At 37.7% G+C, this 273,810-nt stretch overlaps 4 protein-coding genes and 3 long non-coding RNA genes across 16 annotated transcripts; 4 read left to right on the forward strand and 3 right to left on the reverse strand.

The window, feature by feature from the left end:
* Positions 1-12,685: 12,685 nt before the first annotated feature.
* Positions 12,686-14,896, reverse strand: LOC138325208 (transcription factor SOX-11-like). Its single transcript, XM_069270699.1, has one exon. It carries the CDS (start codon positions 14,696-14,698, stop codon positions 13,661-13,663), a length of 1,038 nt encoding a protein of 345 aa, XP_069126800.1. The 5' UTR covers positions 14,699-14,896; the 3' UTR covers positions 12,686-13,660.
* Positions 14,897-38,837: 23,941 nt separating this feature from the next.
* Positions 38,838-186,626, reverse strand: LOC138325210 (uncharacterized). 9 transcript variants are annotated; one of them, XR_011208740.1, is made up of 9 exons: positions 186,486-186,626; positions 178,482-178,528; positions 125,250-125,425; positions 103,765-103,847; positions 96,103-96,323; positions 79,084-79,236; positions 78,037-78,206; positions 63,097-63,228; positions 38,838-39,671 (listed from the first exon to the last, which is right to left on the reverse strand). It is a non-coding gene; the product is annotated as an uncharacterized lncRNA (long non-coding RNA). The 9 variants fall into 9 exon arrangements; XR_011208741.1 differs by lacking the exon at positions 79,084-79,236; XR_011208739.1 differs by lacking the exons at positions 78,037-78,206; positions 79,084-79,236 and adding an exon at positions 154,048-154,167.
* LOC138325209 (uncharacterized) lies at positions 186,232-188,111 on the forward strand. The gene is made up of 3 exons (XR_011208737.1): positions 186,232-186,246; positions 186,572-186,789; positions 187,982-188,111. It is a non-coding gene; the product is annotated as an uncharacterized lncRNA (long non-coding RNA).
* Positions 188,112-192,445: 4,334 nt separating this feature from the next.
* Positions 192,446-236,004, reverse strand: LOC138325212 (exportin-2-like). Its single transcript, XM_069270704.1, has 26 exons — positions 235,895-236,004; positions 234,603-234,748; positions 233,861-233,959; positions 231,852-231,997; positions 231,029-231,119; positions 230,354-230,461; positions 229,332-229,424; positions 227,081-227,248; positions 226,604-226,733; positions 226,182-226,247; positions 222,850-222,959; positions 222,434-222,526; positions 221,941-222,025; positions 220,372-220,433; positions 219,943-220,082; positions 218,969-219,072; positions 216,075-216,172; positions 215,274-215,424; positions 211,295-211,494; positions 210,598-210,695; positions 207,581-207,666; positions 207,047-207,128; positions 204,999-205,142; positions 195,627-195,724; positions 195,050-195,180; positions 192,446-194,033 (listed from the first exon to the last, which is right to left on the reverse strand). Exons 1-26 carry the CDS (start codon positions 235,977-235,979, stop codon positions 193,944-193,946), a joined length of 2,904 nt encoding a protein of 967 aa, XP_069126805.1. The 5' UTR covers positions 235,980-236,004; the 3' UTR covers positions 192,446-193,943.
* A 1,881-nt stretch (positions 236,005-237,885) lies between these two features.
* Positions 237,886-239,341, forward strand: LOC138325219 (uncharacterized). The gene is made up of 2 exons (XR_011208748.1): positions 237,886-238,345; positions 239,097-239,341. It is a non-coding gene; the product is annotated as an uncharacterized lncRNA (long non-coding RNA).
* Positions 239,342-243,955: 4,614 nt separating this feature from the next.
* LOC138325221 (XK-related protein 6-like) lies at positions 243,956-268,811 on the forward strand. 2 transcript variants are annotated; one of them, XM_069270718.1, is made up of 4 exons: positions 243,956-244,173; positions 263,684-264,391; positions 264,798-264,994; positions 267,539-268,811. In XM_069270718.1, coding segments are annotated over exons 1-4 (1,485 nt in total). In that variant the 5' UTR covers positions 243,956-244,171; the 3' UTR covers positions 268,117-268,811. The 2 variants fall into 2 exon arrangements, with proteins under 2 accessions (XP_069126819.1, XP_069126818.1); XM_069270717.1 differs by lacking the exon at positions 243,956-244,173 and adding an exon at positions 262,130-262,844.
* On the forward strand, positions 248,081-260,399 carry LOC138325220 (XK-related protein 9-like). The gene is made up of 3 exons (XM_069270715.1): positions 248,081-249,085; positions 249,718-249,923; positions 256,827-260,399. Exons 1-3 carry the CDS (start codon positions 248,508-248,510, stop codon positions 257,774-257,776), a joined length of 1,734 nt encoding a protein of 577 aa, XP_069126816.1. The 5' UTR covers positions 248,081-248,507; the 3' UTR covers positions 257,777-260,399.
* Positions 268,812-273,810: the final 4,999 nt, after the last annotated feature.

A 273,810-nucleotide genomic window follows, 5' to 3' on the forward strand; every position in this document is an offset into this window, starting at 1 on the left:
CGTTCTCGACTATCACAATATATTGGAAGTTGGTATATTGTGAGTAAAAACAGTATGGATTCTTCGGTTATGTCATTTAAATACAAAGTTACCCCAAATTCTGCATCTAAATACGTCTGTGTTTCTGACATTGACGTCATTGGTGACTATTTATAGAATCTAAATAATACGTGAGTTGGTTAATAGTTCGTACAAAGCATCTTATTGGACTTCTTTTCATGAAAACATTTTAGCTCATCAGATTATGTTGAACAGGGCAAGCAATCTGGTGATGTCCAAAAAATCCTCAATTTTTTGCAATCCAAGACAAATATTCTTAAAAATACACTCACAAATCTAACGGAACTCAACAAAAAGCTCATCATATGATGTTCAATATCGTTCTAAAAGAACTCCTTGTATTTTAGCAAGAGGTTCACAAGTTAGGTGACAAAACAAGTCAAGGATGAGCAAGAGATTTACAAAGTCAGTGACCATCAGCAAGATATTCACAAGGTCAGTGACCATCAGCAACCATTTCACAATTGCAACTAGCAACTTTAAGCATTCCAAAACTCAAGTAACTTTTATATGCCTACAAAACATTGTCAATAATCGTTTTCAACATCAAACGTCTTCCAACAACTATTTCCCAAATAAAAGACTTCAACAGGTATTCAAAACGTCGTCCAGAAGCGTCTAACAGGCCTTTCAAATATTGAATGATATTCAGCAACTGTTTACATAGTCAAATTGCTTTCACCAAGACTTTCGAATTTCCTAAATTTTAGTAAGCATTTCATAAAACTCGAGACTTCCAGAACAAGCCTGCGCTCATTGGAATGTTCTTGTTTCAAGACAATTTTGTATTGAAGATTACGTTGTTTGAATGAATGCTTATTTATTGTCTTTACTCAAAGAACAGGACAATGTTTTACCATAAAGAGTGGTAAGTGTTGTGTCTATCCGTGACTTTAACTTGTCCGTGCTTCATGACTTCTTGAACATGGAGGGGGAGGGGAGCTCAACAAGACCATCTTATGGTGAAGATCCCAAGGGGCGGAGCTAGTTCTTGGGTTATCCCTTGGATCCCGGGACACTGTTTTAGATTATAAGATTTGGGGTCTTGCATTATATTCATGTATATCACAGTAAGGATCATGCAGGAGATTTAAAAGATACATTTTGACAGGTATTAAGATTAAAAATAACACAGATTTCGTCACCAGTATTTCCCGGAAGTTTGACTGCATACTTGAAGTATTTTATAACAACATGCACAGTCAACATTTCCCGGTAATCTGATACGTGAAGTAGTACTTACACAAGTGGTTTGTGGTACACCTACAGCTTGTATACACGGATACAATATACGGTATTTCAAGATTATCAACAAGGCTCGCATATATGTGTCGCAGCGTGAGTTGCATAAACAGGGGCCTAGAGGAATAGGTGATCAACTCTCATTTATAACAGAATCTTAACGTTGGCATCCTCGATGATCCGTGGGTTAATATCACTGAATATAACTACAGTGATAGTAACCCCTGGAGTATCGAGGATTTAACGTTAGATAGTATGGCGGTAGCTTGGTGGGCCATTGGTCCAAAAATGAAATGTTCCTACACTCCATCCTTCCACTTCTCTGAATTGTGACTGCAGAGCCGTATTTAACTTATACGTTAAAGTGTTGCAAGCTTTTTATTGTAGGTCGATGTGTGTTTTTCGGCGATTTCTTATGACTGTGGCATGCTCATTACGACGATAGCAATAGAGAAAACCTTTTTCATATTCCACGGGGCAATTGTAAATTTTAACTTTTTGTGTTATAACAGGGTCGGAGTTATCGAACAAATAAAAAATCGCATCAAAACTTAACACAAAAAGTAACGGCTTTTCTTAATCATTGTCTTAGATAAAATCTTAACTTTTCTCTCAGAAAAAAAAATCATTGTGATATATGAAACCGATACGCCTATAAAGTTGCTTAAAACGGATACGAAAAAAATGCGTGTGAACGCATCATTCACAGGCATCGTAGGTTAGCCATTCAGAGTGTGAAGATTTAAGTTTTGTTAGGGTGATAAAGATGGACTCTAGACTACTTTGTCTGCCATGTTTTGAGCCAGCTTCTGACGGTAATTTTGTAATGTCATCAGATTCCACGAGTTCGTCAGGCTGAATAGAAGACTATCAAGGCCGGACCACTGACTCGATAAATTACGGGGTAACATTCGGCGCTGACTTCCCCGGAAAATCACACGGAAATAGTTAATTGTATGGACCTGATTATGTCCACATTTTAGAGGTAGTTTCAGATATATACACAATGCCTATTCGTCGGGTCATTTGAACATCTAAAAGAATCGAAAAAGTATCACACATTACTTGGCTTGTGAAAAGGACGAAGAACCTAGGTCTCCTGGTAGCAGGAAGTACAAGGAAATTGATAAGTTGTAGTTTCTTATCCTCGGCACACTTATTAACCGGTTCACTTGCTGTAAACTAGACTTCCATCGTAGTTAGCATGATAGACTTATATGATAAGTTTGTTTGTTAAGTCGCTGTGGCATATTGGTTGAGGACTCCAATGTGATACAGTTATCGTCTTGGCGTGATGGTTCTTTTGCTGAAACTATGGCTTTCGTGAAGGAACACCCGACATGTCCAAAAGTCGTTTAACCCATACAGCTATGATATCGCTCCTCACCAAGGAGTTATCTCCCCTTCTTTCCATACACCTCCAAGGAGTTACCTCCCCTTATTTCCATAAACCTCACCATCTATATATGTTATATATGATATTATTTGTTTGTACCACCATTCAATATCAGAAGAAGACTAAGATAGGCTATGCCTGATGTCTAATCCTATTGACAAATAAACATCCTTTGTCAAAAAAATATTTGGAAATTGAAATTGAACCCATACAGACCAAGCATTAACAGTAAGATATTTCTCTGAGTGTCGACTTTGTAAGTAAAAAGATATGTTTTGACATCTCGATAAACAAGATTGGGTTAGGGAGTAAGTATGCATACAGCGACATACATTTGACCTTGTAATACCGAGATATAACCCGTCATAGAAAACGTAGGACCACAACCGTTAGTTCAGAGGGAGTGTAAAGAGATGTAATTGTTTCTTCGTTTTGTGGTAATACTTCTCTCGCTCAATCGTTGTCCTCTGTCAAGGTTATTCAAGATTGTAAACTACTTTAAAGAGAACAAAATCCGGGACGCTTAACTAGATATACTTCCTGTTTCATCTGAAACTTGGAAATCTTTATCGTGGGTTTCGGTATAAGTTTTCCGTGAATGTAAGAAAGGGGAAGGTTTATATATCCATTCTATATAAGGATAGTGTGACCCCCATTATGATCCTATTTCAGCAATTGTTATCTTCGGGTCGTAAATATCCTGGACGAATTCGGAGCGACAAAATACCAAGGGGTGGTAAAATGTCAGTGTAGTTTATACGCGAAACGCAGCATTGACCAATATTCATCTAAGACGAGGTTCGATTCCGCGCTCGGACGCGATGGACAATATTTTTGGTGAATAGCAGCTGTAATGAACTATTACGTATAAGTTCCTCAATAACAGTCGTATTTTTGAAAACGTTCGGCGATAAGATTGTTTTAGATGTTTAAAGTTTGTGAATGTTATTAGTTCCTTGATTATAGACGATTTCGACAATAAGAGAAGGTTTCCTGAATGTGTTCGACAATCAATTATCATGAGTGAGGTTTTTAAAATAAGTTCGACATTAAAATAGTGTTTATGTAAAGTTCGATTTATGTACATTTTGTGTTAATTTATTGGCTTCCACAAAAAAATGGGTTTTTGCAGAAGATATATGTTTCTGGTATTCGAGAAGTTTGGCGTTTCAACTTTGGTAAGAAATAATGGGTTAGTTCGGCAGTTTGTGTATGTGGGGTATAAGTACATCTATACTGATGGGTTGGTATATATATATATCACGTGTTACATTTACATAATAGTTCGACAGATTGGTAGAAATCACATGTATGATTCTTACGACAACAGTTCGGTAAGAAAACAGGTCGATAAAGAACGCGCCACATTGGTGTTAAATAGTGTATTTACATCCATTATATTGATGTGTGCAGATTTAGATCGGGGCAGACGGACGTTTTGTTGTTCTGTTATTTTTAGCCATTAAGTCGTTCTAATGTGTGTATATTTAGCAGGTAACAAACACACACTGACTATTGACCTAGTCAATTTCTACATAATCACTATTCCATCTGCTAATTGTCAATTGTCATTTCGCCGCGAGGGCCAGCTGGCCTGATGGTCAGTCCCTACGGCCAGGATTCGGTAACATTGACCAGTACACGGCAGGTAGACAGGTAACCATTCAAACTTTAATTAACCTGACCTCGTTACACCTTTCCGTCAATTCGAGTTATTTCGTTCAGACATCTGATGAATAGATTGGATGTTATTTACAAGCAAATAACAACAGGGGGCAAATTCGCGACTGGTTTGGGCACCCGTCACGCGAACATGAAAGGGAAATTCAGGGTTCTAGTCCCTAGCAATGGCAAATTCAGGGACGAATTTATAGTGTTAGAGACAGGGTTTAGAAACTAATACATCTTGGTAGCAGGAATTATAATACAAAAACAATTGTATTATTATAGAAATCTTATCTGAGACATAAGTCAATCTTGAAGATTAGGGTAGGTTTGGGTTTTATTAGTTTAACGTCCTATTAACAGCTAGTGTCATGTAAGGACGTGCGAGGTTTGTTGGTGGGGAAAAGTCGGAGTACCCGGAGAAAAACCACCGACCAGCGGTCACTACTTGGCAACTGCACCATATGAGATTCGAACTCGCATTCAAGAGGCGGAGGGCTTGTGGTAATATGTCGGGACCGGCCACCGCGGGCCTAAAACTAGGGTACAGCTGACCCAATTCGGAAATGTCTGGAAGGATAAAACTTTGATAACAATTCTATACCTCGTCCTGGGCCCAGCTTCATCAACATTCCTTAAATTCATGGATTTTTTTAACTTAAAATTGTCCATAGGAAAGGAGCTAGTACAGAATTTGAGGACTATTCCTCAACTAGACCTGTTAATTAACTTCTGTAATGCTTTTCTACGGATAATTTGAAGTTAAGGAATTGGTTGAACAAAACACTATGATGTGCGGAAACCCATTCTTATATATATAAAGATAGAAACGTTTATGAAACCGATACCGTTTTTTAAAATTATTATTTGTTAAGATAATCTGAAAATCACATTATTCAAGTACCGGTCTGTAACCTACTGACAAAATACCAGAAACATATGTTATATATATTTTCTGATGTTACTTATAACTACTGTCGGAAAGGTGCGACATCCTACACTTTATACAAACCCGGAATCGGTATTCTGTATTAATCAATATAGTTTATTTAGTATATAATTTAAATTACATGCTCATTAAAATGAGTTGTACCATTCTAAAGAAGCTAAATTAAATGAATTTTTGTTACCAATAAAACTAGGAGCGTTCTCTGTCACGCGATGTTGTCATCTATTTTAGCGACATATGTTAGGGTTTGGAAAGTTGTACAAGTTTCTGCTAAACATACATGATGTAGACCAAGGACGTATATGAGTCTTATAAATCCTTGTGTAGACCCGCATCGATTTAAGTTCATGAAACAAACTGAAGTATAAAAATATAATCATTATTTAAAAAAGAAAAACTGTGACATGTGCATAAGCACGTGGGTCGTGTTTATTCATCCACATTGGATGCTAAGTCTAGTCTCCCAACGACAACTGCCAGGTACTGGTCATTGATCGGTGGTTTTTCTCTTGTAACTCTGGTTTTTATACGTTGCTGAATAAAAATTCAAAATAATAAAATTTTGGCGCATCTGCAAATGCCTATAATATGTAGCTGTCTAGAGAATGCAAACACAATAAAACACACCAATATTTCATACCGCAATATCATTGTAATATAATTAATAGCATAATGATCAGGAGCATAGCGGAAATAATAGGGATTTAGAAATCTATTAACGGATGCTAATGAATGTGTGATAATCGTGTATTCCATGATGGAATCATGATGACATCACCTTCATGTTAAATATGCATTTTTCATAACGACAACAAATAAAGATAGCATTTCTAAAAACAGCTAGACCTATAAATACTTTTATTAATATATAGATTCTCAAACGGTTAAAACTTTACCCTAATTACAGATTGGAAATGGCCTAAAAAAATTTGTGTACACTCGTCAAATAGATAAAATTATTTGGCCAAGATTACTAAGATTTCGATTTTGAACTCTTACCAGTAGACCGTTTTATATGAAGATGCACTCTATGGAAGGTTAACTATAGGTAAATATATATTTGTTTTGTTGTAGGGAGGGTAAATGTTTGTAGATACATAAGAGGTTAGTTGGATCGCCTTGTAGATAGGATCTCCCTACATTAAACCTCGAGTAGGAGAAGAGAGAGACCGTCCATCATAAAATATTACTGACCACTGTGACAGAGTACATGGCGGGTTAACTGACCGGTCCCCGGACAGTCGACCTTGACTGATGGCAAGGGGGTCACCACTGCTTATGATAGACTTACATGTAGGTGAAACATAGTCTTATTGGTAGATATTAATACACATAATTTGCTGACCAGTTCAGCTTTTCAGCCAGACTGTTTGTGACATAATATCATTCATGGGAATATTGCAGAATCATATATCTTTGGTAAGAGAGAAATGGTGTGTGTGTGGGGTGCGGGGTATGGGTAGGAGGTAGGGGATTGAGTGAGGAGGATATCGAGGCTGAAAAGGGCGTTAGAGATGGAGAAACTCGGGTGTGGGTGAGGGAATGGATGGTGAAACCCGGGTCATGGAGCGAATTTGAGATAAAGGTTTCTTGTCGGAGGGGCTGGGTTTGTAGGAGAATGGGATCGGGAGGAATCCACATACTTGGTCAGATCCGGTACATAAAGGGGAGGGAATGGGACATGTTCAGTTGGGGACTTTGAAGGGCATAGATAGACCGACGTATCTTATTTATAATATCTCTATTCGACAAGAGCTCCATAACTTCAAGTAATTTATCAACAAGCCATGACGCTAATCTATCATATTATTGTGTAAGCTATTACCTAATTCCAATAAAAGCAGATTAGAGAAGAATAAAGTGTATGGGTTGGGATTACACTCTGAAGCCCCTTCACCTGTAGACCCCACAAGTCGCGGGGACCGGCGGACACGGCGACCGCCATTTCCTGTCCACACATTCAATAGCAAATACATTTACATTTGTTTCTTTTCATTGGCTTTCGCAAACAAATGTTTCTGTGAAATTTTAACTTTTATTTCCCCGCGCGGCTCGATCAAAGGCGACCAAAACTCGGTGTATATAAGGTAGATCTCAATAAGTTCGGAGACACCGGGTGTCCTCTAACACGACCGAGGCGGTTCCTTTGATCTCTCCAACCACATACCTTGTTTATATTACGAATTACACGTGGTTACGTTTTGGTGGGCTGTCCATCTGTCGTGTTACGTCACGGCCGGCCGGACACCCCGTCTACAGTCAGAGCCCGGCCCCTGTTTTATGGTACTTAAACACACATTATCAATTATTGAGGCCCGGGCCCCGAGAGTTAGTGACCTAGGGTCCTGTAAGTTCAAAGCCCTATCAACTTGACCTTGTACAGGTATCTGATAAATTTAGGGACGGATCTCTGTTTGCGATTTACACCTGAAGCTTATATTAATATTTAATAAAACTGTATTTCCATACTAAATCTCCGTTCAACACTGGCGATTATTGGTTATACGTACATCTATATGTATGTCAGCCAGTTGTCAGACACAAGATACATAACTCCGTCTGGACCGGCGTTACATAGCTGGTATATAAGACTCGACAATTACCTGTTCAACGACACCTATATCACCGGGCGATTGTCGAGAAATATTTACAAGGTAAACTTTAGCGGCATTCTTAACATCTTACTACATATGGCTTTCCCGCCAATTTTCCGGAGTGGGTTCAGAAAGTGTTATACACTTTTCTAGATAATACATAATGTAATCTCACAAGTTTAGCGGGGAATTAGACTGAAGTCACAGTAAAGCAACATTTATTAAAGCAAATGAAGTTTTATTTTGTATTAATTGGATACTTTTATACAAGTTTATCATACATTTAATATATTTATGCTTATTAAATTTCCGGTTTCATTGATAAACAAATTTAACTAATTGAGATCTCATTCTGAAGAAAATGAAATGTATTTTGGGATCGCTTTCTTATCTAACCTTAATTACTGAATATCATTTGTGTGTTAATCATATCAAGCAAATTACGCTCAAGACACAAAGCTCGAATATGTAAGTCTCTTCGCCCGCTCTTGTTGTTCTAGACATGTAATTTTGTCCTGTTTTTGCCTCGGCCCTGAGAGTACCTGTGTCTCGATCTTGTACATTTGATGTATACGATTGTATCAGGCGACATGTTTAACTGGGCACATGACTGCCTATCCATCATTCCTAATCAGTTACAAGATGTCCAAAACATCAGATGACCACTGACCAGCGGTCAATCGAGATCGATTTATGTTTTTCAATATAGACGTAGAAACGACTATAATTTGTACATTATGAATTGGAGCGTGTCGTGAAGTCCACGATTTTCAAATGAGGTCATGTGAATTAATAAAAGTTATATGTATCAGAAATAAAAATACTTTCCTATATGATTTTGGACGTTTGGAGAGGGAGAGAGGCGGAGAGGGAGGGGTATGAATAAAAATCTGTTTAATAATATTTTAGGGTTATAGTGAGATGTTAAAAATTGCACAGGATGTAACTTATTATCAAGTGTCTTGTTGTATATCAGATTGTGTGTGTAATCAACACAAACGAATGTATATATATACACACAATCTGCTCCTGATAAGCTCACGATTTGGATATATAACCAGGATATGGTCACACAAACATATTTTAAATCTAAACCTTTAGTTTTAAAGAAAATTAAGGAAGGGTTACTATATCTTCTAAACATAGACTTCATGTTCCAGATTTATAAAAAAAAACTACCGGTTACCGAACTGAATGATATGTCGTGTCAAGAGGGATATCAGTTTCAAGATGTCAAACAGTACTAGGTAGTTTTTAACACGGTAAATATTACTTATATAGATATCGTAAGTTCATGTACAAGTTATAGAGTATATAGATTTTAGACACGAGTACCTTTAGACAGTATATTTGGGATTTTAGATCTCAGAAATAGTACGACGTCAGAGACATTCTGTGATTTAGATGTCGAAGACGTTACACAATCCGATTTAGATACAAACAGGATCTTTATTACGGTTTAGACGTCAGAGACGGTAGAGACTCAGATTTAGACGTATGGCGATTTTCAGAGACAGTATAAGTTAGGATTTCGACTCCGTGTAGATGACTTCATGAGTGTCGTAGACACTACAGACTAGAATTTAGACATCCGAGATAGCACTGAATATGATTTAGACGTCCGATATAGTACAGAATATGATTTAGACGTCCGATATAGTACAGAATATAATTAAGACGTCCGAGATGGTACAGAAGATAATTTAGACGTCAGATGTCGTACATCATATGACTTGGTCGTCCGAGATAGTACAGAATATGATTCAGACGTTCAATAGAACGCTTTAGAATTAAGATATTGAAGAAAGTATATGCGGTAGCATTTTGACGTCTGTTGACCGACGATGCGTTTAATGGCGTCAAAACAGTACGAAAGGATAGGATTATGGCGTCAGAGACAGTAAAAGATAGTATATCTATTTATACACGAGTTGACCGTAAGGATAAAGCTTAAGACGTCAGTCGGGTAAGATTGTAGAGGTTAGAGACGGTGTGTGTTAATTTCAAGATGTCTCGAGTCGCATACGTGATTCTCAGACGCCAGGGAAGTATTCTGTTGGATTTAGAAGTGTATACATACATATAGGTTAGTTTTTAGACGTCAAGGTTCCTTACTTGAATCATTCTCGTCATGCTTCAACAGAATTCCACAATAACCGTTGTCACCTACACGACTAACGGAGATCAGGGTTATTCAGTGTATGTAAATGGGGTCGAGGTTAGGAAAGCGCGGGTGTGTCTATATATTTTAACCACGTGGAGCCAAAATGAAAACAGTATACTTATACTAGTGCGACCACAGAACTTCCGCTCACTCAATACACATCATATGCTATCCACTGTTTACTCCGTGTCAAAATTCTACGTCGTAATATAGATATATTTATATCGAGTTCACGCAGTGCTAAATAACACTAGCTCATCAAAGCTGGTAAAAACCCATATGTATACTGTGGTACAAAGCAGATCAGGTTCAACATTAAACCTCTTTATCTTGGCCACATCGAGCCGAAATTTCCCCAAGCATGGAGAGACAGACACACGCTAAGTACAGTCTAAAGGTAGTACTTCTAGACAGCACGTGATGATATATTAACATGTGAACTTCGGAAAATCAGAAGTTATAAAATACGCCTTGTATAGATTAAATAAAAAAATCGTTTTTAAAACAGTCTAAATAAATATTTGGAAATGAAGAGTTATAAGATCTACGTTGTGTCTGGCGATATATATCTGAATAGATGTTACCGATACAACACTTTTACAGAACACCCTCAAGCTACGGGCGCATTAACAATAAATAAGTATTTATATACGACATGTGTGCATATTATGGGAATGTGACATTTCCCGGACCTGGCCCGCTTCGTATCTCCACAGAGCTGTGTCGTGCTGATTTCTGGCACTTACTGAATAAGTTTTTATTTATATTTCATCAAAACGTTAGTACAGAATCACAATCAAAATTACTGAATAATTTTATATATTATCTCATCAAAACTGTACTGCAACATCGCTATCAAGCTAGTTTTAATTAACGATACTCTTTACTTTCCAAATTACGAGTCTCGCATTGAACATTCTTAGAGAGGTCGATCTATGTAATGTCGATGTAGCTGCAATCAGATTACAAAAAGAAATCGTATGAATTATACACAATATATGTAATAAACATCCTCGGATATACAGGTGGTAGCTGTCAGTCAGTGGTCACTCCGTCCTCCTGGTCAGTATCCCGGCTTGGCAGGTGTCGCTGTCAGCTTCAGCAGCCGTAACTAGACATCTTTGGTAGTGACACTTGTACGTGCCCCCGGCGTTACTTAGTTACACTCCTTATATCATGGTTGTTACGTGTATTGTGTGTGTGTAATATTTGACCTGTGTATTAATCCAGAAGAAATGAGATAAATGTGTCAAAACTTTTAATGATAGTCTTAAAACCTTCATGGATTAGATACAACAGTATGAGCGACACCATATGTGGAAGTTGTTCACTACGACTTATCTTTGTGGGGGACTTGTAAAAATACTTTTGTCGATAACAAAACGTGTGTATCGCGCATTATTCCAATACAGTGTGCGTAGTTTACAGTTTTTGTATGACAGTCAAAACAAATGTCAACTCATCGTGCGACAATTACTAGGTAAATAAACAAGTTTAATATCTGAATATCTGCCAAGTTCATTCTGACCATCATGATATAAATAACTGAGTACGGGTCGAGTCAGGCTAATTTAATTGTACAAAGTTTGTTTGTAGTTAGGTCCATGGGTGGGGGCGAGAGGTCTGGGGTGTCCGCTGAGTCAGGCTATATTGTCGTTGGAATGGATAGCACATGTTTATTGTTCGTTAGGTCCGGGGGTGGGGGAACCACTCCGATCCCCTGAGTCAGATGAATACAGCGTCACATGTATGTGGGTTACAACTTCCTCGATGGGGCAAAAATGAGGTCAAGTTGGTACGTCGGGCCCTGGTAGCACGTGGAGATTGACACAGTTGGCAAGGCACATAGATTGTGTTACTGTATTTTTTTTCTATCGTGTATGACTCAATTACCAGTGTAATTATATAAAGTCCAATATCTAGTACTAACTGTTCTCATTACTCATGAACATAATTACAGCCTGTTAAATCACTTCTGTCATAGTTTGAAATTTATATACACACGACTGGTTCTAAATTTATATTACAGGAGACAGCTTTGACACGCCAAAGGTGCATATCGAACTTTGATTGCAGTGGTACCTTGTCAGCATGTGTAGGCGAAATATCTCAGTACGAGTGCGGGCTAAAATAATCATTTTCCAATTCATCTTTTAACTTTTTGACACTTCGTAACGTCCACGGCGTCATAAGCGCAGTTGTCAACACTAGGTGTCATTATTACGTTTAATTAACAATTAGCACAATTAATACACACCCTCCCCGTAAAGTTGAAAAAATAACACCCGCAGGGTTCACATTGACACTGAACGTAAACACCTTGAACAAAAAGGAACGGCAAACCTAAAGTCAATAATGTATTAGTACGTTTATCAACACCAATTTCCCTACATCCGCTGGCATTACATATAAAGGGGTGACGCGTAAACAATTGTTTGCATTAGAACGCACTCAACCGTGAAAATTCACAATTATGACACCTAGCGATGATTGACAACTGTCGAATACGCTGTGGGCGGAGCCAACTCCACGTGATTGCAAGTAAACACACCGTCGGTACACATGTGTACTGTCTGATCCATCTTCGTGTTTATAAACATACAACAACAACCAGAATATGTAGAAAATTTGTTGTATTTTTCACTACAACATAATAATATTAATATAAATGAATGCACATTTTTTGGATGTGCACAATAATATTTACATTTGGCCAGTATTTTGTTTCTCTTTGCCTTACGTAAACACACTTGTTCGTTGGATATGCATATCAAATTTTCACACTCGCTAACACTCTCGCTGATGGGCCTTATAAATAACAAGATTTTAGCACAATAAATAAAACCCAATCCTTTTGTACATTTTTTTCAACTTAATAGAGATTTTTCTTTTCTCTACACAAAAATGCTTTGCTTTAAAATAACAGTAAATAGAAAATGTTATAAAATCATGTAGTACGGATGTTTCCGATGGGTTTCTCTATAATAAAATAAGTCATCAACATCGTTACTACAAAAATGTACAAAATTATCTAATGGATTTGTTTATCAACATATACTCTTTGCAAAATTTACAATATTTACATCTTGTGTTTCGGATAAATTCCTTAATACAAATTTTCCCTGCTGTTCAACAAGTATGGAATATGAAAATATACATTTGTAATGTCCCACTGGTTAAAATTACCGGAGGTCGGTTACACAACCAAAACAGTTATATTGCATTTCATCGGCTAGGAAAAAATTGCTGTAGCAAAAAATGATTGAATTTCGATGATTTTACTGACCTGATTTGTGTCCGTCCACGGGTAAATTTGACCGTCCGTTTATATATATATTATATACACCCACAACACACATTCGGTGGACATACCACACACAGCCCTATAATTAACTTATATATACATTTTCTCCTCATCACCTATGGAGCACTCAATATTGCGACAGTATTCCTCCCAACATTTTTGCATGTCCTCACTTAAATTTTTGCACATAGTCCCGTTTATACACACATTTGCACAATGAATGAAAGATCGAAATAATATAAAACATGTAAGTACTGCTGGTACACATGTGTCCAGCACATACAGTCTAATGAGCGGCGATCGAGCCGAGCACTGAAATGTCCAACCACTCATTCTCCAGACCGATCATTTCGGACACTTCTGGTGTGGAATAATCCGGGAATTCGAAGTGTGATCCGTTGCTGGAGGTTGACATAGCACTGGAAACGTGGCACGTATGATGAGCCTGCTGTATATCAAAATTTGGCAAGTCTGTATCAGCTAACTTACTGAGATCCAGATTTCCAAGTTCAAGCTGCCAGTTAGTAGGCATTTGTAATACGTCCGTGAGATTGTCGAGATCAGCGAGGGAGGACCCGTCCCCATGTTGGGAGGGGGCTTGATGGTGAGGTAGACTTGTCTTGGCTGGCTCCTCCTCGGGGGACGCCGCCGGAGTATCGTAGATCTCCTCTGGGTAGAAACTCGTGGACTCAGGGGTCGGGGGAGAGTACACGGATGGACTGGACGGTACTTTGGCGGGAGGGGTGAGCTGACATGAAGACACAGGCACATGTCGACTTGCTTTTATACTGTCTTTGAACTTTTTGTCAATTGTCAGCTTTAGCCGCAGTCGACTGTCAGAATTAGCAGTGTTCACATTAAGATTGTTCGAGGCGTTTAAAAATCCCCTGTTCACTGTTTTTTGTCGGTGTTTCTCGTGCCTGTGTTTATTTGAGCTCTTGGTCACTTTTCCACTTTCGGGTTTACCGACTGGCTTTGCCTTTTTCCTAGGACGGTACTTGTAATCGGGATATTCCTGCATGTGTAGTAATCGAAGCCTCTCCGCTTCCTCGATGTACGGTTGTCGCTCAGTTTCTGTCAATAACTTCCACCGCTTTCCCAGTCTTTTACTAATCTCAGCATTATGCATATCCGGAGACACTTCTGAGATTCGTCTCCGTTCAATTTGAGACCATACCATGAAGGCATTCATCGGTCGCTTCACATGATTCGATGCTTTTTTACACTGAGTCGCGTCTGTGTACGGAGTATGTGATTCAGGATCGATCTGTTGAGAACCAAAATTCCCTGAGGCTTGGCTCGGCGGGCTGTTTTGTGGTACCATTGTCACAATAATATAATATCACACAGTTCTATATAATTCCAAATGAAGAAAATAAACTTAAAGTGGATACAGCCTTCGGTAGAAGGACTGTTCCCTAGCGAGTGTACATGTAAACTGCTCCGTGTCACTTCATAAACTGAGAATCTCGTGGTGTAAACCTTCTTTCTATACACGCGGGTTAGCAGTATCACGTGACGGCATGGTTTCGAATTCGCCCAATCAGCTAGTGCCCACTAGGCTCCACCCCCTTGAGGGCGTTCCGCATATTAATGTACCAATGATTGAGGTAAAGGGCAGGCAGTATATCAATTAAAATTCCAACCTACTTTTCTTGGATACTCGGCGGAAACTTCACAAAAATAGACAGCCTAGTGTCCAGTCATGCTTACTTATGAAGTCAGATTTTAGCTTAATGTAGATACGATCTCTGATAATAACAACTGTATTGTTGTTAAACTTCAGTGGTATTAGCGGCGAGTCAGCCACGAAGTTGTATGATATATATCAGCGATTACTTCCTTACACAAAATTTAAATCTCTTCGAAATTAAAATAAATAATGAAAAACAGAACGGATTAACGCCTCGTTATTTAAATTGATTATTTTAAATATAAACATTTAGTCATTGTGATTTAAATTTAAATATCATCCGAAAGTGACATATGGCGATCGAGACAGCAGAAATAATTGATGAGTCAAAGCAGGTGTCTATTGATATATAGATAATTACCAAGTCTGCAACTCATTTAATTGTATTTACCTATTATTTGATTAAGACATTTTCTTTAAAACAATTACGAAGTGTTGCTGAAGAAATGTCATTATTTTTCTTGAAAAATTGATTAGAAATATATATATATTAAAAAAATGAAAATGACAATTCCTTGATTTGCATAAAATTTTTGTATGTTTTTATAAAGTCTAATAGAACTATGAACGTTTGTTTTCTGCATATGAACGTGCGATTTATGACATTTTCTGTTGGGGAATTAATGTTGGCCCTTATCAGTATTTTACGGCTGAGCGAGCGAGCGAGAGAGCGAGAGAGCGAGGGGTACCCAGGTCACAAACACTCAAGGTCATATTTCTTCAAAAATGAGTCACCGGCTGCTGCTGCTGCTGTGAAGACGGCGTCATCCCCAGCGCGAGAAGGCAGAGACAGACCGAGACACTCTCGACCCGCCTCATTCGCTCTCTGAAAAAACGCCGATATCAACATTTTAAAGTCAACAACAACCATTTAAAGCCTCACATAAAAATGGCTTCGCATACGGAAAAATATGATATTTTTAATTTATTAATATACACGATTTTTATCTAGTTGTCACTCGACCCCTCACGCGCCGGCTTTCGTTTTATGACACGCGCCTTTGCAAAAATATTTATATGTTGGTTTTGAAAATGAACTTACGCGTCTTCAAATCGTGGGAACCTAAAATTATCGATTAGTAGAACACACATTACACCGCATTATGGGTAGATTCAATTTAAACTTAATCATGTGACCTTACTTGGCACGCGTCGTTTCTAATTTGCATATGTAAGGGTGCACGCGACTCTCTCGTGTGCGCGTGCCCACTTCAAATTGGAAGACATTCACAACCGTTTTTAACGAATCACACTTCGTTTCCCATCCATACATTATAGTCACATGACGCCATATGGCATCTCGTTAAAAGTATCTCGACAAAGGGGATATGAAAATGTTCTTTGGAAAGGGAAAAAACATTAAGGTCGGTCCTTTTATTACAAAACAAAATAGGAGAGAAACGTGCCAAGCAAATACTTATTGGATGAGGTTGCTGTAGATTAATAACAAAAGCGCCATACAGCATTTAATAACATTTTTATAGCTTTAACTACAGAACACAAAACAACACGTACAATTAGACTCTCTCAATCTAGTGCCGATCAGGAAATTATATTTTTCCTTTAATGGAAAAAAGATATGCTCAAAAGTATCAAATCTATACGGGTATATTTGAGTTGACAAATTGGCTCCATAGACATCAAGGAGTATAAACCCGAGTTTGTATCGGATTAATAGTTCTTTTATTTTGTTTCCATATGTTCTTAAAGTTGGGATATGTACATTTAGTTTGATTTATGTGTGGTCAGTCATCCCGGGTGTCCGAAAAGTCACTGACCACCGGGCGACCAGAGGCTATAACCTGCGTATGAACCGAATCCAAGTCTAATTTTACAAGAAATTACTATAGACGTCGCCGGGGCCAAATTGGCTGGTTCTGAAAAGAAACCGGCGTTTGTTCGGCCATCATATATGCCATTCAAAGTTATATTCAAAAGATGTAAATGGCGAAAGGTTTCTATCGGGTAGAGCTTTTCATATCCCTCCTTGAGTCGTGACGTCACAGACAGGTGCTCCGGTAGGTGTTGCCCAGGGACGGGCACGCGACCTGCGCCAGCTGTCGTCAAAACCGTCCAATCACAATCGAGCTTTGCCATGCGACAACTGATTATCGCAGCAAATAGGCAGATAGTCGAAACGTTGTATGGGTCTATTTCCATTGAGATATTATTGATATAACATGAGAAAAGTGACGGGGGCTTGCCGGGGACACAACACAACCAACCGTGCACACACGTGTCCGTGTAATTAACAAAGTACGTATCGCGGCCCTAGCCGTCATGGCTTAGTATCAACGAACCAACCAAGGGTATAAAATTTCATACCCGAAATTCTTTTCTGATGAGGCTAAGTTTTCGATCAATAATTTTGAACTTAATGGAGAAATTGTCTAGAGCGTTTACTGAATACCAGATCCAGACTTCGCTGTAATTTTCAGCGATTAGCAAAATAACATTGATGAAAAGAATAATTAATAGATTTTCCCGGAAATAAAGAGTTAAAGATATAACAGACAAATAAACAAACAAATAAACAAACAAAAATCAACATTTAATAAAATGCATCAAAAATGTCGGTGAACATGTGTATTAGTGTCAGTTAACATCATGGACCATCGTCACGATCTTACGACACGTGTAATCTACACAAGCTGGAACTTAATTTGGAATGCAGATTTTACAACGGTTGCTAAATTTTAAACATAAAATAATTTTATATATTATTAAATATATTATAATTTGGCATCAACATTATACCTGGACTTTTATCAGCCTAATTAGGTAGCGTTATCTTTCTTAATTGTAATATTATATACAGATACGGAGTTAAATTCATATTATTTTCTATTAATGTTGCTATATAACACATAATTTTTATACCACATTTCTATAAACTGACCGGCTTGACGATAATAACCTGAAGATTTCCGTCATCTGGTCACAAAAATACCACAACTATAAAAGATAATCCGGAAAAAATCAACACGACGTGTCCAAATGTCCAACTATCTCATTGGCTAACTACATATTCGTGTATATGTGTAATCATCCTTGAAACCCTGACAAAACGCTATAATATAACGTCCTCCCAATTACCTTCAAAAATTAGCTTAAATTAGCCTCCCCGAAACCAACAACACGTTTCCATGATGTTTGTTATACTAATGAGTCTACCCCTAGCCCCTCTCCCTCGTCTACCACCAATCACCAACCCCCAAGTCTACCCTTATCCCTAACCTAATCTAACCTCCTTCTTCCTTAATCTACCTCATCCCCACCTCTCTATACTCCCTCCTAACCTCTATTTTACCCTCATCACTACCCCTTCAATATCCCCCACTCCAAATCCATCTCCATTCCACTCTTCTAATCCCCCAACCTCTCCAAACCACAGTCTACCCCCATATCCAAACCTCTCTTACTCCCTTCATCACTCAGTCTACTTTCATGCCCTCTCTGCTAACCTCCCCCATCTCTATAACCCACTCCAACCTTTCCCATCCCTCTCCCCACCATTCTACCCCCTCCAACCTTTCACGTCCCTCTCCCCACCATTCCACTCCCTCCAACCTTTCCCATCCCTCTCCCCCACCATTCAACCCCCTCCAACCTTTCCCGTCCCTCTCCCCCACCATTCAACCCCCTCCAACCTTTCCCATCCCTTTCCCCACCATTATACAACCTCCAACCTTTCCCATCCCTCTCCCCACCATTCTACCCCCTCCAACCTTTCCCGTCCCTCTCCCCACCATTCCACCCCCTCCAACCTTTCCCATCCCTCTCCCCCACCATTCAACCCCCTCCAACCTTTCCCATCCCTCTCCCCACCATTCTACCCCCTCCAACCTTTCCCATCCCTTTCCCCACCATTATACAACCACCAACCTTTCCCATCCCTTTCCCCCCAATCTACCCCCTCCAACCTTTCCAACCCTTTCCCCACCATTATACAACCTCCAACCTTTCCTATCCCTTTCCCCACCATTCTACCCCCTCCAACCTTTCTCATCCCTCTCCCCACCATTCTACTCCCTCCAATCTTTCCCATCCCTCTCACCACCATTCGACCCCCACTCTGCTACCCCCCCCCCCATCCCTATAACCCCATCTAACCTTTCCCTACCCCTCTCCCCACAATTCTACCCCCTCCAACCTTCCCCGTCCCTCTCCCCACCATTCTACCCTCTCCAACCTTTCCCGTCCCCTCCCCACCATTCTACCCTCTCCAACCTTTCCCGTCCCTCTCCCCACCATTCCACCCCTCCAACCCTTCCCGTCCCTCTCCCCACCATTCTACCCCCTCCAACCTTTCCCGTCCCCTCCCCACCTTTCTACCCCCTCCAACCTTCCCCGTCCCTCTCCTCACCATTCTACCCTTCCCCTATTCTACCCTGTTTGACCCCTCATGTTTCACACCTGATACTGCACGTGTGTGTCGCTATGATGTGCAGGTGTGTTATAAAGTGATAATATCATGTACGGGTCGTAATTGAATAATTGGCTACAATGCACGTGCACACTTGTAAAAATAAACGTGTTATTTCTCAGTAACTTGTTCGGTTTTATTTCACGCGAACATGATTGTACCCTAGATTATGTAACTACAATGTACTGCTAACCGTCTACGTAAACATGCAGGCGACTATTACATGATTTTTATTATTAAACAATCGAACATGAGATAATCTGGATAATTGCGTCGATTATTGGTCAAACTCGAGTTCACATTTTCTCGACACATGTTATATGATTCCCGGTGCATGTTTGCTAGCAGTCGGCTTCAGATATTTAGTAATCAAATAGCATGAAAGAGATAAAATTTCGAAGAGATTTCGTAGTAACCGAGATTATCAACCGCACTGACAGATGTTGGGCCGAGAAACAAAAAGCGTGTAATTAGGAGAAGGTAAATTGGGCCGGTGTAAAGTGTCTGTGGTATAACTTTGTCTCTACCGGTATCGGGGGAGACATTTCGTCTCTAAGTGTAGAGCTCGTGGTCATCGAGAAAATATCAACACACAGTGGTTATACGGTACAAATTGAACGTAACTTGACTAGGTTTTACGAAGTTGGTTGAATTTTAAGAAAGGTGCTCGTAATTGATGAATTTTACGGAGACAGGGTATATTTGAACATTGTAAGAACGGGTTGCAAGGATGAAATTCAATACCACAGAGACATGGGGTGAATTTTCAGGGGACAGAGGTTAAATTTTGGTTAAACAGGGCTGGACTTAACGACGACATGGTTAAATGTGGTAGAAACAGGGGGTTAAATTTTACGGTGACAAGGGGCTGAATTTTACGAAGACAGGGGTTGAATGAACCTGGATTTAATTTCCGATTTGGATAAGTATTCGGCAGCTGTCGCTGTCGTGAACTTTAACTATTTCCTCTTTTTCTCTATAAAAAACTTGAGTGTAATTGTTGGCTGAGTAGAATGTGCTGAGGTCGGCAAGCTGTGTGCTGAATTCACCTCGACACCCTGGGGCCACAGGTAAACCCCCCACCTGTCCCTGACGACCTAATTTACGGTTGAGTGAGGTTACGTACACACGACTCAGTATCCTGTCCCTCCAATCGACGGAGACGGTGGGCGGGGTCTCACGATCCGTGTCGACACCCCATTTCACCTCGGATTTTGGTGGTGATGTATTGGGGTACCGTATGTCACCTTCCTTTGATGTTCCGCCTTTGGCACGCGACAAACTTATACCTAAACAATCATATCCAGGGCCACATGTCTAACGGGACCCCACACCTGTCCCCTAAAGGGTCGTCAAATACTGCCATCTGTCGCCAAACAGCTTTCGGTAACTAGGTAGATAAATTACACCCAAAAACACAGGACAATACCTTCCATCATTTTAAAGTTATTTATAGAAGATTTCCGTAGTTTCACACTTTGACGGCAATTGCTATGAATATTTCCAAGATTTGATATAGACATTTAAACGAACTCTAATATGGCTCCAATAGCAAAATTCCATGACGAATTAGAGAATTATGACACTTATAAATCCTTAGAGAATTGGTATGGAATGAAAAATCTTAATATCTTAAAGTTAAGATGAAGTTTTCGTTAATACAGCTATGAAACTATCAATTTAACGATTCAGGCTGGTACGAGGTTCAAATTCAATAAAATCTTCATTGCGACATGATTAAAAAAAATAATTTGAAAGCAATAAATCAAATCTGTTCCTCAACAAATTTTAATTAATATAAACTGATTTTGTTAAACAACCCTATAAAGCCAGGATATACGCGTCAAATTTAGGAGGTGAAGCAAAGCCGGAGTACACGGAGAAAAACATTTTCTGCGGAGTTAAACGTAACTGTATGTTTGGTTGTAGGAGTTCGTTAAGTGGATAAAGAATTTGGATGAATCCTCTGGTGACAAGTTGACCAGTCCACAGACCATAACACCACACTCTAAGCGACATCTCATGTCATTACGTGACAACTTGCCAATACTCAATCGATAAGTAGCGAGCGATGTCGACGACTTTTCTGTACTAAGTACTTATACTTATCTGTCTCAGAAACACGTCCAGTATATTGTCATAACCTTACTTACTAAGCAGCGAGTCCCATACCAGAAACATAATTATGTACGCTGTAATATGTTTCTAATTCTGTACTCTACCAATGAAATATCCGACAATAAAAATGTAGGAGTATCAGGAACAAAACCCTGTCTTGCGAGCGTTGGTTGGGGACAAAATGTCATCTTGAGAGAGTTGGATGGGAAGAAAATCTCATCTTGAGAGAGTTGGTTGGGGAGAAAATCTCATCGAGAGAGAGTTGGTTGGGGAGAAAATCTCATCTCGGGAGAGTTGGTTGGGGACAAAATCTCACCTTGAAAGCGTTGGTTGGGATCAAAATTTCATCTTAAGAGCATTGTTTGGGAACAAAATCTCATCTTGAGAGAGTTGATTAGTTACAAAATTCCGTCTTGGGAGAGAAAACTTAAAAAATATGGTTCTGTAATGTTCTACGATTGCTGGACATTTAATTCCCGTGTACTTCTGTAGAAACACTATTAAACCCAATCTGTCAAAAAACAGTTCTTGCTTTACATATTTGAAGAGTAAAATTGCGAGGACGGTTATTGAATTTCCATCTCCATTTTTTTTTAATTCATAACGTTTTATTATGCGTTTATGAAACTTAATGCTATAATGAGTTGTAAAATCAATATACAGGTATATATACGGGTGGCGGTACAGGTGGTCGGTAGGTGTTCCGTAGCAGCTGGTAGACACATTCCGTAGACACTGTCGGACAGCTGACATTGGTCAACTGGAAATAACAAACCGCTTACATCTTATACCTATGGCAGTGGCAGATGTAATCCGCGTGATAGCGAGGGCGCACGTCTGTCGGCGATATACGTAACTTTGTTTATTCGGGGTCAACCCTATCAATCTTATCGTAAATAATTATAATTTATACAGTCAGATATCAATAATTCATTACGATATTAAGCACTGATTACGAATGTGTGTTTTACTGCACGTAGCTTCATGCTTTCTGGCGTTAGTACAGGTAATATTGTAAAGCTAAGATGAGGTGAACTGTTGGATATATCACCCTTAAACATTGCTTTAAAATTAAAATACTAAATTCACAATTTAACTTTCCAAAGAATTTTTAATTATTAATACACACAGTGCCTACGCGAAAAAAAAGAATTTTAAAAGGTAACCGCTTGCATGTTTATGTAGAATATGTTGTGAAATATGCTGCGATGGATGAATAAAATGAAATATGTGTAATTAGGCTGTAATGAACAAGGCTGGGAGGGGAATTAATGTAACTGGGAGTCAAAGAGGAGTCACATGTTGGTTCGGAATTAGCGGAGGAAACGAGGTACTTTTACCATTATAAACCCCTTTAAACTCCCGAAATTACTTTCCCAATCACACGAGGCAAGCTTCCGTTTAACAGTCCCTCCCCCTCCTCCCGGCGACCCCCGGCCACTAGGACCCCTCCTCTCGTCACAAGAAGATGGCTATCTTACCGTAACACGATACGCGACATCAACGCCTCGAGTTTTTTGCATGCAAATAGCATGTAGAGCGTGTAGCGTTTGCCTGCGTTACTGTCACTGATTCTGTGATAAACATTAACTTTACAATATTTTAAAATGTTTTGCAAAATCACCTGGTTACAGTTTGAAAGGCCATGTTTCGACCGACAGATGTAGCACGAGATCTTTACATATCAAACTTGTCATCGTCGTCGCTGGGGTTTATATAGCGCTGTCATCTTCATCTCCAAACAAATCGTCTGCGTTATATCCACTTCGGGCCCCAGGTGTTAGATGACCGACAGTCTATCACGTTACGGACAACTCTAAGTAATGCACGCGAGCAAATGTCATCGGTACTCGGTTAAATATTCAATGTTTCATTACAAAACTATTTCCATGAAAAAAGTGAAGCCACGACCCCCTAAAAACTTAGAAGCTTCATTGTGTACAAACATTATTAGCAGTTTTGGATTTCTCATTAGAACGAAACCCCAAATCTATTTTATATCCCGTCTCCGCTGTGCTCCGTACTCCCCGTCACCCGTGCACGCGCCCCCTCCCCCCGGGGAAGCAGCCTTACAGAGGGAACATGACGATCGCTGGAAGATTGGGGTCGAGTACCACGTCTGCGCACGGCGAAAATCACTTCAAAGTGGAACTGTCGTCAAGCCGTGCTGCCAAAACACACTCAAAACGTAAAATCACGTGACTCCGGCACGTGCCCTGGGGATTTAGCCATGTGGCAAGGAGGAAATACCAATTCTGAAGCCTGATAAGAAACAATTATTTTGAAAGCAGTGACTCTGAAATTTTTTGCCTTATTTCTGGTGACAGCTGTTTTAAATAAAATCTTAAGATCATTACACCCCAAGACAGCCATTTCCTACTGACCTCTGAACCCAAAGGGGATCGTATTTCACCGCGAGGATCCCAATGCCCGCGCCCTCCCTGTCATCTGAGGCTTGTCAAAACTTCCTCACAACTATTCGCACATGTAAGCAAAAGTTATAAGGGACCAATCTAAGTGTACATCTGACATACTTTGGGAAGTTATACATGTATAGAAGTGTACACGTCCCCGGGGTCGGCGCTTCCAGCAGGACCGGGGTCTGAAAAGGTCACCGTTCTATTAGTTGAACTTTCCGTGACTGAAACGTGCACCAAATTGGTCATCGGTCAAACGGTGTGTGTTACGTCATCGATCTGCGGGTATTCTGCAATATTAATGGCAATTATTACAGAATTGGTTAACACCATGATGACGTCTAAATTAAAACGTCGATAAAATACATACGAAACAGAAAACGGTTATATGATTTCTTTAAAAGAGGTCAACAGCTTCCGCACCTGCAATACAAAATAGTGCATGGTGGGTGTTCAAACCTGACACAGCGTAACGGTGCACTGCTCTACCTATGGGTCATAGTGGCTGAGTGGTTAAAGTGTCTGCCATTCTACCACTAGCCCTCCACCAATGGGTCATAGTGGCTAAGTGGTTAAAGTGTCTGCCATTCTACCACTAGCCCTCAACCTCTGGGTCTAAGTGGCTAAGTGGTTAAAGTGTCTGCCATTCTACCACTAGCCCTCTACCTCTGGGTCTATATGGCTAACTGGTTAAAGCGAATAGTCGGACAAACAAAGGCTTAAGTCGGTAAAAATGGTGTTAATATATCCAGTATAATTTCTTATGAAATAGAAAAATAAAATCTCCCATCAACATCGCTCTGTATGCGAAGAAATTAATATATATTATAGGAATCCTAATACGTCTTCCCGACCAGATATCAGTGCAGTTCACTCTTAACGCATATCCACGCAGCCTCGTTTTCAAAGAGTTAGGCGAATTTATATTTAGAACTGTGCTAAATTTACACAGGGCTTCCCCATAATTTCAATGGTCAAAACTGGACACCGTAAGCAGAAATTGACCATCATTATGGTATACAAGGACTTTTGGAAGGCCAAAGAACGTATTTAGACTGGCTTCCTTTGCCCGACTATTCGCTTTAAAGTGTCTGACACTATACCACTAGCCCTACCACCTAATATCGTGAGTTCGATACAAGTTTCTGTTTCGAAGTCATTAATCGATGGTTTTCCTACGGAAATCTTGTTTTTGTCGATGACGTCCTTAAGGTTCTAACAATCAAATCAAATTCAAACGAAAGCATCGTAGATTCTCTCTACTGGTTTTGGTAAAGAATCACGACGCACCATCTCGTACTTGGAAAGATGCCTTGAAATATCCTTCTGCCCTGCCGGAAAAAAGTTGGTGGTATTCGCCATAAACTTATACATCGTGTGTAGTTTTCCTTGGTTGTCAGTAAATTTAACTTCAAAACCATAACTAATGAATCCATATTGGTATTTCAAAGTCGGCCCTAATGTAGAGAGCTTTGAAGTGTAGACAAAGCGCCTAGTGCCAGGCAGATCTTGAAAATAACAATTGCCTTGATACCAACCAAACGAGATTAGTACCTAGAAACTTTGCCAGTAAAAACGGTCTTGTTGACAGGATCACAGAGCTAGGTAGTGACGTCACATCTTAATTCCAACTCCAATGCTAAATTGACAAACATTCAGCTAATTCAGAAAAAAGTATTAGAATTCTTGGTATGCTCTGACGTGTGGTGGGAGAGAAATATTGGTTTCTTCTTTCAATTTTCTGATTTGGATTCTTGTTATGTAAACAGCTAGAACTCCCATATACCACACACAGTATTATATCTACATCACATTTACCACTCGCGTGCGCTGTACGTCCGATATATGTTTATAACAAGATAACCCGAAGTTAATATAATTGATACCATTACAACTATCTATCATGTTTTCAGTGCCGTAACTCCAATAGGAAAAAGTCAATATTTTGCCATTCGATGTCCTGCCAAACGGCACGTGCTATCTGTCTAGTCAGCGTTGTGTGTCCGTTGTCTGTCCAGACATCCCCGTTTGTCCGTTATGTGTCCGTGTGCCGCCGAGACGACGTCGTGTGTTTTCTGTCTGTCCAGACGGCGTCGTGTGTCTTTTGTCTGCCCAGACGGTGCCATGTGTCTGCTGTGTGTCTTCTGTCTGTCCAGACGGCGTCGTGTGTCTTCTGTCTGTCCAGACGGCGTCGTGTCTTTTGTCTGTTCAGACGGCGTCGTGTCTTCTGTCTTTCCAGTCGGTGTCGTATGTCTTCTGTCTGTCCAGACGGCGTTGTGTCCGTTTTCTGTCTAGTCGACGTCGTGTTTCTGATGTTGGCCCATGCCTGTCCAGTCAGTGCTGTTGATCTTAAGTCTGATTTTACTCTTATGTTTGTTATTTTTGTCGATGATGTAAGAATATCTTTTTATTAGGACAAGCAATTGATGCTACAGTGAGCATGTAGGTCCCCACATCCGGTTCAAGGAGCCTCCGGCGGCCGGTACCTCCGGATGTACTAGAATTGTCTTGCGACTGTATTGTTGATGAAACAGATTTGGAACGAGATGATACGTACCTTGGCTTATCGATCTACCGTGTGATGACTCACGTCGACTCTGAGCCCGACATCTGACATTTAATGGTATTTCTCCTTTAAAGAGATAACCTAAGTTTTGGACAGGTTTTTATGTATGTATATATATGTAGATGTCGTTTTATGTACGTAAAGACTTTCCTTCAGATGTGGTAGGCAGACAGTATATATCATCATAATTAAACTAACAATTTCCGGACTGATATGGCTTTTACATGAGATTTAAATTCACGTTTTATTTTATCGTATTAGATATAATGTAGGTATATCTCCACTATGACTGTGTGATACGGGCTGACAAACACATCTTCATTCACAACAGTAAGCGCTCGTGCGCGAGTTCAACGCAAATAAAACTAAGTTACAAATGCAATCATCAGTTCATAAATTTTTGTGTACGTCACTCTGGATGGAGCAATTAAGCCGCATGCATAACTGTGAAACTCTTATTGTCGCATATTATGCCAATACTTTGATATTATTTGGTAGTTTATGAAATCAAATAAACGTACAACCGATAATACGACATAGGAACGTGCTAATATGATAAGCTATTTCCGTGATCGAGGATCAACGGGGGAACGTGATATAACAGTTTCTACACGGACATTACAACTATTAATGAATAATAAAAAACGTTGTCCAAGGTATATTGACCATTGATTTGACCTTCGGATTGTTTACCACGAGAAACCCTCATTCACTAGGAACTGGGATCGTGTATTGATTGGTGATCACTAGAAGGATGGGTGAGGGTGAGAAGCCCAGCCAGGTATCAGATATCGCTTGACCAAAGGTGATGGTCAAACAAAATCGATACTCAGACACATGTCCTCGCCAAACGGATCCACTTCCGGTAACTACATTATCGTCATGGCAACCCGGGTTAATGAAATAGACCATATGGAGAGGATTTATGTAAACCATATTTTTTCTCGAATAGATATCATATCGATGATGACTTGTTGTCTTCCGAGCATGCGCCTAGCCCTTCTGTTTCACAGGAGCTTATTACCACAGGGGGCCAACTCAATGGCCAACTCAATGGATGTTGTCATACAGTTTTTGTATATGACAGCAATGTGATTTTTTTTTCAGAAAATATGAGGTTTGAAAAATCATTTACTGTTATATAGTAAACATCCCGATTTTTTAAAAATAATTTTTCAAACCTCAAATTTTTTGAAAAAATCACATGATTGTCATATCTACTCATCAGTCCATCCACCAAATACAAAAAATATATGACAACATCTATTTTCATTCAGTTGCCCCCTGTGCTCATTACGAGCATGAACTTTCCGGTTTTATCAAATATTTAACCGAATCTATTCATTATGACGTATTTAAAGATGCTCCATCGCTGACAGAGCATAAATGATACTCATCATTTGAACAATAATTTGTGTTTGCTTATGTATATAAATGTCTAATTAACACAAAAAAAATAATGTGAAATAATTTATTTTGCTTTTGGTGCATGTACAATCAGTACTTCATTCCATTTAGAACATAGTGCCACGGATTTTTTTCGGGATGCAATTAATTATTTTTGATATTTTCATCTTGAAATACAATTAGAAGCTCAAACTTTATTACTTTTTTGGTAATGGCGTAAAGTAAGTAACCTTTGTAACTGAAGAAAAATACCAGTTCGTTGGTATTGTTTTTTTAATTAAGAATCTTTGTCAGCGATGTAGCATCTTTTACAGTTTTCTTTTTACAGATACAGAAATTATGTTAAAAACATTGGTATGCTAAATCGTTACATGTATGAGTTTTTGGAATTGACCGGTGACTATGCGATCCACATCGCCACAGGCCTTTGTCCGGTCATCGACGGATGATGCGGTGTTCGTCCTTTCGTCCGCTACGGCTTAACTGGTGTCTTGTCCGCGGTGGCTATCGATTCTATGGTCACGGCCTGACGGCGGGATAAGTTCCAAACGACAGATACTTATGTCTCCGCCTGACGTGATGTGACAGGCGAAGAGAAGATCTTACCTAACTCTCATCAACGCCTCTGTAAACATCCCGTCGGGTGTGAAATCATTGTGTTACCGAATGTAGCGATCCTTTACACGACTTCGCTTTCAATTTACATTGACTGATATTTGCGTCTATGCCGGAGAATATCACGGATTTGTGGAACGAAATTAGGGACCACGTGTTGCGCAGTCGGTAATCTGCTAATGAGACATCCATCAATACCAATTCGTACCTATAAAGTCGATACACCTCGAACGGCAGCACACACCCGAACCGTTCGGAGACAACGTACAGATACGTATCGATATATTCCTTTCGTAACTTTCGTGCTAGACACATATTTTACAGTGACATCCTCGTACGATCGCCGATCGTCTGCTTATATTTATCTCTACCAAATAATCAAACACATGAAAATGTCTCGCAAATTTAGGGATGCATTTAATTCCAAACACCATGTCTCATTGCAAATATTATTCAATTCAACTTTATTGCTTCCTTACATCCATACAAAAGGAATCGATAGCAAAACATACATGTACATAACACACAGTAGATCAAAACAGCAACTTATACATTTATCAAGCAAGCTTTCCTCAATTCAAATGAATTTTTAACAAAGAGGCCTAAATCCTGCAGAAGTTTTAGATCGTTAGAAGACAAGACTCGTATTAAATTTTCCAAATCTGTTAGATGGTGGCTTATTACGTCTTTATGACTATCAAAGAAAATTTTTCTCATTGTAGAGTTAACGGAAAACTTAAAAATGAAGTGGGAATAATGTTGGCAGAATATACGTGTATACTGACCGGAAGTACAATGGCCATGGAGAACCATTATATTTCTTGTCACCGTATATGACTACATCCGGTCCGTTGATATTAGCACCTCACTTCAATGCTATCTAAACAACAATGAAGTTATACCAAGCAAAGTTTGCCTTTTGTATCCGATGTCTGGAAAAAATAGTCAATTTTTTCTCCAAGAATGGTTCAATGTAGCGCTTTCTGCTCGGTTATCTATGCAAAGTACCAGAATTTTGGATACCAGGGTTTTGGCCACTGAATATTCTGTTGGACATAAGATCTTTTTTATCCACAGAATAACTTTGTGCCGATACCTAATCCCGGCAAGACTACAAAGTTGGCATTTGATCGTGGTGCAACAACTCAAAGAACATCCAGATGATATGTTTTATTGGACATTAAATAGGCTCAGTTTTCATTCATTGGATTTATAACTGCCTTACCAAGGCAGAATGATTCAATAAGGAAACCATGGCACGCTACAGCATTGATGATATTCTCTTTTTTTGTATGTCATGTTGATGATAGCGGATAGAAATGTTCAATTAAATGTTGTCAATTTTGAAAGAATTTAGAATAAAAAAAGGGAGGGGGTAAATAGCTTTCACTGTTAACAGGGAACGCGTTTTATGGCGGAACACCTATTGTATCTGTAGAGTAAGTGTTTGATGATACCAAACAGTGACATCCCATCATCATCGTCTTCTTCTCGCCATCATTCTGCCTAACCCAAAGGCTGCCATGGCAGGCTCTCGGCTGTATGGAAGGTATTAGAGAGACTTGGTATATAGAAAGGTAAGTCAACTGCTGTGTAAATTAGCCTTAATTACTCAGAGTGCCTCAGGATCAGTTAATTGTTTGGTGTAATAGGCTGAGGTGCAGACATGTAGCGGCGGGCGACAATTCCCAACATAAGTAGAATACATTTTGGCACGTTTGCTAACTATTGTGGTACTTTTTTTGCCAGTCATTCTACACATTCCTGGTCGGCGTTTACCATACGTACTTGTCAATATTATTATGTATATAGCTAGTGTCAATGGGAGTTGTCAGACACACGGGATAAATCTACACGGTATACATGTCGGTTGTTTTAACACGGGGAAGTGACGGTTAGTAGTGGTTTATAGGGGCATCTAAACTACATTTCATCCAACTTCTCTAATGAAATCCCACCAGGGACGGTATTTGTCACGTGACTTCCTCTCGTTAAACAGTGACAAACGTTATACTTCTGTGTATTTTGGTGACCAGTTTTGAAATACGTGTATAATCCGCCACCGTTTGTAGGTGCAACACCTTTATCATGTTTATACGAGGTTTCCGAATGCATCGCACGCTTACTCTACCGGAGCTTATGGTTTTCTTTCATTTTAAGTCGGATATTTGTGTATGGTTTCGATATGTTAATCGGTTTCGAATGAAGGCGATATTCTTTGGGGTTTGCAACCATATGGAGTTTGAGGTTGGAATCCCAGGAATTGCCGACCTTCGAATATCTTTGAAATATACTAATGGGAGTTTCTCGAACTTTGGAATGTCATGATATAGTCTTTAGAATGCTGAAGTTTGATTAAACACGATACAGTTTTGGCACGTAATGCGACCCGTCAGTACGTTACTGATTCACCAGAACATCAACATATCTGTCCTCGATGTCGGGAGTAACTGACAAAATGGTTACCATGGCACCACAGAACGTAGTCCAGATTTCCTAACTGCGGCTTGAACCTTCCGTACTCATCATAGGTTCGAAGACCACCAGCGTCGAACTGACCACTACCAGAAGACCTGTCAGCGTCCAGACGTACCAGTGGTCAGTCCAGACTGACCATACGGACGTCAGCGAACAGTGTCACATGTCTAATGAGCAATAAGACTCAAAATTCGGGTTTGGCTGATGACAACGGCTGATATCAGTTTATAAGGTGTTAAGGATTAGGGACAGCTATGGAAGTGTGTCGTAGTATGAACAGCCCCGGGGTTCGTATAGGTGTAAAAAGGCGTGCCCCATTGTAAGGGACATAATACCAGCCCCTGTTGGATGTGACACTTGTGACGTCACTGACATGCCTCCCATTAGGGCTTAATCGCAATATTTTAAATTAACATTATTAGTGTCTTAATTCAACTGTTCAGAATGTAAAATATCGAAAATGTGAAGAGAGTTGTAATGTTTGATTTTGATTTTTCAGATTGTTGATATTTCTGCTGTCCTTGACTTTGGTTCAAGTAGAAAGATGACGCATACAAAGCAGTAGTTTTTTTTATTGTTTTACGCTGAAGTCGTCCTTGACCTTGTCTTTGGTGTAAAATCACGTGTAATGTTCTACGAAGCACTGATCGATAGATTGTCTACAGGTAGACCAAGTGACACCACCAGATCTCCCGACTAGAAGTGGCCCCCAATAGCCAGTTGACCTCAATAAGACGGCGTACCTAATCAACTAATTATCCCGTCTCAGACGGACACGGGGCACTGATTGGTCTGTGACGTCACCATCAATCCTGGCTACAGGGCAAATAATTGTCGCCCAGACAGACTGGAGGTCAGGAAAAATAGACACGACATTTTGTCACAATATACATAAACATTGGCCACGCCGCGCTTTACACGTTCACCTTATCAACCCCAACGACTAAAGCATCAGCGGATCTAAATTATTCCAATCACATGTTCTACACTAAAACAATCACATCCACTTGTGGACGACATCTGTCGGAACTGAAATCTGCCTGATTTGGCATAACACAAAACATATAACTTCCGGTTCGGAGAAGCTTCCGGCCGTGTTTCAGTTCCGGTTGACAATTGTAGAAAGCAAATCAAGCCCAGACTTCCAATTACATGTAAAGCTGAAAGGTTACTATACATCATAACCAAACCAAAGTCAAGACAGTTTCCTAGTCCAAAGAGACCAATAGCATAGATCATCCCGGGCTGGGTAAGTTCCCAACCATGGAGCTCCCGGAAAGTCAAATGTCTTTCAACAAAGCACAAAGGGAAAACTAATTTCCATAAACATGGCAAATAAAGCGGAAGGCTGATAAAACTTATGAAATATTACCTGGATGCACCAAACGGATCTATATACATGTATCAGAAACACATATGGTTCTGGTGAAATACTTTTTCCGCTGATGGGAACGTGTACTATACAAGAACCAGAAGTCGCTGGAGATGGCCAACAAGGCTCTCGGTTGATCAGACGGAAGGACTGATCGGAATGTTTGTACTTTCCAAGTACAATGAAATGTCCAAAGGTGTAAGAAAGAGCAAAGAGGTAAAAAGGAAAATCAGGCACAGTGTACATACGAATATGCGTACAGATGTGTACAAGGGGTTGGGCACAGTTTAGTGTTCGGAGAGGCAGTTGGAGGGGTGAATTGGTGTGTGTGGGTGTGATAGAACTACAAACGGACGTGTATTCGGGTCAATCTGTCGATATACGGGTTATATTAACGGTATATGGGGTTATATGAGAACACTGGAACCATATCAATAATTCACATTCTCTGGCAGTTATTGTTTCTAAAAAGTACAGCAGGTCGGAGGGAGTCAACCCAATATTGGAGCATTTCAATGGAACCTGCTCCAGAAGATTGTCTGCCACGGCGAGAAGCTGGATCAAAAATAAACACGGATTACAACGCTCAATAGGTTTTGACGTCATACTGGTATAACATCTCGTGCGGCCTTGCCCCTTGTTGCGGCCGAATATAGATTCACACGTGTGTTGTATCGGAATAGGGACATAATATTGGCGATGCGGGTCACTGTATTGATATAGAGAACTAGCGACCTACTTGTCAGCGCGCAAGGTTACTGACCAGCATTTACAATCACTCATTGTCGTATAGATAAAGTTACAATTATTGTGTATCAATCCGCCCCAAGCAATTAGTTAGTGGTTTTTACCACAACAAGTGTCCGTCCGCGCGTTTGATGAATCTGGTGATTTTCATGACTTATTTACTGAAATATTGTGATGGTTTCCAGGGTTAACGACTTAAAACTATATGAACAATATGGCAAGATTCCCAACTATCTTCTGCTATCTGATATACACTCTCAATACGTGTGGGCTGAAACCAGCAGTGAATGACCAAGCGAACGTGCACGAGCGGCCAGCGCACGCTCGCGTGACGTAATATCGATCAGCTACGTCAGCGCAAAACGTATTGACGGTCAGAATCTCGAGCCGATACCCGGAGATAGTATCGGCAAAGTTTGTTTTCATAAAATATCACTTGGCGCCGAGGTACGGAAGTAAGAGATTGACTTAACACAAACATACTCTTGAGGTGACTGTTCCGAACATAAACACAGACCCGCCTGCAAGGTTTTAAAGTACAAGTTTAGTTACAGACATAGCACTCTCAGCTCCCAGCTAACCCATAAAACGACATATATAAATATATATAAACATTGCTTTTTATTTCTCCCTTCTCAGTAGGAACATTGATTTTTTCCCGTCGTATAGAATTCCGATTTCAGATTAATATGGGGTGTATGTCTAGTAGAAGGGTTACACACCGATAACAGACGGGGCTATTTTAGGAGCAGAACTAGGCCATAAAAACTCCATGAACTTACTCAAGACATATACAGACCTCCCGGGGTCCGTAATAGCACCTCCCTAATCTTACACAATAACGCCAGACTTATTACACAGCTGAACTACAATCCTTTAATTTCGCTCCTAGACACAATCATCGGCCATTCTCTTTTTCGGTCAAAATGCGCACTGTATCGAACGTTACAGACATCATCGACGGTTACTTATTTCGGTGACTACGCTCTCGATATGAACCTCAGACTGATTCAGAACATTTTTAGGTAAAAACCAAAAATAGGGAAACCCTCGTTATATGATTTCTCGAAATATCTTTCGAAGTAATATCAAATCATTTAGATGAAACGGCTCGAGTGCTATGTAAACATTTCGGCATTCGTGTAATTGTAAGTATCGTCCGGACCGCATTTTTGATTAATTACATAACTATAATGGAAAATCTAAAAACATCTGAGGAATATAAAAAGAAGAAAAAATATACTTTAGCATCAGTAAGTTTCACAGCCTCTGAATCCCACACCTTGAAATGAATCCTGCAACAAATATGTGTGTTGAGATGATAATGATGTCCTTCAGATATGTTTAAAGTTTGGTTAGGATTGGATATATAGTTTTTGAGAAACAGAGCTAAACGGAAAACTTTAAAATGAAATGTTGACGACACCACCGCCGCCGGAAAAGTAACACCATAGTATCTATCACCTTCGCGAACTATCGTCGCGGGCGATACAAAAACGGAAGAAACAAATTCCGATTTCGCAACCGAAGTGAAAGAGTATAGCTTTTTGCAGGAACGTCCATGCTTATTGCGTCCAATCAATTGTCAATCGTGCCAATGTGAAAGACATCATGGTGTCGTTAGCACGTACACACAAGTCAGATAGATACAACTATTATATGATACGAGTCGCTAGTACTTGACACATATTATTTGAACCCGTTTTGTGTCCGTTCATAAAAGCCTTAGAAATGTAACGAGTTCCATATTTAGCTCGACATATACGTAAGAGTCCGGTCAATAACAAGACCAACTCGTCAATCGGTCAATATTCCGTTCTCATACCATATATTTTAACGAGTTTCCTTTGATGGCGCGAGTATATATGGGTAATACGACCCGGATACCATTGTTGACATTTGTATAACGTAATTAACTAGGTAATGCCCCGCCTGGTAGGTGGGTGTGTACCCGGTCAGCCACTGACCTCTGGTGGTCGGAGATCAGCATCATGCGCTGCAGTAAGTATGACATTCACATGTAGGTCAACACAGATTAGGTACAGCAAGGTTGACTTGATTGGTCAGAATGTCCTAAAATAGGGGTTCGTTGGGCTTTATCAAGAGGTCCAAGAGGCCTGTTTTGATATACTTAATGTCGTTTTGACAAGAGGTCAATGAGACCTGTTAGTTCCTGTATAATTGTTACCAAGAGGTCCACGAGACCTGTTAGTTTCTATTAATTGTCACCAAAGGGTTCATGAGGCTGTTAGTTTATGTTAAATTTCACCAAGAAGTCCGACTGTTACTGTTTTTTGTAATCAAGAGGTCGATGAGGCCTATTAGTTTCTTTTATTTTTCATCAAGAGGTTCATAAGGCCTGATGGTTTCTATATTGTAATCAAGAGATCAATGGACTATGCTACCTAAATTTGATCAAGAGGTCCATGAAGCTGATTGGTTTCTATTAATTAGGTGGTCCATATGGCATACTACTGTACTTTTAGTAGGTATACTTATAAAACTTAGGGTATTGGTAATAGACATGGAACATACCAATCACTCTGAAGCAAAAGGTTGAGAAGGTCTGTTCATTCTAAGCAAAGAGTTCATTCGACTTGAACATGTGGTTGATAAGGCCTGTAAGTTACTGATCATTAACATTTATCATTTCAGCTGTTCATTTTCATAAAAGGTTCAAATGGCATATAAAATACTGCTGATTCTTAAGGCCTGATCACCTGAAAGTCAAATGTTCAATGGGGCCAGCCCATTATCATCAGTTTGAAATTAAAAGGTTCACTGGACCTGCTCATTACACTTGTTAAGGGCTGTCAATATACTTCATTTTTCTAAGCTGGAATGCATTGCTTCATTAGGAACTTCAAAGATAAACAGTTTGATGCATCAACGACGCCATCTCCAAATTTCCTCAGTTTGTCAATGAAATTGTTCCTGTAGCAAGTACCATATTTGGACACTATTGTCCAATGTCTGACCAGCTATTTACCTGGTCACTGAGGTATACCGGTTGTGTACCTGTATGTCCGTTAGCGTTGTCACATCTAAAGAGTCGTCTCCCATAATATCCCCAAGCCAGTCGTAAAAAATACATAATAATTATAATCACAAATGAGCACTTTTCTGACAGCTTATATACAACAGGATAAAAACACTGGTATTACTTTGATGTATACACACATGCTTGATCTTTTTATAATTGATTCTTCACATCTGTAATAATTCCGAGGCAGCCAAGCATATCAGACATACCTGTGGCCTCTCATAACCTTCTTCTTCCCAGAAGGCCATATTTCTTATTCCTGTCTTGATAAGGTTCTGAGGACTTTGCTGGGTTATTTTTATTGAGGAGTTTGCCCAACATAAGTTGTTTTTGTGTTATTTTAACCTAGGAAATTTATTCACAGGAAGCTCTAAGTCGTCCAGGGTCACTGGTCTGGAGACTTAACTCTGACCGCATTGAGTCCAGTATGCATGCACCCCTAAGCTAATGTTAACTTACATAGTGCAAATAGAGAACAGCTAATATAAGGCTCAGATATGTACTGTCAAAGAGCTGAGAATGAATTGCACGAGATACTTTTAAGGTCGTATGACAGGAAACGTGTGTTCTGGTCCCCTTTTTCTGGAAACAAAAAACGATGACTCGATCAAAATTTATGTAATATACATCTGTTTTATTGTAAAATACCAGTACGTCAAAAATCTTGACCTGTCTGTTTTTAAGTTAAATTTATTTGAAGAATTTGGGGCCAGAAAATGTCACAATCTGTCTATATGACTATGAATGTCATAATTTAAAAATGTCTGTATTCTGGTCAAGAACTATTTATAAGCGTTAATAGGACTTTGAATGATGCAAATTATCCATGCATTTGTAAGTGTGATGATATTTCTTTTAATGTGTGCCTTAAGCTTACTGGTTCATTTGACTTTGTGTGTTGCAAGTTCTTTTCTTTTCTTTGAATGTTACACTCAGCCCAGCACACAATGACCTTCACAAGGTGCTTTCCCTTATATTGTAGTGTCATATCTAGTTAATTAGACTATGACGTCATACATTTAACTATGAATGTCATGATTTACCCGAGTGTGTGTGTCCCTATGATCACATGTGTCTATAATGTACACTATTCGTTGCCATGATAAAATGCATGTGTTGTTCATAAATGATATGAAAGCTTTCGCCTCCGATTCCCACAACCTCCAGAGATAAGACGATAGACAATACGTTGTACTTCCTGAGAACTTTTCATTCGGTCCTATTAAAAAAGCCATAGTACAAAGGTCCTTAGCATTTTTTTCCGGCATCAAAATAATTTTAATATGTTTGTAAAGTGTTATTCTCTCAGAGGTAGAGATTCTCGTTAAGTTAGTGGCCTGTGTGTCTATTTTGATCTAGCAGCAGTAAATTAAAACAACATGACTCTGTGTAGGGTTTATATTTGATTGTGAGATTGGAGTTACATCACGATGGATAACATATAGCGGAGATAGACAAGGACTGTATATAGTCCTCGACTGCCAATGTAAACCTTGGTGTAACACAATTACAAGTGTAGAATGTTGATAACGCTGAGGCTTAATTTGATGTTTTGATTGTGATTTGCCTATTAACAGCTTAGATCAATGATGTTCTAGATTTTAGCCATGAATGAGATTTGGAGAACCAAGGTCATTCTACCTTTAGAGATTATGAACAACATCATTTTGGCGACTTCGTGTTATAATGCATGTTGGAGAAAGTCAGTAAAAGTAGCCAGTCATACACAAATGTTGACAACCGTTTAATGTAGCAGCTACATTGTAGTTCATATTGATATTTGAAAGCAGCATAATTATGTTGATGCTTCATATAATAATTTGATTAATTTAATTTTTTTTTTAAATTTATGTTTCATTAGTGAACGGAACCCTGTGAAGAAATTTGGTACCTCAGCTCTAAAACCCCAAACAACTTTAATAATATACCCCCCCCCCCCCCAAATTAAATTTCCATGACATTTAGACAAGACCAGATGGGTTGAATGGTACCTGTCTCCTTATTTCTTATCCTCAACATTTTAAATATCCTGGTATGTATAATTAAAATGCTGATGTAAACGTAAGACAGGTACGTTTATCAGTTTATTAACCTGGTGTTATTTATTAAGTTATTTATTGCATCATAATCCATTCAGAAATCAGGTAATTATAACTCCAATCAGACCTCCCTCCAATCCCCTAATGATAAACCCCCCAGCTTTTTATTGGTATAGTAATTGAACCTATTATTGCAGTGATTAGGCAGCCAGAAAGGATATCATTTATTTACACACTTTGGTCACTGCTCTGGCTATATCCTAGGAGCAGGTGTTTGTGTGTGTGTGTGTTTTTTTTTACTATGGCTGAGGAAATATTTGCCTGGTGTTATGAATTCTTGACTGTATAGGCCATTGACCAGCTATCAGTCAATACTTTCGGGAGAATGACCACTCGGACATGCTGTCCTTTTCGCATCATGACCATATCGATACTGACCGCTACAGGAGTTTGACCTGATACTAATTAGCCATCATCTGGTTCAGATTTCTTCCTGGGATAAGTTGACCCTTTATGATAACTAAGAAATACAAAGCAAGAAACAAATCTGTATTGATTTAATTATTTACTGTACGTAAATAGATTCAGTGCATGTCAACTGTCAATTTACATAATGTTTTCCTTTGAAATTTTATTCTAGAATTTTGTGATATTCCAAGACTTCATAACAATATTACATAACAGTATTATTTTCCTTGAATTTCATTCCTAATATTTTTTTGATACTGTGTTATTCCAAGACTTATATTACAAATGACAACTCTGTATATATTACAATCTTACACGACAGTATTTTCAAATATTTTTAAAAACATAATTCAATTTAAAGTTGGAGAATTCCAGATGTTCGATGATAACAGGTGGTCTTAACTGCTGCCAGCAAAGAATTAAGGAGGACTGTGACATTACAGCTAATAATGTCAATGTCATGCCACCTCTTGAGCACAAACTCCGGCTAATTCTTGGATAATCACAAGACTTGGGTGACATCCAAACAGTTCCTTGCCTCCAGTTGATATACACAGTATTGTCTCTCTATATAATCTCCTTATCTCTGTAGGATGTGACCCTCAGCTGGTCAGATGTCCAGCTGCTGTACCATGTCACTGACCCCCTCACCATCGTTGCATCTAGGTCAGTCAGGCAATACTCTCATTTCAGAAATGTGGTTTTCCCCAAAAATGTATTTCCCTAGGTAAATTATCTGGCTTTGGCACAGAATGCGTGGCACAGAAACCGGTGAAGACCTTTTCTGCACTAGAAACATTATCGTAGATAAACTGGGAGGCTTCCGTCAATACCCTTACAGTTCAATATCTGGCATAGACTGTTAGTGTTTAGGCCTCTACAGACACCAGACTTTCAGGTCACTACACCTGCAAATAAAAATAAGGCAATTTTAGCAGTCATCTGTGATACAGGCTTCTCTCAGCTGTACAGAGAATATAGCTCTCCCCAACACCTAGGGAAAATCTCAATACACAGGCATTCACATGGAGGTAAACTCAATAAGGAAGAAAGCTCTCAATATAGAAAGAGGATTTTAATCCAGCACAGACAGCAGATTTCCTGAAAACATGAAAATGAAGAAACAAAGCTAGAAATTCAACAAAAATTGCACAAAACATTTGTCTATTTTTAGTAAATGACCATGACTTTTTGTTATCTGACCTAACACAATCTATAGCAAGTTTTTTTGTTTTTGTTTTTTTGGTGAGAGGGATTTGTACGAGTTTAATCCGCCCAAGGGATCTCAATAACACTGGAAAGTGAGTTTTCTATTTTTAGCAGTAGTGACCTTACCTTTTACCTTCAAACCTACAAAGCAGTCCCTGAAGCAAGCACTGCTGGTATGGAAGGAGTGAAGTATAAATAATCACACTGAAAAGTGAGTTTTCTATTTTTAGCAGTAGTGACCTTGACCTTTTACCTTCAAACCTACAAAGCAGTCCCTGAAGCAAGCACTGCTGGTATGGAAGGAGTGAAGTATAAATAATCACACTGAAAAGTGACTTTTCTATTTTTAGCAGTAGTGACCTTGACCTTTTACCTTCAAACCTACAAAGCAGTCCCTGAAGCAAGCACTGCTGGTATGGAAGGAGTGAAGTCAGTTAGAGCTAAGTTATCACACAGAAAACTTGAGCGGACGTCATATTGACACCGACATAGAAATACTTATATGGTGTCTGCATAAAATTCAGGCAACATAAGAGCAAGATATTTAGATTTCTTTTACTTTTAAACTAAATGAAGTTCAAGCTTCCTAAGGACAAAGACATAGTCTAACTAAAACCATGTATCAGAATCATATCATTCAGCCAGATGGCCATCAAGGAAACCGAATGGCACAGAAACTAAGATACAAAACCTACAGAAATTCAGAAGCGTTGTTTCAATCCTTGTGGTGACCGACCTTGACAGATGAATTATAGAATTTATTCTCCGACATGACCTTTGACCTTTAATAATGACGATCATATCAAAGCCAAGGTGACAATATAACCTGTCCTTGCCAATAATTTCTGGCCCCCATACAACACATCAATTTTTTATTCAATTTAAAGCTTGGTTGGTCTATGTGGTTACCAGAAAATTCCACGTACAATGGGACATCCCCTTTCTGAGCAGATGGAGCAGCAGACATCAAAACATGCGAAATGACTATTATAAGAATCTACACTGCCAAGCATCAGACTGCAGGAAGGAAACACGTACACAGACTTGTAACATTAATGATATATTAAACCATTTTTTTTGACAATAAACATTTGCTTTGATTACTTTTATTCCCTACTGCTGCAATGGAATGGAAAAAATTAAAATGTATATCATGGCAATGGTTTGGAATGAGAGCACATGGTCTGGGAGCTGCATGCTTGGCATTGGTGAGATGAACCGAAACAGGGGAGGGGAGGGGGTAGATATATGTCTGTCTCTGCTCTTATCATATCCCTAAACATCAAACTTATCAAACGGCTTCCTCTTGTTTCAAACCTCTTTTAATAACCATACAATAATAAATGAAACATCTGCAGTTGGAGCAGAAAAATCTCTAAATCAGTCCTAGACACAACAGGAGCTTTGGGTCATAACTCTCTTTATAGAACAATTAAAAGTGTCCAGGTTATCATCAACATATCTACTACAGCCATAATGAGTAGAATAGTCTATAATCTACCTAAAACTTAACTAATCAGCAATTGCTGTATTTTACAGGTTTCCTATAGAGTTGGTCAAACACAGGCTTTCTATGAGGATTGTAACATCAAGACAGATCACTTTGGACAAGGTGTCAATGATATGCAATTTTTATATAGAATTAGTCACAGGGGCTGCGGTGGCTGAGTGGTTAAGATAACCCATCATATTACCACAAGCCCTCCACCTCTGGGTCATGAGTTTGGGTCATGAGTTTGAATCCCAAGTTGGGCAGTTGCCAGGTACTGACCGCTTGTCAGTGGTTTTTCTCCACCATAAAACCTGCCATGTCCTTACATGACCCTGGCTGTTCATTAAGCATTGAACGTCTTGCAGTTGGCATTCATATTGGCCAGTTGGCATTCATAGCCAAAATGAATGCCAGCTGGACAGAGGCAAATTCCTCTGGATTTGCCTCTGTCCAGTTGGCATTCAAATGATGTTCAATGCTTATTTTTACATTTGATTACAATTTTATGTTGAAATACCAAGGGATTTTGCATTTATAATGAATTCATTAACACCTAGGATGGAACATAGCCATTTTCCATGATTGCTGGCATGACACTTGTAACGTCACAATGATAATGACATCATAATGAGCGATTGCACTTGGTAAGGTTACATAGTGGGATTGCAGTGAAAATGCAAATATTAGGACATAAATCTAAACTAACCAAAGTATGGGTCACATTAGAACAGTTTTATTATAGTTTGGTTATACTATACAGGTTTTCGCTTTTTGGTCATATTATACAAGTTTTCTATAATGTTCATAACATCAGACAAGTATTCTTTATGTTGATCATATAAGAAAATTTGTCGGTCATCACAAGTCGATTTTCTAGTCTTGTTATTACACAGGTTTTCTATATGGTCAGTCATATTGTACAGGTTTTTTTTATATGGTCAGTCATATTGTACAGGTTTTTTTATATATGGGCAGTCATATTGTACAGGTTTTCTATATGGTCAGTCATATTGTACAGGTTTTCTATATATGGTCAGTCATATTGTACAGGTTTTCTATATGGGCAGTCATATTGTACAGGTTTTTTTTATATGGGCAGTCATATTGTAAAGGTTTCTATATATGGTCAGTCATATTGTACAGGTTTTCTATATATGGGCAGTCATATTGTACAGGTTTTCTATATGGGCAGTCATATTGTACAGGTTTCTATATATGGTCAGTCATATTGTACAGGTTTTCTATATGGTCAGTCATATTGTACAGGTTTTCTATATGGTCAGTCATATTGTACAGGTTTCTATATATGGGCAGTCATATTGTACAGGTTTTCTATATGGGCAGTCATATTGTACAGGTTTTCTATATGGTCAGTCATATTGTACAGGTTTTCTATATATGGTCAGACATATCGTACAGATTTTTTATACGGTCAGTCATATTATACAGGTTTTCCATATGATCAGTCATATTGTTCAGTCATTTTTGTAACTTTCATAATAGACATGCTTCATATGGTGTAGTTCTTTATACAAGTGTTTTTTTCTTCTGTACCGTAACATTTGACTCGGATATTGAGTTAAGATTTGACCTTTACACTTTTGATATTACCTTTACCCTATGAAGTCATACCTGTAGTATGATGTATTTATGAGGTCAACGGGTCCACAGAGGTAACTAGTAGTCGGCCAGAGGAAATACCCAAATGTAATAGAGATCGGCACTGCCCGTCTGCTGATGGAACTCTATATTGGATTTTACAGATGGTCTATGGCGGCCAAATTGTCCACTAGGCCATCCCCAGACATGTGAGCCAGTACCCTAACACACTTATGTTTTATTATTTCATCAAGGGCTAACAAAGACATTACCTTTAGATATATCGGCCACTAAATTCAATGCTTCCCTAATAATAAAAGCAATCTTTGGTGTTCCTTGTCTCTCCAAACATTTTTCTGTTCCAAATTGAAGTTAAGAGTTATTGACCGGATAGCATGACTCACGACAAAAGAATTGGTCCCTAAATCGTGTTACATCACAGCCCTAGCCAACATATTAATGCAGATCTAGCTCATACACATTGGTCAATTTCACTTTTTATATAGAGGTCAAACTTCAGGTCAAACTGACCACCAAGTTTAAATTGAGAGCTAATACATATCTTGGCTAAAAGTTGATGTTAAAAGTTCAGTGACTTGGCCTATGAAAGCAGAAATGCCAGATTTAACCTTGAGATGGAATTAACAGCATCACTAATATTTTCTGATTTTACATTCAACAGAACAACATAAGTCTTCTTTTTTCAAACAGTTTTGACTTGATAGACACCATGAAGCAGGCACCAGACGATCAATTTCAGGTATCAACCTTAGCCATCAAATTTCTTACCTTCAAAACTAAAGAGTTACACCTTTACATGGGGTTTCGTAGGAAACTGCAAAGTTTAACTATTATCCAATAAAATGCCAGAGTTGTTGATTTAATGGTTACATGTTTTCTGTTATGTCATATGACCTTGACGCCAAACATCTGATTTCCCGTCCAACATGCTGTTTTTCGTAGTTTTGATGGTGGCGGATCTGTTGAACTGTGTATTCATGCTAAGTTGTCTAAATGTTATATATCATGAGGATTTCAGTCATTCTCCTACCTGTTTTTCGTAGTTTTGATGGCGGCGGATCTGTTGAACTGTGTATTCATGCTAAGTTGTCTAAATGTTTTATTCGTAGTTTTGATGGTGGCGGATCTGTTGAACTGTGTATTCATGCTAAGTTGTCTAAATGTTATATATCATGAGGATTTTAGTCATTCTCCTACCTCAAATTAAGTTAAGGTCAAGGTGAAGAGTAGAGGCACTCCCCCAAAGTGACATTGGAGAGAGATGGTGGTAAATTATTCCAACATAATTCAATACTTTTACATGACCCAGTTACTCTGGATATTAACCTAGGACTTTGATAGTCATATCATAACCATCAGAAGGTATTGACCTATGACATGAAACATTGACCTATGACCTGGAGAAGACCTTTGACCCAGATGTTTGCCTAGTATAGGTGTACTAGTGCAGGTGATATATAGGATGCATTTGTTTAGCCCGTACTCTAGATTATGTCTGGGTCTTGTCTGGTATGCTAAGATTGATACCCTACTAACAGGAAAATGGAACTACATTTCTTTTATGATATAAAGTGGAGTATATATGAAATCAATCACTTGTACTCAATACTGTCTGACCTAGGGTGGATCAGACACAAGGTCAAGTCTGCACCAATATATCTATTTATAATCCAAGTAATGGAAACTAAGTAGGCCACAGCCTCCCACTGAATCAAGTGTGTGGTTCTCCATTAACATCTCAATACAGCTCCACACCAGATTGACCAATTCAAATACTGCACCCATGGCTTGAGGACAGTAGTCTCCCCTTTCCTGCCCTGTAACTATGCACCTATGACCTGAGAGCTGTAGTCTCCCCTTTCCTGCCCTGTAACTATGCACCCGTGACCTGACAACAGCAGTCCCAGACAGAGAGGTTTATTTGACTACATAATCAGATCTGATTTAAACATCCACACAAGCCCTTTTATCCAATACATCTCCACCTTAACTTTAAATTCAAACTTTTATGACATTGCTGAAATATGTTCCACTCAGCCCTGCCAGAGATCTTAACACTTCAAGTGTTGATCTTGTGAAGTTGGATTTTTTACTCAAAGTAGAATTGGGCAACTAGACATGTTGTTGGCCTTTTTACATAGCTTTTAAATAGATGTACTTCAGCTCAGTGGGGTAGAAATTTAAGGCTGCCTCATCAGTTACATACTCTCATGAAGACTTTGTCCTTCACATTGTCAAGGTCACAGCCTGTTCCAAATACATATAACTTACCTCATTAAGGGGAATAGAGGGTGGGTAGTGGAGGACGTTGTCAAGTAAGGGTGTCCTAAGTCCTAACTGTCCTAAAATCAGGTCTAATATAAATGTGGTCTCTAATCAAGGTAACGAAGGACATCCTAATATCAGAAGGACAACATATGTTATTCTTAAACCAGGTAGATTAAGTTGTGCCATTTGAATTATAGATGCCAGTAACATGCAAATGCTTTTTTTTTTTTTTTTAAATTATAATTATAAATTCATGTTAAATATGGACCCGTCTCAAACTTGATACAACAATGTTGAAATAATTCTGCTTCGATATCCTTCCCAACTTAAACCTTTCATTAAGTCAATAAAGTAGGGTAGCAGTGGAAATGATAATTATTGATTTGTTTAATAATACTGGATTATTATAAAAGAACTAGGATTGAGGTGTTGTTCATCTAACTTCAGGTAAACATCAAAGTTCATTGTCCTTGAGATCAATACTGAGGTCAGAGCTATATCACAACAGTCTAATTATGGTATATCTCCCGTATTGGACAGAAGTGACATGTCCGTTTGAAGAACGTTCACCTGTAGTAAGTCATCAAAAATCCCTTGAGATAGTTCTCTCCCACCAAACGGAATATCAACACAGAATATTTACTGTGCACATAAACCGTGTGTATTATAGTTGGAGTTTGTCACATTGAACTGTTAATTACTAACATATCTATATTCTACATATAACAGCAATTGTCAACACTACAAGAGGGGTGACGACCGAGTCAGCGTTCACACCTACTGTGTACCCTAGAGATCGAGGATCATCGACATCCTAACTCTTCCCAATGCGGGAATTCCAAATAATTGATCTGTCAACCAAAGCCTAAACTTCTGCAATTTTTATTTTTTAATGAGGAAAAACAGTTTCCAAATGCATTTAAGCTGGAATAATTGTGAAGTTTCTCTCTCCTCGTCTGCGACTTGTCTGACGGCTCCGTCTGGGGTCCCCCACAGTCTGAGGTTCGTCTCAGACAAAACGCTTCGGGCAAATCAAAGATTCGGCTATTAAGGTACTTCCTGTGGACAATGACAGATGACCACTGCTAAGGTCACAAAGGTAGACAATTACGGTCAATGGTTAGAGGCTTTAGAAATCAAGAAGCTTAAATCTTTTGAGGGTCTGAAGTCAGCTGTGGAATTTCCCCCCTTAATGAGCCCCACTTAAAGATGTCCTCTGTCTGGCTAGGAATTCTATTCATTAGGCTTTGACAGGTACATTACTCATCACAAATCAATACTGCAAACTCCATGCCACTGTTTCCTTTTTTTCTAGCAGTCTGCCCCTTCCCTTGTCCCCCTCCCTCCCCCCTAGTAGGGCCTCCTCCTACTCTTTCCCTAGTGCCTCCCTAATGAAACTAACTATAACTAGTCTGTATGGATAAGTCAGGTTAAGAAATGACAACAAAATCGAATTGTTATACATTTATCAATAAATCACATGTATGAAATAATGTCATTTGAAACATATTCAATGACATCAATTATTTTGAAAATACCTGTTAATATACAGTGCTTATATAATCATCATTCCTTTTTGCAAATACCTACCAAAGGCTTTTATAAACTTATCAATAAATTTTATACATACCCTCTGATTTATGAATGACCTTGACCTCTTATTAGATACCCATGATAATACTACTGACCATAAATGATCCTAGCATTTTTTTAATTCACAAATAAGTTTGACATTCCTCTGATCTATCAATGACCTTGACCTTCCATGAACCTATTAATAAACTCAGATTTATATCTGAACTTGCAAGGAAATTCTTCTAATAAGATTATCTTTATAATTTTCATACCTATAAATGACCTTGACCTATCACTCTTTCACAATTCTCTGACCAATCAATGACCTTACAGGTGCCATCAAATTGACCTATATTTTGATTTTAAATATTAATAAGAAATCATGTAAACTGACAATTGATTGTAATGTTTAACATAATAAGAACAGGAATCTAGCGGATAAGATCTGACCCCGGGGGTTAAGGACGGCTGCTCCAACCTGATCAGACCCCGGGGGTTAAGGACGGCTGATCCAACCTGATCAGACCCCAGGGGTTAAGGACGGCTGCTCCAACCTGATCAGACCCCGGGGGTTAAGGACGGCTGATCCAACCTGATCAGACCCCAGGGGTTAAGGACGGCTGATCCAACCTGATCAGACCCCAGGGGGTTAAGGACGGCTGCTCCAACCTGATCAGACCCGGGGGTTAAGACCTGATCCAACCTGATCAGACCCCGGGGGTTAAGGACGGCTGCTCCAACCTGATCAGACCCCGGGGGTTAAGGACGGCTGCTCCAACCTGATCAGACCCCGGGGGTTAAGGACGGCTGCTCCAACCTGATCAGACCCCGGGGGTTAAGGACGGCTGCTCCAACCTGATCAGACCCCGGGGGTTAAGGATGAATGCTCCAACCTGATCAGACCCCGGGGGTTAAGGAGTGGATCGACGTTGATGCTCCAACCTGATCAGACCCCGGGGGTTAAGGACGGCTGCTCCAACCTGATCAGACCCCGGGGGTTAAGGACGGCTGCTCCAACCTGATCAGACCCTGGAGGTTAAGGACGGCTGCTCCAACCTGATCAGACCCGGAGGGTTAAGGACGGCTGCTCCAACCTGATCAGACCCCGGGGGTTAAGGACGGCTGCTCCAACCTGATCAGACCCCGGGGGTTAAGGACGCTGCTCCAACCTGATCAGACCCCGGGGGTTAAGGATGAATGCTCCAACCTGATCAGACCCGGGGGTAAGGTTAGGATGAATGCTCCAACCTGTGATCAGACCCCCGGGGTTAAGGATGAATGCTCCAACCTGATCAGACCCCGGGGGTTAAGGATGAATGCTCCAACCTGATCAGACCCCGGGGGTTAAGGATGAATGCTCCAACCCGAGGCCACCACAGACAAGGTGTGTCACGGACCACCTTAACAATTCTTTAAGATTTGTTTGTCACACGTCCTATCACCTGTCACATCTAGAGCTCTTCTACACCTGTCTATTTCCTCGTTAAGGTAAACTAACAGTAATTGTGTATGATATGATTATGAAGGTATGCAATATATCTATTTCATTATTAAAAAACAATTTTGATAAATATGTCTGTTTACAATATTATGCTGAATCTATTGATCTAGAATATTTGTTATATGTGACTGAAAGCACGTTGATTTTTAGTGCAATGAAATTTTAACACAAATGGAAAAATGTCAGCACAATAACAAGTTTATGAATTTTTTTGATTTAATATCAGAAAATGCAATTGTGACAACAAATCTGGCATGAAAACAGCTGAAATAAAATACCACTTAAACCTGTCATTTACAGTATATAACATGTATCAATATATCCAAATTTATTAGATTAAAGAAATATTAAAAAGCTTACTCGTTATAGCTATGGAGTGTAATCAGTACGAGCTACATATTTTGATATCCCTCCCTATATCTCCACCAGGTCACTATTTTCATCACCGAGGCCTGGTTGTCTGGATTTGGAAGTGGGCCATTAGCTGAATTTTAGGAGCCAGAAAGTTTAATGACTCCTATTTTAGGTATAGTGTTAGCCTCAACAGCACTAATCGGTACACAACTAATAATTGAGCTAACTGCATCGCTGTGTCTACCGTTAACATCTTATCTAATACATCTTTCTTATCCTACCTCTCACAATATCTTTTTACCTAACTTCTTTATAAACCCTCATTTCCCCGAGCATTTTGATATTTTTGATTATTTTTTAGACCTAATGCGTTATCGGAATAATTTTTCTTCCTTTCTAGTACTTTTTCAAATGAATTCATGAATGAAATGAGTTTCCGTGCATCGGGATCCAAAAGTACACAGATATATCAAATTATCGCCGGGGAAATCTACCAAAAATCTTGATTACATGTAAGAGGTCTCCAAAACATGAGCTGGCTCTAACGCTGTAGCGAGGGTCATGTAATACACACACATACACATGCACTCGGGCACTGCACCGAAGGGAGGAAATCCCTGCCATCAGATGCGAACTCTCCTGTGTTAAGTCTGCCGACGCTGACTTTGATGTGTGAACTCTGTGTGAGTACACCCCAAAAGACTTTCTACCAACTAAATGTGTTACACTAATTTTGTGATCACGAATTATCAGGGAAAATCTGACTTAGTACACCTGTACAGGTATATCTAGTGCACGCTTACAGCACTTACCTACCTACAGGTGAGGTACAGGTGAGGGTGGAAGAGGAGGAAGGGGAGGTTGGGGGGTTGGCTAGGGTGTAAGGAGGTTGATGGTCAAGGTAAGGGCGGAGATGAGGGGTCGTCTAGGGTCACTGAGCAACATGTTTAACATGACAGGTGTTTGGCAGGTAAAATACAAGATAAACGAGCTTTAACGAGCAGTTACACCTGTGGATACAACAGGTAGTGCACAAGATCAATTATTAGTGTAATAGGATATGTTACACATCTGTTATCAGACAGACAAGTCTAGGGGGTGGTGGTAGTGTCTGATGGGGGGAGGGGCTGACCTAGATACGTGGAGGGAGAGGGAATCACCGAGGGTTGATGGGTAAAAAGGATGATAGGGGTCAGTGATGTAGAGGGCTAATGGGAATTAGGAATGGTATGGGTCAGTGTTGGAAAGGGTTTGATGGGCAATAGGAATGGTTGGGGTCAGTGATGGAGAGGGCTGATGGGAATTAGGAATGGTAGGGGTCAGTGTTGTAGAGGGCTGATAGGAATTAGAAGTGGTAGGGGTCAGTGTTGTTGAGGGCTGATGGGAATTAGGAATGGAAGGGGCAGTGTTGTAGAGGGCTAATGGGAATTACAAGTGGTAGGGGTCAGTGTTGTAGAGGGTTTAATGGGAATTAGGAATGGTAGGGGTCAGTGTTGTAGAGGGCCGATGGGAATTAGGAATGGTAGGGGCCAGTATATGGAGGGGGCCAGTATTGGAGAGGGCTGATGGAAATTAGGAATGGTAGGGGCCAGTGTTGGAGATGGCTGATGGAAATTAGGAATGGTAGGGGCCAGTATTGGAGAGGGCTGATGGAATTAGGAATGGAAGGGGCCAGTATTGGAGAGGGCTGATGGAAATTAGGAATGGTAGGGGCCAGTATTGGAGAGGGCTGATGGAAATTAGGAATGGTAGGGGCCAGTGTTGGAGATGGCTGATGGAAATTAGGAATGGTAGGGGCCAGTATTGGAGAGGGCTGATGGGAATTAGGAATGGTAGGGGCCAGTATTGGAGAGGGCTGATGGAAATTAGAAATGGTAGGGGCCAGTATTGGAGAGGGCTGATGGGAATTAGGAATGGTAGGGGCCAGTGTTGGAGAGGGCTGATTGAGATACAGGAAAGAGTGGGGGTCAATGGCTGTAAAGGAGGGGTGATAGGCTTACAAGGACATTATCCGGATCAGAGAAGGGGTATAGGGATACAGGGAGGGGTGGATTGGGGTATTAGTGTCTGGAGAAGGGTCTATGTGAGATACAGTGAGGGGTCAAGGTCAATGTATTAGTGAGGGGTCAAGGTCAATGTATTAGAAAGTGATAATGGGTATATACAAGGAGAAGTAGGGGTAGGTGTTTTAAAGCAGGGGGTAGGGATATATGCAAAGGGTGTCAGATTATTTCTGTAGGTGGGCAAATAGAGCAAATATTATAAAAGAGGTGGGATAGAGGGTTAATATTTTGGGCACACAAGGAAGGCACATTCAAGAAGTGGGATCATAATTTGATCAGATAGGCAGGGGTACCAACAGAAACAGGAAAGTATGTTCAATACTAAATTGTCTGTGGGAGGGAAGTCTATTGTTATCTTGGCAGGGTGTATTCTGTACATATTTCTGAGCTATTGAGGAATGCATGTTTACATTAAACGAAATTAGTGTTTTACATTTTCTATTACTATAAAAGCTATTTTGTCTGCATTTAAACATCAAAGGAATGACTTGGTGGTTCATCCTGACCGGTGTACTGTACCTCCTGTACCCCTGCCTTACATATCACATACACACGGGGTCCAAACCCATTGACAACTCGACATTAATTCACGACACCATTATCTACACCTTCAACATTTTGTAAAAACGGTATCATTAATGTACGTTATGTATCGTGTAAGATCAAAGCGACACCAAGTATTTATACGACTTCGTTTATGGGCAGAAATCAACAAGAAAAGACCTATATGTCTATGATAGATAAACCATGGGGTCTGGGGCTGCATCCGGTACCCGATTGTCAGACGACCTAGGACACCGGCAGACGACCTACGACATCATAGATACCCCGCCAGATGAAAGAGGAAGTTCTAATGTATAACAATTATCGATCAATAGGTGTTTTGACACTTAAATAGGTCAGAATGTACATTCTAGCTGTTTACATCTATTTATTCAAATCAGATTCAGTATAAATATAGATGATAGCATAGAAATTAAAATAGATATAACGGCTATAAATTTTAATGGTAATGAGTGGGGTGTACTGCAGGACCCTATATCTCTCTAGCTTCATAGCATTTCCAGTCTGGAGGATCACTCCGAGTCGCTTCATTAATAAACACACTTGTTCACCTTCAGGAATGGAGCAATTCATTCATACATCTCGTCATCATCATCCTCTAGGTAACAACACAAACATCGCGTCGACATCTCAATTGTTTTTTTTAACATACTGAATAAACAGCAGATTCTTGTCAATACAAAAATGCATTAAAATGATTTACCTGAAACCTAAATTAATCATTCATTTCCTGTCATAAAAAAAAATTGCCGAAGAGAGGAAAAGTCTTTGGAAGGAATATGCTTAATCCATTATTAAAGAGAAATTGGTGTTGTGTGGTCTGAGTAATGTGGTCCAGGGTTGGTCCGGTGGAGGGGGGAGAGGGAGGGCCCTCCAGGTATAACTACTGACACCTGTCAAATCTGTTTAGGGGGAGTGAGGGAGGAGGTGAACAGGTAGACACAGATATTTTGGTGAATCTGTTTGGGAGGGCTGGATATCAGGGGGAATAGGGTACTCCAGGGCCAGCCAGTGCCTCACCACTCCTGAGCCCACAATGTACTCATCTCAATACCAACTTACCAAACGACATCTCCATCCCTCAGTCTTTTGCTATTTGTGTGTTTGTATTTGTTTTTACATACTATTAATAGCCAGGGTCATTTAAGAACATGCCAGGTTTAAGAGGTGGAGAAAAACCAGAGTACCATGAGAAAAACCACTTTTGTCACCTTCTTGTTTGTATGTAGTAGATCATTTTGCAGATGATTATCCTCCCTCAGTCCTACTTTGATATTGTACTTAGTGCATCATTTCTATGTAGCCAGTATAAGTGTTAGTAGTCTCTCTCAGTCAGACAGTACTTGATTGATCAGGTACCATCTCATCCTGTTACTTCTGTCAGTGTTGTGATTCACGACATATCCATCAGAATACGATTTAACAAGAGGCCCATGGGGCATGTGGTTTTATTAAGACTATCACTGATGTAAGAACATTTGGCAGACAACACATCTGTAATTGTACTTAATATGATAGAACTATAGTCTCATGTCCATCCATTATAAGCAAGATTCGTCTTTTATGATAATATTTCTAAAGTTTGAATGAGTAAACATTTCAATAGGACTTTACTTAAACAGTAGTCATGAGTCAGAGTGAACTCTCTCTTGAGCAACTGAAAAGGGTTAAATTGGTTTTTTTTTTTTGGTTGCCATGGCGATTTTGGAATGACAACATATATAATGATTTACTTGCCAGGTCAATATCATGATATATATCAGTAATTTTGAAGAGAATCACCTCACAGATGGAATCAGATTCAACTTTGAAAGTTGTCGAGCTGCGAAGTTTGAAACTTTAAAAGTAAACATTATAGCCATGAACAATGGAACCATGCATGTAAAATTTGAGAAATATCCGTGCTGTACTTCTAAAGAAGTAGCGTTAACATGCATTGTATATGGACGGACAGCAGACCACGGACGAAAGGCGATTTGAATAGTCTACCATCTGATGATGGTGGGCTAATTAAACATAGCTAGAAGGGCGATATAAATTTAAAATCAAGAAAAGACAAAATTCTAGGTCATTTTTCTCCGGTTCATATGAAAAGTTATTAATATAGTCTACGGTAATGCACCGTAATTTATAATGATATATTTTATAGCCTGTAAGGTGTTTAGCTCCTAACAATTGATATGTCTTATGCAGCCAAACTTGGCTTTTTTCCACACCTGAAAAATACAGACAAGTAAATCATCACCAACTTTATATAGGTATGAGTAGGCAAATCATGTGTTCTACCACCAATTAACCAACACCCTGCAGACACTTATCATTATAAACAACAGAGTGGTAATGGCAGCCTCCTCTTGGGGTCAGACACTGTATATGTGACGGTGTCAAGGTGTAACAAATGTCAATAAGTATTTTAGGTTTACACTCTCATATACCTGTGTACTTACTTGTTTATTTTTACTGCAGACTCATTTTGTTTTACATTCTATAGTCAACGTAAGGATAAGCCTGCTGGTATTTAGAAGGAAAGCCAGAGTAACCAGAGAAAAACCATCTATCTATGGTCAGTATCTGTCAACGGCCCCATGTCACTTGGTCACAGCAGTCACTCTGCACTCACTGTCTTAACTAAGAAGTAATTTTACTCTAGCTTAGCACAGCTAGAATTTATGCATTCCGTTTTAATTTTTTTCTATTTCTATAGTGAGTTATTATAGCTAGACCTTGTGCATATATTGTCTACAAACATACATACAGTTTTTTATTTTAAACATCTAGAAGTATTTTATATAGTTTTTAATTTTAAACATCTAGAAGTATTATATATATATTGTTACCATACACTCCTGTAGCTGGACGGTGTTTGTACTGTATAGTCAGACAGAGGGTAAATATAGTGACTACAGGTACTTAAGATGAGAAGGAATAGATAAAACACATGTAGCGCCGACCAGGAGCGGAGGTCATTCAAGGTTTACACACATTACCAAGTATTGACCAGCAGGCCCAAGTCACTGACTTCTCAACTCCAGTACACCGGACATCTGGCCTCTAATTTACATTTGTGACACCTTTAGATTCCTAATCATTGACTTATGACACCTTCGTTACATCATAATCATACACAGTTAAGCTGGCTAATTGGCACTTAAGTAACGAGAATGTGCATAACCTGGCCTATATACATATTCATAAATCTCTCAACTCACCAATACATCCTTATCAGGTGTGACACCATGTATACCTGACACTTTACCTGTGTATTCATAACTTACATAACTTATTTACCAAACATCCAATATCTACTGTATGTATCATATAACTGTTGACACTCTGAACTTCCAGTACCTATATCAGTACCCATACAATATTCATCAGAATAACCTAGGAGATGGACATGCTACTGTTTTTTTTACCTTCTTGGTCAGTGATCTATGCCTTATTTACCTGTATGGTGACTGTTTTACTTGTAATGGTCCATGATTGTTTTGTTTTTTACCTGTATGATCCTGACTTTTACCTGTATGGTCAATGATCTTTACATCTACATGATGTAATGATGTTTACCTGTATGCTTTATCTGTGTACATTTTATCTGTATTGTTTAAGATTTTATCTTTTTGGTCAATGGTTTCAGTTTTGTGTATTTTTACCTGTATGATGTAGAGTTCCCCATAATCAACAGTGTTTCCCCTGTAACTGTTACATTTCCCTGTATTAAATCAACAATGTTTTCCCTGTAACTTTTACATTTCCCTGTCATCATCAACACATTGCTTATATTCCCTGTCATCAACATGTTTCCCCTGTAACGTTACATTTCCCTGTTTCCCTGTAACTTACATTTCCACATGTTTCCCTGTAACTGTTACATTTCCCTGTCATCAACATTGTTTCCCCTGTAACTGTTACATTTCCCTGTAATCAGTTTCCCTGTAACTGTTTTTCCCTGTCATCATGTGTTTCCTGTAACATTTCCCTGTCATCAACATTGTTCCCCTGTAACTGTAACATTTCCCTGTCATCAACATTGTTTCCCCAGTAACTGTTACATTTCCCTGTAATCAACAGTGTTTTCCCTGTTACTGTAACATTTCTCTGTCATCAACATTGTTTTCTCCTGTAACTGTTTCATTTCACTGTATTAAATCAACAGTGTTTTTCCTGTAACCGTTACAGTTGCGTGATCAATGGTGCTGAGGTAAGCAGCCGTATATACACACTGACGTGTTTATGACTGAGTGTCGTCTACCTGGTGGCACTCTACCTACCTACATATAATTAATGACACGCTGATAACAGTTAATTATCATCTTATTTACCATTAGGATTAAAAACTTGTATAATTCAGACGCAAATACATCCACTCCACTCAGGTATTGATTGGTCGACTAGACTGAGAATTATCAGTAGGGGAAAAGATAGGGTGTTATCACCTTAAATGGAATGTTGTGATCCCTAAGTGTCCAAATCAGGAACAAAAGGGATTTGATCTGCACCTGCCAGTTTTAACAGGACAACAGTGACCAATGTGAGCAGCCAATACCCATCCCTTGGTGACAGGGGTTGGTGAGAGGGGACAGATGGTGGCCAGGTCCTTATCCTGGTGGAGTGGGGTACTGTTAGACACTGTTGTTTGGTGTGTGTCCAGGATAACAGGCTCCCCACACCAGCTGTCTGACCTGGATACACAGATTTTACCACTTACATCAGCACTAAAATTAACTAAGTAGGAGGGGGTTAGCTCTGCTTCTGAAAATAGAGATACAGGGAAGTGGGGAAGAGGTTAGCTGTGTTACTGAAATTAGATAGATATGGGCGGGGGGGGGGGGGGATAATTACAGATAATTCATATGAGATACAGGTAAATGATTAGTGAATGTATACAGGTAGTTGTTATCACTAAAACAGTTAAACAGTTTTACTAAAAGAAGTATACATTTGTGTAGTTACAGGTGATATAGATTATTTACAGGTAAAACTTGTTAGATACAGGTGATATAGCTAAGTTGCAGGTAATACACAATATATTAGTTACAGGTAACATTAGACACAGGTGATATAGCTTAGTTACAGGTAATACACAATAAGTTAGTTACAGGTAATACACAATATATTAGTTACAGGTAATACACAATATATTAGTTACAGGTAATACACAATATATTAGTTACAGGTAATACACAATATATTAGTAACAGGTAATATTAGATACAGGTGATATAGCTTAGTTACAGGTAATACACAATATATTAGTTACAGGTAATACACAATATATTAGTTACAGGTAATACACAATATATTAGTTACAGGTAATATTAGATACAGGTGATGTAGCTTAATTACAGGTAATACACAATATATTAGTTACAGGTAATATTAGATACAGGTGATATAGCTTAATTACAGGTAATACACAATATATTAGTTACAGGTAATACACAATATATTAGTTACAGGTAATACACAATATATTAGTTACAGGTAATATTAGATACAGGTGATGTAGCTTAATTACAGGTAATACACAATATATTAGTTACAGGTAATACACAATATATTAGTTACAGGTAATATTAGATACAGATGATGTAGCTTAGTTACAGGTAATACACAATATATTGGTTACAGGTAATATAAGATACAGGTGATGTAGCTTAGTTACAGGTAATACACAATATATTAGTTACAGGTAATACACAATATATTAGTTACAGGTAATAAACAATATATTAGTTACAGGTAATATTAGAAACAGATGATGTAGTTTAGTTACAGATAATATTAGATACAGGTGATATAGCTTAGTTACAGGTAATACATAGTATATCATTATAGCTGATGCATTGTAGTTATAGGTAATTTGTAGTTTAGTTACAGGAGGTACATATAGTTACAGGTAATACACATTAGATATAAGTAATACAGCCTATATAAATATAGTTATAGGTGATTAGCTAATTATAGGCAATACACACTATAAAATACAGGTAATAGAGAAAACACAGACATCATCTGATCTATAAAGCCAGCTATCTTACTAACCAGACTTTAAACTATGGGTGTTAGATTTCATCCAGTACAGCAGTACACCTGGCCAGGTTAACGAGATACAGGGATCTAACAAGGATAGGGGCAGACAGACAGGTGATAGTTTAGTAACCATAGAGATTTGATCCTTATCTCAGCCCCTATACTTTAGGGGCCATCAGATTTTCTCCCTTATCTACTCTGTGCATGCATGATACCCTCTGAATGGCCCTTAACCTACACTTGAATGTGTCTGCCAATCTAAGGACCTGGACTGTAACATATAACAAGTTATGTAATTTACATACTAATGTCAATAAAGCTTTCTAACCCCAGACCTAATATAATTACTCAACGCTGGGGACCCTAGACTATTTATATGACCTGCGAGAGTGCAGACAAACATTGTCTTTTATCTTGCAGAGATATAATATATTGTCTGAATTCCTCTGACAAGCACAGTATAAGTTTTGTCTATAATTCTCCCCACAGGTAGACTGACGGCTACCGCTCTCGTTTTTTCTCAGGTTAATCACTGGTAGATATACACTGTCTATTTATATAAAAACCCAGACAGAAATGTCAAAATATTTAATAATTCAATGATCGGGGGTCAGGCTTTCCGTATGGCAGCTACGATTGAAGGTTATGCAATAACTGTCTTTACAATTATCAACGACATGAATAAACTTAACCCCAAAAATGTACATTTTTGTGTGTGTGTATTATGATTGGTTCTAACGATCAGAGAAATAAAATGTTTGATACTTGACAAGGCGACGTGAACCAGGACATTTAATTTTATACCCTGTATCGTAAAAGTTCATTTGATCATTCCTGTTTACATCGACTTCCTGCAGCAGATTCATTAACAAATGCACCGTAATATGTACACACGTGCAGGATTGATTTTTCATTTGAGAAAATAGCTGCACTCTTAACGGTAATGTCTTAACCCTCCAAAATTTATGCAAGTTTGAATAATTAAATACAAAATAATGACTGCATCATTTTATTGATTTCAAGATGAAAATAATTGGTTTTAATTGAGCTAAATAGCCGAAATTCATACCTGTATACGGTTTACATGCATATCTAATTAAGTATTAACCATATCTTTCCACTTCTCGTGTAGAACTTCTTTCCTAAATCAAACCAGTGGAAATTACATTTTAATTTGTTTTGGGGCATATACACAAACTCATAATGATACAACCTGTCCAAAATCCATTCTCTAAAATTTGATCGCACAACACAAATTCTTGTACAAGTATTTGTTAGCTTGTAAGATCATGCTTATTGAAATGAAAATATAATCATGTATCAATCAGTATGTTTTGATAGCAGAAATCCAGAAATAGAATTATGATACACAGTCTGAGTAAGTAGTTGTGATGACTTGTTACTGATGACTAGTACATCTACCTGTCATCTCCCTGACTCAGGGTATCTGGTTATAACTCCTACAGCATGTACAGTAGCTATACTCTGGGGTAGTACAACACAGCTACCCAAGCATCCCTGACTCAGGGTATCTGGTTATAACTATATGTACAGTAGCTATACTCTGGGGTAGTACAACACAGCTACCCGAGCATCCCCTGACTCAGGGTATCTGGTTATAACTCCTACAGCATGTACAGTAGCTATACTCTGGGGTAGTACAACACAGCTACCCGGGCATCCCCTGACTCAGGGTATCTGGTTATAACTATATGTACAGTAGCTATACTCTGGGGTAGTACAACACAGCTACCCGGGCATCCCCTGACCAGGGTATCTGGTTATAACTTCTCACAACATGTACAGTAGCTATACTCTGGGGTAGTAGCTTTACCCTACAACACAGCTACCCGGGCATCCCCTGACACAGGGTATCTGGTTAAAACTCCTACAGCATGTACAGTAGCTATACTCTGGGGTAGCTTTACCCTACAACACAGCTACCCGAGCATCCCCTGACTCAGATTATCTGGTTATAACTCCTACAGCATGTACAGTAGCTATACTCTGGGGTAGTACAACACAGCTACCCGGGCATCCCCAGACTCAGGGTATCTGGTTATAACTTCTCACAACATGTACAGTAGCTATACTCTGGGGTAGTACAACACAGCTACCCGAGCATCCCCTGACTCAGGGTATCTGGTTATAACTCCTACAGCATGTACAGTAGCTATACTCTGGGGTAGTACAACACAGCTACCGTAGCATCCCCTGACTCAGGTATCTGGTTATAACTATATGTACAGTACATACTCTGGGGTAGTACAACAGCTACTCGGGCATCCCCTGACCAGGGTTTTTATAACTTCTCACAACATGTACAGCAGCTATACTCTGGGGTAGTAGCTTTACCCTACAACACAGCTACCCGGGCATCCCCTGACACAGGGTATCTGGTTATAACTCCTACACATGTACAGTAGCTATACTCTGGGGTAGTAGCTTTACCCTACAACACAGCTACCCGGGCATCCCCTGACTCAGGGTATCTGGTTATAACTTCTCACAACATGTACAGTAGCTATACTCTGGGGTAGTAGCTTTACCCTACAACACAGCTACCCGGGCATCCCCTGACTCAGGGTATCTGGTTATAACTTCTCACAACATGTACAGTAGCTATACTCTGGGGTAGTAGCTTTACCCTACAACACAGCTACCCGGGCATCCCCTGACTCAGGGTATCTGGTTATAACTTCTCACAACATGTACAGTAGCTATACGCTGGGGTAGTAGCTTTACCCTACAACACAGCTACCCGGGCATCCCATGACTAAGGGTATCTGGTTGTAATTTCTCACAACATGTACAGTAGATTTACTCTGGGGTAGTAGCTTTACCCTACAACACAGCTACCCGGACATCCCCTGACTCAGGGTATCTGGTTGTAACTTCTCACAACATGTACAGTAGCTATACTCTGGGGTAGTAGCTTTACCCTACAACACAGCTACCCGGGCATCCCATGACTCAGGGTATCTGGTTATAACTCCTACAGCATGTACAGTAGCTATACTCTGGGGTAGTAGCTTTACCCTACAACACAGCTAACTGGGGTTGAATCCTCTCGTGCTTCATGGCCAGAGTCAATGCTGGCAGAAGTGCAACATTAATACAAATTACCATGCACAAGTTATTAATACTCGTACGTATCAAATAATTTTCACAATAATCATACCAGGATTTATTCTTTTCACATTTTCTGTAAATTCAATTTTCAAACCTAAGAATTTGAATAAATTAATTTTTTTTAAAAATAAACGAAATAAAGTTTAAAGTCTGAATAAAAGCTTTCCATCTGCTTCATGATAATTAAGCTTGAAATTTTATCATGTTCACTTACGTATATTAGGAAAAACTTACTGTATTATTTATGTCTGAAACTGTATGTATATACACTTGGCTACCCCAATGTCACCTGAATAACAAACTCAGTCATGTATACGCCACTATTGTTACCATCTATTTGATGGAGATTAAAGCATATAAAAACTATCAGAAATTAATGATCTGAAATATATATAAAATCCTGATTAAAAATCTACATCGCATTTAAAAAGCCATATTACATCATATAACAAAAGTTGTAGGACCACACAGCTTGGTAAAGCCGTGACCCCAGGGCCGGAGTTAATCCTAGATTAACGAGTAACCATGCCATCAGACAGGTGTTTGGGCTTAAACAGACCAAGGTAGGTGTGCAGGGATGCATTAGTTGTGATTGAGAAGACACACACAGCACACTTCTGCTCAGGATGATGTATAGATAGCGATTTTTTATGTTATACATTTTGAACATGAATGAGTTTATTTCCACTTATCATGTTGGTGTATCGGTTGAGTGGGGGCCTGTACTTCTGATGGTGGTAAGTAACCCATGATAAATGTCCTGTTAGACTAATCAGCCTATACACCAGCTCCTGTTAATTAGTCGAGTAAAGCGTGTCTGCTCTCATAATGATAATTGTCCTGGAAGTGCCGATCCCTGTCATTCATAGCTCTGTGGCACCAGAAACACCTCACACCTGTTCTGAAACCCCTTTTCCATGTTTACTGGTACCAAAGACTTGCCCATCAATATATCAGAGTACTGACAAATAATGGTGTACAAGACAACTAAAGGTGTATACAGTCAACTAAAGGTGTATCCAGTCAACTAAAGGTGTATCCAGTCAACTAAAGGTGTATCAGTCAACTAAAGGTGTATACAGTCAACTAAAGGTGTATACAGTCAACTAAAGGTGTATACACAACTAAAGGTGTATCCAGTCAACTAAAGGTGTATACAGTCAACTAAAGGTGTATCCAGTCAACTAAAGGTGTATACAGTCAACTAAAGGTGTATACAGTCAACTAAAGGTGTATACAGTCAACTAAAGGTGTATCCAGTCAACTAAAGGTGTATACAGTCAACTAAAGGTGTATCCAGTCAACTAAAGGTGTATACAGTCAACTAAAGGTGTATACAGTCAACTAAAGGTGTATCCAGTCAACTAAAGGTGTATACAGTCAACTAAAGGTGTATACAGTCAACTAAAGGTGTATCCAGTCAACTAAAGGTGTAACCTGGTAATTACAGGTGTACAACTCCGGGTGTATCAATTCAACTAAAATTGTACCTTGACATCTGAATATGTACCCTGAATAAAAAGGTGTACTCTGATAATTCAAGATGTACCTTTAACAACTAAGATCTGACAAACTGAAGCTACATCCTAGCAACATAAGTTGTATACCCTAACAACTAAACATGTACCCTAACAGTGTATGCAGATTACTATATACTATGATGAGAAGAGTATCCAGACAAATGAAGCTGACTTTATGTACTCGGACAACTAAAGGCCAATCCTGACCTGTGTCAATACCTACCCTAAAATGACAAACCCGGAAAAACTATATCTTCATAAAATTTTGTGTCGATCAAGCTTTTGATAATGATCTTACAGAATTACTGACACCTTACGGTCTGTGTGAGTCAGTGAGATGTCTGATGATCTATCTATAAAAATCCACTTTATACATGATCAATATACTAAGTGTAGTCTGTCACTGGGTCTAATATCCCCCCTAACAACGTGTAAACCAAAGACATATAGCTCTATAGGTTATAATCAATATAGCTTTCTCCAATGGATCTTTGTTACAGCCCTAAGGAGATAGAGCGGTGCCCTGGTTCCTGGAGTGAGAGAGACCGGGAAAGAGTGGCAGCGTTATCAGACCTGCTATGTAAAGATAAACAAAAAACGTTTCCGACAACAACCAAATCCCCGCCCCTCCTACCTGCACGTCAGCGCTATTTATAGCGATCTACTTCCCCACTGACCTACATATAGGTAAATGATCTTTGTAATAATTATATCATGTTGATCTGATGACCCCGGGGTCTTAACGAGACACAGACTTGTTTTAGGTGAGCAGTTAGTGCCACAGGTATTAAGTGTATGTCACCTGTGACATCAGCATGTTGTGTGTTGTGTATTGGCGCAGACAAACTACCTACCATGCTGATGTCTATCCATTAATGTCATCGCTCTACGCTCCATATAGCAACAGTGGTGACCAGACTTACACGCAGAAACACGATCAAGCCCGACAATGTTGTGAAAACTTTTATTGAAACAAATTCTAATACAAGGCGTTTAACTTACCCTACCAGTCACGACAAGCTCCGACGATATGATAAACGACAAGAAAACACTGGATGTTAACAGTTCTGGATCCATGTACTGTTTTCCATACTAGCGTTATGAATCATTCCTCGGTCTAGATTCGATCGAGACCTGTTCAAGAAGATAAAAAAATTATCTGTTGTTAGGATGTATACATGTGATTTGCTGATGTTATTTTTTATTGTAAAGCCATAGTGAATACTAGGCCATCAACTTTCTGAGTCTTCTAGAGAAGAAAAGCCGGGTAAATCATGTCTTATCTTATAGTATAAGGACAAACTTGGTAAATTAGGCCTTGTCTAGTATAAGGACAAACTTGGTAAATTAGGCCTTGTCTAACAGTATAAGGACAAACTTGGTAAATTAGGCCTTGTCTAGTATAAGGACAAACTTGGTAAATTAGGCCTTGTCTAACAGTATAAGGACAAACTTGGTAAATTAGGCCTTGTCTAGTATAAGGACAAACTTGGTAAATTAGGCCTTGTCTAACAGTATAAGGACAAACTTGGTAAATTAGGCCTTGTCTAGTATAAGGACAAACTTGGTAAATTAGGCCTTGTCTAGTATAAGGACAAACTTGGTAAATTAGGCCTTCTCTTACAGTATAAGGATTATAAACAGTGAACACTAAATCCTCTTTTAGGACAAATGTTGTATACTTCAGCTCCCTTCAGAGAACAAACTGCTGACAATAATTCTACCAAAGACAGAGCATATGAACAACTCTGATAGTAATGTTTTGATTTATTAAATTTAACGTCATATTAACAAATACGGATAGCCTCCCCTGTATGCAGTGTGTTAGGGGTGTGAATGTCTATGTTTTGGGAGGCTGTGGTATATTTGTTTTGTGTTTCTTTGCAATAGTAGAAAATCTTGGCCATTTTAAAGTGCTATCTCACTGAAGCATGCTACCAAAGATACCAGACAATTAGGTCACATTATACTGACAAAGTTATTGTTACTAGGTATAAAGCTGGGGAAAGGTGATATTGCTAGGGAATTTGAGGATGGGGCTTGGTTGGGATATTAGGATGTGAGATTTAGGAGGGAGGCAATACTGGGAAGGTAACGGTTTTTGGTGGGGACTGTGGGTAGGATTTGGTGAAGGGCGGGGACTGTGGGTAGGGATTGGTGAAGGGTGGACTGAGGGTAGAGTTAATGAAGGGTGGGGACTGTGGGTAGGGATTGTTGAAGTGTGGGGACTGTGGGTAGGGGTTGGTGAAGGGTGGACTGTAGGTAGAGTTAATGAAGGGTGGGGACTGTGGGTAGGGATTGGTGAAGTGTGGGGACTGTGGGTAGGGGTTGGTGAAGGGTGGACTGTAGGTAGAGTTAATGAAGGGTGGGGACTGTGGGTAGGGGTTGGTGTAGGGTGGGGACTGTGGGTAGGGGTTGGTGAAGGGTGGACTGTAGGTAGAGTTAATGAAGGGTGGGGACTGTGGGTAGGGATTGGTGAAGTGTGGGGACTGTGGGTAGGGGTTGGTGAAGGGTGGACTGTAGGTAGAGTTAATGAAGGGTGGGGACTGTGGGTAGGATTTGGTGAAGGGCGGGGACTGTGGGTAGGGATTGGTGAAGGGTGGACTGTAGGTAGAGTTAATGAAGGGTGGGGACTGTAGGTAGGGGTTGGTGAAGTGTGGGGACTGTGGGTAGGGGTTGGTGAAGTGTGGGGACTGTGGGTAGGGGTTGGTGAAGGGTGGGGACTGTGGGTAGGGGTTGGTGAAGGGTGGACTGTAGGTAGAGTTAATGAAGGGTGGGGACTGTGGGTAGGGATTGGTGAAGTGTGGACTGTAGGTAGAGTTAATGAAGGGTGGGGACTGTGGGTAGGGATTGGTGAAGGGTGGACTGAGGGTAGAGTTAATGAAGGGTGGGGACTGTGGGTAGGGATTGGTGAAGTGTGGGGACTGTGGGTAGGGATTGGTGAAGTGTGGGGACTGTGGGTAGGGATTGGTGAAGTTTGGGGACTGTGGGTAGGGATTGGTGAAGGGTGGACTGAGGGTAGAGTTAATGAAGGGTGGGGACTGTGGGTAGGGGTTGGTGAAGTTTGGGGACTGTGGGTAGGGATTGGTGAAGTGTGGGGACTGTGGGAAGGGGTTGGTGAAGGGTGGACTGTAGGTAGAGTTTATGAAGGGTGGGGACTGTGGGTAGGGATTGGTGAAGTTTGGGGACTGTGGGTAGGGGTTGGTGAAGGGTGGACTGTAGGTAGAGTTAATGAAGGGCAGGGACTGTGGGTAGGGATTGGTGAAGTGTGGGGACTGTGGGTAGGGGTTGGTGAAGGGTGGACTGTAGGTAGAGTTAATGAAGGGTGGGGACTGTGGGTAGGGATTGGTGAGTTTGGGGACTGTGGGTAGGGGTGTGAAGGGTGGACTGTAGGTAGAGTTAATGAAGGGCAGGGACTGTGGGTAGGGGTTGGTGAAGTGTGGGGACTGTGGGTAGGGGTTGGTGAAGGGTGGACTGTAGGTAGAGTTAATGAAGGGTGGGGACTGTGGGTAGGGATTGGTGAAGTGTGGGGACTGTGGGTAGGGGTTGGTGAAGGGTGGGGACTGTGGGTAGGGATTGGTGAAGTGTGGGGACTGTGGGTAGGGGTTGGTGAAGTGTGGGGACTGTGGGTAGGGGTTGGTGAAGGGTGGGGACTGTGGGTAGGGGTTGGTGAAGGGTGGACTGTAGGTAGAGTTAATGAAGGGTGGGGACTGTGGGTAGGGATTGGTGAAGTTTGGGGACTGTGGGTAGGGATTGGTGAAGTGTGGGGACTGTGGGTAGGGGTTGGTGAAGGGTGGGGACTGTGGGTAGGGATTGGTGAAGTGTGGGGACTGTGGGTAGGGGTTGGTGAAGGGTGGACTGTAGGTAGAGTTAATGAAGGGCAGGGACTGTGGGTAGGGATTGGTGAAGTTTGGGGACTGTGGGTAGGGATTGGTGAAGTGTGGGGACTGTGGGTAGGGATTGGTGAAGTGTGGGGACTGTGGGTAGGGGTTGGTGAAGGGTGGACTGTAGGTAGAGTTAATGAAGGGTGGGGACTGTGGGTAGGGATTGGTGAAGTGTGGGGACTGTGGGTAGGGGTTGGTTTTTGGTGGGGACTGTGGGTAGGGGTTGGTGAAGGGTGGGGACTGTGGGTAGGGATTGGTGAAGTGTGGGGACTGTGGGTAGGGGTTGGTGAAGGGTGGACTGTAGGTAGAGTTAATGAAGGGTGGGGACTGTGGGTAGGGATTGGTGAAGTGTGGGGACTGTGGGTAGGGGTTGGTGAAGGGTGGACTGTAGGTAGAGTTAATGAAGGGTGGGGTTTGTGGGTAGGGATTGGTGAAGTGTAGGGACTGTGGGTAGGGGTTGGTGAAGGGTGGACTGTAGGTAGAGTTAATGAAGGGTAGGGACTGTGGGTAGGGGTTGGTGAAGTGTGGGGACTGTGGGTAGGGATTGGTGAAGTGTGGGGACTGTGGGTAGGGGTTGGTGAAGGGTGGACTGTAGGTAGAGTTAATGAAGGGTGGGGACTGTGGGTAGGGATTGGTGAAGTGTGGACTGTAGGTAGAGTTAATGAAGGGTGGGGACTGTGGGTAGGGATTGGTGAAGGGTGGGGACTGTGGGTAGGGGTTGGTGAAGGGTGGACTGTAGGTAGAGTTAATGAAGGGTGGGGACTGTGGGTAGGGATTGGTGAAGTGTGGACTGTAGGTAGAGTTAATGAAGGGTGGGGACTGTGGGTAGGGATTGGTGAAGGGTGGGGACTGTGGGTAGGGGGTGAGTGGGACTGTGTAGTTAATGAAGGGTGGGGACTGTGGGTAGGGGTTGGTGAAGTGTGGACTGTAGGTAGAGTTAATGAAGGGTGGGGACTGTGGGTAGGGATTGGTGAAGGGTGGACTGTAGGGTGGGGACTGTGGGTAGGGATTGTTGAAGTGTGAGGACTGTGGGTAGGGGTTGGTGAAGGGTGGACTGTAGGTAGAGTTAATGAAGGGTGGGGACTGTGGGTAGGGATTGGTGAAGGGTGGGGACTGTGGGTAGGGATTGGTGAAGGGTGGACTGTAGGTAGAGTTAATGAAGGGTGGGGACTGTGGGTAGGGATTGGTGAAGGGTGGACTGTAGGGTGGGGACTGTGGGTAGGGATTGGTGAAGGGTGGGGACTGTGGGTAGGGATTGGTGAAGGGTGGACTGTAGGTAGAGTTAATGAAGGGTGGGGACTGTGGGTAGGGATTGGTGAAGGGTGGGGACTGTGGGTAGGGATTGGTGAAGTGTGGGGACTGTGGGTAGGGATTGGTGAAGTGTGGGGACTGTGGGTAGGGATTGGTGAAGTGTGGACTGTAGGTAGAGTTGATGAAGGGTGGGGACTGTGGGTAGGGGTTGGTGAAGGGTGGGGACTGTGGGTAGGGGTTGGTGAAGGGTGGACTGTAGGTAGAGTTGATGAAGGGTGGGGACTGTGGGTAGGGGTTGGTGAAGGTCGGGGACTGTGTGTAGGAGTTGATGACAAATGAGGACTGTGGGTAGGAGTTGATGAAGAATAAGGACTGTGGGTAGGGGTTGATGAAGTGTAGGGACAGTGGGTAGGGGTTGATGAAGTGTAGGGACGGTGGGTAGGAGTTGATGAAGGGTGAAGACTGTGGCTAGGTGTGGTGAAGTGTAGGGACTGTGGGTATGGGTGGTGAAGTGTAGGACTCTGGGTAGGCGTTTTGTGAAGCGTTTGTAGTAGGGACTCTGGGTAGGCGTTTGTGAAGTGTAGGGACTCTGGGTAGGCGTTTGTGAAGTGTAGGGATCCTGAGTATGAGTTGATGAAGAGTGAGGACTGTTAGTGAAGGTTGGGGACTGTGGGTAGGGGTTGGTAATCATTGTAAGGTTGATGGTAGTGTATGGTGGGAATGGGGGGGGATGGAGAGGGAGAGGTAATATTGAGAAGTTAATATGAGAGGGTATGATGAGGAGTGGATTAGTTTTGGGAAGTTGATGAAGTAAGACTAAACAGCAATACACATTAAACTCATTTCCTGTCCCTTCTGTTACTAGTACAGTGGAACACCAGATGTTCCTTACCAGCAGGAATAAAGTGAAAACATTTGTACAAACTTGTCTCAGCCCCCTCCCTCTCCTCTGGTCCACCGGGAGCTGTACACATCTCCAATCTACACTTATTCAGTTACACACCACTTGATATATATTTATATACAAACTATAGGCCACCATTAGTAGTGCTCAGTTTTATGATTTAGGTGGCACCCCACCAAAAGGTTAGCAGGCCAGAGACTGTTGATATAGGTAAATAATACTCCACTTACATCCTCTACACATGACACAGTGCAGAGAGAACTCCAAAATATTGGCCTGTGAAATTTATATACACAGTGATGCTTTCATTCTGTGTAAATTTATTTTCACAGAAATATTTCAGTATCTTTATCAAAATATGTCTATTGAACACTGCCAAATTGTGATGGCTATCCCCGACATTTAATTTCTAATATTAAGTAAATACACATGAATAAGTCAGTGACACACTCAATCTTATGTGGTAGTTACTCATTACCTTGACTTTTGAGCTGTCAAAGTCAACATTCAACACATTCAAAATCTTATATTGATGACCATCAGTCATAATTTTAGAAATCTATATTCTCTTAATTGTCATAAAAAACATGCATCACATCCATACAAGATATATTTTTCAAAATACATCCAAAAAAAGAATGTAAAACCTAGTAAGATACAGATAAATCACTGACCTTGACCTTTGACATTAGTGTAAAGGTCAAGGTCATGAACTTCCAGTCAAGCTTCAACTAAACTTAAAGAAACTTTCTGACAAGTGAGACTATAATGACATCCGACCCTTTTAATTCCCGTCATAAATTACTCCAACAATTCCATATAAAGTGGAATAATTAGATGTTAAGTTCAGTTTACACAGTATAAACTGGATTACGATTATGATTTTAGAAGGTTTATCCTAAAAAATATTTTGTGCTATATGACCAGGACAGGGAAACTGGGGTTATCTCTCTTGTACATACACATCACAGGGAAGGCTTAACTTTGATGTTGTAGGCAGTAGGCAGGAATCACAAAACATCACTAAAGTAATATAGGCAGTAGACAGGTATCACAAAACAGCTGTGTAAAGAAACCTAAAGTAATATAGGCAGCAGACAGGTATCACAAAACAGCTGTGTAAAGAAACCTAAAGTAATATAGGCAGTAGACAGGTATCACAAAACAGCTGTGTAAAGAAACCTAAAGTAATATAGGCAGCAGACAGGTATCACAAAACAGCAGTGTAAAGAAACCTAAAGTAATATAGGCAGCAGACAGGTATCACAAAACATCAGTGGAAAGAAACCTAAAGTAATATAGGCAGTAGACAGGTATCACAAAACAGCAGTGGAAAGAAACCTAAAGTAATATAGGCAGCAGACAGGTATCACAAAACAGCAGTGGAAAGAAACCTAAAGTAATATAGGCAGTAGGCAGGTATCACAAAACAGCAGTGTAAAGAAACCTAAAGTAATATAGGCAGCAGACAGGTATCACAAAACAGCAGTGGAAAGAAACCTAAAGTAATATAGGCAGTAGGCAGGTATCACAAAACAGCAGTGGAAAGAAACCTAAAGTAATATAGGCAGCAGACAGGTATCACAAAACAGCAGTGGAAAGAAACCTAAAGTAATATAGGCAGTAGACAGGTATCACAAAACATCAGTGGAAAGAAACCTAAAGTAATATAGGCAGTAGACAGGTATCACAAAACAGCAGTGGAAAGAAACCTAAAGTAATATAGGCAGCAGACAGGTATCACAAAACAGCAGTGGAAAGAAACCTAAAGTAATATAGGCAGCAGACAGGTATCACAAAACAGCAGTGGAAAGAAACCTAAAGTAATATAGGCAGTAGGCAGGTATCACAAAACAGCTGTGTAAAGAAACCTAAAGTAATATAGGCAGCAGACAGGTATCACAAAACAGCAGTGGAAAGAAACCTAAAGTAATATAGGCAGTAGGCAGGTATCACAAAACAGCTGTGTAAAGAAACCTAAAGTAATATAGGCAGTAGACAGGTATCACAAAACAGCAGTGGAAAGAAACCTAAAGTAATATAGGCAGTAGACAGGTATCACAAAACAGCAGTGGAAAGAAACCTAAAGTAATATAGGCAGTAGACAGGTATCACAAAACAGCTGTGTAAAGAAACCTAAAGTAATATAGGCAGTAGACAGGTATCACAAAACAGCTGTGTAAAGAAACCTAAAGTAATATAGGCAGTAGACAGGTATCACAAAACAGCAGTGGAAAGAAACCTAAAGTAATATAGGCAGTAGACAGGAATCACAAAACATCAGTGGAAAGAAACCTAAAGTAATATAGGCAGTAGACAGGTATCACAAAACAGCTGTGTAAAGAAACCTAAAGTAATATAGGCAGTAGACAGGTATCACAAAACAGCTGTGTAAAGAAACCTAAAGTAATATAGGCAGTAGACAGGTATCACAAAACAGCTGTGTAAAGAAACCTAAAGTAAATATAGGCAGCAGACAGGTATCACAAAACATCAGTGGAAAGAAACCTAAAGTAATATAGGCAGCAGACAGGTATCACAAAACATCAGTGGAAAGAAACCTAAAGTAATATAGGCAGCAGACAGGTATCACAAAACAGCAGTGGAAAGAAACCTAAAGTAATATAGGCAGCAGACAGGTATCACAAAACAGCAGTGGAAAGAAACCTAAAGTAATATAGGCAGCAGACAGGTATCACAAAACAGCAGTGGAAAGAAACCTAAAGTAATATAGGCAGCAGACAGGTATCACAAAACAGCAGTAGTGGAAAAAGAAACCTAAAGTAATATAGGCAGCAGACAGGTATCACAAAACAGCAGTGGAAAGAAACCTAAAGTAATATAGGCAGTAGGCAGGTATCACAAAACAGCTGTGTAAAGAAACCTAAAGTAATATAGGCAGTAGACAGGTATCACAAAACAGCAGTGTAAAGAAACCTAAAGTAATATAGGCAGTAGACAGGTATCACAAAACAGCTGTGTAAAGAAACCTAAAGTAATATAGGCAGCAGACAGGTATCACAAAACATCAGTGGAAAGAAACCTAAAGTAATATAGGCAGCAGACAGGTATCACAAAACATCAGTGGAAAGAAACCTAAAGTAATATAGGCAGCAGACAGGTATCACAAAACATCAGTGGAAAGAAACCTAAAGTAATATAGGCAGCAGACAGGTATCACAAAACAGCAGTGTAAAGAAACCTAAAGTAATATAGGCAGCAGACAGGTATCACAAAACAGCAGTGGAAAGAAACCTAAAGTAATATAGACAGTAGACAGGTATCACAAAACAGCAGTGTAAAGAAACCTAAAGTAATATAGACAGTAGGCAGGTATCACAAAACAGCAGTGGAAAGAAACCTAAAGTAATATAGGCAGCAGACAGGTATCACAAAACAGCAGTGGAAAGAAACCTAAAGTAATATAGGCAGTAGACAGGTATCACAAAACATCAGTGGAAAGAAACCTAAAGTAAAACAGGCAGCAGACAGGTATCACAAAACAGTATTGGAAAGAAACCTAAAGTAATATAGGCAGCAGACAGGTATCACAAAACATCAGTGGAAAGAAACCTAAAGTAATATAGGCAGCAGACAGGTATCACAAAACATCAGTGGAAAGAAACCTAAAGTAATATAGGCAGTAGGCAGGTATCACAAAACAGCTGTGTAAAGAAACCTAAAGTAATATAGGCAGTAGACAGGTATCACAAAACAGCTGTGTAAAGAAACCTAAAGTAATATAGGCAGTAGACAGGTATCACAAAACATCAGTGGAAAGAAACCTAAAGTAATATAGGCAGCAGACAGGTATCACAAAACAGCAGTGGAAAGAAACCTAAAGTAATATAGGCAGTAGACAGGTATCACAAAACAGCTGTGTAAAGAAACCTAAAGTAATATAGGCAGTAGACAGGTATCACAAAACATCAGTGGAAAGAAACCTAAAGTAATATAGGCAGCAGACAGGTATCACAAAACAGCAGTGGAAAGAAACCTAAAGTAATATAGGCAGTAGACAGGTATCACAAAACATCAGTGGAAAGAAACCTAAAGTAATATAGGCAGCAGACAGGTATCACAAAACATCAGTGGAAAGAAACCTAAAGTAATATAGGCAGCAGACAGGTATCACAAAACAGTAGTGGAAAGAAACCTAAAGTAATATAGGCAGTAGGCAGGTATCACAAAACAGCAGTGTAAAGAAACCTAAAGTAATATAGGCAGCAGACAGGTATCACAAAACAGCAGTGTAAAGAAACCTAAAGTAATATAGGCAGTAGACAGGTATCACAAAACAGCAGTGTAAAGAAACCTAAAGTAATATAGACAGTAGGCAGGTATCACAAAACAGCAGTGGAAAGAAACCTAAAGTAATATAGGCAGCAGACAGGTATCACAAAACAGCAGTGGAAAGAAACCTAAAGTAATATAGGCAGTAGACAGGTATCACAAAACATCAGTGGAAAGAAACCTAAAGTAAAAACAGGCAGCAGACAGGTATCACAAAACAGTATTGGAAAGAAACCTAAAGTAATATAGGCAGCAGACAGGTATCACAAAACATCAGTGGAAAGAAACCTAAAGTAATATAGGCAGCAGACAGGTATCACAAAACATCAGTGGAAAGAAACCTAAAGTAATATAGGCAGTAGGCAGGTATCACAAAACAGCTGTGTAAAGAAACCTAAAGTAATATAGGCAGTAGACAGGTATCACAAAACAGCTGTGTAAAGAAACCTAAAGTAATATAGGCAGCAGACAGGTATCACAAAACATCAGTGTAAAGAAACCTAAAGTAATATAGGCAGCAGACAGGTATCACAAAACAGCAGTGGAAAGAAACCTAAAGTAATATAGGCAGTAGGCAGGTATCACAAAACAGCTGTGTAAAGAAACCTAAAGTAATATAGGCAGCAGACAGGTATCACAAAACAGCAGAAGAAAGAAACCTAAAGTAATATAGGCAGCAGACAGGTATCACAAAACAGCTGTGTAAAGAAACCTAAAGTAATATAGGCAGCAGACAGGTATCACAAAACAGCAGTGTAAAGAAACCTAAAGTAATATAGGCAGCAGACAGGTATCACAAAACAGCAGTGGAAAGAAACCTAAAGTAATATAGACAGTAGGCAGGTATCACAAAACAGCTGTGTAAAGAAACCTAAAGTAATATAGGCAGTAGGCAGGTATCACAAAACAGCAGTGGAAAGAAACCTAAAGTAATATAGGCAGTAGGCTGGAATCACAAAACAGTAGTGTAAAGAACCCTTAAGTAATATAAGCAGTAGGCTGGAATATAACAAGTAAGAGCAAAGAAAAAAAGTTGTTTTGTGTCTTGGCAAACATTTAAGAATGTATAGGCAGATGCATAGGCAATATATTCTCAGATATAGAGACATTATGAAGTATACTGACAGATATGAAGGCATTCTATAGGTTTATTTGCAGACAATGTACAAGAGGCCCATTGGCCTTAACGGTCATCTGGCTATTGGCACAATACAACACACTTGTTTAAAGATTTTAGCCTATTTGACCCCTGTGAATGAAGATCAACGTCATTTTTTTAAAAACAAATGTGATAGCCATTCATCCCAGCATGTCACAGGCCCAATATCAGGTCTCTAGGCTTCTTGGCTATTGGCACAAGTTAACACAAGATTTTAGTCTATTTGACCCCTGTGACCTTGGATGAAGGTCTAGATCATTCATTTGAACAAACTTGGTAACCCTTCATCCCAGCATGCTGCAGGCCCAATATGAGTATCCTTGGCCGTTCCCTTCTTCAGATGTTGTTTGAAAATTTAAGCCTATTTCAACCATGTGACCTTGAATAAAGGTCAAGGTCGTTCATTTGAACAATCTTGGTAGCCCCTTCATCCCAGCATGTCATAGGTCAAATATCAGATCTCTAGGCGTCCTAGTTATTCTCAGGAATTTGTTCAAAGATTTTAGCCTATTTGACCCCATGACCTTTAATGAAGGTCAAGGTCTTTCATTTAAACAAATTGGTAGCCTTTCATCCTATCATATTGCAGGCCAAATATGGGTATCATGGGCCTTTTGGTTCTTGAGAAGAATTTGTTTAAAGATTTAAGCCTATTTGACCCATATGACCTTGAATGAAAATCAAGGTCATTCATTTGAACAAGCTTGGTAGTCCTTGATCCCAGCATGCTGCAGGCCCAATATTGGTATCCTGGGCCTTTCGGTTTTTGAAAAGTCGTTTAAAGATTTAAGCCTGTTTGACCCCTGTGACCTTGAATGAAGGTCAAGGTCATTCATTTGAACAAACTTGGTAGTCCTCTATCCCAGCATGCTGCAGGCCTAATATGGGTATCCTGGGCTTTTTGGTTCTTGAGAAGAAGTCATTTAAAGATTTTAGCCTTTTTGACCCCTGTGACCTTGAATGAAGGTCAAGGTCATTTATTTGAACAAACTTGTTAGCCCTTCATCCCAGCATGCTACAGGCCAAATATCAGTACCCTGGGCCTTTCAGTTATTGAGAAGAAGTCGTTTGAATGAAAAGTTTATGCACAGCGGACGGCGCACGATGACGGACGGTGCATGATGACGATCATCCTGACCCTTTGGGTCAGATGAATGACTTAATAAACATGTAGGAATCCCATATGTTGAGACATTCATGACATGGCGAATCAAGACAGACATTTAGGACATGAGTTAATTTGTGGACAGACATTTAGTACTTGGGTCAATTAGTGGACAGACATTTAGGACATGGGTCAATCAGTAGACATTCAGGACACAGGTCAATCAGTAGACAGACATTTAGGACATGAGTCAATTAGTGGACAGACATTAAGGACATGGGTCAATCAGAAGACAGATATTTAGGAAGTGCTTGCCTGTACATAGGAAAGTATAAGATTGTCCCAGATAGGGATACGTCTTTGATTTGTCTACCATTTTGTATGCAGGAATGCTTTATTTAAGAGTTTTGTTAAGACTTGAGCAGCCCTCATTGAAGGAGCTGATGAATTTGTCTGGGAGACACATGAAGCTCCTAGATCTATATGAGGACATTCCTCACCCGTCTAGGAGACTGTGACCCAATACTACCACTGATTTATACCTTATCCACACCGTCCCCATTCTGTCTTTCTTCTTCCTCTTATATGAAAAGGTCACTTGAAAAATAAGCGTTTTTTTATGTGAATCCTCCCCCAGTGTGCCAGTGAAGTTGAGTTTCTAATGAGGATGTAAAGATTACGTGATCTATGGCGACTGATATCCTACAGTTCAAAGTCTACATACAACATGTCTGTACAGATTTATAATCAAAACAATGTGCTATTCCTGTTTTACTCACTTTTGATTATCAAATTGGTAAAATGAAAATTTATTGAATATTATACTTGAACATATGACTTTGAAGAAAATCTTCCAATTAGCAGTTTGCATAAGGAGAAGTATCGGTGACCTTGACATTTAAATTATCAATGACATTGACCTTTAGTAATTCACAAATTAGCATATGCTTAGAGAAAGAAATTAATTAATTAGTACACAGTATTGAAGAGTATTTATAAAACTGACTAGACACATGAACAGTTTTGGAGTGAAAGAAAGAATCAGGAACAAATCAATACGATAATTGAATATTGTGGGATTATTTACAGGTGTGTGGAGTTGGATCTGTAAGGTTTCTATAAGTAAGTCATTTACAGTGGTACAACCATATTTTCCATAGATCAGACTTCAAAGCCTTCTGCTGTAAGATCCCAATGGCCCCAATATTCCCTATATCTTCCATAAGTGATACATCATTTGTCTAAGAAGCTGTCTGTCTCCAGAAAGGTGAAGGTCACACACTCGCCCAGGTCAAGGCCACAAAATCTAACCATATGTTATCTATAAATACTCGCTCATTTTGAATGAATAAAATAGAAAAACATGACAGTCAAAGGTTATCATAGAGTGTATGTAGGGCAAAGCGGCTCATGTAAACATGCGAGTCATAACCCTCACGGTACATTAATACAGAGCTGCGTCATCGTTACAGCTGGAAATTTTCTTTCCTCCATAATCTATGGGGCTATAGTTATATTTAAACTATTTTATCATCCTGATTACTTTTTACAAAACATACTCAGTCAAAATATAAGGAGGCCCCATGTCTGTCTGTTGGTGCTTACTAGCAGATTTTCTGAAGCAAAAAATATCCCGTCCATGCACTGTTGTCAAGAGTGAATCATTCTCAAGTGTATGCATGTACTTTTTAAAGCTTTCCCCGAGTTGCTTTTAGGTCAAGGTCACCTACAATATTTAACTTTCAATATTTTATTTAATCTTACAGGTTAAGGTCAGTTGGTATTGTCCTCTTGTGCAAATATAAATAAAGAAACTTCTTTAAGCTTTACAAGTTTGTAGCTGTCTTGAAAAAAGTCGATAATAATTCTAAACCGTTAAGAATGGTAAATATGTCAGTTACTATTAGGGAAGACTATCATGTTAGTAGCTATCAAGGATGGTAAATAAGTCTGTAGATGTTATGAATGGTAAATAAGTCTAAAGATGTTATGGATGGTAAATAAGTGTGAATGTTACGAATGGTAAATAAGTCATAGATGTTATGGATGTTTAATAAGTCATTGACGTTACATATGGTAAATAAGTCTGTAAATGTTACGGATGTTAAATAAGTCTGTAAATGTAAGCATAGATATTATGGAAAGTGAATAATTGGGTTATGTAGGTTACAAGTCCTTAGCGGTTACATATGGTTTATAAGTAGTGGCTGGATTGTAAACAGCGTCACAAGATTTTACAGATAGTATAATGGTATGATATGGACATTTTTTGATTTCAGATAGCAGCTTTCGGAAGCAACATGAATACACAGCTCTTCTGGACATCTTCATCCTTTCCGTCTACAATAGCTTAGGACGTCAATCCACATTGTTCATACGAGTGTTTCCTCAATCGTTTCCTGTGGTTCACTATTGAGTTTGGACTGGTGTACATCAGTACTCATACAAGTGTTTCAAGGGTTGCCACTTTTTAATTGGTATGCAATACTTGCAACCTTGAGTGTCCATGTTTTAGTAACAGAATCAATAAACGTTGTATTCATACCCGACTAAAACTGACTGTTTGCGGAGCTTACTGGTGATAATAGTTCAACAGGGAAATCATAGAAACACTACCGAAGGTCGTACAGCATGATAACTTCACCGATCATAGCCTCACGTCCAATTCGACCTTGAAAGTAATGCATATAAATGATATAATGCTATCGTCATAGCAACAATTACATAACTGTGATATGTTTTATCACTTGCTTTAAGGGATATTGAATTTAGAATGATGAACCTAAATGATAAATAATTCAATTGTCATCAAGTGCCTGGGAATTTGAGGAACCTATTGTTTTGGCTGTGTATTGAACAGAATGCCAATATTTTAAGAATCTGTTGAGATTTCCATGACTCTGTTATGTGTACTGATATACCAGTATCATTATAACAATACGAAAATTTCACAAGGGAAAATTTGTAACACAAATGTGTATATGAATTTTGACAAGCCGTAACCATACAATGTAACCAAAGTGTCACCTTCCTGCTATTTATATTCCATATCAGGATGCAGCTATATGGGTACCCTGAAGTACTTTGGAGATACAAACACCCTGACATGATCTAATATTGCACAAATTGAGTGTGTAACTCTCATTAAATTAATTCCGGGTTTTACAATTGATGGAGAACTACCGTCAAGGTGTTATTTCTTACACAAACACTAGAGAGTACATCTAAGACGACTCAATCGGCTTAATCGAGGATAATATCAGCTCCTTTTCACATTTATTATATCTACATCAGATCATTTCAATAAATTTTTTTGAAAATATCCACTCGAGTTTTATAAAATCACCTGAAGAAACGTTTGGAGAGTCTTGTCCTGGGTAGGATGGTTTCTCAAGTGTCAAATTTTCTCTCATGTAAGGGAAACATCCACACACTCCTGGCCTAGGTGTCGGGGAGGGTCACCAACATATCGAGATAACACATCTACCTGTGTAACCAATACTGGTTACACAACACCTTTAAATCCGGGTAAAATAAAACACAAGCAGGTAATTAAGTTCAGGTATCTCAAATTATATATCACCAGATATAAATAACAAATTACAGGTATTAATATTATATTACCTGGTATAATTGCAATACAATTAGGTAAAATTTTCCAACTGCTTCATTAGTTTTCCTTGTATCGTTAAACAGTAATCATCAATTCCAATTATCATATTAACACAAGTTTTCACACATCCCAATAAGAAAAGAATCTAAAGATTAAATTGTCTTTACCCATGTTATCTATCTACGTAGTTTAACAAGATCTAGGTCGTTGCTGATGGCTAGCTCCTAATCAGATATTGGAGTAGCGATACAGATTTACAAGAATTTCATTGAATTTGCTTTAGTAGTTCTGGAGAAGGCAAAAATGTAAATTGTTTATGCATACAGACAGATAAAATGTGATTAGGCTAGATCACTAATGAAGTTCTGACCCAGGTATATAAACAGTCTTATTAACCTGGAGTTCATATAGAGATATGTGCCTAAGGAACATTTTTATAATGGAACAACAATTTGATATGTCTGAAGCCGTTTATCTAGTAATTCCATACTTACTGCATTGCAATAAGTTTAAGTTTCTATTAATCTTGTCTTTTACCAGTATCTGTTCAGAGTTTCTCTTAACTTTCCAACTTTATGCCTACAATGCCAGACCAATCTAAATGCTGACATGTCTTTTTTTCTCTCCCTTGTCAGAGACAATCATGCAATATTGCAGATTCTTAACGACAAGAGAAATAATTTTGTGCAACTATATTTATATTTTCTTGTCTCTTTCTTCAGCAGGTAAAAGGTCTAAGGACCGGGCGACTAGATTAGATGGCTTTTAAGCATTTTTTACCATTACATTTCGTCTTTATTATATTTCTCGTTGGAATATAGTATGTCGTAATATTCTGGATCAGGTGGTTTATACGTCGTCTTGTGGCTCCAGCTCCTGGTGATGTCATGTCTATTTCACAAACATAACTGTAATGTAATGCTGCATCAGCATCTTGTAAGAGAAAATCAATGAAATAAAATTTATCGTCACTTCTGAAAATAATTTCTTTCTGAAGACTCTGCAGTCTTACACAAATGAACAGTAAATCAATACGTCATGCTACATTGCAATCATCTATTGTAGGTTTTAATTATTTCTTTTCTTTTTTTCGAAATTTTACATCCCTGTAAATGTGTTGTATTGCAAAATGGCATTGATTCCAGGAGTTTCTCTGAAGCACCCAGAAGTACTCAAATGACCTTGAAAATTACACAGATGACCTTGCATGTCCCAGTAACCTAGACTTGTGAAATTGTATTTTCCCTTTAGAAGGAGGGGGAAATGTTGACATATAAATGTCAGACCAGTGAAATAGATAAAACTCAAATGTAGAGTAGTATCAATTATTTCAATTGTTTTCGACATCAGCTTTATAATCAGTCTTTATTTGATGAATGTTGGGGTGTTTTTCTTCCGAGGATAGCAGTAATTATTAACAGACTTGGGAACAGCATTATGACTTGGGTAGAATTAGAGTACATTAAAACCTGCCTAGTGACCACATCTGTGTAACGATCACCTGCTTCATAAGAACTCTTTTTTGGGGCCTAAATGGCCCTATTTCATTTCAAAACAATTTGACCTGTGTATAAAGACAACTTGGCTATAAAGACCATTTTACTTTGTCCTGTAGTTAGCTACTGTTGCAGTAGAAAAGCATTGATAACATATCTGAACACTTTCGATGACTCTAGAAAAAGTCTGAAGTGTCATATGCTTACTTTTCAGCTGCTGCAATAGCTTGATTAAAAATAAAATTTGAAATGGTTTATCTTGATTGATTCAAATGGGATTCGAACTCGCGACCCTGAGGTGGACTAGTCCACCGCAGCACCAATAGGTAATGAGAATTTTTGTTATCATGTTCTGTTACCTGAATTACAAAAAGAGAAATGAGATGACTATACGGGTAAATTAAAGTTCAGCAGCTCGATATAAATGGAAATTAAGGAGACTATATTGATATATGTAAGTCTATAGATTATAAATTTAGGGGGTTATGCAGCAGGAGAGAAACATTAGCCCTGGGAGTCTGTGGGAACAAATTGTGACAATTACGACAGAACAACGGCAACATTATATTATAAAATTACTTAAAGCGGGTTCAAATGAGGAAAAGTAAACCAAGTGTGTGGGTCGAGAGTCATCATGACATTTGTACTGAAATACAGAAAATTTTATCATATATTTCTGTTTTGTTAGTATTTCTATAAACAAATTATAAGGTATAGGATTTCACAGGGAAAACAGGCATTTAAATCCCCCATAAGGAACCCGATACATCCTGTGATACAGCAAATGGTAACCGATATTTAATCTTTTCTTATAAACAATGCTACCCTGTTGCGGTAATACGAAGCATAAATAATATTTGTTTGTGTGATCAACATTTCCGTGGCTGACGTTATAAGTGTGATCTAGGTAAGCAGTAATGGTGTCAAACATTGTCGTGACATTGATTTTTTATAAACAACAGAGAAAAGTTTGTCAGGTCAATCACCAACTCTTTATAGACAGGTCAACGACTTATCAATTCATCAAAACCACAGCTTATGGCAACGAGTCAAAAATCTTCATTTCTCGTAAATATTCTGTAATTATCACTATAAAAAATCAGATCTATCTGGCTTAGTGAAGCAGGTAAAACAAATGTTTGGCACATGTCATCCAAGTGGATAGTTCATAGCCAGTACACAACCATCCGGGTCTAACGTAGCCTTGTATGTGACAAGTTGGGTGTACGTAATAAGTTAATGACTGTCACACAACGCACTACTGTTTCTTATTACAATATGGGTAGATGTTTTTGGTCGACACCCTGAACTCTATCCTGATATTGGGGTGGGGTGTGTGGTATGACACCCTGAACTCTATCCTGATATTGGGGTGGGGAGTGTTGTATGACACCCTGAACTCTATCCTGATATTGGGGTGGGGTGTGTGGTATGACACCCTGAACTCTATCCTGATATTGGGGTGGGGTGTGTGGTATGACACCCTGAACTCTATCCTGATATTGGGGTGGGGTGTGTGGTATGACACCCTGAACTCTATCCTGATATTGGGGTGGGGTGTGTGGTATGACACCCTGAACTCTATCCTGATATTGGGGTGGGGTGTGTGGTATGACACCCTGAACTCTATACTGATATTGGGGTGGGGTGTGTGGTATGACACCCTGAACTCTATACTGATATTGGGGTGGGGTGTGTGGTATGACACCCTGAACTCTATACTGATATTGGGGTGGGGTGTGTGGTATGACACCCTGAACTCTATACTGATATTGGGGTGGGGTGTGTGGTATGACACCCTGAACTCTATCCTGATATTGGGGTGGGGTGTGTGGTATGACACCCTGAACTCTATACTGATATTGGGGTGGGGGTGTGTGGTATGACACCCTGAACTCTATCCTGATATTGGGGTGGGGTGTGTGGTATGACACCCTGAACTCTATACTGATATTGGGGTGGGGTGGGGTGTGTGGTATGACACCCTGAACTCTATACTGATATTGGGGTGGGGTGTGTGGTATGACACCCTGAACTCTATACTGATATTGGGGTGGGGTGTGTGGTATGACACCCTGAACTCTATACTGATATTGGGGTGGGGTGTGTGGTATGACACCCTGAACTCTATCCTGATATTGGGGTGGGGTGTGTGGTATGACACCCTGAACTCTATCCTGATATTGGGGTGGGGTGTGTGGTATGACACCCTGAACTCTATACTGATATTGGGGTGGGGTGTGTGGTATGACACCCTGAACTCTATACTGATATTGGGGTGGGGTGTGTGGTATGACACCCTGAACTCTATACTGATATTGGGGTGGGGTGTTTGGTATGACACCCTGAACTCTATACTGATATCGGGGTGGGGTGTGTGGTATGACACCCTGAACTCTATACTGATATTGGGGTGGGGTGTGTGGTATGACACCTTGAATTGATGCTCAAATTCTGCGATCATCTATAGTCCTCTACCCAAATCTCCATCACTTCAAGCACCTAAAGTCATAATTTTAACTCAATCACCCCTATAATTGCATATCATATTAGCCTACTTTCTGATCTAGAACAGTCTAAATGTGTCTTCAGGGGTGGATAAGTTAAGATATTGGTGGATGACTTTCCCTTGTCAAACATATACTTTCAAGATCATAGTGGTGCAATTGGCTGAAATACAACCAAAGATTGCCCAGAATGTAGAAAGGTTCAATTTGAAGTTGTTCAATTAAATCATACCAAAACATTTTCCTTTGACTTTGTAATTAGTTCCTAGGCTGTTGGGGTCGAGTAGTTAAGATACTCCAACATATTACCATATGCCCTACATCTCTGGGTCGCGAGTTTGAATACCATGTGAAGCAGTTCCAGATATTAATCACTGATTGGTGATTTTTCTCCAGGTACTCTGGCTTTCCTCCTCTAAACCTAGGTTGTTCTTAACCTGACCCTGCCTGCAGTTAATTTGACATTAAAATAATCAAACCATCACATCAAACTGTTACTTAAAATTAAAATACTTCAGATAAATACTATAGATCTTTTAAATATGATTATTATATAAATGAATATACGTGGTAGATTAACAATTATAATTATTATAATATTATTTTCAAGGTCACATCTACATATATAATTAGATGTTTGTCTGGACATGCATCAGTTGATGGATGACCAGGTATGTCAGCACCTGACAGAAGAAGCTGCTACACAAGCTGTCACCCAAAACACCATCTACTACTTTCTGTTTGACAAGCTGTTACCTACACTCTGTACAAAGGTACAAGGTGGATGTGTATTGGTACAAACAGACGAGATACCATGTCATCTGTTGACATACAATCCCCACAGTGGCAGCAAGGGGAAACTATCCACCCCATTGACTAATTAACAAGGATGTATGACCATTGCTGATGCAGCCGAACTAATCAGTTGGAAAGTCCAACCTGCACTGGTTACATGAAGTTAGGTGAGGACTTGATGGCCCTAGGTATGACATGAAAGTCTCTTCTGGGCCACATCAACTGCAGCCCAGCTTATCAGACCTGAAAATACCCTCTTTTTTACATGATCAAATTAACTCTGAGCGTACATTGATTTTGAGATTGGCAGACACTGGACCACACGTGAGGGCCGTTTTACCTGGTGACATGACGGTTACCATTAGTCTGAACTCAGAGTGTCACAACTGTCTCAGATTTACATTATTAATGTGTGTTATAGGGCTGACCACAAGGAAATACAGTCATGTATACGCTTCTAATGGCTTCAACCCATATGGTTCTTCTGTATATATAAAAATATTTATGGAGAAAGGCATTTCTCCGTTGTTATAATTTGTGCCTGATCCAATTGTACATAAATGACAATACAACATGCTTGAATTGAAAAGTTTGTCTGTGTAAAATTGTACCTCTATCGTAACCAATAACATGTTATACCCCTTTGGTAATTTGGTAACCAAGGTTATATATGGTATCTTGTGGGTATCAAAGGAAATGGTGCATCTCTTTGATAAAAGACATTTTGTATTTTATATCGTTTCTCTAACTAAGAAAATAGCATATCTTTACCATAACCAGTTAACTATGTATCCCTATCATAACCTGAGAAACAGCTATATCTTTGGTATAACCATGGTAATGGGCTGCGGTGCAGAGTGGTTTAGATGTCCCAACATATTACCACACACCTTCCACCTCTGAGATGCGAGTTCGAATCCCATGTGGGGCAGTTGCCAGGTACTGACCACTGATCGGTCGTTTTTTCTATGAGTACCCTGGCTTTCCTCCACCAACAAACCTGGCACATCCTTACATGACCCTGGCTGTTAATACGTAAAACTAATAAAACCCAAACCCATAACCATGGTTTGTTTGTTTGTTTGTTTGTTTGTTTGATTTATTAACGTCCTATTAACAGCTATGGTCATGTAAGGACGGCCTCCCATGTATGCGGTGTGATGCGTGTATGTAGTGCGAGGTGAGTGTTTTGGGAGACTGTGGTATATTCATGTTGTGTCTTCATGTATAGTGGAACTATTGCCCTTTTTATAGTGCTATATCACTGAAGCATGCTGCCGAAGACACCAAGCAACACACCCCACCCGGTCACATTATACTGACAACGGGCGAACCAGTTGTCCCACTCCCGTTATGCTGAGCGCTAAGCAGGAGCAGAAACTACCACTTTTATAGACTTTGGTGTGTCTCGGCCAGGGGACAGAATCCAGAGCCTTCCTCACAGGGGCGAGCGCTCAACTAAAGGCCAAAAGTAAGGTGGTGTGTCAAGGAAGACGTTAGGAAGAATGAAGTAATTTAGAAAGAAAGAAAAGATCCTAAATTTAGTCGCCTCTTACGATCATGCAATAGGGGCAGCAGGTACAATTCATAAGTATCTCTTTGATAACCATTGGAAATGTTGTTTTCCTTATAATTATAATTAAGAACCTTGTTTCGAGGACAACGTACTATATGATGCCCTTATTTAATAGCCAAAGAGATCTTGTCTCCATTAAAGCCATGACAAAATGACATGTTGTTACATGATCTCTATTTTGGGGCAGAAAATGCAAATAAGAAACAAATATTATATCAATGACTTTGAAAATTAATAAAACATGTACTTGCATATCATTAGAAGGTAAAAGTAATGAATTCTAATTCCTCTGAGACTCGTCAGGATGTAAAAGAATCTTGTTCCGTGATGCGTTGTTATGTAAAGTGCATAGCAGGAAGGGGAGGAGGTGCAGGTCAAAGGTCAACAGGACATCAGGTAAATGTTTACGTAGACAGCTGGGATCAACACGCTCGGCAAAGAGAAAGGAAGATTTGTTTTGTAGAGAGAATGTAAGTAAATAGGTTTTCATTGAGTAGTATGTCCTGATTGTGTTTTGGCCGAGATAACACCTGACTTGATAAGGCAGGCTCCACACAGCTACCTGTTACCGTAGTAATTAATTATTCCCCCCTTATCAGTCAGCGTATCTTATTATAACACTCCTGTTTTACGTAATATCTTATTCTACAATACACAACAAGCCAATCCAAGCCTGTCAGTCTGTATACATGTCAACATGTACACTTAAATAAAGAAATATCCACTCTTCACATCATTAGTTTTTATAACTCACATCATCGAAATAGTCTTAACCTAATTCTCCGTAGATCTAAATACATCCTATAAAAGTGAACGCAGTGCCCCTATTTTAGTAACGGCCCTGCCTGTGGTATTGATGTAATATTGAATTGTGTGTTACACATTAATTCCGGCCTCTCGCTATATATATTCCTCTGTATTAGTTTGCAGTATGCACTTAGAACGTACTTGGACGACGTCATAAAGCAAGCCACGCAGAAATGAGTTGTTTTTTTGTTGTATGAGGTTGATTGACTATCTAATGTATTATCAATACTGAACAACCCCTGACACTACATATTGACAGTCGGGTAAGTACCCCACACCCATATTTATTGACAGTCGGGTACGTACCATGGTATACTAGAACGTACATAGGCAGCACCAGTCACCTATACAATTAATGGCCAGGCCTGATGCACAGTGATTCGGTCATTAACTTTAACTGTTGTCTGCATGTAAGACAATATGATTCCAGTAAGAAATGTCGGCTAAATCAGGCTGGGCTGTAAACATGGTTGAAATCTTGTGTTTCATTTCCATCCAAGCTTAACTTGACTGCACTCTGCTGTCTGGGTCAAACTTTATATATCCATATAACCCCCCCCCCCCTAATCCCATTACAATGTCAGGATATAAGAACTTCCTCCTCTCAACTAATACCCTCTAAGGGTTAGGATAGTAGGAATCAAAATGACCCTCCATCATTTAGCTGTAGTAGTATTTCGGATAAACACCTGTCAATGGCCCATTTTACGACACAATAAAACTTTCACATAGATATAAGCCCATTTCAGGATTTTGAAAAGGATTTAAGGATTTAAAACTTATCTCTATGACATGAACCTATTAGGATTTCTACGATTGATATATTGGCCTGATTGTGCTAGGAAACTGTCTTTTCCATGGTTGCATGATATCATTTATTTCTTCTGGTCATTTTTTTATCAACATCTTTTAAGATAGCATTAAGGCAGCATCTGACAATTTGTTGATTAATCATCTGTACCTCGTCAAAATACTCTGGAGTTTCTAACATATACCCTTTGCTTTCCCCTTCAAGATATTGCTGATTTACAACAATACCATTAATGATATTTTGATCAAGACAAAGTTACTAATTACCTTTAATTGTATATATGCCCACCAAGGTCCGAGTAACAATTTAATATACATACCCCCGCCAAGGTATGGCTACAAGTATTTTACCTTTGACATTAATTTTCCCCTAGATAATCTATCTTTACCATTCTGTGCTCTACTCGACAGAACTTACCTATGACCCTACCTATTGTACAGATGACGGTGACAATTTCCTGTTTACCAATATAGGCCGATTACTGCTCCTATTCTAATTGATGACCTACTTTCTGTCATTATTCATCGGCAATTCTAATACTATAATGACCGTAATTATATTGCATGGTGAGCCGTATGACGTGTGCAGCGTAATCATGTATGCACCTTCGTCAGTCATATGGGATAATGACCAATACTATAACTTTGTTAGGTCATCATTTTACCCGTCACTAAGCCACCACACGCGGTATGACTTAGCTCTCACCTTATTAATTTTTTTCTATTACCAATATCTAATTGTTTCTGTGAGGAATATCTGCTACTGAGACAGTCGGCTGATAAAACATGGCTAGGTTAACATGTAGTACGCCCTAGTTTATTGGAGATTTCTTCCTGTTCTATATAAATCACTTACTCCCAGACGTAGTTCTATATACTTCAGCAAAGCCCCTGGCACATGTTTGGCCTGGCTAATAACACATTATAGTAGACTATCAAAAGTAGATATAAAGTCTGTCTCATACAACATGTAATAATAGCAGTCATTGGCCTGTCTATATAGCTGTGTGTCATCAGAAATTCTCCTTCTATGTACTCTGGGAAAAATGGCCCTGGACCATCAATCACTAAAGACCACATACCTACTACCTAATCACTGGACCATAAATTTCTGGTCCCCATTCCTAACACCTAATCACTGGACCATGAATCACTTAAGACCTTCAAACCTACCACCTAATCACTGGACCAAAAGGTTTTTGTCCCCCATACCTACCACCTAATCACTGGACCAAAAGGTTTTTGTCCCCCATACCTACCACCTAATCACTGGACCATGAATCACTATAGACCTCATACTTATCACCTTATCACTGGACCATAAAATACTGATCCCCATACCTACCATCTAATCACTGGACCATAAAATACTGATCCCCATACCTACCATCTAATCACTGGACCATAAAATACTGGTCCCCATACCTACCACCTAATCACTGGACCATGAATCACTATAGACCTTCAAACCTACCACCTAATCACTGGACCATGAATCACTATAGACCTCATACTTATCACCTTATCACTGGACCATGAATCACTATAGACCTCATACCTATTCCTTTATCACTGGACCATGAAATACTGGTCCCCATACCTACCATCTAATCACTGGACCAAAATACTGGTCCCTATACCTACCACCATCTAATCACTGGACCATAAAATACTGGATCCCCATACTTACCACCTAATCACTGACCATGAAATACTGGTTTTATCATACCATAAATACTATACACCTAATCACTGGAACATAAAATACTGATCCCCATACCTACCACCTAATCACTGGACCGTAAAATACTGGTCTCCATACCTACCACCTAATCACTGGACCATACAGTTTAGATTCTGATCTCTTAGGTCATTGTACCATCATTAATATTCTTCCACTACCTCTTTATATTTACATTGGATTAGATTAAATAATCTTAGAAAGATTACCATTGTTGAGCTATACATCCCTGTTAAGCCTTTAAGTGTTTCAGGTCAAGTGAAAAGACTTATTTTAACTTAAGTTTGACCTCTGTAAAGAGAGAGAAAGCATCACTCTTAGGAAATAAATGGTAGTTAAATAGATGATTTAGGGAATTAAACTATAAACCTCGAGTGTTAAAGTAGAAGCTAATTGAAAAGTTTGACAGGGAGATGATGGAACACCTTTACCAAATATTTCTTTCCCAATCCACTTTTTTGACACGGAAACTCTGATGTTTTCTACTCTCTCTCTCATCTAAATGGTTAAGAAAATTTCAGAAATATAAAACACAAAATTACTTTTACCATAATTAAGAAAATAATTGAAATTGAGCTAAAGGAATGTTTATTTTTTTAAAAACAGACAAATGGTTGTACCGAATGGCAACCAAGTTGAGGATCACAAAGTACGCGGAGGTGTGTCGACAGTATTGCCAGCCAGGGTTATCTCCCTGTAAACTGTTACATTAGCGCCACCCTTTATTGTTTTCCACGTCTAACGAACTGCCATCAGCACTTTTCATTCGTTGCTCATTGATTAGGATATACAACGGCAGTAACAAGTTGATGTACCGCTGAACTCCACGCAAAATATCCTAACACAACATCAAATGGAATTCTTTCCATACTGCATTAAAACAACAAGCAACAGACAAACAATTTTTTTATTGACAAATTCCATTTTAGTAAAGAAGAATAATCAGCTGTAATTCAGTGCAGACATATTTCTATTAACTCAGCACAAGCATTTTACATCAAAAAGCAGACATTTCACATGAATGACTTCATGTGAAATCTAGGGATTAAAGTCGCTGAGTTCGGGATGTTAACATGTATTGTGCATTTGGTTGATGTACTTTCTGCTCTCCCTAAGGGAAGTCAAAAGAGCACAGACTGATCCACACAGATACACAATATCCAACAGTTATCCTGCCTTTGTTGACCAGCCACCGGACCTTTAGTAGGATGAGACCAATATTTTGGTGTGTGGGGGTTCTGGGTCATGCCGCCTCTCTCCTCTCTCCACTACTTATAGAGACGCACCCCCAACACCCACAGTAAGTTGTGATCAAAATAAATCCATTCCCTTTTTGTATGTAGGTAACATGTCAGGAAGTGCACACCAGTCAAAAACATAAACACTTCCCAAAATATCACTTTGTGTAGGTCAGGTTAGAGAGTCAAGACTTTGAAAAATCAGAAATGAGATACAAATTAGGTGATTATACAGACCCCTGTGATTATGGTCCATGAATGACTGTGACAATACACAGTGGTAGGTAGGTATCGTATGTCAGAATATAGATCAATGTAATGAGACAGTAGATGATATATCCTATTGTTGTTTGTAGTACAAGGTCAACCTGGAAATAAGGCTTAATAATCGTCACTCCCTAAACAAGTTAGTACTAAATAATCAACATTCCCACTATTAACTTGTTTATTTACACATTTCCTAGTTAATCAGCAATGTTTAGTTCCTGTTAAAGAACAAACAGATTTTCTGTAAGTGACCAAAACCATAGGTCCCTCTTATAATAAACACCGTCACCAACCCTTTTAAAGCTCTTTTTGTGTCTCTTCTTCTTTAAGTTTAGGCCAGGCTATTGATACTGACTCTGAGGTAACCTTATAAACAAACTCATCCACCCTATTACAATTCATCTTGTCCCTCTTATTCTACTAATTTTTTTATAAGTTTGGGCCAGGCTATTGATGCTGACCCTAACGTAGCCAAATAAATTATAAACTCGTTTACCGTATATAACAGCAGTTAAGTTATTATTGATACAAAAGACATATTGGGCCTGTAGGTGGCCTTCAAATCACAGGGGACAACTAGCTGAATACCAAGGGGTAGTGATTTTATTTTGACTATTTGATGTGATAAAATATAAGAGGTACAATGGGCTTGTATTTACCGTACAGCTTTGTAATGTAATTCACCGAGGTCAAAAGGGAAAAATGAACCAACAATCAGAAACATGATTAGAGCACCATGAAAGTTCAAACATTAATGTCACATACGGCTCAATGTAATGATAACAGATCAATGATTGTGATACCTATTTATAAGTAATAATAGGTAGTAAAGGCCAATATCGGGGTGACTAGGTATATATGTAAATCCCCTGGGGGTGAGGCCGTTAGTATTGCTGGGGGGTCAGGTAGGTATTATAACACCATCGCACCTCAAGGCTAAAGGTAGCTTTATAATAGGTGACGATAAAAACACTTTTGTATTAAAGACACATTTTCCATACAACAGATTCAAGTATTTTTTGTGGCATTTCCGATTCGGATTATTGAAACTGAATCAGACAGTGTAGGAGAATTTACATAATTTGCACATTAATATTCTCAACAACCTTGGAACACATTAATACAACATACCTAGCCCAGACAACATAAAGTATTGTAGGCCATGTGGACCCTAGTTCTAACAGTAGATCTGTCTGTAATGAACCCAGTTAGGAGGGGGAGGGAGATGTCTACAACATGGCTATAACTAGGGAGGAGGGGGAATGACTATAGGCTAACTAAAGAGTAGGGGGAGGGAGATGTCTACATTTTTCATAGCAAATTGATTTTCTGGTCAAGAATTATGGGAGCAGGTTGGGTTAAACTTAAATTTTGGGAGCAAGAAATTTGAAAATATGAGAATTTGGGAAAAGAAGGGTTAAATCTTTGGCTGGAGTTTTTTTCTTCTTTCCTCTCTCAGTTATTCTCCAGAGTCTTTCTCTGTATTTGTTCCTTCTATCATTAAATCTCCGAGACATTCTCTGTATTTCCCCCTTCTTCTTTAAGTCATCCATCCTCCGAGCTTTTAATTCCTTCATGGTGGATTATTACATCTACTGGTAGTCCTCCACTTGTACCTCTTTTTCTTACTTTACATTCTGGCCAATTTCGTCCCTCTTTTTCATGTCATCCAACCCCCATCATACTAAGGCATTTATCCTTGACCTTTATTTCTACCACCATTCTGTCACTATCTCTCTATCTTATCTTTCCCTTATTTGCCCTGCCACTATTCCCCTCCCCAAACTTTCTAACACAATATTAGCTAGCCTCCAAAACCCCTCCCCCATGTTATTTTCATGACATCTTGCTGACTATATTCAGCAATGCCTTATCAAAATTTGTCAAATTCAGTGTATGTTCAACATCCTTCTATGGAATACATGTACTATTATTTCAAAGCTTATATATTTACTTCATATATTTTTCAGAGCATTATGTATCCCTATTGACTAAATGTCAAATAGAAGTATTTTGATGTATTAAATAAACAAATCATATAGGATATGTTGATATGTTTCCAGTTTTCTGGTGGATGTTAAATCTATTATTTCTGTGTCAGATCCCCCATCGTCTGTTAGTATATTTGCCGTTTGTGCCTGGGTGGCCAGAATACTGTTGCTGTGCTTACATCATAGTGTTACACCACGTCAGTAATCAACACTATCATTGCTCTTTATAGGAACAATTTCAAGTATAAAGCCACACAGGATATCAAATCAACTTACAATCCCTAAGCTTCTGGAAGAAATATTCTGGATTTAATGACATGGATAGCATAGACATGAGAAGGCATTCAAAGTAGTGGAGAACATTGTTTCCACAATGCATTACCGGATATCTATCACTAAAAAATCAAGATGGATTAATGCCAGACCAATGGTTCATTTGGTTTCAGTTTGTTTGATATTTAATCAACACCTATGGTCACTTCAGATTGGACACTGTATCATATAGGTGTTGTGTCTCAATGTGATATTGGCGTTCTCCTCTATTTTATACTTTATAGTGCTATATCACTGAAGCATACTTACTGTAGGAGACACAAGCAACACATCCCATTTGGTCACACTTTAATGACAACTTTTAAATCTTACATCTTTCTAGCATGGAAATCAATTCTTGAGAAGTAATTTCTATCAGGTTTATTTAGAAAGGATATCCATGACAATTTAATTTTTCAGAATGAAATCAAATTAAAATTCATCAAAATTTAATTAGAAGTAATGGAAGCAGTCATTCTGATATTTCATGACATCGGGTAACCCGACATGAGGTCAGGATTCTAGGATGGTGTACGACTGCCTCTTCTGGAATTATTTCATCCGTCATTTTGACTTTGATGTCCTCAAAATATATATTTTTGTAGTTACACAACAAAGAGTATTTTAAATTTGTGTCCATTTCCTTACCAGCTTTCATGAAATTCATCACAAAGTTAAAATATTTGTTCATCAATGCTTCCAAATCCAATATCAAATAAACACTCATTTATCAGGATCCTAGATTTATAATTCTGAGCTGACATTTTAAACGATTAGGATATAAAGTTATACTGCTCTCTTCAATTCATAAACAGGTGTTGTTACTTCAAACTAATAAAACAAACAAATTTACAGGCGAGATATTTTACTGTCAGATATACGACTGTCGGAGATCAATCGTCAATACCACCATATAAAGATATTGACAATACCGTCTATAAAGGTACTTTACCGTAAAAGGATTCCCCAATTAAAACTCAATCGAGTGATAACTAGAGTTTTACAATATCGTGTGCACTTCAAAGTAAACACTTAAACATGGATATAATGGACCTTCAGCTAATCGTCATCAAACATCGTGTTACGGGGTCACCAGACACGAGTTTATAACCAAAACATCGTACACCGAACCTGTTTATTTACCTCGTAATAAAATCAATGATCTTCACGTGTGAACAAGTGCAGTAAAACTGCTGTGTATTGGTGATTTGACAGACTACAAAAATCATATCTTGGTGTTGGTTACAGCTGTTTGTGTTGTGACAGACATATAGGTCCTAATTATAATAAATATTTATCGTCAATAGTCGCAATAATCATCTGGAATGTCGGCTAATGTCGTATATAGATAATCAAACATCTATTTGCTATTGATCAAAGTCTTTGTACAGTTAATTTATAAAATATAATTTCATAATTAATTCAACAAAATATTTTCCTATTTGTTATGAAATATAAAAAAAAAAAAATTGGAGCAGAAATAATCCTGATCACAACATCAAAGACATGCAAATCTCCGGTAAATCTAATAAAAGTAATTTGACAAAATATGTATTTGAAGACTGAGACAAATTTGATATTCTATTCATCGTAAAATAAAGCTGGGATATATTAAGACCTATATATAAGTAAACTAAGAGAGCAGTGACATCCTCTACACACTAAGTACATTCTCTTAGATATGGCAGTGATACTGTTACATCATCAGAGATAAGTCATGCTCCTTAATGAGATAAACAACAAAAGTAAACATCAGGGCAGTTAAGTGGTGATGTCAGCATTAACATGTAGTGAGAAACAGTGCCCTCCACTGATCAACAGATATGTCAAAATACTGGGAATACATTTATATAGATCTAATAAGCTATTGGCCTCAGTTGATCGACTGATAGGTCAAACTGCTGGGAATATATCAAGGTCAAACTGCTGGGAATATATCAAGGTCAAACTGCTGGGAATATATCAAGGTCAAACTGCTGGGAATATATCAAGGTCAAACTGCTGAGATTATATCAAGGTCAAACTGCTGGGAACATAGCAGATAATCTAGTTATACAAATATTTCTGTAATAGTGAAGTTAATTCATCATTAGGTACACAGAACTATCATGCGATTCTCCAGAATCATTAAGTTCTGGGTATCAAATCCTACTTGTAAAATTACACTGCAAACAAAGTTACTCAAGTGACGATGGAAGGAAGCCAATTTACATATTGGAATTGTATGGTATTTCATTTAGCTATTGCACAGATCAACAAGGTGAATTAGCAGAAATACTGTTTTTAACTCAAATATATCATTCACATATATGAAGAATTAATTATTGATTTCAGTACATTCACAAATCATATTGTATTTAAAATTTAAATGGATGCTATAGGATTTTGACTTTAGGGTATACAGTTCAAGTCCCAATCAAAGCCCAGTAAATCAAAGGATTAATTGTTAGCTAATTGTTTTTAGCTAATTAGTTACCTGGTAATTAATTAACTTTCATTTTCTCAATTGTTGTATATATCACTTGGATATATCATCCTTGAAATAATCAGGTAGGAAGAGAATGGCATATATCTTTTGAAAAACTGGATCAAAAGGTGAAAGCACACCTGTGTGTTTTTAGGTAGATCCAGTTTTTATTAATTAGCACATGTCATATGTGTAATTATATACTTATTAGATTTCAATTTGCTATGTAATTTATGACTTTAATAAAATTGTGATAAAATATTTCAACATCTACACAATGTAACTATATTATATAGCATGTAGTCTATTGATCTCACATTTTTAATCGATTATAACAGTTTGTTGGTAATACAATTGTACTTTAAAACATTATGTTACCATCTGTTAGCGCAGTAATACCTTAAATTTATGTTACCAGATGACTTTAAATATATCCTTTATTGGGTAGACTACAGCTTCCCACTCTAATTAGAACATTTTATGTTCAAAGAATTTCTATTTCCTCAAACAAGATAAGCGACATAAAACTAAGGACAGGGGGTCAGTCTGGTATGTGGTCAGTGATTTATAAGACTGACCACCTCACAGCTGCCTTGACCAGTGGTGTGGTCCACTGTCAGATTTATAATTATTTATCTATGTAGCTCATCACCATGTCCCCTAAATAAATGTTTATTTGTGCTGCTCATGATGTCCAGCTGACCGAGGTGGCCCAAATTCTCATTACCTAGTGTTGGTCATTAGGACTGACCATTGGTCTCATTAACACCAGACCCTAAGGCCAATGTCCACTGGACAACATAAAAATCAACTGGCCTTGTCACTTTTTGTTTATTTGACCAGCAGCTGCCTGACCATAAGAGGATTGTGGCCAGTAACACAGGAGAACAAGCCTGCTGGTTGTTCTCTATCAATCTGTCAACTCAACCATTTACAAATGTCTTTAGATGAACATGCACATCTCACACGGATAGTGGAAGGCTAATTATTGCTAATCATTAGCAGTCATTTCAGGTCCTTGCTAACTCCTTCAGACAAAATTTAAGGCTAGTTTCATCAATATTAAACTTTCATTTTACAGTTTACATTTTGCATTTCTTAGTACATGATGTCATAAGTTCAAAAAGACCACCTAACTACAAATGTCTTTATATCAACCAAAGGAATGAATGGCAAAGAATAATGAATCAAAGACACTCCCTTTTATTCTAAAACTTAATAGACTTCTAGATGAGACAAGCAAATGAACATTAATTTTTTTAACAATTCAGTCAAAAGCAAAAATATTTAGACTATGATGACAAGAGGAATCTATTGAATAAACTTGTATTGAAATTATCATGCAATTATTTTAATGAAGGAAGATTGTAAATTTTTGGTAATTTCCTTAACTATGAAATTCAAATGAACTTTCAAGTTTAGCTTCTATCTGTAATAATTCCCATTGATAAGTTGACACTTTTGAATTTTGAAAATTATGTTTCAAAACAAGCAAGTTGATTGGTCCAACAGGAACCAATCATATTGCTGTATTTGAATTTGAACTGATTCCCATGTGTAATTAACCTCAGTCCATATCTATCTGATGGACATGGAGATTGATTGACCATGATGTCAAGGGGTAATTGGATAAGAGAGATCAACCCTGTCACTCACTGACCAGTAGATCTGGATAATGACCAATGTCTACACCACACTGAATGGTCAATCCCCACTCTCCTGCTGTTACTCCAATGGAATGGTCAAGCTTAGCTAACTTTAGATGTAATGGTCATAATAATTATCTCCTTACCTAAGGCATGTCAGAATAGACATCTCAAGTGGTGGTCAGCTGCTCTGGTCAGCTTAACACTGACCACTGGTCTGAGTGGCCAGACACTGACACTGGCAGTGACAAGAGTTGAGGTCCAGCAACACTTCTACAGTCCAGTGGTCAAGTTTGGCAGGCACCATTAGGTAATCTTGATCAATAATGAGCACCCACACTTCAGGGCTCTAATACACTTAATGGACCTGTAATTAAATAAAACTTATCTGTAAGTAAATATGTTATAACATTTGACCATAATGGACAGACACAATTTACTAGATAATCAATCTCAGTATAAAACATCTGTTTATAAAGGACACCTGTCTAACAAGAATTCCACAGAAGTGGATGTGGCGCCTGCATAGCAGTTACAAACATCACAAAATATAGTTATTTACAGTTGAAATATTGTTAATAAATAGGTGAAGTTATCAAGTACCGTAACTCTTTGCAAATATTGATGATTTTTGACCAGTATCAAACCCATCTGAGATCTCATTGATATAAAGAAATGTGCATAATTTGGTTGAAATATTGAATAAAAAAGTTATTGAGGGGAAACCCAAGAAATGAGAGATTTCTCTCATAAATCTAGATTTTACTAATGAAATCATGTGATACTATATAAAATACTACCTGCATTAGAGGGTAACAGAGTGCCTAGTGTCACCCCGAGGATATCACTGTTCGCCTCGGGTGACAGTGATATTCCGAGGGGTGACACTAGGCACTGTCACCCTCTAATGCAGGTAGTATTTATTTTATTATACCAAAAGTCTAGAAACAAAACTACTTTTCAAGTATTTGCAATCTATTGAATTATTTGATTTTAGCAAAAGTCGAACAGTCACCGTTGGCAGTAGAATAACATATGATCAGCTGCTACTCATTAGCGCTAACTTAACGTTTTTGTAAATCTCAATGAATTTTGGTTTCGTCCCGTCGTCTGTTTACAACATTATAGCAATGTCACGAAGATGCTTAAAATCGCATGTCTTCCGTTCACCTAATCACCACGGGGTTCATAAAAACCAACATATAGTGCTTGGACGGTAAGCGAAAAGGCGTGAACGCAAAGCTCCGTTCTTAATTTGAAAAAAACGATATTGATAAATAGACTAATTTGGCAAAACTATTACTAAATAGCTCCAGATAAATTTTGAAGTGTCGCTTCAAAAAACAAAGATGGTGTCGAAAAAAGAAACGAGTGCGCATCTTTTTCGGGCGATTAATATTTTGAACTATCAAAAATACACTATTACCCGTTACTAGGGGGTTGATACGAACGTGTCTATTGTTTCCTATTGTTCTAATGATACCTGCCGTGTGATAGTGTAAAATACCAAATATCTCTCGACCAATCAGAATGCAGGATTCTCACTTGAGGTATAACAAAGTGTTTTGTTGCCCGGATGTAGAGAGCTAGGGTGCATGCGTTTCGCGGTGTTTTAGCTCCCAGCATCCATTCGGTAATATACAGGGAAATATCCATAGGTAAATTTGAGGTAAGTATCACATGGTGAGTGAAGTAAAATTAGCTGTGTTGATAATTTCAAAGTCCCGCAACTCTTGCAAATATTGACAGATTTTGCATTGCAGGTGACACAAAAAGGATACATTTACAGCTGTTCCTTGTCTGCCTTCTTATAGGAAGACTATATTTAATACTAGAATATATGTATATAATGAAGCAAGTTGACAGTTGTATGTTTCCAATTTCATGAAATAAATTGAGGCACAACCATAAAAAAAAAAAAATTGTCATTGAAAAACAATGCACATAGCTCTTTCAAAAAAATTTCTAGTACACTGATGACTTTGAATTAAACTATGTATAATTTAAATACTTTTGCAAAGGAATAAATTCCAGGGTATAATTACATCTATAAATAAAACATATCTAGAAGTTGATATATTTAAAGGAAATAAAACAATTTTAGGAGATACAATAAGACAGATTTATTGTAGAAAGTAATGTCTGTAACATCTGTAGTGTCTGAACATAGAACATGTTATCCCAAAACGCCGACTATCTCTCGAGTAATAAAGCCCATTTTGGTTCATTTATGTACATGAAAATAAATTTTATTTTTAATGAATACAACAGACAGAGTAATTGAATTTAAAATTGCAGTTAATTCTTATAACACCTAAAACTTACTTAATCTATTCAGAATACATTAGAGGCAGGCGCTTTTAATTTGTTTTGTCATCAAAAATTGTATTAAGAATTTCGGTGAAGCTGCAACATTTTTGCGGCGGGGAGTCGATAATTATCAGTGACATGGGGACAATGCCGTCTCCTCGGTTCAGTCTGATAATCTCTATCAAATAAAAAAAAGTTACCATGGATTCAGTTTCCATGGAATCCCTGTCGTTTCCGAGGAATCAGGGACTAGGAGACGAAAGTGTTTCTATTGAACGAGAGAATGACCCTTGCACTGACCCCCACATTGATATGCAGAATGTCAGAGATAAGAAAACATTTACAGGAGGCTGTTAGCCCAGGCTTGAGTGCCAACATTGAATTACAGGGACAGGGACATTGACAGCTCCCTAAGCCTAGCTACACATCCATCAACTACCATTTTAATCCGAAGCTCCCTAGGGAGTCGTCAAGACTAACAGCAGTAGGGGCCTTCTGACCAGCCCCAGGAGCTGCAGAGTGGAAGCAATCTCATTCCAACTAATTACTACACAGCTGAAAGTCAGAGGAGAAACCATCACCAGATTATATCTGAAACCCTTTAATTGTAGAAATTGTTCGTCTGATTATGACATTTCCATAGTAACTATTGTTCAACCCACCGGCCAATTTCCTCACATTCTCTCTTACCCTGATTAAGTTTCCCTGACTTATGAAAAAAGATAATCATTATCTTTCAAATAACAAATTTGAGCCAAACAATGAGTCACTCGGAGGCGAAGAGTATCCCTCATCTCTGTGAGCCATTCACTCCAGTGTCACATGCTTTTATTGGCAGAAATTGTCGTGATATGCAAATGAACCATTATCCTGCAGAAAACGTATAAGGGGTAGAGGAAATAAAGTGTGAGTTATCAATAGACGATGCCTGGCTGCTGATGATAATTTTCAACATAGATTAATGTATTGGATGAATGCGTATCTTGTCAATTTTTATTAAAACTGCTCTGTTTGGGTTTTTACGATACAGCCACTGTAACAATGCACACAAGTCCACGACTCCTTAATCACGCAGACATCACGCATAAATAGCCACTTATTAAAACGTTTCGGTGACACGGACATAATTCTTCCCAGTATATGACATGAACAAAATGAGCTAATAAAATGTTTCTTTGATCCAATTATTTCCAAACATTTTAATATAACGTAACACATGCAAGTTTGTCATAGATCAAAGCCTGTCGTTTTCCATTTTGGATTTATTACATTAGCTATCATACCATGTGGATGCAGTTTTAAAATCAATCTTTAAATAATCATAGATAATGTTAATGTTTGTCAGTGCTTATCTACGAAGTGCTATCAAATGTTGTTTACTTGTTTGACTACATGACAGATGTTTGGAACAGACTGTTTCTTTTTCTGATAAATTGATTTCGTTACATAAAATCCGCCATTGATTTCTGAGCTAGTTTCATCTTTTATGGACTCTATATGAAAAAAATAATCCATTCTATTCAATTACATCCTTAGATGAATCTGCATAGAAATAACAATCTGATGAATAATTTATCTCCAGCCGACCACTTTAAGGCATACCAAACTATCCATGGACCGGACTGACCATTTAGGGCCATACCAGTACTTTAAGAACAAATCCATACTCAATTTTGTTGACCACAGCCATGGCCTTGACCAGTGTGTATTTCACCAGGGAAACATCATTAACTAATAATAGCCACATGTCATTTGCATATCTGTGCTGGGATCTAATAAACATGGATTTTCACATCCTAGGTGACAACAGCCCTAACGAGGAGAGATAGGGTTAAATAGGGTAACAGCAGCCACAGTATCCAAGGAAAAGGATAGTCAATATAGACAGCTAGAGAGGTTAGCCACTGGTCGACAAAGAAATGACAGCAACTGAGCCAGGATAGAAGACAGACACTGTAGCCAGGTGAGGTAACAGCCACTGTAGCCAGGTGAGGTAACAGCCACTGTAGCCAGGATAAATGGCAGCCACTGCAGCCAGAAGAGATGACAGTCACTGTAGCAAGGATACATGGCAGCCACTGTAACCAGGAGAGATGACAGCCACTGTTGTCAGGATATATGGTTGCCATTGTAGCTACAGTCAATATAGCTAGGAGAGATGAAAGCCACTGTAGCTAGGAGAGATGAAAGCCACTGTAGCCAAGAGTCACTGTAGCCTAGGAGAGATGGCAGCCACTGTAGCTAGGAGAGATGAAAGCCACTGTAGCCAAGAGAGATGAAAGCCACTGTAGTCAGGATATATGGCAGCCACTGTAGCTACAGTCACTGTAGCTAGGAGAGATGACAGCCACTGAAGCTAGGAGAGATGAAAGCCACTGTAGCCAGGATATATGGTAGCCACTGTAGTCAGCATATATGGCAGCCACTGTAGCCAGGAGAGATGACAGCCACTGTAGCTAGGAGAGATGAAAGCCAGTGTAGCTAGGAGAGATGAAAGCCACTGTAGCCAAGAGAGATGAAAGCTACTTTAGCCAGGGGAGATGAGTGTCACTGTATCCAGGAGAGATGACGGCCACTGTAGCCAGGAAAGATGATAGCCAGGGAAGATGACAGTCACTAGCCATGAGAGATGACAGCCACTGTAGTCAGGAAAGATGGTAGCCAATGTAGCCAGGGGGGATGACAGCCACTGTAGCCAGGGGAGATGACAGTCACTGTAGCCAGGAGAGATGACAATCACTGTAGCCAGGAGAGATGACAGTCACTGTAGCCAGGAGAGATGACAGCCACTGTAGCCATGAGAGATGACAGCTACTGTAGCCAGGAAAGATGGCAACCAGGGGAAATGACAGTCACTGCAGCCAGGAGAGATGACAGCCACTGTAGCCAGGAAGATGACAGCCAATGTAGCCAGGAGAGATGACAGCCACTGTAGCCAGGAGAGATGACAGCCACTGCAGCAAGGGAGAGATGACAGCCACTGTAGCCAGGAAAGATGGTAGCCAATGTACCAGGGAGATGACAGCCACTGTAGCCAGGAGAGATGACAGCCACTGTAGCCAGGAAAGATGGTAGCCAATGTAGCCAGGGGAGATGACAGTCACTGTAGCCAGGAGAGATGACAGCCACTGTAGCCAGGAAAGATGGTAGCCACTGTAGCCAGGGGAGATGACAGCCACTGTAGCCATGAGAGATGACAGCCACTGTAGCCAGGATATATGGCAGCCAATGTAGCCAGGAGAGATGACAGCCACTATAGCCAGGAAAGATGTAGCCAGGAAAGATGACAGCCACTGTAGCCATGAGAGATGACAGCCACTGTAGTCAGGAAAGATGGTAGCCACTGTAGCCAGGGGGATGACAGCCACTGTAGCCAGGGGAGATGACAGTCACTGTATCCAGGAGAGATGACGGCCACTGTAGCCAGGAAAGATGGTAGCCAGGAGAGATGACAGCCACTGTAGCCAGGGGAGATGACAGTCACTGTAGCCAGGAGAGATGACAGTCACTGTAGCCAGGAGAGATGACAGCCACTGTAGCCAGGAGAGATGACAGCCACTGTAGCCAGGAGAGATGACAGCCACTGTAGCCAGGAAAGATAGGTAGCCAGGGGAGATGACAGTCACTGTAGCCAGGGGAGATGACAGTCACTGTAGCCAGGAAAGATGGTAGCCAATGTAGCCAGGGGAGATGACAGCCACTGTAGCCAGGAGAGATGACAGTCACTGTAGCCAGGAGAGATGACAGCCACTGTAGCCAGGAGAGATGACAGTCACTTAGCCAGGAAAGATGACAGCCAATGTAGCCAGGAGATGACAGCCACTGTAGCCAGGAGAGATGACAGCCACTGTAGCCAGGAAAGATGACAGCCATGTAGCCAGGAGAGATGACAGCCACTGTAGCCAGGAGAGATGACAGCCACTGTAGCCAGGAAAGATGGTAGCCAATGTAGCCAGGGGAGATGACAGCCACTGTAGCCAGGAGAGATGACAGCCACTGTAGCCAGGAGAGATGACAGCCACTGTAGCCAGGAGAGATGACAGCCACTGTAGCCAGGAGAGATGACAGCCACTGTAGCCAGGAGAGATGACAGTCACTGTAGCCAGGAGAGATGACAGCCACTGTAGCCAGGAAAGATGGTAGCCACTGTAGCCAGGGGAGATGACAGTCACTGTAGCCAGGAGAGATGACAGCCACTGTAGCCAGGAGAGATGGTAGCCACTGTAGCCAGGAGAGATGACAGCCACTGTAGCCAGGGGAGATGACAGTCACTGTAGCCAGGGGAGATGACAGTCACTGCAGCCAGGGGAGATGACAGCCACTGTAGCCAGGAGAGATGACAGCCACTGTAGCCAGGAGAGATGACAGCCACTGTAGCTGGGAGAGGTGTCTACTAGGGGAATGATAATGACTGTTGATAAGGAAAGGACAGACATTCAGATGGTAGTAAAATGCTACTATTTTCATAATGATGAAGCTGCCAATATTATAACTAATGCATGGTTATTGTTGTAACATGATGAGTGTTGTCTACTAAAGGAAGGCTTTCCACTAATAATAACCAGGAATGAAGCCCAATCTGTTAATAATATTTATTGAGTGTACCAGTAAAACTGAGCTGGCCTAATGAAGGGGAAGCAAGCCATGCTGCAAAAGGAATTGGTCTTCTCTAGCACCAGGAGATTCTATCTTATCTGATCAGCCTACTAATGCGGCATGAAGTGAAACTCCCCAGCTCACACCTGCCTACAGTTCTGACTTGTGTTATCACCCAAAACCCAATTCTACAAATTAGATGCACGTCTTTCTAAATGAAGCCAAACTAGGTTTGTTTTTTGTTCCAATAGTTGAAAAACTAGATTTTTTAGCATTTTCCCCCTCACATTTTTTAAATAACCAAAATAGTTCAGAATATTGCATTATCAGTGAATTTATGAATACACCTATGGAAACTGGTTTGATGAACACAATATGTAGATAGAGATGTGAGGAGATGACATATCAAGTGGTTGTAAACTATACCAGACAAGTTTGGTGATAGAAAATTGTGTACTGACAGAGGACAGGTCAAGCAAATGTCATACAGAGGCTGTAAAAAGCTACCATCTATATTCTCCCGTCTTTGTCAGGCTGACAGTGTCAGTCAGCCTCAGTAACATCTACATATAATGATGGTGGACCATTTTACAGACATCTTGTCTGCAACCCAAAAATATGACAGAAATTGTCGCATCTCTGCCTGAAGATAAACACCCACTGAAGTCCAAACATTATTCAGAGATATGAAAATTCCAAGGAATTTCCATAAGTGAAGTTACAAGGGTAGTGTTGGAGAACCAGGCCTATCATTACCAAAAACCAAACCTAGAAAATGAAAATGTTGCGGAAACAAAAGAGATAAACTTCGGTCAATATACCAAGTATATGTGATTAAGATCAAAGTCACCTTGATATGACCTTGAAAATTACCTAATCAGGTTATTAGAACAGTTAATTACCTAGTAAGCGCTGAGATTGTAGGTGGAGACCATGTGGTGTGACCAAACTGTAGGCAGTTCTGTTAGCTTTATACTCCGATAGGCTGAAAAATAAAGGTTTTCAAGCTAACAATACTTTCACTGTTAGATCACAAATTATAAACTAGGATTAAATTATATGGACAAGGATAGTCCATACCATTGAGTTTTCAGTATATTATATTAGAACATTCTGCAAAGCAAGGGTCATCAAAATGTTTGTGTTGAGATACAAGGATTCATGTCAATGGTGAGAAATAGATTCTGGTACTTGTGTTAAAAAATTGTGAAGATTGTAGATTACTAGTAAAGACTTTGATTACTGGTGAGAAATAGGCTCCAATACTAGTGAGAAATAGGCTATGATACTAGTGAGGAATAGGCTACAATTCTAGTGAGAAATAGGCTATGATACTAGTGAGAAATAGGCTATGATACTAGTGAGGAATAGGCTACAATTCTAGTGAGAAATAGGCTATGATACTAGTGAGAAATAGGCTACAATACTAGTGAGAAATAGGCTATGATACTAGTGAGAAATAGGCTACAATACTAGTGAGAAATAGGCTATGATACTAGTGAGAAATAGGCTACAATACTAGTGAGAAATAGGCTATGATACTAGTGAGAAATAGGCTCCAATACTAGTGAGAAATAGGCTATGATACTAGTGAGAAATAGGCTACAATACTAGTGAGAAATAGGCTATGATACTAGTGAGAAATAGGCTCCAATACTAGTGAGAAATAGGATATGATACTAGTGAGAAATAGGCTCAAATGCTAGTGAGAAATAGGATATGATACTAGTGAGAAATAGGCTCCAATACTAGTGAGAAATAGGATATGATACTAGTGAGAAATAGGCTCAAATGCTAGTGAGAAATAGGCTATGATACTAGTGAGAAATAGGCTACAATACTAGTGAGAAATAGGCTATGATACTAGTGAGAAATAGGCTACAATACTAGTGAGAAATAGGCTATGATACTAGTGAGAAATAGGCTACAATACTAGTGAGAAATAGGCTATGATACTAGTGAGAAATAGGCTACAATACTAGTGAGAAATAGGCTATGATACTAGTGAGAAATAGGCTACAATACTAGTGAGAAATAGGCTATGATACTAGTGAGAAATAGGATATGATATTAGTAAGAAATAGTCTACAATACTAGTGAGAAATAGGCTATGATACTAGTGAGAAATAGGATATGATAATACTGAGAAATAGGCTATGATACTAGTGAGAAATCAGTTAGTGAGATATAGGCTAAGATAATAGTGAAAAATGGATTCTGCAAAATGGTGACCAAAATTTTTGCAGTTGACTTCAATATTACTGTACTTATTGAAATCTATACTGATGGTGGGTATCACTTTTGATATGATTTACACTCTACTGAATTGACAACTTTGTCAGCCTCCATGAGGCTGCTTATTTACAGATGACCCCCAGTGTTTATGTTTCGTGTGCACACGGTTAGCCTATCAAGGTAATGAATACAATCGTGTGTTTGTGAAGTGATGATAAGACCATAATGAATGTGGTTTGTGTATTTGTAGGGCTGGTTTTATCTGCAGTGTCAGACACCTTACACAATCTCCACCTCTTTTCCCCCAGCTCCACCAAACCTCATCAACACTTAAATCACAAGCCTAATTAGAAAACTAACCCTTCAAACAATCGTCTAATTAGAAAACTAACCTCTCCAACAATTCACTAATTACGATCGCCACCTTTACAACTCGAGAGTGATCATTAGCACACTCAGGTAAATTGTCCTCATCTGTGGTATTTATCTCTGTTGACTTCAGACCATGAATTATAGAGAGAGATACCCAACATATGACCCAAAATGATTAGTGTTGTAAGCATGTAATACAGACCATTTGTGTCAACTCCTGATGTATACTTACAGGGGATTCAAGTCAAAACTAATGTACTAATGTGACACAAAACTATGTGGCATCAAGATGTACTGTATGTACAAGTGGCATAAAGGTGTGATGTACTAGTTGTATCAGAATGTTCTTGTATCAGTGACCAAGTATGTGGCATCAAGATGTGATGTATCAGTGACATCAAGATGTGATGTATCAGTGATATCAAGATGTGATGTATCAGTGGCATCAAGGTGTGTGTATATGTGGCATCAAGATGTGATGTATCAGTGGCATCAAGATGTGTGACATCAAAGTGTGATGTATCAGTGACATCAAGTCAAGATGTGATGTATCAGTGACATCAAGATGTGATGTATCAGTGACATCAAGATGTGTGATGTATCAGTGACATCAAGATGTGATGTATCAGTGGCATCAAGATGTGATGTATCAGTGACATCAAGATGTGATGTATCAGTGACATCAAGATGTGATGTATCAGTGGCATCAAGATGTGATGTATCAGTGACATCAAGATGTGATGTATCAGTGACATCAAGATGTGATGTTCAGTGTTACATGACATCAAGATGTGATGTATCAGTGATATCAAGATGTGATGTACTAGTGACATCAAAGTGACCATGTATGTGGCATCAAGTTTATATGTACTAGTGGCATCAGCATGTTGCATCAGAGTGTGAAATACCAGAGGTAAAGTATGTGGTATCAAGATGGCATGTACTAGTAGCATCAAAAAGTGATGTATAAGTGACAAAGTATGTGGCATTAAGTTAAGATGTACTAGTGGCATCAGGTTGTGACACCAAAGTATGTGGCATTAAGTTAAGATGTACTAGTGGCATCAGGTTGTGACACCGGAAAATTATGTACCAGAATCGTCAAAGTGTGATGTACAGACGGCATTAGCATGAGAAATCAGAGTGATGTATCACAGATCAAGTATATGGCATTAAAATTAGACGTACTCGTGGCATCAGGATATGATTTGGTAGTGGCATCAGAGTGTGATTTACGAGTGGCTTCACATAGCGACATGATTATTTCATCAGCACAAAATGTTCATTTGGCATCACTTTTCGACACCTACAGACAGCATTAGTGGTGGACTACGATTGTGCTTATGACATCAACATGTGTTTTAATTGTCCTGAAAATGAAATTTGATATATAAATGCTTGAATAGTTATTTACATAATACAGTATTTGTGTTTGTATGCTAATAGGTAAATTTGTCATACATACAAATGCACATGATCGTCAACACACACTTAACAAATGTCACCACTAGATCTGGGGTACTTAGAGATCTAGTACATTGTGTCACTAGGTGACAGGCTGACCTCACACTGCATATATACTATATACTCTAGCTCTTACACTTTTAAAATACTTAAACTAAATCAGTGATATTTCATACAAAACAAAAATGGCTAAAGTAGCTAATAAAGTAAAATTCGCTCAGAATGCCTCATTTTCATGTAAAAAGGTTGATTACACCTAACTTAGTCAAAGTCAGAATAAATGAAAGTTTAGATAAGTTTAACGTCGTATTAACAGCTATGTGACTTATAAGGATGTGCCACGGTTAGATGGAAGAGGAAAGCTAGAGTTACAAGACATGAAATGAAAGTCTATATTTGTGTTTACTTTGATTTTATCATTGATGAAATCTGAGAATCAGCAGCTAATTTAAAATATCCCTTTCCTATGTTGATTTTTAAATATTCTTTTTCTAAAACAAAGTGTATACATCATTATAATTGTTTTTAGTAATTGTAAGGTCTTATAACCATTAAACCATCCGAGCATGATAGACCATTTATAAACAGTAAAAAGGTTTATCTTTTAAATGTTTTATAACTGTCAAAAACAGTGCGTAGGTGGATTAGTTTAAAAATATTTGTTTTGAATTTTTTTATTCATCTATTCATTTTTTTATATCCAATTTAGCTAAACAATCACCAAGGACAACTTGTCCCTGGGTATAAGACAATGTTTTGGGAGGCTGCAGTATTTGATTGTGATAACACAGATAAAGCCACTTGAAAACATGACTCGGACACACCCAATCACAGACTTTGAAGCCTTCTCTGTATCCTACATACATGTATGTTGTGATTGTAAATGGGAGACTGCAGCTGTCTATTACATAAAGTGATCTCATCAGATAACACTGCTTCAGATACGGAGCTGGAAACTCCACCTTGTTACATATTGCATGGGTCATCTCAATTTCTATAAATGACCATGGTTCCAGATTATGTCTTGACCTGGGAAAAGGACTTGGTGACTATAACCAAATAAGAGGAATACTCAACTTAAAGGAATAGGTAAGGTGGAGGAAGATATTAGAAAGATAATCATTAATAGAAAGTCCCAATTGAAAGTTCAGTCACCAAGACAATCATGCCATGGGGAGTGGGTCAATATTTAATACGCTTCTGCCAATTGATGTAGTTTGTAGGTAATTATACAGAAATTACATCATGTGTCAGATCAGGATATCTAAAGAATCGGAGAAATATTTATATATAGTTCAAATTAAGCCTGAATTCAGTTAGAAAGTAGCCTTTTAATTTTTATTTGATACGATCTTAGCCATTATTATCAGGTCACAGAAAACCTTGTAGCATCATGTCTGCATCTTAGGGAAGCTTGTAAAAGAAGGTCAGGGTCATTTAGAAGCTTATATATGAAATTGCTGCCAGTCACAGTGAAGCTTGCTATATATGTTATATAGACTACCCTCGAGAACCTTTCAATTCCTGATACCATCTGCTGCTCATGCAAGGTCAAATCTGACTGATAAGTCATAATTCTAACATGGCCTTCAAAAGACTTTATTTTCTGAAAAATATTTTAATGTTCCTAGACGTGTTTTACTCTTGTTCTGCGTTTGTGCACATGCATTTTGAGTGGAAGATAATAGTTTGGTATAGTTGGTTTGAGACAGATCTACTAACCACATATATCTAGGTTTGATAATGTACCAGTCGCTATCTGATGCAGAGCGGGATTTCTATCTACATTTTGATTTATCATTATAACTTTAAGGAAACTGATGTCTTTTTATCTATAGCCCCTCCTATTGTAGTGATTATTGCTAACATTTACTGACCAGGGAGAGGGAGTGACAGCAGTGGCCAAATAGGTAATATACATGATATAGTGGTTAAGATGTCTGACATTCTACCATAAGCCCTGGACCTTTGGGCACCCATGGCCAAGTGGTTAAGGTGTCCAACATCTTGCCACAACCACTTTATTTCTGGGCTGAGTTGGAAATTAACATATATAAAGCATTCATCAGTTATATTTCTGACTTTTGGATAGTGGTTTTAGCTTTACCTTAAAGTTTGGAACATCTTAAATCACCCACAGCTATTCATAGCCCTATGCTATGCAGGATCAAGCTTAACGTTATGAAAACTGGAATAACTGAAATATAAGAAAGGCATTTTTTCTTCTTCTCGACTACACTTCCAGATCTTATATCAATTCTTTGGCCTTGATTACAGCTCATCCCAGATCAGATGGCCATACTATCTACCAATTATTGATAAACATTGTATAATTGTCTTGATGTGTTTAGATAAATATTGTATAATTATCTTGATGTGTTTATATCTTTTCGCGATGATTCTATTAGAAGTATATCCCTATACACGATGGGCAGTATGATGAATGTCCTCACTGGTCACTGGAGAACATCGGCCTCAAAATCCTCCGTCTAATGGTCATAACCTTAGTGGACTAGCGACCATCGCCAGAAGTCATTTCCGAGTGTGTATCAGGTAAAAACACATGTTTCTTTCCCATACACCACTCAGATATATAACACTTTGGGGATGAGATTGTTGATAACTGCTGTTAAATATCAGGCATGTTTATCTTGCACTGACGGCCATTATAATGTAGCGAATCAAACAGCAACTTCATCTCTTAATTACCTAGGCATGATCAGTCACATGGGACAGGTAAAAATACTACAGGTATCATTATGGTTTCTTTGAAGTTTGAATTAGAATTGACTTGTGTCGTTACAACTGTTCAATATCCTCCCGACCCACTAAGGAAGGGTAATGTTGGTGGCCCCTAGGGTCTCCAACAGACTGAGACTAGAGGTAATGTACGGTAATAGCCCCTAGGGTGTCATTTAGAAAATGTCCCCCGAGACACAGAAAGAAATACTAGATTATTATACAACCATTTTCCTATCAAAAGAGAGTATCAATTATTAGATTGAACTTGTTTGCAGTACTGTATCAGGTACTGGAATCTCCTCAAACCTATGTCCAACAAAATCTCATTCAATTTTCCACATAGTTGATTAATATCCAAAGATAAGGTCACTCACTTGAAGATAAATCTTATCTACGTTTCGTAACTTTTAACCAAATTTTAGTAAAATTGTAATGGGGAAAAGTTGATGATTTGATACACATGAAAAGATTGACATTATACATGTCCACTACCATTACATGACCTTATTACATAAGGTTCATGACCCTACCTAACACCTGTATATTCAAGTCTTTACATAACACACATGGACTATGAACGAATCTAACACCCTGCATGACTCCCACCTGAACTAATGTACCCTGATCATTTGATTTAATCATTTCTGATGAGTAAACCACCTGATAGATCATGGTGATGACCTTCAGAAGTTTGATTTTTTTACGAGGTCACCCACCCAGCGGCCCTAATTAGACTGTGTATACCTGTGCTACCTGTACGCTACAATCGTTAATTACCTACAGCGATTACAGGTAAAAAGGCGAGCGCCACGGGTAAGCACCGTAATACACACACTGCACTTCCTCTGCTGTGACACACACTATCTAACATTAAATCTGAACACTACGATCAAAGGCAAACGGTGGCAAATGTCGATCCATACGTGTCTCTACATTGTAAAAGTTGAACTTTTAAAGAAATTTGAGTTTTATTTGTACACTGTAGGTAAAGTCGTCAGCCGTCACTGACTATTTGGCGGGGTGATCTACAAGCTCCAACCGGCTACACCGAAATAGTCCAAGGAACTTAAGTCCACTGTGACAAGACGAGACAACTTCTACTGTTTCAAAGTGGCTACTGAACCAAGAAATCAGCAGAAATCTAAATGCCCATTATAAAATTTTATTTTAATGACTCGTGCCTTGTCAGTGGTTTGGAGTGAAAGTCTGCCCCAGGCGCTCGGTGATAACTATCACATCAGCTTCGCTCTTCCGCTCCACATATACACAATCAAAATTTAAGTAGATTGAAAAATGATATAGAGGATATTATCTTGTAACATTTTTATTTGATGACTCTGTAGCAAGTTTAATCTTGCTGAGTGTGTAAGGCCAGTGAGGTGGCATCTTTATGTTCTATACTGGCGGTAAGTTTACCTCTCCAATTGGAGGCAACATGCTCTCCTCCCAGGCCCACACAGCCTCCTATAGACTCTGCAACGATACCTATAGGCCATTCATATACATTCTGAGCCTCATAAGGGTCCTTTAGGGATACAAATCAGCCCTTTTAGGACAAGACCTTTTGGCCATACACGGATGCATTCACAGTCCCATGAAGGCCTCATAGAGAGATACATATACGATAGGCCCTTTTAGAATAACTGCTTTATAGGTATATATGGACCCTAAAAATCTGTCTGCTCTAAGGATACATATAAGCCCTTTTAGGATACGTGAAGGCCCTTTACAAATGCATCCAGTTTCATGTGAGACCTACAGGCCTCTTTGGAACACCTAAAGGTTTTACAAAGGCATATATGTAGATCGCTATGTTTCTATATAAATTCATCCACAGCATGTGGACCCTTTGGATACATAAAGGGCCCTTCTTGGATACCTACAGGCCCTTTATAAATGCATTTAGTGTCTTATTGAGGTTTTATAAGGATACTCAGACTTTTTTAGGATATCAAAATACTTCTAGACCGTCAGGTCTGCTATAAATGCATTTCCAGTTCCCTGAGGATATTAGACAGAGATCTCGCTTATCAGGAGGCAAGAGGTAAAATATTATTGAAGTTGATACCAAGGGAATAAGAGGTTAATAACAACAGATCAACATCAGTCCTCGGAGAATTCAGATACAGATTTAGGGAAAATTTTAAGACAGAAAAGAGGTATCAGAAAAAAAAATCTTGACTTGCTTTTGGATATGATGTTACAAGCATGCATGATTACATATATTTTACAGTCATGTATACATTACACACTGATGCACGGTACACCAATACACAACAATCATCACACAATAAAAGGAATATTAATTCACCACCAAGACTGAACAAGTCTTCGGCATGGAAACAAATTCAAACAAATCACAACATATATACACCGCTTTTTGTTATTTAGGTCGTGAGAAAATGAAACGTTAATGTCACCTTGGGAGTAAAAACATCAAAATTCCTAAGATTTTAAACTAAAGTTTCCATATAGATATCAATGGATTTCTTGTCTGTTCACGTATCCTGTATCTACATAAAATCTATACTGATCTCCCAGGTAACTATAGAGCTGATAAATCGGTTCCTATTAAAAACATGTATACACACATATAACCACGGTGACACCTACAAATCTTATAACGAAGGACAAGAACAGGCAATCCTGATAACCTAGGGGATACACATTACTGTATAATTAACATAAGTCAATTGTGGAATGATTTTCGACATTAGATCACATTAAACTTGCCTATTTGAGAGTAATTGCTGGGTAGGTGGGTACCAGCGTTTGTTGTCACCTGCTCACGGCAATGAAGGGGCTGCTAGGACCCGTCTACGTAATAGAATCTCGACATCAGCTGGTTCACAAAGTAAAGAAGTAAAGGATATTGTAACGCCTGACCACCAACACGCTTTCTAATTTTGTAGAATTAAACAGAGGTTTCAGTACTGGAGTATGATTTACCTCGATCCTCCTCAACCGCTCTGTCGGCAAGAGAGACAAGGGCGCTAGCCATTGTTATATAAACATGAGCAAGCACTTCTTTTTGTCATTTTAACTTCTCCCATTTCAACAGTAAAAATTTTGTAAAGAACTTTGAACACACACAATGTATACCTCAATATATGAGTAATCTTGGCAGTTAAACTTTTAGGTTTAAACCCATTTTACTACATGACAAAGTTGTTTTTTTCTCTATATTTCTTTTCTTTCTTTTTGATAAATTTTGTCTGTAAATACAAAAGTAAATTGCGGTTAAGTATAGTCAGTATGCTGATGGTCAATTTTTCTTCTATGGGCATCTTGAAATACCTTGAAGAAACAGGGTTTAGCAAAGACCTGCTCTCCTAAAAGGACAAAATGAGGTCTAGGACACTACATAACCATATAATTTTACGGAATCAATTTTTTTGTGGTTCGGAGAGACATTGCCATAGTTGAGAAAATTTGATCTGCCAAAAGTTGAGAATAGATAAATCATACATCTATAACCAAATTGCCAAATAAACCACTACCATCACGATGTAATAAAGCAAAATCATTGTCAGATTTTGGTTTTCGCCCACAGATAAGCCGCACTGGTGTATAAGCAACACTCCCGATTTTCAGGGAAAAAAGTCGCAGCTTATACTCCTGGAAATATAGTAATTATTTTTTTGGTCTAATTTTTAATCCAATTTACATTTTTTTTATCCATGTAAATAACCGGCTATGTAGTGTATATATAACAGATATAATAGATTGGGGGGAATCAATTGGTCTGTCTTCTGCAATTAGAGAAAAGGACAAAGTGCAAACAAACTAAGTTGTCCAATAGGGGAAAAAGTAAATGTATCCAAATACTTTCTGAAGAAGATCACTAGGGTGTAGAGTTTCAATATAATTTACTAAAATACAGTACTCATTAATCTCAGAAAATGACATATTGGGTGTTGATATTTAACTTTTAGCAGCCCACTATATAATATCAGAGTTTAGGCAGGGTACCACATGTCCTTTTCACATCAGGTTTTAACCACAAGTCCCAGAGTTCTGTTTGACCAGCTGCACACAATCAATACATGGCACTTAAAAGAGATTTTAAACAGTGTTTTTGATTTTTTTTTTTAAATGATTTTATTATATAATTTATAACCTGTAATTACAACCCTGAAATTATAATTCCACAAATCTATATTTATGAATGTTGACAATAAAAGGTGAAAGAATTTATAGTGTATTTTGTTCTGAAGAGAAAAATCTATTAATGAGGGTGGGTGGGTTCCCAGGTGAGTTGTACTATCTAAAGGAGCAGGTAGGAATCGTACCAAATCTGCCCATTACAATACATTAGCCTGCTATTGTATAAATATGAGTACTAACTGCTACTTTTTATGTAAATATTAGTTTACAGGTTGGCCCAGCAGATGTGAGTGATCACCAACAACAGGTGGTCACTTGTTTATCCATTTACAGGTGAGAAAGTATTCGTAAAATACATTGGTCAACACAAATAACCTGTAAAATACACTGTTCAAATATTGTTGTTATCCCACACACGCCGGACTGGAGGACTCTAATTAGAGACTGGACGCTGGTCAGTACCTAACAGATATACCGGAGATTGTTTCCTTTACCTAACACCTAAGTCCATTAGAGTCACCAATAACACCGACTCTCACCTGTTACAAACATTTCTTTGAAGTGGACAAGGCAGGTGAGAATTGGTGATAATAATAAAATCCCCGACTGTTCATTATCTCAGTTTTTACAATGTAGGGTAATTAGGTCGAGAGGCACACGATAAAAACGTAAAAAGAGGACCGGAGGGGCACGCGTGAAATTGGCGTGTAAGTATATGGATGGGCAGTGTGACGACACCTGTTCCAGCTGAAACATCAATCAGTCGTCTACCTACTCCCGCACGCGACCACATCTCGACTCGACCAATACCAGGGTCGCAGCTGATTGTCACCTGCCGCTGTCACACTTCACTGCACACACATAATAACACTTATTAAATTATCAATACAAGGGTAAGTTTCACTGTACATAATCAAAGCCTAGTCTATTGACGACATAAAAAACCTCAGTCGAGGGCAATTTTCACGGTATTTTATTTGATTGATATTAGCTGTACTATCAGTTCCAGAGAACATGTGTTGTAACCAAAATAACCTAGGTATCCAAGCGTGCTACTTTACATACAGTTGGCGATCCACCAGGTGCAGATCTGATAAGCTTTAAAACAATAATATAACCGTTACAGTATTTACCTGTATAAAACAATCATACACCTGAAGGACAGGTGAAAATCTCACAGGTATGTCAGGCGTTTTAGTGAAACTTATTACATGGCTAATTAATCATTATTATCATTACAAATATGCAAGTTATCATATCATCTGGGGTGAAAGTGTGATAATATTTACCAATTGACTTTATTCATATTATTTCTGGAAATTGAAAGGAAAAGGAAAATTGTTACAAAAGTTTCTCCCATATCATTATGATACTTCAAAGATAAACTATGCAGCATTAAGGATACATTTTAAGCAATAAATAAAATTTAAGTATGTTTAATATTAATGCAACATTAAAGTTTATCATACCTTTCTAGTATTCATTAACAACTATCTCTCTACGTGTATATATGTAAGAGAAATTCATATACATATATTAAAAGGGTTTTTACAACATTAATTTAACAATGTAACACACATTCTAATAATAAGATGGTACATGATCCATAACATTACAATAAAACCATTGTTTGAATGAATAAGCAGCGTAAGAAGCCTAAGATTATGACAGGGAATAGTAACATGGTAGGGTTTTCAGAAGTTAGAGAGTTGGGAGTAGAGGGAAAAAAGGGAAGTTGGCAGGAAGCCCATTGAGTGCATTTTCTACTCATAAGGACCGATAGTAAGACTGTCTTGTACTAATCTAAGTAATTTCTTAGAGACTCCAGTTACCATGGCATCCAATCCAAACCAGCATCACATACAAACAATCAAGTTTTATGATTTCGATAAAACCAAATTTTCTTGTCGAAACTGCAACATTAAAAACACATCAGGGCACTTTCCTCCACCCTTAAGCCTGAGATCTCCATAAAAAGGCCATAAGAATTTGATAATAACCTTTGAATTATGTTCAATCTACTTGTTCTAGTAAACAACAGCCAGCGTAAATGCAACTTATTCACCAGCACTTGAGTTCAATTGACCTCAGTCATTTACAGAAATATGACTTTGAATGTTATCTAAACTTATCAGAGCCTCTTCAGATTGCCTGCTTAAGTATTTTATAGCCTTTTACACTTGAAATGCTCCACTTTCTCCAAGAGAGCAGTAGTCATTCTAGTGCATGGGCGGCTGTAATAATAACATTGGTCAGTATCAAATCTGACCAGTGGTCAGTCTCTACCCCTTTGATCTCTGGACAGGACAGAATTGATTTTCTGGGTGAAGAGGGGGGACATGGCCAGGTCACTGTCTCCCCAGGTCAGAGAGGTCACGGGAGGGTTACTAAGGTCAGGTCACCATGCCACAGTCCATGTGGTGGTAAAGCTGTGAAATTAGCCCAGATAACAGGTTGGTATTTCTGGTTATAGGATTGGCGACAATAAATACTGGCTGTGAATGATTACAGGCGTTAAACTAAAATTCTGCTGACTTTACAGAAATATTTAAAGGTGTATCGCCCTAATCTTAGGAGGCAGACATTAGAATGGAATTGTGTGAGAAGCACAGGAAATGTCTGTAGAACGGAAAAGGCCCCACCTAATATATGAAATCAAAATGGGACAAGACTTCTGGGAATGGACAGGACAGGACATGTATATGGTAAAACTATATGCCCCCCCACCATCAGGGAAACAAGTGCTTTATATTGAGCTGAGGTCTGATATGAAAGAAATAGTAAAACTTGCTACACAAAGTCTAGTCACCTCATACAATCATACAATGGATGTTGCAACAGGCATAAATCTAATATCTTTGCAGAGAAGTGAAAATTTAAGAGTGGAAAATGTACCAGAAATGAGAAGCTGAAATATTTTTGTTTTATACAAAATGCTTAATTTGTGGGAAGAGATTAGGAAGTATACCAAGATTAGGAGGAGTTGGGTAGTATTGAAGAGGAATAGATAGGATACTAACTTAAAAATTTATCTTAAAATGAAGCGAAAGTTTACGGTCCTTAGAGGGTAATTCTACAAACATCTAAAGCTCCATTTACAATATGGATATCAAAATGCCACTTGACACATCTGCCGGTAGCACATGCAGAAGAGCATGCATCCTTATGTAAATGTTTATGTGCTCATAAAAACGTGGAGCAATGTGTACATCCTCATGTAACATGCAGTCCGAACATCTGTTTTCTACCCCGACATGCAGCTACATTTATATCAGGTACAACATTACACATGTATCTGACCTTGAATTATGACCTAACACATGTTTATGACCTTGGAATACGACCCGACACATGTCTGTCTATGGGGACCATGGGCCCACATCATCAAACCCAGTTAAACAGAAGTCCTTGGGGAAATGAAAAATACTTAATATTATCTCGTTCTCATTGTCAAATGATTGAAAATACAATTAACTATATTGTTTCAAAACAGCATGGATAATTTAATTTTATCCAAGCTTAAATGAACGATTACCCTGGTAACAGTCTGCATGACCTTGTGACCTATATAAATAATTACTCTCTGACCTTATCATCTATTGATTTCACTTGATGAGTTACGAGACCGGATAAGTATGAAGAGGTCAAGGTCACACAGATCCAACATATCGATTCTGACCTTGTCAACGGCATCTCAGAGCTAAATTGATTTCCTATGTTGACTAGAATGACCTTGTTATCACTTACTTATGATATAAGAGATTTGCAGACTTCTAACACGCTATAACATGATCATAATCATCCCGTCAATCATTGATTAATTCAAACAAATTCAGTATGAATGGTAGAAAATCATGCTAATAGTAACATCTATCTCAAAACTCCCACGATAATCTTCTTATTGTCATTATCAGTTGAGGAGCTATTAACATTATTCTTTCTTCAATAAATAAAAGATGAGAAACCATTATTAGGATTACAATTATAGATCAGCTACTTAATGAAATTTTGTCATCTTTATCTTAATTACACAGCTTATTTCTTAATTCTTATCTGGCCTCATCAGAAAAAAATATTAGATTTACTTCACTAAATATTAAGTTAAAATGTCAAAAGGTACTTTGTTATCAAAGTCTTTATCCAATTGAATTTTCGAGATTGAAATTGTCTAGAAAGAAGTCTCCATCTGTCTAGAAGCTGTGGATGGGTGAGGACACAAGTAGCTTAGGTAAACATTGGTGGGCCTTCCTAGGAAACTAGGGGGCAGCTGGTGGATTCTGGAGAGTGTCAGGGAGCTAAGGGTGACTCTAGTTCAAGTGGTAGGGAGATGTGAAAGTAGGGGGATGCTGGGTTGTGACAATTTAATGGGAAAGAAGGAAGGAATGACAGTCTAGTGGTAATGAGAAAGGAGGGGGGACTGTGACACCTTAAAGAAACCAAAAGAGGAGGGTAATCTGTGGCAGTCTAGGGTAGAGAGATACAAATAATGTAATAGAGGAATATTTATCCTTTATAGACTATCAGAGGAATATTTATCCTTCTTAGACTGTCAAAGGTCTTTAATGGAGATTGGAGGGGTTTAATCCTTTTTGGAGGGTGGGGTACCCATAGGGGTTGGAATATAAGGGGGAGGAGGCTGAAACAGTGTAGTTGGTGGTTAGACAGTAGGGATGGGGGGGAGGAGGGGGGTAGGTTAGAAGGACAGGTTAGGTGGTGGGACAATTAAGGGGGAGGGGATGGGGTCTGGGGGGGGGGGGAAGTGAGGAGGACAGGTTAAATGGTGAGACAATTAAGGGGGAGGGGGCCTGGGTGAGGAGTACAAGTTAGGTGATGAGACTATTAAGGGGGAGGGGGCTGAGACAGTGTAGTGGCAGTTGGACAGTATGGGGGGAAGTGAGGAGGACAGGTTAGTTGATGAGACAATTAAGGCGGAGGGGGCTGAGACAATGTAGTGGTGAGACAGTAGGGATGGGGGGGGAGTGAGGAATACAGGTTGAGTGGTGAGACAATTGAGGGGGGGGGGGGGCTGAGACAGTGTAGTGGTGGTTAGACAGAATTGTGGGGGTTGAGGAAGACAGGTTAGGTGGTGAGACAATTAAGGGGGGGGGGGGGGGGTGGTGGGGGTGCTGAGGAATACAGGTTACTGTGATGAGAAAATTAAGGGGGAGGGGGCTGAGACAGTGTAGTGGCAGTTGGACAGCATGGGGGGGAAGTGAGGAGGACAGGTTAGGTGATGAGACAATTAAGGGGGAGGGGGCCTGGGTGAGGAGTACAGGTTAGGTGATGAGACAATTAAGGGGGAGGGGGCTGAGACAGTGTACTGGTGAGACAGTAGGGATGGGGGGGAGTGAGGAATACAGGTTGAGTGGTGAGACAATTGAGGGGGGGGGGGGGGCTGAGACAGTGTAGTGGTGGTTAGACAGAATTGTGGGGGGTTGAGGAAGACAGGTTAGGTGTTGAGACAATTAAGGGGGAGGGGGCCTGGGTGAGGAGTACAGGTTAGGTGATGAGACAATTAAGGGGGAGGGGGCTGAGACAGTGTACTGGTGAGACAGTAGGGAGGGGGGGGGGAGTGAGGAATACAGGTTGAGTGGTGAGACAATTGAGGGGGGTGGAGGGGGGTGGGGGGGCTGAGACAGTGTAGTGGTGGTTAGAGAGAATTGTGGGGGTTGAGGAAGACAGGTTAGGTGTTGAGACAATTAAGGGGAAGGGAGGGGGGCTGAGGAATACAGGTTACTGTGATGAGAAAATTAAGGGGGAGGGGGCTGAGACAGTGTAGTGGTGGATAGACAAAATTGGGTTGGAGGGGGTGGGGGGTGGGGGGTTAGGAGTACAGGTTGGGTGGTGAGACAGTAGGGATGGGGGGGGGAGGACAGATTAGAAGTGAGACAATTAAGGGGGAGGGGGCTAAGACAGTGTAGTGGTGGTAAGACGGTAGGGATGGAAAGGGGGGATAATGGGGTAGGGAGACAAGAGGGATTGATCCTAATAGGGGCAGTGTGACTGTCAAGGCAATTCTGACAACCAGAGGAGGGAGAGAGATAGCTTTACAATCATTCGTTAATCCCCTCAGGGAAGCTGAATAAAACTTTCCTGAGTCATCAATGTGAACAAGAATTCAGTAACATCGGTAAAATACAGAAGCAAGGCAAAATGTTTGTCCAGCCAGCCATGTTATTTATTCTGCAAATATTTAGAAAGAAAAGATACCAGCCAAGCATGACTTCAATTACATGACACAATCGTAATTAGCTGAATATTTCACTCTATCACTTCATATCCTGAATCATATTTATTCCCGATGACAAATTTTCTGATCATAAATGTATTTATACGCTTCATATCCCATCTAGCAAAGCATGATCATATCCTGTCAATGCAGAATTTCTAGGTACGCCATAATTGATCCAATTGAAAAAAAAAAGGATGATAATTATATCTGATTATGTTAGCAGATCTAAACCCACAACTCTTACTCATCAACCTCGATCTCTATAAAAAGATACAGGAATGTGTCTCCCTTTAAATATATAAAACACATGACTCAATATCTAATTTACATTAAATATCTGGTGACATTAGACGTCAGGCACCAACCTTATTAATACTATAGCTGACTACGTAGTATAAATTACTTGAAATTTTGAAAGAAAAACGCTTCTGTCACTATATGAAATCTGGATGGAACCGAAAAAAACGGACATGGTTTAACATTTTTTTAGCAAGGGTTACCACCAATACTAATGACAATTGCAGAGTCTGTAGGTTTATTTATAAGGAACATTTAAATATTTAGATGCTTAACTTTCATGTAAAGGTAGGTGATTCAGGTTAAGGTACATTTCTAGATATTTATCCCGTCGTATTGGTGCCTCAGAAAAACAGACAGCAACGTCTGAAAATAATCATCTGTACATGAACACATCTGAATCATTCAGACTTGGTAACCTGATAAATGATGTTTGATGAACAACAAATAATAAATCGTGACACACTGATGAGCCATGCTCTCACAATAGTTACACTTTCATACAACTCGGTCCATATTGGAAATCAGGAGAATAGAAAAGTGGGAAGGTACACAATCAGCTAATGCCAATGTTTTGAGAGCTTGAACATGATTTCAGAGCTACAGCATTGATTCAGAGTTGAGCTGAGAGGTATGTCACTGACTGCAATATGATTTGAGAACTATGACACCATTACAAGTACATGTTTACAGACAATTTGAGAGCTATGAATCTGATTCAGAGTAGATTTGAGAACTACAACACCATTACAGATAATTTTCCTGAGCTGTAACACCGTTATACAGAGGTTACAAGAGTATCTTGGTAAGTTCTGTCCCTGAGTGACCATCATCGGACTCTGCCAGAAGACTAAGAGTACTAACGACCTGTCTGTTTGTCACCCTTACAGCCACAGTAGACCAGCATTGGTGTAATTTGATGGGGCTTTGGATATGTCAGGCACTCAATTGTAGAATCAATTATATGTGATTTAAAAAGGATTGCTGACTCAGACCTGACTTGTTGGTGGCCAAGACTTTATAGTGTAGAAAGTATTACCCTCCCGACTACCAACATCTATGTCCCTACATCTAGGGTATAAAGGACAGCCGGGCAGAATAAATACAGAGTAGACGTTTGTCTGCCGGGCGACAATAGTCCAACTTCTTACATATAACACGCGCGGCGCGACATCAAGGCATAGCTGACAAACACGTTATAATGACTGTGTACCGTTACTACAAAAGGCAGCGATCATGTTTCATTTGTCAACACTTTTCACCTTTAGATCTCTGAGGTCCACCTGCCGGAGTGACCTGCCCCTACCAGACTTGATACACCAACTGCCAGATGAACACATTCATTAGATTTGTTCCCATGGCCCAGTTACACTCATATGCTACTACAAAATTCCACTGCAAGGTCAAGCTGACCTTTAACCTTATGGACAGGTCTGACTCTGGAAATCACAAATCACCCAAACAAATCCAATGCAATCACATGCAGTATTAGATACCACTAGTGCAATGGTAATTATCAAGAATTAATCCTACAAATAGCAAACGCCTTTCAGGCGACCTTGATCCCTTATAAGAACATAATTTTCTACCACAAACAGTGACAGGTTGCTGGCATTAAACCTATAAAGTAAAGGATACTCAAAGTAAATGTTTTAACTACACCCACAATACCTATAAATATTATCTGATTACCCTGGCCTGTCCTCAGGTTCTTTGCTCTGATAAATATAACTATCAAGTGTAATCTTTTATGATCAATAAGAAAATGAACGACACTCACATCTGGCTCATAAGTATTAGATTTTCTGATTTTGATTTAAGACAAATCTTTCTGGTGGTAGTGGGGGAGGGCTGATTTTGTTATAACCTTTGTAGCGGAAAATAGGTAGGAAAGCACAAGCCACTACTTAAACATGAAGGCTATACACAAAAGTACTTTAGAACTACTACACAAGACAAGTGTTATACATATGTAGGCTTATGTCCTTCCAGCATAATAAATCTACTCACTTTACAGACAATATTGCACCTAATATAATTTGGGTCATGCATGGTTCATAGTCATATTTCCACTCAAAGAAATAGATGCTACAAAACTTATGCTGCTACTTTTTAACATTCTGTCAATATAAAAGAACAAAAGAGATACCATGTAGCTGAAAGGGTTACTATAGAGCATCCATTTAGAATATTGGTGTCTGATGTTTCGTCTGGGTCTAGATGTTGCTTTTTCTTTTTCTGCCACATAAGGTACAGACCTAAAGACTAAATACCAAATGAAAAGAATTTAGGATTTGGGGATTTGACGAATGAGAGAGGAATCAAGTTAAACAAGACTGGACCTACACTTTAACCCCTGAAGACACATTTAGGCTCTTCTAAATCAAAGAACAGACTAGTCCATCATGACATTTCATGGGTGAATGAGTGAAAGCCTCAAATAATTATGTTTATCCAGATACCCAAGGATTCTCATGTTATGGTCATGTTATTTTGTTTTCCTTTCCTTGTAACTAAAGATAAGAGGAGAACAGTAGCAGTAAGAAGGAACTTGAACCTGGAACCTCCCCACATGTACCAGATATCTACTGGTCGAGCTACCTGGTCACTGATGATCGACCCAGTCTAATCCCACCACAGATATATACATATGAAGACCAGAACCAACAGACAGGAATACTACAAGGCCTACAGTACCTATGGCCATAATTACAATTATTCTATACCAAATCAAACTAGATCGAGGACTGGCGACAATGATTTGGATGTAGACCTAAAAGTACATAGTTTGGAACTTTCTGAAGGACAGGAAGAAATCACCGCAATTCATTCGATCAAAGGGAGATAATCAAATTAATGGTGTCTGAGAGACATAGATTGGTGTCCCTGTCATCGTAATTTGGCCACAGTTAGGTTGCCATGACTAGGTTTATGCTACCTTAGTGCTCAGCAAAAATCTCAAAACGTAAATCTAAATGATTGTGATAATCCCTTGTTGGTCACTCAAAGCATAAATGCTGCCTTATAAGTTGATGATTTCTCCCCATTTTACATTTGGCCGGCTTCTTTGGGTTCTAAGTTACCGAACCTTAGGGTAATAATGAAAATTTTGTTTTATTTATGCCTCATCCTTTAGACTGGATAGAATCCACTTAGGACTGGAATAAGGTTCCTTAATGTGAGCTAATTCTGAGGTAATCAATTTTAAATATATCACAGATATCTCCGCGGTATACCTACCACTCAGACACAAAGAAAGTGGAAGGTTTATGAAGGTAAAAAATATTCCCTAACATTTGTTTCTGGGCATGTCTAAAAAGATTTCCTGTTTTATCTTTTTAAAATTAATGGTCAAGAACCCTGTAACCAATTGTACGATTGAGAATGTACCAGTCGTCTTTTTAAATGTTTTAAAGAAAATTCTAACCCAAATAACGGTAATTATGTACTAACGACCGATAAAGAGATCCAAATCCTGCTAACATAAGGACAAGAGAAGATACATACACTGCTATAACTAACATTGGAGAGATCTTTATCAAGCTTACTTTATCACTGGGGATCTCAACCAATGTTAACTAGAAGTTTAGAGAAGTTTAGGAGATTTCACACAGCTAATTAGAGTAAATAAGATCTTTAGGCATTTCAACTAGAGAAAATCATACCTTAACCATGCTAACTAGGAGTTTAAAAGATCTTACACAGCTAATTAGAGAAAAATAAGATCTTAAGGCATCCCAACTAGAGAAAATAAAATGTTTACCTTGCTAACTAGGAGTTTAGGAGATCTTATTAAAACAACTAAGATGCTAACTAGATTACAAGAATTCAGGCTAGGAAATCTGAACTCTTATAAAGACTATAGGAGATCCTACTCAGTACTATACTCATGTAATTCAGACCAGGGAATCTGAACTCTATAATTGTATTTCAGCTAATTAGAGCATACAAGATCCTAACTCAATTTATCTTATCCATATTGAAATAAGAAATCCTTGAGCCTTTCACTGGATTTAACTTTAGGCCAAGCCATCCAAAAAGGAGTGTACTTTGGATCATAAATCTGCTAATTGCAGTGACAAGCTCCCCTTATAACCCTCTCATTTACTTGTGATGCCAATTGTAACCATTAACACTGAATTGCCAATGTATTGTGCTATAAGCTGGAAGAGTTGATCCTTTATTGGCAGTTATTGTGTGCTGACCAGCAGGAACTATAGGGAGCCTATTGTGGCCAGAGCTGACCAGTGACAGTTACAGGTGGTCAGTCTTCACTCTGTCCCAGCTGACTAATTGATTTGAAATTTTAATGACAGTAAAAGGTGTATCACCAAGGCTGGCCATAAACTTTCACTGGTTATTATCACCTGGACACTGTGACCCGGCCAGGTAAAGGTCACAGGCTTGGAATAGGGCGAGCCAATGATTTCTATGCTGCTTGGTACATTGGCGTAGTTCAGGGGATGGGGAGGAGATATTGGGTGTGCATGTAAGGGGAGATGGGATGGTTGCAGAGGGGTGTGATCAGGTAAAGGTCAAAAGGTTGAGGAACAGGGCAAGCCAATGATTTCTATGTTTTTTGGTTAAAGTATTAATGATAACTATGCGCAGATCAAGGGATTGGGAGGTGTTGGGTGCAGCTCAAAGGACAGGACAAGCCAATTGTTTCTATGCTGCTTGGTATAAAACTATTAATGATTCAACTTGGTAGTAGATTGGTAGGAGGATAAGGGAAGCTGAGTGCAAAGGGGCAAGGTATAGTTCAAAAAGGTCACAGGCCAAACCAACAATCAATATGTTACTTTGTAAGAAAGTACCTTTATAATATGTATGGAGTAGGGTGGGGATTCAGGTGTGGTATATATATTAGTTGGGCAGGTAAAGGTCATAGCTGGACCAATCATTGCTACATTTGCAGGGTTGAAGGGGTTTACATACCTTTTTGTTCTATTGAAAGGTGCAGCAGCATAACAAATTGGCTTGAGAACCATTTTGTTTAATATACAGGTATAAAATTCCATTCTTAGATCAATTGTAAGTTCTCCACACCATAAGACTTCTGTTTACACACTTGGGTATCATCTTCAACACCAGTGGTGCACGCGTCTCCGAATCTGCATCACAGCAAACAAATCAATAATTACAAGTCGTGTAAGTCAGTGTTCTCTTTATTACATAAATTTTGTCATTTGTCTTCTGTTTCACAAACATCTTGTATCCAAAGTCAATTTGTTATTTTTTAAATCAATAATACTAAAAAATATAATCATTAGTATCCATTTTTATCTTAGCAACTCTACTAACAGAAGTTCTTCACATTGAAAAAAGCCTAGAATATACTTTTACACAGTTTTTTTTATGAGATCTGAAATCATTTGAAATAAAATGGATGCAGTTTATGTAACGTTTGTAAAAAATGCATGTTCCTAGGCTACTTTTGAATATAAAAATAATATATGAAAAAATATAAAAGGTAAACAATATTGACAGAAATTCAACAAAATTTTGTTTAGAGACAAACATTAGTTGGTATATTTTGACAGTATTGGTGGTCTAGTCGTTTTGTTTATGTAAAGGTTACTGTGTTTCACTCTGAACTCTAACCTTTAAAACCTCTATAGATCACACACACATAAAAGTAAGCCATTTTTATCTACAACCTAAAGGTAGAACTTTTATTGTGCTTCCTGTTTTAATGTGCAGGGTAAGTAGCAGCCATCTGTATAGACGACATATGCCGCATCCCTTCGAGGATAATCTTTTTATTCAAATACCACCAGTTTCAAAATATCAACGACTGTGTAAAACCAATGTGGCGTGCCACAAAATGCACCCTAGATAGTCAAACCAATAAAAAGCGATTTTTAACTGTACCTTTCATCTAAATATCTATCATATTTCAGTGGATGTTGAATTTTAATGTCACTCATACATTTGAAGACCCGTACCTATAAAGGGGACAAGGAAACTTCAGGATTTACATAGTATTTGGAATGGAGCTTTGGATCTATTAACCTATAAGCTTCATAAATAACGGCCAAAGTACGACTAAAAACAGATTTAACATTAAGGTAGTACTTCTCACCAAGGGAGACAACTCCAAAACAAATCACCATTGCATGTATGAGTTACATGAACAATTGATTTAAAGTAAATTTTCAAGACAGTATGATGACCTTCAGGAGAAAATTCGAACACAAATCACGGATAAAACTGTAAAGTTTTATTGCAATGTACAACTTAAAGTGTGCAGTTTAAGGCAGTATGTATTCTTAAGGGAGAAAATACTAACACAAATCATCAAATAACTTTTAAAGCTACATTACATTATAATGGTTACGATAGTATGAATCGCTAAGGGAGACAACCCAAACATAAATTGCCAGTATTGCAAATCACAGATAAAATGTTTTATATCATAAATTCAGAAAAGCATTTTACTTAAGGAAACATTCAGCGCACTGAGCTGTTCCTCTTTGAAAATCTTTTATAGGCCTTCCGTATTGGTTGGAGATAAAGGAAGTCTGAAAGCCCTAAAAGAGGTCGAAAAAAATCACTGAATGCATAGGAAGAAATAGAACACATATATTCACAAAAACTCTTAGAGGAAAACAGTTAGAGCCTCCATTTACTTGACATAATGATAAAGGTGGTATGAAGATTGAATCAATAGTTTGGTGAGATCCAGTGGGAAAACTCCAGGTCACTGTGACCTAACAGTACTGATACAGGGTACACAACATATCTCATACCTCCTTCAAGCTACTCAAATAGGGATCTTTACAGGAAGATACTAGGGGGCTTTCAGGAGTATGTAGCTATATAGGAAAGGGACTCTTCATAGACAGTGCAGTCTTCATTGGTCTGTAAGATTCTAAGGGTTTTCAAATAGGGGACATAATGATTTACAAGGGTCTGATCTTAAGGTCATATATGGGTCTTCATATTGATTTTAAATGGTCTGTAGGATGTTTAGCGGTTATATTAAATATCCTAGGATTCTTAAGGATTAGCGTCTATAGAATCATCTAGGGTTTAGCAGTGTCTGTAAGTTTCATTGGGGTCTAAAGGGTCTGTAGAATATGTAGGGTCTAAGGGTCTCCAAGATGGCTATAAAGGTCTATAAGTATCAGTATAATTCTTTGAGGTCTATAATGATTTACTACACTCAAAGTCTACAGGTACATGTAAAAGTCTACAGGTACATGTAAAAGTCTGCAAGAAATTTGATAAATAGGAGCATGTAACAGTATGTTGGGATCCTTAGGGGCTCTTTGTGTGTTGAGTTATCTTATAGGGGTAAGTAGGGATCAATCTTTATTGTATATAGTGTGCTATATAACTGTAACAGGAAGTCCCTGGTGTCCATTATCAGAATCAATATACCGACCACCATAAGTATAGAAAAGCTGACCACTATTTCAAATGAGATCACAGCTTAACATTCTTATTCACATTTTTATTTTAACCTTACAAATAGCTGACATTTGTTTTTTCTTTTTAAAACATTTTTAATAGGAATAGATAATTGGTTCCCTTATATCTTTCTTTAAATATAATTACTCCCTAAGGATTTCCAAGTCTTCTTTTACAAATGTTCTCTTCATTTCATTTTCTGTGTCATATTCGAACCACAAAATGATTTTTCATAGAATACTACAGTTTCTTCACATAGGCCTAGGTTTGGTGAAGCCAGAGTTTAACTGCTATGGCCTAGAAAGGCTTGGTAGGGAATACCCAGCGTCCTTGACCTTGCTTTAACTCAGGTAATTTGTTGAGTGGACCACTAGGACATCCCTGGGATAAAAGCCCAAATCGCCTTCTACCCTTACTGAACCTTAACTGTTGTCTTATTTACTTAGTGACAGGGAATTTCTCTATTTCCGGTGTCAAGCACCAACTGTCACACACAAAGCAAGAGCTAAACAGTTGGAGTAAATTTTACATAAGAACATTGATACAAAAAGTTTCTATTTTTTGTCCCCCTGGGGTGACAGGATAAAAAAACATTATCGGCCTTAAGGTACAGTGATCCTAGGTGGCATATCCTTCACCGGGTAGGTACCCCGATATAATTATGATGGAACCTGATTTAGCAATACTCCTCAGAAAACTAACATATCAAGTTCTGGACAGAGACACATAGGGGAATTGATAGTCATGGTACATTTGTAATGTACATGAACAGGGAAAAATACACATTCCTGTCAAAGTGTCCACACCAGGAATCAAACCAAGGTCTCAAGAGAGAAAATCCCCATGGCTCTACCGACTGCCCCAATCTCTTTTACATCTATACATCATATGTGTAACTCTACTTACCCACATATATATCTAACTTCTTTATGATTTAAAATATGAGATGTTGTAGATGATAAAATTGGGGGAATAGGGATTATATATACATATGAATAACACTAGGTATAACTGTATATGAAATTACTGCGAAACATCTTCATAGACGGAATTCCACTTCTTTTTCAACATCACAATATTAATTCTGAACTCCGTCCACATTGGCCATTTTTTTGTCATTCCATCACATACGATAGTATGAATCGCTAAGGGTCCAAACAACCCAAACATAAATTGCCAGTATTGCAAAATCACAGATAAAATGTTTTATATCATAAATTCAGAAAAGCATTTTACTTAAGGAAACATTCAGCGCACTGAGCTGTTCCTCTTTGAAAATCTTTTATAGGCCTTCCGTATTGGTTGGAGATAAAGGAAGTCTGAAAGCCCTAAAAGAGGTCGAAAAAAATCACTGAATGCATAGGAAGAAATAGAACACATATATTCACAAAAACTCTTAGAGGAAAACAGTTAGAGCCTCCATTTACTTGACATAATGATAAAGGTGGTATGAAGATTGAATCAATAGTTTGGTGAGATCCAGTGGGAAAACTCCAGGTCACTGTGACCTAACAGTACTGATACAGGGTACACAACATATCTCATACCTCCTTCAAGCTACTCAAATAGGGATCTTTACAGGAAGATACTAGGGGGCTTTCAGGAGTATGTAGCTATATAGGAAAGGGACTCTTCATAGACAGTGCAGTCTTCATTGGTCTGTAAGATTCTAAGGGTTTTCAAATAGGGGACATAATGATTTACAAGGGTCTGATCTTAAGGTCATATATGGGTCTTCATATTGATTTTAAATGGTCTGTAGGATGTTTAGCGGTTATATTAAATATCCTAGGATTCTTAAGGATTAGCGTCTATAGAATCATCTAGGGTTTAGCAGTGTCTGTAAGTTTCATTGGGGTCTAAAGGGTCTGTAGAATATGTAGGGTCTAAGGGTCTCCAAGATGGCTATAAAGGTCTATAAGTATCAGTATAATTCTTTGAGGTCTATAATGATTTACTACACTCAAAGTCTACAGGTACATGTAAAAGTCTACAGGTACATGTAAAAGTCTGCAAGAAATTTGATAAATAGGAGCATGTAACAGTATGTTGGGATCCTTAGGGGTCTCTTTGTGTGTCGAGCTATCTTATATGGGTAAGTAGGGATCAATCTTTATTGTATAGTGTGCTATATAACTGTAACAGGAAGTCCCTGGTGTCCATTATCAGAATCAATATACCGACCACCATAAGTATAGAAAAGCTGACCACTATTTCAAATGAGATCACAGCTTAACATTCTTATTCACATTTTTATTTTAACCTTACAAATAGCTGACATTTGTTTTTTCTTTTTAAAACATTTTTAATAGGAATAGATAATTGGTTCCCTTATATCTTTCTTTAAATATAATTACTCCCTAAGGATTTCCAAGTCTTCTTTTACAAATGTTCTCTTCATTTCATTTTCTGTGTCATATTCGAACCACAAAATGATTTTTCATAGAATACTTCAGTTTCTTCACATAGGCCTAGGTTTGGTGAAGCCAGAGTTTAACTGCTATGGCCTAGAAAGGCTTGGTAGGGAATACCCAGCGTCCTTGACCTTGCCTAACTCAGGTATTTGTTGAGGACCTAGGACATCCCTGGATTAAAGCCAATCGCCTTCTACCCTTACTGACTTAACTGTTGTCATATTTACTTAGTGAAGAATTTCTCTATTTCCGTGTCAAGCACCAACTGTCACAACAAAGCAAGAGCTAAAAAGTTGAGTAAATTTACATAAGACATTGATACAAAAGTTTCTATTTTTTGTCCCCCGGGGTGACAGGATAAAAACAATATCGGCCTTAAGGACAGTGATCCTGGTGGCATATCCTCACCGGGTAGGTACCCCGATATAATTATGAGGAACCTGATTTAGCACTCCTCAGAAAACAAATATCAAGTTCAGGACAGAGACACAAGGGAATGATATCATGGTACATTTGTAATGTACATGAACAGGGAAAAATACACATTCCTGTCAAAGTGTCCACACCAGGAATCAAACCAAGGTCTCAAGAGAGAAAATCCCCATGGCTCTACCGACTGCCCCAATCTCTTTTACATCTATACATCATATGTGTAACTCTACTTACCCACATATATATCTAACTTCTTTATGATTTAAAATATGAGATGTTGTAGATGATAAAATTGGGGGAATAGGGATTATATATACATATGAATAACACTAGGTATAACTGTATATGAAATTACTGTGAAACATCTTCATAGACGGAATTCCACTTCTTTTTCAACATCACAATATTAATTCTGAACTCCGTCCACATTGGCCATTTTTTTGTCATTCCATCACATGATCCGCTGCCCTTGAAACAAAGTATTTCATTGGCTTGTCCAAATATACATTAACTTGGAATTATGTCGCACAATAAAGTGAACGAAATTAATGATAAAATATTATGGCATTGAAAAGAGTTCTTCAATGAACATAACAGTTATAAATGTTACCTAGATCTCCAAGAGTGACAGAAGGACCATTAAAACCATTTACATGTACATTGATATCTGTCGACTGTGAGTTCAATGTTTCTGCTGGCTATAATGAAAGGAAACTTTGCCATACATTACAACACCAGATATAGAGAGGAATATACAAACGTGACCCTGAAGATGTCGTTTGGGACAATCACTCAAAGATCCAAATCTACTTCAAATTTATTTTTTATATTCAATGGTTAAGATGATTTATTGCCGACTTAATGATCTATAACAAAGAGTAAGGTCTGGGAGATCATTTGGGAAGAGGTGAACCTAAGGACTTGTTATGTCTCCTTAGGTGATAGGAATCACAAATACACATCAGTACTTTGCTGAGCTTAAGTCCTGCTATATCGCCTGGGAAACTACAGAGGATAAAACAGCCATAACCTTCTTAAAGGGGAGTAACTCTCCCAACATCACAGGCATACTTTTTAGTGTTGAGATGGAAATCTTGATAAGTTATGAACATGACAGCGTATGAAATAGGTTAATTTCAATTCTAAACAGGCAACAAATAACACCAGATGTTTCTGATAGCGGGGCTGGTTAAAGATACACCAACAAAAGCCCATTTTTATAAATATCAAATTCTTTCTGAAAACGGAAAAACTTGCCAAGTGAAGTAAGTAATAGGATTGAACGGTGCCATTATAGCCCCATTGTGAATTAAGTCGTGGACTGTATCACCTCCAATCCGGCTTTCATCTCCTCCAGATTTTATAATTATATTTCCAATAGGAGATCCGGAGCACACGAGTGGGCTCCCACTTAAATAGGCTTGTTTGATAAGACAGGAAATGAAATGTGGTCAGCGAGTGTCGGAGAAAGGCGATATTTTACCTTTAACTTACCTGTGCAAACTTTTGACACTCGCCAGACGGACAAGGGGACACTATACAGTAAATAGTCTTTAGATTACCAACCAATTTTGTGAGATGAGTGCTAAACGTTTTGTGTAATGGACACAAACTTTCAGGGTACCGACAGATGGCCAGCACAAATATTGGCACAATCACTGAGAAAACACTGTAGCTCTCCACTAAACACCTCACTGAGAAAACACTGTAGCTCTCCACTAAACACCTGCTCCCCTACCCTTGTAATACACAATCTACATTTTATATTGTAAACCAATAAGGTATCAGGTGTCAGTTCTAATAAAACAATATATTTTAATATTTAATCACATGCCGGGTGTCAGATCTTTAAAATATGTAAGATAAAAGTTTAAGGGAGTCAGGTAACGATTTTACTGCCATATTGCAATGTGTCACAATGTTTATGGTCAAATGCCTGCGAAACACAGCCTTATTAAAATTTCAGTAAGAAAGGAATATGTAATATCATTGACAAAAATTTGTAACAGAAGTATGAAATTCTAGTCTAGTAATGTGCAATATTTAAATAGTTAATTTAAGTAACAGTTGAATTGAAAAGGTGAAAGAAAAATTGCTGAACTTACAGAAATTTTGAATCGCTCTTTAATAAATTAAGATTATGTAAGCTTATAATAGCTGATGGATAGCCCAATGTTGGCACATGGCATCCATTGTCATAAGTTTGAAGTCCCTTTTTGTCTAAACAAAATGTCAAAATTTTTCTATAAAAATCCATGTATAAGGTTTCTTGATTTAAAAATGTTAACAATGAAATGCTTAAATAAAATTGTAATTTGGTTTGAGGACAATTTGCATGCCATGCACTGTTGAATACATGTTTCTTCATAAAAGTTAAACTTTTGTCTTTTTTGTAGTGCCATCTCACTGAAGCATACTAATAAAAGCAGAGGAGGCAGTGTCACAAGAGAAAATAATCATTAAGCAAAAAGAGATAAAAAATATCCTAAATTTAGTTGCCTTCTATCATCATGCAATGAAGAGAGTAGGTAACAATTTCTTATGCCCTACCTGTAAGGCAGGTTAAACTACCCACAAAAATGTATAGTAATTATTCTTGAATCATTCAGGTAGTAAGAAATCAGATTTAATGAAAAAAACCCTGACTTACTCATGGTGAAAAATCTGATTGGCCTTAAGTTCAGTTTTATTTATTCTAATAATGAGGTTTAGAAACCGACTGTGATTTTTTAACCTAATGATATTCTGTACCCCATAGACAGTTATAGACGTAATAGTCTGTGTACCCTGGTGTTGTAGTCCCAGCAGGAATTTTATTAATATGATGTAATCTGCCATAAAAAATATGTTCCAAGTTTCATTCACAGTTAAAATGATATGACAAAACACATTTTTTTCCTCCACAAAAAAATTCAAATATTTTCGCAAAAGAAAACTCCACTTGAGTTAATTAGAAGCGGGATAAAACTCAATAAGAGGAAAAATTACTGAAATTGAATTTTGATGCGGCTGTTGCTTAAGAAGTGCAGTGTGGCATAGACATGAAAGTCTGTGTCGGGCGTAAGTAGGTCGGCCTCCCCTTTGGAATGAAATTTCCATTATCCATTGAAATGATGTCTCTAGATTCCACCAGGATTACATGGAGGCCCCAAAAGTACCAAGGGGAGCACAACTCTAGTTAATATTCGTCAGTTCTGAAAGTCATACTAGTATGTCGGGGAGAAGACGAGACACATTCACGTAAACTCAATCTGAAATGGTCTGGTAAAGAGATCTGTAGAGAATGGGTATCTGTGTCAGGTCGTCGGAGAGGCGTCAACAGCTGACAGGAAAGATGATCGGAAAATCATTGCAAAATTCCGGTAGTGATAAGTGTCGGAAGCCAATCCATGATTTTTATAGGATATGATATTCACTAGAGGGCTACGAGGTATCTCCAGATACATTGTATTGATAACACATCTCTTCAGTCTTCACCATCACTTCAGTTCCTCAAAATTATTTCAGGTTAAGAAAAATAAATCTACTAAGATTTTTCACCAATTAGGTAAAGTACACAAAAAATACTGGATAAAGAAGAGCGAAAGCCATATTATTACATGCTGCCCCTTAGATTGTTGATAAAAATAGTTTTGGCAGGTAGATCAGTAATGAATTAGAAAGAGCTCTAATTAGGCAGGTTCAAGGAGATAGCTAAGGCAAAGGGCAAAGTTCAAAGTGGTCATATAGGTAATAATAACTGAATACAGGTCAGGTATGACAGGTAATAGAAACATGGTGTTATTTTTATTAATATAATCAAAGACATCTTAGACAGGTAACAATAATAAGGTCAGATTACACAGGTAAAAGAGATAGTGATATCAAAGACTGATAGATTTAGGTCAGATTAGACAATAACAAATTAGTCAGATTAAACAGTAGGTATTCAGGTAGAATAAAAATTAAGATAACTTATATTTGGCAGGTGGAATGATTGTTTTCAGAATTAAACTGATGAAAAATGTACTAGGATCAGAATGTCAGGTAATAAGTGACATTGCTAATTAACTCATTCACCCCTTCAATTTGATAATGACTTGTTCCAAACATAGGTTTAGAAGGGTTCAAATGTATCTTTAGGGATGAATGAGTTAAGATCAGCAAAAAGATCAGATAAGAAATGATAATATTGACATCAGTGAAGACAGGTAAAATGAATGTCAAACTTAGATGAGACAGGTAAGACCAATATGTAGGAGGAAGGTATAAGGTTAGACAAAAAGAACCAGATTACACAGGTAAAGTGTAAGTGTAAAGGTCACAATAGACAGGTGACAGAGTGCTGGGCGATCAGGTAAGACAGGTATTAACGAGGTTTGTGACAAGTTCACACAATACGTCCAGTGATGCTCGGCATGGGAAGGTACTAAAATCTAGGCAGTTAAAACTTTTCCCACATTAATAATTAAGAGGATGTGTTGTTGGAATAAAGTGACAACCAACATCTTATTAACCTGCCGCCGTAGTTAGCGGCCAGATCAAACGTCAATAATTCATCTCGCCTGCTGCAGCTGGGAAAATATCACTGTTATACCACTTAATGGCCTAGTGTCATACAGTATGCAGACTTCAAAACAACTCACACAGAAAATAATGAAATTTCAAAGTGAATTTCAAAACAGAGAAACTAATTGGGTCAACTGAGTTTTTTTCCTCTCTCCTTAATTCTTGACAGTTCCAGAGAGAGAAAAGTACTGTTTGAACTGAAGGATTGTTGACTGGAAAGGATGGAACATTCGAAAATTAAAAGAAATAATGTCTGAACGAAGGAATGAGTTAAGTATTATAACCAATTTGAGCACAAAACTATGAGTTTCTCAAAGGGATGCATATATGGGTAGGGGTGCTGGATTGAGCACAAACTACTGACCAAGTCAAACTGAAGTAAAAGGAAAGTTTTTCTGTGTACAAATATGTACAATTTGATCAAATAAACTATGAAATAAATGTTCTTGATATAGCTCATAAATGATTTGCATAAGTAGACTAATATAATGCGAAGAGAATTTGATTGGGCTAATATTGATGATATGATTGCTTAAAATAATAAAAATGAAATCGCTAGAACAGTTACAGTTTCCATATGCTTTTTCTTTTTCCATCCTTATTTTATCTATTCATCTTCTTTCGGGGGTTGAGATGAAGTGGTTTGTTAAAACTGGTTAAAAGCTTAAGTTTGCACTTTAAAAGAGTACCATTTATGGGCCAACTAAAGTCTGATATGAAAACAGTTGTGTTAAAACAGGAAACAAACATCTACTCTTAGAGAGTGGATATCAGGAGGCTTTTGAAATGAAAGAATCCACAAATTCTAGTCACATTTCAATAAAATAAAAGATTTTGCTGAATTCCCATTGATTTCTCTTCAATTCCTACTAAAGAATTGGATGTTACCATTATTAGATACGTCTTTATGGGATTTTAATATGCAATTCAGATTAAATAAATGTTTTAAAGCATGGAAATCCCAAAAATCAATACAAACCATTTATTTAGCTAAGAGTTGTTCGTGGAATCTACCACCTTGCCTTTGGTTAATGTAATCCCAAAGCTTGGGGTACTGCCTACAGAAGGCTGCTGGTACTGCAGAATTGCTAAATGAATTTGTAGAAAACCTGACAGGACTTTGAAATGAGACTTTGAGCTGGTATCTAGGTCACTGAAAGAAGCCTAGCATCTGTCAGTGCTATTGATCGGAAGGGGACAGGAAAGACTTGTGATGGGTGTTATGGGGCCGGGTAGCAGATTCCTCTTTCGGCTTAATCAGTCCCATTTAGGCTTTTATCCGTTGTACAATGCTTGTGACAGAATCTATTAGGATAGTTGTGAGGGCTGCTAGGGGCTTTCTGCTCCTCCTAATGCAGCACATATCTTTTTAAAGGTCACTTCCTGTCAATCCGTGGTCAAGGTCGCTTTTCCCCAGTCTACATGTCTCCATATATATGTTAAAAGGTCAAGGTTATCTGTGATTTATAAATGTGTAGCTCTAGTCGAACACAACAAATATAGATTTCACTTCATTAATTACATGGCCTTCTTAAGCCTGCAACTCCAGTAAATAACAGATTTAAACTCTAATCTACTCCAAAACATCTATGCCAAGATAGAAGGTCTAGTGATTCATTAGTTGTAAACAAATGTACATCATGCTATTGCAACTTATGTTAGTTCAGACTTTTTCTCATACTTTTGACATGATTGTAGTCCTTAGGAGAGGAAGACAGAGCAAGAGGTAGCTTTCTCTGAAGGCTGACCACCTTGACCAGATATCTGGCTGTAGCCTTTCCCTATAACTTTGTGATTTTTGGTTAAGAGGTAGCTTTGTCTGAAGGCTGACCACCTTGACCAGATATCTGGCTGTAGCCTTTCCCTATAACTTTGTGATTTTTGGTTAAGAGGTAGCTTTGTCTGAAGGCTGACCACCTTGACCAGATATCTGGCTGTAGCCTTTCCCTATAACTTTGTGATTTTTGGTTAAGAGGTAGCTTTCTCTGAAGGCTGACCACCTTGACCAGATATCTGGCTGTAGCCTTTCCCTATAACTTTGTGATTTTTGGTTAAGAGGTAGCTTTCTCTGAAGGCTGACCACCTTGACCAGATATCGGGCTGTAGCCTTTCCCTATAACTTTGTGATCTTTGGTAGCTTTGTCTGAAGGCTGACCACCTTGACCAGATATCTGGCTGTAGCCTTTCCCTATAACTTTGTGATTTTTGGTTAAGAGGTAGCTTTGTCTGAAGGCTGACCACCTTGACCAGATATCTGGCTGTAGCCTTTCCCTATAACTTTGTGATTTTTGGTTAAGAGGTAGCTTTGTCTGAAGGCTGACCACCTTGACCAGATATCTGGCTGTAGCCTTTCCCTATAACTTTGTGATTTTTGGTTAAGAGGTAGCTTTGTCTGAAGGCTGACCACCTTGACCAGATATCTGGCTGTAGCCTTTCCCTATAACTTTGTGATTTTTGGTTAAGAGGTAGCTTTGTCTGAAGGCTGACCACCTTGACCAGATATCTGGCTGTAGCCTTTCCCTATAACTTTGTGATTTTTGGTTAAGAGGTAGCTTTGTCTGAAGGCTGACCACCTTGACCAGATATCTGGCTGTAGCCTTTCCCTATAACTTGTGATTTTCGGTTAAGAGGTAGCTTTGTCTGAAGGCTGACCACCTTGACCAGATATCTGGCTGTAGCCTTTCCCTATAACTTTGTGATTTTTGGTTAAGAGGTAGCTTTGTCTGAAGGCTGACCACCTTGACCAGATATCTGGCTGTAGCCTTTCCCTATAACTTTGTGATTTTTGGTTAAGAGGTAGCTTTGTCTGAAGGCTGACCACCTTGACCAGATATCTGGCTGTAGCCTTTCCCTATAACTTTGTGATTTTTGGTAAGGTTGGGGTTAATATCCTCTTTTTCAGATTACAAAACGCTGCAATGATCTAGTTCATAACAGTAACTCATCATTTATATCAAAATAAAGTTCATTCTCAGCTTTTGTTGTCTCTGTGAGATACCATGCTCTGAAGTAACATGACTTTGTTTGCATTTTTATTTCCACAAATAAGCCCTGCCTTATTCTGCATCCTGCGAACTAATCAAGTTCTATTGAAAACTTAGTCAAGTTTACCGTTTTAACAATGTAACCGGAATGTTACACACAAAAATATAGACCACTGTCTCCAATATTTCTGATGAACCTTCAAACAATTTTATTTTCTACCGAGTCGACAATACACCCTAACAATTTTTTTCAAGCATCAATTAAAAAGAGGATTTGTTAAAAGTAAATCAATTATGCGGTGTAATTGTATAGAACCGAAGGTGTACATCAATCACGTTAGTCATCACAACACTGTACTAATACACTTACCGTTTTTTTGTCAATACACAAACCTCAACAGATGGCTACTAAAACCAATTTTCATTTATCAGGAACAAAAGACGTATTTGCCTGGGGCCACGATTGGAGCCAGCCCGGCGATTATACTCTTCTGATTGACAACACTGTCATCTGTTCAACCTTTTAAGTTCATACAGCACACACAAAAATATCTTTCTACTTTTTTCATTTGCGAGAAGTTTCTTTTTATCAAAAATCACCTGCTATTTCATTGATTAAATTCAACACATGCCAGATTTTTTTCATTGTGAACACAACTCATCGTTTTTCCGACACTTTTTCTGTTGTATAATATATTGTGATAATTCTGTACAGCAGCCCCAGTTCTTATCGCTTCTACCAACAGAAGATCGGTTCTCAAGTGTTTTCTCAGGTATTGACATCAAACAAGCTAACGAGACTGTCGGCTAATGAGACGGATCTAGGTATTGGTACGGATATGGTACTAATACTTGGGTCCTGTTTGTCCTCCAGCATCACGGTTTACCTGTATTCATCCAAACTTTTTATTCTTAAATGAATGGTACGTTTTTTGTGTCCAAGGGCCAAAGGCCGACAGTTCAGTATCGTTATTGTAATGTTTCCTTTCTCAGATTTCCAATATGGCAGAATGAAATGTTAAATAAGGATTTCTTCATCAAATAGAAAAGTAGGTGCGGTAAAGAAATGACATTGATTTTGCAATTCAATTTGTGAAAATTGTTCTATTGATGAGATTTAATGATGATGACCTCAAAGCTATGAATAATATCAAACTCTGGTTTAGATTTACATTGTTTGCATCAATCAAAATCCATCGTTTTTGAGGAAGAAATGGACATATTTTGTCCAACATGCTTTATAAAGACAAATAATCTTAATTGACATTGGTAGTAACCTTGACCTTTGGTCAATGACCGCTGATTGTGACCTTGACCTTTGATCAATGAATGTTAGCAGCAATCATGTCGAGAATGAAGTCTACTAATACTACTACTATCTGTTAATTAATACAAAAACATCTCTTAGTTTTATACCTTTAAGTGAATTTATTTTCAAATAATATCTTGACCTGGCCACTCCATTATTCTGTCTTTGACTGGTACAGAACTCCATTCTACTGGTATGATTTTATCTACTTTTTGAATAATGTTTCTGAATACATATTTCTTTACAAGGACTCCACTTAACATCCTTACCCACATGCCAGGATACAGTGTCTGTCAAAAACTTCCATAATCTCTGACAAAAGAACACATATTTTTGTTTTTCTCTTCCTAAAATTGCTAGGTTTAGGTGAGTGACTGGAGGTTTGGAATGGCAGGCAGTATTTTTTACTCCTGATCTGGTAATAAAAGCTGGTGTCCTTGTGACGGTGATGGATGCGGGTATTCAGGCTGTATGGGCCACATGATTTATATACACACAACATCTCCCCATAAATGTAGCAGAATTAACTCACAGGACCCAAAATTCTACCAACCCTGAGATGACAGGGTGCTGGCTATGACTCACACATATCTACATGGAAACACTATTATCTATTATACTGCTATAAAATGTCTATGGAGACATTCAATACAGTTTGGTAACAAGCCTTTCTGACATACTTGGCAGTCAAGTCCAGATTTAGCCGGCATAAAAGTACAATCAGGTTAGAACTGATTATACAGATTCCCTAGCTTATCCTATATTACACACCAAATATCTGTATAATGTCACAGCACACTCTCCGCTGGCTTCCATGTCAAAGGTACATATCATTTCTACTTTCTTGCTGTTTCTAGCTTACTGGAACATACAGTAATAATGCCATTTATTTAAGACATCTCTGCAAACCAATATCAAGATTTAATCATAAATTCTTCGTCAGGACATGTCTCATTGTCTCAATGTCATGGTACCAGTGAGGCGATGTCTTAGTTTCAAATCACAACTTCCTAGCCATTATATACTATATGTTTCCATTGGCATAGCAACCATGGAAATTTATGATATTAAAGAGTAAGACAACTATGTACATATTACCATGGTAACTATACATATCATGACTTAGTTTCAATGATAATAGTGAGGTCATAATATATAGATCAGTTATTTTGAAATTTAATTGGTATTGCTATGCTAATTACCTTGGTAACCTCAAAATATCAAATTAACTAAAAACATTTTTTTAACGATTCAGAGGTCTTTAAGATCTCAATGAAGCATTGCCATAATCAACCAATATATTGAAATGCTGAAATATTTCTGAACAACAAATGTGAAGTTTTGGTGTAATGTGTTGAATGTGTGGTGTAACGAGTTTGTGTGTCTGACTTCTCTATCTGTAGATGTACAGATACCAAGCTGTCCCCTCTATACACTCCACCATACAACATGTAAATCTTAATTGTAATACTGTTATCTCAGATTGTTTTTAAATCCCCTTGTATATCCTGCTTTGCCAGCAGCCAGGCAGATGGCAGTACAGGAGTTTCCATTACTATAAAGCTCCTGCTGAGCCCCGTCACTGCTCCAGCTATCCTGACAGAATTGTCCTATAAAATAGCCCCACTAATTGCCATTTATTTATCCATATAAGGGCCTGTTTGATCCTTAATATTTTATAGGGCTTTGGAATCAATTTGGTGCCAAGATGACTCTGCCTGGGGAGAATTGTTCCGCTTGGCCGATTCCGACACCTGGCGACACTTCCTGCCTGCCATGTCTTCGATACTTCTCATTTCTATTCCAAATCAATATGCATATTAATTATTCATACGTATGACAGTTAATAAGTGAGGCGTGACTGAGATAACTGCGGAATGCATAAGAGTGAGGAGTCTGACCTTGTACAGACACGGATGTTTACTGGTCATCAAACTTGGCCGCTCTTTAAACCGTTTTGAAATGAATCATTAAACCTCTCTCCACCTGATTCTGCTGCTGAGAAGACATTTTTTATAGAATACACATTAACTATGCATATTACTTCCTTATTGCCATGCACTTATCTGTATATAATTCATATTGATTCAAACACATGCTCGGGAGATAAATGAATTGCATATAAATATGTCCTTCATATGGACAGTAGAACACTGAAATAAACAAAAAAAGAACAGATAAATCATTAACAACTATTTCTATTTCTAGACATTATTTGTCGTATAATAACTATTAAGTCATAAATGAGAAAATAAATTTCGATAGATGCAACGATTTTTGTTCACAAAACAATGAATGATATTACAGAGTATCTGTGATTTGCACATCCACAACAAAGTTAAATATTTATCAAAATACTAAAACAAGGCCTTTCCTAGTTTAACCTGCTGCTAATGATAAAGCATACTTGCTGATGTCTATAAAAGATCAACAAATGCTAAAATCAAAGTTTCAAACTAGGTTCACTAGTCTGGCCTGAAGTATCAAGCCATCTGTTACTAACAGGGAAGGGGTTGTAGTGGAAAGGAGGAAGGGGAGGGGCAGGAAGGTTTATGTAACAGGACGGGGGGGGGGGGGCAGTGAGTGTGACAGGAGAGGGGAGGAAGGTTTTAGAAGAACAGGGAGTGTAAAAGGGATAATACATGGAGGGAAATGTGTGACAGGAGTGGGATATTGTGACAGGAGGGGGATAATGTGACAGGAGAACATGCAGTGTGACAGGAGGGGGATAGTGTGACAGGAGGGGGATAGTGTGACAGGAGGAGAACAGTGTGACAGGAGGGGGATAGCTGTGACAGGAGGGGGACAGTGTGACAGGAGGGGGGACATGTGTGACAGGTGACAGGAGTGGGATGTAGTGTGACAGGAGTGGGATATTGTGACAGGAGTGGGATAGTGTGACAGGAGGGGGATAGTGTGACAGGAGGGGGACAGTGTGACAGGAGTGGGATAGTGTGACAGGAGTGGGATATTGTGACAGGAGTGGGATATTGTGACAGGAGTGTGGGATAGTGTGACAGGAGTGGGATAGTGTGACAGGAGTGGGATATTGTGACAGGAGTGGGATAGTGTGACAGGAGTGGGATAGTGTGACAGGAGTGGGATAGTGTGACAGGAGTGGGATAGTGTGACAGGAGTGGGATAGTGTGACAGGAGTGGGATAGTGTGACAGGAGGGGGACAGTGTGACAGGAGGGGGACAGTGTGACAGGAGGGGGACAGTGTGACAGTGTGACAGAAGAGGGGGATAGTGTGACAGGAGGGGGGACAGTGTGACAGGAGTGGGATAGTGTGACAGGAGTGGGATAGTGTGACAGGAGTGGGATAGTGTGACAGGAGTGGGATATTGTGACAGGAGTGGGATAGTGTGACAGGAGTGGGATAGTGTGACAGGAGTGGGATAGTGTGACAGGAGTGGGATAGTGTGACAGGAGGGGACAGTGTGACAGGAGGGGGACAGTGTTACAGGAGAACAGTGTGACAGAAGGAGGATAGTGTGACAGGAGGGGGACATTGTGACAGGAGGGAGGACAGTGTGACAGGAGTGGGATAGTGTGACAGGAGTGGGATAGTGTGACAGGAGGAGGATAGTGTGACAGGAGTGGGATAGTGTGACAGGAGTGGGATAGTGTGACAGGAGTGGGATAGTGTGACAGGATAGGGATAGTGTGACAGGAGTGGGATAGTGTGACAGGAGGGGAATAGTGTGACAGGAGGGGACAGTGTGACAGGAGTGGGATAGTGTGACAGGAGTGGGATAGTGTGACAGGAGTGGGATGATAGTGTGACAGGAGTGGGATAGTGTGACAGGAGGAGGATAGTGTGACAGGAGTGGGATAGTGTGACAGGAGTGGGATAGTGTGACAGGAGTGGGATAGTGTGACAGGAGTGGGATAGTGTGACAGGAGTGGGATAGTGTGACAGGAGTGGGATAGTGTGACAGGAGGGGACAGTGTGACAGGAGTGGGATAGTGTGACAGGAGTGGGATAGTGTGACAGGAGTGGGATAGTGTGACAGGAGTGGGATAGTGTGACAGGAGTGGGATGTGACAGGGTGGGGTGACAGGAGGAGTGCAGGGATAGTGTGACAGGAGTGGGATAGTGTGACAGGAGTGGGATATTGTGACAGGAGGGGATAGTGTGACAGTAGGGAACAGTGTGACAGGAGGGGGACAGTGTGACAGGAGTGGGATAGGTGTGACAGGAGGGGATAGTGTGACAGGAGGGGGACAGTGTGACAGGAGGGAGAACAGTGTGACAGGAGGGGGACATTGTGACAGGAGGGGATATTGTGACAGGAGGGGGATAGTGTGACAGGAGGGGGACAGTGTGACAGGAGGGGACATGTGTGACAGGAGGGGGACAGTGTGACAGGAGGGGGATAGTGTGACAGGAGAGGGGACAGTGTGACAGGAGGGGGACAGTGTGACAGGAGGGGGACAGTGTGACAGGAGGGGGACAGTGTGACAGGAGGGGGATAGTGTGACAGGAGGGGGATAGTGTGACAGGAGGGGGACAGTGTGACAGGAGGGGGGACAGTGTGACAGGAGGGGGACAGTGTGACAGGAGTGAGGAGTGTGACAGGAGGATAGTGTGACAGGAGGGGATAGTGTGACAGGAGGGGGACAGTGTGACAGGAGGACAGTGTGACAGGAGGGATAGTGTGACAGGAGGGGGACAGTGTGACAGGAGGAAGTGGACAGTGTGACAGTGTGACAGGAGGGGACAGTGTGACAGGAGTGAGGACAGTGTGACAGGAGGGGGATAGTGTGACAGGAGGGGGACAGTGTGACAGGAGGGGGACAGTGTGACAGGAGGGGGACAGTGTGACAGGAGGGGGACAGTGTGACAGGAGGGGGACAGTGTGACAGGAGGGGGATAGTGTGACAGGAGGAGGACAGTGTGACAGGAGGGGGACAGTGTGACAGGAGGGGGACAGTGTGACAGGAGTGGGATAGTGTGACAGGAGTGGGATAGTGTGACAGGAGGGGGACAGTGTGACAGGAGTGGGATAGTGTGACAGGAGGGGGATAGTGTGACAGGAGGGGGATAGTGTGACAGGAGGAGGATAGTGTGACAGGAGGGGGATAGTGTGACAGGAGTGGGATAGTGTGACAGGAGTGGGACAGTGTGACAGGAGGGGGATAGTGTGACAGGAGGGGGATAGTGTGACAGGAGGAGGATAGTGTGACAGGAGGGGGATAGTGTGACAGGAGTGGGATAGTGTGACAGGAGTGGGATAGTGTGACAGGAGTGGGATAGTGTGACAGGAGGGGGACAGTGTGACAGGAGGGGGACAGTGTGACAGGAGTGGGATAGTGTGACAGGAGGGGGATAGTGTGACAGGAGGAGGACAGTGTGACAGGAGGGGGACAGTGTGACAGGAGGAGGACAGTGTGACAGGAGGAGAACAGTGTGACAGGAGGGGGACAGTGTGACAGGAGGAGGACAGTGTGACAGGAGGGGGACATTGTGACAGGAGGAGAACAGTGTGACAGGAGGGGGACAGTGTGACAGGAGGGGGACAGTGTGACAGGAGGGGGATAGTGTGACAGGAGGGGGATAGTGTGACAGGAGGGGGACAGTGTGACAGGAGGGGGACAGTGTGACAGGAGTGGGATAGTGTGACAGGAGGGGGACAGTGTGACAGGAGGGGGACAGTGTGACAGGAGTGGGATAGTGTGACAGGAGGGGGACAGTGTGACAGGAGGGGGATAGTGTGACAGGAGGGGGACAGTGTGACAGGAGGGGAGACAGTGTGACAGGAGGGGGACAGTGTGACAGGAGGGGGACAGTGTGACAGGAGGGGGACAGTGTGACAGGAGTGGGACAGTGTGACAGGAGTGGATAGTGTGACAGGAGGAGGATAGTGTGACAGGAGGGGGACAGTGTGACAGGAGGGGACAGTGTGACAGGAGGGGGACAGTGTGACAGGAGGGGGATAGTGTGACAGGAGGAGGACAGTGTGACAGGAGGGGGGATAGTGTGACAGGAGGAGGACAGTGTGACAGGAGTGGGATAGTGTGACAGGAGGAGGACAGTGTGACAGGAGGGGGATAGTGTGACAGGAGGGGACAGGTTGACAGGATGGGAATAGTGTGACAGGAGGAGGACAGTGTGACAGGAGGAGGACAGTGTGACAGGAGGGGGACAGTGTGATGACAGGAGGGGGGACAGTGTGACAGGAGGAGGATAGTGTGACAGGAGGGGGACATTGTGTGACAGGAGGAGGACAGTGTGACAGGAGGGGATAGTGTGACAGGAGTGGGAAATGTGTGACAGGAGGAGGACAGTGTGACAGGAGGGGGACAGTGTGACAGGAGGGGGACAGTGTGACAGGAGGGGGACAGTGTGACAGGAGTGGGATAGTGTGACAGGAGTGGGATAGTGTGACAGGAGGGGGATATGTGTGACAGGAGGGGGACAGTGTGACAGGAGGGGTACAGTGTGACAGGAGGGGGACAGTGTGACAGGAGGAGGACAGTGTGACAGGAGGGGGACAGTGTGACAGGAGGGGGACAGTGTGACAGGAGTGGGATAGTGTGACAGGAGGGGGACAGTGTGACAGGAGGGGGATAGTGTGACAGGAGGAGGACAGTGTGACAGGAGGGGGACAGTGTGACAGGAGGGGGACAGTGTGACAGGAGGATACAGTGTGACAGGAGGGGGATAAGTGTGACAGGTGGGGATAGTGTGACAGGTGGGGGACATTGTGACAGGGGGGGACAGTGTGACAGGAGGGGGACAGTGTGACAGGAGGGGGACAGTGTGACAGGAGGACAGTGTGACAGGGGGGATAAGTGGACAGGGGGAAGTGTGACAGGAGGGGGATAATGTACAGGAGGGACAGTGTGACAGGAGGGGGATAGAATGTGACAGGAGTGGATAGTGTGACAGGAGGGGGACAGTGTGACAGGAGTGGGATAGTGTGACAGGAGGGGGATAGTTGACAGGAGGATAGTGTGACAGGAGGGGAATAGTGTGACAGGAGGGGGACAGTGTGACAGGAGGGAGACATTGTGACAGCTGCGGATATGTGTGGCAGGAGAGGTATAGTGTGACAGATGGAGACAGTGTACAGATGGAGTACAGTGTGACAGGAGGGGGTAGTATGACAGGAGTCGGATAGTGTGACAGAAGTGGAATAGTGTGACAGGAGTGGAATAGTGTGACAGGAGTGGGATGTTGTGACAGGAGGGGAATAGTGTGACAGGAGGGGAATAGTGTGAGAGGAGTGGGATAGTGTGACAGGAGGAAAACAGTGTGACAGGAGGAAAATAGTGTGACAGGAGGAAAAACAGTGTGACAGGAGGAAAACAGTGTGACAGGAGGGGGTAGTGTGACAGGTGGGGGATAGTGTGACAGGTTGGGGACATTGTGACAGGTGGGGGTATGTGTGACAGGAGGGGTAGAGTTAGACAGGTGGGGGATAATGTGACAGATGGGGGATAGTGTGACAGATGAGGGATAGTGTGACAGATGGGGGATAGTGTGACAGATGAGGGATAGGGTGACAAGAGTTAGTAGTGTAATAGGAAAGTAGGAAAAGAATGAAATGAGGGGGACAAAACACATGAATATCCTTGGAAATGGATGCTTAAAGAATTGAGAGAAATATGGCACAGCTTTAATGGGAGAAGAATCACAGATACTTAAGGCAGATTCTGAGGATTTTGAAACTTAACAGGCACAGCATGACTGTCCTTTACAGGGCTGTATTGGTTATGTTGATGATACATTTCCTGTATAGAGTTTTATGGTGGTGCCAGCTGACTTCAACTCTTCATTTCTAAACTGTCCCACTAAGACCAAATCTAAAGGGGCAACGATGGGGGGACCTATAGCAATACCGAGGGGGATGTTTACATTATAGAGGCACCATGGGGGACTTACAGCAAAACCAGGGGGGATGTTTTACCTTATAGAGACATCATGGGGGATTTATAGCAAAACCAATGGGGACGTTTTACCTTATAGAGGCATCATGACACTCACACAAGGGGAAGCTCTCAGATTATAAGAAATCTCTAATCATTATAAGTAGATATATATGAACACCATGGGCCTAAAGGAAAATGTCATAGGGAAATCCAAGGAACACAGGAGGGAATTTTGAACTCCAAAGGAGTACAGCAGTACTGAGAGAGAGAGAATTCTATTCTACATTTGTAGATACTAGTACAGGTCCTGATTTCTCAAAATAAATGTTGACTTCAGTAAAATTAATACTTAAATCACTGAGTTATGTTACTTAAAATCTTTAAAATAATGATTTTTTAACTAAAGTCTCTTAATGTCAGAAGATTATTTCGAGAAATTGAAGACAGTGCTGTTGTTCTAAAAACTAAATGATTCCACCAAACTCAGCGATAATGCTAATAGGTTTAACTTTGACAAGGTTTATCAATCAAAGCAGGTCAGATTTGGTTCAAATTTTTATATGTCTGTTAAAATGAAGACAAGCAATTCCATATAAGGAGTTTTTAGTCCTGAAGCTGTATTGTTGGTTGTATGGCTTAATCATCACACTTATTACCACATTGTAATTGACAATTGCTTTAGCTCGACTTTCACCATTGTACGATGATGGATAAAGATTTGTTCACTTGTCTAATAACATACCATGGAAGCTGTTAAGTTCACGTCATACACATGCTTAATAAGTCTATTGATTCCTAGAACTATGTTTTCAATAAGAAATGACAGAGAGAGAGAGAAAAGCCTATTGATGATGCCGGGTAGCCAATGTCTCTTCAGCCACGATGACATGTTCATGCCGATGATTAATGCAGTTACGATGCATCATTTGGTATGCTGGGAAGTTACAGCAGTCCCTTGCCACTCAATTATCTATAAAATCATTTCTTTCAGAAAACGGGCTGATCCCTAATACGACGGTCCAGTTGTCATTTAGTTTCCTCGGAGAAATTGCAATTGTGACACGTGCGACACTGCATTCCTGGTGATCTCTTAGTGATCAGTGAATCACTGCATTTGGCTTCAAGTTTAGAGACCATAAAAACCACTGCACTAGACATCAAATCATAGCAAAAAGCCTGAATAAGGTCACAGACAATAGAAACCATTGCACTACATGGCATGGACTACTGAATCACACAGTTAAGGCTTCAATAAGGATAAAAGGTACTGGATCACTGCAATATGCTTCAATGAAGTTAAAGATTATTAAATGATTATGGATGCCTAAATATTCGAACTACTGACCATTCAATCACAGGCTTCAAAGAGGTCAAAGATCATTGAATTAGTGCAAAACACAAATCTCAGTACAGGGCTTTATCCAGGTCATAAGTCAACCAATCACAGCACAGGGATTTAAACCACAAACCAGCCAATCACAACACTTGACTTTAAAACACAAATCAGCCAATCACAGCTCTGGACTTTATCCAAGTTAAAAACCAACCAATCACTGGACTTTATCCAGACTACAAACCAAAATCACTGTGATGATCTTTATCCAGATTATTGAGACTGTAACCTTCAATTTGTATTAATTTTGTTTTGATGGACGTCATACCACACCTTCAGATTTCAACTGCAAATGTAATCAATGGCCTAACAGCAGTACCTCAGTTTGTGGTATCAGATTCACAAACACTTTGAGGTGTTTATGCCGATCTGTTTATACCCGACACTGACATGTCTCTAACCCCAACCCCAATCCTATCCCAACCAGTTGGTGTTCTCCTAGGAAGAGGTGTGGAGAAAACACCACGGTGGTCTCAATTACTTGTAAATGATTCAATGAAAATCTCAATAATATGTTTATTTGCATCGAAACAGATGTGGTGTTTTTTCAACCTCTGGCCGTGTTCTTTGAATTAGAAGTTATTTGTTACATTATCAACAACAGAGAAGAGTCGATGTAGTGTTGGTCTTACTGAACAGGAAATTTCAGTAATCACTGTACACCTATAGTTATAATGGTTATTATAATTATACCTGCAAACTGAGAAAATGAAAATTAACCCTAAACATCAAAAAAAACATCAAAAAAAAAAATTAATTCAGGTAGAGGGTAAGGTGTTGGTTACAATCTAACCTAATGCTACCTGTGAGTTAGGCCCCCCACCATGGGTTATAGGGCCTAATATACATGAGACAATTGCCAAGTACTGAACATCAGTCAGTAGTTTTCCACATGAACCCTAGCTTTTCTCTGACATTATATAATCAGGCATATCCCTTAATGTCCATTGGTATCTCTTTAAATCCAAAGTGTAATACAAATAGTTAAAAAGTGTCCTTGTTCCTGGATGCTATATGTTTTGCTTCCAAATATAACATCACTGATGATGTATGAGACAAAAATATCTAACACAAAAACTGTGAATGATCTTACTTTCTTTATTTTATCTTTTAGACAAATCAATAACATTTTGAGAAGTATTGGAAACATTTTTCGTCATTCAATATACCGTTATATCAGCACAATATACCCCATGACTATCATTTTTAAATGCACAAGTTGATCTGGAATTGAAAACAATATCAAATTCAGAAGAAAATAATGAGCCAAATATTGAATTTTTACAAGTTGATACTTTTCAAATTGATAATAATCAAATCAAATCATGCAACTTTCACTGTGCAAAATGTTTTCAGTTTGGCACCCTTCAGAAAAAAAATTAATATGAACTACTCTAAATAATTTTCCTGGTTTTAGCCTCTTCTGTAAAAATTAATGTTAATTAACTGTATACAAAAAGTACCATCTTTTGGGCCCTGCTGTGAAAATTAATTTTAACTGTTTATAAAAATTTCCCATTTGGGCCCCTCCTGTGAAAATTAATATTAACTGTTTATGAAATTTTCCCCATTTGGGCCCCTCCTGTAAACCCCTCAGACAACAGATGGCAATGGTAAACACAACCAATTTTATGGCTACAGTTGAATGAAGATAGAGAATTGCAAACTCATTTCCATGGTGTCAGTTTAGGCCAAGTCCTGCCTGTATGTAAACAAGAAGTTAACTTTCATCTGTGTGAGTTCTGTGTCTCACCCTCAGTCCTCCTGGGATGGTGTGACTCCATTTATTGAATGAAATTCCAGTCACCAACATCGTAAAGTCACATACTCCCCTGACAGCGTGTTGTTTCAAAAGTAACAGTTCTGGACCTAAATGTCCTCAATTTCACCCATTCAGTGAACAATATCTCACTGATTGTCCAACCTTTCACCCCTCAATGCACTTTGTCATACTGAATGCCCTCAAACTTACCACCCTCACTTTAATATTATATGTCAATGATTATCCTGGTATCATGAATGCCCTCAACATACCACCCTCACTTTAATCTGTCAAGGATTTCCCTGGTATCATGACACCCTGCATGCCCTCAAACTTAATACCCACACTTTAATATGTCAATGATTACCCTGGTATCATGACAACTTCATGCCCTCACTTCACTGTGTCACAGTAACTATACTGTCACACTCAATGCCCTCAAACTTTCCATCCTGAATTTACCCTGTCATAATGACTATCATGTAAATCTGAATACCCTCAAATTCATTGCCCTCACTTACCCTGTCACAGTAACTATCATGACACTCTGAATACCCTCAAATTCATTGCCCTCACTTTACCCTGTCACAGTAACTATTATGACACTCTGAATGCCCTCAAACTCAAGCCCTCATCTCACTGTCACCTTATTCCATAATACCATGGGTTTGTCACTTTTGGGTTGGTGAGATTTGCTTGTATGCATATCTATATGGTGTAGCTGTCTGTGAATTGCTCGAAAATGTTTTATTATGTATAAATTATCGAGCATAGTTTCATTGAGAAATATGTAACACAGCATGGAATAATAACATTTATCTAGCATGTCACTGGGTCTAACTTCATACGGCAATTAATGCATTAGTAGATTGTCAAATTTTCCTTTGAAAGTTGTTTTTTCCCATCTACATCTCAACCATAAATTGAAATGATAATAATTTGCTATGATAATTAGTGTAAGATGTATGATAATGTTATATAAATTACAAAAGAGGATAAGAAACAGATTTTAATACCTATTTAACGAGTGCAAATTTTTAGAAATGATAAGTAATACTTGATATCTAGAAGGTATAATCATATGGAGATTAACTGACTTGAATAGCTACATCTGTCAATTCATGACATGACAAGTCAATTTTTTAAGGAAAAGTTTCAACACATCAAACAAGTTTACCTTCCATCAGCACGGTTAAATAAACTTTGTTCTCAGAAAATGAAGATGATGTCTAAAATCACGAGATTAAACCCGCTTAACCAACGTTGACTTGTAAGCTGACAAAGAAGAAATGATTTATGGAAAAAAACTTTTTGAGCGACGTCCTGCTACAGCTGAGCCATCTGTTAGTGAAGAAACCAATACACTTTCTAAACTTGTTTCAACGACAGTTAAAGTTCAAAAAACATCTGTAAAGTTTACCAGGACACTAAAGCTCAAGGGGGGATTAGTAAACATGTGTAACAAATTTGGTGGCCTTAAAGGTTCCCCCCCTCCTTTACCTCCTCCAAAACACCAGCGCCTATTTGAGGAAGGCAGAGCTAATTTTCAGCTTGATATAAATTGGTGTTGCACTGTTATCATAAACCGAAAATGTACTTATTAAATTTCAATGACACCACATGGCTTAAAGGGTGGCCCTGGGGGTCAAAGGTCAACTGGCATAGCCCAAGTCATGCATTCTGGAGGCACAGGAAATTAATTTTCTCAAGAATATTTCACAGTTCATTGAAAATTGAAATAACAGTGGAAGTGTAGTGTTGGGATGGAAAAGGCACTTGAGTAGAGAAACTGTGGATATATATATAGACCAGAAGGGTAGGTCTGACACTCCAATTACCATCCTTACCTAGCCTTCACAAACACTTCTGGTGCTGACCAAAGTGCAGTACTGACACCAACCCCCCTCCCCATAAAATGAAGTCTTACTGGTGCATTTGCTTCCAAAACACAAACATTGATAAGATACTAAAATGCATTAAAATGTATTTGGTAAACAAAGTAAGCACTTTACTAGAGATTTCATTTGATTAATTTAATGTTCTACCATCAGCGAGGGTCATTTAAGGACATGCCAGGTTTAGAAATTGAAGGAAAGCTGGAGTATCAGAGTAAAAACCACCGAAACGCAGTCAGTACCTGGCAACTGCCCAACACCTGGGATTCAAACTCACACCCCAAAGTTGGAGGCTTGGGGTAAAATGTTGGGACATCTTAACCACTCGGCCACCGCTATGGAAAAATAATTTTTGATATTATAAAAGACATTTCATTTTGATGAAAGTAATAGATGTTTTTAAACCATCGTTTTTAAATGAAAAGAGAAATATTTTAGAGCTATTGATGTTGGAAGCTGACATATTGAGCAGACTTTGCAGCCCACACACATAAAAGGCTATGGAATATCTTTGTGCCAGTAAATCAAATGGAAATACACCAAATGTGTAATACACCACAAATGGTTTCATTCAGACTTTCTGAAACATGTGGCTTGCTTTGACAGAAACGGCCAATATCTTGCTCCAAACTCTCGTTTCTAATCTCACTATGGATCGTTTGAAGTACAAGTCAGAAAATTTTAGACAAATTTGTTCTCGTGCCCCGTGTAATTCACTGATATGCAAAAGAGGTGGTATTTGGGTAACAATGACTTTTATGAAAGTTTGTGCATATTTTAATGAAACCTCACTACAATGTGTTTATTTATGATCACCTCCTGTCTATCACCTTTCATACGCTTAGTAAATTGTATTTTTACCGACTTTTATAATGTTCTACAAGATATTTTAATTAAGAAGATGGATTTAACCTCTAACAAAAGTTACCATAGTTACAGATAGCTACCAATACATATTGTACTCAAAGTCCCACAAGAAAACATTGTGAAACAAATTTTTCTTTCTCCATTTTTTTCTCTTTTTTTTCTCTCTTTTGTTTTCATTAAAGTTTATTGATGGTTTCGCGACCATTAATTCAGAAAACCAGGGCTCACTAAAACAGGTGCTACTTTCATAATTGGGAGTCATGTCGGCTGACATTTACATTGTAATCCCATTGGTTACATCAGTACCAATCAAAAGTAATGAAATAAGTCATTGTTGAAACCCATAATATCTCAAATCCATCATCAAAATGTGTGAAAGTTTTCCACTGTTGAGGAATTTACTGCTGAATTAACAATACTCAACAGTACCATAGCAACACAAGGAGTCGTCACCTGCACGAACCATTAAGAAAATAGCTGTAAAATTGGTAAGACTAAAAACAGTACATGAATCAGGAGCCTCATAACATGTCAGTCCAGCTGATCTTAAAATCGTCAATTACCGATCTCTGTGTATCTCAAAGGTCTTGGGAATCAAAATTTGAGGAGCACAGAATATTGGATAATGGATCCCTATAAAATGGGGATATAAAGATAGTTTTGCAGATAGAAAAAATTTGTGATTTTGACTTGCAACAAAAAAATTGAAATTTCTCTTCATGTATATATGTCAAACCCAAATTAAAACATGTTCAGGGAAAAAATGGTGTCCGTAATCCATGTGAATCTGAACAGCTTTTAATGACAAATCAATCTTTGTAAATCAGAAAATCTTACATATTAAATCTGTGATGTCACCAGTAGAAGAAATTCATCCTATAGTCTTCTGATCCTGCTTGCTGCTGTTTGCTAAACTAGCCACCAGCTACTACATGGAGAGCTCATTAAAGATAAAGTCTGCAAATAAACAATAGTGATGTCTGAATGCTGACATTTCTCTTTTATAAATTTAAAAATAAAAATGAGCATATCCCCAGATTTAATTTTCTTCCAATGATGTGTGGGCTCCTCAAAAGCATTCGCGCACAATACGATAAAATTTAAAAAAAATCATATTATATATTTGTATGATTATTGTTTTCTCTCATTTCCCCCCAAAATGATTTTGTGTGTGTGTTATTTTGCCATATCGTGTAAACAGCCAGACTATTTAACTGATGCTCCAAGTTTGTGGAGAAAAGTTGAAGAACCCAGTCAAAAACCACCAACCCGTGGTCTGTACCTGGCCAGAATTGCTACACCAATGGATCCTGACCTACGGTAAATTTTTGTCGGCAAATCGGCCCAATGGGGTCCCCAATAATGTTGATAAAGTTTACATCTTGCAACAAAAATGATTGTAATAAAGATTGTATCAATGGTCATAATAATGGCCACATGACAGATAAGGAATTAACATGGACATTTAAAGCCATAAATCAAATTATTTCCCTGATATATTGATACAAAACAGCAAAAAAGCCAAATATCAAATTTAGGCCCCGACAATGTATTTGAACTCTCTGATGGAAACACGTGGAAGAAATCGTCAATTTTTATTAAGTTTAATCTAGATACAGATATTGGTTAGTCGAAATTATAATATGCATTCGATCTGTCTTTAGTCAGCAGATCCAGGCATTAGATTACCTGTAATCATGTGCCTAACACTTGTTACGACATATTCAGTTCCAGCAGAAACAATCCACTAGTAGGCAAATTAAACAATAGAAACGTAGCTTTTCATCAGATTAAATCTAGTTATGTAATCATCTTATTTTTAGAAGCAGACAAAATGCAATCGAGGATTGGACAATCTGACAGTTTGATTGTGACCTAATTTTACAAACTGAATGCAAACATTTATTTACAGCAGCAGTTTCGTATATGAAACCAGACTTTCTTTATAATCAAAATAATCAAATAAATAAATATTTGTTAAAAAAACACCAAACAAAGACCAAACTAGATTTTCTGTGGTTTAGATACATAAAAGGACATTGATGCATACATGTACATGTATACCTACGATTATAAGCGTCTATCATGAACGGTGCTGTTTTGGGGCTTGACCACGTGCACATATACATGGCTTCTGCTACGTTGATAAATCTAAGTACTTATCAATTTAAAGCAAATTGAATGCTCATATTTACGAGGAATTCAGTTTTCAGGTAAATCAGCATAATATATTTATTTTTCCTATTGGTTTTCTGCCTTATATTGCTTATGGCAGTTATGTCGATACTCAAACTGATTTTTACCGATTTCAACTCAGTGAGTTCTAACTCACGATTTTTTCCTGGAGTTTAATTTTGGATAATTCGAACTGGTCCATCAATGTTTATTTAATTTTTTTTCGAACTAACTGAAGGTTTACCGTATTGGCCTAGACACCTATGGCTCATTGTTGGGTAATGATCTCTAAGGATCTCATCACAAAGTGCTCAGATCTCTGTATCCTTTAGAATGTTGAGGAGTAGATGAACTAGGATTTCACCATAAAGTCTAGGTCCCAGATTTTATGAGAAAAACTTCTGTCGCATCAGCTAATAGACTCAGTCCTAATACCTTTTTATGTTATTTGATATTTATCATAGCTTACTGCATTCATGCATAATATGTTTGTATATCATTTGATATATATCATAGCTATCTTATCTTCAGCATTTCCTCTACAGTGAACAATCAGACACTGTCACAAACACCGCTAATTTTCTGAAGTCCTTAAAAGACACTGGCTGAATCAACTTTGGTGTATTCGAATTTCATCCGATTCCACATTAGCATAATAATAGAGGCAGCATTGATTTTATCATCATCAATCATTACGCTGTCCTTGCTAATCTCGCACTCAATCTCCTATTTCAATCTATTATTTTTTTACCCTGTAATATAATGGCACACCCCACCATCTGCTGTATGGTTCGGGGACTTCGCCCAAGACAGTGTTCAGGGATTAGGGGATTAGAACCCTATCTCACCTTACATAGGCCCCTGTCAGGTCAACGGTACTCGCTGTCAACAATAATAATCAATACTAATGTTTGTAATGTATCTTAATTATACGGGGCTATTTGAAATGAGAAATTTTATAACCCAAGTCAAATATTTCAAAATAATTTGACATTTTTTATTCATTGCGTCACTTTGTCATAAGGATTCTACTGATGTAACATGGGACATTTGAGGTTCTTAATTGTCCTTTACCAGAAAGTATAACATACTAAATATATATTACGTAACAAATCCGTGTATATATCCATATTTTATTTTCTACAAATATTGATGCAATGTCGCTGATTAACACTAGCTCATCTTTCATACTATTGTAAGAAAATTCATATACAAGGCTATGACGTAATAAATTGGTGTAAACATTTATGAAATTTTATTTACTACAAATACTTATTATATAATGTAACTGGTTTGCTGCAAATCTTTTATGCAAGACAATGAATACATTTATGACGTAATAATTCAGTATACATCCACATAGTTAGGTTTATTTCAGATTATGCGACGCAATAGTCACCATTTTGGATGAATATAAATTATCTGGAAAGGCCTCAATCTTGTACAATAACTATATCAGAAACATTCACAAAGATCAACCAACTACACTAAACTGTAAATCAACATAGTTTCATGAGCAATTAAAAGTTTGCATAATTTGTGGGTTAGTTTAATGTGATTATATAAGAGTAACCAAAAAACATACGAGTATTCTCCAAAACAGGTTGTCATAATTTATCAAGTAAAGAATGTACAGAAACATCATAAAATGAAACTTAACTTTTTTTAGATTTTTTTTTTTTTTTTTGTTAAATCTGGCCACAAATCAATCTCAACATTTATGTTTGATATTGATGAAATTATAAGTTAATGAAAACCAGCTTAACAGATTTTCACTTAAAGTATGGTAATTATTATTTATTGATAACCATTGAATGGTGGAAGATACAGAATATTGTCGCCAAAGTCGAAAGAATCTCTTATCATATGGTCATATATTGCTACAAATGTTAAAACATGAAACTGACAATACAATCACGTTAACGCATCATCTGTTTCAAGCTAACCAGACATCAAAACAACATCGAATTAGCCTCAGATGCTACAGTGAATGTCAAAAACAAGCACCTGCATCTTTATGCAAATGAGCTATGTTGTGATTGGATAGGCTTGAGTTGACAGGGAAAAAAGCCTCAAGATCAATTTCTCTGTATTAACAAGCGACTCCAGTGGAAGGGAGACAAATGTCATTTTGATAGGATTTGCTGCTTTTCAAAGAGATTATGTTTATTTTTACCATTACAGGTTAAAGCTTAGCCGCTGGATTGCTAAATGGGCACATAAACTCTACTAAGCCTTCACACAAACCTCATTTTATCTATTTTTCAATATTTCCTAAAGCTCTGTGAACTTTATAACTATCTATAATCATATATTTGTTGCCAATAATAAGAGCAAGGTTGAGGCCAACAGCATGGGAAGGGAGACAACCACTCCTAGAATCACTTCAATCAATATGTTACAGTCGGTACATATTTATAAAAGATGTAGCATTTTAAATATTTATCTTCTAATACCACCTTCAAGGGAAGAGACATATAAATATTGTATTTAACAACTTAACAAAGGTTACCCTATGAGAAATGTGGAAAAAACTGAATTCCAATTCAGTCAAATCAAACTGAAGAATTAGTTTCAAGATGACAATACGCTGGGAAACAGTGTTACCTACCTAATTATGTGTCTTTATCAAATTTTCATATTATAATTTATTAACCTAACCCTTTTTTATAATTGCCACACAAATATACTAAATTTTTATTGATATTAAAATCATAATAAATATCTTAAGCAACATTAAGAATTTATCACAATTGTAATAGGAATTTCTAAATGACTCAAAGTGTTTTTCAGTTAGTTGAAGGGACTGTGAACTGGTACATATTCTAATTTCGTTCATTTTTAATATTCTTTATCTGTCACAGACTCTGTACTTTCAGACTTCAGATGCAACCATTTTGATATAACATTCCTCACACATTCATGTAAAAGTGCTAGCTGGTAGAATATTAAGAATGGCTGAAGGGTCATAAATTATTGTATTAGCAAAGAAGGGAGTACATTACTGGTGTATATATAGTAAAGCAGTAAAAATTAGCCTACATATTGCTCTCCCTCCTCCTCCAGCCCGACCACACCCACCCCTCACTGGTTCTATACAGACCATGGTATATGTCAGTATATATCATTACTTATTGATAAGACTGGGAGTTGGCTCTAGGAAGTGATTCTGTTCTCCAGCAAGATAAGGCTCCTATATACACACAGAAATATACCCATTACTATATAATACATTTCTCTCCACTAAATATTTAACTTAAAACTAAGCATGGTTCGTACAGAAAGGACTAGATATGGTAAGGGTCATCTATGGCCCCCAAATCCGCTATTTTTCAAAGTCTGTTATTTTAAGATGTTATTCTTGCATTTCAAATATTAACTACATACCGGACATATTTGATAGTGCTATAAGGTAATATAGCAGTTCTAGTTGCCATGGCAACCATTTTATTATGCATAAATTATGCAAAATGTGAAAATTTCATCAAAATTGGCATTTTTTATGCAGTTTTTCATCTAGTTAACATAGAGCGCATTCTAGAACAAACTTTATATTTCTCAAAATGATGTATTTTTCGAGTCTGCTAATTCTCTTAAAATATAAAGTTTGTTCTAGAATGCGCTCTATTGCTTTTAAAAGAAAAACTATCAAAATATGTGCCAAAATTGACAAAATTTTCAAATTTGCATAATTTATGCAAAGTTACCATGGTTATATAGCAAAAACATACTTTCTGTCAACAAAAACATCATTAAGTTTTTATCAGGTCTGTATTCAATATTTCAAACGCGGCAACTTAATTTCTAAATACTTAATTTAAAATTTGGTAGATTTAGGGGCCAAAAAGAGCCATTATCATATCTAGTCCTTTGAAGAAAAAAACCCAAGGACTTTTTAACGAATTTTTAAGGCCCCATTGAAATCAAAGTTAGGTTATGTCAGCTACAACTTCTGGAACAATTGCTGAATTGATTATTTACCATCACTGATGATAATGAATGAAGAAATAGTTCATAATATGAAGTTCTCGTATGTGTCTAAATCGGAACGAGAACACGGTCCGGAGTCTGGAATCGAAAATCTGGTTTTCAAGTTGATTCGCCCTCAACAAATTTGATTAAAGTTCATGTTAATTTCACATTATAATATGAATTTTGAACTAGGAATAAAAATGTTATTTTAAAACAAATGTAGTTTTGAAGGACCTTTTAAGGCCAAACTTTTTTATTTCAGGATTTTCAAGGTCAATACTTAAACTCATTGACTTTTCAATGCCTGTGCCCACCATGTTTAAGTGTAGGTCACACAGTTTTAGTCTGAACAAGCATTTTGTTTCCTTTTATATTTTGGACAATTCACAAAACCAATGATTACTTCGAGAACATGATCATAGATTTTAAAACTTGACCTTACCCAGAAAACCAGTTTAAGTCTGAGTAAGCATTTTGTTCCTATTATATTTGAGATAAAACTTGTGTTTGCAGTCCTAGATTTTAGGCTTTTAGCTAATCCAGAAACCAAGTTTTAGTCTGAATAAGCATTTCATTCCTTTGATATGCTGTAGCAAAACTTGAAGTTGTGTCCCTCCTAGATATTAAGGCTAATAACTCACCAAGAAACCCAGTTCTAGTCTACATAAAAATTTCTTTCTCTTGAATTTGTAACAAAATGTGTGTCCCAACTAGATATTAGGCAGAATTTGTCTCCTTGCTGACTGCCTTGCTGTCATCTTGTTCTAAAGGGTTCTTTGTTAACATCCAGTACACAACAGACCAACTACTTGACAGTGGGGCTCTACATTACCATGACAACAGGGCTCAAAACAGCTCTGTCTTTTAGCTTAGCAATAATTTACAAGACAAGAGAGTTCATATTTAATCTTAAAAACTTCAAAAGTAGCATAGTGTCAAGCTCTACTGTACAATGTATGGCACAATTATCCATTTATCCACATGTAAACAACAACGTTATCCATTTATACACGAATAAACAACGTTAATTCATTTTAACACATAAACAATACCCTTGTTTAACAGCTATACATGGATTTGTTAAAGCACCCTAAAGCATCTCCATGGAGTAAAGGAAAACCAGACTTCTGGTACAGGATTGAATGGCGGATAATTTTTTTATCAAAGCTAAATAGTACAGCGACCTAAGGAATTAGAAAGGGAGAACTGTCTCCCGATTTTTGATTTTTTCTATCTGCACGCAGGGGTTAGAAAAATAACTTTCAGAATAAATCCCTGTAGCTGAGATAAAGCAGAGAGACAGAGTGGAGGGGTTTGTTTCCTGTACAGGCGACAGTGCTTTACCAAAGTGTATTCGATTGGGGGGGAGGGGGGTCTTCCTGTTTGTATCCCACACAGATATCATATGTTTTTAATTGTGTATACAGTGTATATAGATATGGTGCCCAAGCTCTTTGCCACATCATTAAATCTACCTTCTTCCCCCTCCCCCACTCGTCTCCACCCTCCCTCCCCCTCCCCGCCCTCACATCTAAGGCACCAGACTTAATCTCTCCAGTTTGGAACTGTTATCCATACAATTTACATCATGGCATAATCAGTTTGGGGAATTAAATAAATTCTGTTGTGCTGGAATCAAAGTCTTTGCTTTTCTGTGCAGAATTCATCAAAGGATTACCTACAGCAAGCATATGTAGCTCCCCGGACCGACAACCAACTGGGACACGAATGCTTCTACAAACATAAATGTCCTGTTTTACATGTGCATCTGCCCCAGTGTATTTACGTCCTTATAATAAAACTTGCAATGTCCCCCAGGCCTCTATGATAAAACACTGAATGTCCCACCAGGTTCTCCTTTCTATAACTGTTCTAGCAATAAAATGACTATTGCCTGAATCTAGTTAGCAGGCCTCGAATCACTCAATAAATTAAAAGTACACAGCTGAACAATTAATTGCAGTAAAAACGTTATTACATTCATCGTTTTCATTTGGTAGATTGAAATAACTGGATTTTTTTTCATTTTTAAAGTCCCATTACATTATTAGTTGAAAATTCATAATTTGACATTATAGTAATTTGAAATGAAAATATTTAATAAATTCTTTAAACACTTTCTAATTTATGCACAAGAAAAAAATACATCTCCTCCAAATCGGGAACACTATTGTAATGCCCAATCTAAAAGTCAATATATAGACATCCACATGTACAAAACACGTTTCATACAGGAAAGGCCATCCCTAATGGACATTACTTGTTATAATTCTGGATGGCAAACCCAATCAACCAAAAATGTAAAAGATAGTTAATTTTTAATTTCTAGACTTCATAATATGAAAAAGTTTGCAATTTTTTTAACAGATTACATTAGTCCAAGTTTCAATGTCTGAACTTTGGTGGGGGTGGGGGGGGTGGGGTGGGGGGAATGAAGTCTGCAAGTTTTCTATTAGTAGATTGGCCCATCAAATTTTTGTTAAGGCTATACGTATTACAGTTTGATTCTAATGTACAAATACAACCGAGAGGAGGCCGAGATTAAACAATATCTACATACAACAATCCTATCCCCTCTTAATATCTAGATAAGAATATAAAAATATCCGGGACGCCATAACAGATTGTTGTTACCCCAACACTTGAATTTGTTATCTAACAAATAAATTTCATGTATTGCTTTTAATTAGGACAGTGACGTGTGGATGGTGGAGAAAGTAAAGTCTGATGGGATGTAGATCCTCAAAGGTCCGATAAGTAGGTATACAACTATCGCTGTGGTACATCTGGTCTTCGCCATTGAACTTGTTTATCAGTGTGAAGGAATAACCATGATAAACAGATCTCTGTAAAGTGTCAACGGATGATAAAAAACACCATATTGTTGTTGACTGGGGCCAAGTAGATATTGTGGGTGTGATAGCTAAGTATACAGACTCGGGTATAGGTGCTTCACAGATTTACAGAAAAACGCCAAGCCCGTTGACAAACATCCTCGGGTATCACAACAGAGAGAAATGGTCAGGTAAGAAGGATGTTAAACACTGCGTTTATTGACTTGACCAGGTCAGGTTACTTTTCAGATTGTGTATCACTACTTCCTAATCTCCTTTAGCCCTCATTACCTGTCGTCACCAGCTCTTTGAACCTAGTCCACAGAGACTTATTTTAACTTTCTAAGTCTCCCAATGACCAAGCATTCCCTACTATACTCCACAGAGATTTTAACTTTCTAGGTCTCCCAATGACCAAGCATTCCCTACTATACTCCACAGAGATTTTAACTTTCTAAGTCTCCCAATGACCAAGCATTCCCTACTATACTCCACAGAGATTTTAACTTTCTAAGTCTCCCAATGACCAAGCATTCCCTACTATACTCCACAGAGATTTTAACTTTCTAAGTCTCCCAATGACCAAGCATTCCCTACTATACTCCACAGAGATTTTAACTTTCTAGGTCTCCCAATGACCAAGCATTCCCTACTATACTATACTCCACAGAGATTTTAACTTTCTAAGTCTCCCAATGACCAAGCATTCCCTACTATACTCCACAGAGATTTTAACTTTCTAAGTCTCCCAATGACCAAGCATTCCCTACTATACTCCACAGAGATTTTAACTTTCTAAGTCTCCCAATGACCAAGCATTCCCTACTATATACTCCACAGAGATTTTAACTTTCTAAGTCTCCCAATGACCAAGCATTCCCTACTATACTCCTCAGAGATTTTAACTTTCTAAGTCTCCCAATGACCAAGCATTCCCTACTATACTCCACAGAGATTTTAACTTTCTAAGTCTCCCAATGACCAAGCATTCCCTACTATACTCCACAGAGATTTTAACTTTCTAAGTCTCCCAATGACCAAGCATTCCCTACTATACTCCACAGAGATTTTAACTTTCTAAGTCTCCCAATGACCAAGCATTCCCTACTATACTCCACAGAGATTTTAACTTTCTAAGTCTCCCAATGACCAAGTATTCCCTACTATACTCCACAGAGATTTTAACTTTCTAAGTCTCCCAATGACCAAGCATTCCCTACTATACTCCACAGAGATTTTAACTTTCTAAGTCTCCCAATGACCAAGCATTCCCTACTATACTCCACAAAGATTTTAAATTTCTAAGTCTCTCAATGACCATGTTTAATCCTTGTAACCAGCTCTTTGACCCTGTATTAGTTCACATATATTCTAATTATTCTACTCCCTACTGACCACATACTCCACACAGATTTTAATTTTCTAAGTCTCCCTATCACCAAGCATTACCTATCATACTCCACAGAGATTTTAACTTTCTAGGTCTCCCTATCACCAAGCATTACCTATCATACTCCACATAGATTTTAATATTCTAAGTCTCCCTATCACCAAGCATTACCTATCATACTCCACATAGATTTTAATATTCTAAGTCTCCCTATCACCAAGCATTACCTATCATACTCCCATACATAGATTTTAATTTTCTAAGTCTCCCTATCACCAAGCATTACCTATCATACTCCAAATAGATCTTAACTTTCTAAGTCTCCTATGACCTATCATTACCTTTCATTGCCAGCTTTTTGAAGCTATAGTAAGTCCACATAGATATTAACTTTCTCCCAATGACCAAGCATATTATCTATATTGTTACTATAGCAGCTCTTGAAATTTCAAAGTTCATACTTTGAATGGAAAATGGAGCTAGGAGAGATTTATAGATCATATTTGGATCATTTTGACAACAACTTGGGAACCATATGTAGAGTGGGATAGGTGGTGATAAACATCTTTAGAGATATATACTTCGCCACTGTTAATCACATAAGTGGTCACGACAAAAATTGTAAAGGCACCAGTGACCACACTCTCAGTGGATTTCCTGTGGTAAAGATTTATATTTGGACAATATGACTTAGGACACCATTGGTCTGGATGCTTCATAAGTTTGTTGTGGAGTTTAGTCCAGGATGCCTGGATCACGATCAGACAATAGCATCGTCATGATTTTATCAAGGGATGTACTTGACATTAATACAGGATAAATATTGCACCTATACAAAATTTAAAATGCAGCTTCATACATAGTCAAAGGGAAACAGGAAGCTAGAGGAGAAGACAATACATTGTTTGCTTATTTGCACAATTTATAGGCTGCTTTTAGACTCTGGTTTCCGTTCAAAACTTATCGACATGGAACAAAGTGATCAAATCAACTAACAATGCAAATAAAAAAAAAAAGGCTCTGTAGTTTGGTCTATTTAGAAAAAAAATTCATTTATAAATAAATTTTATGGTAAAAGATTACATGCCATGTGATATATAGAAGAAGTACATGTGTATATGTTCTACATTGAAGCTTGAAATAATTTACCGGTAATACATTACTTTTAAGCCGATACAGCACGATTGCAGCATAAATGCTGCATCAGACACACTATGCTGCAAAGTGTATAATTGCAGCATGATGTAGAGCATACACATCATATTAGCAGTATGTTTTAGCACAAGAAAAGGGTAAGGCCAATAATTGTCAGGGATATTTCTATTTTAATGTTAGTAAAATCCAAAAATGTGCAGGAAGAAGATTATCAGATCTTTAGCTAAAGAGAGATGTCTCAGAAGTCTGGTACCTAACCCGGATAAAAGTCAAGTTCTAGGATCATAAAATCATTGATATTTTGAACTTGACAGTCGAATGACAGTGACTTTAAATTAACACTGTTTATTCAGGCTTGGCTATAAAACTAGAGATGTTTTTATTAGGCTAAACCTTCTCCCATTTTCTGTTTGTCCATGCGACACCAGCATCTCTCCACCACTTTTAAGCATTGTAATCAATGGCCATCTATATGATTAATCCACCCAATGATGGCTGCACGCTTTAATGGAAACCAATGCCGATTTGTTTGAACAGTGAATCAGAGGCAGCAAAAACGATAACCGAGTATTAATCACGGCCGCTGGTCTCCGTCGTCATCAAACTCTCAGAATGACCGGGGCCTAATGATGACTGATCATTTTACCAATACAATACAGATAACATTTTTACCTAATGTATCATAACTGTAATTGTAGTGATTATACCAGTTTCACAAACCCTGTTACATTACAACATTACCACTGTCAGCTGTAAGCTCAGCCTCTGGAACACGGCAATAACTGTGACCATTCAGCCGTGTCGTACCTATTTTTATACCTTCCGGTGTGTAGCAGAAGTAAACTTTGAATTGTAGTCATAAATATTCAAATTAATTTCAAAGAAATCAATACAGGCCATATGTGTACCTAAAAGTGCCTATTAAAAGGGCTGGGTCTTCATGAATTATAGAAAACGTGTATCTCATTTTCACCCCAGATCTGCCGAGATAAGGGTCTTTTGAAATTGAAGCCTTGCAGCTTTAGACCTAGACATGACTGGCACACAGGGACAGATGGGGAGCTCAGAGCTGCCCCATATCATTAGCGTAATGATGCCTTAGTCGGGGCTGGCAATGAAGGGGAACTAAACGCCTGTTCAGTTCACACCAAGTCCCCACTGACATTTCCACCAAATTAAAACACTTGGTTTATGTGCCATAATAAAGTAAATTAGCTGCAGGGGAAAAATGATTTATGAATGTTTCTTATCAAACCGAGAATTATGTGAATGAAAACATCCATAACAACACAGATCTTTGTAAAGACAACTGGACAAACCTCAAGAGATATTGTAACGTTTTGTGAACACAATTTAATTGTCCCCAGATCCATTCTACTCCATCACAGAGAGTCATCTCGATGTCCTCCCTTCCAACTGGTCCTGTCCTCAGTACAACATCTTACAGAATTTTACCATCTTATTATCATATTACAGGATTTCTTAGAGGCAATTTATTTTCGACTCTTACCATATGTTTTATTTTCTATTTTTTCCCTGTGTGTATAATATCTTACTTTCATGTACATATGTCTTGCAAGAAAAACATTTAGGTCTATCCCCGTTCTATGTAGATGTTACAATGTATATTTTGTCTCTAAAATTTGTGTGCTGAAAATAAAGAAAACTATGAATCTGGTATCTAGTCTATAACCATAGGGGACATAAAAATAGATGCAGTGTAATTATTTTGGCGTCTTACTAAAAGACATCATATTTCAATGATATCGCAGTATGAAGTCAGAATTTAAATCCGAAGCTGGAGACACATTTTGAGTCGGATTAATGCTCCTTTTGAACAGCTAGGGTCATTTCAGGACAAGCAAGTTTTGGAAATGGGAGAAAACTGGAGTACCAGGACAAAAACCACTGGCCTACAATCAGTTCCTGCAAGACAAAACAACTTTCAAACTTATACATCCCAGAGGTGCTAGGATGTGGTGATACTTGGTTTGATCTATTTAATTTAACATCCTATTAAAAGACAGGGTCATTTAAGGATGTACCAGGTTGAGATGGTGGAGGAAAGTTGGAGTTCCCAGAGAAAAAACCATCAACCAGCAGTCAGAACCTAGCAACTGTCCCACATAGAATTCAAACTCACAAACCCAGAGGTGAAGGACTTGTGGTAATATATGTTGAAAGGTATCTTAACCATATGAAAACAGTGGCCCCAGATGCTAGATAAAAATGCATTATATATAATTAGCTCACTAGGGCCTCCCCAGGTTAATATGTTCACCATAGCACAGATGTAACTTTTGATCAGAAATTTTGAAACATGAACTATTGATATATCAACATACATTATAGATACAATAATACAATGGAGCATAAATCTACAATGTAAAGAATATAGCTTCCCATATAGGCAGTGGGGAAGTAAACCTACCAATAATCTAATATCTTTGGAAGTAAATCATCTCTTCAATATATTTATACCCCATCTCTGATTTTTCCATGTCAAGTCATATTTCCAATATAGACAAGGAATGGCCATAAGCCTGTTAGTATTAATGTCAGTGTGGGAAAAATCAAAAGTGCTTCTTCTCATCCAATTTTCTTCAGGAAACAAATTTTCTTAATTAATTTCCAAGCAGTGCCGCCTCGGTGTAGTATTAAACAACAATTAAGTATTTTCACATTCTCCCAGCAGCTGAATCCTACCTCAGGTCCCCCACAGCTGACAGACACTTATTAGATTATGAGGATATATACTCTATACATGTAGTGTATAGGTTAACTCATGTTAAATTACATCAGACCAGTATAAATGATGTAATGCTAGTGTAACTTTATGGAAATACTAATATTTTTGCTGTAAATACATTTGAGTAATTTGAATACACAACCTGAAATGAGATTTATATATCCAGAGGGCCTGTATCACTCACCTGGTTTGTAATGCCAAGAAATATTCTAAATACAGGTTCATTGTTTCTTTTCTTAAGGAATTCGAATATTTACCTCTAATTCCCCTGTTGGGCCCCACCCCTCCTGCCCCCTGGGGGGTCAGAGCCAAAATTTATACAAGTTCATTTCCCCTTCCCCCATGGATGTTTGTGGCCAAATTTGGTTACAATCTATGCAGAACTCTAGAACAGGAAGCGAAATATAAGATTTACCTTTATTTCCCCTATTGGGCCCCGCCCCTCCTGCCCCCGGGGGGGTCAGAGTCAAAATTTATACGAGTTCTATTCCCCTTCCCCCAAGGATGTTTGTGACCAAATTTGTTACAATCCATGCAGAACTCTAGGACAAGTAGCGATTTATAGGATTTACCTCTATTTCCCCTATTGGGCCCCGCCCCTCCTGCCCCTGAGGGGGTCAGAGCCAAAATTTATAAAAGTTCTGTTCCCCTTCCCCCATGGATGTTTGTGGCCAAATTTGGTTACAATCCATGCAGAACTCTAGCACAAGTAGCGATTTATAGGATTTACCTCTATTTCCCCTATTGGGCCCCGCCCCTCCTGCCCCTGGGGGGGTCAGAGCCAAAATTTATACAAGTTCTGTTCCCCTTCCCCCATGGATGTTTGTGGCCAAATTTGGTTACAATCCATGCAGAACTCTAGGACAAGTAGCGATTTATAGGATTAACCCCTTTTTCCCCTATTCGGCCCCGCCCCTCCTGCCCCTGGGGGGTCAGAGCCAAAATTTACATAAGTTCTGTTCCCCTTCCCCCAAGGATGTTTGTGTCCAAATTTGGTTACAATCCATGCAGAACTCTAGAACAGGAAGCGAAATATAAGATTTACCTTTATTTCCCCTATTGGGCCCCGCCCCTCCTTCGGGCCAGGTGAGCTAAAAATACTTGTAACAACAATGTAAATACATGTTACACTGATGTAAATATGTAACACTGATGTAAATATGTAACACAGTTGTAATTATATGTAACACTGTTGTAAATATATAACACTGTTGTAAATATGTAACACTGTTGTAAATATGTAACACTGTTGTAAATATGTAACACTGTTGTAAATATGTAACACAGTTGTAATTATATGTAACACTGTTGTAAATATGTAACACTGATGTAAATATGTAACACTGATGTAAATATGTAACACAGTTGTAAATATGTAACACTGATGTAAATATGTAACACAGTTGTAAATATGTAACACTGTTGTAAATATGTAACACTGATGTAAATATGTAACACTGATGTAAATATGTAACACAGTTGTAAATACATTTAACACTGATGTAAATATGTAACACAGTTGTAAATATGTAACACTATTGTAAATATGTAACACAGTTGTAATTATATGTAACACTGTTGTAAATATATAACACTGATGTAAATATGTAACACAGTTGTAATTATATGTAACACTGTTGTAAATATATAACACTGTTGTAAATATGTAACACTGATGTAAATATGTAACACTGTTGTAAATATGTAACACTGATGTAAATATGTAACACAGTTGTAAATATGTAACACTGATGTAAATATGTAACACTGTTGTAAATATGTAACACAGTTGTAAATATGTAACACTGTTGTAAATATGTAACACAGTTGTAATTATATGTAACACTGTTGTAAATATATATCACTGTTGTAAATATGTAACACTGATGTAAATATGTAACACTGATGTAAATATGTAACACAGTTGTAAATATGTAACACTGATGTAAATATGTAACACAGTTGTAATTATATGTAACACTGTTGTAAATATGTAACACTGTTGTAAATATGTAACACTGTTGTAAATATATAACACTGTTGTAAATATGTAACACTGATGTAAATATGTAACACTGATGTAAATATGTATCACAGTTGTAAATACATTTAACACTGATGTAAATATGTAACACTGATGTAAATATGTAACACTGTTGTAAATATGTAACACTGTTGTAAATATGTAACACAGTTGTAAATATGTAACACTGATGTAAATATATAACACTGTTGTAAATATGTAACACAGTTGTAAATATGTAACACTGATGTAAATATGTAACACTTGTAAATATGTAACACAGTTGTAAATATGTAACACTGATGTAAATATATAACACTGTTGTAAATATGTAACACAGTTGTAAATACATTTTACACTGATGTAAATATGTAACACTGATGTAAATATGTAACACTGTTGTAAATATGTAACACTGATGTAAATATGTAACACTGTTGTAAATATGTAACACTGTTGTAAATATGTAACACTGTTGTAAATATGTAACACTGTTGTAAATATGTAACACTGTTGTAAATATGTAACACTGTTGTAAATATGTAACACTGTTGTAAATATGTAACACTGTTGTAAATATGTAACACTGATGTAAATATGTAACACTGATGTAAATATGTAACACAGTTGTAAATATGTAACACTGTTGTAAATATATAACACAGTTGTAAATATGTAACACTGATGTAAATATGTAACACAGTTGTAAATACATTTAACACTGATGTAAATATGTAACACAGTTGTAAATACATTTAACACTGATGTAAATATGTAACACAGTTGTAAATACATTTTACACTGATGTAAATATGTAACACAGTTGTAATTATATGTAACACTGTTGTAAATATGTAACACTGATGTAAATATGTAACACTGTTGTAAATATGTAACACAGTTGTAAATATGTAACACTTGTAAATATGTAACACTTGTAAATATGTAACACTGATGTAAATATGTAACACTGATGTAAATATGTAACACTGATGTAAATATGTAACACTGATGTAAATATGTAACACAGTCACTGATGTAAATATGTAACACAGTTGTAAATACATTTAACACTGATGTAAATATGTAACACAGTTGTAAATACATGTAACACTGATGTAAATATGTAACACTGATGTAAATATGTAACACTGTTGTAAATATGTAACACTGTTGTAAATATGTAACACTGTTGTAAATATGTAACACTGTTGTAAATATGTAACACTGATGTAAATATGTAACACTGATGTAAATATGTAACACTGTTGTAAATATGTAACACTGATGTAAATATGTAACACAGTTGTAATTATATGTAACACTGTTGTAAATATATAACACTGTTGTAAATATGTAACACTGATGTAAATATGTAACACTTGTAAATATGTAACACTTGTAAATATGTAACACTGATGTAAATATGTAACACTGATGTAAATATGTAACACTTGTAAATATGTAACACTGATGTAAATATGTAACACTTGTAAATATGTAACACTTGTAAATATGTAACACTGATGTAAATATGTAACACTGATGTAAATATGTAACACTGTTGTAAATATGTAACACTGATGTAAATATGTAACACTGTTGTAAATATGTAACACTGTTGTAAATATGTAACACTGATGTAAATATGTAACACTGATGTAAATATGTAACACAGTTGTAAATACATTTAACACTGATGTAAATATGTAACACAGTTGTAAATATATAACACTGATGTAAATATGTAACACAGTTGTAAATACATTTAACACTGATGTAAATATGTAACACAGTTGTAAATATGTAACACAGTTGTAAATACATTTAACACTGATGTAAATATGTAACACTGATGTAAATATGTAACACTGATGTAAATATGTAACACAGTTGTAAATACATTTAACACTGATGTAAATATGTAACACTGTTGTAAATATGTAACACTGTTGTAAATATGTAACACTGATGTAAATATGTAACACAGTTGTAAATATGTAACACTGATGTAAATATGTAACACTGTTGTAAATATGTAACACAGTTGTAAATATGTAACACTGATGTAAATATGTAACACAGTTGTAAATACATTTAACACTGATGTAAATATGTAACACAGTTGTAAATACATTTAACACTGATGTAAATATGTAACACAGTTGTAAATACATTTAACACTAATGTAAATATGTAACACAGTTGTAAATACATTTAACACTAATGTAAATATGTAACACAGTTGTAAATACATTTAACACTGATGTAAATATGTAACACAGTTGTAAATATGTAACACAGTTGTAAATATGTAACACAGTTGTAAATATGTAACACTGATGTAAATATGTAACACAGTTGTAAATACATTTAACACTGATGTAAATATGTAACACAGTTGTAAATACATATAACACTGATGTAAATATGTAACACAGTTGTAAATACATTTTACACTGATGTTGTTATATATGTAGCAATATTGTTAATGCAACTCTGATAGTTTATAACATTGAAAGATTGATGGCACAATTTAAATTCAATGTAAATTTTACTTTATTAAATGTAACAGTCACATAAATATGGATATAACACTGTAATATAATGTAAATTTGTTTAATACTGATGAAAATATGTGCAAAACTTATGTAGATAAATAAACAATAAAAAGAAAAGTATTTGTCTGTTATTAAGATATCAGCTGGAAGAAATGTCTAATGTTTATATATAAAGAACCGTTTAACATAAACCAAGGACCAGATAGGAGCCTGTAGGAGTACCTTGATTAGGTGATTTAGTGTTAGGGAGATATACATTAATACTTAAGAGGTCACTGACTCTGTGTGGATTAAAACAATCACTTAAAGCCTTGACATTTTCTTATATCAAGAAGAAATGTGAGCAGTACTGAGAACAGTTTTATGTAAGTGGTTCGTGGTAAAACTCCCGGGGATATTAGTATTATTGTCTACTCACTTGACATACATTAACTCACACAGTCTATATAACACCAATTTATTTACCTTTTAATGATATTTGGAGATGACCTTGTATTGAAATCTTTAGATATTATAGCGGAATTGGACTGGGTCAATCATTGGTGACCAGAGAGCTCAGTCGGTAGAGCAATTGGCTAGTGTTCCTGAAATCACCTCAGCGCAACATAACAACACAGATAATATTTTTTTGTTACATGATCCTTTTCAAGAGAAATGAACACAAAAGGTTAGCATGATAATCCAATGGTGGTGTCTATCTGTTGGCTACATAGAAATAATCTCAATTTGCTACCAAAATGTTCAAATTATACAAAGTACAATCAAACAATTCAACAAAAGAAAATGCTGTTAAAAGACGTTTTTATGTTAAAAAGATCTTTTTCATGATAGTATGCGTATGAAGAATAATTTATTACAACTGTGTACAAGGGAAGCAACTCTTCATGGAACATTAATTTTTGCTTCAGACTCTCCAACATAGGAAGAAAGATAACTCTTCTAAGCTTGGCAAAAATCTTAAAAACCATTAAATGTATTAAAAGATTTGCCAATTTATACATTAAACACAGGACAACCTATTGTTATTCATCAGAGGTTATCACCTGTTAAGATATCAGGGTTTTTGCCAGCTATTTTGGGAAAAGGACCCTGAGCAAAAATTGGGAAAATCATATCAGTAGTACTGACAGTACTTTTAAGAAATTTGGAAAATATCATCATCATTTTAATTTAATTCTGACTTAAAATATTCATTAACCACTAAGTCAATGATAAAAAAATGATAAATTTATTATTTTTATTATTTTTGATATTGTATGTAATTGATATTGTTTGTTAAAGATACTCAAACGCTGACAAACAGTATTTTTTTCTATAAAAAAAAAGGAGCAGACAAATTAGTATTTATGTTCAGTTACAAAAGTTGCTTTCTTTACAACATTACCACCATTAAAATGTTTGAGCTTCAAATTTTACATTAAGATGAAAAATATGAAAATAATTTATTGCACCCGGAAAAAATTCTGTGGCAGATGGAACCTCTGGCTCAACCCTACCACAGTACTGACACATCACGCTAACTATACCAGACTGAAAGTGGGCCACGTGCCAAAAATAACCATTGACAGGACCTGAGATATTATGCCTGAGGTGTTAATTAATTGGTGATTGCCATTTATAATCCTATTTTTATGTCACCTGTCATAGCCGCCATTTTTCTGCTGCGTTTGATTGCAAAGTCTCAAAAGTTGTGGAATCAAGACGCTTCCGCCAACCTAAACTATTAAAAAATGATGTGTCCCATGTGGAATGGACTCCTGCAGGACATAAGATATTAATTACTAGTAACGGAGGTATATTGAGACATCATTTGCGTTTTTAACTTACAGCGATGTTACAAAAAGTGTTCCTGTTAACACTCATTCACTCAATAGATATGTTGGCTGGTAGCTGATGTAGTAGGCTGGTAACTGATGCAGTAGATTACATTTAGTTGGTATGTAACGAAGGTGCTGATTGGCTGAAGCATTGGCAGCCCGACTGATTGGCCCCCCGACTGACAAGATCACTGACAACATTGAGAAGTAGGCGGAGCCAGCGGAGCTTTGATGTTCAAACCTGACTCTATCAATCAATATCTGTATTCAAAATTTGTTATTATTTTGTTTCACTTATTAAGCGATTTTTTTGAGGATTTGTTGTTCATAAATTATTGGTCATTTCTCTCGATGTTAGGAAATATTCATACTGTAGCTTATCTACCAACGTTCCAACGGATCAAATTTTGTACCGTGTTAATAAATGTGTGAGGTTTACTTCTATTTATTGTTCTATCCGTTGTAATGTTACATGTAATGTCAAAGCCGAATCTAGCTATGTTGAGTGGAAAAGGAATCACCTTCTGCCCGACTTTTCCGATGCAAGTGTTTGGTGTGGAAACCAAATCAGGTATGGATGATGATTTTATTATATGGCTGTGTGTTTTGCTCGCTCCTGATTGACTGAAACTACACTTTCCCGCCACGATACAACACGATATCCACCAGAAAATTCCGAACAATGCATTCTGACGTCATTCCAGGTTGATATAAGATTCTGAAACCCCCAGGTCGTACCCAAATATAGAAATTTTGCATTGTGAGGTTATGTTAAATGACCTCACAATCACTTCACAGGTTGAAAAAGATTCTAATGGGTCATGGTCGTACCCAAATATAGCGCAAAGGGAATTTCTGTAAAGTCAAATATCTATTGTGACGTCATCATTCAGCGAGATGTGTCGGGGAGCCGCATGTTTACTGGAATCAATGTGACAATGCCAATATTTGCATGTACATTTTTGTCAGATTTTTCAAATAATAAGTAAAATGTATTTCGTAGTGTTTTCTCTATTTTATTGATATTATAAACCTTTATTTTTCTCTTCCATATTATTCAACAGGACTATTGAGTATCGGGGAGAGAGGTTGCTTAATATCATGAAGAGGAAATACATGTACATATACATGTAGTCAAATTGTATTACATTATGTAAATGCCATATAATAAAACAGATATCTACCTGTTTTCAGGTGGATACAGTGATTTATCAACTCTCGAAAGTGATATAATCCTTGGCCTTCGGCCTCTGGTAATATCACTTCCTCGAGTTGATAAATCACCGTATTCACCTGAAAACAGGTCGATATTTGTATAACGTCTTGTCAACATATATTCCGATCAAACACCGTTTTAACACATACCTGGGTGTTAGTAGGGGATGTTATTCTAGTTTAGCCGAGAAATTGTCAACACTAGATTCAAATGCATCTATCTGATTAAATACTGGTAAAAAAAATAAAAAATCTACGCCTACAGCTGGAATAGCATCCCCTTCTAACATCAAGGTATGTGCCAAATCCAGGTTATATCAGAATATATTTTGACAAGACACAATGGTCGGTTGTACATTGTACCCGATTTGGTTTCCCACACCTTGCGGTAAAGTTATAATTAGTCAGAAGCAGGCAATATCTTTTCCGTACAACTTCTGACTGAAATTAAAATGTGCAATCTTTTTACATTATGAAGCTTATAATTACAATGCCGAAAATCTTCAGTACACATTTCTAAAATTGGTTATCGCCGACAAACGTTTCTGACTGTTTAGCTCCGCCCCTGCATTGAAGCAACAGCCAATGAGAGCCGTGCTTGCACAGCTTATTTGAATGACTAGCTACCATGCAACCTGACTAGCTACCAATCAGAACCACCTACAAGACTGGCCGTCACACGTATGCTTATTGTAATGGCGCTGTAATTTGGAAAATAGTGACTGAATGTGGGAAAATACAGTGCTATTTTTCAATTTGGAATGGGTCTGTTTACCAGACCCTATAAAGGCCTGGCAAAAACCCTGGATATATAAATGTTTTTGCCATTTCCAATATGTACATGGCAAGAATTAAAAACAATTTAGCAAAAGAGTAACATTACATCAAGTAAATACAATAAAACCTGTCTGATATTTAAGTGATCTGATCACCTCTGTATAAAGACCACCACTTTTCTAGGATCCCAAATTTCAACTCAATCTAACCTGTACATAAAAGACCCCCTGGCTATATAAGTTCATGACCCTTGGGTGGTCTTTATAGATAGGTCTGACTCAGGAGCAAACCCACAGACCTAAGGCCAATACATGGTACCTGGCAACTACCCCAGATGGGATTTGAAACTCGCAACTCATATTGGAAAGGAAACTTTGCTACCTGAAGAAAACAAACAACTGTTTCTTGTTGGTTCTGGGTTAATGCAGCTCCCCTTGGCATACATTTAAAGTTATACTTGAATAATTGTTACTTTCAACCTTGATGTATTTGGGTTTTGTCTACCAACTGGGGGACACGGGGGATAATGCCACCACGCTTTGGGGCTCCTTGTTATCATTACATTACATAATTGTGTTATGTGTGCAAAATAGTTTTTTTTTCTTATATACCATCCAGCAATTCCCTTTTCCCCCCAATTGTATCAAATTGCAAATAACAATTAGTCATGCATCTGCCTATAGTATCATACATGTATACATGTTAATGATCCAGTTTGGTTGGATTAGTTGATCGTCTTATTAACAGCCAGGGTCATTTAAGGAAGTGGCTGGTTTAGATGGTGGAGGAAAGCTGGAGTATCAAGAGAAAAACCACTGACAAGCAAACATTGGATTCAATCTCGCGACCCAGATGGAGAGCTTATATATGCCTATTCAACATATATATGAAATTAAAGAAAATATAAACATACCTTAAAACATCTCCATGTAGTTTCTTTTTTATTTAGGATTCCATTTTCTGTAAAATAAGATGTCACAGATTAAAAAAATACAATTTGAAAGGCATCAATGCACTAACCTAAAATGAAATCAGGACACTACCTGTAATCCATCCAAGGGATCAGAAGAAGGGGCCCCAACTCTACACTCCTGGGGGTCGCACCAAGGTCATTTATATGAAAAATACTTTATCAATGATGTTTCACACCAAATCTCGATGTAATTCACTCATGGTTTAGGAAGGAGAAGGAATTTTACACAAAAGTTCTAGCAATGTTCCCTATTTGAAACCAGGGTTTGAAATTAACACTTGCCAACTGGTCAAATGTAAGTTGATTTTTGATTTGGCGAGTTGAAAACTATTGAACTATTGCAATCTTTGGCGAGCGGATGCATCAGTTGTTATTCTCAATATATAGACAGTCAGAGAATCAGACCTGATACTTTAATCATAATTTAACTAGTTTTCATTTGCATTATATGCCACATTCTGAAAATAAACGGCTGTTACACTTTATTACATTGACACTAAAAACCGTCCAACATTTATTGCTATCTACAGTAAAAAAAATTACAATAAATGTCAACAAATTGATTGAACATGCTTTTAATTTGGATCTTAATTTTCAATTTTCAAAGCGGCAAGCAAATTACTGTTTTGGCGAGTTGAAATTTTAACAATTTGCCGAAAATGGATAGTGGCTTTAAAAAATTAAAATATTCTATACCTGTGAAACCCCACCATACATAAAGAATGATTGCGCGACAAATTGCCCTTCCCTAATTATGTTCCACAAGAAATTCCAGTGTAAAGCACTCAAGGATTAAGAAAAAGTAGGATTTTAAAGCAAAATTTTAGCATGTTTCCTATTTGATACCCGCCTCTCTGCCTCTGAAGGGGTCAGACAGAGGCCTTAATGGTCATCTGACAACCTTGGCAACAGCTGTATAGGAAATTAAATCTGATATATCATGGTGGCCTTCTTGGATTTTGAAATAACCCCAAAAATAATAGCATTTGGTCAGGACTATATCAGGATCATTTCACGCCAGTTTCAGCATGAAGTTCAAAATGTGGAAAAATCTAAGAACAGCGCCTGACCTACAGTTCACAGCACACAATGATGGATGAAACACAATGACTATAGGTCATCCTGAATTCGGGTCATATGACTTAAAACTATGACCCCAAAAATTAATAGCATTTGGTCAGGGCATATCAGGATCATTTCAGGCAAGTTTCAGCAAAAACACACTGGTTGAACTTGAGAAGAAGTTCAAAATGTGGAAAAATTTAAGAATGGCGCCTGACCCACAATATCTTGTGATATGTGTGGGAAATAGTTTTTTTCTTATATACCATCCAGCAATTCACTTTTTTTTTCCAATTGTATCAAATTGCAAATAACAATTAGTCATGCATCTGCCTATAGTATCATACATGTATACATGTTAATGATCCAGTTTGGTTGGATTAGTTGATCGTCTTATTAACAGCCAGGGTCATTTAAGGAAGTTGTGGGTTTTCATGGTGGAGGAAAGCTGGAGTATCAGGAGAAAAACCACCGACAAGCAAACATTGGATTAAATATCGCGACCCAGATGGAGAGCTTTTATATGCCTATTAAACATATATATGAAATTAAAGAAAATATAACATACCTTAAAACATCTCCATGTAGTTTCTTTTTTATTTAGGATTCCATTTTCTGTAAAATAAGATGTCACAGATTAAAAAAATACAATTTGAAAGGCATCAATGCACTAACCTAAAATGAAATCAGGACACTCCCTGTAATCCATTCAAGGGATCAGAAGTAGGGGCCCCAACTCTACACTCCGGGGGTTAGCACCATGGTCATTTATAAGAAAAATACTCTATCAATGATGTTTCACACCAAATCTCGATGTAATTCAATCAAGGTTTAGGAAGGAGAAGGAATTTTACACAAAAGTTCTAGCCAACTGGCCAAATGTAAGTTGATTTTTGATTTGGCGAGTTGAAAACTACTGTACTTGCAATTTTTGGCAAGCGTATGCATCAGTTGTTATTCTCAATATATAGACAGTCAGAGGATCAGACCTGATACTTAAATCATATTTAACTAGTTTTCATTTGCATAATATGCCACATTCTGAAAATTGGTTTGTTTTTTTGGTTTGTTTAGTTTTACGTCCTATTAACAGCCAGGGTCATGTAAGGACGTGCCAGGTTTGTTGGTGGAGGAAAGCCGGAGTACCCGGAGAAAAACCACCAGCCAGCGGTCAGTACCTGGCAACTGCCCCACATGGGATTCGAACCCGCATCCCAGAGGTGGAGGGCTTGTGGTAATATGTCGGGACATCTTAACCACTCGGCCACCGCGGCCCCATTTCTGAAAATAAACGGCTGTTACACTTTATTACATTGACACTAAAAATGTCCAACATTTATTGCTACCTACAGTAAAAAATACAATAAATGTCAATGAATTTGATTGCATGCTTTTAATTTGGATCTTAATTTTCAATTTTCAAAGCGGCAAGCAAATTACTGTTTTGGCGAGTTGAAATTTTAATAATTTGCCGAAAATGGATAGTGGCTTTAAAAATTAAATTCTATACCTGTGAAACCCCACCATACATAAAGTATGATTGCGCGACAAATTGCCCTTCCCTAATTATGTTCCACAAGAAATTCCAGTGTAAAGCACTCAAGGATTAAGAAAAAGTAGGATTTTAAAGCAAAATTTTAGCAATGTTTCCTATTTGATACCTGCCTCTCTGCCTCTGAGGCTCTGAAGGGGTCAGACCAGAGGCCTTAATGGTCATCTGACAACCTTGGCAACAGCTGTATAGGAAATTAAATAGATATATCATGGTGGCCATCTTGGATTTTGAAATAACCCCAAAAATAATAGCATTTGGTCAGGACATATCAGGATCATTTCACGCCAGTTTCAGCAGAAGTTCAAAATGTGGAAAAATCTAAGAACAGCGCCTGACCTACAGTTCACAGCACACAATGATGGATGAAACACAATGACTATAGGTCATCCTGAATTCGGGTCATATGACTTAAAACTATGACCCCAAAAATTATAGCATTTGGTCAGGGCATATCAGGATCATTTCAGGCAAGTTTCAGCAAAAACACACTGGTTGAACTTGAGAAGAAGTTCAAAATGTGGAAAAATTTAAGAATGGCGCCTGACCTACAGTTCACAGCACACAATGATGGACGAAACACAATGACTATAGGTCATCCTGAATTCGGGTCATATGACTTAAAACTATGACCCCAAAAATAATAGCATTTGGTCAGAGCATATCAGGATCATTTCAGGCAAGTTTCAGCAAAAACACACTGGTTGAACTTGAGAAGAAGTTCAAAATGTGGAAAAATTTAAGAATGGCGCCTGACCTACAGTTCACAGCACACAATGATGGACGAAACACAATGACTATAGGTCATCCTGAATTCGGGTCATATGACTTAAAACTATGACCCCAAAAATAATAGCATTTGGTCAGGGCATATCAGGATCATTTCAGGCAAGTTTCAGCAAAAACACACTGGTTGAACTTGAGAAGAAGTTCAAAATGTTGAAAAATTTAAGAATGGCGCCTGACCCACATTTCACAACGCATGATGATGGACAACAAAACACAATGACTATGGGTCATTTCTGAATTCGGGTTCTTATGGCTTAAAACTATGACTGCCCTCCCCCAATGACATTTCACACCAAATCTCTATAATCAACTCAAGGGTTAAGGAGGAGCATGACTTTTTTAAGTCCCGCCCATCTACCCCTGGGGGTTGGACTGGACTCTTTATATATAATATACAAAGCTAAATTTGGTTAGTGATCCACATTGGATTAAAGGAGGAATAGTCTTTTGAATGAAATAGTCTGGATGACACAAGACCAGGACACATGATGGCAATTGGTCATCCTGACCATCAGTCAGATGACCTATAGAGATATCCCAAGTTCAAACTCCATTCTGCATATTCACATATTATATAAATCACAGCTTGAATACTGTTTGACCTGATGCTGGATAGCAAGTTTTCTGCTCACAAACATAGACAAAGGGGAATAACTGTGATATCAGTGTGGTTGATGAATATATCAGGGATGTCACATGAAAGATTATTTTGCATAAACTGGATATAAATCTATTCAAGTGCCACATCAGCGGACCCTAATAAATGACCAGCTACCTGGTGATTTTGGTGCATGCTAATAATATTTCAAGCTATATGTGCCTTAATTTTCATACTCACGATTCAAGAAAAGTTTTTTTCTTTTTTTCACCACAAAAATTACCAACATTTTGAGAATTACAGTACATGTATAAAATGCATTGGTTTTAATTTTAATTTTACAGGTACAATTAAGAGCTGAAAATGATTTTTGGCACTGCCAAAAATCAGTATATTAACATTTGATGAGTATACCATAATGGCCAGACCATGAATCCAATGTCGTGGTCTCAATTCCTTTCCCCATTTTCAGTGTTATTAGTAATTTTAAAGTTATTTCTGTGGGTATGTTTTCAAATAAGCATACATAAGGCATAAAAACACAGATTTTACACTGTATAAATTCTGTGATGTAACTACAATGCTATAAGGTATCACACATGTTTTTCACACATATTTGTCTGTCCATTTGGATGATTTTCACAGATTAATTCATCAAATCTATGTTTTTCAATAGATTACTGAAGACAAAAAATCAAAGTGCCAAGGCCACTCAAAGATGCTGTGATTGAAGGATCCAAACCAAATAATAAAGAAAATGGTTTTCATTTAAATATTGAATTCAGTATACTTTAAGTGTGCAGTGTTGAATTTAGGAGTTTAACAAAAATATATTTACAGTATAATCCGTAATTATTTTATGATATTTAAAGTTTTTCAAGATTAATAAGTTGAATAAGTCATTTTCCTGAAATAACTGTAATAAATTTTATATTTAAATTATTTCTGAAATAACAATTTTGACACCAATGAAACCATTCAGAATCTGAGTATCATTTTTTATAATTCTTTTTTAATTACTAAATTATCAATTTCATCAATGTCTCTTCAAAGACAAAAAATAATAAGTAAACATATCCGTATCTTAATATCCACTTAACATTGAAGAATATTTTCGGAAAAATATAACATAAGAAATATTACCATTTCCGGATATGTTTTGGTTTCCTTTTTAGAAAACTTACATGGGTTTGCTTTGACGACTTTTGACTAATAAATCATGGCCAGATACTTTTGCCGAATAAAAGGTACATTATTTCATTACGTATATCACTCGGATTTCTTTTAAATTCACAAGATCGCTAGCCGTTAACATCAAGAAAACTTCATGTAATGTACCGGACTTTAGCAAGTCTTCGTAAGCCTAACAGTAACTGGTTGGCGAGATATTATCGTGCAGAACATTATACCGTGAGTTGTGCTTTGCCGACTTTTGACTCATAATAAAACATGGCCATATACTTTTGCCAAGTAAAAGTTACATTATTTGGTAACTTATAACACTCAAATTTCTTTTGAATTCATAAGAACGCTAACATCAAAAAAACTTCATACAATACATCAGACTTTAGCAAGTCTTCAAGTCTTCATAAGGCTACCGTACATTACACGGCAATATAAGTTTATTTGTCACTTTAAAAAATGCTCGTACATATATAGATCTATATCATCATTATATTTTGTAAGTTTATGTTGATAAATTGTGTACCTTTCCCCTTTCAATATAACGCAGTTGTCGATAAACAAAAGACACAACTCCCAGTGACAGACACATACTATTACTTTTACTGCGCAATAATACAGTGTATCATCGGATATAGTTCGTCAATGCAACCAACACAAAAAAACTGTATAAGCGTTATAAGAACTTTCTTTTGCAGTTACCTTCCTAACATTTGATTACAATTAATCGATCATTAGCATGAATTACGTAAAATTTAAAAATAAACATACACAATCCAAATATCCACCGAAAGTCTGTCGCGGAGGAAGACAGCGAAGAAGGTGTTGTTCGTGATTTTCGGGAGACCAGTGTTCTCGGAGTAATACAAATATCATAGAGTCCCAACTGAACACTTAAAACACTCCATCCATGGTGTATACGTATGTACAAATTCTATGTCTGTGGTATTGAATAATGGGGTTTTATTTTTTCATGCCATCAAGTATTACGTAAAATGAACAAAACAACTTCTAATTTTCATCGCGGAGTGGTTTCATTGTTTTGATGTGCACAGGCTCTCAGAGCGTACCTAAGAATGCTGTTTCACAGCATCAATAACATGTCAAAATGTTGCCCAGTTATGGCACATATAATTTAACTTCTACATACTTCTTGATTTGTCAAATAAAAAAGTTCCTATATCAATAAATTATACTTGATCTCGACCTGCAACCTTGAATGAAGGTCAATCAGTGATTTTCTTACTCAATAATTTCTGGGGTCTGTACGTACCTTTTTATTTGGGAAAACAATACATGGCATCTTTCTTGAAACATGTATATTTTAAAGATTTTTTTCTTTATTCAGGAAAATATTTGCATACAATTGGGAAAATACAGCAAAATTTTCTAGGGGAAGGGGCCTTTATTTGGCCCGAAATGTAACTAAAAAAAATCACTGTCAATAAAGATAATTTTTAGACAAATACAGTAGTCTGTAAAATCTCCGCGCCTCAGGTGAAAGATCAATTCTCTGGGCCCTCATTTTGTATTCAACAGTTTTAAAAGGATTTCGTCCTACTATATTCATAAGGAATATCTGTACATCTAACAAACTTTTACTGAAAAGCATATCTACAAAATTGGAAAAATACAAGAAAGCAGGATGATCATTTATCAGACAAGTGCTCCTTTAAAATCTACTCATCCGAATGACATCATTAAATATATGCGAGTGTATTTTTGTGTTGTGTTAGGTGAATCCAGTTAACCTTCACTGTTGTACATGCGTATGCGCATTGAAAACAAAAATCAGAGATTTCCAAGAATGATTCAGAAAGCTTATCATTGCTATGTCATATTTCTAAGAAATCTAAGATTTCTTGTGTAGAGTAAGCCCTATATATTTAGCTTTAAACAAGACGCACATTGTATGCTTTTTAATAACTAAGTCTAGTCATGGTCAGAAATTTTTACTTGTCCGACAGACAAGCGTGTTGTTAACATCCACTCATGTGGGCGAGTACATTTCCCCAGCCCCGCTGTTCAAAAGCTAAGTGCCAAGTTGTAATTGCCATGGTATACTCGGATGATATAGAATTATTTAAAAATAAACGTTACAAAAACAGATTACAGTATATCTCTGTAGTCTCTGAAGTATATATACTAGCGTAGTTATGTATTTGGTTGGTTGATTAGGCTTAGCATCTGATTCTAAAAATAACTGCTAGTCATTTAGGATGACCTCCCCAGCCCTGTATACAACATGTAGCATCGCTGCGTGTCTGACTGCCCAAATGTTTCGGGGGGCTGTGGTATATTCATATTTTTCAAAGTTACTGAATCGTGAACAGCACACCCCATTCAGTCACATTAAACAGACAACAAAGCATACCCTGTGATTTTTCGGGGAATTTTGGAAAAAATGTTTTCGTAACAAATTAGGAATTTTTAATCGCAAAAAGAGCACTTTTGGGAAAAATTACACATCAATGAACATGGTATTACAGGTGATTAAATATTGTAAAACAGTAACCTATGTCGATTTATCAAAAGTTGACGACCATAACATAAGTTTCAGAGTGTTTTTGTTTTTAAATTAAACGAGAGAAGAGATTTGCAGGATACCGATATTTGGTTTTCAGCAGTTTGATTTGGGAATTTTTCATTGTAATTGGGAAAAAATAGGGGGGTTTGGCATTGCAAATGGGGTCGTTTACCGACCTTAGTTATATAAGGAGAAAAATCACTGATACCGGAAGTGCCAGTCTTTTTTTTTTTTGGACAATAAGCAGGATCAACCACTTTTATAGACCAGGGGACAGAACCCAGAGCTTTGCTTCCTCACATGAGGTATTAAATGAGGCATTAAATGAGGCAGTGTCAAAGAATAGCTATGTATTTGCATATCCATAAATGAACGGATATGCATTTTTCATATTTAATAAAATATTGTGTAGAAAGTTGCTATTCACAGATTTTCATAACTGAATTATCAATAAGGATAATCATATTATCCTTTATTAATTTTTTGATTGTTAAATCACTAATCAAACAAATTTCTATCAACCTAAATGGATAATGGACGCCATTCCACCAAAAAAGCACTCCAATCCCTATAAGCCCCCCTCCCGCTTTTTGTGGCCTCATTTTGATTTTCACTTACCTTTAATTGAACATATGATTTCTATTACAAATTGATTTACTGCTAATACTATGTGCAATAACTTTATGAAAGGCTCATCCGTTTGGTTCTGTTAAGGGTCCTGTTTTTTTCAATTTCAAGAACCCTGGGCACTAAGTTATTGGGCCATGGGTAGAAGGACAGGTGTCAATTTCGAACACTGATGAATATCCATAAATTAATAATGAATGAATTTATAATACGGTCATATTTTAGGTTTACATGGGTATACAGATATTTATAAATTGTACATTGCAACATTAGAAATATTTACAGTTATGAATCTAAAAAATATTCTTTGAGTACAACAACAAGTTTTCCATTAATTGAGAGAAGTATTTTTGCCAACACAGAATTTCTTTTCAAGTTGAAACCTGAACACAATGACACAGGTGAGTCATTTATAGTGTCTTTGTTATCCCTATATCAGTACCAAAATACATATATGTATGGCAATAAATACAAAATAACCATTTTACGGATGATTATAAATTAGCAATAACATGTATTATATTTACAGTTTGTTTTACATATACAATATAAAACAAACTAGGTACTGCATCTGGTCATTATTGGACTCAACTTTGAGCAATTGCAATTTATAACATAGTTATATATGTTGTAAAACAATTAATAAATGTTAATTATTTAGCATCAGTGGGCATAATTACAAAGAATTACCTGAATATTTTCACAAGAAATGCAATATTAATCATGATTAATTCCATTTCAAATCTACGTGCTGCACTGTTGCATGCCCAAACAAAGGACTTTGTTTACGGATAGAAGCACGTGCGTGCACGCGCGCCCTCAACTGTCAATATTGCATGCAAAGATTGCAATGCTCAACTTAATAATGAATTAAATTTTGCATTGTATCATGTTTTAATAGTACCTACCACGATAGTGTATTTATTAAATGTAAACTTGTTCAATCTCAATCGCATTCCAGCACATGCATTTTCTTTTGTTGGCTGGGAAAACCCGGAAGCGTCCCAAACAAGGATAGCCCGGCGAAGTGTCTACTGCTCCAGCGAAGAAATAAACATGTAATGCCATAACATTGTAACGTAAATGTTACTGTTTACTGGATTCTATCATTGTCTTTGATTCTAACAATACATATAGTATGTTTAGCAAGACACCGTTGTTTACAATTTACTAGTCGACGCGCTGACCACAACAACTTGACACACCTCCTTGTTTACAACTTTCACAATATAACGTAAATATTCCTTATTGTTCGGAAAGTCTGCTTCGTGACAGTCTAGTCATCTGGGTAACTTACCGTTTTTCTTTAATCCTTTTGCGTCTCCAGTATGTACAACAGGTAAAAAATATCCTTTCGTAACGTGACATTATTTTCATTGTCAGACCACGTGCAAACAAAGACACACCAAACTTGGAAGCAGCTCCCGCCAACTTCTTTGTCACTCCATTCACAGAACTGTCAGTTACGATCTCGATGCTGATTGGTCGAAATATACCGGAAGAGTACAACTCTAAGAAAATCTCGCGATTTCTCGCAAGGTGCCCCACGTATACACGAATCTGAGTGCTACACGTTTCTCGCCGGTCACTACACTGAAAAGGTATTTTATTGATATAGTATTGTATCGTTGTCGATATAAAATTGTCTGCAATATAATTATTGACAATTACAGAGGTTGAAAGCAATAATAACTGCTATCGTTTTCGAATAAGTTTCTAATCAAGATCTATGCATCGACAGATTCCTTGTTACTATATTTAGATTTAGTAACGTAAATACTGTAAATTGTTTCGGTTGGGTACTGTGAATAAAAAAAAAAAACAATTGGCGTGTATTATTACTGAGTGTAAATTCTAAACAGTAAATCAATAAAAAATAATGTATTCACGAAAGGGATGGGACAGGAAAATAGAAGAGCATGGATTCAATAATGCATCTTCATTTGGATAATCCTACCTTTTTCATAGGTAACTCAAATGCAAGTAGGTATCTACTGTGAAGTCATTACTTTGTGACAAAAAATTCACGCCGTTTTTTTCTGCAGTAAGACGTTACGTTAGCAAACACGATGTATATTCAATACCGATCTGCAAGGGCAGATAACTCTGTTAGTGTAATATGCAAATACAGAATATTTTGTATGGTGTTGAATTATATTAATATTTGTATTTAATTATATTAAATTTACTTACAAACAAAACACCTTTTCATATTCTATAATATTATGCTTACAGAAACATGAAGATTGGTGGCAGCGGTGGGATTATATCCCATGTATCCCACCACTGCCACCAACTGTAATCTAGTGACTGAGGTATGCAGTGGAGAGCTGCACTAACCCAAGAGGTGACAATGCTCAACTATGATGCAGACACTTTTCTGAACAGCAACATGGGCTAGTTTTTGTAACTGTACATTTCAGTGTGGTGTACATGTGTGTTGTATATTAAACAGTGTGGTGTACATGTGTGTTGTATATTAAACAATATCGAACATGGTCTGCACTTGGATGGATAACCATTCTGTTTTTTACCTCATCGTCTGCACATTACTGAACAAGATGCATTTTTCATTCACATAATTCCTCATTTGGGTAACTTATTGATTACTCAAACAGGTAACTGTTACTCAAACTGTTACTCATATTCAGGGTTGTGCCCAACCTGTTTAAGATCACATATCTGGCTATTCAGTTTTTCTTTGACCACTAATTTGTTCTACAATTACCCTCAACAGTAATCAGAAGATGTATTGTATGAAGTTGTTTAACACATTTTGTCTCTACCATCCAGATGATCACCGACATACAGCTAGCTATTTTTGCCAATGCCCTTGGGGTGACCCTTTTCCTCTTGGTGGTACTTTATCACTATGTATCCATCAACAACATCAAAAAGGTGGAATAGATCTAGAAAAGACCAAGTAAGTATTGCGACTGATTTCTGTCCTTGACCTCATTCACTGATTGTAATAAGCAACAACTTGATTTCCTCACTAAGCATTTAGTCGAGCATTTTTCCGTTGGATTACTGAATAATTTATGTCTGTTTTGTATCAGATAGTGAATAAGCAACTAGATAAATCATGTGAAATCTAGTAGGGCTTCCTACTTCATATTTATGACTATTTACTTAAATGTGATAGCACTACATTGTGATGGTGGGATTTCTTGCGCTAAATCTTCTATCATTTGGTTCACTGAAGTAAATGTGGCACTGCAAAGTAATCTGGTGTACATGTTCTACAACTGAATAAGACTAAATACATAAACTACTGTAGTATACTAAAGCCTCCCAAATTTATAGTCAAACCATTGAAAAGTACAAAGTACTTTTAAGCAGTTTGACACCAGTTAGTACTTGATACAAATTCAACAACTTATTTTGGTTTTACAGATGTCAAGACAAAAGTTGGTGTATGGAGAATGCAAGATGTGCGAGAGGCCTCATTTCATAAGCATGACATCACTGTGGGTCAACGACAACAAGTCCAGACAGCACAGGATGCCAATCACAGCAAGATGTTGTTATTTTAATTTGTTAAAGCAGGCATGAATTTTATTTATTAAATTCTAAAACTACAAAATCTTATTGTGATTTATTCAATAAGACTCCCAATAACTGTCAAAACTTGTATACAAATGTTCCCGGGTATTAAAGATGCTTCACCTACAACTGAGCATAAAACGATACTCATCATTTGAACAATTGGTGTTTAATCATGTATATTTATGTCTAATTAACTAAAACAAAACAATATAAAATAATTAGTGTTGCTTTTGGTTCATGCACAATCAGTACTTCATTCCAAATAGGAATATATTTTTTGGGATACAATTAATAATTTTTAATATTCTTATCTTGAAGTAAAATAGAAGCTCAAACCTTTCAATGGTGGTAATGGTGTAAAGTTAGGAACTTTTGTAATTGAAAACAAGAGGCCCAGAGGGCCTGTATCGCTCACCTGGTTTGTAATGCCTAGTAAGGTTCATTGTTTCTTTTCTGAAGGAATTTGAATATTTACCTCTAATTCCCCTATTGGGGCCCCACTCTTTCTGCTCAAGGGGGTCAGAGCCAAAAATTATAGGAATTCTGTTAACCCCAAGGATGTTTCTGGGCCAAATTTGGTTAAACTCCAAGCAGAATTCTAAGACTAGTAGCGATTTATAGGATTTACCTAAATTTCCCTATTGGGCCCCGCCCCTCCTGCCCCCAGGGGGTCAGAGCCAAAATTTATACAAGTTCTATTCTCCTTCCCCCAAGGATGTTTCTGGCCAAATTTGGTTTCAATCCATGCAGAACTCTAGAACAAGTAGCGATTTATAGGATTTACCTCTATTTCCCCTATTGGGCCCCGCCCCTCCTGTCCCCAGGGGGTCAGAGCAAAAATTTATACAAGTTCTGTTCCCCTTCCCCCTAGGATGTTTCTGGCCAAATTTGGTTACAATCCATGCAGAACTCTAGAACAAGAAGCAATTTTATAGGATTTACCTAAATTTCCCCTATTGGGCCCCGCCCCTCCTGTCCCCGGGGGGTCAGAGCCAAAATTTATACAAACTCTGTTCTTATTCCCCCAAGGATGTTTCTGGCCAAATTTGGTTACAATCCATGCAGAACTCTAGGACAAGTAGCGATTTATAGGATTTACCTTAATTTCCCCTATTGGGCCCCGCCCCTCCTGTCCTCGGGGGGGTCAGAGCAAAATTTAAACATGTTCTGATCCCCTTCCCCCAAGGATGTTTCTGGCCAAATTTGGTTACAATCCATGCAGAACTCTAGGACAAGTAGCGATTTATAGGATTTACCTAAATTTCCCCTATTGGGCCCCGCCCCTCCTGTCCCCGGGGGGTCAGAGCCAAAATTTATACAAGTTCTCTTCCTCTTCCCCCAAGGATATTTCTGGCCAAATTTGGTAACAATCCATGCAGAACACTAGGACAGGTAGCGATTTATAGGATTTACCTCAATTTCACCTATTGGGCCCCGCCCCTCCTGCCCCCGGGGGGTCAGAGCCAATATTTATACAAGTTCTATTCCCCTTCCCCCAAGGATGTTTCTGGCTAAATTTGTTTTCAATCCATGCAGAACTCTAGGACAAGTAGCGATTTATAGGATTTACCTCAATTTCCCCTATTGGGCCCCGCCCCTCCTGTCCCCGGGGGGTCAGAGCAAAAATTTATACAAGTTCTGTTCCCCTCCCCCCAAGGATGTTTCTGGCCAAATTTGGTTAAAATCCATGCAGAACTCTATGACTAGTAGCGATTTAAAGGAAATGTTGACGGACGGACGACGGACGCCGCGCCATGACAAGCTCACCGGCCCTTTGGGCCAGGTTAGAAAAAAATCTTGTTTTTGATAGAGAAAAAATACCATTTGTCAGCAATGGAAATCTCTTACTAGATAATTTAAGCCACAGTTGCCAAGTCATGGGCAAATAGTTGAGGAGATCCAACATATCACTAGCCCTCCACCTCTCGATTAGGTGTTCAAAACCCATGTGGAGGAGTTGTTGACTGTAGGTGAATGTTTTTTCTCTGGGCGTTTCAGCTTTCCTCCACTTCCTAAACCATGCCCTTAAATGACTCTGGCTGTCATACAACAAAACGAAAATAAATCAAAATAATTTATCCATAGTTATGCCCATGACATTCCATTTTCAGTACTAATTTATTTCATCAATATACCATATTCCACACTATAAGTGCCCCTCCCCGTCTTTATCCCTCAATTTCAAATCAAATGCAGACAGAAAATATGAAAATTGGATTTATTGATTTGCTCTGAAAAAATAATTTGTGGTTTATTTTGTGCACAAAATTTAAAAAAAGACTAGTCCAAATTTGGTTCTAATAAACACCCCCTTATTTGTTTCATTTTTGAGCGCCCTGGGCACTTACTGGATTTAATATGGTAATTTGAATGATTCGAACAAGAAATTTCTGATACTCAATTTTTTGGAAACCCAAAACCCAGCCTCTTTGCAATCAAGGTTGCAAGTCTCAGCCCTTTAAGATGGAGCCAACCCGAGCCAATGTCCCGTAAATTAAAACAAGTGCAATACATGGCGTCCAAGGAGTTCATAATATGGTTTTTTTTAGGCAAGAACATGTACCTAATTGAGTATTTATAGACAAAAGTTTCTTTACTCCACTGGTAAGGGCCAGGGTTTGGCATACAAGATGTCCAGCCACAATGTGTAATGGCAGCAATGAGAGAGTTTGAACATTTCAAACACATTTCACTACAGGAGGCTATTCGGGCATATCGCAGTAAAACCAAATAGTCTAACTTCCATTAGAACTGGTTTGTTTCCTTTGTATGTGCACATTTTAATGTACTCTTAGAGTAAGTCTGAAATGTCCCTATAAAATTAGGAAATAACATATCCAAATATGAGATCAATTAAAATCAGATATTTTGATAACAAAATATTTATTTCCATCCATCATGCAACTTTGTACACAAAAGTGAAATACACAGTTATCATAAAGCACTTCTGCTGTGACAATAAAAGATCTCCCCTTAACAATGTACATGTAGGATTACATATATTTTACCAACAATATAAGTTCTCATGATCATTTGATCATTTCTGAGAACTGATTCAAATTACATAAATAAGTACACATCAATTTAGATTCAATAGTGATAGAATTTTAATTGAATTTTATTCACATAATTCTACTTCTCACATTCACCCCTGAAACGTCATAATGAACTGTTCCAAGCTTTGAAATAGAAGAGTTCCAATATGTCTTTAGGGATGAATGGGATAATTATATATATAAAGGGATCACAAAATGAAGCACTGTACTGGAACAAGAAAGGATGAGAATTATTTATTTGGGGTAGGGAATAAACCAGCACTTTATAGATGTTAATGTCTGTTCTAGACATGAAAGTGTAGTAAGAATACTTTTCTACCACACAAGTAACTTTGCTAAACTTATCAACAAACAATATTATACATGAGAAAGATACATTATAAAACATTCCGATACTTCTAAATCATGCTGGTAGATAGAGAAAACACTGGGTATTCCAAAATTCATGCACTTTCCAATACATTTTCTCTATTTTAAGAGCCATTTTTCCAAATTTGTATTTGAGATATTTATATTTTTTTTAGATAAATACTGTAATCATTGTACCACCAATAATATTTTGCCATATTAAAGTATAACTTCTTGTACAATTTTACTATTCATAAATGTTTCATCTTACAGTCATTGTGATAACAGCAAGATAATCAATAACTTTTAAAGACAATAACAATCAAGTTTTTGCTAAAATTACAGTTATCTACCATTATGGGCAGGTATTGTTACATCAAGTTGTAATTATCAATAACATCATATTTTTCAGAGAAAAAATGTTTTTACATTTAATACCATTAAAACCTATCCTTAAGAGCAGATAATTCTGTAATAGGCAAAGCCATAATAGTAGCAGTTAGAAGGAACCTAGCAAAAGCATTATCAAAGTTTATTGACTAAATAAATCACTGTGCAATATGCAACATTTGATGTGAAAAGTCTTCTCACAGAAGATGGTTTCTATATAAATTGTAAATGCTTTTACCTGAGGTATGCTTTTCAATCCCAATGAACACAAAAAATTTTTATGCTTCTGTAATCTCATTTTCGTGTACCATTAATTTCCCACAAAAGAATTGTTTTCGAACATCAAACATGTATCATAAAGAGGTTTTAGGTAAGACATTGCTGATTTTAAGACTGAAAATTGGGAAATTACTGGAACATTTGCTTGAGATTTGTTAACATAAAGTGAAGCCATAGCATATTTGTTTATAACAAAACTATAACTGTATTGATAAACAGTTTCCGTCAAATCCAGCTCCCTCAGTCTTTTGACAAAGACCATATTGCAGGGTTATAATTGATCTACTCCTTCCAAGACAATGACTACCATTGCATTAAATAGTAAGACTTACCTGTAATAGGTAAACTAATCATTAGTTACGATCCAACTTTCTGAACATTGCATGTTTTTGTTAGCTACATGTACAGCAGAACTCAAAATAAAATGCAACTGTATCAATACCTAATTATCTAAATGTTTCTTAATACATGTCAACAAAAGAAATACAATTGAAATCCACGAATCATTTCTACCCATCACTTTATCAATAATACAAAACTGAGTCAGAACATCAGACTGTCAGTATTATAAAGAAAAGTTGATGTTGATCACATAGTTTGACAACAAACAGTCCTATTGGGATCTAGCAGTTTTTTATTGTAACTGTTTGGAGATATATAAAGAATTTCCTTTACGTACTATATACATTTATAGTACAAGTGTTTTGTACTGTCTTTCCATTTCTCTACCTCAAAGTATTTGACCATGGAAAGGTTAATTAGTGGAATGAACACAGTTTCCATGGTGATGTAGTGGTAAGGTTGTTGTATCCATGGCGATGGAAGGGCACCATTTCCATGGTGATGTAGTTGTAAGGATGTTGTATCCATGACAATGTAAGGGCACCATTTCCATGGTGATGTAGTGGTAAGGATGTTGTATCCATGACAATGAAAGGGCACTGTTTCCATGGTGATGTATTGGTAAGGGCGGTTTCCATGGCAATATAGTGGTAAGGGCACTGTTTCCATGGCAATGTAGTGGTATGGCAGATATGTGTGACCCTGTATGCAGTGGACATTCAAAATTTGAATTATAGCCTAGGCTAGTGTTGTCAGTTTATTGTTTACAGCTCCACCTAGTGGCTATTTTGTCATCCAAGCTGGACTCCAGCGGCAGTAAGGTATTGTTGTAAGAAAGCCTGGGCCTGTTGTTCTAGACACGAGCTGATCAGAGTAGGTACCTAAACAAAAACAGACAATGCGGTTAGCAAGGGCTCGCTGCTTTGGGGCCTAAAAAAAGAGGTGTAAAATCAAGCCTACCAGAATCAAAAACAGACAGTGCTGTTAACCAAGGGCTCACTGCTCTGGGGCCAGACAGAAAAGATTTCAAATCAATATGACCAGAAATATATACACAGGTAATAGGACATAGACCTGGTGTACCACAATCATAATTCATTACAGCAACTGGTACACAACTCAATACCAGAGTTTTGAGATCCCAAAACGACATGGGTAAAGATAAATTTTTCGTCAATTAGTCAAACTTTCCGGTAATTGTGACGTCATGAAATTCACACCAACACATTCTCCAACCATCTGTGATTTGTCACTGGTTTTAGCTGAGCTTTCTTTGGGTAGGGAAAGATTATATTAATTACTGGAAGGCGGGACCAATACAGCAGTTTTGAGATCCCAAAAAGACATGGGTAAAGTAAAATTACCTTCGATCAGTCCCATCTTATGATGATTGCAACGTCGTCTCTTGATGTGAATGTTTTAACATCATAATCACCAAAACTTGGAACTAATCAACGGTAAAATGATGATACTTCACCCATGTCGTTTTGGGATCTCGAAACCCTCGTATTCATGATAACTAACATTCTTATGTTACTTATGTCGATGTCATGTCTCAAAATTGATGTATTAGTTACCTCATTTTTTGAGTGTAAGGAATGACTATACAGTTACTTAAAGACTCATATACATATTACACTAGATACATGTGATATATTGTACTCATTTTTATTTATGCTGGAGGCTAATTTCAATTTTTAGGTAAACCTTTTGTGCAGGGATAAGCACACGATTCAAGAAACTTTCCATATATCATATCAAGCAAAACAAATTGCGTCAGGTAAGGGAAATTCTTTCCTTCATGTGTAAATTTCTACATCATTCAAGTATATTTTCATAAATCTACTAAAGACTAAAGTATGTGTGTGAAGGAGTACAATGTATGATATGAGGATACCTTGCCCGGGTGGCCGGCACACAGTTTGCCGAGCTGTTGAGCTAAGTGTAACTTAGCATCAGGAATGGCCGCTAGAGGATCCCTCTCTTTCTTACCAGCAAAGGCTAGCTGGGAGTACACTGTCTGGTAACCTAGCAATGAAGGTAAATGAAGATACATATTAAAATTGTCGCCTGGCAACAGATATCCATATACATATGAGGTACCAAATATTATCTGTATAGTTGCTTATATTGACATGAGATTTAATTTCTCTAAATTTGTGGGTCAGTCAAAAGTTGCGAAATATAATACCTCGCGAAATTACCATCAAAATAATGCTTTTACATATTTAAGCCTGTGATATGAATGACTTTCTTAACGACTACAAAGAAAGCTTGTGAGAATAAAACCCTGCAAATAAGTTTCAAACAGTAATTTAACAGCTATGTAGTATGCATTTTGCCATTAATAGTCAGCTTGAGAGGGGTTACAAGGATTTGGTGGTGGTAAATAAATAGATGTAGGATAATGTTGAAGTTGTGAGCAAGACAATTCAGAAATGAAGATTTTAAAGCTGAATTTTCCATGAACTGACCCGGTGTGTCTTCAATTTCTATAAAATGTTCATCATCAGGAACAGACTCATCTTCCGGTAGCTCAAACAGGCTGATCAAAGCTTGTAGTAGGCGGCCCCTGTAACATGTAATACAACAAGTTAGGGGTGGATATAACGACAGTGATAGTCATGGGTCAGGGGTGGATATAACGACAGTGATAGTCATGGGTCAGGGGTGGATATATCGACAGTGATAGTCATGGGTCAGGGGTGGATATAACGACAGTGATAGTCATGGGTCAGGGGTGGATATAACGACAGTGATAGTCATGGGTCAGGGGTGGATATAACGACAGTGATAGTCATGGGTCAGGGGTGGATATAACAACAGTGATAGTCATGGGTCAGGGGTGGATATAACGACAGTGATAGTCATGGGTCAGGGGTGGATATAACGACAGTGATAGTCATGGGTCAGGGGTGGATATAACGACAGTGATAGTCATGGGTCAGGGGTGGATATAACGACAGTGATAGTCATGGGTCAGGGGTGGATATAACGACAGTGATAGTCATGGGTCAGGGGTGGATATAACGACAGTGATAGTCATGGGTCAGGGGTGGATATAACGACAGTGATAGTCATGGGTCAGGGGTGGATATAACGACAGTGATAGTCATGGGTCAGGGGTGGATATAACGACAGTGATAGTCATGGGTCAGGGGTGGATATAACGACAGTGATAGTCATGGGTCAGGGGTGGATATAACGACAGTGGACTTGGGTGATAGTTATATGGAGTGATAGGGGGTGGATTTAACACGTCAGTGATAGTCATGGGTCAGGGGTGGATATAACGACAGTGATTAGTCATGGGTCAGGGCCAAGTGGATATAACGACAGTGATTAGTCATGGGTCAGGGGTGGATATAACGACAGTGATAGTTCATGGGGTCAGGGCGTGGATATAACGACAGTGATAGTCATGGTCAGAGGGTGGATATATCGTCAGTGATAGTCATTGGGTCAGGGGTGGATATAACGACAGTGTATAGTCGTGGTGTCAGGGGTGGATATTAACGAGACAGTGATAGTCATGGGTCAGGGGTGGATATAACGAGCAGTGATAGTCATGGGTCAGGGGTGGGATATAACTGGACAGTGATAGTCAATGGGTCAGGGGTGGATATAACAAACAGTGATAGTCATGGGTCAGGGGTGGATTATAACGGACAGTGATAGTCATGGGTCAGGGGTGGATTATAACGACACAGTAATAGTCATGGGTCCAGGGGTGGATTGGACGACTGTGATAGTCGACAGGTAATAGTCACGATAGTGTGATCAGGGGGTGGTGATATACAAGTCAGTGACATGATAGTCCTGGGTCAGGGGTTGGATATAGTGATCTGTCATGGTGTCAGGGGTGCGATATAACGGACAGTGATAGTCACGGGTCAGGGGTGGATATAACGACAGTGATAGTCTGGGTCAGGGGTGGATATAACACAATCAGTGAGTTGTGGATTGGGGTCAGGGTGGAGTGATAGTATGGTCAGGGGTGGAGACACGTGATATCATGGGGTCAGGGGGTGGATATAACCGACAGTGATAGTCATGGGCTTCAGGGGTGGTACTGTGATAGTAACGACAGTGATAGTCATGGGTCATAGGTCAGGAGGTGGATATAACAACAGTGATAGTCATGGGTCAGGGGTGGATATAACGACAGTGATAGTCATGGGTCAGGGGTGGATATAACGACAGTGATAGTCATGGGTCAGGGGTGGATATAACAACAGTGATAGTCATGGGTCAGGGGTGGATTATAACGACAGTGTGATAGTCCATGGGGCTGGCGGTGGATATAACGACATGTGATAGTACATGGGTCAAGGGGTGGAATATAACGGACAGTGATAGTCATGTCCCAGTCTGGGGTGGATATAACGTAACAGTGATAGTCATGGGTCAGGGGTGGATATAACGACAGTGATAGTATATAGGTCAGGGAGTGGATATAACAACAGTGATAGTCATGGGTCAGGGGTGGATATAACGACAGTGATAGTCATGGGTCAGGGGTGGATATAACGACAGTGATAGTCATGGGTCAGGGGTGGATATAACGACAGTTGATAGTCCATTGGTCAGGCGGTTGGATATAAAAACAGTGATAGTCATGGGTCAGGGGTGGATATAATCGGACAGTGTTTAGTCATGGGTCAGGGATGGATATAACAACAGTGATAAGTCATGGAGTCAGGGGTGGATATAACGACAGTGATAGTCATGGGTCATAGGTCTGGGAGTGGATATAATAACGACAAGTGATAGTCATTTGATGTCAGGGCTGGGATATAACGACAGTTGCAGTGATAGGTGTGGATGGGTCAGGGTCTGGAGGAACGTGAGTTTTGTAACGAGTTAGTAATGGAGTAGGGGTGGATATAACTCAACAGTGATAGTCATAGGTCACGGGGTGGATAGTATAACGACAGTGATAGTCATGGGTCAGGGGTGGGATATAACGACAGTGATAGTCATGTGTCTGGGGTGGATTTAACGGACAGTGATAGTCAGTGGAGTGGGTCAGGGGTGGAATCTTTTTTATAAACGACAGTGATAGTCATGGGTCAGGGGGTGGATATAACGACAGTGATACGACTTGGGTCAAATAGATGGAATTTATAACGACAGGTGATGGATAGGAGTTCAGGGGTGGGATAGTAAAAAATACACAGTGATTGGGTCAGGGATTGGATATAATAGAACAGTGATAGTCATGGGTCAGGGGTGGATATAACGACAGTGATAGTCATGGGTCAGGGGTGGATATATCGAACTGTGATGTTAGTCATGGGTAGGGGTGGATTATAACGATCAGTGTTAGTCATGGGTCAGGGGTGGAAGTATAACAGACCAGTGATAGTCACATGGGGTGGGATATTACGTCAGTGATAGTCATTGGTACCAGGGGTGGATATATAACGACAGTGATAGTCATGGGTCACGGGGAGGATATAACCGACAGTGATTGTCATGGGTCAGGGGTGGATATATATACGACAGTGATAGTAATGGGTCAGACCAGGGCGGTGATTATAACGACAAGTGATAGTCAATATGGGTCAGGGGTGGATATAACGGACAGTGATAGTTCATGGGTCAGGGGTGGATATAAACGGACAAGTGATAGTCATGGGTCAGGGGTGGATATATAAACGACAGTGATTGTCATGGGTCAGGGGTGGATATAACTACAGATGATAGTGGATATGTGATAGTCATCAGGGGAGGGGTGGGATATAACAACAGTTGATAGTCATGAGTCAGGGCGGTGGATTGATATTAACGACAGTGATAGTCATGGGTATGGGGTGGATGTTATAACGACATGTGATAGTCATGGGTCAGGGGTGGATATAACGACAGTGATAGTCATGCGGTCAGGGGTGGATATAACGGACAGTGAGAGTCTATAGGTCAGGGGTGGATTATAACGAAAGTGATAGTCAATGGGTCAAGGGCGTGTGGATTATAACGACAGTGATTAGTCATATGGGTAAGGGGTGGATAGTCGGACAGTGATAGTCATGGGTCAGGGGGGTGGATATTTATTACGTACAGTGGGATAGTCCATGGGTCAGGGTAGATATGTAGATAAGCGACAGTTGTGATTTTTTAGTCAAGGGTCAGGAAAAAAGTATTGTGGTTTCAACATTATGATAACGGACAGTGATAGTCATGGGTACAGGGGTGGAGTATAACGCCGACAGTGAGAAAAAGTTCATTGGGGTCAGGGTGGATAAGTAATCACAGTGATAGGTCATGGACAACAAACTAGTGAGATATAACGGACAGTGATAGTTCGTGGGTCAGGGGATTGGATTTAACAGTTAACAGTGATAATGTCATGGGTAATGGGGTTCCTCTGTGGATTAATAAACAGTAGTGTAGCGTCATGTCAGAGTCCGGGCGTGGATATAACGGACGAGTGATAGTCATAGGGGTGTAGGGGTTGGATATAACAGACAGTGATGATAGTCAGGGTCAGGGGTGGAATTGTAAAACGTTGAACAGTGATAGTCAAACGTTACTTCAGTCGGATGGATATTACACGCACAGTGGTAGTCATCTTGGTCACAGGGACGTGGAATTATAAAAATCAGTGAATAGTCATGGTGTCAGGGGTGGATATAACCGGACAGTGATAGTCATGGGTCAGGGGTGGTTATATCGACAGTGATAGTCAGTGGGTCAGGGGTGGATTATATCGACAACAGTGATAGTCATGGGTCAGGGGTGGATATATAACGACAGTGATAGTCATGGGTCAGGGGTGGATGATAGTCGGACCTGTGTTAGTCATGGGTCAGGGACGTGGATATAACAAACAGTGATAGTCATGGGTCAGGGGTGGATATAACGACAGCTTGATAGTCATGGGTCAGGGGTGGGATATAATAACAACAGTGATAGTCATTATAGTCAGTGGGTGGGGATATATCAGACAGTGATAGTCATTAAGGTCAGGGGTGTGATATTACAGATCAGTGATAGTCAATGGGTCAGGGTGGTGGAGTATAACGACAGTGATAGTCTGTCAGGTGGTGGATATAACGACAGTGATAGTCATGGGTCAGGGGTGGATTATAACGACAGTGATAGTCATTGGTCAGGGGTGGATATATAACGACTGTGATAGTCATAAGGTCAGGGGTGGTTTTAACGACAGTGATAGTCATTGGGTAACAGGGGTGGATATAAACGACAGTGATAGTCATAGGTCAGGGGTGGATATAACGACATAAATTGATAGTCATGGGGTCAGGGGTGGATATAAGGACAGTGATAGTCATGTGTCAGGGGTGGATATAATCAACAGTGATTGTATTGAGGGTCAGGGGTGATATAATCGTCAGTGATAGTCGGTGGGGTCAGGGGTGGATATAAACGACAGTGATAGTCATGGGTAAGGGGTGGAGTGACTTTATAACGACAGTGATAAGTCACGTGGGTAGGGTCGGGTGGATATATCGGGACAGTGATAGTCATTGGGTCAGGGGTGGATTATAAATAACGACAGTGATAGTCACGTTGGGTCAGGGGTGGATATTATACGACCAGTGATAGTCATGTGGGTCAGGGGTGGATATTATACGACAGTGATAGTCATAGTGGTCAGGGGTGGATTAGAACAACAGTGATAGTCATGGGTCAGGGGTGGATATAACGACAACAGTGATAGTCATTGGGTAGGGGTGGATATAACGACAGTGATTAGTCATGGGTCAGGGGTGAGATATATAACTAACAGTGATAGTCATGGGTCAGGGGTGGGAGTTATAAGTCGACAGTGATAGTCATGGGTCAGGGGTGGATATAACGACAGTGATAGTCATGGGTCAGGGGTGGATATAACGACAGTGATAGTCATGGGTCAGGGGTGGATATAACGACAGTGATAGTCATGGGTCAGGGGTGGATATAACGACAGTGATAGTCATGGGTCAGGGGTGGATATAACGACAAGTGTTAGTCAATGGGTTCAGGGGTGGATATAAGACAGTGATAGTCATGGGTCAGGGGTGGGATATAACGACAGTAATAGTCATGGGTCAGGGGTGGATATATCGACAGTGATAGTCATGGGTCAGGGGTGGATATAACGACAGTGATAGTCATGGGTCAGGGGTGGATATAACGACAGTGATAGTCATGGGTCAGGGGTGGATATAACGACAGTGATAGTCATGGGTCAGGGGTGGATATAAACGACAGTGATAGTCATGGGTCAGGGGTGGATATATCGACAGTGATAGGTCATGGGCTCAGGATGGTTGGTGGATAAATAAAAGTGACAGTCATAGTTCAGCGGGTGGATAAACGACAGTGATACGTTCAATGGGTTCAGGGGTGGATATAACAAACAGTGATAGTCATAGGTCAGGGGTGGATATAACGACAGTGATAGTCATGGGTCAGGGGTGGATATAACGACAGTGATAGTCATGGGTCAGGGGTGGATATAACGACAGTGATAGTCATGGGTCAGGGGTGGATATAACGACAGTGATAGTCATGTGTCAGGGGGAGGATATAACGGACAGTGATAGTCATGTATCAGGGGGGTGGATATAACGACAGTGGATAGTTAATGGGTCAGGCGGTGGATATAACGACAGTGATAGTCATGGTGTCAGGGGTGGATATTATAACAACAGTGTTAGTCATGGGTCAGGGGTGGATTATAACAACAGTGTTAGTCACCGTGTCAGGGGTGGATATTACGAACAGTGATAGTCATGGAGTCAGGGGTGGGATATAACGACAGTGATAGTCATGGTGTCAGGGGGTGGATATAACGACAGTGATAGTCATGCTGTCAGGGGTGGATATAACGACAGTGATAGTCATGGGACAGGGGTGGTGGATTATAACACAACAGTGATAGTCATTGTGTCAAGGGGGTGGATATAACGACAGTGATAGTCATTGGGTCAGGGGTGGATATAACGACAGTGATTGTCATGGGTCATGGGGGTGGATTTTAACGACACAGTGATAGTCATGTGTCAGGGGGTGGATATAACGACAGTGATAGTCATGGGTCAGGGGTGGATATAAACTGAACAGTGATAGTCATGGGTCAGGGGTGGATATAACGACAGTGATAGTCATGGGTCAGGGGTGGATATAACGACAGTGATAGTCATGGGTCAGGGGTGGATATATCGACAGTGATAGTCATGGGGTCAGGGGGTGGATTATAACGACAGTGATAGTCATCAGTCAGGGGTGGAATATAACGAAAAGTGATAGTCATGGGTCAGGGGTGGATATAACGACAGTGTTAGTCTAATGGGTCAAGGGGTGGATATATCGAAAGTGATAGTCATGGGTCAGGGGGTGGATATAACGACAGTGATTTAGTCATGGGTCAGGGGTGGATATAACGACAGTGATAGTAATGGGTCAGGGGTGGATATAACGGACAGTGATAGTCAAATGGGTCACCCCAAAATGGGGTGGATATAACAAAACAGTGATAGTCATGGGTCAGGGGTGGATATAACACAACAGTGATAGTCATAGGTGTCAGGGGTGGATATTTCGGACAGTGATAGTCATGGGTAAAAGGGGTGGATATTAACGACAGTGATAGTCATGGGTCAGGGGGGTTATAACGGATATAGTCGTGGGAACAGTGATTAGTGACATGGGTCATTGGGTCAGGGGTGGATAAAACGACAGTGATAAGTCAGTGATTGGTGTCAGGGGTGGTTATAACAACTGTGATAGTCATGGGTCAGGGGATGGATTTATATAACAAACAGGGTGTGTATAGTCATGGGTCAGGGGTGGATATAACGGACAGTGATAGTCATAGGTCAGGGGGGATATAAACGACAGTGAGGTCAAATATAGCGTCAGTGGGATTTATAACGACAGTGATAGTCGTGGTTCTGGGGTGGATATTAACGGACAGCAGTGATAGTCATGGGTCAGGGGTTGGGGTGGACTGTATAATCAACAGTGATAGATTCATGATAGTCAGGGTCAGGGGTGGATAATAACTGACAGTGATATTCCTGGGTCAGGGGGTGGGGGCGACAGGATATAACGGACAGTGATAGTAAACACTGTGATGGTCAGGGGGTGGATATAACGACAGTGATAGTCATGGGTCAGGGGGTGGATATAAACGAGTGTTATATATGTGATAGTCAATACCATAGTTAGGGGTGGATATAACGACAGTGATAGTCATGGGTCAGGGGTGGATATAACGACAGTGATAGTCATGGGTCAGGGGTGGATATAACGACAGTGATAGTCATGGGTCAGGGGTGGATATAACGACAGTGATAGTCATGGGTCAGGGGTTGATATAACAACAGTGATAGTCATGGGTCAGGGATGGATATAACGACAGTGATAGTCATGGGTGAGGGGTGGATATAACAACAGTGATAGTCATGGGTCAGGGGTGGATATATCGACAGTGATGGTCATTAGTCTATTCTGTTAATTCCAAAACCCTTGTGTTAAGATGTGCCTGACCAGCATTTCATCATCTGGATCTAGATATGTGATGGGTCAGGGGTGGGTGGATAAGAAACGACATCGTTATTGATCTCAGGTTGTGGATATAAAACTGTGATGTGGAAAGTGTACAGTGAGTATGTTGTCAGCGGTGGTGGTTGTCTATGTCAAAACGAGTGACATGTCAGTTTTTATCGTTTGTAGACGGTATTATAAATCTGTGTAACTCATTTGGGGTATTTTTTTGACAGTAAAATGATCTTAGTAATTTTGGTAGATTAAAGTAAACAAGTCTGAAACGGACTTGAAGTTGATTAAATTGCATTTTTGATTATTTGATGGGAATCAAACGGCCCGGTTCTGCAAGGGGTATGCTTTTATATAGTCCGATAATGAATGTTATATTGTTGAAGCAACTTTGAAAAATTAAACTTAGCAAGACGTTAAATGAGAAATATTTCATCCTAAAGTTGTTCCCAATTAGAAGAATTTAACATCAATGGATTCTTTATCAACATATGACTTTTGAATATTATTTAGAGCCTTTTTGCTGATGAAAAATATCACCACATCTTATTTGCATATTTCGGAAAATACTCGTTACCTTATCCTCGTCGTATTTTTATCGGCTAAAAAAACGGATATAATTGTGGTAGAAATAGGTCACACGACTCATGGTTGTTGGATATGGAATTTATTCCACATGCGTAATTTATTTTTTAATAAAGTTATAAAAGACTCTAACTAAAGCTCATGTATTTTGTTACTTTTAACAAGAGCGGTTTGAGAACAATAAAACTTGCCTTTGGAATTTTGCTGATTTATATCGGGTTCCTTGCAATTTACCAGTATTATAAAATATAGCAATGTCATTACATAACTTAACTTTGGGCATCTTGAAATTCTCAAAATTAAGCAGTTCCCCCTTTCAGTGATTGTCAATACCCAATTATAATCCTAAATGGTTGTAGAAATCAATGTAAGTTGTGACGGATAACAGTATTACAACACTTGCACCAAAACCTTAACCTGATTATTTCGGTCTATTGGGCCTTTTGAAATTCTCAAAATTCAGCATTTGGTCCCTTTAGATAATTGTCCACACCCATAACAACAATTATAATCCAAAATAATTGTAGAAATCAACGTCAGTTGTGACAGATAATTGTTTTCCAACACTTGCACCAAAATCTTAACCTGGGATTTCCAACGTGGACGAGAGAGGCGAGCTAAAAAATAACTCACTTGTGTGGAATAAATTCCATATCCAATAACCACTCGTTGTGTAACCTCTATGTCTACATAAATGACTGATGTAAAATATTATTGATATGAAACCAGTCCATACATATCTAACTTACCATAAAGCCTCGTATGTTTGTATCATGGCTGGAGATTCAGTGAGCATGTTCGTCACTCCCACAGCACAGATTTTTCTCTCTGTATGTCCCGACACCTTCTGTAGATCCTGTAGGTACAGTCGCTCCACTACCATCCCGAACATCCTATATAAGGTAAATAAGTTATCAGATTGTCATAGAAACAGGTTAGTATTATAACCACAGGGCCAACTCAATCATTAGAATCATGTTGATGCAAACTAAAACTGTTAACCAATCTATTTTCATATGCAATAAAATTTTGCATACCAGATATTTCACGAGAATTTAAAAATTGAATTAAAATATCACCTCTAAAATTTCTGCAGCATATAGATACTTTCAGGAGAAACATACGAGTCTAAATCACAAAACATAATTGTTGTAAAAAAGTTATTAAAACATGATAGATATCTCAAGCATTAGTTAACAATATCATTTAAAAGGATATGCAGATGTAAATCATTTACTAGTATACACACATACTATACATTTTTTAAAATCAAACACAAACACCATAATCACAATCATGATACACAAGCTACTTATCCTAACAATTCAGAGATAAAGATCAATCAACATTAACTAAGCACTATTCTATAAAGCCAAGTACATATATGACAAACATTCACATGAAACAGATCACAGGTCATCATAATGTCTCATCTTGACAAGCAATATTTAGGAATTATTCTGATTAAAAACCCTATAATCGCAAACATATGAAAATATCAATGAAAGATCATTGAGAATCTATGCTCATGAAAATCAAAGATGACTGCCTGTTGGCCATCTTGTCTGATCATTCCCAAAATGCACAATGCACAACATGAGACCAAGAGGAATCTACATATTGTATTTGAGAGAGATCCTCTCAGTACTTTCCGAGAAACAGTGATAACAAACTTTAATCGTCAAAACCCAAGATGGCTGCCTGTTGGCCATGCTTTTCCCCTTCCTCCCAATAATATGCATTCACTAACTAGGGACCAAGAGGAACCTAGAGCAAAATATGAGAACAAGAATAGTTTATGGACAGACGGAAGGACAGATGGAAGGACAAATGGAGAACAGATTAAAGGTAGGTTTCGCCCAACCAAATAAATATTTTTTGTGAAATGCGATAAACGGAAGAAAAGATGGAAAAAACATTTATAATATACCTCAATTTAATTTCTTTATGCGTTTGAGATTGAACAAATGTGTCTTGAACACAAAATTGAAGGAAATCCTTGATTTTATTACGGTGTCCGTCAGACAAAATAGTATGCAAATGAAGCTGCGATGGATTGTGTTGTCGAAGTTTCGCGCATGCGCATTGTCACGCACTAAAAGTAAACCAAATGGCTGAACGAAAGTGTGTGAGATAAAGAAAAATATATTTGAATCGGCAACAAAGTGGAGGAAATTATAATGGATTCGGTAGCACCCTCGGATATCTATAGGGAATTAAATTCAGAGAAGGCATTTACAATAGAAGAAACAGAAGCCACGTCTCAAGTGGAACTTGCCCGAATCTGTTGGGACTCGTGTGACGGCATTGCACGTGGTGAGTTAAACAGCCGCAGACTAACTACATGTATATTCGGTGTACAAAGCTAGCGAGCGTATGTAAGTAACATGAAGTGTTTTAGATTATATGATATGTATAAACAGTCCATCGCACTTCGATTTGTTGTTGTTGTTGTTGTTTTAACTAAACATGCCGTGTCAAGACTCACTTCTATCTGACATTTTGTTCCATGCTTCCGTTTGTTGATGCGGCCTCGTTTCGGAAAAAAATACGTCATGTTCTATGTAAAGCTTAACTTCACTCTATTTTTAGAGGAGTATTTTCCTGGTCAAGCTAGGCAACTGACCACCCATATTGTTCGCTGTATGCATTGAAAATGATCAGAAGATTATATCTATTGACAGGATAAATTTCAATTTCGTAGTCTTTATATTTCATTGGGCGAAACCTACCTTTTAAGTTTTCAATGGTAGGCTAAAATTACAATAAATTGTTGGACTTGTAATTGTGTACTTACTTGGGTTGAATACTGTCTATTTTTTCCACGAGATTCCCAGCTCCATACTTCACAGCAAACAAACCAAAGAAAACCAGCAAACCTATAACCAAATCAAAGTTCACATTGGTCTGTAAGGTATAAACGTGCTGACCTTCCAATGGAGGGTTGAGATACTGCTATCTACTTGATCAATCCATGTTTGATTATTTTTCTCCCACATACAAAACCAAAATGACGAAGTATTGACCATCAAAGAAGCATTTCACATCAATTTGACAATGTACATCATGGTTACATCATGTTTACTGAATATTACATCCAAAATCTTAGTCCGTTCCTCTGGTTAAAAGAGTGAGCACACTATCTGTCAAAACCTAAATATTTACATAGAAATCTTACACAGATCTTACTGAATGGTGGGAGGAAGATCTTTTCCATTCACAAATGTATGAAATAGATAAACACCTGTTGTCTGTTGCCAGATTTCTGAAATCCTGTAGTTCTCTGACAATACTTTCATCAACAATAAGAACAACACAATAAATAACTTACTTTTGATGTATTTTGTTGTTTTTGAACTGGAAAGTCTTTGAAATATCAACACAAATATCTGTTTGGTGTATTGTGAGACAACTTCACTGTAAAGATGAAAACAAAATGGTTGTTAACATTTTCATGTTTCTATCCTAGATATATGTACTAGAAATCAGAATATTTTTTATCTGAATTTTTTCCAAATGTCATAAACATTCTTCATTTACACTGACACTGACTCAACAAAAGTGAAAATTCTCAAACAACAGTTACAGAGGGCAAGATTCAAATTCTTAATAATTTATTTCTTCACGATAGGTTTCAAATTTCTAGAAGACTATCTAACTATGGCCCAGTTTCACGAACATTCTTAAACTTTATGAACTTCCTTAACTTAAAACTACTCATAGGACAGCAATACATAAGTTAAGGAAAGTTCTTAAACTTAATATTTTTCATTAACTTCAAACTTCTTTAGTTAGGGAATCTCCTTAACTTTGTTAAGGAATGTTTGTAAAACTGAGCCATAAGTTCAATTCGTAAAACTGAGCCATAAGTTCAATTCGTTACTTTAACCAATATACCACTACTTCAAGGCTTAGGCCAAACAAAATTAATTCTTAGTTTCTCAGGCCCCGCCGCATCGACATTTACCCCCCGCACCAACGTTTTTTATGCGCCATAACTTAAAATTAAAATCGAGACCGCCGCATCAAACGCACCCCAAATTTCCATTCGAACTCGCCCGAAATTTCCATTCGAAAACGCACCCGGAAATTGGCTCCAATTTTAGTATGCACCTTTCATTTCCGGTAAAAAATGGCTGCCGATGTCAGTATTTGCTCAAAACGGAATGTTTCCTCCCAGGATTATGTATTTTCAACTGGTTTTCTTTGGATATAGTGACGATTGAGATATTTAAAAGCTGTTCGAAAAGACTGAGTAAGAATTTATATTTTCTACATGTGTTTTCATTGATTTTCATGTCTTTCAAGTGAGAAAAAAATAAAATGTTATCTGCCGCATTTGTTTTCAGAGAAATAAAAAATAAAAAAAATATTCCCGCCACCCGCACTGACTTTTTAAAACAGTGGCCTGAGAAACTTACAATTAATTTTTTTTGGCCTTATACTTACTGTGGCATGTATATGACAGTTCTGTTGTTCAGCGTAGTGACTTTAACCAGTATACCACTACGTTAAGTTTAATACTTACAGTGATATGTATATGACAGCTTTGTTGTTCAGCGTAGTGACTTTAACCAGTATACCACTATGTTAAGTTTAATACTTACAGTGATATGTATATGACAGCTTTGTTGTTCAGCGTAGTGACTTTAACCAGTATACCACTACGTTAAGTTTAATACTTACAGTGATATGTATATGACAGCTTTGTTGTTCAGCGTAGTGACTTTAACCAGTATACCACTATGTTAAGTTTAATACTTACAGTGATATGTATATGACAGCTTTGTTGTTCAGCGTAGTGACTTTAACCAGTATACCACTATGTTAAGTTTAATACTTACAGTGATATGTATATGACAGCTTTGTTGTTCAGCGTAGTGACTTTAACCAGTATACCACTATGTTAAGTTTAATACTTACAGTTGATATGTATATGACAGTTCTGTTGTTCAGCGTAGTGACTTTAACCAGTATACCACTACGTTAAGTTTAATACTTACAGTGGGATGTATATGACAGTTCTGTTGTTCAGCGTAGTGACTTTAACCAGTATACCACTATGTTAAGTTTAATACTTACAGTGATATGTATATGACAGTTCTGTTGTTCAGCGTAGTGACTTTAACCAGTATACCACTACGTTAAGTTTAATACTTACAGTGGGATGTATATGACAGTTCTGTTGTTCAGCGTAGTGACTTTAACCAGTATACCACTACGTTAAGTTTAATACTTACAGTGATATGTATATGACAGCTTTGTTGTTCAGCGTAGTGACTTTAACCAGTATACCACTATGTTAAGTTTAATACTTACAGTGATATGTATATGACAGTTCTGTTGTTCAGCGTAGTGACTTTAACCAGTATACCACTATGTTAAGTTTAATACTTACAGTGGGATGTATATGACAGTTCTGTTGTTCAGCGTAGTGACTTTAACCAGTATACCACTACGTTAAGTTTAATACTTACAGTGGGATGTATATGACAGTTCTGTTGTTCAGCGTAGTGTGACTTTAACCAGTATACCACTATGTTAAGTTTAATACTTACAGTGATATGTATATGACAGCTTTGTTGTTCAGCGTAGTGACTTTAACCAGTATACCACTACGTTAAGTTTAATACTTACAGTGGGATGTATATGACAGTTCTGTTGTTCAGCGTAGTGACTTTAACCAGTATACCACTATGTTAAGTTTAATACTTACAGTGATATGTATATGACAGCTTTGTTGTTCAGCGTAGTGACTTTAACCAGTATACCACTATGTTAAGTTTAATACTTACAGTGATATGTATATGACAGCTTTGTTGTTCAGCGTAGTGACTTTAACCAGTATACCACTACGTTAAGTTTAATACTTACAGTGGGATGTATATGACAGTTCTGTTGTTCAGCGTAGTGACTTTAACCAGTATACCACTACGTTAAGTTTAATACTTACAGTGATATGTATATGACAGCTTTGTTGTTCAGCGTAGTGACTTTAACCAGTATACCACTACGTTAAGTTTAATACTTACAGTGATATGTATATGACAGCTTTGTTGTTCAGCGTAGTGACTTTAACCAGTATACCACTATGTTAAGTTTAATACTTACAGTGATATGTATATGACAGCTTTGTTGTTCAGCGTAGTGACTTTAACCAGTATACCACTATGTTAAGTTTAATACTTACAGTGATATGTATATGACAGCTTTGTTGTTCAGCGTAGTGACTTTAACCAGTATACCACTATGTTAAGTTTAATACTTACAGTGATATGTATATGACAGCTTTGTTGTTCAGCGTAGTGACTTTAACCAGTATACCACTAATTTAAGGCTTATACTTACTGTGGCATGTGTTCTATAATGCTATTGAGAAGATAAAATCCTTCGTGATCATTTGTTTTCGAAGCAATCAATTTCTGGAAAATTCCTAGTAAACCATTCTGTAAGAAAGCAAAAGAAGCTTCAGTAACCAGAGGAGATGGCACATGTCTTAGTGAGATCCTAGAGAGGAGTCGATGACCATTATTGAATCACAGATCTCTGTCATATGAAAGACTAACAGAATCTTACATGGGTCTGTCAAGGAGATAGAGATATGTCTAGAAGCACGAAGCTTGCCGAGTGCTAACTCATCAAAATCTTTAATAAGGATATGTTCTTATCTACTTTACAGACCCATGGTTGATTATTTTTCTTCCATTCTTAAAAGAAAAGAATGTGAATGGTTAGTCAAAGTGCCACGGTCACAGACCCGTCAACTATGCATCAAACTTGATGATGTTATTGCCAATATGGTTGTTTATGGCATGGAATCTGTTGTTTCAATATCCTGTCAAAATATCTGTAAACCAAAAACCTTTGTAAGACATATATTCCCTCTATAGGACACAAGGCATGGTGGTATTGGATGAGACAAGGTCAAACAAGAGATACACTAAATGCCCTCCTTTCATGGAGGAAGTATAAAAAGAGGAGGCAGTCATGTTTATCCGGGATATATTGGAATAAACAACAATCTAACACAAGGTCTACTAGTTACCAGTTTCTCTGCTTCAATCTGTTTGTTGCCCTTCTCTATGTAGCCCTGTAAGAGACGGACTAGTGGAGGGATGTTGCCGGGTCTCTCCCACAGTGCTGGCACCAACAGGAATGGGAACAGAGCCATGTAGGTATCGGGGATGCTCCCCTGGTGGTAGTCCATCAACAGTGACAACATTTGGAACACATAGGGTACAAATTCTGTAAAGTGTAACACAGAGACTCATTATGTGTAATGCATGCACAATTGACAAGATATTTAGGTTTTTTTTAGGGTTTTTATCCACTAATATGACACAAAAGATTAGAAAATCAATATTTTAATAGATAGACATCCATCGAATGCATAATAGCGAACAAGGCTTTTTGTGGTAGGAATGGAGTTTGAGCTGTGTAATTTGAAAAAGTGGAGTTTGAGCTGTGTAATTTGGAGGAGTGGATTTTGTCCTATGTAATTAGCAGGAGTCCAGTTTGAGCTATGTAATTTACAGGAGTCACGTTTATGCTATGTAATTTGCAGGAGTGGAGTTTGAGCTTTGTAATTTGCAGGAGTGGAGTTTGTCCTATGTAATTAGCAGGAGTCCAGTTTGAGCTATGTAATTTACAGGAGTCACGTTTATGCTATGTAATTTGCAGGAGTGGAGTTTGAGTTGTGTAATTTAGAGGAGTTGAGTTTGAGCTGTGTAATTTGGAAAAGTGGAGTTTGAGCTGTGTAATTTAGAGGAGTTGAGTTTGAGCTGTGTAATTTGGAAAAGTGGAGTTTGAGCTGTGTAATTTGAAGGAGTTGAGTTTGAGCTATGTAATTTGGAGGAGTAGAATTTGAGCTATGTAATTTGGAAAAGTGGAGTTTGAGCTGTGTAATTTGAAGGAGTGGAATTGGAGCTGTGTAATTTGGAGGAGTGGAGTTTGAGCTGTGTAATTTGGAGGAGTGGAGTTTGAGCTATGTAATTTGGAGGAGTGGATTTTGAGCTGTGTAATTTGGAGGAGTGGAGTTTGAGCTGTTTAATTTAGAGATATTGAGTTTGAGCTGTGTAATTTGGAGGAGTGGATTTTGAGCTGTGTAAATTGGAAAAGTGGAGTTTGAGCTGTGTAATTTAGAGAAATTGAGTTTGAGCTGTGTAATTTGGAGGAGTGGATTTTGAGCTGTGTAATTTGGAAAAGTGGAGTTTGAGCTATGTAATTTGGAGTAGTGGATTTTTAGCTGTGTAATTTTGAGGAGTAGAGTTTGAGCATTGTAATTTGCAGGAGTGGAGTTTGAGCTGTGTAATTTGCAGGAGTGGAGTTTGCCCTATGTAATTAGCAGGAGTCGAGTTTGAGCTATGTAATTTACAGGAGTCACGTTTATGCTATGTAATTTGCAGGAGTGGAGTTTGAGTTGTGTAATTTAGAGGAGTTGAGTTTGATCTGTGTAATTTGGAGAAGTGGAGTTTGAGTTGTGTAATTTAGAGGAGTTGAGTTTGATCTGTGTAATTTGGAGAAGTGGAGTTTGAGCTGTGTAATTTGAAGGAGTTGAGTTTTAGCTGTGTAATTTGGAGGAGTTGAGTTTGAGCTGTGTAATTTGGAGGAGTGGAGTTTGAGCTGTGTAATTTGAAGGAGTTGAGTTTGAGCTGTGTAATTTGGAGGAGTAGAGTTTGAGCTATGTAATTTGGAAAAGTGGAGTTTGAGCTGTGTAATTTGAAGGAGTTGAGTTTGAGCTGTGTAATTTGGAGGAGTGGAGTTTGAGCTGTGTAATTTGGAGGAGTGGAGTTTGAGCTATGTAATTTGGAGGAGTGGATTTTGAGCTGTGTAATTTGGAGGAGTGGAGTTTGAGCTGTTTAATTTAAAGATATTGAGTTTGAGCTGTGTAATTTGGAGGAGTGGATTTTGAGCTGTGTAAATTGGAAAAGTGGAGTTTGAGCTGTGTAATTTAGAGAAATTGAGTTTGAGCTGTGTAATTTGGAGGAGTGGATTTTGAGCTGTGTAATTTGGAAAAGTGGAGTTTGAGCTGTGTAATTTGGAGTAGTGGATTTTTAGCTGTGTAATTTTGAGGAGTGGAGTTTGAGCATTGTAATTTGCAGGAGTGGAGTTTGAGCTGTGTAATTTGCAGGAGTGGAGTTTGTCCTATGTAATTAGCAGGAGTCGAGTTTGAGCTGTGTAATTTACAGGAGTCACGTTTATGCTATGTAATTTGCAGGAGTGGAGTTTGAGTTGTGTAATTTAGAGAAGTTGAGTTTGATCTGTGTAATTTGGATAAGTGTACTTTGACGTAGTGTTGGGAATCGGTTGTAAAATGGTAATCGATCATCGGTTTAGGACAATTTACTAATTATCGATTTTATAATCGGATACTATTTATAGAAAGCTCTCCTATATTTATATATTTCACCTTTTAGCTTTTCTGAAGAATTTTAAAAAGATATCCACTGAACGAACAGTCATGAAGAAGTTTTTTTTTTTAATTCAAATTCTTGAGTATCTATGATGTTTAAAATATTTTGATATGTGATTTTGCCCTCGTATAATTTATATCATAATAAAGGTTCAGAACAGTATGAGATAACCATGAGTTATCTCCCATTTTAATAATGCGATTATTACCTTTTATAATCGATAGTCTTTGGAAAAATCATAATCGATCGATCATCGATTAAAATCGAGAATCGGTCCAACACTATACATAGCTGTAACAACTTGCTGTTATGGCAAGTCACATACCTGTAACAACTTGCTGTAATGACAAGTCACAAACTGTAACAACTTGCTGTAATGACAAGTAACAAAACTGTAACAACTTGCTGTAATGACATGTCACAAAACTGTAACAACTTGCTGTAATGACAAGTAACAAAACTGTAACAACTTGCTGTAATGACATGTCACAAAACTGTAACAACTTGCTGTAATGACATGTCACAAAACTGTAACAACTTGTTGTAATGACAAGTCACAAACTGTAACAACTTGCTGTAACGACAAGTCGCATACTGTAACAACTTTGATAGTCTTTGGAAAATCATAATCGATCGATCATCGATTAAAATCGAGAATCGGTCCAACACTAAGTTTGAGTTGTGTAATTTAGAGAAGTTGAGTTTGATCTGTGTAATTTGAAGGAGTTGAGTTTTAGCTGTGTAATTTGGAGGAGTAGAGTTTGAGCTATGTAATTTGGAAAAGTGGAGTTTGAGCTGTGTAATTTATAGAAATTGAGTTTGAGCTGTGTAATTTGGAGGATGTAGTTTGAGCTGTGTAATTTGGAGGAGTAGAGTTTGAGCTTCGTAATTTGGAAAAGTGGAGTTTGAGCTGTGTAATTTAGAGGAGTTGAGTTTGAGCGTTGTAATTTGAAGGATGTAGTTTGGGCTGTGTAATTTGAAGGAGTGGAATTGGAGCTGTGTAATTTGGAGGAGTGGAGTTTGAGCGTTGTAATTTGGAAGAGTGGAGTTTGAGCTGTGTAATTTTGAGGAGTGGAGTTTGAGCTGTGTAATTTGAAAGATGTAGTTTGAGCTATGTAATTTTGAGGAGTGGAGTTTGAGCGTCGTAATTTGGAGGAGTGGAGTTTGAGCTGTGTAACTTTGAGGAGCTGTGTAATTTGGAGGAGTGGATTTTGAGCTGTGTAATTTAGAGGAGTGGAGTTTGCCCTATGTAATTAGCAGGAGTCGAGTTTGAGCTATGTAATTTACAGGAGTCACGTTTATGCTATGTAATTTGCAGGAGTGGAGTATGAGTTGTGTAATTTAGAGGAGTTGAGTTTGAGCTGTGTAATTTGAAAGATGTAGTTTGAGCTGTGTAATTTGGAGAAGTGGAGTTTGAGCTGTGTAATTTGGAGGAGTGGAGTTTGAATTGTGTAATTTAGAGGAGTTGAATTTGAGTTGTGTAATTTAGAGGAGTTGAGTTTGAGCTGTGTAATTTGAAGGATGTAGTTTGAGCTATGTAATTTGGAGAAGTGGAGTTTAAGCAATGTAATTTGGATTTCCTGTTTTAGAGTGATGATTTGCGTTACTTACCTTGAACATCCTGTTGCAAAATGTCTGTGAACGGTTTAAACAACGCTTGCTCAAACTGGAAGATAGCCTCAGCACTATGTTTACACACAGATCGGATACTTATACATAGGGACTCGAACAGGTAATGATTGAAGTGAGGTTTGCTGGGATTCTGGAAAGGTAAAACATCTAATTTTAGCTCCATATGGCTTTCTATCAACAGTGAGAATCTTTTCATGACATGCAAAGCCTTGATAAGCAGGAAGGCCAGAGTCCCCAAACAAAATGCTTCAAACTATGGCCAGCACCAGGCCCTTGTGGGATTAGAAGTTGCTACCCAGAAGTGGATGGCTAATATTTGAGTCAGACATCTTTAAAACATATTTGATCACTAATCACTCTTTGTTGGTATCAGTTTTAATTGTGTTTGGAAGGAAGCTTATCAAACTGCCAACTAAATCAAATATTTTTTTATGAAGTGTGGTGATCAAAACTATTCCCATAGCATCACTTAAAATGAAGGATTCCAGTCAAGTTGGTGTCAAATCCTGTTATAGTTCAAAATGAAGTTTTAAAATTGGGTTGCATTAGTGACAACTGGGATTTTTGGCTAACCTGAAATCAATTAGTAAGGACCATCTTCAGATCATTTCAGGAAAATTTGTATCGAATTCCACAAATGAGAAGGGACTTAAATTATAACTACAGAAATCTGTAAGGCATAAGTGCCTCAGTCTACATATAAAATTGTAAGTAGACAGGTAATAGATGGGGCACAGATAAACAATAGATAAATAGTACCAACTCCCTTAACATCCTTACCTTGCTGACTTGTACGAGTTTTTCTGTGAGAACCTTCATTAATTGTGCCATAAATGGTAGTACATTCTCCTGTAGCATGGACATTGTCCTCATGATAGCTGAAACAAGATGTCATATACTTATAACTTGCTGTAATGACATGTAACAAAACTAACAACTTGCTGTAATGACATGTCACAAAACTGTAACAACTTGCTGTAATGACAAGTCACAAACTGTAACAACTTGCTGTAATGACAAGTCACAAACTGTAACAACTTGCTGTAATGACAAGTCACAAACTGTAACAACTTGCTGTAATGACAAGTCACAAAACTGTAACAACTTGCTGTAATGACAAGTCACATACTGTAACAACTTGCTGTAACAACAAGTTACATAGCTGTTACAACTTGCTGTAATGACATGTCACAAAACTGTAAGAACTTGCTGTAATGACAAGTCACAAACTGTAACAACTTGCTGTAACGACAAGTCACATACTGTAACAACTTGCTGTAATGACAAGTCACAAACTGTAACAACTTGCTGTAACGACAAGTCACATACTGTAACAACTTGCTGTAATGACAAGTTACAAAACTGTAACAACTTGCTGTAACGACAAGTCGCATACTGTAACAACTTGCTGTAACAACAAGTTACATAGCTGTAATGGCAAGTCACATACCTGTAACAACTTGCTGTAATGACATGTCACAAAACTGTAACAACTTGCTGTAACGACAAGTCGCATACTGTAACAACTTGCTGTAACAACAAGTTACATAGCTGTAACAACTTGCTGTAATGACATGTCACAAAACTGTAACAACTTGCTGTAATGACATGTCACAAAACTGTAACAACTTGCTGTAATGACAAGTAACAAAACTGTAACAACTTGCTGTAATGACATGTCACAAAACTGTAACAACTTGCTGTAACGACAAGTTGCATACTGTAACAACTTGCTGTAACAACAAGTTACATAGCTGTAACAACTTGCTGTAATGACATGTCACAAAACTGTAACAACTTGCTGTAATGACAAGTCACAAAACTGTAACAACTTGCTGTAATGACATGTCACAAAACTGTAACAACTTGCTGTAATGACAAGTAACAAAGCTGTAACAACTTGCTGTAATGACAAGTCACAAACCTGTAACAACTTGCTGTAATGACAAGTCACAAACTGTAACAACTTGCTGTAATGACAAGTAACAAAACTGTAACAACTTGCTGTAATGACATGTCACAAAACTGTAACAACTTGCTGTAATGACAAGTCACAAACTGTAACAACTTGCTGTAATGACAAGTCACAAACTGTAACAACTTGCTGTAATGACAAGTCACAAACTGTAACAACTTGCTGTAATGACATGTCACAAAACTGTAACAACTTGCTGTAACGACAAGTCGCATACTGTAACAACTTGCTGTAACAACAAGTATATCTATAGTATGTAGTGTTGGGAATCGGTTGTAAAATGGTAATCGATCATCGGTTTAGGACAATTTACTAATTATCGATTTTATAATCGGATACTATTTATAGAAAGCTCTCCTATATTTATATATTTCACCTTTTAGTTTTTCTGAAGAATTTTAAAAAGATATCCACTGAACGAACAGTCATGAAGAAGTTTTTTTTTTAATTCAAATTCTTGAGTATCTATGATGTTTAAAATATTTTGATGTGATTTTGCCCTGATATATATCATAATAAAGGTTCAGAACAGTATAAGATAAGCATGAGTTATCTCCCATTTTAATAATCGATTATTACCTTTCATAATCGATAGTCTTTGGAAAAATCATAATCGATCGATCATCGATTAAAATCGAGAATCGGTCCAACAATTTACATAGATGTTACAACTGGCTGTAATGGCAAGTCATATAACCGTAACAACTTGCTGTAATGACATGTCACAAACTGTAACAACTTGCTGTAATGACAAGTAACAAAACTGTAACAACTTGCTGTAATGACATGTCACAAAACTGTAACAACTTGCTGTAATGACAAGTAACAAAACTGTAACAACTTGCTGTAATGACATGTCACAAAACTGTAACAACTTGCTGTAATGACATGTCACAAAACTGTAACAACTTGTTGTAATGACAAGTCACAAACTGTAACAACTTGCTGTAACGACAAGTCGCATACTGTAACAACTTGCTGTAATGACAAGTCACAAACTGTAACAACTTGCTGTAATGACAAGTCACAAACTGTAACAACTTGCTGTAATGACAAGTCACAAACTGTAACAACTTGCTGTAATGACATGTCACAAAACTGTAACAACTTGCTGTAATGACAAGTCACAAAACTGTAACAACTTGCTGTAATGACAAGTCACAAACTGTAACAACTTGCTGTAATGACAAGTAACAAAACTGTAACAACTTGCTGTAATGACAAGTCACAAACCTGTAACAACTTGCTGTAACGACAAGTCACAAAACTGTAACAACTTGCTGTAATGACATGTCACAAAACTGTAACAACTTGCTGTAACATCAAGTCACATAACTGTAACAACTTGCCGTAACGACAAGTCACATAACTGTAACAAATTGCTGTAACATCAAGTCACATAACTGTAACAACTTGCCGTAACGACAAGTCACATAACTGTAACAACTTGCCGTAATGACAAGTCACATAGACCAACTTGCTTTAACGACAAGTCACATATACATAATAACTTACAGCAACGACTTGTTGTAAAGACAAAGTCAAGTAGTACAAAAAAAGAAGCACATTTTTCTGTAGCATTGACATTGTCCTAATGATATCATTGTAACAAGTCTCGGTTACATTCAACCAGGTAGAAGGACATAAATTAATGACAGTTCACTTTGAAGTTTGGTTTAAGATTTCCATTCCTTCTTACCTTTCATGATATATTCATTTTCTGTAGATCCCGGGTGACTCAATGCCTCCAATAAATTATTAACCATATCACCAGCAAAGCCCTGGATATCAGCATACGTTATACTGTCAACAGATTTTTGTTTTTTAAATTATAAACAATATTGCAGCAGGTGAATCTATTCATATCTACATTATGTAACATCTTCAAAAGATTTACATACAATATTAAGTAATTCTGACTTGTATGTCTGTTCATTATTAATCTTCCACTCAATTAAGGCAATAAACCAACTTATTTTTGATGTGACTAGACTTCACAGTGACTAGATTTTACAATGACTAGATTTCACAATGACTAGATTTTTGATGTGACTAGATTTCACAATGACTAGATTTTCCAATGTAGATCTCTATTATTCTATTTAACCTGTATTTGAAACATTTTTTTAAAGAAGCATTTATCATTGCTTGCATAGTATGTGAATTTAAATCACACATAAAAAGAAATTGTTTCACAGCAACTTACAATATCATATCCTGAAACTTTATTTTCAAACAAAGAACAAGTTTTGGAATAGGTGATAGGATTACACATACATTTAGATTTACATGGACAATACATTTATTTGAACATCATCAAGGCATTTGTGAAAATACAGAAGATTTGACATTTGACATTAATCTTGGCCTATTGGTCAAATCGCATTCATCCGTTTTATACTCATTGCTTATTCAAATTATTTTGCTCATAATAGCATGACATAATGATTATCAAATAAAACAATTATCCTTCACCTTTGCTTAACCTTTGACCTAATTGTGTCATTGTGCAATCCTAAACATTTTGACTAAATTTTAGGTTGTTTGGTCAATATTTCCAATGCTATCTGCCAGATTAAAAATTTATAGAAACAGCTGCAGATAGACATGCTATGTTACAGAACTGTATCTCCATATAGCAGCGCCATAATTACACAGAAGGAGAATACATACGCTAGCTTGCCTCCTTCCTGTCCTCGTACCATGAAGATTCTCTCTATTGTGTGTGCTGCGTAGGTGTGGACCACTAGACTATTAGCCTTCAGGAAACGTACCATGTGAGGCAAGCTGGCCAATAATGATTCACGTGGTAACTGTAAAACAATTCTCACGTGGTAACTGTAAAACAATTCTAACATTTCACACATATCTTTTTACATGCTGTCCCAATTACAGATATACAGTGTAATTTTTTTTACAGGAAAATATTTATTTTACAGATACTAAGAATACTATAGTTTTCTTATTACCCTGTAACATTAGTTTAGCAATCACTATGAATGTGCAAATTAATCACTGTGTTTACTCCTCCAAAATCTATTTTGCATTAAAATGTGATTATACCAAAATAATTATATTCCTGGTTTATCAATTAATACTCACCTGATTTCTGAATACCATTAAGTATTTGATGGCATCAGCCTTGAGAATTGGACTGACATCAACTGAAAATTACCAAAGTATCTTCATACAAAACATGTTCACATAGCTAAGTATGAATGTAAATAAAGTATATATGCATGAACAGAACTGGTATTATTAAAGAGGAAAATCTCAGTAATTATTTCATTAGACAAAGGATACTTTGGCAGGCTACCTTGTCACAATGTTTGTTCTAAATTGTAAACTCCTTATCTATGTTATATGATCACAGAGACAAACAAATTACATAAGACGATTCAGCCTAGTTGTAGTGATAGTTAAGTACTCACTTTCACTGTCGTGTCGGTCTAACCGTTGACGATGACAGTGATGTACTCGCCACGCAACTTGCGCAATACTATTGCATACTGGGTTACAATATAATGCTAAACGCGAGTTGATTGGTTGGTGGGCGTGGCTTATATCGTGTGATCATACGTGTGACCCACGTGTGATAGATCTATCCTGAACTCATCGGGTATTACGTATACATACCGTACTCCTAAGAACTAGATCTATCCTGAACTCATCAGGTATTACCGTATTCATAAGAACTGCAGGATGTATCCATACTTTTTATTACTCGCAGTTTTTACGACAGACGTTTCTTCAAAGAAAGCTCTGGCATTCAATGCGATAACGCCGTTTTTATGAGCTGCTGTCCGTGTTTCAGCCGGGATAGAATGGATAACTTTTCGTGTCATCGTTAGCATAATTCACGGTAGGGAATGTGCGTCACAAACGTTAGGCTACTTCGAGAACAACGTAATGGCTGCCGTGAGGCCCGCCTGGCGGTAAGTTTACCCCTGTTTGTTTCTTTATCAATCAACTTCTTAAATATCAATGCCGTCTAAATTACTTTTTATTCACTCCAGATTTATCGGCTGTTAATGTTACAGAATGTGCCGTTTTTTCAAACATTCAAGGACAAACATCGTACGCTCATAGATCTAACGCTGTTATCGTTAGGACTTACGTGGAAATGCAGCAAATTGCCTCTAAATTCTAAAATGGCCGATGGAACCAACATTCCTCTCCAATAAACGGGTCATTATTTCATGACTGTTTATTCGATAAACTTAAGACTTCGTTGATAATTTTGCCTGGGTTCCGTATGAACAGGTGACTGGGTCAAATGTCCCCCGTGCAGGCACATTCTTTGTAATCTTGTGACAACCTCTCGTAACATCAGTTTTTGTTTTACTAATCTCATGAAAAAAAAAGATCATCCTTTAGTTTATAATGAAGATCAAGTATTCCACGACGAAGTTTACCGTCCGTCAGTACCCCGTTAGCATAAGATCTTCCACACACGTTTTTCTTATCAGGCGCAGCTATGACACTGTCGCATAAACTCCGCCCACTCGTTCTATCGCCTGACGTCGGGTAGGCTATCTAAACTCCGCCCATCCAAACAATTGACAGAACCACTCGACCAGTTGATAATACTGTCGCTCAACATACCTAGGTATTACATCATTTATTTTGTCAGACGATTCAGCCTAGTTGTAGTGATAGTTAAGTACTCACTTTCACTGGCCTGTATATCTGGGGCAATGTGGGACTGGAAAAAGTCGGTGATGTTAACTAAACTGCTGGTCTGGGTAATACCATGCTACAAAGAGAAATAATGCTGTGTTATACACTTTCGTCCATAATTTACAAAACTGTACCATATACTGTAATCAGGAAAATTAAGTCCAAATCATGTTTAAATTACTTGTAAGAAATAATTTATAAATAGCCAGACTTTTTTTTAAATAAACAGAATATTTTGTAACGTCAAGCAGGTAATAAAGGCATTGATTGGCTATATCATAATGTTGTTATTTTTATATAGGGATATGGGCACTTATAAGGTCAAATACGGTAAATTTCTTTCAGACAGAATATGCAAGCATAACTCTTTGGAGTTAATCTGTTTTGGCACTTTTTGCCTCCCAAAAATTTGGAATTTAGATACGATTGTTAGAATTTCAATTTATTTTATATCAAAAAACCAATGTCATGTCACAAATCCTACCTTCTGTGTTTGAGCTTTTGCGGCCAATGACGTCACCAAGTACAACGCCACATCTTTAGATTTCCAGTTGCCAGTGGGATTTTTAGAATATTCCTGCAATAATGAAGAAATCATTCAAGCTAAAATAGGAACTTCTTAAACCAGAAATAGTCTTAGTAAATCTTCATCAGTTCCATTTACAACTGACTTATCTGAAATCTGGATAATTTGAAGAGTTTCTCCATTCTCCAACACTTCAATATAACCAGGTTCCACTATATATAAAGACCCCAGGTGAAGTAGGCAAGTAATAATCTAAAATCTTCTTTATAATGCTGTATATGTCAGCTTTGTATATATCCTTTTCAGATTATGAGATAAAAGCATCAGATCTGTCTTTAATGTACTGTATTTATATGATAAATAAATACACTCACCGTGAGAAGGGCTTGTATATACTGGGAGAAATTCTGGATTACGACTCCCTCAAACGATTTACTGAGAGCCTGCACCAAGTCGCATGCTGACCGTCTTCTTGTGTCGACATCTGTATAAAAAGGACAAGCGTTACCAAACCAATTTCTATGTTAAACTGATAAAGCAATCTTTAATAATAGTCAATGAGCTAATCACTCCACTCCCATAAAATACTAAAATATTGGTAGTTTGATATATACAGTTTAAGAGGGCTTGTTATATTCTTGTAAATGAATGTGATCATGTGATTTGACATAAATGGCCAATCAGGAAATGACAAATTATAACGATTTAGTTTGTCTTAATCAGGGAATATTGTGTTTCATAACAAGTATCTTATCTTTATCTTTAGTTCAGTGTTCTCCTGCTGACAATTGCTGATAGCATTTATATTTCAAACTTCCATCCTTGTAGAATTTTTTACCAAATTGATAAAAAAATTTCTCATGGAGTCTGTAAATGTTGGTGTTTAGTGGAAACCTGCTGGTTGATCTCTGGAAGTATACATCCGACAGTGAAGCTAAAGTTACACCAATCACATCACGACACCACACACATATATTAATCTTATACCAGTGCTTTCTTACCAGAACTTTTAATGATACAACACATATGTACAGATCTTATACCAGTGCTTTCTTACCAGAGCCTTTTTAGATACAACACATATGTACAGATCTTATACCAGTGCTTTCTTACCAGAGCCTTTTAGATACAACACATATGTACAGATCTTATACCAGTGCTTTCTCACCAGAGCCTTTAATGATACAACACATATGTACAGATCTTATACCAGTGCTTTCTCACCAGAGCCTTTAATGATACAACACATATGTACAGATCTTATACCAGTGCTTTCTCACCAGAGCCTTCAATGATACAACACATATGTACAGATCTTATACCAGTGCTATCTCACCAGAGCCTTCAATGATACAACACATATGTACATATCTTACCCCCCCCCCCCCCCCCGGTATACCAGTGCTTTCTCACCAGAGTCTTTAATGATACAACACATATGTACAGATCTTATACCAGTGTTTTCTCACCAGAGTCTTAAATGATACAACACATATGTACAGATCTTATACCAGTGCTTTCTTACCAGAGCCTTCAATGATACAACACATATGTACAGATCTTATACCAGTGCTTTCTCACCAGAGCCTTCAATGATACAACACATATGTACAGATCTTATACCAGTGCTTTCTCACCAGAGCCTTCAATGATACAACACATATGTACAGATCTTATACCAGTGCTTTCTCACCAGAGCCTTCAATGATACAACACATATGTACAGATCTTATACCAGTGCTTTCTCACCAGAGCCTTCAATGATACAACACATATGTACAGATCTTATACCAGTGCTTTCTCACCAGAGCCTTCAATGATACAACACATATGTACATATCTTATACCAGTGCTTTCTCACCAGAGCCTTCAATGATACAACACATATGTACAGATCTTATACCAGTGCTTTCTCACCAGAGCCTTCAATGATACAACACATATGTACAGATCTTATACCAGTGCTTTCTCACCAGAGCCTTCAATGATACAACACATATGTACATATCTTATACCAGTGCTTTCTCACCAGAGCCTTCAATGATACAACACATATGTACATATCTTATACCAGTGCTTTCTCACCAGAGCCATAAATGATACAACACATATGTACAGATCTTATACCAGTGCTTTCTCACCAGAGCCTTCTTAGATACAACACATATGTACAGATCTTATACCAGTGCTTTCTCACCAGAGCCTTCAATGATACAACACATATGTACAGATCTTATACCAGTGCTTTCTCACCAGAGCCATAAATGATACAACACATATGTACAGATCTTATACCAGTGCTTTCTCACCAGAGCCCTTAGATACAACACATATGTACATATCTTATACCAGGGCTTTCTAACCAGAGCCTTCTTAGATACAACACATATGTACAGATATTATACCAGTGCTTTCTCACCAGAGCCTTTAATGATACAACACATATGTACAGATCTTATACCAGTGCTTTCTCACCAGAGCCTTCTTAGATACAACACATATGTACAGATCTTATACCAGTGCTTTCTCACCAGAGCCTTCAATGATACAACACATATGTACAGATCTTATACCAGTGCTTTCTCACCAGAGCCTTCAATGATACAACACATATGTACAGATCTTATACCAGTGCTTTCTCACCAGAGCCTTCAATGATACAACACATATGTACAGATCTTATACCAGTGCTTTCTCACCAGAGCCTTTAATGATACAACACATATGTACAGATCTTATACCAGTGCTTTCTCACCAGAGCCTTTAATGATACAACACATATGTACATATCTTATACCAGTGCTTTCTTACCAGAGCCTTCTTAGATACAACACATATGTACAGATCTTATACCAGTGCTTTCTTACCAGAGCCTTCAATGATACAACACATATGTACAGATCTTATACCAGTGCTTTCTCACCAGAGCCTTCAATGATACAACACATATGTACATATCTTATACCAGTGCTTTCTTACCAGAGCCTTCAATGATACAACACATATGTACAGATCTTATACCAGTGCTTTCTTACCAGAGCCTTCAATGATACAACACATATGTACAGATCTTATACCAGTGCTTTCTTACCAGAGCCTTCAATGATACAACACATATGTACAGATCTTATACCAGTGCTTTCTTACCAGAGCTGTCAATGATACAACACATATGTACAGATCTTATACCAATGCTTTCTCACCAGAACTTTCAATGATACAACACATATGTACAGATCTTATAAAAGTGCTTTCTTACCAGAGCCTTTAATGATACAACACATATGTACATATCTTATACCAGTGCTTTCTCACCAGAACTTTCAATGATACAACACATATGTACAGATCTTATACAAGTGCTTTCTTACCAGAGCCTTTAATGATACAACACATATGTACAGATCTTATACCAGTGCTTCCTTACCAGAGCCTTTAATGATACAACACATATGTACAGATCTTATACCAGTGCTTTCTCACCAGAGCCTTCAATGATACAACACATATGTACAGATCTTATACCAGTGCTTTCTTACCAGAGCCTTCTTAGATACAACACATATGTACAGATCTTATACCAGTGCTTTCTTACCAGAGCCTTTAATATACAACACATATGTACAGATCTTATACCAGTGCTTTCTTACCAGAGCCTTTAATGATACAACACATATGTACAGATCTTATACCAGTGCTTTCTTACCAGAGCCTTCTATGTCTCTCCTTATATATTCATCTGGATTATCTTCAAATAATTCTTCATCAGCATCTGTTAAATGAAAATTTTTGAAAATTACTATCATTTCTTGTAATTCATGTCTTGTCTGTGTCAACAAATTCTAGATTAATTGCTAACACTTTTGCATTACTGTAGACCTGGATATTTTCACTTGTGCATATTTTTGCTGAGCCAGCTTCCAATTTTCCGTGAAGTGATAATTTCCTTGCTGTACCTTTATAATCAAATTATTCACGTTATGAAATTTCTCAACTTGTTGAAATGTTTACCTACGGATATATTCATAGAGATTTAATGAAAGTGAAAAATTCCATGACGTAAATAATTGTAAGATAGAAACAAGTCAATGACAATTTGACATTGCACAGGTGAACAGGTGGATATACCTCGGAACTGCATGTTGGGAACAACCACTTTCTCACAGATGCTTGATAGTGTAGCTGGATCCTCAAAAAGACTTTTGTATGATGGTCGCTCGGCAACAGAGGCCAGAAACTGGATAGCATTGCTCACTAACTGTTGCGAAGATAATATAATTTCATTGAATTCAAATTTCAATCTTTAATCACAAGGAAATTAAATAACTTATCAATTGTTTTACATGTTTACACTTATTTCTTTATCTCTACTTTTGAGATTTATGTTGGTATCAGCTATAATAATCTTGGTTTTAGTCTGTACTTTTAAAAACAACTTAACTTCTCCATGAAGTATAACCATGTCATCTCTGACTTATTACAGAAGAATTCATATGTCAAAGATGAATTTTGAGTAGTCGCCTAGAAATATTCTTATTTGAGCTGTCTCCAACCACCATTACCAACCATACCCTATCCTTATCCGTCAACCTATCACGTTCTCACCAGGTCATACTTGACTTGCTGACCGGTAGTGACCAAGAGATTCCAGATGGCAGTGACAAACTGGGGCAGATGTTGTGAGAATTCCTCGTCATATTTCTGGGCGTACAGGGCTACGTTGTCACAGATTTGGGATTTCACTTGCTCAAGAAGACCGGCTTCTTCTTCATCCTGTATAACAAATACAGTAATTTGTTGTCATTGAGAAGAGGCCAAGAGGGCTTCAATGAAGTTTGTTCCATATTGTAACAAAAAATATTGTCAAACTACTGATACATAGATATCATGATCATTTATTACCGGCAGAAAATACTATGTTCAGACATTGCAAATCTATCCGTGCGTTTCATTTGCAGATTCGTACCGGTTGCACTAAAGTGATACGGCACCGCCAAATGGAACGTGTTTGGATTTTACCATGATGGCGGCACCCATATGAAAGATACCCTTCGAATATAAAAGCTAAGTATTTTCTGTGTTAACAATGATATGGCTATAAAAATAATACCTAAATAGTTTCAGCACACATTGAAATAAACGATCCATGTAATTTTATCGGATATAAATACGTTTTGCCTTGTTTTCAACAAAGAAAACATTCCGGTGACAAATGAAGAATCTCGGGTCCGCCATCTTGGATACAAGTGGTACGCTTCTGAAAACGATCCACTTCTACCGGTCGGTTCGGCTGGTACAGCGCGTTCCATTACAGATACAGCGGGTTTGTACCAGTTGTATCTGCAAATGGAACGCGCGGCTAAACTTTCCTCCATTTACGGTACTAGCATCTTAAAAGCATTTGGAAAGAGTGCAAAGAGTGGAACAATGTTGTTTCTTTTGTGATTAATTAGCTATTAAATCAATGTAAGCAAAAGATCATTAACCCTTTACCACATGCAAACTAGTAGACTGCATCACCAGCATGAGGAAAGTATACAATGTTCAACACGAACATTGTTGCAACATCTGTCAAGTGAATGCACCATCTCAATGGCACTTTTTGAAGTTTGCAGTCTGGATTTATAATACGATCTTCTCTGTCGGAAATACTCAAAATATTGCTGATTTTTATAACTTTTAGAAAAAAAAATTGCACAAATTACTTGAAATGTCGTAAACAAACTAACATATATCTGAATCATGGCTCAGTCAATATATTTGCAATGAAAAACGCTGTTATTTCTGCTTTTTCCGTGCCGGTTCACGACCCGTTCACCGCTACTTTCACTTTCTATCATTCCGAGTAGTGTGTTTGTTGTGGGATATTTGTACATTATTTGCCGTTGAAAAATGCACGAAAATAATCTATCAAGTATATTAAAGGTTTATTGAAGTTTTGACAACAAGTTTCTAACAAAATTATCAACACTCACGGCTGTAAACTCGCCAGTCCATTCCAACACGGCGTCAGGTAATGGCGATAGTACGGGACCTCGCCGTTCTTCATGACCATCAGATTTTCAATCGGTCAAATTGAATAAAACATCGTCTAAATCATTGTCAGATTATATGCTTTTAGGCCTGTGATATTTAAATATCATGACATTGTACTTATAATTACAAATATCTGCCGTAATATCAACAACAAAAGCCATGATGGCGTCCCCCGGTAACATGAGTGAAGCGGTGAACACATGTGTGATTTTCTCGGTTAATTTATTCAGAGTTTTATATAGTAACACTGTGCCGATTTTTGATTGGTTAGAAATTTGGTCACGTCTATTATAGATTATAAAGCCTGAACACAGGTGGCGCTTTTATCACGTGACACGAAGCTAGCAAAACATTGATAGTCAAAATGGCGTCCAGAGTCACTTGCATTGAGATCGTGTACAGGCGTCCAGAGGCGCTTACATTGAGATGGTGCAGGGGCGTCCAAAGTCGCTTACATGTGGCAAGGGGTAAAGGCGTCCAATGGTCTGATATATGGATCATTAATTATAACAGTAAGAAAACAAATGTAATGGCCAAATATGAAAGCGATATTTCATGCAATTAATAGGCTTTTGATTTACAAAATAATAAAAGTCTTTAATAAAGTTATCATGGGTCATGGTTCAGGCCAACTGGTCTATACATTACTGAATGGAAACGAAATGGCTTATAAATATCAGTTTTTTGGTTTTTTTCACAGTGCTGTTTTACATTTAGCTTAACCTAGCTATCTATTATTAACAGAAATGGGTTTTATTATTCTCAGCAAGACTTACACCTTTTAGTAAACTTCAGAAAAGCAGAAGATATATGCTTTTACCTCTGTTTGTAGAATTTTGTTGTCAGCACTCAAAAGTGTGAGGAAATGGGTCATCCATATGGCCATGTTGTCCTCAAAGTGTTCTGGTAAGTCCTGTAGATAGAACATGTACACAATGTTAGGTAACAGCCTATGGGAACCCACTAGAATAGTAACAGTAATTTTACATAGAGAATATGTAGTCAGTGTCTTTAAAATAAATGCCGTATTTTGACAAGGGTGAAGAAAGGCAAAAGTGGTAAGACCCTGACCAGGTATTCTAAAAATAAAGATTATTTTAAGACCCTGACCAGGTATTCTTTTCATTCTGTAACATTCATTGAAAACATAAATGTTTCAGCTGAGATCATGATCATGGCCAACACTGCCTGTCTTTTAAATATTTTGACTCTGAAGTAGGTTAATCGATTAGGCATATACATGCTTAAGTTCTAAAATACAGCTGTTTTCCGTCGGGACCAAATACAGCAAAGATATATGGTAGGTGTATTCCAATAACATCAATGCTGAATGCAGGTTAAAGTGAACAGTCGGGCAAGGATGGCTAAAGTCGGTAAAAATGGTATGAATGTATCCAGTATAATTTCTTATGGAATAGAAAAATAAACTTTCTCGTCAAAATCTGTCTGCGTACGTAGAAATTAATTTAAAGTATAGGAATCCTAAAACATCCTCCCGGCTCACTTTGTCCGTGGTTACATTTCCACGCAGCCTCGCTTTCAATGCTTTCAACTTTTCTTTATTTCAATGGTCAGAACTGGGAAACGTAAGCAGAACTTGACCATCGTATTAATATGTGAGAACATTTGGAAGGCCAATGAACGCATTTAGACTGGTTTTCTTTGCCCGACTATTCACTTTAAAGATACATATGTGCATGAATCTCACTGCATATCACCAGATCAGATAACAAACAAAAGTATACAGTGATTTTAATTTTTTGAAGAAATTTTTAAAGAGAAATCAGATCAAATATTCAAGAGACAAATCAGAAGGAATGGATTTATTTAATGTTGCCTTACCTGGAAGTTCAGACTGTAGAATATTTTACATATTAAAACAATTGAGCTGAAGATGACTTTGAGAGCGTTGGGGTCGTTTGAGTGGGTTTTGGCTAAATCCATGGTGGCCTGAAATGACAAGTGTAATCATAATATCAGAGATGTTCATACATACTGTAGGATAATCTATCAACAAATTCACACACCCGAATATCAACAAGCATAGTAGTTAACTTATAAGTTTGGTTTTAAAATAATGACCTGTACAAGACTTATTAAAAGAACAACCATTACTTAAATAATATTTCCTTCAATCAAATAAACATAGATTATACTTTATAAACTAACTTATAATTGTTGCAACTATTTTTGCATTGCCACTTTTTGAAGATATTTAAAATTTCGTAATTAAGAGCCATATGGTAAACTTGTTTTCACTGCGATCTTTCTACACCAAGAAAAGTATGAAATGTAATCCCACATGAAAATAATTTTGTTCTATCCAATAAATGAATTCACCAGGAAAGAAACTCTCATTTTGTTTTTTATTATCTGTAAATAATATTCCATTACATGAAGCTATTGTACCAAGAATGGCGCATTGCAAAATGAAATAGTGACTCTATGTATTATTACACCTCCAACTACACTTATCTGCTTTTCTCTCTTAATCATTCATGCTTAAATTTTACTTACATTGAAAAGTTCTGTGAAGGGCTGAGCAAAATTTTCCAAAACAAACTTGATTTCCGTCCACAGTTGTTGTGATTTGAACTCGTGACGATACCTATTAATGATTCAAAAGTTGTTTGAGAGGAAAACACAACAAATGAAATACATCATACAATTATTATCCCTATTATTAACTTGTAAATTTAAATGTGACTTGGAAAAGACAGGTTTCATCGTGAAACGCCTAAAATGTTTACTTCAATTATATTTTAACAAGTTACAAAGAGATTTCATTAATACGTCTAATTAAAGATATTCCACCGCCGACAGAGCATAAATGATACTCATCATTTTAACAATAACTGGTGTTTAAAAGTGTATATGTATACCTAATTTACACAAAAAATGATATAACATTATTTATTTTGCTTTTGGTGCATGTGCAATTAGTACTTTATTCCATATAGGATATAGTGCCACGGAAATTTTTCAGGATACAATTAATTATTTTTAATATTTTTAATTTGAAGTAAAGTTAGAAGCTCAAACTTTTCAATGGTGGTAATGGTGTAAAGTAAGTAACTTTTGTAACTAAAAAAAAATACTTAATCGTCTGCTCCTGTTTTTGATAGTGAAAAAAAAATATTTGTCAGCGGTGGAGCATCTTTAATCTATGTACAGTTAATGTTTACTAAGTTTGCAATGATAAAGAAATAATCAATTCAATCACGTTTTTATTCATTAAGGACAACTAATCCTCTATTAAAGAAACCCTTAATCTGGTTTTAAAAACATTTGATTTCAATGAAAACATTGCTACCATCATTGACTACACAGAATCACACACCTTTTAAACAGAGAGTGTGCTGTACGCAGGATTCCGTTGATGACGTGGAAATCGCCTGTTTGAAATTTGGTGACCATTTCTGTGATTAAGTCCGGCCACTTAGCTGGGAAGTCCTCGCGGCCAATAATGCTGATCGCATCACTTAACTGTAAAACATTTAATTGTAGCATTTCAAATAAGAACAAATTGAAAGAATTATGATATAATAATGAAACTACTGTAAAACATGGTTATAACAAACCTCTGGGGGCCAACAAGATCACTTCGTTGTAAACATAGTTCTTTATACACATATTGTAGATATCTTATATGAACCTTGACGGGAATGAAAATCACTATGATGTTATAACCATAAATTCGCTGTAAACGTGTTCATTGCAAGTATGTTTTATTGTAGAAATGTAAGACATAACTTTTCCCACTGCCATCAGAAATCTGGACCGAACATGTACAGAAAAGAATGGACAGAAGTAATAATATACATGTATAACATCCATTTCATAAAAAAAGCTGCCTTATATTATGGATATATACAGAGGACTCCACATAATCGAATAACGGTTATTCGAATATTTCGGTTATTTGCATTAAATTCTGCGGTCCCGATTTTTTCCTTCTTTATCTTTGTTTTTCAACTCCGTGTATTTGCATAGACTTTTACATGACCTCCGGTTATTTGAATAAAATATTTGGGAAATTCTAAAAATAAAATCGAATATTTTTCAATGTTGCAATATATTTTTAGCGAAATTCGCCGATATATGTTTCAAGATACTTCGCTTTTACTAGAAATCATCCTGGTAACAGATTAACGTTATAGTATGGCTCGTTTATTTTATGCATGAATCTGCAAAGGTATTCGACGCTGTTACGATTTACATCAGCAGCGGTTGATCATAACTTTAGTATATTCACTGACTCAAACATCTAATTAAAGCATTTGCATTTTCAAATATGTTTATTTATTAACGTAACGTACCTTAGTTCGCGATCGGTTGGAGAAACCATGCTTCCTTACAACAATCGCCATTCATGAGTAGTCTCGTTCAACCAGAGTCTTGTTGACTACGACAGACATGTGCGTATCAAGCGTCTCGTTGAACGAGACATAAAAGCATGCAAAGTCGGCGTGCAATGACTACCGCAAGTTTCGTACAGTATGTAAGCTTAGGATACAAAAGATACTTGCTACGTTGTTTCATTGCTACTTGAATATGCATTAATTTCTGAAATGTTATCAAGCTATTCACTGTATAGATCAACAATACAGGGAAAATTCTCAAAACACATTTAGGTCGAGTGAACGCATGGCTTCATCACCTGCAGCCATTTTCGAATTCATATACACATGTTGTTAAAAACAACACTACTAGTTGATCGGCACTTTGAAGTTTAATCACGATCGTAAGTTCATTTTGCCAGGCAAATGTACGTAAATTTGTTTATTATTTAGGTTCAGAATTGTAGACACAAATCCAATCCTGTTTAGTAGAATCTAATTGCATTTGATATCGATCGTTTAGCTGTTTCTCAAATATTCACGTGTCGATCTAACGTAAACAAGAATCTAATATTGGAATATTTTTTGTTATTAAACAATTAAAATCGATTTACAGCTTCGAAAATAATTACTTGTTGTTCGTTTTAAGTGTAAAAAATTTACGTATTTATCAAAAAACGAAACGATATCTATTTGCCTATTCACATACATATGTGTGGGGTCAAACGGAGGTGCAAAATGTCATCTCCGCCTATTCGAATACTCCGGTTATTTGCATATTTTCTTCTGGAAAATGACCTATGCAAATAAGCGGAATCCTCTGTATATATTAAGGATTTAATAGGCTTCAATTAATGATATTGTCACTTAGATACACTTAGGAAATAAAGAATCAGTTGTTTCCATGATGGCAGATCTACATATCATTCTATTGAGGTTTCATCGCAAGTTCACATTTAGTCTTAAAACAAAAGAAATCATTAATCATACAGTATAGTGTATAGCTCACCTGTTTTTGAATTTGTTCGGGACTTTTCAGCATAAGGCCAACAATCTGTTGTTTAATTGTTGTCCTGTCTTGTTCATGTATTTTATCTGTTCCATCGTCCTACAAGATCAAATATTCTATGATTTATTAATTCTTATTTAAGCCCAATAATCTTTCATTTATACAGGTTCTATCTTCAACCCATCCTGAATTCAAGCAATATTCTATTGCAAATGGAGCAAAACAAATAATACTAATTTCAGTTTATAATAACATGTTCTGTGAGATTAGAATTACTTCTTAGAATTTCAACAATTATTGATCATATACACAGACACTGTTTAATAACGGTTTTTTTTATATAACAATTTCATAAACCAATTATAATAATCTAAGTTAATGATTTCCTCCAATCTAATTCAAATTAGACTTGTAATTCTGCTCCACAATTATTCTCTATGATACACTCCAGTACAAGATCTAACAACTCCCTGTTCAGGGTCACCCCAGCATGACCCCTATGGTTAGCCAATCAGAAAGTCGCCTATGAAATCTTCGGTGTGATTGAATATCTTGGAAATATAAATAGCTACTAGAACATCCCGAGATGTTTCGATTCAAAGCTAGGGGTCATGCTGAGGTCATGCTGAACAGGGAATTGTTTGATCTTGTATTGAAGCGTATAGAAGAGCATCACATTGAAGCAGAATTACAAGTCTCAATTTTAATTAGACTGTTATTTTCTCTCTATCTCTCAACTCACCACCCGCCAGTTTCTGCGAGTATAGTTTTTGAAGGTGACAGCCGAGCTGACACGAATATGAGACTCCACATTGTCCTTATCCAGTAAGTGAAGAAGTAAAAGAGGATAGTGCTGCTGTATCTCAACGGACTCTAGGAACTTCTCGGCTACAAAATAGAGGAAACCCTAGAATTGTATGTTTGTCTTAGACTGCATGAGAAATAACATGAAAACTGTTCCCATTATTTATGTAATCAATAATTAGAAAAACAGATTATTTTTAAATCATTTTTAAAAATGCCATTATGAATCAAAAGTTTTGTTAATTGATAAAGTCCATCACAAAACACAAAGAGACAAGACTTTTAATTGAGTTCTCAGTCTGTATGTTACATCTATATTCATACTTCTGGGACCAAAACAGACTTTGTCTGGAATTACCAGCCAACTCAATTTCATCAGCAAAAGTAATTTTAAGTCATCAGGAACAAAATATTATTTTTGTTTTGGAAAATTCTGAACAAATTTTAACTTTTCATTTCAAATTTAGCTGGTCGCTAAAATGCGTGCAATTACAAAGGCTGTGTGTTTGACACACAGTATAGTGAAGGATATGGATGTTCTTGTCTAGAGAGTAATTATTAAAAAAAAAAATGATTTTGGGAATATAACATTGTTTTCCTTAACTACTTTCTAATATTTAAAGGCCCATTACCTTTCCGAAACTGTTTTTGATTTTTAAAATGGGAATGTAAAATGAGATTGATAATTTTGTAGAATTGCAAAAGTTATTAACTTAACGTTAACACTACACTTATTATCACCTCCTAAACAATTTAATTAAAATAAATAAAATGTTAATTTTCATAACGTGGGTCGTCTTATGTTTCCCCCCATCGTCCTAAATAACGCGCGGTTGTTGGCTATCACTGCGGCAGACGGTAAAACAGCGAAATGACTCTCCATTGTTTTCATATATTACGCAGGAAATCTTGCATATGTTTGGTGTTGTAACCTCATCTTAGGCCATCGGTATATATTTTCTGAGGTTATTAATGTTTTTAAGAAATCTATATATTTTGCTCCGGAAAGGTAGTGGGCCTTTAAGGATAGCTTAAAGGTGAAGTTTTTACCTCACCTGATTTTGGAACACTTTTGCTGCATTTTGGGAAGAAAATTAGTGTAAATTCGGTCCAGGGAATTTTTTTGGAAATTTTCTCTCAATATGAAACTATTTCCAATGAATTTGAAAAGCCATGTAACCCCTGTCTACTAAAAAACAACAAATTTAAAATTGTTGATGGATCTAGTACCTTGTCGTCGTACTGTCTGATCTGGGGACAATGTTTGCTGTAGGTATCCAGCTAATGTCTGAAGTGTGGAATCATTCAACTCCATAGCTCCTGAAACAAAGGTAGTTGTAAAAGATATTAACTAATTTTGAAAACAAACACAGTACATCTTTTTACATATATTCATTTTAATTAAGCAATCGATAATAAATATTAAATTTCATAACAAAAACAAACTTTGAACTTTAGTAGATTCAAATTAAATGCCTTTATGGACAGATAGAAATGTTTAATCAACTTTAATTTATGCGTTTTCATTTCACAGAACATTGCATTTGGGTAACTAAATGATTACTCAAATGCAGGACTGTCTAACATATGCAGGAGTATGATAAAGATCCATCATCCTGTAATACAAATTTTCTGAAGTTTGAGGCACATGTCTATTTGTCATATAATTGGACTCAAGCCTGTAGTGGTAATGACCAAAATGTGCCGAAATGGAGTCGGAAATACCGAAATGTCGCAAAAAAGCGCCGAAATGGACCACTGATTCACATTTCAATCATCGTTTTACTAATTATAAACTTAGATGTATTTCCATTAAATACTGCAGTTATATTTATTCATTTTATTGTCATCATAGAAACATTTTATTTACTGACTTCGCAGTCCCATCGCGGGAGCACATGCCGAAATGGAGTGAAAAAATAAATATCTAGGCCGTTTCTGAATAAGCAAAGAATATTGAACGCCACATTATAATAATAGATTACTGATGAAACATTTCAACAATATATTTTAGTAATGAGATTGGAAAATGTCACATAATATTGTAAATAAAGCGTCATACACCATCAGCTTGCTGTGCAGATCTCCGAAGAAATGTAGCGGTATATTAATAACTCCTGTATGAGACTTAATAAAACACACCCCTATAACTTACTCCCATAACACGAGAGTCGACTGGTCAGCCGTTTTTTTATCGGACGTTATTTTGCTGACTGTCGACTCTCATTTCCGAAGGCCTATTTCTTTGATGCAGCTTCCGACGTCAGATGAAGGCGGAAGGAAAAGTGCAATAATATCAATATTTCTTGCTCTAACAGTGATAACATTGATGTCTAGGTCACACTCTACTTTATTCCCCAGTCTCTCGCCGCTACACGGGACCAGCCGTACGAAAGTCTACAGGTTTAGTCTCACTGTTCCCTATATATTCTATATCCAATGCATTTTTATTTTCTTGGAATTTAAAGTTCGACCCTACCTTTTGGCATGATGAGAAAATTGCATACTTTTCATAATTTCGGCACATTTTTTTTTCTGGGCATTGTCCATTTACATTTACATCTTATTAACTATTATTATTTGGGTTTTTTTATTGCCCATTTATCTATATAGGCAGGTTTAGCGGACTACTTATTAACCACCTTCATCAAGTATAGTGATGGCAGTTTAATGACCATTATCTAGAAATGAATTATAAAAAATGTTGACCAACTTCACCAAGCCGACTTTCATGTGAGGTGAGGTGAGTGTAAAAACTAATAAGCAAAACAGATTTTCAAGTAAAATTCATCAATAACTGTAGCAAGTTGTCAGTTGCATATTTTATCAAAAATTACATTTCTATTCTTAGTAAAATTTCTTGGACTTTAATCGTCACTGCGCCAACATTTTTTAGCTTTGTCGAGCTAATTTTTGCTGTAAATCTTTATTGGGTTCATGATTAATGTGTGAAATGATACCCTTTTGTCACTTTTTTTACATTAATTGGTCATTTTAGCATTTTTATTTTTTACTCTAAAATATTGAAAAATAACATATTTAAATGGGGCAAAAAAGTAAGCACATCGACCCCCTATTTTTTTGCCTGATTTAGAAAGAACAACCTTTTCCATATTGATATGCAAAATATCTACAAAAGTGTAATGCCAGAACCTTTTCTATAAAAAGGTTAAATCTGGCAAAAATGACAGAATTTAGTGAATTTTGCCGCTCAAAATTAAAGCGAATAGTCGGGCAAGTGACTGTAAAATCGGTAAAAATGGTATTAATATATCCGGTATAATTTCTTATGAATTAGAAAAATAAAACTTTCCGTCAAAATCGCTGTACATGCGAAGAAAATAATAATATCTATGGGAATCCTAAAAGTCCTCCCGGACGGCTAAGAGTGCAGTTCAATCTTAACGCATGCGCAACACCCACCACTCTCCGTAGTAAACAAAACATGGCTACCGTAGTTTTGAACCAAAATGTTTCCGCCAAAACAACCAACTGACTCACCTAAAATGCGAAAGGAAAGGCAATGGAGCAGCGACAATCCCAACAACTGACTCGGTACACATTACGACGCAATACAACTTGTTATAGTGAAGAGAACAGTTCAAACGAGCACGCGGCTCCGGACCGCTACTGTACGTACCTAGGCCTACTACGTACCCGGTACTCCCTGCTCAGCTGATTGTGAGTGAGTCTTCGTATTTTGATCATTATGTAAATAGTCCCTAGCAGTATTTTTTCATAAATGAGTGGTCACATATGGTCACATGTTTCATACCTGTTCCCCAATCGCGTAAAACGTAACCCTGGGGTAAATAGCGGTTCTTTAGTGGGGCCTCTTTAGGGGTAATGAATGCCCTGTATGCTACCGGTCAATTCATACAGTTCTGGTGTATATATTTATAGAGTTTTTGTTCTGTACATGTTCTGGTAGTGTTATACACATACATTGTATATAGGATTTACATTGTAGGTTAATTGGTAAAATTGTATTGTATATGTTCTGATATACACATATACATATGTACATGTAGGTTTTTAGCTTGTTCTTAAGATATATTTGGAGGACACATACAATATTATTTCTGGTCATAATAATAAATAGTGTTTGTATATTTATTACAACTGTACCTGGTTCATGTGTATATGACAAACTTTACAGAGTTGAAATGTACTGCAGCCATGTATCATTTATAATTATTCTGAATTTTTGTTGGAACTATAGATAATGAATTTTGTATCTTTTTTGAAACAATATTTGATTCTATCAAATGCATCAGTGACACATTCACAACTTATAAAATGTTTTCTCTAAAATAAAAAAAAAACCTGTAGAATGAACCTACATTTATTCATTTATATATATTTGAAATTGATCATTTCAATTTTTGTCATATTCAACAGATATAAAAAAATTGCTGGTTCTTTTTTTCAGGCACCATGCATGCATAGTGACATGAATACAGAAAGTTCATCCCTTGGACCTGTATACAAGTGTATGTATACATATACATACAATTAGCATCAAATGAAGACTGAAGAATGTTGATTTGAGTGCTCTTGAAAGTAAACTTTTCCAATATGGACCTAGAAGATCATGAACAGAACATTTAAACAGTATTAATTTATAAAATGTTCCTTTCAACTGTAATCATTAAATAAAATTATGATGCAATACTTTTTCATTGTTTAACTTTGTAGAAATATTTGTTTATATTAGTCCTCTAGATCCAGTGATTATAATTCTTGCATCCATATGCCTGCCCATTTGTTTGTCAGGGCTTGTGAGATAGCTTTTCAATTACTTTTAAAATATAAGGATTTTTTTTTACATATAGCAATATAGATAACATTGTCTTAGGATTGTCTAAATTCTACTTTACAAGAGAGTAGACTCAACATATAAATAAGACCATAAAACTAGCAAGTTATCTGAAATGTTAAAAATCTTTTTGTCTGAACCAAATTTCACATTTATTGTCTATGTGTAACTTGTACATAGACCATTTATGTATTAATACTGTAGTAACAGTGATTACAAACACATAGACTAAAATGTAGTATGTAGTACTATGTACATCTGTCTTTGATTTGAGTTCTAAACAAAAAAGTGGTACCTATTGGGAAGTTGTGACTTGGGCGGAGGGTGAAATACAGAAGAAATAGCTACACATGGAAAAAAGAAAGATATACAGTACCATATGGATTCAAAGTTACTCCAAAATCAATGAGACTAAATAACCAAAAAAAAAGCCATGTAAACCCCAAATATGCAATGACCAGATCAATGATAAAGCACCCTTCCACTTCCAGTTATCTGTAGCTATTTCTTCTATATTTCAACCCCCCACTCAAGTTACAACTTCCCAACCTCATGATTCTTCTGTCTTTTAGCCCCCCCACCCCCACCCCCAACACACACATACCTGATTGATTGTCATGTTATTTCAGGTTCCTATTCAGGTATAATTCCTAAAAACCAAAAAGGGTATACACACTGTGTACTCTCAAAGGAGGGGAACCACTTCATTCAAAAATGGAATTTACAATTTCATCTTAATTTTGAAATTTTCAATTTAATTATTAATTACTGGACTATTAAAACAGTATAGAACCCCTCGGCTACAGACAAAGTACTGTGGTACACATTTCTCTTAATTAATTACTTTTCTTCAACTCTATCATCTTTTTCTCCAGAGCACAAAAAAGAACAGGAAACAACAGAAAAGGAAAGTAACATACATGTAGGCCTATATGTTTTCTGGAAATATATATGATGTGTTAATTCTCAATTCTCACAGCATAGGCCTACATGAATGTGAAGAATTAAATATTATCAATGTTTGAGAGAATTTCCTAGTTGTAATTCTATAGCAGCTACATGGAATGTACGTTTACATATATACATTGTACGATACATATACATCATAAAAGTTTCTTTCCTTCCAGCTGGACATTCATGTCATCTCTCTCCAGAACTCAAATATTGTTTACAAAAAAAAAAAACCAACCAGAGACATAGATAATTTAATTAAATCTCTGCAAAAAACTACAGGAATAATTGAACACATATATTGTACTTGTAAAATATCTATGTATGAGCTAATTTATTTTCACATCTTTGACAGCTACATGCACGGACGTTCTATGGAACGTTTTCGTGTGGTTTTAAATGGGAAATTATGTTACGATTATTTGTATTTAACCTTCATGATTCGGTTGATGTAAAATACGACGAATGCTATGCTGCAATAATTGCCCCTTGCCGGGGCCCCATCTCTGCATCGGCCGAATATTTGTGTCGATTTCCATGTACAAGATGCTTTTATCGAAAAATGATTACAAAGCATTGTCATTAATGTAAGAATACTTCATTTGCATCAAATGTATCATCTCAAAACAACAATTTGCATACCGCATTAGTGGTTTATCACACGAAACGAAACCGACACGACTGAGAAACACATGTCCATGTTGACATTTCCACGCAGCCTCGTTTTCAAAGAGTTTGGAGAATTTATATTTAGAACTGTGCTAAATTTACACGGGGCTTCCCCAAAATTTCAATGGTCAAAACTGGACACCGTAAGCAGAACTTGACCATCGTTATGGTATACAATGACTTTTGGAAGGCCAAAGAACGCATTTAGACTGGTTTCCTTTGCCCGACTATTCACTTTAAGGAGTAGGGGTGGCATATGTTGTTATTCTGAGAAAAATATGAGTCCTTTTTATCATAACAGCTAAATTTTACAAGAAGACCACTATACAATAAATTATACAAACATCCATATATATATTAAAGATGCTCCACCGCCGACAGAGCATAAATGGTGTTAACCATTTGAACAATAAATGGTGTTTAATCGTGTATATATATACCTAATTAACACAAAAAATAATATAAAATAATTTATTTCGCCTTTGGTGCATGCGCAATCAGTACTTCATTCCATATAGGATATAGTGTCACGGAATTTTTTCGGGATGCAATTAATTATTTTTCATATTTTTAACTTGTAGTAAAATTATAAGCTCAAACTTTTCAATGGTGGGAATGGTGTAAAGTAAGTAACTTTTGTAACTGGAGAAAAATACTAAATCGTCTGCTCCTGTTTTTTATAGTGAAAAAATACCATTTGTCAGCGGTGGAGCATCTTTAAACAACTAATTAGGAAATTTAGGCTTTAATCCAATCCATCGTGTAAATGATCAAATCGGCAAAATTCTCTTTAAATCCAGAATTTTGTCAAATTGGTAACTTTGAGTGACCACAGCTCAAAAACGAACACGCTGACATATATTTTTATTAAATTTTCTTCTATGGTATGAACTCCAATTTCCAAAATTCTGTAGGAGAAAAAAGTTTAATACAAGAAAATTTTGACTTCTCAAAAGTGTACATCCTTCAGCTGAAAATAGTTCAACTTAAGCTAAAAAGATTTCAACTTATGTTAAGGATGTACTCCTCTGAGAAGTCAAAATTTTCTTGTATTAAACTTTTTCCCTCACATAGATTTTTGGAAAGAGGAGTTCATACCATGAAAGAAAATGAAAGAAAAAACATGTGTCCGTGTGCTCGTTTTTGAGCTACTGTCACTCAAAGATACCTAGTTGACAAAATATTGGATTTTATGGGAATTTTGCCGTTTTGACCATATACACAAGAGATTAAAGCCATAATTTCCTAATGAGGTGTTTGATATGTATTAATGTTTGTAGAATTTATTTTCCAGTAGTCTTCTTTATAAAAATATACCAGTTTTGATTAATAAGACTAATATTTTTTTCTCAGAATAACAACATATGCTACCCCTACCCCTTAATTTTGAGCTACAAAATGCACCATTTTCAGCCATTTTTGCCAAATCTAACCCTTTATAGAAAAAGTTCTGGTATTAAACTTTTGTTTATATTTTGCATATCAATAGGGAAAGGGTTGTTCTTTCAAAATCAGGCAGAAAAATGGGGGGTCCGTGTGCTTACTTTTTTGCCCCACTTGAATATTTGTTATTTTTCAGTATTTTAGAGTAAAAAAAAAAAGCTCAAATTACCATTAAATGTAAAAATAAAGTGAAAAAAAGTGAATAATTTCACGCATTAATGCTCAATATTTTAATTACCACGAACCAAGTAAAGATTTACAGCAAAAATTAGCTCGATACAGCTAAAAATGCTGGTGCAGTGATGTTTTAAGTAAAAACAATTTCAGTAAAAAATGGTAAAACTTTGGCTCTACTCAAAGCGAAAAAAGACACAATTTCAAAATGGCCGCCAAATGGGCCATTTCTTAAAATCCCCGTATAAAAAAATCTGCTAAAGTTAGAACTGTAATTTTTTGACAAAATTTGCAACTGGCAACTTGCTACAGATATTGATAAATTGTATTTGAAAATCTCATAACTTCTTTGATCTTTGTCGAAACGAGACTTCAACGGGACTGAAAGCTAAAAAGATTTCAACTTATGTTAAAAAGATTTCAACTTAAGCTAAAAAGATTTCAACTTATGTTAAAAAGATTTCAACTTATGTTAAAAAGATTTCAACTTAAGTTAAAAAGATTTCAACTTAAGTTAAAAAAAAGTTTCAACAATGTAACTTTTTAACTTAAGCTATTATGTATTAAATATCAAAGCGGTTTGCCATAATAAGGAAAGTGAGTACAGTAAATTCACAATGTACGTTTCTGTGTTAAACATGAAAGAGTCTGATATGTGTACAGGTACCTTATGTGGCGGGTCATCCCCGATAATCGGGGTTACAGGACTGTTGTTACGTCAGAGATAGTAACCCCTGGGGCATCGAGGATGGTGGCGGGTTGGAAGGATGAGATATTTTCTGATGTTTCCTTCGTTATTTTATGAAGCATGGTTAGTCGCATGCATATCCTACGTTGTTCTAAGTCATCAGCAAGAATAAAAATTGAAATTTCGTTAAAGGAGGGGGAGTGTCACAAATTTTCAACCGCACAAAAAAGAATGATATATAGAACTTATATTAAAATACAAACTTATGAGTTGCAAATTGCCCAATACCGTGAAATCCAGCTTGATAATTAAACCAACAGCTCAAATATTTTATTTACGTTGTATTTGTAAGAAACAATTTCGACGAAAAAAAAATCTTTTCTAAAAAGTTATGGTCATATCTTGGAAATGATGACATCACGTTTGTAACATGTTAAGTAGTCACGTGGGGTAAATTTACTTTGCAAGCATTTACTAGGGATGTAAGTCGTCGAAAGTCATTTATTTTATTATCAGTTACGTATATACCAAGGATATTCTTAGTTATCGAACCCATCGAGTAGAGAATGAGAGGGACGTCGCAATAACCGGATGTAGGGTTCACTGACACGACGAGTTCCGTCCGGAAAAAAAGTTAACTCGAAAATGTCCTGTTTGTGCTTAACACGCTAAATGAATTTGTGTTAGTTGTACAGCATTTTCAGGCTGAACAGCGACCGGTTGTATTTTGATCAACGAATATCTTTTCTAAAAGTTCAAGAATATGTAAGTACGAAAACAGATTTGTAGACAATTCATTTTACATATCAAATATACTTTATTGACACGAATCCTAAACCCTATCATTTTTAGTACCCAGTACATGTACATAATCAGTTTGACGTTCTGGTTAATTGTGTGATTATATCTTCACCCAAATCAGCAGGTAGGTTGAGAATGAAGTTATTAAGAATATTATAAAATTTGCAAAATTTGTATCACCAAAACTGATTTAATTTTGATTTGAAAATTGCCGTTAAACTGCGATTAGCCTAGTCACCCTTTGAACAACTGGGCCCAGGTATCTCTGGAAAGTTATTATCTTGGTGTGAAATCTATTATTATCTTATACTCACAACTTATCATCTTGTATTGTACAACTGATTATTTTGTACGTACAACTTATTATCTTATACGTACAACTTATTATCTTGTACGTACAACTTATTATCTTATACGTACAACTTATTATCTTATATAAGAACTTATCATCTTGTATGTACAACTGATTATTTTGTACGTACAACTTATTATCGTATACGTACAACTTATTATCTTATACGTACAACTTATTATCTTGTACGTACAACTTATTATCTTTTACGTACACGCTGGAATCTCGTATATGCAACTTAGTATTTTTACACACACTAACTACATTGTACGTACAACTTAGTATATTGCATGTAAACCTAAGTATCTTGTACGTTTGTTTGTTTGTTTGTTTGTTTGATTATTTTAACGTCCTATTAGCAATCAGGGTCATGTATGGACGGTCTCCAATGTATGCAAAGCGTAGCGTGTGTGAAATGCGAGGTGCGTGTTTTGTACGTACACTAAGTATCTTGTACGTACAACTTATTATCTTGTACGTATACTAAGTATCTTGTACGTACAACTTACTATCTTGTATGTACACTAAGTATCTTGTACGTACAACTTACTATCTTGTACGTACACTAAGTATCTTGTACGTACACTAAGTATCTTGTACATACAACTTAGAATATTGCACGATGTATAGTCACTTACATTGTTTTTAACTGTATAGTTGCTTGCGAGGGCATTGTATAGTCGTGTTTTATACGCGATACATATTAAGTGATAAACTGCCTATGGTACACCTCCGATGAAAGATTTTATCTATTAAAAACATGAGCAAACCAATTCGTATTTTTCTTCAGTATCAAAGGTTTTATACTTTACACTAATACCATCATTGAAAAGTTGGGAACGTGATAAAGTTTGTAATTTATTAAGAGAATTTAAACATGTCCTTGCAGCCATAAATATTGAAATTAATTGGGTAAAATTATTTTAGGAACATTTAACTTTTGTGATGCTGATTTAATCATTGATCACCTTATTTTACTTATTATTAAACAATACATATCTAAAATGAAATGTCTTGAAAATGAAATTAACATAACAAGCTTAAAAAAACATATACGCTTTGAACTGAAGTCACATAATATTTTGATAAAAAAAACACATTAAGTGTATAGAAAATACATTGATTTACAAAGTAAATCAGAAAAATGGCTTTGGTTATGAAAACAACATGTTACATTGTATTTATAACATATGGTGTGTAAATTACCAATACTTGTTGATAGAAATAACAAATAGTAACTATTTTATCAGTTATTTAGCAATGTTGTATTGTCTACTAAGTAAACAAACATGTAGCCTGAAGCTTGCTTGAATACATTGATTTACAAAGTAAATCATAAAAAAAATGGCTTTGGTTATGAAAACAACATGTTACATTGTATTTATAACATATGGTGTGTAAATTACCATTACTTGTTGATAGAAATAACAAATAGTAACTATTTTATCAGTTATTTAGCAATGCTGTATTGTCTACTAAGTAAACAAACATGTAGCCTGAAGCTTGCTAAAATTGATTAGACGTTAAATTAAAATATAATCGCGCGCTAAAATAAGTTAGATGACAGGGTGTGTTTTTTTGTTGTTTTTTTTTTAATGAGGGACAATGAAGTAAATCCAACAGTGTGAAAAAATAATGTCAAATATTCAAGACGATCTGTTCCATAAAACAAAAACGGCAACGTCGAAATTATTTCTGTAAAATTCTTTCAGCAAAAGAATCCAAACATATGGAATTGTCTTTTCAATTTTCGTAAACTTATCACATCTTCAGAACTCCATAAAATGTCGTAAGGATATATTCTATATTTCCGTTATGCTTAAACCAAGGGTTTGGAATACACATGTACGTATAGTACTTCCTGTGATGCCATTTTGACAATAAGCCAGCCATATTGCTACCAGAAAGTTTCAACCTTATCTTGTACGTACAAGATATCTTTAAGATGTACGTACAAAATAATTAAGCTTGTTGTACTATTTTGTATCAGTAAGCTGTACGTACAAGATACGTACAATATACTAAGATCCTGAAGACTTAAACCGTCTAAATGATTTTTGTAACTCACTACATACATATATGTGCAAAGACATATTTTATAAGTCCTTGTACCTGAAATACTGACTTTTACAAACGAAAACGGCCCAAGACTCTCAGGGAGTGTATCGTACATATATATTATTTGGCTTATTTATTTTGCCTAATATAATATTTTTTTCCTGGGAAAGACCCCGGACACCCTAAACAACAAAATCTCAAGCCTTTTGCGGCGCTCACAGATTCATCAAAATACATCGTAAATCACATCTCAGCCATCCTAAATCGTGATTTTTTTCCCCCAGGGAGACCACCGAACCCCTAATCACAAAATTTTGCGCCTTCGGCGCTCGTAAAACCATCAAAATACATCGTAAAACAAAATATTGAGGACCTCCCCCCCCCCTAAAAAAATACATTTCATCTTCCTACGCTACTGTTTAAGATATTTCTTCTAAATCTTCTGTCCTTAAAGCAAGTACTAAACATTGTGTACTTTTAAAAACTTTATATTGGTGTTTCTTTTGACTCGATAAGACAAGCACATGTTGAGAAAAATGGTTTTTACTCCTGGTTCATACGGGTTTTAGTAAGAGACAGTGACAAATCCTTCTCACTTATAAATCCTTGTTCAGGTATAAAACCTAACGGACCTTCAGTTTTTTTATATAGACCTATGATGGGTTTGTCAAGGCTCGTCTAAAAAACAAAATGAAACAAATTGATCACCAGATCCATGATATCCATAGGCCTTAACGAACAACTACATTTTGTTAGAGAGGCGCAATCGGGAAAATTCGGCATTTTCCGTAAGCGACCGGAAATTTTCCACAAACATCTGGAAATCCCCCAAGTCAGAAGTGGCTATAAATATCCCACTAACAATTTATTTCCGTTATGCATACAACAAGGTTGTCTAAGCTTTGGTCTTGTGGTGAGCTGGCGTGAGGCTGGATATATTTGATCCCACACTGTGTGCATTACTTACATACATCAAAATACATCGTAAAACTCATTTCAGTCATTCTAAATCGTAATATTTTTTCCTGGGAAAGACCCCCGGACACCCTAAACAACAAAATCTCAAGCCTTTTGCGGCGCTCACAGATTCATCAAAATACATCGTAAATCACATCTCAGCCATCCTAAATCGTGATTTTTTTTCCCCGAGGGAGACCACCGAACCCCTAATCACAAAAATTTTGCGCCTTCGGCGCTCGTAAAACCATCAAAATACATCGTAAAACAAAATATTGAGGACCTCCCCCCCCCCCTAAAAAAAAAATACATTTCATCTTCCTACGCTACTGTTTAAGATATTTCTTCTAAATCTTCTGTCCTTAAAGCAAGTACTAAACATTGTGTACTTTTAAAAACTTTATATTGGTGTTTCTTTTGACTCGATAAGACAAGTACATGTTGAGAAAAATGGTTTTTACTCCTGGTTCATACGGGTTTTAGTAAGAGACAGTGACAAATCCTTCTCACTTATAAATCCTTGTTCAGGTATAAAACCTAACGGACCTTCAGTTTTTTTATATATAGACTTATGATGGGTTTGTCAAGGCTCGTCTAAAAAACAAAATGAAACAAATTGATCACCAGATCCATGAGATCGTAGGCCTAAACGAACAACTACATTTTGTTAGAGAGGCGCAATCGGGAAAATTCGGCATTTTCCGTAAGCGACCGGAAATTTTCCCCAAACATCTGGAAATCCCCCAAGTCAGAAGTGGCTATAAATATCCCACTAACAATTTATTTCCGTTATGCATACAACAAGGTTGTCTAAGCTTTGGTCTTGTGGTGAGCTGGCGTGAGGCTGGATATATTTGATCCCACACTGTGTGCCTTACTTACATGTACAAGACGACATTGGTCTGTAAAACAAACAGCAACCGATCACGATATGTCAGGTAGAGGCAGGGATGTCCCGGACGTCGGGATGTGCAGATATCAATATTTTGGTGACGAGAAAGAGAACATAAATAAGGACATAGTAAACAAAGATGTCGATGACATCACAGAGGACAATGACCCTGAAATAATCAAGCTTAACATGGGGAGCGAGCAAGATGAAGATTGTCAACGCGACGACGAAGTTGACGGCCATCTCTTACCTCGGGATCAATCGGACCTTGCTGAATTGACCCGCCAAAACGGCACAAATTCAGCAGGTCAAGAAGTCAAAACCTGGCCACCTGTCTACAAAAAGATCGATGTGATATTCTCTATCATCTCTTTGTTAATGTACGCTGGTGACCTAGTAACGGACATCTTGCTCGTGGTCACCTACCACCTCACTGGCCAGACCACTCTCAGGGATTTGACTCTAGGATTTATTTTGGTACCAGCCATTGTTTCGGGATTTGTATCCGTCGTTTGGAGTTGCATAGACTACGCTAATCACCCATCTCATAACAGGAGTAAGCTACCAATGGTCATCCGCTGTATGTTTACATTTTTCCAGCTGGGTAGAATGTACAGGTAAGTCTCACTTTGAACTTTAAATGTGATTTTCTCTAGTACACACCTTAATCAATTATCTTTAGATGATGTGCAGTGCACTGCAATTAGGCCATGAATATTTATATAGTCCTATTGACAGAAATAAAAGGTTTGTACAATTGAGTCTTGTTTCAAACAAGTCCTTTAACAAAGGGATCTGGCACAATTTCCCCACATTTCTACTATATAAACTAACCGAGGCAAAGTGAAGTATATGACGGTGTAACTGACACAAAACGTGACCATTACGGACGTGGTGACGTCAACTGATCACCGTCAAAATGGCTGTTCCATCTTGTGGATTAAACCGTCGTTGATAAACGGTTTTTCTGGTCTAGTTTAAACAATGTTAATGCAGAAACCTCAAAATGAGTTGATAATGTAAATTAAACTATCTTCCTATGGCATCTATGGTCTATATAGTTGCCAGCGGGCATTATGAAGATTAAACCATAGATGCCATAGGAAGATAGTTTAATGCTTAAGTAAGTCACAGTAATTTAGTTTTGTAGACAATTGTTTCCACAATATTGCTTCAAGAATTTTCAACCAGATATGTTTAAATTTTCAGTACAGCTGGAAATATCTTAAAATTGTTTGTTTTTACTCAGGATAGTGGAATTTCTCTACCATATGAACCACACATGGAAGGAAAAAGATGAAATAAAAAGGAAAGATATTTCACACAAAGCCATCCAGCAAAAGAGAGATGCTGCCATATTGGGCCTTGTTGATGGTTTCCTGGAGTCAGCACTTCAACTGTTACTGCAGCTTTACCTTCTCATTTGTAACATAGCAACCCTGGATGTCTTAAAGGGTAATATCTCTAGCTAGTTTAACCCCTTCGCAGTGGAAATGATCATACCTGTTATACTTTGGTGTTTATAAAAAAAACAGGTCCCTGTGGTATACACTTTATAAATACTGGTCGGGTGGGTGTACAGTTTATAAATACTGGTCGGGTGGTGTACAGTTGATAAATACTGGTCCCTGTGTTGTACAGTTGATATATACGGGTCCCTGTGGTATACAGTTTATAAAAACTGGTCCCTGTGGTGTACAGTTTATAAATACTGGTCGGGTGGTGTAGTGGTTAAGCCGCTCGCCTTTCACCTAGCCGGCCGGGTTCGATCCCGGATTGGACATGAAAAGGTTAGGGGTTACCTGCCCGGTCACATGGGTTTTCTCCGGGTACTCCGGTTTTCTCCCACACTAAGACCCCCTTGTGCGCTTACATCCGGGCCATCGAGAGTGATTTACATAAGTTGTATAACTTGTTTCTCAATCAATGTAATATAAATAAAGTTTATATATAAATATTGGTCTATGTGATGTTTAGTTTATAAATACTGGTCCCTGTGGTATACAGTTTAAAAGTACTGGTCCCTGTGGTGTATAATTTATTAATACTGGTCCCTGTGTTGTACATTTGATAAAAAATGGTCCCTGTGGTGTATAAATTATAATTACTGGGTCCCTGTGTGTTAATACAGTTTATAAATACTGGTCCCTATGTGTGTACAGTTTATAAATACTGGTCCCTGTGGTGTAAAGTTTATAAATACTGGGCCCTATGTGTATACAGTTTATAAATACTGGTCCTGTGGTGTATAGTTTATAATATTCCCTGTGGTGTACAGTTTATAAATACTGGTCCCTGTGGTGTATAGTTTATAAATACTGGCCCTGTGTGTATGTGGTGTATTAAATACTGGTCCTGTGGTGTGTAAATAGTTTAATTAAATACTGGTCCCTGTGGTGTACAGTTTATAAATACTGGTCCCTGTGGTGTACAGTTTATAAATACTGGTCCCTGTGGTGTACAGTTTATAAATACTGGTCCCTGTGGTGTACAGTTTATAAATACTGGTCCCTGTGTGTGTACAGTTTATAAATACTGGTCCCTGTGGTGTATAGTGTATGTTTATAATAAATACTGGTCCCTGTGGTGTAATTTATAAATACTGGTCCCTGTGGTGTATAGTTTATAAATACTGGTCCCTGTGGTGTATATTTATAAATACTGGTCCCTGTGGTGTACAGTTTATAAATACTGGTCCCTGTGGTGTATATTTATAAATACTGGTTCCCTGTGGTGTAAGTTTATAAATACTGGTCCCTGTGGTGTATAGTTTATAAATACTGGTTCCTGTGGTGTAAGTTTATAAATACTGGTTCTGTGGTATATAGTTTATAAATACTGGTCCCTGTGGTGTATAGTTTATAAATACTGGTCCCTGTGGTGTATAGTTTATAAATACTGGTCCCTGTGGTGTACAGTTTATAAATACTGGTTCCTGTGGTGTACAGTTTATAAATACTGGTTCCTGTGGTGTACAGTTTATAAATACTGGTTCCTGTGGTTTACAGTTTAAAATACTGGTCCTGTGGTGTACAGTTTTATAAATACTGGTCCCTGTGGTGTACAGTTTATAAATACTGGTCCTGTGGTGTACAGTTTATAAATACTGGTCCCTGTTGTGTACAGTTTTAAAATACTGGTTCCTGTGGTGTACAGTTTATAAAAACTGGGCCCTGACTGTTGTGTACAGTTTATAAATACTGGTCCCTGTGGTGTACAGTTTATAAATACTGGTTCCTGTGGTGTACAGTTTATAAAAACTGGGCCCTGACTGTTGTGTATAGTTTATTAAATTCTGGTCCCTGTGGTGTACAGTTTTAAAATACTGGTTCCTGTGGTGTATAGTTTATAATTACTGGTCCCTGGTTTTTTGTACAGTTAACTGCTGTTGTAAGTTAAAATACTGGTCCCTGTGTGTACAGTTTATAAATACTGGTCCCTGTGTGTGTATAGTTTATAATACTGGTCCCTGTGTTGTGTATAGTTTATAAATACTGGTCCCTGTGGTGTACAGTTTATAAATACTTATCCCTGTGGTGTACAGTTTATAAATACTGGTTCCTGTGGTGTACAGTTTATAAGATACTGGTCTCTGTGGTGTAGGATTTATACATACTGGTTCCTGTGTGTTATATAGTTTATAAATACTGGTCCCTGTGTCGTACAGTTGATAAATACTGGTCCCTGTGGTGTATTGTTTATAATTACTGGTCCCTGTGGTGTATAATTTATAAATACATATCCCTGTGGTGTACAGTTTATAAATACTGGTCCCTAAAGTGTTATTTATAAATACTGGTCCCTGTGGTGTACAGTTTGAAAATACTGGTCCCTGTGGTGTATAGATTATAAATACTGGTTCCGAGGTTTATAGTTTATAAATACTGGGCCCTGACTGTAATGTATAGTTTATAAATACTGGTTCCTAAGGTGTATGATTTATAAATACTGGTTCCTGTGGTAAATAGTTATAAATACTGGTCCCTGTGGTTTATAGTTTATAAATACTGGTTCCTGTGGTATAAAGTTATAAATACTGGTCCCTGTGGTGTATAGTTTTATAAATACTGGTCACTGTGGTGTACAGTTTATAAATACTGGTCCCTGTGGAATACAGTTTATAAATACTGGTCCCTGTGGTATACAGTTTATAAATACTGGTCCCTGTGGTGTATAGTTTATAAATACTGGTTCCTGTGGTGTATAGTTTAGAAATACTGGTCCCTGTGGTATACAGTTTATAAATACTGGTCCTTGTGGTGTACAGGTTATAAATACTGGTGGCTGTGGTGGATATTTTATAAATACTGGTTCCTGTGGTATATAGTTATAAATACTGGTCCCTGTGGTGTATAGTTTATAAATACTGGTTCCTGTGGTGTACAGTTTATAAAAACTGGGCCCTGACTGTTGTGTATAGTTTATTAATTCTGGTCCCTGTGGTGTACAGTTTTTAAATACTGGTTCCTGTGGTGTATAGTTTATAATTACTGGTCCCTGTTTTGTACAGTTAATAAATACTGGTCCCTGTGATGTACAGTTTATAAATACTGGTTCCTATGGTGTATAGTTTATAATTACTGGTCCCTGTGGTGTATAGATTATAAATACTGGTTCCAGTGGTGTATAGTTTATAATTACTGGTCCCTGTGGTGTAAAGTTTATAAATACTTGTCCCTTTGGTGTACAGTTTGAAAATACAAGTTCTCGAGGTGTATAGTTTGTACAAAATGGGCCCTGACTGTTGTGTATAGTTTGTAAATACTGGTCCCTGTGGTAAGTTTATAAATACTGGTCCCTGTGGTGTACAGTTTATGAATACTTGTCCCTGTGGTGTACAGTTTAAAAATACTGGTCCCTGTGATGTACAGTTTATAAATACTGGGTCTCTGTTGTGTATAATTTATAAATACATATCCCTGTGGTGTACAGTTTATAAATACTGTTCCTGAGGTGTTGTATTTCCAGTGTTGGTGTTGCTGACACCTGTTTGTTGTATTTTCAGTATTGGTGTTGCTGACGTCCTGTTTGTTGTATTTCAGTGTTGGTGATACTGAAATCCAGTTGTTGTATTCTCAGTGTTGGTGTTTCTGATGTCCTATTTGTTGTATTTTCAGTGTTGGTGTTGCTGACGTCCTGTTTGTTGTATTTTCAGTGTTGGTGTTGCTGACGTCCTGTTTGTTGTATTTTCAGTGTTGGTGTTGCTGACGTCCTGTTTGTTGTATTTTCAGTGTTGGTGTTGCTGACATCCTGTTTGTTGTATTTTCAGTGTTGGTGTTGCTGACGTCCTGTTTGTTGTATTTTCAGTGTTGGTGTTTCTGACGTCCTGTTTGTTGTATTTTCAGTGTTGGTGTTGCTGACATCCTGTTTGTTGTATTTTCAGTGTTGGTGTTGCTGACATCCTGTTTGTTGTATTTTTAGTATTGGTGTTGCTGACGTCCTGTTTTGTTGTATTTTCAGTGTTGGTGATACCAACGTCCTGTTTGTTGTATTCTCAGTGTTGGTGTTGCTGACGTCCTGTTTGTTGTATTTTCAGTATTAGTGTTGCTGATGTCCTGTTTGTTGTATTTTCAGTGTTGGTGTTGCTGACGTCCTGTTTGTTGTATTTCAGTGTTGGTGTTGCTGACGTCAAATTTGTTGTTTTTTCAGTGTTGGTGTTGCTGGCGTCCTGTTTGTTGTATTTTCAGTGTTGGTGTTGCTGACGTCCTGTTTGTTGTATTTTCAGTGTTGGTGTTGCTGACGTCCTGTTTGTTGTATTTTCAGTGTTGGTGTTGCTGATGTCCTGTTTGTTTATATTCTCAGTGTTGGTGTTTCTGACGTCCTGTTTGTTGTATTTTCAGTGTTGGTGTTTCTGACGTCCTGTTTGTTGTATTTTCAGTGTTGGTGATACCAACGTCCTGTTTGTTGTATTTTCAGTGTTACGTCCTGTTTGTTGTATTTTCAGTGTTGGTGTTGCTGACGTCACGTTTGTTGTATTTTCAGTATTGGTGATACTGATGTCCTGTTTGTTGTATTTTCAGTGTTGGTGTTGCTGACATCCTGTTTGTTGTATTTTCAGTGTTGTGTTGCTGACGTCCTGTTTGTTGTATTTTCAGTGTTGGTGTTGCTGACGTCACGTTTGTTGTATTTTCAGTGTTGGTGTTGCTGACGTCCTGTTTGTTGTATTTTCAGTGTTGGTGTTGCTGACGTCCTGTTTGTTGTATTTTCAGTGTTGGTGTTTCTGATGTCCTGTTTGTTGTATTTTCAGTGTTGGTGTTGCTGACATCCTGTTTGTTGTATTTTCAGTGTTGGTGTTGCTGACGTCCTGTTTGTTGTATTTTCAGTGTTGGTGTTTCTGATGTCCTGTTTGTTGTATTTTCAGTGTTGGTGTTTCTGACGTCCTGTTTGTTGTATTTTCAGTGTTGGTGTTTCTGATGTCCTGTTTGTTGTATTTTCAGTGTTGGTGTTTCTGACGTCCTGTTTGTTGTATTTTCAGTGTTGGTGTTGCTGACGTCCTGTTTGTTGTATTTTCAGTGTTGGTGTTGCTGACGTCCTGTTTGTTGTATTTTCAGTGTTGGTGTTTCTGACGTCCTGTTTGTTGTATTTTCAGTGTTGGTGTTTCTGACGTCCTGTTTGTTGTATTTTCAGTGTTGGTGTTTCTGACGTCCTGTTTGTTGTATTTTCAGTGTTGGTGATACCAACGTCCTGTTTGTTTTATTTTCAGTGTTGGTGTTGCTGACGTCCTGTTTGTTGTATTTTCAGTGTTGTGTTGCTGATGTCCCGTTTGTTGTATTTTCAGTGTTGGTGTTGCTGATGTCCCGTTTGTTGTATTTTCAGTGTTGTGTTGCTGATGTCCCGTTTGTTGTATTTTCAGTGTTGTGTTGCTGATGTCCTGTTTGTTGTATTTTCAGTGTTGGTGATACCAACGTCCTGTTTGTTGTATTTTCAGTGTTGGTGTTGCTGATGTCCTGTTTGTTGTATTTTCAGTGTTGGTACTGACGTCCTGTTTGTTGTATTTTCAGTGTTGGTGTTGCTGACATCCTGTTTGTTGTATTTTCAGTGTTGGTGTTGCTGACGTCCTGTTTGTTGTATTTTCAGTGTTGGTGTTGCTGACGTCCTGTTTGTTGTATTTTCAGTGTTGGTGTTGCTGATGTCCTGTTTGTTGTATTTTCAGTGTTGGTGTTGCTGATGTCCTGTTTGTTGTATTTTCAGTGTTGTGTTGCTGACATACTGTTTGTTGTATTTTCAGTGTTGGTGTTGCTGATGTCCTGTTTGTTGTATTTTCAGTGTTGTGTTGCTGATGTCCTGTTTGTTGTATTTTCAGTGTTGGTGTTGCTGACGTCCTGTTTGTTGTATTTTCAGTGTTGGTGTTGCTGACGTCCTGTTTGTTGTATTTTCAGTGTTGGTGTTGCTGACGTCCTGTTTGTTGTATTTTCAGTGTTGGTGTTGCTGACGTCCTGTTTGTTGTATTTTCAGTGTTGGTGTTTCTGATGTCCTGTTTGTTGTATTTTCAGTGTTGGTGTTGCTGACATCCTGTTTGTTGTATTTTCAGTGTTGGTGTTGCTGACGTCCTGTTTGTTGTATTTTCAGTGTTGGTGTTGCTGACGTCCTGTTTGTTGTATTTTCAGTGTTGGTGTTGCTGACGTCCTGTTTGTTGTATTTTCAGTGTTGGTGTTGCTGACGTCCTGTTTGTTGTATTTTCAGTGTTGGTGTTGCTGATGTCCCGTTTGTTGTATTTTCAGTGTTGGTGTTGCTGGCGTCCTGTTTGTTGTATTTTCAGTGTTGGTGTTTCTGACGTCCTGTTTGTTGTATTTTCAGTGTTGGTGTTGCTGGCGTCCTGTTTGTTGTATTTTCAGTGTTGGTGTTGCTGACATCCTGTTTGTTGTATTTTCAATGTTAGTTTTACACCAGCTTTTAACATTTACAAAGTCAGCTTGCAGAAAAGACTCAATAACATCAATTTTCTTTTCTGCTTCTTGCATGGATGTGTCATCATCATACATAAAAATTTCACATTGTTTACAATGGAGAGGCATATGGTTTACATATAAATAAAAAAAACATAAAAATTTCACATTGTTGAACCCTGTGGCACCACACTTACAATGGAGAGGCATATGGTTTACATATAAATAAAAAAAACATCAAAGGCCCAATTATTGAACCCTGTGGCACCACACTTAAAGTTTCACATGGGGCGCTAAGTGGTGATTTATTTTTTAATTAGTTATTGCAGACGTTCCGTTTGTTATATTTTCATTGTTGGTGTTGCAGATGTCTCATTTGTCAGTTTTCAGTGGTTGTATTTATCCTGTTAACTTGATACAGATGTTATCATTGGTTATGTTTGGTAATTTATGCTATTCACTTTATTTGCAGTGCTAGCTTTGCTAACATCCTGGGGCTCAACATCTCTGACTGTGACTGCCTACTACCGCACAGTGCGGCGTGCTATACCTGACCGACGTAATGTGCGATATGTGCCATCAGGTTTGTATTTAGCCTATCGACTGTTTGAGCTCGGTCCACGCTTCCTGCTGCTTAGTCTGGCTACTGCCTACTTCTTGAACTATGTCATTGGAGCCGTTTCCATCCATGTAGTCCTGGCATTTATCATGTACAAGGTCATCAACCCTAAGCTTGAAGGTATCTGTTATAGCCAGATCTTACGGGATATGTTTCTTCTCCTGATCAGCTTCATCAGTGTGTTTTGTTTTATAAATCTGACTGACGGAAGTACATGGAGGAGGAAGTTATTATATTATGTGGTGTTTTATGTGGAGAATTTTGTAATTCTGGGCTTGGTAGTGTTCTTTATGGAGACGGGGTCAATTGTCTATTCCCCCTGGTGGTACACAGCCTTCTCCGTTGTCCCAGGCATAGTTCTACATGTCATCTTTATGGTGGTATACTACAAGTTTTTCCACCCCACAAAGACAGCTAAAGAGAAGTACCCACATGAAAAAAGTGAAGAGGTCAAAGGTCAATCTCCACAGAGCAAAGGCCAATCTCCACCAGGCAAAGGTCCATCTCTAAAGAGCAATGGTCATTCTACACAGGGCAATGACCAGTCTTCAGAAAGCGATGATCTATCTTCACAAGGCAATATTAGTGCACAACATCATCATGGATCGTCTGAAAACAATAGCTCTCCCTCACTGAAAGAAAATGAAGCTGAAGTCACCTTTGAAGTAAAATCTGACAAAGCAGAGCTACTTGCAAAGACGGCTGACCCAGGAATGACCAGTGATAGCTCTGAGAGGCAGGAGCTACCCTCTGAAGACGACTTTCAAGAGGAAGCTGCAGTCAGGGATGATCTGGATAGTTGATCAGCATCACAAGAAATTAACGAAGGAAAATCTTCATCATGAGAACTATGTCAAAAAACATGTATACATGTACTGTTTATCTAATGAAATGTTTAAAAAAAAAAAGAAAACATTGTAAGAAATGTGTGAAGAAAAAAGTTCAAATGTGTGAAGACAAACTTCATCATCAGAAATCTGCAAAGAAAGAACTTCATCATGATACGTGTGTGAAAATACGTCAACTTCATGTCATGTGAAAATTAATGTGAATACCACTAGAGATGTTCAAAGAATTTTATCTACCTCACACTCTCATGATATATGTTAAGAACAACACCTCAGTCTTATTAAGAAATTTATAAAGGCAATCAATAATTCTCTTTTTTTCACAGAAAAAACAACAAAAACAGTGTTCAGTTTGAGGGTGTGTTACGTTTTTTTTCACAAACTGTGTTTAGATGTTCAGTATTAAAGGGTATATATTTCATACATACTACATATTTACAGATATTAGGTCTTTACATGTTAAATACTTAGAATGCATTAAAACCCACCAAAAATAATCATTGGCTACTCTAGGGGTGCTCTATAGATCAATATAGCTATATAGTATCGATAGTAATCAGCATGTCTGTCTGTCTGTCTGACTGACTGACTGTCTGTCTGTCCGTCTGTCTGACAGTCTGTCAGAGTGTCCGTTCATATCTTTTCTACAATGACGATGGAAGGAAGTTGGGTATTGTTCTCATGTTTGGTAGGATGAGTCCTTATGCTATTTAGATCTGTTGTGTAACTTTTTGGGCTAACTGAATTCAAAATAGCAGCTTGTCGGCCATCTTGGATTTTAGTAATGATAAAAAAAAATAAGAAAGTTTTGTACGTAGCTGATGTATATTCCATATTGATGGGGATATGTTTGCGAGAGAGTCTGATACCCTGGTGCCAATTAAAAAAAGGTCAGTTATTTATTGGGACTTTCCTGATCATGAAAGTAGACTAAATAAACACTGGAAGAACCTGGATATAAAATTTCAACTGACTTGTATATAAAGACAACCCTTCTTGCCAGCAGATAAATTACTGTTAAATTCTTTGACACTGTGAGACTTTGTAAAAAGACTTTGTAAAAAGACAGTTTTCATTTTTTGATTAAAAATGTGAGACACTATCAATATGGTATAAAATGAGGACCAAGAAACTGTAAATAGACATGCGGGTATTTGTGTAAATAGAAAAGAGGATCCCGCCAAACCACAACCAAACATATAAGGATTAAGATAAAGTAACATTAAGGAAAAGGCGCAACTAAGCATCAATGATTATGAATTATTCAAGGTGGTCAAGAGACAAAATCGTCTAATTAAGAGACCAAAGCCAAGTAGACCAGGTAGGTAGTATGACTTGTCAGAATTCTTGTCCCTAATTAGTCACGGGATGTAACCCCACGGTTACAAGTTCAATATCCTGCATGTATAGACACATGAATGTGGGATGCTCATAAGATGTGTATACATTCATGTGTATGCAATGATTTGCTTGAACACTGCATACATGCATGATAAATAGATTCCGTCTAATTTTAAAGTATATTATCAAATATACTATGTTCATGTAGAAGTTAACATGTGATTGTTACATGTATCGTGTGACAACGCATATTAGCCACGAGAGGATGATATATTATAGTGATAGAAAAGAATCTTGTGTTCTTTATGGGAAAATTTTCAATATATAACCATAACAGTATTACTGTAAAGCTGGCTATTTATGCATGTGTAGGCCTAAATTTTCCAGATTTAAACTAAAAACGAGAGAAAATTAGCGGTTCTAAGATAACGTGATTTGGTATTCAGATTATATATGATTTAACCATTTCGCAATAATCTATACTGATGTATCAATTTTTGTAATCATACCATGTAGCAATGTCCTGTGAAAACATCTTCGGAGCAAAAATAACCGGCTCTAGGATATATTTATTGTAGTCGATAAAATGCAATGAAATGTTCCTAAGTGTGGGTAGCGATTATTGAAGTAGATATTAAGATTATATAGTGACTTTAAATTTTCTTGCCAATGAATATTTTTGTAAGAAATTGGAATATGAAAGGATATTACTTATATATGCATGCACGTGAAAATGACAAAACTTGAGATATCTCTAGTGTTTGATGATTCCATTAATTTAAATACATCATTACAACAATGTAGGTGTATAAAACTGTAACCAGAACTAAGTAACCATCCTCAGGTTTTTTTATAATCAGAATGTTCCAGAACTGAGATTATTTTCTATGTTGAATATTGACATTATCTCCCCTTCATACAAGTGAAGTCAGACAATATCAACTGTTGAAATATGTGTTTATCTTAACTTTTTTTTTATTTATCAATACTCTTCATGTTTTAAGAGATTGTTTTCATAATTAATTTACATTATTTTACATACCTGTATAAGTTAAAGACGTGCTGTATAAAAATGAAAAAAAATTATCTGTGCTATCTATGATGGATTCAACCATTCTGTTACAGATTCAAGTTTACAAACAATTACTTAAGATAGGTATATTATTATTAGAGAGATAAAATGGCATATTTAGATACCAGGCTTAGCATTTTGTGGTAATCTACTGAATTTTTTTTACTACTTCTAGTCACAGTTAATGTCCTTTGTCTTATCAGTATTTTCATTGTTCAAAATTTTCTAGTCCCTTTCACAGACACTTGGCACCCTACCAATGGTATATATATATATATACACATATTATAGATACTATAATACATATATACTATTGATTGGAAATTTGTGTCAAGTCCCTGTGATCCCTTTGTATTTTCTAGAAGCCTAATGTTATAAACGAATTGTATTATCTATTGACCAGTCATTCTACTACCTACTCACTCAAGCATAGAGAATGGTGTATTCACCAAGCACATCCAATTTATTTTGTCTAACTTTATATTTTTGACACCATAACAGATAACACTTGATGGTATTGTTTGAACGTGTAATATACAGATATATATATATCAGCTGGTTTATTTTTCACAAGCCATTGTACAGTATTTTCAGAATTCTTGCCATTGGATTGGTTAGTTAACTGGTCAAATTATGAGAATCCAGGTTATACATTTTTGTTTAATTACAATTTATATTCTTGATTTGATTACTTAAGCATTGATGTCACTATTTTTTAATTTTATCAGGGTATGAAAAAAAATTGTTTGCAAACTTTTGTGAGAATCCGCTACGCGGATTCACACAGTTTGCAAACAATTTTTTTTTCATACCCCGATAAAATTAAATATGAATTGAGGAATTCTCAGTCCTCAAGTGAGTTTGAGTATGTCATAGAGTTAACTCATTCACCCCAGGAGACACATTTGAATTCTTCCAAATCAAAGGATGGAAGGGTTCATTATGAATTAGCAGGGGTGAGTGGGTTTAACTGCTTTTGTATACATGTTACCTCTTGACCTTCTTTTTAGCATGTTATTCAAATATGACGTCAATGTTGCATACAATGTAGATAAGATGTAACAGCACACCTTAAGAATTTTTATTTACGTTTTCTTGTTTTTCATGAAATGTATTAAATGAAAGTGTTGTAATGACAGCTTATTGAAGTTTAAGTGGACACTTTATAAAAGATATGAAAAATGAGGAAGGGCTGTGGTAATTTCCTGGGTGACGTTTCTGGTTTGTCAGGACACAGGTACTCAGCTCATTAGCCAATACACCTGATACTATTGTCTATATAAATATGTTCGTGTATTGGCAGACATGTCAAGTGCCTGTGGTTAGAGTTCAAGTGGATACAAATAGAAAGATAAGATTTTCTAAAATATATTATAAGGCTTTGGGATTGCATTTACATTTTAAGTTCACATTGGGATTGCATTTACATTTTAAGTTCAATTGTGTTCAGAACTGTCCATTTATACATGTATGGATTAGAGTGCTTTAGATTTTTAATTGTCCATTTATACATGTATTGAAGTGTTTTATATACTCTATTACTTATAGATTGTAGAAAAATGTTAATTGGCATGTTGATATTTTGAATAAATATTTTTTACTCATAAACGTTGAATTCAGAATTCATTCAACATTCACCCATGCATATCAATGAGTTAGCTCCACTATTCATATATATAAAAGATGTCCACTTGACATATCTATACACTGCATGCTGTTAACAAAAATACTGTCATTACCTTAAATTATTATATGATATAAACTAAAGAAAACAAGTTCTGTTTTCTCACTCCAACCTACAGTTGGAGGTACAATGTACTTGTCCCCGCAACAATCTATGTGAAGACTCCATGGGTTGATTGATTTTCTTTTTATTTGTTGTATTAAAAACAAATTATTCATCAACAATGGCATATTAGAAATAACTACCTTAGGATGTTTATTTTAGTTTGAGATTTCCATACAAAACCACACCGTTTCAAGTCTGTAACAACGCGTACATGGGAGGCTGCCATATTTAGGTCCCGATTTCAGCGGGTACATGTATATACACGCTAAATGCTACTGCTAAAAGCTCCCGGCGGGTAAAGAGAAATAGAGACAGTAAAACGAATCTTTTCTCCTCACTTGTTACATATATATGCCGGTACATCACTATCGTTCTATATATATACCAACTGTATAATAACACATTTTCCTTTGTGACAGCTTACCTGGCCATACGGAAATAGAAACCTACATGTACACATGTGACCTATTGAACTATGTTTATTATGTAGCGTCATGCTGCATTAGATATACTAACCACACGTGTACACATGTTATAGTATTGTAGGTGTGTGGACGATATCATTATAAAAGTAAATAGTTAAGGCCGACAGTCATGCAGGTATGTGAACGGGTACTAAGCCATGCCTAAATACAGGTATTATACTTATAAAGTCTTGCCGACCTTGATAGAATATGAACAACTATCATCTATGAACTATGAATGGTGTACCCCTACACCAGGTTCCAGCTTTAGAACTGTAATGGTGGACCTTACTCTCGACCCACGGTAGTAGTTCAACAGCATGTTTAATGTCATCAAATGTGTTACAAACCACACATGTAAGTAGAGTTATTTCCCCTACATTTGATTTATGCTTGTCTGTCATTGTGATAAACCAGTTTACCCCAGCGAGTAATTAATGTTCATGTTCGTCACCAAGTTTCTTGCAACGTTCACATTCTCACATCAATTATGTGAAAAGTCATCTTCTTTTATTTTGTCTTTAAAAATCAGTCGACATGGTGATTGTAACATCAAAAACATATTTCTGACAATACTATATAGTTTCAATTCATTCATTCAATTTCTAATATAAATTATACATCAGACCATTCTATCAGTAGTAAACATTCTGTCTCGCTGATCTACATGTATGTGTGTCCATTGCTATCGTGAATGGACTTACTTTGAGATAGAGCACAAGGATCTGATCAGTAATATTCATAAAGTAGCTTGGCCTCCTATCCCAAATATGGTCATGGTATACATGTAAATTCGGGTTTCTTTATAGACATTATTTTAGAAAGATTAAACTTTACCAACGTTACACACAAATTAAATGCTGGTATTCCTAATTGATTATACAGACAACCAGCAATCCTATTTAGTTAGAGCAACCCTCTTTAGTTGGTACTACTCCTAACCATGCTATACCCTTATAGTTAGTTTATTCCTCATATAAAACATGGCATGGACCATAGTGGTTGAAATCCAAATTAGTGGTTGAATGGACAAAACTTCAAACATGAAGTGCGATAGATTAGTCCAAAATTGCTTTTGTCTCGTTCTCGTAGCATTTAAAGCATATAACACACTGACAGAGAAACCATTATCAAGCAGGCTTAAACGGATCCAAAGTTGGAAAGATAACTAACCTTGCTTTGTTTTTATGTTAAAGGATGTCAAATGATATGTCTTTTGACGCAGTAGACGGGATTTTACTGTCGAGATTCGACGACGAGAGCGATGAGGATGACACCTCTGGCGAACCGTGTGATTGTGTAGATGCGTCTGTATGTGAGCAGTTCGGCAAACAGAACGGCGAAGACGAGGATGTGCGCCATCAGTTAGGCAGACAAAACAGCGTACCACATCATGGGACAAGCGACGATGAGACAAATAGTGTAACTGGATGTAGCGCAAATGAGGATGCAAATGGATGCAAACGAGTATTCAACAAATTATCAAAGAAATGTTGGGGACTACCGATTTTGAAGCGAGTTCCTGAGTCGGATCACGACCGTGCATTCGACTGCCTCGCAGCTGCAGTCTCCCTGTTTCTATGCATCGGAGAAGTTGGATCGGAGATCAAGCTTCTTTATGAATACTATACAACAGGTCAAGTAGTTGTATTCTCTCTCATGGTAGGTGTCATCGTCACAACGAGCTTCATCGTCGGAATATTCACGATAGCATGGACGCTAATCGATCAGCGAGGAAAACATACGACAGAAGGGGAGGAGGAGGAAAATGAAAGACAGGTACCTCTACATAACAACACAGCAAGAAGTGACAACCAGCCCCCCAAAAATAACTCCCTTTCCAGGAAATTGCTGGTGATTTGTAGAAATATTGCTTCATTTCTCCAGTTTGGAAAAGCTTTCAGGTAAGTTCTTTCTTCTCTAATTGGAAGATCGTTTCGCATGTGCACTTGTAAAGCTTGAGAAAGTTTTCATGTGATTGTTTAGTTCATACCAGGTTGAAGGGTGGCCTGTTTTTTTCCAGATTGAAAAAATGACACCCAGTCTGAAACCAGTTCCTGACATTACTCACGTGGGCCTCAAACGCAACCAAGTAAGGCGTGAGGTGGTGGCAAAATAGTAGCCATCTTACCTTCGGCTACCGCCTGTAGTATTGTGTCCCTTGCAACCACACTCCTTTGCACAAGACTGAAATGATTTCTTATTGAAAATGATAGAAATGACAATCACAACTTCAACGTTATTAAATTACATGCAAATTCAGAGCATTGAAATTTATCGCACTAATGTACACACAACTCTCATTGAAAGGCTAGCGGAGTATATTTACAACATGTGGCAAGGATGGAAAAGTACAAGGAAAGACGAGAGAAGGATAAGAAAAGCGGAGAAGAAACTACGGGACGCGTATATCCTGGGCCTAATGGAGGGATATCTAGAAACAACCCCCAAGTTCTTGTTACAGTTGTACTTGAGGTTCGATACTGATTACGAGACTTGGACTAGAGGTAAGTTATGATAAGTCGTGCAGGTGCCGTTTATGGTGTATGGAATCCAATCCATTTAAGTTCTCCCTTCGTATAATATGCCCACACACTTTGAGGATTGTGGATCTACAGTTATGATCAATCTTATAATGCTCCCAAGCACGGCTTCCAGGGTATGCTCTTCTATTTTCACTTTCACTTTCTCAAAAATCAACTGGAGATACATTCAGTTATTTCAACGAACCATTGTTCCGATATTTTCTTGCAGAGCTCTTCCTTCCAGACTGACCATTCCCACGATAATGATGTACACAAACCCTAGAACTCAAACTCCACTGGAGTATTACAGCCTTTCAGTCCTCCCACGGCACTCTGCGATTAAGTCGATGTATGTGGGACACTTCTTCTTGCCAGCCTAACACTTCTAGATTTTTCGTTCCTTCATACAACTTTGGCCAGAAAATGATGTTTTGTATATATCGATTTCCATAATCCAATATCACTGGTATTCTAGGGGTTGCTATCACTGTCATAGTATCCACCTTGGACTATGTCATTGATACATTGAGAAACTGAAGGTTCTATGTGTGACACCAGATGAGACAAGTAACTCGGTCTTTTGATGTACATAAAATAATCGAATAAAGGCGCATCGTGATTTTCTCTGTGGCTTTGAAGTTGAGCGTCGCTCTCTGTAATCTTTAAATGCAGTCTCTGTAGGCCTGTAATTGGTTAGGTTTTTTTTCTAATCTTCTAATCTTCAAATGAAGTCTTTGTAGGCCTGTAATTGGTAGGTTTTTTTCTAATCTTCTAATCTTCAAATGAAGTCTTTGTAGGCATGTAATTGGTAAGTTTTTTTCTAATCTTCTAATCTTCAAATGAAGTCTTTGTAGGCATGTAATTGGTAAGGTTTTTTTCTAATCTTCTAATCTTTAAATGCAGTCTCTGTAGGCCTGTAATTGGTAAGTTTTTTTTCTAATCTTCAAATGAAGTCTCTGTAGGCCTGTAATTGGTAAGGTTTTTTTTCTAATCTTCAAATGCAGTCTCTGTAGGCCTGTAATTGGTAAGTTTATTTTCTAATCTTCTAGTCTTCAAATGAAGTCTTTGTAGGCATGTAATTGGTAAGTTTTTTTTTCTAATCTTCTAATCTTTAAATGCAGTCTTTGTAGGCATGTAATTGGTAAGTTTTTTTCTAATCTTCTAATCTTTAAATGCAGTCTCTGTAGGCCTGTAATTGGTAAGGTTTTTTTCTAATCTTCAAATGAAGTCTCTGTAGGCCTGTAATTGGTAAGTTTTTTTCTAATCTTCTTATCTTCAAATATAGTCTTTGTAGGCATGTAATTGGTAAGTTTTTTTTTCCTAATCTTCTAATCTTCAAATGAAGTCTCTGTAGGCCTGTAATTGGTAAGGTTTTTTTCTAATCTTCAAATGAAGTCTTTGTAGGCATGTAATTGGTAAGTTTTTTTCTAATCTTCTAATCTTCAAATGAAGTCTCTGTAGGCCTGTAATTGGTAAGGTTTTTTTCTAATCTTCAAATGAAGTCTCTGTAGGCCTCTAATTGGTAAGGTTTTTTTTTCTAATCTTCAAATGAAGTCTCGGTAGGCCTGTAATCGGTAAGGTTTTGTTTTCTAATATTCAAATGAAGTCCTGTAGGCCTGTAATCGGTATTTTTTTATTTTCTAATCTTCAAATGAAGTCTCTGTAGGCCTGTAATTGGTAAGGTTTTTTTTTTTTTCTAATCTTCAAATGCAGTCTCTGTAGGCCTTCAATTGGTAAGTTTTTTCTAATCTTCAAATAAGTCTCTGTAGGCTGTAATTGGTAAGGTTTTTTTTCTAATTTTCTAATCTTCAAATGAAGTCTCTGTAGGCCTGTAATTGGAAATTTTTTTTTCTAATCTTCTAATCTTCAAATAATGTCCCTGTAAGTCTGTAATTGGTAAGTTTTTTTTTCTAATCTTCTAATCTTCAAATGAAGTCCCTGTAGGTCTGTAATTGGTAAGCTTTTTTTTCTAATCTTCTAATCTTCAAATAATGTCCCTGTAGGTCTGTAATTGGTAAGTTTTTTTTCTAATCTTTTAATCTTCAAATAATGTCCCTGTAGGTGTTATTGGTAAGTTGTTTTTTTCTAATCTTCTAATCTTCTAATGAAGTCTCTGTAGGCCTGTTCTAATCTTCAAATAATGAAGTCTCTGTAGGCCTGTAATTGATAAGTTTTTTTCTAATCTTCCAATGAAGTCTCTGTAGTCCTGTAATTGGTAAGTTTTTTTTTCTAATCTTCTAATCTTCAAATAATGTTCCTGTAGGCCTGTAATTGGTAAGGTTTTTTTTGTCTTTACCTGGTCACAGAAATACTTTTCAGTTTTACTTATGTATTACAGTTCCTCTCAAAATGCTTATTTTCGTTACTTTGTCACATGACCGTAGCTGTAGCAAGGATATTTGGCTGTTACAACCATGTGTCATGGTAGAGCCATCGCTTGATTGCGTACACTGCGAGATTTTTGCTTGTTTATTTTCCGATGTCTGATACCATGTATGTTGTAATTTCATTTTCTTTCATTTTCAGATTTGTTTTTAGGGATCGCTCTGGCCTCAGTATCAGTTTCTACGACGGCCTGTTATATGGGAATGCGGAAGTGTAACCATGGGCGCCACTCAGTGACGGTTCAGGCATGGGCAGTGTACTTTTTAATGAGACTATTCGAACTTGGACCTCGCCTCATTCTACTGGTTCTCTGTGCAGAACTTATTACATGGTGGACATTGCTCGTCGTCGGCCTTCATATCATGCTTATGATGGCATTCAATAGATTTTATGTGCACCCCGAAAACATTGACATGTGTCATCGCCGTTGTGGTCACTACCTCTTCCCATTGTTTCTAAGCTACGTGGAGATATACAGCTTCATCAACATGAACAAGACAGATTCCAGACGTACAGCTACCATATATTACACCATATTTTATTTGGAAAATGCGCTGATGACGTCACTAGTGTTAGGTCTGACTTACGGTAGAGACTTGCCTTGCGTCAGTTCCTGCTTGTTTGTCTATTCCGTGTTCCCTGGCGCTTTTTTTCATATTCTATTGATCTATATATACTACACCTACATCCATTCGACACGGAACAGGGAAGATAACTAGCAGGCCTATCCTGACCCACCACGAGTATGCAAATACAAATACATGTGCCATTTTTGAGGACGCCTGATCTCAAGGACCAATGTGAGCTTATGTTATACCGTGCGTGGCGTTCGGCGTCCGGCGTAGTCGTCATTCCATCAACAATTATCATATTTTGTATGTAGCATCCTTATGGGATGGGGATTCAAAATTGTACAAATGGTTGGGTTGACCCCGGGGACTGATGATAGGGACTGAAAGTTGTCAGTTAAAAGGCCATATGTCTATAAACGATTCTCTCTTCTCAAAGGGATATGGATGAACATCGCTCATATTTTGTATATTTCCTTATGGGTTGGGTTCATCCCCCAGTGGCCTTAGGGCGGTCATTTTGTCAAGACTTCTCTGAACGTTATGAATGGATATCATGCATATTATGTGTATATCAGCTTGAAATACTGTCGAATAAGACAGCTTCATGTACAATGAATCCATAACTTCCTTGTTTTGTCTGGTTCTAAGCCAGATACGTGTTTGTTATTACTGAATTAAACCAGGTGAGCAATACAGGGCCTCCGGGCCTCTTGTCATAATTATTCCATATGATTTATCAAATTATTTTATATTTGTGCATACATTACTTAACATATATTGTGAAAATAATACAATGTCGAAAATGTCTCTTATCATTACGTTTATTAAATTGTTTTATTAAAGTACGTTGTGTATTTTATCTGAGATATAAATCTAAGATAAAAAACAACAACAAAAGACAATAATTAATACACAGCAACAATTAAAAACCAGGATAGAACATATATACAACATTTAGGAAGGTGTTCTACCTGTTTAATGTAAAATGTAATTTAAAATCGTAAACATATTTGAGACAAAGGTTATTTAAATGCATGAAATTCAGCTTTCACCCCCTCCCTCTGAAAATTCATTATAATATTTTGAATAAGAAAAGTTCAAAATATCTTCAGGGATGAATGAGTTGAATTATCATAACCTTTTTAAAATAGGACATAATCACAAAATCTATCCAAGCCAAAATGTTCTTTTTACTTAATCTTGTAAATTATTTTTTCTCTGACATAATGTTTTTGAAAATTGTTTACTTCCAGTCACTAAAAGTCAATTTTTATGTCGATTTTAATTCCATATATGTCCCGCCCCTTTTTATAAACGTAGACATACTGTAAACCAATTAACTTTCGCGGGCTGGTAGAAAGCGCGAAATAATTTTGCCGCGAAAAAGTGTCAGGCATAAGTACAGTATAGCTGTTATATGTGGCAGGGGCTTTATTTTCGCGGTATTAACGGTTCCACCGAAATCCGCGAATCTTAAACACCAGCGAAATATCTAGCACAACGCTGAGAAATATCGTTATCATTACATTAAACACAACAAACATTTCAAACTCACTTTAATAAATAGAAAAATGGAAATTTGAATAAAGGTTTGTAACAGAAATCTTTCGTCCATTATCGTCTTAATATACATCCATTAATTCAAGGACCTACTTAAGTTTTTTTAGTGTCTAGTTACTGATATTTCAACTTCATCATTAGCTGCGGTTGTGAGTATAGTAGAATATCATAACTCAAATAGTAAGATTTGAACGCTGTGTATAGTAGTTAGACATGAAAACGCGAAACTGAGACACCGCGAAAGTAAGTTGGTTTACAATATCAATAAGTAACGACGCGATAATATTGCTAACGAAAACGTTCATTTCTTTTTCTAAAACACCATATTTAGGCTTATTCTACTTCATATAATGTTTCGATTGCATAAACATTTTTTTTTTAAATTGTCAAATCAAATACAGATTCTACATCGATTGGTGTGATGGATAAAATAAAGTTTTCCCATAAAAATGAATATCATGTATAGATTTAGCCAGCGATAATATTGCTAACAAAAACGTTCATTTCTTTTTTCTAAAACACCATATTTAGGGTTATTCTACTTCATATAATGTTTCGATTGCATAAACTTTTTTTTTTAAATTGTCAAATCAAATACAGATTCTACATCGATTGGTGTGATGGATAAAATAAAGTTTTCCCATAAAAATGAATATCATGTATAGATTTAGCCAGTTGAAAATAACATCACGTTTTGGATCGTCATCTTCGATTTATTTAAACTTTTAAACTGAAACTGTCATGATCTTGAGGCCTGATGGGATTTTATTTTAATATATACTGTATTTGATTGGTTTATCAGAGGTCTGAACCAAGCATATTCTAGTAACATTTTCTGTAAACGTAATACGATGTCACATGTTGTGATGTTACAAACACAAAATATGATACGTAACGGAGATTGGCAACAAACATAAGGACAAATGATGATTTATGATCTAAGATCTCACCTGTCCATGACACACACCTGGCTGTGACTAACTGGGCTTGTCCTAATTAATAGTATACCTATCATACCTACACAGTGTACCTGTTGGTGATTGTCAGCCACTGTGGTATGGTCATTTGTAGTAGGGACAACCAGTGACTAAGTATACAGGTGAGTCCTCTGACCTCGGCAATCCACAGATAAGGTCCTTATTAATTGCTTATATAGAACAAAAGCCTTTACTTATACCATGAGTCTACCGGTCCAACCCTTTAAGACAATATATTGTATACACCACTGATGTATTCTTTAGTCCAAAGCGGTGTCATAGTCTCCTTGTCCACTTCGTCATATTTTAGTTCATTCGAGAACAATTAAATCTACATCACAATAATAACATTTACAATCTGATGAAAATTCTACAAAGATCTATGGTTTGGAGCCGATTGCGAACTTTATGTGCTACTTTATCGCAGAGAAATGATGTGATCTATTTCAAAGGTTGAAAGTCAATTAACATTCACAGTGCTTTTAAGCATTTTGGACAACATACTACAACGAGCGCTTGGAGGCCTACATAGCGCTAGCGTTGTGGTACAGTGTATTCTCGAAGGTAATGATATCTTACATATCATTCGCCTAAACCTCATTGCTGACCTGGGAGAGAACCATTCAGTCCACAGGTAATCTGTCTGAACTATGGAGGCAACCATTCAGTCCACAGGTGATTATTCTGACCTAGGGAGGCAACCATTTAGTACACTGACAAGTTGTCTGACCTAGGGTGGGAACCATTCGGTACACTGATAAGTTGTCTGAACTATTGAGGGAAACCATTCAGTCCATAAGTGATTTTTCTGATCTAGGGAGGCAACCATTCAGTACACAAGTGAGTTGTCTGACCTAAAAGGCAATCATTCAGTACACTAGTGGGTTAGTGGTCTGATTTGGGGAGGGAACCATTCATTCCATAGGTGAGTTGTCTGACCTAGGGAGGGAACCATTCAGTATACTGGTAAGTTGTCTGACCTATTGAGGAAAACCATTCAGTCGATAGGTGATTTTTCTGACCTAGGGAGGCAACCATATAATACATAGGTGAGTTGTCCACAGGTGAGTTGCCTGACCTAGGGAGGAAACCATTCATCCCACAGGTGACATAAGGAGGGAACCATTCAGCCCGCAGGTGACCTAAAGATCATGTGTTGACTGTACTCGTCCTTGGACGGAGTCCCTGCCGACACAGGCTCCTGGAGGAATGACGGATATCATTTGGCCATTACCTTATCTTCAGTTTGTTTGGGATATTAATCAGAACTGTAAGGCTAAGTCTCACCTTATTCCTCCTTGTGTGATGGGGTCACCAGTGTAGACTATGTTTGGCCACGGTTTGGCGTTAAGATATTATAGGCTTATGCGCTTTGACGGATCCAAGCTTGAATAACTGATAACTACCCAGTTATCATCATAGTTTCCTCTATACATCACAAATCATACTCGGTGCCGGCGCTTTCCAAACTCCTTGTTATTGGCTTATTGTTCAGTTACTTATTGCTTTATTAAAAGAGAATAAACACATTAAATACAACCAGTAGTTTTTAATAAACAACCCAATGAATACAATGTTCGTTCCAATTTACACTGTGATAACACAACATATTGTAGTTGACGTCTGTTACACGGGTCTTTTGAATGACTTGAATGGGTTTCCATGTATATCTTACTGATATAAGCTCTTTAAACTAGAATTATACTATCCTGATAATTTACTCCTTGCTGACAACTCGTGGTGTAAATCATATATCTACTACATCCGCCACTCAAATGAAATACTACAAATGGCGGTTTCATTTTGTGTCAAATGGGTATACTGCTAACATATTGAACCTTTACGAAATCAAAGATTAATTGATGGTAAAAGTATGATAAATACATTTTTATAGCGAGAGCGGTATAATTAATCATACATTTTATGCTGACCCACAAAAGTGTTCAAGATGGAAAATGAAGGACAACAAAAAGGCAAATTGCTATTGTAAGGACAGAATTTATCATTTTTTTTTATAAAATTAACCTATTTATTAAACAACAAGACTATTTTGACAGAATAAAGTTGCTACAAATATATTAAATACACAATACGAAATGAAACTCACGATGTGTAGAGTATGCCATGTCTTGGGAATACGCTGCAACCAATAAAAATAATATGATAAAAAGAAAAAAGGTGACTATGAACCATTGAAAAACATGACAAGAAAACAAACTTTTGGGAGATAAAACTTCAACAGTGGTTCCAACTTCTTGATACTTCGATGTGTTTAATGTACGACGAATCTTCGATGATGTTATCCCTCTGAAACATGGACACTTGAAAAATGTGAATATATATCCAGCAAACACACACTTTAGTTGATAGCACCTCGTGATAAAAAGGCACATGTCTAAATAATGTGGAACTAATATCAGAATCACTTTTATTCAACAGAATTACGGATATTCGTGAAACGTACCAGAAAATTTACTATCTAAAACTAGGTCGGTCTGGAAAAATGGATGTCTTCTGCTTCATAGACAACACTGGTATACTGGGTCAAACTTAAGTTTCGTGACGTCACAATAGTCAGAGTGGTAATATGGCATCGACATTAGTACGAATACCAACAGCTGTCATTTGTGTAACGTGTGTTGAAACACACTATTAATTTTGGAAATATGCACGAAACTTTACACTGGTATTCATTTAACAGCTTCTTTTATTTCCAATGTCTCCGTTTGTACATAGCATTTACAAAAATGATTATAGTGAAAACAAAAGTGGAGCATTTTACCACCATTCAGATACTAAAGTATATTACAACCTACAAAATTAACGATTTGCTTACAATTTGAAGGGCAAAATCACGATCCAAACTGGCATATTTGTTATGTTTTGGATTTAATCTCTTATCAATCGAGTCTAACTATGTCATGGATTTCCTTGTCAGAATGTTTTTTAGCTCACCATCATCCGACGGTGGGCTGTTCAAATCGCTTTTCGTCCGTGGTCCGTTCTTTAACAATTCTTTTTAGCGCTATTTCTCAGTAAGTACCGAAGGGATCATTTTCATATGTAGGTTCCCCTAGGGTTCTATTTGTGAATATTGTGTTTTGGGACTGATCGGTCAACAAGATGGCCGCCAGGCAGCCATCTTGGATTTTGATATTTAAAGTTTGTTATCGCTAATTCTGGGAAAGTACTAAAGGGATCATTCTCAAATTTAATATGTGGATTCCCCTGGGGCCTTAGTTGTGCATATTGGAATTTGGGACCGATCGGTCAACAAGATGACCGCCGGGCAGCCATCTTGGAT

This window comes from Argopecten irradians, chromosome 6 (assembly GCF_041381155.1).
Source record: "Argopecten irradians isolate NY chromosome 6, Ai_NY, whole genome shotgun sequence".
NCBI classification, from domain to species: domain Eukaryota; kingdom Metazoa; phylum Mollusca; class Bivalvia; order Pectinida; family Pectinidae; genus Argopecten; species Argopecten irradians.

What these genes read in the sequence shown, in the direction of transcription:
- LOC138325208 (XM_069270699.1), bottom strand. Translation starts at nt 14,698, where the DNA reads ATGGTACCACAAAACAGCCCGCCGAGCCAAGCCTCAGGGAATTTTGGT.
- LOC138325212 (XM_069270704.1), bottom strand. Translation starts at nt 235,979, where the DNA reads ATGGAGTTGAATGATTCCACACTTCAGACATTAGCTGGATACCTACAG. An exon ending in AACAACAAAATACATCAAAA is followed by an intron (nt 207,129 to 207,580) that starts GTAAGTTATTTA and finishes ATTTGGTTATAG; the next exon opens with GTTTGCTGGTTTTCTTTGGT. An exon ending in ATAGACAGTATTCAACCCAA is followed by an intron (nt 205,143 to 207,046) that starts GTAAGTACACAA and finishes TACCTTATATAG; the next exon opens with GATGTTCGGGATGGTAGTGG.
- LOC138325220 (XM_069270715.1), top strand. Translation starts at nt 248,508, where the DNA reads ATGTCAGGTAGAGGCAGGGATGTCCCGGACGTCGGGATGTGCAGATAT. An exon ending in CAGCTGGGTAGAATGTACAG is followed by an intron (nt 249,086 to 249,717) that starts GTAAGTCTCACT and finishes GTTTTTACTCAG; the next exon opens with GATAGTGGAATTTCTCTACC. An exon ending in AACCCTGGATGTCTTAAAGG is followed by an intron (nt 249,924 to 256,826) that starts GTAATATCTCTA and finishes CTTTATTTGCAG; the next exon opens with TGCTAGCTTTGCTAACATCC.
- LOC138325221 (XM_069270717.1), top strand. Translation starts at nt 262,825, where the DNA reads ATGTGTTACAAACCACACAT. An exon ending in CAGTTTGGAAAAGCTTTCAG is followed by an intron (nt 264,392 to 264,797) that starts GTAAGTTCTTTC and finishes TCTCATTGAAAG; the next exon opens with GCTAGCGGAGTATATTTACA. An exon ending in TTACGAGACTTGGACTAGAG is followed by an intron (nt 264,995 to 267,538) that starts GTAAGTTATGAT and finishes TTTCATTTTCAG; the next exon opens with ATTTGTTTTTAGGGATCGCT.